This window comes from Lepisosteus oculatus, chromosome 13 (genome assembly GCF_040954835.1).
Source record: "Lepisosteus oculatus isolate fLepOcu1 chromosome 13, fLepOcu1.hap2, whole genome shotgun sequence".
In the NCBI taxonomy this organism is placed as follows: Eukaryota; Metazoa; Chordata; class Actinopteri; order Semionotiformes; family Lepisosteidae; genus Lepisosteus; species Lepisosteus oculatus.
Genome location: NC_090708.1, coordinates 5863109 through 6150611, shown reverse-complemented (window position 1 = coordinate 6150611; position 287503 = coordinate 5863109). Strand labels below are relative to the sequence as shown.

Below are 287503 nucleotides of genomic sequence, written 5' to 3'. Positions count from 1 at the left end.
AAAGTTATGTGCATTACCTTAGGGTCAAAAAGACTGGTTACACAGTTTTGAAATATCCCTGTAATAGGTCAATGAGGTGCAATTCGAAATGCGATCAATGCGATTTGAATGGTCAAAAAATGATCGCTTTTTAAATCTCTTCATGAAGAAAATAGGCTACTTATCAAGCGTGTTACCTTCAATCTAATAAAGTTTAAACTTTAATTTTATTTAAAACAATCTAGTTTTCTCTGATTGCTGTCTTATGTGTTTATTCGCATTCACATGGATTCTGTAACTACTGTACGCCGGGTTAACACAATCATTTACAGTATGGCTATTTCGTTCAACGCATGTAAAAGTTAAATTTATATTCATGATGACCCTGATCCTAATAGAACCTTTTATCCTTACCCTAACAGTATGCCTAAAACTAACAATTTTCGATCTCTTATGTAAGAAATGCTGTGCAATTTTATGAATACTTATGTACCTGTTATGTCTTATGTATTTGTTACGTCTTTTGAAGCAAAGATCACGAGCTAATATTGCGCGGCAGGTACAGGTAAGTTAAAAAAATGAGGGCACTCCTGTTAACTATGCAAAAAATGGATAGTGCGCTCTTAATTATTGACATGGTATCGGATTAGGAAATTACACGGGGATAAAATGGTTTTATAGTTTCAATTTGTGTTTAACTTACTGCAGGGAAATCCCTGAACACTCTTTAAAAGCGCAACGATCAGAAGGCAAACATGCATCGTCAAAGATTTTTGAAGGAGAGGCAAAGTCTCAGATATTTGAACACAACACAGGAAAAATGTCTCTGCAGAAGATCGATTTCTGTGAGTATTTTTTCAACATCTCTTTACACATCAGTTTCCGCACATCAGTGGTCTGACTTACTGACAGTCACCTATGCATATTATTTTGTGTTTTATATATATAGTACTATATTTATTCCGCAGTTACACTTGTTCAGAACTTATTCCGTTCATAGTTTTCTTTGATCTTTTACCACTTTACTGTTGAAAAAGAAAGAAGGCAAACGGTCAGCTTTCGTTTAAATGGCTAAGAATAATAAAAAAAACATTTGGTTTAGTAGTTATCTGTTTAAAAATAGTTCAGTCCGAGAATAAGTGAACAAGTATAACTGAGGTGTGGTAAAGTTTTTAACACCGGGGATATTCTCCTTTTCCTTAGAACTCCTGACAAGTCTTAAATGTCCTGTCCTTTTTTTTTTTTTGCAGTATGCCATATGTCTAGTAGTTTGAAAATCTAGATATACTACCACTGCATTCAGTCGTTAAGTTATTATACGCAAAACCAGGCTAATCACAAAAAGCTGTTGTGGTTTATCATGATGTAATGGCAGATCGGCTGTGCATCTTCAGTGACTCCAACGGGTTTCACCGATTCGCGTCAAAGAAATAGCCCGCGCTGTTAAGAGCCGACCTAACACTAACGCACATTTATTTGATTTTCGACGTTGATTCCCCCCCCAGGCTTCAGCGCATGGCTGGTTCTGGCGCTGCTCTCGACTCACTTCGCCGCTGTGTGCGAGGGGAGCGCCGGGGGACAGCAGCACAGAGCCAGCAGCCCTGACGTCCTGGGGAGCTGCCTGGAGCGCTCCAGAACCCTGCTGGCCAACGTCACAAACGCGCTGGGGCAGGTCTGTACCGCCCGGCAGTTCTTTTCGGAAGGGTTTTGTAGAATGTCTTAGTTGTTTTGGGTTGGTTTTTTTTTTTTTTACAATATTTTAATTCTCGACTCTTTTCAATTGCCCCACACGCAGAAAGACAACTACGAGGGGTTCAACTGCTCTCAAATACTTCTGTCGCTGGATATCACCAACGGCATGACGGTGAAAGCATGTGAACCCGACACCGAAGAGGTACGAACGCGTTCGTGACTTACAGCCGATCTGTTAAAGCGTTGTTTTTTTATATTTTTTAACTGAAATGCTCACATGCTTTTGTTTGTTTAGCTCGCAAACTAAAAACCCAAACCCTGTTGTGTAAAAAGACGAGGACTAGCGCTCGCTCGTCAATGGGTCAGTTATCGCAGAGATTCCCAACCTCGGTACTGGAGGAACAGTCTGCTGGTGCCTTAATTGATCTGCTTGTTTGCTTAGATATCCAACTACAGTAGTTCGTTCACTCAGCCCCGAGTGTGAAAATACCCTACTTCAAGATTACTGTGTAGAACTGCCGCTCGCAGAATTGTACACAGCCCCTCAACTCGCAGTTATTTTTGACTGAAAGGCTCTTGCTAGTTAATCAGTATACACTGAATAGATACAGGCCGGAATTACACTTTCACAGCGAGCATTTTTGTGCCTTCTGCAGAAGTTGAACTGGTTACTGTTCAATCAACATACTGTACTTGAATAAGGGCACTTCTGAAATCCATAAAATGGTACAATTATATTCAAATTCCATTTGACCTTTAAAGAGCTGAAAGCAAATTTACAGATAAGGCCCAAAGTGAAAACTGAAATTAATAAGCCTGTGATTAAGAGCTCAGCTGGAACAAAAAAACAGATAAATGGAGTGTTCTTTCAAGTCCAAGGATGCAAATACTGAACTACAGTATAGTGGTGAGGTAGTTCCAAAGTGCAACCTGCTACTAGCCACACAGAAGAATAGACCAACAGAATCCTTTACACTTTAGAACTTGTGTAAATCTTTATAGTTTTTTGCATCTTTATAGTTTGTACTGTTATTTCTGTTACAGAACACAGGATGCTCTGGGCATCGGAAAACACCATTTAATAAGGTAACCTTAATAGATATTGGTCTATTCATTAACTTGTCAGTTTTACAGCTCGTTAGATACTCACTGTATTTTTTTTCTTTCTTCAGTCTGCCTGCTTGGGGAATATCAGCATAGATTTATGGGATTACAAGAACGAGTTGCTGAGTTACAAACATGCAAACCTGGAAGGCACCCTAATAAAGAGAGTAGATGAACTACTTGAGGTAAGAAGATTTTTTTTCTGCATAAAACAAAAAACTGCATATATGTGTATACACACAGAGGACAATCCCACTGGTTTTGTAGTGTGGTCCTTCAGTAGATCCTACAGTACTGCAAAGCGCATATGCTATATACTCATACAGTACATATGCATAATCATACAATTTCTAGAATCTTTCACTGTTGCTACTTTTGTCTTCCTTGGGATCTATAGTAAAGAGATAAAGGTAATATAAAATACTCAAGCACACTAAACATCAGATATGGAAAGATTGGGAAGCAGCACGCACCCTAAAAACACACACAGAGGTGGACAGAAGCCAGACTGACACACTGCTAGGAATATCCCTTCCGAAGTGGGAGTTTTTGTTTACCAAATTGCAAAGGAAAACGAAAAGCAGCACATCGGCCAGCGCTGCACAAACAACAAAATGTCTGATCAGGACAGTTTCACTGAGCTGAAACTCAGCCCCCAACATGGTACTGTTGTAGTAGGAGGTACCTCAACAGTACAGAGCAGATGCTTGTTGACTGTGCATTGTACATGTAGGTTATTTTCTAAATCACCTTTAGCTCATCAATTTGTTAAGACCTGGAAGACCTGTGAGTTTTAATCCACTTAGAATTTTGATCCATTTGTGTCAAAGGTGACCAACTGTGTTCCTTGAGCGATACTGCATGTGGGGATTTTCATTTCTTGTTCCATCTAAACTGCTTAGCTGCCTAAAGGGTAAAAACAAAAATGTTTCAGGAGTTTAGACAAGGGTGATCTGAGAGTGATTGATAAATCCTGCTTGATTACTGCATTAGGAATGACTGTTCCTATTCAACGGCATGAAAGAGAGCTATCCTGAAGGTCTCAATTTAGACTTTTCTGCATGGTACCGGATTCGCATACAATTTCGATCATTTTCAACTATGAAGATGCTGCAGTAGCTTGTGTGGTCTTTCATAATTTTTTGTACAGAGTATGGATGAATAAAATAACAATATCAATTAGCAAGCTGATAAACATGACCAATATGTGTTACAGATATAATTTTATTGTATATTACTTCAATTTGCCCAAAAATCTACAAATAAAAACCTAAGATGCTCAACTGTCTCTTACTTTTTTACACAACAGTGCTTGTCCTCAGCAGCTTCCACACCAAACGTAAGTTAATTTTTAATGCCTACTTTGCAATGAAAGTGAATTTGCTGAGATGTCTGCTTCTATGACTATAAAATGTGTACAAATTATTTACTTCTGTTTAATTTATTATACTCCAATGAGTCTTATATGCATTTGTCAAGTGTTCAGTGTTTCATAGATTGAGATTACTTTAAAGTCCCCACAAACTAAATATTTAATAGCATTCAGCAAACAGATGTGCCGATTGGGTATTTGGCAAAATTAAATGTTTTTGTATAGATAGTAAAATACATCTGGAAATATTTTGATATTCCAAATTGTAAGTGCAGCACAGGGCAGAAGACAAAGAACATGTAATTCCATGAGAACTATAATCCAAACCCTGTAAAACAGCAGAACCATATCAAATTATTTTCACTTCTTTTTTTTCTAGGACTCTTTCACCCTTACCCCAGCCCCCCAGACTGCAACTCTGGAGAATAACTTTGAGAACAGAGAGAGGCTCTGTAAAGTTCTGAAGGCATTCCGAGTTCGCATTGTGACTATCAGCCGAGTTCTCAGTTATATTAAGTTGAGCAGAATGTCTTAGTCGCTCTGCTTACTACAAGCCAGGACTGCTCCAACGGTTTACATCTATTTTTCATATGCTGTCAAGGAAAATAAGCTACAGAAATCATTGCTGTTTATTTATAAGATGATACTTGTGTGTGTTTTTCCAAATGGAATCTGTTATTTATTGAATTATTTAATTAAAACCTATATTAAAAGGAATAGTAATAGCAAAGCACTTACTTGTGTATGAAACATGTTAAGATCATCAGATTTAAATTTCACCTGTGTCTCAACTTGAACTATTTATTTTTGTACTGTATTTATAACATCTATGATAATAAAAAGTTAATTGTGCAAGTGCCTTGTCTGTTCATTACAAGCAATATATGCTGATTTATTTGTTCAGATACTCATCTAGTAGAGTATGTGCGAAATACCAGCACTACTAGTGTTAATTTATGTAAAAATTAACTTATTTTACTTTTCTGCACACACACTCAAGTGTAATTATTCAAGTACTATTAATGAAAGGGTATTTTTTAAACAACTAGAATTATGTTCTTTTTCCATCTAGAGTTTTAATGTTATAGAATGTCCCTTTCTCAAATTAGGACACATTTCTTGTCTTTTTCATGACTCAGATGTAGATATTTTTAAATACTAAACTACAGCAAGCTTGTTTTAAAAGAAAAAGGTATGACTTTGCCAATATAGTTGGAATAAAATCCTTTAACTTGATTGGAAGTGTTCTGTATTCACTAGATACCAGAATATGCTTACTCTTGACTAAGAAAATAATGTCCTTGTGAAAGTTCTTTGAATGGCTGTCAAAACAGAAGGCACATTTTTCTAAAAGCCAAAGGTGAAACTGAAAGTAAAACCACAAGTGTGATGCAATGGTGTATTGCTACAGGCAAATCTGAAATTTCTAATTTTACCACTACTTAACTCTCGGAAGCTTGAACAATATTGTTTGACATTTATGTGGTTCGAGCAGATAGCTGTCATAGATCAATGTAAATTCCTGTGTATGACACATCAGTTTCAGTATCTATGCCTTGTACAGCTCCTTAACCTTTTCCCACACACCAGTGAAGACAGACTTTCCCTTCTGTCTTCAGACTTCTTATATTTACTTGCTTAATTTTGTTGTTCGTACTAGTTTTTAGCAAAGTAGGTGAGGTACATCAATTGAATACTGCTGCCTTTGAACCTAGACCTGGGACTGGCAACATCTCAGAAGTGGTTTACCAAGAGTTAACGTATTCACTCCCCTTTCCCAATCTGCATGCCATTCATACTTTTTTAAACATCAATAATAGTCCTATTTATGTTTTAGCAGCTTCATTAATAAAGTTGTTGATCTTACCGCTTAGTGTAATTCTTGCCCTTGCTGAGATCTCCAATCTTGGGTTTGCAAGTTAGATACTTTAAACAGCACACAGATCTTAGTATTCAGTCCTTAACCAGCTCTGGGACAGACAAAAAACAGATTTCAAACAGTATGTCCAAATATCACAGAGGCATGTAGATGTAAAGGCTAATAGCAGTGAAAATGCTACTTTCTTCAAAGACTCAAATTTCACAAGCAGGGACTCAAACAGGTTGTGTTTTTGAAGAGGAGTGCCCTTGCATGTATGGTCCATCTCCTGAAGCACAATCTTCACCTCTGTACTCATCACATAATGAAGCAAAAAGATTTTCTTGGTGAATAACACAATGAAACTTTAATATCACCTGACCAGTTTGATCCTCAATGATCTTTACTAATCGCTTCTGTTTTTCGATTATAGCAAGAGCACCATCCATTGTTACGGAAAATAATATTGCGATGTTAATTCCTCTTTCCAGAAAATGATGAACAAACTTTGACTCTACCTTTACTTATTGTTGTCCCATGCTTGGCTTTCAGACATCATACTCTTCCATGGCATGGCTCTGAGTCACAGGATCTTGCAAGAACTGCTAACCACAGTATGTCATTTATACCCACAATCTCAATTGCAACACTAAAATACCACTGTATATTTTGAATGCCACCACCTATCATCTGCTAAGGTCTTCTGCCATTTCAATTTGAGTCTCTCAACTGATCTCCAGGTACGTCTGTTATTCTGGAGATGTTTGTGTTTTCATCAGTCAAACCATTAAACAAAACCTGTGGAGCTTGTACTGAAACAGTAAATAGTAAAGAATGCCGTTTGGCTTTTTTTATACTTTGCCGTGGCCCATTTAGTTGAGTCATCTTTGTCCAGCTCATTCCAAGCTTGTTTTCCCAGCTTCGTCTGAAGATGTCATTGGGCACTTGATTCAACAACACTCTCACAACAGAAAGCCCAAACAGCCCAATCTTCATGTTGGACAAATCCGTCTCAACAATGAGTGAGCATCTAGGTTTGCTCACTTACTGTAGGAATCCCCATTTAGTCCAAAATGTTTGACCCTTCTTTTAAAAAGGATCAGTGGCATTACATGCTTTCCCTTGACTCAAGGTAGGCATATTACAGTTGCAAGAAAAAGTTTGTGAACCCTTTAGAATCACCTGGATTTCTGCATTAATTACTCATAAAAATGTGGTCTGATTTCAGCTGTCACAATAATAGACAAACACAATCTGCTTAAACTAATAACACACAAACAATTGTACTTCTTTTCAGTATTGAACACATCATTTAAACATTCACAGTCTAGGTTGGAATAAGTATGTGTACCTCTAGGCTAATGATCAAAAGCTTACTGGAGTCAGGTGTTCCAATCAACGAGATGAGATTGGAGATGCCCTGCCCTATAAAAAAGGCACACAAAGGTTAGTTACTGTCAGAGTCAGCTCTTCTCAAGAGAGCTGGTCATGTGAACCATTCCGTTATCAAAAGAAATATCATAGGACCTTAGAAGAATTGTAAATGTGCATAAAGCTGGAAATGGCTACAAATGCATTTCTAAAGGCCCGAGTGTTCATCATTCCACAGTAAGACAAATTGTCTATAAATGGAAGAAATTCTGTTGCTACTCTCCCTAGGAGTGGGCGTCCTGCAAAGATCACAGCAAGAGCACAGTGTGCAATGCTGAAGGTGAAAAAGAACCCGAGGGTAACAACAAAGGACCTGCAGAAATCTCCTGAACTTGCCAAAGTCTCTGTTCATGTGTCCACTATAAGAAAATCACTGAACAAGAATGGTGTTAATGGAAGGACACCACAGAGGAAACCACTGCTTTCCAGAAAAAACATTGCTGCATGTCTCAAGTTTGCAAAAGACCACCTGGATGTTTCACAACACTTCTAGGACCCTGTTCTGTGGACAGATGAGACAAAAGTTGAACTCTTTGGCAGAAACACGCAACGCTATGTTTGGAGGAAAAAAAGCACTGCACACCACCAAAACCTCATCCCAACTGTGAAGCATGGTGGTGGGAGCATCATGATTTGGGGCTGCTTTGCTGCCTCAGGGCCTGGACAGATTGCTATCATACATAGTATAATTGTTTGTGTGTTATTAGTTTAAGCGGATTGTGTTTGTCTATTATTGTGACTTAGTTGAAGATCAGACTACATTTTTATGAGTAATTAATGCAGAAATCCAGGTAATTCCAAAGGGTTCACAAACTTTTTCTTGCAACTGTACTTAAGTGATTGAGCTGTGTTTTTTTTACAACTTGGTCTCTTTGGCATTAATTTGACTTTTACTGCACTTACAACTTGTGGTCATTATGCTGTTTATTCAATACGTCTGGCCTAGGTCTAGACCTTATTACAAAAAAAGCAACCATTTTTTTCTGCAGATTCAAGATATTCCCAGAAAGAGGCCGATTTAACTTATTAGTGACTGTTCAGTATCAATACAGTCCATAGTTCAATACTTTATCACCATAACAAATAGTTGCATGGAATTTTGTTTCCACAGAATATGATACACCCTAAGTAGTGATGTCAATAAAAAGTGGGGTAAAAATGGTAAAAGAGGTATTATCTGGCTGTGCTTAAGTAAATGCAGTTTTTATTTTTCCTCTCAATTGGAGAACGGCGCTATCAACACAAAAACAACACTGCCACAAACCAGAAGTATAATGTCACACTGTCTCTCTAACAATGTCAGTGAAACTAGATTTTCTTTGGTGACAACAGAAAGGTTATTCTGCAGCAAACCGAAGAGTCCAAAACAAAACTGAAATTACAGCCATGGTACAGTACATCATATGTAGGACTGCCATTTAAAATATGATTCAGAAAACTTCCATGAGCCTAGTGGGAAACAAAGGAATATGACAATGCTGATTGCTAACATGATAAAAACAATAAAAAATTAACTTTAATGAAAAAGTTAAATTAAAATGAAAGAAAAAAATCTTTCAGGCTAACATGCTACTTTTTTATTCAAAGGTCTTTAACATAAACGTTCAATGATTTACAATTGTGGTTTTACTTTCTTATGAAGAACAAAAAAATAACCACCCCGCCAAAGAGAATAATGACAGTAACATGAACATTCTTTTGTAGAAAAGAATAAAGGAATCAGCGGCACCAAGTATGAAATAAGGAACTCTGTATATTGTTGTCTGTATTTTACATATCATTCCTTGATCCAAACCACTCAAGCTTCAGTTAAAAAACTTCTGAAAGGTCTTTAGGTAAGATGCATCCCTTTTATAAAAGCGTTCTGCTACTGTTTGATAAACATTATTCAGGCTACATTTGTGTCTCCCTGAAAGAGACACTTTTGGGACAAAGCATTTGAAATTATTTACAGTACATGGTATCCCAGTTCTCTTTTGAATCATTTATTTTTATAAACTGCCAAGATTAACATTTCTACTTGAAATGTTTTATTTTAATGTAGGTCAGTTCATTGAGTACTGTATATATTCTTGAGTATAACTGACTTTTAATGTTTTTTACTCTGATTTTTCAGTTTGCAGAGTGAAAAATGTGAGTTCAAGTAAAAACTCAATCTCATATCAAAATAAAAGTCAATACCGTAATCCACCTGCAGGCCCCAGATTATAAATCCAGACACCGACGTCATTTTCTGCTGAAAACAAACAAGATTATTCACATCAATTAAAGAGCTGCCATCAAGCAGAGAACCAGAACTTGTAGTGGTTGAGTTGGCAGGTTGACTGACTGATGCTTTTTAACCAAGATCTGTCTGATTAAGCACACTCAACTGGAATGTAACACACAGTACTCTGTAATAGTTGCCATTTGGACACTTTAGGAAAGGAACACAAAATGTAAATAAACACAAAATTAAAATTCAATTGCACCATTCCTTTCGGAAGTGTGTGTGGACATCTGACATCAGAAATCTTAAAATACATAAGTAAAACAGCATGTCTTCCCAAATTAAACACAGGTTTGTCTTCTTAATGGCAAAAGTAAAAAAATATTTATATTTACATTCTCTGAGCACTATACAAAGTTCGTATTTTTCCATATTCAATATCTACGAGATATTTTGTACAAATCATTAAAAAAGTGTTCAGCATGTCGTGGAAGAGCTCTTTGTCACAGTATCCACTCTTCTGTCAAAGGAGTTCTGATAACAGCACCAGCGACGTCCATTTTAAACCATTAGTAGACAACGTAATTCTTGCTGTGGAGGCATCAGCCACAGTACAGATAAGGGCTTCTGTTCATCAGTTTCCATCCTGCTTATCGGTGGCTACTTTAGTCCTCTAATGCCCTTCAAAAGTGGATCAGTTTCCATGAGATCAAGTCAACAACCATTCGACATGTCTACAAGAAAGGGCAAAATCCAATTAGCTTACATCCTATCTGTAACAGGCTATACAGCAAAAACACAACTTAGTCTTAAAAAATTTCTGAGACCAATTTAGATTGATATGGCTTTCCCCTATAAAGCATGCATTTCAAAAGAGTCTGGGGTTAAGAAAAGCATTATTTTAATCATTTGTCACCACGAGTGAATGTCAGATCTAAACTTGCTTTTCTAGTTCTGAGGAATAAAGTTTTGGAATTCATAAGTCATCAGATATCTTAAAATAACCATAACATGTACAGGATCCAAGACAGAGGGAATATGAATAAACATATCTTCATTTACTGTTAAAGCCACTGATATAAATATGATAAAAGTGCAGATATTAGCAATTGGCAGAACCAGCTATTCTATCTGATTTTCCATTCTAGCTTTCTCTGAACATGGCTAAACTTTATAAGTACACACTTCTGCAGTAATTTAAGGTTCTATTGTGTGTAGTTTGCAGAGTGCTTTAGGTTTAAGAGGAACTAATGGCTTTTATTGGCCAATTAGCATCAGCGAAACCTGTAAATCCTAACATCACAGTATCTAACATGATGCAAACTTATTGTGACAAGACAAGATTGGGAATAAGGGATTATGTGCATTTAATATTTTAAACCTAACTGAAAACATCACACGTCTTTAAAGTATACTTTGCTTCTATTTTCATCTCAATTAGGACAGATGAAAAGATAAAAAATATTTTTAACTGTAGGCACACTGGAGACTAGAGGCACAGCTGAGCCTAACTGTGTATATTGAGGCCAAGTTCAACAGAAATGGATTGGTTCAGAGAAGGTCTTACAAGGAAAAAAAACTACAAACTGCTGAACTTTGCAGATTCCTGCTGGCGATAGAAACATACTTTCCAAGACAGTCCTGACTTCGTTGGGAACATCTTCGCCATCGAGAATGTTGGACAGATGTGTCACAGTTGCGTTATTCTTCGCTCTCTTTCTCCATTCATCAAGCATGTTAAACTTCTGTATCGTCAGGTCTTCGTCTTTGGCCTGACTCTGATCAATATCCTTCTTCAACAGATTGAGATAGGAGATCCCCAGCTGCTTCCACTCTTTGCCCATACACTTGGCGATTACCATTAACTGCTGATCAGTTATAATTGAATTCTTAACATTCTTCGGGCCATCTACAACAAGAAAAACAAAAAATGAGTAGTCTAAAGACACAGAGTGCAAACGAGAACAGCCAGGCGAATTTCTGGTCTGAAGGCAAAGTCAGACAATGTGACTAAGGTCATCTTTTTCAACCTTGAACAGAGAAGACTACATGGGATTTAATTCAGGTGTTCTTAATGTGGAAAGATATGAACCAACCCAGCTCAGGGGGTGTCTTCAAGATCAATACAAGGAAGCAGAAATACAAGTGGGAAGTAACTTTAGGGGCATTCAGGATGATTGTGGAAGCCCAAGGCCAAATCCACTGGGAGCAGACACCATTGGATCCTGTAAGACAGCAGTGTGTCAACCTGGTCCTTCAGAGTTTATAGGCAGCTTTAAATATTAAATCTGAGCTTCAAAAACCTGTTAACTGATCCAAATTAATCAGCTGATTGATCCAATAACCTCTTTCAGACCTTGGTGGGAGAGAAAAACAGAAGGCATTGTGGTTCTCTGGGACCAGATTTGTAGGCCCCTGCCTTAAACACACGGGCACATAGTTTTACATACTCTCTAATTGTGCCCTTTGATAGACAGCTACCTTTAAAATGAGAATTCTCATCTAAAAAAAACAATAACACAAATGTAACACAGCCCTAACAACACATTTTGATGTTCCTTAAATCACAGTACCACACTACTTCTGCATTTTTGAACTCAGTTATACTGTCAGAGCATCTGCTTTTAGAAGAACAATATTATGAATAGGGTAGTGGCACCAACACTCAACACAACAAAGAGACCACAACAACAGACAGAAAAGGGAACAGAGCATGAAACAGGCTCCTTTCTACAATTTATGAGGTTGGGGGAATTTCAGCCAGGCCAGATATTATTAATCTGTATGAGATATTATAACTGGAAATAACATCCTTCTTATTACAATTTTCAAAATGAATGAATTACTATCAGGGAAATACTATTTATATATCACCTCTCAATCCTGGACATATTCTCCAAATGGTACAGGTACTGTATTGTATTGTATCATTTAAAGAACACACAATGGTGCTAACTGCCTAACAAAAAGATTTGAATTGGATAAATTGAGATAAGAAATATTACCTGAACTGTCTATCCACCTGCCTTTCTTGCTAGGGTTTTCTTCCTCAGACATACTGCTGCTTGATCTTCTTTTAGTACCTTTTAGGAATTGAAGCTGTTAGTTACACCTCACATGTTTCTGTGTTTCCTTTTTAAATGCTATCAATCAATTTTAATCATTTAAAGAAGAAAATCTGCCTGGTCCTTCCTTAACTCTGAAGATTACACCTTCCCTGCTAAGAGGCAATTTAAGACTCCCATTTGTGGTGTCTGATCTCTCCACCACAACGTTCTCTCCTGCCTCTCGCCTCTCTCTTCTCACTCTCCCTCGGCTGCAGGCCAGCTGGTCATGCTTCTTCTTCACTGTCCAATTTCCTGTACTCCACCCTCCCTCACCACCACCGACCAGTGCCTACTGCAGACTCACAAGTTGAACTCTACACATGTAAATCCTGCCATCTACTGTTCTGCCTACCCACAGAGCACTGCATCCTGTTTTCTACTGCATGCAAGCTCCTGGGGCTATTATCACCACATAATTCTTAACATTTCTGAAACTATTTCCACTAACAAGAAATGTTCACCAGAACTATTCATATAATACATGTTTTTAAAAGATGAAAATGAAAACCATACATCACTTTTTTAACATGCATTAAAATGCATTGAAAATCACCATTTGTCCTTCTCTTTGATGTTTCCTCGAGGTTGACTGCTTCAACATCACCTGAAAATACAAAAAATACTTATTAGTCTATTAGAAATATTGCATTACAGTTATTCTTAAGTCTTGGAAATGTAAATCAGAAATGTTTTCATGAGTTCTGTATATTACAAGTGACTTCAGAGCTTTTGTAATAATATGCAGCAATCTACACGACATTTAACACTTCGTTTTAGCGCCAACTTTGAAGACAAGCACCGCGGTCAATGCAAATATTGCTGTAGTTTTAAAAGTTAGGCAACTTAAGGGAAAAGCCAAAGTCGATGGTGCTCAAGATAAACATACATGCCATAAAACAAACTAAAGCGAAAGGAAAAAATAGACTAAAGCTAAAAAAATTCAAATTTTGGGACAGTTCAAGATCTAGTCATCTTACAGCCACAGTTCATGAATTCACAAGTAGGTAAGGGACAATAAAGACACTAATTCTAAACTGCTGAAGAATTCTCACATTCCTTTTTAAATTCCTCTATTCCATAGCTGGTCTCTGCCTTACACCTTACAGATTACTCTAAAAAGCAGTACAGTGTATGTGCAAGTTATAAGTGTTTTAAGTGCAAATGTGATTATTTTATTAAACCAAAGGGAAGTTCTTCCCAGTGAACCGACAGAACAGAAAATAACAATAAGTGCCAGAAGGAGTCAAGAGGGACAGGCGCTGCTCTTCACCCACTGAACCTCAGAACTGCAGCGGGTTTTAGTTCCACTTTTGCAGCAACATGCAACATAGGGGCTGAACGTACATTCTCGAAGCGTGGCAGTCCAAACAGTCTGGTCCGAATCGGCCTCCATCAGTGAAAGCTTGAATGGCGGAGACTGTTCGTAATAAACCTCAAAATAACCTTTAAATTTGACAGCCGCTAACGTGAACTGAATGCCCTGGGAGGAACCAAAAAAAAACAACAACATTTTTTTTTAAATTGCCATTGAAGCACACAAACCTGTACAATTCTTGTACTGTGCATAGGCAACACATTCTCAGAAGGAAACCACACCTTTGTGAACTCGATCAGACAGAACCACATTACTATGACTGTGAAATTTAGGACAAAAGAAATCCAAGGAACTATAATATAAAATAGTAAAAAAAACACATAATTATATAAATAATAAATAAATAATTACTATAACACACAATATCGCTATATATACTGAAAGAAAAACACAACAGGTAATCACAGGTTCACAGAGTAATAAACATTTTCTTATTTCAAGGCTACAAGCAGAAATCACACCTCTGGAGTAATGTCTGCCTCGGGTTCACTGATTAGCCTGTATTTCTTTTTTTCTTCCAGGAGCTTTAGACAAGTTGGTGGTTTTTCCATTTTGATGTACTTTTTCTTCGAATGCCTGACTTCTTTTTCTATATCCTGACAGAAATGTGAAAAACAGTGACATTAAATGAAATCAAAAGGGAAAGACTTTCAACAGAATTTTGTTAAAAACCACAGTTGCACCGACGTATTTAGTATGAAAGACTGTGGCAATTACCCGTCTCTTCATGTACACTTGACCACAGGGACTCCATATGAGGCACTGAACAGTTTAATTAATTGTAATCCTCTTTAATACTAAGAATATGTTTGCTTTTTCAAACAGAATGAATGTGACATTTAAGAATCATTCCTACTTCCTCCTAGGTTTTGTGCTGAAACAAGTTGAACTGTTTTCAGTTTCGTACAATTTATGTAGTATAAATAAGGAAAAGACCCCTGCCACAGAGGGAACATATTGAATTCCTCTACCCAGACATCAAACAAAATCTTTCAAACATGTTGTTCTGATAGGAAGCCAGTACAAGACACAAAGTCAAGCCAGCATACAGTATGTTTTATTATGATATCTGAGGCGGATACTTGATTTGGGCATAAATCCTAAATGTTAATTCAAATAAAGGTAATTTTTGGACAGGGCACGTGTGAACATGGAGTTCCAACCTTTTTATTTTCTTACCAAAATAAAAAAAAAACTAGAGCAGAAACTGTGAATCCAGCCTAGTGCGTCACCGCCCTACTCTCGGTCTGCCAAACCACAGGGAGGAAAGCTTACTACAGAAGTTACCTTCAGCTCTTATTTAACGCCGAAGGTTTCTTGTGGTACCTACACTTCTTTCACCATTATGGCAGGGACAACCAGAACTGACAAATGAAAATGAAAAAAAAACCCACTGACATCACATGAGTCACACGAGCTTCCTTCATTAACCTTCCACACCGGCTAGTGTGCTGAGCTCCGCTTGTCCCGGCAACTGAGAAAGGAGATCAGGTTGTGAACTGCAAGGTCATACAGCAGTTTACCTTGATGTCGGAGTGATTGTTGGTGGCTAAATACACCCGGAATGATGACGAGGCATGGTGATCCACCACTTTATATACGAGAACCACTCCATGATGTTCAACAGGCTGTGATGTCTGAACTATGGGCCCAACGGGAGATAATGATGTCACATTCCATTTAATGTGGGATCCGGAGTGATCAGCTGAAGGCTCGATGATGGGGGAGTTGTTCTTCAGGTGCAGAAGGCCAAAAGTCATGCCGTGTTCCTGGTCTGTCACAACACAAAACATTCGCATTCACCTTACGCACGTCCTCATTTACGCTCTGCAAGGGCAACCTTCACATACATAACATTTCTGTTACAAGGATCAGCTATGAACAGCACAAACCTACAAAAGAATCATTTCCAGTTACATTATTTTACGGGTTCTCTGAAATCCCACAGCTGTATTGCGGATTTGTGAGTTGTTTGTGGTAGAAGGCTGAGCAGCATGTGATATATACTATAACAGTTTAAGAGCGGTAGAATAAGGTACATCTTTTTTTAAGTGATCTGACAAACCTTTAGGATACAGGATTGGGAAACATGGATTCATTCAGGTGCTCAATAAGGAAAAGCTTTAAAATAAGCAAAACCAGCTTGTTGTGACTATAAAAGATTAAGGACAAAGAGACTATCAAAATATTATATAATGGTTTCGTTTTAAAACCATTTTGTCTTTCTTCATGGCTGATCAAGACCAAGAATTTACTGATCTGTGCCAGCTGTTATAGATAGTTTTGTAATAAATCTTTCAAATAAATCTTTGGTAATAAATGATACCAACAGTATCAATCCTCTGCAACTTACCAGCCAGACACAGGGAATGAGGAAACTGTATTGCTTTAAGGATGGCTGGGTCACACTCCACATCAAAAATAGGTCCAGCAAATTTCCAAGAGTCTTTTAAATATTCTCCAAACTTGCTCCACGATAGGGTTGAATATTTAATATTAACTTTCCCCGAGACTTCGAACACCAAACCAGTGACTGAACATTGGTAGGATCCTTCATCCTGCAGTATCATGCTGTAAAAAGCAACGAAAAAGTAAAGTTCAGTTCAAAGATAAGCCTTATTATGTGTAAAGAAAAACGGGAATATAAACTTCACTTACAGCAAACGACCCCTTGATAGTTTCCGTGGAGTTACACGCTCACTGCACTGGGTCTGTGAAAATAACAGGAAAATGATTCTAGCAACAACAGCTCTTCACACCTTCTTTTTTCTAACTCTTAAACAAGTGATATAATGTTAAGCAAATATGGGATGTGTTGTAATAAATCTATTAACAGCATCCATTTTGTATTGCTGTACAAAACAATTTAAACTATTTAAAGTTTTATTCCTGGGAAGTATTAACCATTTTTTCTCCTGGTTCCTATTTATGTCAGCCATGTTAAAATGATGCTTAACAAACAGCACTGCATTACCTGCATAGCGTTACACCTCTTACACGATGGGGTGATGTAAACATCTGAAAAAAAAGTTTCATTAGAAAAACATTTTTCATGAAAGCTTGGTTTAGCTTGGATTCCAATCCAATCTAATTTGATTTTATTAGGAGTATACTGTTGAGAAGAGGGATTTCCTTGAATTGTTCTTTCAGAATGCATTAATGTTTATAGTAAATGAGATGGATGTTTAGATGTAGAAAAACCTCATTATCAACATAAAGTACGTGACAAGTGAAGGTTTTAACCCTAATACAAATTTGATATTTTCATAGTTTAAACCAACAACTCTCACTAGGATGGTAATGAATGCAAATAAATTCTCATTTGCATTTTCTCAAAAAGACCAGGCTTGAAAGCGATAAAAACAAGCAACATTTGCAGTTTCACAGACTTTTCATAACAAGTAAAGCTGTGACAATGAAAGTCATTAATCTTGGCTTAGAAAAGCAGTGATAATGAAGATTATTAAATCAAGGTGAAAACTGGGAGAAATACACAAGGGGAATCAGGCAAGAGGTAATGTTAGGTGGAGAAATTGTATTATGTTTCACTCAGCTTCAGAAATGATCTAGCATATATAAATATCTAGCATATATATACTTATTATCTATTGATAACAACTGTAATTGTATTTTTATGACAATTATGACAATATTCATAGAATAACTTCCACCACACTGACAGCAGTCTTGTTATCCTAGTACATTAAGAAAATAGTACAAGTATGTAAAGTATTATCTATATCTTTAACAATGTTAAAATACATCTTTTAGATGTTTGGAATTTCACCAGGCTTTCTAACACTCTTGAATTTAGATTGGCAGTAAACACTTCAATCAAATGCTTTCACTTTAAACAGGAATGGAAAATAGAGAAGCAACATTTGAAAGCACTGACTTCCATTATCTTCTTTCTGGTGTTCTGAAATGAAATTTAGAGCCCATAAATCCAATGAAAGCACCCGAGGAAGATAAAAAATAAAGATACCTCCAAAACTATGTCCATCCTTTTGCGATTCTCTCTCAGCACTGTTTTCTGCAAATGAATATTAATAACATCAGTTTAAATCTCTTTCCTTTTCTGAGAACCATAAAACTGTAACTGTACTGTCACTGTAATTAGTCTTTTTTTTAAAAAAAATACTCTTCTGGACTTCAAATCATAAACATGGACGCAATCCAATAGAAATCTGGTAAATCTGGGCATCTTGAAAAACAAATCGAATTATCTTCCCTGTATCACTTAACAACCTAACAACTTAATAGTTCTTACCATGATCTGAACCTCCTTCGTCTGCATCTTCTTTTTCTTTTAAAAAGAAAGAAAAACAACTGAAAGCTTCTGCAACTCACAATTACAAAACATTAAGCGTATGAGCTTAATATGAACACTCCCAGTCAGATTTTGACCAGGAATTATAAAGCAGTTGGTAAATGGGTTGCAAGAAAAAAGGAAAGGTGCAGCATGATCTGTAAATACAAAGCCCCCAAATTTATTTTGATTCCTAGGTTTTAGTTTAAACACCAAAACACCATGATCATTCCAAAGACTGGAAATAGATCATTGTGTCCTAAATGTTATGGACTTAAATGTCGATGCAATGACTACTGCGTAGGTGTACTAACGAATTAAAATTGAAAGAAATAAAATGTCGCTGTACCTTCAGAGCTTATATTAAACGCTACATATATTACTTTGGAGCAGGAGTACGTTTCTTCAAAATTATTAAAATTATAACAACTGTCCTGCCATGATCCATCCATACATGCAATTAGCATTTCATGACTTGGCTTTTTCCAAATGCATTCTGCTGAGAGTGATGTTCAAACATCGAAAAAGAAAAGGGCCAGATTCTGTGGTTCGGCAATGCGTCTGCCAGAAGCACATTGTTCTGCTCAGAAAGGTGGCAGGTGCTTTCATTTTCACAAGACTCTGCTGCCCTTCACTGTTTCCATACTCCACTAAGTGATTAATTACATGCTGGACAGATGAGCAGGGGAGCAACTGAGACTCAAGGACTAATTAGACTTTCCAATCAAGGATTTCTTCAAAGGACAGATCAGTTTGTATATGCATAAACTATTTTTATTTAAACAACAAACACAATGTAATTTATTGAATACAAATTTCAGATGAACCTATGTACCGTACATTTAAAGTTTGCTCACCATTTTGTAGTTCTGAACTGGAGAGAACTAAGTGAAATGATTAACTACAAAATTTTTGTTTTTTTCTTAAATCCAAAGGGGTCCATTTTACCTGCTTCATTATCATTCTCTTTTGAGCTTTAATAAATGATAAAGAATTATCTGTATCATATGCTGCAAAACACAGCAGCTCTGGTCCCACTTTAAAATGCCAACAGATAAAAATATTTTATTATTTTAAGGTACAGTATGAAGAAAAAAATTATACAGGCTTAACACATTAAAATGTAGAAATAATTATTTGAAGCACTTACCAGATTCGTCGTCCTCTGAGCTGTCTTCTGTTGATGTTTCTGCCAAAAACATTAACTTAAAAATGAAAAATAAAATCGCTACAGACAGAAGCAATTGCTTTAAGCATAAAAGGAAAAACACAAAACAATTATCCATTCTAATGGTACTGAAAACACTCAGGAACCATTTGCATCTCAAAGATGCCAAAGGTTTGACTGGATCAGTGAGAATTCTATAAATTTGTAGAAAAATGAATATAGGGTTGGATCTCAGGACGCCCCACGGAAAGATCAAAATACTGTTTTCAAACACACAGTTACACAGATTACAATAACACAAAAATAGTAAGAGAAAAGTAAATAAAATGCAAAAGAGTACAAACCTGAGCTACTGGGTTCATTTTCAACTGCACTGCCTGTTTAAGAAAAATTGTGCAAATTTAATAATGAATAACATTAGAAGAAAAAAAGAGAAATATAGCATTACATATAAGTTTAGTACTTTTAAATAATGCAGGTGATGTGACCTGCTTTTAGCATGAAATTATTAAATATAAAGTTGATTATTGTAAAGATAACTGAGCAACTGAAATTACAGGGGTAAAAGTCCTGGTGTTTGATGATACTCAATGAATGTCTTTGAGATTTATTGAAAACATTCACAGTTTCGTGCCACTTTACAAGGGACAATTCAGACAAAAATGCTAGCTGAATTAGCATTATTTGCATAACTCTTAAGTAATATGAAATTAAGGACATCTACAGAATTTGATGTTATTCAGACAAACCCCAATAAGTACCGCACTAAAGTCAGACTGCAAGGACCTGATTTGGCTTTAACCTACTACGCTTGATGTATTGCAAGATGACCCGTGTATTCTGGGATAGAATGGCCAGCTACAAATCAAAGGCTTCTAGAGTGGCTGGGGATTGTCTATAAGTGTGACCCAGTGCAGACAGCTGCTGGGAGTTGGGGTTGAGCTGATCTCGGAATGTTTCATGATTAACCATTTCATTATTGTACCGTTAAGTATAGTATCCTTGCCTTTGAGGATAGTACAGGTTTTCAATAAACCCACGATTGCAGTTGCAGTTGTTATTATGTAAAAGAAAAAACACATGATAAATATGATTAACACAACGATTCATGAAGTTCTTGAATTGCTCCTTTTGTATTACATCTTTGTTAAAAAAAAAAGATCACAATCTGATCGGTCAGTATGTGGTTTTTTCTTGCAAAGGTTTGGAATGTTTGGTGGCCTTTCATTTTAAAAAACAACTGCTAACAGGTTGCATGAACCATTTCAATCCAATTTTAAAATTAAGCACTGTTCGGAAACAGTTTCTGATAGGGCTGCAAATGACTTATTGCTGACCGCTGACTGCAGCCCTGTATTTATCTCTGTTTTGTTGGACCTCAGTGCTGATGTTGAAACTGTTGTCAGTGCAGTCCTGTTAGGTGCACTGCAGAGTGTCAAAGGTGTTACAGCCATGGATCTTTCATCCTAGTTCAATGAACAGCAAATGTTTAATGTAGACCCTGCTCTTCCTCAACAAAGTTGGTTACTTCTGTTAGTGCCCAGAAAATTGTTATGGAATATTTTCCGTTTAATATTTACATAGTACCACTGGGTCAGATCCTTCTGAGGCATGATACTGGACTTCTTTTGTTTTGCTATTGTATTTAACAAAAAAGCATATAAGCACCTTAATCAAGCAGTTTCTGCTCTATAACGCTGTACAGATTATATCAGAAAATGGATCCTCCCAAGATTCTTTTACCTGAGCTCTGATGAGACTGGAATTTTGTTGATGAGTTTTTTTCTTACTTTTTTGATGATTCAGCTCCATATCTGTTGTACTTTAACAGGACTGTGGGCAGTACTGAAGTCAGTCCAACTACTAAAGGCACTGATTCTACCCTTATATTTGAGGTCCACTTTTCTCAGGGTTGTAAAGATGTCTTTTTTTTTACCTGCATAACATTGCTCGTATCTATCTGTGCCTTTCTCAGTCTAACGCAGAGAAGCTGGTACATGCATGTATTTTCTTATCTTGGCTTGAATATTGACATGCCTTTATTACTGGTGTAATTAAATAATCTATCGCAATATGTCCAAATCTCTGTACCCTAAATTTTATCTAAACCTTGTGACCATATTTCTCCTGTTTTAGCTTTCTTAAACAAGTTTTCTGCAAAATAAGCAACATATTTTTAAGGCCTTAAACAAATTAGCTCCTGATTACATAAGTCTCCAACTAGTTCCTTAAATACCACCATTCTTTCTCCATTCTGTACAGTCAGGTCTAGTTCCTGTGCCCAAGATAGTGAGCTCTGGGAGATGATAAATTCTGCTTCGCTGCTCCTAGGCTATGGAATGTTCTTTCAACTCATGTTAGATCATGCATGACTGTCAGTACTTTATATAAAAGACATGTAATAACATATTTTTCACTCTTGATTTTCCTTCTGTCCAATGTATTTTTTAATTACATGCTGAAAGCGTTTCCATTTTCAAATCTACATTTTACTGTGGAGCACTTTGCCTTGTTCCAACATGAAAGGACTGTAAAAAAAAAAGATTTTTATTACACATAATCTAAACGGTCTGTCCAAGAGCTCAGTGTTTTGTGTTGACCTTTCCATCCTTCCATCCACAAATCTTAGTACTCGATTCCACATCACGCATCTGATCAAAAGAAATGAAATTCAAGAGCAAAGCTGCAGGTATTCTGACTTATAATACAGCACCACTTCCTCCTTTCCTGCTGAATAAAAAATACAAGTAACCACAGACTCTAAAAATACTACACAGGCGAAACATTTGGTCATTAATTTTAAATTCTCATTGGAACTGGTGTTGTATTTTTGTTTTATACAATAGGGGAACGTACTACAAACAGAAACAACTTGCCTCCAACACTAAGAAACACTCAACGCTCAGATTCTAAATCGGCCACATATAGCACGTAAGGCCACACTTAAATTAAGTTTCTCTCACCGCCACTGTCAGCTCTGTTTCTACCATAAAGGATGATTCCCAATGTATGGGGATGAAAATGACATTATTGAGGCAACTTCTGAGTGGAAGGAAAAAGGAGAGCTGCCGGTAAAGAGGATTACAGAGCCGTGGGTACACTGTTCCCTGTGAGGAGATTATTTTTGAACTTCTCACTTATTGAAAACCCAAGTATCGTTCACAGAAAACCACTGGCCACAGCCCTGCCATGCTGATTTCATACTCTGCTTTCGAATGATTCCATAGTTACTCACTTTCTGTCAGTTCGCCCTGCTTTGCTTCTTTTATCTGGACGGGTTAACTGGAAATGTGTAAATCATTCATTCCAGGACTCTGGGTTTCTCAAAGGGGGAAAGGCAATGTTGCCGTTAACATCTCTAAAAAATTCACATACACAGTGAATTCTGAGAGACATTCATGTTTTGAGGGATTTTTTTTTAAACCTTTATATTCTCACCATGAAAACAACATCTTACAACTGAAATGCTAAATACCCTGGAAAACCTCAGTTCAGATTATATTAAATCTGATATTTTCTTATTTCATTCTACCAAACACTATAAATCTCTTGTGCTTATCATATTTCCTGTATGTGTTTGTAAATACCCAAGGTGGTATTACAAACCTTCTAATGCACAGGGGAATACATCAAATTAAAAATACTAGCTCCCCGCTACATAAGTATTAGACCATTCTATTCTCCTCAGCATTGTGAAACAGCGAGATCTAAGTTATATTTGTTCCCATGACTTATATGCTTGTTTTAACCGATACACAGTAGAAGTCTGCTGTTCATCAGGTTCAGAGTCTCCAGTAGCTCATCTACTGTGTATCTCTGAGGTTGAAGAAAACCGGATGATAGCTTAGGGCTTGTCCTCATGTATACTGTGTTTTAATCCAACAGAGTGAAAGGTTTAAGAGGATCAAAGGGGCTCTTGAGTCCTCACACGGCCAATGTGTTCTTTCAGTTTTTTTTATTCATTCTACAACCACAACCACTGTGAACGCACTATTTTTCTACTATTTCTCCCTAGTGGACCCTGGACTTTTTTGACTCTCATAAGGAACCTCTTTGCACATGTGGTTCTCTCTGTTATCGGTGTTTTTAGTTTTAAAGCCCCTTTCAAAAAAAAAAACCTGAAGAAGAGGCTGAATCTATTTTTCAAGTGAAAACACTATGACTCTGCCACATTTGAAACAAGGCTGGGGCGGCTTTTCACTTCCTGTCACCCAGCCAACGCTGATCACGAATCCCAGAGGTTCAACTCACCTTTCAGTTCCGCACTTTCACCACTTCCATTAACAAACAATGCAAGGTGCTCTTATTTTATCTAAATCAGTCCCAGTCAACATCCGGTTATCCAAATAAAAGTGCCTGATAACCAAAGCATACCACTTTTAACTCATAGAAATTCACCTGAGCTCAGAGTTCATTTATTGGGAGAGTTAAACTGAAATATGCTCTGTTGAGTCCTTATACCCATTTCAGATTACAGCTAGAAATAGATCACTAAATATTTTTTTTAATTAAAAATAATCACAGATATTCCTTGTCAAGGACCAGTAAACTATATATCTGAAGAATATTAGTGTTCATTGTTTCACAACAACTACAGTGCATACCTCCAAAATTCACTGGAAGAGCCGAAAGGACTTCTCATGTTTATAACCTTTCTTGTGCTCTTGCACAAGAGAATCTTCACGACTAGTTTCACCAGCAAAGCATCACATTGCTCACTCTCCAGCACACTCCACCAGGCATACACAAGCTCAAATTCCCATACTAATCCTCTTGGACTTTAATAATGTGTAATGACCCATTACACTATCGGAAATCTTGAGGTCTGTCTTACCATTCTGCTATAAGGTTTATCATAGCACTCGTCTTTGTGGTCTCTCTTCTCCAATTGCAATGGCCCTCTCTGCATATGAATGTTTTGCTGATTTACGTTAACTTACAGACGTGGAAATGTGGAAACACGTCTCTGCCGTCGTACTACTGCAGTTCTCCAGTCTGTCTGGGAATTTAAGATATAGTGCTTTTATCACACTGAGCAGCTACTGACTGGAACAATCTGCAGTGTGAGCTGAAACCCTCCAGCTTCATAACTCTGGGCATTTTCAGCTGCATGATTAAATCTTTGCTGTCCAAAACTAGCACTCATCAACACTGCCATGTTCCTGTTATTTATATTTTATTGATTGTGCTTTTCTTTGTTTCACTGCTTTGTTTCCTGTGCAGCAGTGGTGAGAGTCTCTTGGCCAGGTCATCACTGTACATGTGATTTTTTTTTTCCCTCGACTGACCCAGATGGTTCAATAATGCATTCATTCTCATTATAATCACAAGCTAGCTTAGAATGGATTTAGGTTTACAGCTGCAGGTTTATTTTTACCATCAGTTAAATGAGAAGAGCACTGTATGAATGCGGCGAGCAATAATTAGTAACATAATAATTCAAAACATTAAAGTAAATTAAAATAAACTTCTGATAAAGTTAATAACAGACAATTATGGCAAAGATATCTTTTTGCTATACAGGGATAAAGAGAATGACTGCAAATTATATTTTAACAGAGCTATGCAGCTAGAAAACAAATACGAGAAATGAAGAAGACTACACATCTAGGAGGTCTCTATCTCTTTGTCTAAAGAATCCCAGGCCAACTGTTACCAACAGGTCATTTCTGGCAAAAGGACATCATGGTTTTCCAAAAGTTGCTCTGTTGTACTTTGGTAAATTTTTAAAAAATTTTTCCAAGCTGTGTGAATAAAGTAATCAGAGTTAGAACATGTATGAGCAAAGCTAGTTCTTTAAAATCTCAATAACAATTCACGCCAAAACAAACTGTTTGCTACCCACTGACAACTTTCACATACAGTACACTTTATTTTCCATGTGACAGAATGCACGCTAAATTTCCTGATGTGGGCGACAGTCCTTTAATTCAACACTACACTGAGACAAGCTTTACATTATGATGCAATGTAATAAAATGTAGTGCATACGTACAGGTTTTGCAGACTGATGTAATGTTGCAGCAGGATCTGGAGTGTTACTGCTGGCTTACGTCACTAGTGGGCAGCACAAGGTACACTCCAGAGAAAAACAAAAACAGTTCCGCATTCCTCATGAGGACATGAGAGGATTCAGCTTCATTTGTCTGCAAGATGATTTTCCTATAAATGGGTCAAGCACTCAATGGAAGTGGTCTAACCTGCTTTTAGAGGTAGACCAGGAAGCCCTGTGGTGAGTCAGTGTTAATAACAAAAAGGGTTCAGTTTCTTGTTGAGACAAATAGAGGATGAGGGTAAGCATATGAATATAACGGGGGCACTAGAATCGCAGGTTCGAGTAGCATCCTTGGCCAAACAGGATCTGCCTGTAAACCAGGCTAGAGTATCAGAACAAATGGAGTCCATTATGGACCATGGCTCAGGTCAGGAAGGTGCAGCTTCCCTATATAAAACAGGGGTTTATGTGCATAGCTCCTCCCCAGCAGGCTGCCAGATTAGGAGCACCTGCCACAACTGAGTTACACTAGACACAGATTCTGTGCCTGATATGTAACAAATAGTCCTCAAACGGCCGGAAAAGGGTTTTAATCAAATCAACATGAATAATGTCCACCAGAACAAATCTTACTGCTAAAAGCAAATATTTTTTAGAGTGAAGATATGCATGCTGGTCATGGAAATATGCTCCATAAGCAGTATTTATATAATATTTAATTGCACATAAGGACAAGCCCACAAGCCTGTTTTTATAAGTTGACAGATTGAAGAAGAACTGCATAATAAAGGCACCAGCAGCTATGTGCACACTGCCATCTCCTGTACACACTGGGTAGTACACAAAAAGGTACACACTGCGGGTTAGAATGATGGAACTCTGTCATTTCTCACTCAGAAATACTGCAATAAATGGCAAACAGAAGGAGCTTGAACTATTAAAGAAAAATACAGACAGTTGCTTTAGTCCTGGAAAACCATTGTGTCACTTCATGTTTTTCCAAAGAACAAAATAGAAAAATGTAAAGTGTGGTAATCTAATAATCAAGCTCAATCCCAGACATGTCCACACTGAGGTTGATTTCTTCCAGCTCCACCGTAAAGTTCTCCAACACATGATGTTTCCACACACTCACGGAGACTTTCATTCTGCTATCTTAATGTTTCACGGGAGGCTGTATGTGCTGATGTGTAAAACCCATCTGATTTTGCTAGTATTCCAGAAAAGGAATAAAACAAAAATATTTTAACAAAAAACTCTACACTTCCATCTTTTTTCGAACAGTCAGATTTTGATTCCCTTCTACGATTTGTCCTCCTGCTTGTGTCGATAACTTTACAACCATTTTGACACATAAATTATAATACATGAAAGGTGAATTTTTTGCAAACTGCATTATTTTCTAATAGCTACTTTTAACCTGAATCTCTAAATGTGAAAACAGCCATTAACCTCCTACCAAGGTCTCTAAATGAAGTTTACTGTTACCTTTCAAATTCATTTTTAAATGTACATTAAAAAGTATTGGATTTTAGACAATGAAAAAAATTAAACAATTACTGTATACAGGAATGTACTACAATGTAGAAATCACTAGATGGTCTGGATTGCCAAAGTAATGCATTGGAAAAAACAGTGACATCTTATGGCCAACAGCAAACACTTACATCAGTAGAAGAAAAAAATCTAATCATAACAGATCACAAATTGTAAACTCTTACCTTTTAGGTCTACAGGGGAAATATCTCCATCACTGAAAGAAAGAGGAAAAAAATATGCAGAAGCTTACTTTGCTGTTCATACTTTAAGAATGTGAAATCCAGTATTGCACACAAGAAGGTTTAGTATTGCTTTAAATTGGGAAAAGTATAAAATATATTCTAAAAAGTCATCTTATTCCTAATATTTTTTCCACCCACAAATGACTTGAGACAAAATGAAGAATTTAGAGGAGTTTGAAATTGTTGGTTAGAAAAACAACATTTTGCTACATTTAGTTGCAGCCATGTTTGCACAAACGTCCTGGAAACTGCTGTACATTAGTTGGCTCACAAGTTGTTGTTTGGGATATTATGTTCTTAAGTCTTTTGTGCTTACAGCGCATATCAAACAACGCATTTCTGTGCAAGTCAAAACAATCTTTCTCTCAGTAGTTGCTTTTATTGCAGTGAAAACCAAGATGTTTCTAGAGTCACCATTAAAAGGTGCTAAATACAGCATTTACAAATTCTGAAGATCTATATTTTTTTCCAAAACCAATCGTTACAGCATATGACACTACAGTTTTACTTCCTGAAAATTACGTTTTTAGCACCATAATCCCTGATACTATTGTGTTGTGATGTGTTGGTACAGGTGTACAGACTGATTGGGCTACCCAGTTCACTGAATTAGTTGTGAACTATAGTTCAATCTATTGTTAAAGTGTACAACCCTACACAAGCTATGTGGTGTGGCTTCTCACAACTAATTTTAAGACATAAATCTCTCATTGTACCTACATGAAACTAAATGTACTCAGAATATGAATGAAAAAACTGCTTTGTATAGCATTTTACAATCTGATCAGTATAAGGCCATACTTGAGGACCACAATGCAGCACTATAATGGTTTAAATACAGGTATGCACCTAATTACCATCTTGTGAAATTGCGCATTGCCCTTGATTGGCAACACCCAAACAAAACTCCACTTGCTAGGGGTAAATGTAATAAACCTGGGTTTCCATCTACATTGTTCTGTTTTTTTTCAGCCCTTCTTTAACTGGGCCAAACACCAAAGCTTATGTCTGTTGATGTATCCAGACAACACCAGCTGTGTGCATTCACCCCCCCATTTGCCTGTAACTCACTTCCTAAGAGAGCAGACATCCTGTTAATTCAATGGGGCTCTCTCACTAAATGACAGGATAACCAAAACAGTCAGGGCTTTGAAGTCAGGAACGGAAAATGTGAAAACACATTAAAATCGCCCCCTCACAACATAAACATCCACTTGCAATGAGGCAAAATCATTTTTGTTTAATAAAAAAAAATAATTTTGCCCATCTCATCAGCTGCATCATTTCATTTTACCAGCTCTGCTCTTGAGAGCATGAAATGGAGGACCAGGTTAGATACGCTCTTCAAATAACACTAGGATATGGGCACAGTATGTGACTGATGCCGCTTACCTACCGTTAGCAGAATTACTAAACATGCTCACTCAGTCCATCAGGATATTCTACCAATGGAACGTGAGAATAAAGAAATCTACTGAAAAAACAAGCCTAAAGTGAATCTCCAAAGGCATGACTAGACACCTCCAGTAGTGGTGAAGAGCCTAAACACTTCTGTGCACAAAGTATATGATAACAAATTGAAATATTTTTAAAAAAACTAAGGTGCCAGACTTTGCAAAAAACAGGATGTATTTCCATATATACGCAGAATGACTGATTTAATACCAAAACAGTGGCCAAAGGTTACAACATCCATTCATTACGAGAAAGTTCCCAACCATTTAGAATGCGACGCCTGGCTAACAGACAACACAATGGTGTTTGCTCTGTGTTATACGTCTAAATACAGAAACTGACAACTTAAGTCATAGCAAGGATCTGAACTAGAGATACCACTAGTTGCTGTCTGCATGAACAGTCCAGATCAAATAAGTACATTTGCAAGGGGAAGAAGAAACCGACAGAAATGGTCTTTTACTTCTTTCATGGCCATACCAATAACTGCATGCCTCACTTCACTCTAAAGAAGAAAAGGCTCTTGTTTTCTTTTTCAGCTCTTCTTTAACTATGCCTCTTATTCCCAACTGGAATCAGGACACCAGGGTTAAAATTTCCAATTCTATGGCTCAAGTCAGTGCCCATTTCCTCGAGGTGAATTCTGTTTCAATAAAAAATAAGAAATATCAACTCCTTGAGGACACCTCTGGACAGCTCAAGAAGAGCAAGGCAGTGTCAGCACAATCAGGCTTGTCTGAAAACAAAGGCCTCTCACGTACTGACGCTTCCCTGTTCCAATATAAGCTACCTGAAGAAATATTGCAGTGATGCTGTTTTTAAGTGATCAGGCAGCATAGCACACACCCAGTAAAAAGACTAAATACATTGCAAGGACTAGAAAGCTTGCATTCATTTATAGCATTTGATCAGAATTTTATGAAGGTTTTCTGTGTTCTTATACACATTTATTTTGTCTAATCTAAATGTTTCTCTTTCATGAACAAACCTGTCAAACAGGTATTCAGCATACCATTATGTTTTCCAAAGATGGCACACCATCTGTTCCTCCAGTATAATAATACAGTGCAGTGACTCACATTGACAAATCATAGCTTACATGGTATCAGTACTCGGCACTTTCATCTGAAATTAATCCTCTGTATTACTGTTTGGTTATCGTCTATGAATCTGCTGTATTATGTTACAAAAGGCTCATATTGTATTTCTGAGTAATTATTTTAAAAAATATTCTACACATTTTCTATTTACAAAATGCCCTACAGTGTATGATCAACAGTCATGACACAAATCAAGTGTCGGGTTGTAACTTAAAAATAAATTCTTGAGTGAAGAATTTTAAATGATCTATGAAAGTTCAACCTTTTTTTTTTGCGGTCTGAATGCAAAGGCACTAAAAGGGATATTCTAAAGTTAATTTTGAATGTTAAATGGAAGGTAACATCAGAGTTCAATTGCTCAACAATTCTCAAGGTTACCCTATTTTACATTAATTTATGCCTTGTCTTTTATACGTAGATCTACTTACTGGATTAAGGGGATGGGCCTTTTAAATCACTTACTAACCTCTAAATAATATAGATAAAACAACATAATAACAAGCAACATTGTAACTTCTATAGTGTTCATATTTTCTTGCATTGCTTGGTTTGTAAACATCCCCATGTTCCATGTATTAGATATTTTTTATTGTGGTCTGTCAGAGAAAAATAAAAGGTTGTTGATAATAGCATATACTCATGTACAACTGCATGATGCTCTATGTATGAATGCAACAATAAATAATACCTTTTCTATTTTACACCTAAAAGTCATGAGATTTTCACTGCGCTTTTTTATTTAGAACTCACAAGTGGCATTTGAGTGCAGAAGCTCCTGGATTCTACCATGAACCGAATTCACTCTTAGAAGGAAGAAAGCAGGAAGTTAGAGTGTCTTAAAGAAAACAGAGACTGTAGGACACCTACTGTACATCATAAACAGTGTCCTTAATATATCTGAGTGGCTCAAAGTAGCTATGTAACACAAAGGAAAGGAGATTTAAGGCTGTTAATTATGTCTCAAGGTGCAAGCTTAATAAAAAGTTAATAATTTATCAGTTCATGGTTTAATTGAACTTGGATAAAGGGACCACTGTTTTGCTCTACTTGGTCCAATGCACAGGTTTTCGCAATATGGTCTAGGTCTGTTGCCAACTAAAAAGCCTGCTGACAGTTGACAATAAAGACACATCCTCCAGAGAGTCAAGACCTAATGCACACAGACATATTGATTTCTGGAACAGCACATGGGAACTCGGTACAGCTTCCCTCACTAATTCTGACAGTGTTTCTGTGCATGAACAAGCTGCAGAATCTCCCAGGAGGTCAGCAGGCTGTGACATTTACTTAACTGAGAGGAAGGGGCAGTCTACTGTAACAGCAAAAACACAATGTGTTAAAATGCATTCAGCCAACAGAGCCCAGTTGACCAATCAACGAATGAAACGTGTACTTATCACGTCTCTCTACAAATGCTTTTCAGTTTTTCACAATCTCAATTTTATCAGTCACTACCTCCATTTTTAAGACTACAAATCTAGAGATCTAATTATGTTTTGGTAAACACAGTATATAGTAAAATACATAAAGTAGCGAGACTCCTTTTGAACACACATAAAAAAAAGGAAACTCTCCAAATCACTGTGCCATTCTCTCTTTTTTGTGATCACACATGAAAAATTAAATTGTAAATCTTCACAAATGAAACATACACCATACTCATACTTCATAAAATACTTCTGATTACATTTTTGTTTCTCATCCAGTCTCAGTGTTATTTCCCCTTAAAGCAATTTATTTCAGAATCTACTAGAATTCAATTAAAACCGTGCAATCCATTAGGCGGACCTCATTTCCGAATATTAAAGAACATCATTCAGTTGTGTATATGCAATTAAAAACGTGTCTGGGTCTTTAGAAATGGTTCAAACTTAAGTGTGGAGTGAATCTGAAACAAACTACCTATCCACGAAATTAAAGTGGATACTGAAACAATCGGTAAATGACATCTCACTTACCTCAATTAGTTATACTGTATTCAGCTGCCAGATCAAATATACAGAATGCTGAGTGTACTGGGAGTGATATTAAGTTACACACATCTTACATCAGCGGTGCTGGTGGACCACTGATTCCCATGATATATTCTACAGCAGACCTGGATGCAGTCTGTGCTCTTTGCTGCCTGGAAATCCCATTAATAATTCATTCTGAGAATTGATCAGGCTGGTCAAATTGCTCGAATCAAAAACCTCTCTTTTCCTTTCTGTGAAATCTGTTAGTGTTCAGAAGACCTCCAGCTTTTTCTTTTGAATGCTTTGTCCTTTGCCACCCAAGATAAAAGTTTCACAGTCATCGGCTCTCAGAAAAGTACAGGTCACATGAAAGGGAAGGACTGCAAGTCATTGTCCACTCACAGGTGTACTTGGGTCAATAATTTAAAAAGGGCAAAATGCTTGCCCTGCAAGCTGTAATAGCGTACTACACATGAAACTAAAAATTAAACTGCTTTTCAGCTTTGGTTAATGAATCTGGACGCTCTCATTCCAACTCCTGGAGAACAGTACCACTAATACTGCACAAAATACTACATTAAGTGACAGTTGCAGGAGATGGAACAAGTAAAGGTTTATTCCAAGCTGAAAGAGGAAGAAAAGAAACAACATTTCAGCTGCAGAACCTTCTTCTTTACTTGTTCCTTTGCAGCCTACACATGCTGACGCAGCTCCCTACTTGAACTACAGCTGCAGGAGATGTAGAAGTTAACACAAAGTCCCCCCTTGGACTTTTTCATAATTAGCCGTGTTGCAATTTGGAATCACAATGTATTTATTTGGGAGTTTTTGTTATTGATCAACACAAAACACACAAAATAATGTCAAAGTGAAAAACAAAATCTACAGATCTTCCTAAATTAATAAATATAAAACAGAAAATAAGTGATTGTGTAAGTATTTACCCCCTTTAGTATGACTAACCCTATACAAGCATTGGCGTAACCAATTGTCTTTAGAAGTTACAGTTTGTTTAATGAAGTCCACCTGTGTGGAATTTAGGGTTTTTCACAAGTGTTCAGAATAAATACACCTACAGTACATGCATCTCCTGGAGGTCACACAGTTGATTAGTACAGCTCATGAAGACATGGAACTTTCAAAGTAAATCTCGGACAGGGTTATTGAAAAGCACCAATCAGGGGAAGGGTATAAGAACATTTCCAAGGCCTTACATTTCCCCCAAAGCACAATGAAATCTATTATAAAGAAATCTAGAAAATGTGGCACAAACGCCAAACTGTGAAGAACAGGGTGTCCAAACAGGAAGAGCACCAGGAGTCCAGTTACAAGTCTAAAGGAATGACACTCTTCCATGGCTGACATGAGAGAAACTGACAATTCCCTTGGCGCCTCACAAATTTGTGCTTCATGGGAGGGTGGCAAAAACTCACATCAAATTTCGACCTACACTTTGCAAGAGGGCAAATGGGAGACTCTGAGACCAAGTGGAATAGGACTGTAGGGTCTGGCTAGACCAGATTTGACAATTTGGGCCTCAACGGTTAGCGTGTGGCCAAGTGTAACAGAGAACCCCATCACTACTGAGAAGCATGGTGGTGGCAGTATCATGCCAAGGCCTGGAAGACTTGTGAAGACAGAAGGAAAAGTGGATGCAGTGAAGTGCAGAGAATTCCTGGAGGAAAACCTGCTACAGTCTGCAAGACACATGGGGCTTGGGAGAAGATTCAATTTCCAGCAGTGGTTTAAAAAGTATTAAAAAAAAGCCAATATTCTGGAATTCTCCCTTCAAATATATATTTATATTTTATATTTATAATTAAATTAGGGGGATCTGTAGAACTTTGCTTTCACTTAGACATTATAGATCGTTTTTTGTCAATCAATGGCATAAACTCCCAATTAAAAACACTATGATTCCCATACTATAACTCAATACAATATTTAAAATATCCAAGGGTGGTGAAGATTTTTATACTAATTGTACCTCTGTAATATAAGGTGTGACTCACGGGAGATCTGAAAAAAGCACGGCAGTAGAGTACAGTTTCCTCCTCTATTCTAGTGATTAGTGATTCATTTAATTCTTTTGATTGCTCAGGGGCATATTACCTGCATTTTCACACCAAAACAGAGTGGCACTGGGAAGGAATGTATTTACAAGAATAACTAAATAGCATAGTTCCCAGTATAACTTCTAAAAATGGAGCGAATTATCAGTTCTGAAGGAAACCTTCTAAAACACAAATGTTACAAAAAGTGCAAAAATAATTGTCATTTGATCTGGAAGCTTTCACTCATGTTTTTTTTTTCTTTATTTTTTTGTTATTTTTCTAGCTTTCACTTGCTTAACATTATTCGTTTTGATGAAGACACTTCTCAAAGCTGTGAACTGCTTCACTGCACTGGGAAATGCAAGATAAGAAGTTGAACTCACACAACATTACACAGCACTAACGTACCAAGCTATCGTGCTTTCAGAAGTACTTTCGATATTCTTCACAACAGTACCGAGATATTCAGTACTAAAACTACATTAGCAAAATACTAATATCGAGGAAGAGGAAAATGTAAGGGCAAACAAAAAACATCACCAGGAGGAGCTCAAGACATCCATTCCATTTACTCATTATCAATGTTTGTGGAATAAGCCATCTCAACTTTCCTAAAACTTGGCACATTTATCCTGTGAGGATGGATCACAGGCAAATGTTCACATTAATACTGCACGCTTTTCCAGCTGTTCTCATCGTTTTTGTACCTGCCCAGGCTTTCTCAAAGGACACAAAGATATTAAAGAGATATCAAGATTAAATTCTGCCTCCACTTTTTCCTCCACTGGCCAAACGCATCCAACAAAAATCACCTAAACTTGAGGGGGTCGTGCCCAAATCGGGTCATGTTCACAGGGAATGACCCTGCTTCATCACAAGGAGTGGGGAGTGGTAATCTGGGAAGCCCCAGTAATCAGGGGAGCAGGGCTGTGAAGCTGGGAAGAAACTGGAGCACACATAAGCAGGTGCACCAGCCCAAAGTCTAACCCAGGACCCGATGACAGTGAAGCACCAGCAATAACTACCATTTATCTCTCTCGTTTCTGACCCAGGGTTATCAATCAATCAAGGTTTATTTATCAAATGCACAACAACACAGCATACAGCGGTGCTTGCCGGCAATGAAACGCTTTTTCCGCAAGCTTTCAAGGAGAGATGGGACAGAAGTTGACAGAATTAAGGTTACAGAGTAGAATACGATCAATTATACAATTGACAAGATTTACGCAATGAATAACATAAGGAGATACGGTAGGGATAGGAGGTGTCAGGGAAAGGGAAAAAAACACAGGTGCACCTTATCAGTTTCAAGTGGACTATCAGTTGTCGTTTGGGTAAATGCTGGTGGCTGCCGTCGTTAGCTGTTTAGCAGGGTTACAACTCACATACAAAATTCATTATATATAATGTTGGCTGTTTTGAAAACTAATTCATCACACAAATATCAAGACAAATGTTTTTCCCCAAACATTATCGGCTATTACCTGAATAAGGCCCACAGATGTATTGCAGCATTATCAATTCCTAATTATAAGTTCAGAGAACGACTTCCTTAGTGACTGGAATAATACCTACAGAACAAGACTTTACCGGGCTTGCGCTGGGCGCTGTACTTTAGAAAACTTCCTGTCTGCTGTCATCAATCGTTAACACATAATAGGGACTATTACTGCAACAAAACCCAACCGATAAAAACAACTGCCTTTTGCTAGATCAGTAAAACATTTTTTTATTTCACTGTTAGGCAGACCAACGACTGAGTACAACATAAAGAAGAGCTACTGAGACAGCACTCTTGCAGCACTACAGATGCAATGAGAGCACCGTTCTGTCCACTACAAACCGTCTTCCTCAGCATCAGGAAAATGCAATACTGCGACTACAAGTACCAAATTTACACGTGATCATAGGCAAACTGCTTAATCATGCCTTCCTTGTATACCCTCAGAACGGGAAAAGTGCAAGTATTAGGTTCTTCCCCAGCTCATAAAGGAAATTATATTCTAATTGTCTTTTATTGTGTGATGTCACTCAGAGCGTGAAAACAAAAGATAATGGCGCCTGTTCTAGCTTTCAATTGAGTCTGTAGAGCACAATTAGCTGAGCCTATAGTAGAGCAAACCATGAGCGGACGTCACGATAAAACAAGATTAATATCCTACATGTGAAATTACTAGTTAGATCTATTAGTTAGATCACATCTGAAGTGGTACAAGCTTTTCTCCGACCACAAAGCATCCCTCCACCTCTCCCCGGGATAGCGTATTATCCGATAAGCATGGTCTTTTGACACAATATCGAGAACAGTTCAAGCTTTTAAAAAATTGTGCTGTGTGAGGACTTACCTTTCTTCAACGTGATTGTTATTCTCAAGGCTAGCCATATCGGCCACCATTTTCCGAGCAGTTTTCACTCACTAGTTTATATGTACATATATCGGTTTTTTTTCTGACGTCTGTTTTGCATGTGAAGTTTGCAACAACAACAGTTGAGACAGCCTCAGCCTCTCGCAAAGCAAAGCAGCACACCTGCTGCAGGCACTGCCGACGACGTCACTGAACAACTCGCAAAACCAGCTACAAAATAACCCCTCTGCACGGGGAGGTTACACCGCTTGTCAAAAAAAAAACGATTTGGGGGTACGTTACGTTCATATGAACAGATCCCCTTTGCAGTTACACGTACAATGCATGCTTTCAAACTCGAGACTTTCGATAGCGGTAAGAGATGCCTGAAGTTGCCCTTTTTTGTTTCGATTACCAGAAAAAAAGTGCAAGGCCTAAAACGATTTTTCCCGTTTGGGGAAAAAAAAAACAAGCTATTGGATACAAACGGGAAACATAAAAAAACATCAACAAACACCCTTATCATATTTCACGCTAACGCATTTAGAGCCATTCCCTTGTAGGAGGGAGATGAAGTCCCGCTTTCTGGGTTTGGCCAATCACAGCTCTGCCTCTTGCAAATGCTTTCATTGTACCAGGCAAGACTCAACTTCCCCCTTTATTTAAAGAGAGTAACATCATAGAATACAAAAAAACGAACTTTGCATCAGCTTCCGCTTGTTGCAGCTCACATTCTCACTGAGTTTAGCAATATAAAGTGACTGCACATTAAACCTTGTATTGAGATCTTTAATCTCGGTTTGGTCCTGGTACTGTCAATTTGACACAAGTTGTGTTTGTCAGACGGTTCTAAGGCACGGACGCACATGATGTATTTCGGTCGTCCGTTTGACTCCATGCTCTGGCTTGAAGTATCGTGCAATTTGCAGATATCGCATTACCCCTTTTGGGGTTTATTGTCATTATTTTCCAGGCACTCCGTATTATTTGTTAAGTTGTGTGTAAAATTTGCTTTTAGCATTTGGAACATCATGGGAGGCTCATTGCTTAGGGTCTGAGGGCTGACGTCTGAGCCATCGTTTCCTAAAAAAGCGGAAATGTCTGCCCGCCACAAGTTGTCATTTTGTGCAGGCTGGACGAGACAACGTTGCATGAACACGTACAGAAGTAGTTTTATATGCTAACTGAATGACAACAGTAATATGAAGGTTGTGTCTGCACAACGTACTGGTATTATCTTCCAAAACGGAAGACATGCCTTGATATTGTGTGCGTAGCTCACCCGTACGTACCCTACACACACGCACCCTCTGTAACAGAGATCTTTTAGTATTATAGTGTTCCGTGATTATTATGCTGATATTCCCATTACAGTAACACGATAATGCATTTTGAATCATTACACAAGTCCTGTATGGTCTCTTCCTCTTTTGGTACACTTAGGATAAACAGATTACCGTGTTTACAATAATATATCCCCACAGAGCTCTGAAGACCAACAAGCATCAGGAAATAAACACCCTTTTGCTATTGTTTGTTGTTATGTCGAGCCTTTCTGTTTTTGCCCACGTATACGATTATTTCAAAACATTTCCAAGCATGCTTTGTCAACTGCAGACCATGTTTTCCCAAACGTGTAGTCTTACAAGCACGTTACAGTTTTGCAGTGTTATTAATATTTCTCACCGGGCTGGATGTACTGTACCTTACATGTGACAATGACTTGTGTGCTGTTTGTACCCTCTGTCAGTTAATTGCACGTCTATCTATCGTGTAACATGCGCCGGGTTTCTAACCCACCATTTTATCATCACGTGGAATGATATAATGTAGTTACAGAACAACATAGTGGTTCATTTTTATTAGTAGAAATAACACGTATTTTTATAATTGGGCATTTTAAGAGTTTAACTGAGGCGTGCAACTGACAACTTTGAAACTGAAGTCATTCGATTACAATACAGTTTTCTTATATTATTCATCTACATTGGGCCCCTACGGTGACAATAACGCATGCTAAGTTATGTATAAGTTACGTCTTTGTAATTACAACTCCCGACAGTACTTCATGACTGCCATTGCACGGAATTCACACGCACCTTAACGTTAGCATTCCAAGAAGGTAGCTGCGTCAGCATGCGCAGGTCGCAAAGGAACGAGTAAAGGTTGATTCCCTCGCTGAAAAGAGAAGAAAAGAAACACAACGTTTCGGATGTGGAGCCTTCTTGGGGTGTAAAAGTTTTTCTTCTCTTTTCAGCATGGAATAAACCTTTACTTGTTCCTTAATAATAGCATGTTTGACTAGGTGGCGCTATCAGGTGGGATGAGGGCTATGCTCGGTTACCTGCGCACCTCTTTGTCACTCATTTCGTTTTTGTCGTCTTTTTTAATTCGCAGCTGCTCCTGTCCGCTGCTATTTTAACAGGCTGCGCGGCTAAGCATGGTTTTGTCCTGAGGAGGCTTCACGTGTTGAGCCTGTGCTGCTGCGTACGTGAAGATACTAAACTTGGCCGAATTAGCTGCAGGATCCTGTTCAGACGCAGCACAGGTTTCATTAGTCTCGAGACTGCAGCATTTGTGTGAAAATTACAAAAGGGCTTAGAGCGTCTCTACGAAGAAAATAATACATATGAATTGGCATTAAATTCTACACTTGCCGTCGCATTATTTCGGCATCTGTTTTATTGAATGTTGTGGAAAGCTGAGATCTGCGTTTATATAGCTTCAGTGCATGGTCATTCTAAGCCTATTTACTCCAATCTAAAAACGCATGGACAAGCAGAGGTTTAAATACAGAACCCAGGGACTGGCAGTTGTAGTAGAAGCAGCACATTACATTAGATAAAGCATCGAGACTGTGCGAACACCTGGCAGATAACGTGTAAATGTAGACAACACGGTATTGTATGCATGTGGCAATTCAGAACCTTTCGTTCCTCGTGGATTTTTTATATTACTATGAAGTCTTACAGTTTAATAAATTTTTCATCATGTAATTCAGATTTAGGATGGTTTAAGATGTGGAATTGTGATGACCTAAATTCTTTCTATATGTCATAACTCGATGTTTAGTTCAGAAAACACATGAGCTCAGTTGTCTATACCTGTGCCAGGGTGTATTTATTGAAGAGGTCCACAATTTTCTCCATTTAAAGCACTAATACCTCCTGGTGTTTGGGCAGCAGACAAGTGGGTGCTGGTAAATCGCTTTCTTTTTAGATCTGTGTTCAAAAGTAAGTAAGAACTAAGCAAGAAATTCCAGAAAAGGAAACGGTTCTAATCAGTACAGGGGGCTGATTTTCACATGATTTTTCCAAACCCCTCTTATCTGTGTTATTCAGAGTGATGGTGTGGGGCAGATAAATACCCTCCTGCTGTGTGAGCACAGTAAGCAGCTGGCCAGAGATTACAGAGGGCTGCTGCAGGGGCTTGGCATTGCACTGGGCAACTGCAGCAGCTCCAAAAGGTAGTTTTCTTCTCTCACTCAGAGACACTGTGCTCTTAAAGGGAAAACGTCTTTGATTCTCAAACATTTTGACATTTACCTTTATCTGTACTAATGACCGGTATTGGGACAGTGTATAAAAAATACCAGGTGCTTTTACATCATGGTTTTGGAACAGCCAATTGAAATTCAACCTGCCTAAGTGCTGTAGTTCTATATGTCCTTGGCTTTATCTTGCAGCTTTCATGTTATATGATCTGTCCTGCACTCCTAGTGGTGGTTTTTACTAGCTGGCTTTCTGGCGCTGAGGCTCTGCTCAAATAAAAAGATTACGAAAATAGATGCTTGGAGTGCTGCTAATTTCAAACAAGGAGAGAATTGCTGGATTTCATAAGACTCATTTTTTAAATTCTCCTGAAATATATTATTTAAAACTAACTCGTATCTACTTTTTGTAAAAAAAAAAAGATCATTCGTGACAGTGGGGTTAACCAAGCACTCATTCTTCATTCTGCAATAGCATCTGTCCAGAACTATGGAGATACGGAGGACCGCACAGCTGTAATTTCTCTCGGTTTTCACAGAGATAGACTGACTTGATTTATTGCCCATCCATCTCAACAGCACATACAAGATTTCCGCAATGTCGGTCACAGCTGTAATCCTAGGATTTGGTAGACATGAGATTTTGAGGGGGAGAGAGAAGAACTAACCTTTATAACAGAACCAACACTTGAGGAAACTTGGATTTCTTCTCCGAGGCCCATGTAAGCCCACTTGTGTCCCGTTCCTGAGTGACTCCAGTGGTGCTGTGTGGCACATGAGCGTCAGGGACCCACTGGTGGGCTGCTGTGTGGAGAAGAAAAGAAAAAAATAAGATCACTTTATTGGCCATATACAATTTCTTCCATTAAGAGTTTGTCTTTTCACATACCCCAGCTTGCTCTCCATGAGACACACAGACAGGTAGAGAGAAACCTGGGGTCAGAGCACAGGGCCCGCCATTTATACAGCCCCCTAGAGCAGCTGGGGTTAAGGGCCTTGCTCAGGGGCCCAACAGAGTAGGATTCCTCTGCCCGCCGCGGGATTTTAACTGGCAACTCTCCAGCCACAGAGCCACCAGGGGCTGGTCGACTGTGGAGACCTGTGGGAGGTGGGCCAATTTATTTGGACCGGATTCATCTGCAGTGCTCTTTGTCACTAGACAAGGCTGTGATGCTAAAACCCCTTTTTTTAATGTCAGGTTCTTTAAGGCCTAAAATTGATAGAACATGTCAGTTACTGCAAAACTATCAGCCTGTTTACAATTGACTGGTGTCTTCTCGACCAATCTTACCAATCTTCTCGATGGACATTGAACAGCATTTTTATAGGTCAACAAACTGTAACAAACAAATTCTGGAATATTTTCCTATTGCTTTTCTACTTCTCTTGCCAATGGCACCCCATGTTCCTGAAAAAAAAAAATATTATTTTGCTGTGATGGGTGTTAACAGTACCTTAATATTGGTATTCCAGATTAAACCAGGCCCTGAAGGTTTAAATGAACAGAAGATTTAACAAGAGTGATAGTTTTTAATGTACCAACGAGCAATCAGAAGATCCCACCCAGGAAGTTTGTAAACTCTTGCCAGTTAAGATGTGTGGTGTCAAGATTAGTACATTTGGCATGTCAGCAACAACAAGCACGTGACTGAAAATGGGAGATTAAGAAATTCAGCAATAAAATGAGACTTAGAAATGAATAAATATTGTTTCATGGAGCTGATTTCTTGTGGTTGTGGTTTCTTGTTGTATCATTGTAGTTTTTCAGCAAGGATGCTTGTAATAGTACTTCTCTGTTGTTTTAATGATGTGTAAAATGTACGTTCTGTTTCTTTCACAGGCATGTAAACTAAAATGTGCTGTGATTTCTTTTTCTTGCATGATTGTAAATATAATTAACATACATACTGTGTATAGGCTTATGTGATAAACATTTGAAGTAACAAACAGGAGAATCTTAATATCAGTTCTAAATTTGAGTGATTTACCCAGTGCAAATTATACAGGACAGGAGTTTGCTTTACAATTGCTCACAACATGTTAAAAATAATAATAAAACACAACACTGAGGCATGGAAACAGCTTCAAGTGACCAGCTCTTTTAATGCTTCCAAACCAGAACAGCTGTAAAGGTCTCGTAAAGGTTATTTTTCTTTGTTTGCGCCATCAAAAAGCAAAAGCAAAAATGCGCTTTTGAAGCCACAAACATTACCAGAACCATTGCAGCTATTGTCCTCAAACTTCACAAATATGTTGAGACACTGTGCAGTCACACATGCTGCTTAATTTAGGGTGGCTGGGCATGGGGCCATTTTGTCTTGAAATGCACCTCTTCTAGAACAGCTGATGTAGGAAATTGAAAATAAACTTGCAAAAAAAAAACTAAACACAGTTGTGATTTCCAAGATGAAACTGGGTGACGCAGATACGGCAAAGTACACCATGTAAAGTTCTTTAGATGCTTACGTCTATGTGTAAATGGGTTTTTTAATTTTAATTTGACACATTGTACAGGTCACCATGTCATATTGCTTACTGTAAATGCAGCCTCTGCATTATTTCACTTTGTACATGTCCATCTTCATTTAATAGATACATGTTCTTCATACTGTTTTATGTAAAATGTGTATAGAAGGTATTAAAGACAAATAAGAAATGTCTTTGGGAAATCTGTAGTCACCAGTAGTAACCATCATTGTCCACTAGATGACTCTTAACTACATTTGTTGATTAAGGAACAGAAGACTGATCTAAGTTTGTGTTAGGTGCCATTTGTGAAGGTCATATATATATATTCATTAGAAATATGTGTGCTTGTTTTTAGTGCAACACAACATTAACATCTTCAATCAGTACAGTATGCTTTTTGGGACTTCTTGGGATTCAGGAAGTTTAGTAAAAAGACGAAAACTAGTATTTTATCTGACATTCTGTGCCATGTCCTCATGATAAGTACACTGTGTTGGGAAAATACAAATGGAATTTAAACAAAAATTTAAAAAAGATGTATTACAAATCGTATCTTTGTAACATTCTCAATGGAATCGGCTTTCCAATAACTCGGTGCAACAATACACCCTATTGTTAAGTACCAATACTTAAAAGGCAGTATTCAAATTAGGGTAAGGTATAAACTGAAGTGGAAAACAAATAACAAAATGTGATAATTTGTAGAAATTCCAGTCATGATTCCTACCTTTACACGTACACATTTTTTCAAGGATTTTTGGACAGTGTCACATTCCTCAAAAAGGCAAAGTTTTATCACAATGTAGAAACCAAATAAGAAATACCAAACCAAAGTGCGACTGTTAAGAAAAGATAGACAATATCGGTCATTTACACACAGAAGATATTGCCAGTTGCAGCTTTCTGGAATGGGTCAGGTTCTCTTGACAATGTGCTTCCCAGACACCCTAATCTCTCCACCTGAGCAGGTGTGCCTCTCTGCCTCACACATGCGCAGATGAAATCTGTAGGATGCTTTTATAAATCCCTGTAGCTCTTCTCTTTTACCCAATTATCACATTCACTTGGGATTATGTCCAATTATCCTAAACAAGCCTCTCCCTTACACATCATCTCCAGTTTCATTTTCAGACACAATTCAATCACAGGGAGACGTCTGCAGCGATTTAAATAGACTAACGGCCTAGACAACGTAGCTACTGATTTGCTGATTTAAATCTTATCTTTATCATCAGCCTTTGGTTCTGGGTTTGGTTCATTTCAGAGTGCTCCACAATGCTGCAAGCTTGAAACATGTTTTTATCATGGTTGCCAACTACAAATAAACAAATCGCAGATGCGGTTCTTAAGTAAAAGCCTGGGCCCTTATAAAGTTTAGGTTCCAGTTTAAACGATTACACCAGGGGCCTCTACTTCCTTTTCAAGCACTTACCTGCTTATTGTGGTGTCTGTAATGTATTTTAATTTGATTTACCACAGTTTGTTCTGTACACTTGCAGGAACCTAACACAGTATATATTGACAGGATGCATCCATAGATAATGTATCATTGATAATTCTGCCATGTTTCAAAGAAAGTTCAATATTCTTTAAACACCAAGCTTAGAATATAAGTACACTACTCTTGTAAGAGATGTGGCTGAGATTAAGAAGAACAAAGAAAGGGAAAAAGGCCACCAAGGCAAATATATAGGGAAATAGTGAATAGATGTTTAACAACAGGAAACCAGATGAAATAAAATATACAGAAAGAAAAGACATAAACAGTCATATATACTTAGGATTTCCAGTTTCCTGAAGGGTTTGTTTCCTTCAATTTAAACATACAGAACTAAAACATGATCTCAGTAGTTGTGTACTGCTGCTGTATTCTAAACCTGCACGGGCAATGTGCTTTTGTGGCTCTTAAGCCAGGCCAACACACCACCTTCTCTGTCGTTCGAGTAAATAAATGCAAAAGTGTGATCATTTCTGAGCTTTCCAACACCAGCACTGGAAGTATTCAATGATTCAGAAACAAATTAAAGCGGTTGTTAAAAATATTCAGTTTGGAGTATTTTGCCACAGTTGGAGCCATTTGTTAGCTTTTCTGCAAGCTCACATTCATGGCGTATATAATTATTGCTGTAGTTGAGAAAGGCTCAGATGTGGAACATTGTGAGCAGTACAAACACTATTAATCAAAGTAAGTAGTAACACCTCCTACAAATACAATCTTTCTACAACCAGGCACAGCTGAAGGCTGAAGGATGAGTGCCTCCCTGCAAACCTGTTTCCTAAAATGTACACGCTGCTCTGAGCCTGACAAATAGCAGTATTTACTCTTGGCTAAGTCTAACACCCCATCTCGGGTTAGGTTTATAGCCTGAAGACGCAATGCCTTTTTCTGCTGATTTTCCTGCCAGATATCATGTTCCTCAGAGTGGTGGCCTGGCCTGGGCTTGAATAGGAAACCCCCAGTGAGTACCAGGTGCAGCAGAGAGAGTTGTATTGTAAGTTCAGCCAGTGCCGTGTGGTTTGTCATTGTTGTGTCTGTGTGTAATTCATACTCCTTTCCAGATTGCCTGCTGGAGGAGTGCCTGGGCTTGAGTAGTCAGGAGTTCCCCTGAGTCTGATCCTCTGAGTAACTGTCAGGAGTGGAGAGGTGCTGTACTGACACCTCTTCTGACCTGTTTATGTTCTAGGGTGGCCCGTCTTTTCTAAGTTTTATCTCTATAATCCATGTCTCCGAACATTATTATGGCTTTCCAGGTCTCTTTTACAGAAATCCTCTTTGACCATAATCTAACTTACAGAATCCAAAACTGAAAAAGAACACTGTGCCCTTTAGTGGCAAACGTTACATTATGGTACAAACACAAAACCTGCAAAAGCTTTTACTTGTATGACTCATGGCCTTTGGAATAGTACTGTTCTTTGTACGATGCACCTCTGACCCACCTTCCTTCTGAGCCATTAGAAGTTGTGGACCTATCTCTCTGAAACCCAGGCAGAAGCAGTCCCTTACTCCTTGTGTCAGAGACCTCCAGAGACAGTTTCTGCCTGGAATGATGACCCTTTAAACATTTTGTAACATCTTTGTAAGTATAGACATTAGTGGCCTAGTTCAAGGCTTAAAATGAAGATAAAGGCCCGGTTTGGTTCACTGATCCATTATTAGGCAGCATGGAGAAGAGAGGTGCTGATCACCCCCAGCTCTGTGTGTGGAAGTAGAAATGACTGTTTTACTTTGATTATTCCAGCAGCTATATTGCCTTGCAACTCACCCCTGGCAGCCCACTGAAGCTCAGCAGTGTGAGCCTTGTCAGACCTGGATGGGAGACCTGCTGCTGGAAGAGGTGGTAGTAGGACCAATAGGGGGCGCTCACCCTGCAGTCTATGTGGGTCCTAATGCCCCAGTATAGTGACGGGGATACTGTACAGTAAAAAAGGCTCCATCTTTCGGATGAGATGTAAAACCGAGGTCCTGACACCCTGAGGTCATTAAAAAACCCAGGGCATTTCTCAAAAAGTGTGTAAGGGGTGTTACCTTGACATCCTGGCCAAACTTACCAATCATAATCCCCATCTGTGAACTGGCTTCATCTCTCTGTTGTGTGTGGGGAGCGTACAGCGCACTCTGGCTGCCATCACATCACCCAGGTGAGGGCTACCTGTAAAGCTCTTTGAGTGGAGTGTTGCATAAGGCAATTGTTGTTGTTGTTATTATTGTAACGCAACGGGGGCTCAGGCAGGCGCCCTTGCCGCATCTGGTCGGCCCCATCCCGACTGGAGGCTCGAACCCGGGACTTCCGCGTCTCTCTGCAGCGACCTAGCCCCGTGAGCTAAAGAGAGATCTCTCCACAGCCCAGTAGCTGTGGTCCTGCTATCACAGGGAAGGGCGGTGACGTCACCCGCTCTGGTACGCCGGCTCTTACACACAGTGCTTGTCGGCCGTAAGCGTTACATTATTATTATTTCTATAATAATATTATTATATCTGTTTATTTTCATTATCAGCAGTTTTCAGAAAAGGGGATTTTTTTTCTTTTTGTCACCTTGACAAAGTCTAAGACTTATGGAAAGGGTTGACAGGGAAGAAGACGAAACCAGAAGTAAGGGCTTCATCTCAAGTGGTTTGCTGAGACATAGAAACACCATTCATCATGCTACAGTATATATCACAGATAATGAGGAATATGTATCAGTTTTTCCTGGTATCTTTCTTGAAAGCTCACAAAAAGGCATTACACATACATTTTTTATATTGAAGAAGCATTATACGAGCACAGAAGGACTTTGGGAATCTCATCAATAAAGTAGCTAAAATCGATAGCGTTTCGCTGAGGCACCTGCTTTTCTGTTCCATGGCCATCTTTTAAACCTAAAGAGTAAAACAAAGATGGCCCTGAGTCCACCTACTTTCAGGTATTGATCTCTTCTACTATGCTGCTGCAGGCCTAGGAGTCTCTCTCGCAATTGGCAGCCTAGGAGCTGGTGGTCATTCTTAAATGGCAGCTGTTGCAGGCTTCCCGGTCAGAACCCTCAGGTGTACCAGCTGCTAATCTCGCCTCTGGCAGACCGCTGCAGAGACAAGCACGAGCTGGCTGGAAAGCGGGGTTCTGTAAAACAGTTCTTGCCGGATGTTTTCCAAGCCTGTTCTCACTTCATTCGGCAGAAAACGGAATAAAAGCACTGTAAACTAATTCAATTTCATATGCATTTCTACAGTATAGGGAGTATCATCAAAACCTCGGAGGAAGGTGTGGGTCGATGACGCACTGGTATGCCAGAGGACTGTGCACAGGTGGAAGAACACTAGAATGTCAGTAACACAGTCAGGCTGAAGCACTTTTGGCTTTGCAGGGGGGCGAAGCATAAGCTGTCCAAGACCACATTATCATTGGGCCACTGTGGAGCTTAAGAGTCAATAATATTGTTCTGCATTGCTGATCAGTGCACATTTGTGTAAAAGTATCTGTGTAAAATCAGCCTCTGTTCAGTGCTTGCTCCAGGGGTAGTCTTTTGAAGTTTTTTTCAATGTGTCCAGTGTGAGCATATTCACTAATATACCCCAGAGTGATCTGGGAGATTTATACAAGTAATCTTAGTACACTGTATATTTCGAATATCATAACCCAATAACTAAGGACAAGGCAGTGTACACTAGTGCATATGTTTGCTGAGACCTAGAGGCAAATTCAATTGAAGTCCAAACCACTTACAGTATATACTTACAGGTATATCAAATCATAACGTGAAGCACAGATTTGCTGCAAATGTGGTTATGCACCCTTCGAACTCTACTTATATATCTTATTAGCAAATATCACGAAAGAGCAAACCAAAGGTTCTCTCAACACTTTCAACAGTGCAAATTCCTAAATAAATACAATTTTATTCCTAAAGAAATAATCCCTACAGATGCCTGATATCTTTATTTTGCTGCTCATTCACACAGGATGTGAAGTCTTTCCAAACAACAAATGATCCCCTGATTTTCACAGCCATGAGAGTTCAGAATCTATTTAATAGATGTTAATACAAAGTTTTCTCAATAGAATATTTCATTTTTATTTTTTATTAGTTGACAAAATCACAGGGTGAAAATATTGCACAACACAAAGTATTGTACCCGAGATGACAAGTTTGACCTATTTGTAGCATTTGCTACTACAACAACCATAGTTGTGACTTAACACATGCAGGATTGAGAGCAATTTTGCAAACTTTCGGTCAGAAGCAGTTAATTCCTCAAAAATATGAAGGAGCACCTCCAACAAATGTCCTTATGGTGCTTAGGTGCGTACTGTAAATAATCAATGGGCTGAAAACGGCGATTTGGAAAAGGGTTGCTTGACAATTACCAGGATTTAACAATGCTGAAACTTCAGGTCAAAGGTACGACAGTGCACTTGAGGTCTTGAAACAACTCCCTGGTTCACATTTCCCCATTTGATTAAAGAGAAGGGTGATTGTTTTATGATGGCAAGCACACAGGCTGGGATTAAAGAGGAGAAACAGTGCTTTAGACACTGGCACAGGTGTCCTTTTCACTTCATGTCATTGATATTTAAATGGGTCTGAAAAAGCTGCTGCCCCTTGTGTGAAGTGAGAAGATATTTGAGCAAAGGGGTGAAGCAAACAGTCCTGCAGATTCTCCCAGTGCGCTGGTCCAATATTTACAGCCTTCAAACACGACTCGCAGGGACTGCGCCACACAGCTGCCGTGAGCAGGCTAAGTGTGTCAAGATTAAAAGATATTTACAAAGGAGTTCAGTCTGGGACTTAAAATGCATCTTCAACGACCTGCGTTCCACACAGCAAGATAATAAAGAATGCTCTCAAACAGGAATCGTCTCAGTAGTTTATTTTATTTTTCCATCTTCTATTCTGTTGTGTATCTGTGTATACATATATGGTTTGAGAGCTTCATGATAATTCTGCCGTGTGATTATAACTATAGTATGCTTTGCTTGCCCCATTTCCCAAGATGGAATTTGCTCAAGCCAAATATCACTGACCAAGAATGTAGCTAAACTTACACAGCAGACTGGAGACCTAAGGTAAATAATGAATAACAGATAGTTTTCCTTCTCATTTAAATATGATACTACCAGTTTTTTTTACATAAAATGTATTACAGGCATAGTAAACTGGTTAACTCAGACTTAATTATTTCAGCATCTGAGGAAGTTTGATGAATTGCTCATCTTATTTCTTACTTCTCTTATACAAGATGGGAGTTTTTCCAAAAGACAATCATTCCTCAAGACTTACTGGTATTAGGGAAAAATGCATTTACCACGTTTGTAAAAATCTGCAGTCTCTGTAATTAGTAAAAGGTATGTCAGTTCCATATATAAAATATATCCCAAGGTATAAATAAAACTAAATATTTCAAGAAATGAAAGCTCTATAGCCAATGGAAATGCAAAAATTAAACACTTTGTATCATATTTTGGGTTTGGGTTTGTGCAGTAAGACAACTGTTACTTACAAGAGCACATTAATACAGATTAAAACAATGCCAAAAGTCAAATAAAAATGGTAGATCAATCAAATGTAATTAATGACAAATATTATTCAGCAGGTCAGCAGCTACATCACCCTGCAGCTCTCAACTGGCTACGCCCTGAAGCTCAGCAGGCTTGAGCCTGGTCAGTACCTGGATGAGAGACCTCCTGGGAAGCTATGGTTGCTGCTGGAAGTGGTGTTAGTGGGACCAGCAGGGGGCGCCCACCCTGCGGTCTGTGTGGGTCCTAATGCCCCGGTATAGTGGAAGGGACACTATACTGTAGTGGGCACCGTCTTTCAGATGAGACGTTAAACCGAGGTCCTGACTCTCAGTGGTCATTAAAGATCCCCGGGCATTTCTCGAGAAGAGTAGGGAGTTATCCCGGTGTCCAGGCCAAATTCCCCCACACGTCCTTGACTGTGGTCTCCAAACTGTCCCCATGTATGATGGGCTTGCACTTGCCCTGTGATGGACTGGTGTCCTGTCCAGGGTGTACCCTGCCTTGCGCTCGTTGCTGGCCGGGTAGCTCTGGCTTCCCGCAACACCGTACGGTTTGGCGAATGACATGACATTATTCAGCAGTTTCTTGTTCTTGTGAAACACAAAAAATGCAGTTCTTGAAGGAATGGTGATGGGATCATAGGTAACTAGGTCTTAGCTTTTGAGCTCTCACTCATATTTGACTCGGATGGCAGGGTACTTTATTTTTTGACTGCATATAAGGACAAATAAGCATATGTTATACTGTAAATAAAACAATCCCTAGGCCACTTCCATTTACAGTAAGTTGCACTTCAAAAAATAAACAGATACCACCACCTACTCCACCCCAGGGAGAGATCTGGACATTTGTAGGTTCTTTTTTTGGAGACAGAGAATTTTAATTGTTTGCATTTTCACTTATTGAAAGAGATCCGGTCACATCATCTGGAAAATAGGATGCAGCACTTCATTTAAGTAAAAGAGAAAAAAACAGCCAGATCTACTGCAGAGACACTTTGATGTCTGCATTTTTCTCCCTTCTCTGAGTCGCTGAGCCTGGAGGAATTTTTCCACTCACAGAAGACACCGCTTCCTAGCATGATGTTGAAAGTGACCAGCTCTAGACCACGTTATGGTAGTAGTGGGTGGTGGTGCACAGACACCACATACAAACTGACTGGAGACCCCTTCTCTCTCCACAGAATGATTCATCCACTTTCTGGGGGTGGATTTAAAAATATTACTGTGAAAGCCAGTGGGAAAGAATAGCCTGTTCTATATTTAACCAGTAGGTAATAAGAAAAGGTCAAAGTTGGCTTTGGCTGTAAATATTCAAGGAATGAAGTCATCTTTGAAGGAATCTGATGACTGTTTCTAGACAATTACTGCCTGATGAGAAAGTTCATGCTCCAGTGACATTGTGGTTTGGAGCACTTAGCCTATCGGAAAAAAACAGCCTATTTTCCAATTAGTAATATACTGTTTCTTTGGAAAAAAAGTAGATTAATTAATATTCCCACCAAAGTTCAAACTAAAATCATACGTACTCCACAATTTATACCAGTGGAATAGAGGATACTTTCATGTATTAACAAATTTTAAATTTGTTCTAAATAGCTGCTCAGAGAAATGTTCATAGATCTGACTTTCCTCTGACTTATATTGACATTTTTGTCCTTCCAGTAGACTTCTAATAAAAATAGGTAAGCGATTTAATTTTCAATTGATGTGACCCAACTACAGTACCTTCCAGGTCAACTACACATTCCTCTAGCATAGGCCTTATTCATTTCAAAATGCAGTTCTGGGGGTAAAAAATCCTATTTTGCTATAATTCAATCCCAGAAAATTCATCACTGCAACATAAGATACTTTAATTGGGTAAATCAAAACTATTTTTTTTCTTGTTTCTTGTTTAGAAAGTGCTTCAAAAAACAGAATAACTGACACGATATATCACACAAAGGACCCAAAAAGAACAATGAGTGTAAAAACTAAATTTGTTTAAAAAATATTTACCAATATCATTTTAAAAAGGATCGTACCCAGAGGCTGGATTTATTATATGTCTGGGAAGCTTTGCACTTTCTGGGAGACAATCTGGCTGTGATATTAAATGTTTTGGTGATCTCTGACCTGCTTTTTGACCTCCTAAACACAATTTTGTTGTATTTGCTGTAAGTGACAGTCTTGTTCAATTTTCCAGATGGGGAGTATTTTCTGGTGAAGTTGAGACAGACTGTACTTGTTTACTTGATCATTTATCTGTTATGTGGGAAAGACTCTCCCCTTTATTCAGTCCCCAAAATCGCTATTCTTTACCCTCTCTAAGAATTCATAAGCAAGATGCTGTGCTCATCAGAACTTAAAGCACAGCCCCAAGGGAAAATCCCAATTTAAACCAGAAAGGACTGGTTTCTGAGGTTCTTCCTGTGTTGGCCTTTTAAACACATTAGTCTCTGACTCTCACCATCCTGTTTTGTTTTGGAAAGGGCAAAATTCTTTTTTTTTATGTTTAAAGAAATATTCATAAATATTTCTTCAAATGAGATTTAAAGGCAAGCATTTTTCATTCCTTCTGTTTGAACTGCTTAACAATCTCCACAGTTAAAGTTTTCTTGAATCAGATTAATACTCTATTATTTTAATACAATTTTCCATGTTTGTTACATTGTTAAAGAAAGTCAACATTTATGTTGGTTTCAGGCTTTTTGCTCAAACACATGGCCCAACAGTGTTGGAGCCTCAGGTTCAATTCCTGAGGTGCTGTCTGCATGCAGTTTGTATGGTCTGCCCATGTTCGTTTGGGTTTCCTCTGGCTCCTCCAGTTTCCTCTCACAGTTCAGAGGTACTGTATGCTGGTGGGCTTACGGGTTTCTGCAAAAACTGTCCCTGGTGTGAGTGTGTGTGTTTGTGTCTGTGTGTGTGCCCTGTGACTGGCGTCCGATCCAGAGTGTATCCTGCTCGGCACTCATTACTGGCCAGGCTCTGGTGTCCCCTGTGACCCCATACTGAATAAAATAGTTTTGAAAACTTTTGCAGTACACTGCGAATCATAATTACAATTTTTTTGCATTACCCATATTTTTTAAAGATAATCAATCTTAAAATGTATGTAGCAATCTTAGGTCACACTACAGGTTAACTTTTCCTTTAAAAAAATATTATCAAATGTTTGTTCATATTTTTAATGTAGACTGAAAATATATACAGTAGATATACCACAAATAAAACAACTGAGATGATAAGCATATCAGGAATTTAAGGGAACTGTTTAAGGACTTAAATTTCCTTTCAGTGTCAGTCAGCTTCTAAACAACAGGGTATATAATATCTAAATTATAAATGAAATCTGTCTTGGGCTTCCATAGCACAGCTTGCAAACAGCGCTGAAATAAGAGGAAATATGAACTTGTCCTTAAAAAGTCTATTGAGAGTAGCTTCAAAGTACATCTTGTTGGCAGTAATGTGATTTCTGGCAAAGATTTAGACTTGTAATTAAATAATTAGATTGTGGAAAACAGTCAACAGGTGTTGGGATTCCACTAAAAAGGAGACTTAAGCTTGCTTAACACTACAATGGAACAATCAAAGAGCACTGATCATTCTCAGTACTTTAGGGATAAAAAAAACCTGGAATATATAAAATGTCTCCATAGGAGACCCTTATGATCTCCATTGACCGGAAAACAGCAGTAGACTTGAAAGAAGAATATGTTTTCCCAGAACGAATTGCAACCACAGCCCTGACACCAGATGTAGATGGTGACTTTAAAGAGGAAAAAACAGGTTGTAGCAGTTTAATAAGCAGTGTCATGCAAAAACAGCTGAGCCGCTAATTGTGGAAATTAAAGGGAAGTTTCTAAAGTGATAATACGAAGAAAGAGAGTAGGCCATACAAAAGCAGGCTGGGTAAAATGATGTAAGAAGATATCTGTTCGGTAATACTTCTATAACAGATCCAGCCGTTCTCAAACATTACTCTCACACAGCTTCGCCTGCCAAGTCCATTCTGGAACCCTTCAGCGAGGTGGCATCAGTCACAGTCATTGTGAAACACCACAAAGTGGTTATTATCAAAGTAATATGAGAGAAATGCCGTGGTCATCAGGGAACATCATAGAAATTCAATCCTGTCAAACAATTCCAGAAAAAATTAAGTTTTCCAGCATCTGAGATGTCTTCGATGTTTAAAAATATACAGTACTTGGAATAAGGAAAATGGGGATTTTCAAATTCTAGGAGCATAATTTTCTTACCTGTAATATTTAATATATTGTGCTCTATCTTGGGATCTTTTATTCAACTGCATACTACATTTAATATTGGTCTCTTCTGAAAAGTCTGATAATGAACTAATGTAACATTTAAAGTTACATGTATTTAATACGGGGTGAAGGCAGTGTAACAACCCTGTCTCTTTACTCTTGCACTGTTCACTATACCCCTGGGACCTGGTGTGATATTTCTCTGGTTGCCTGACCTGCTGCACTGAAGAACTGAAAAGACCACATGACATGTTCCAGACTTCAAACAGAAGCTCTGACTTTAATCCTTACAAAAAAAATTCAATCAAGGGCCTCAGATATTTAATGATGGAAAAAATGAGGTTTCTCCTTTGTGTAGGCCTGGATTCTCATAAGCCAGAAAAATATGTCTAAAAATGTTCACCTCTGGGAAATAAAGAAGGCTTTTAAAACATTTTACACCCACATTTTACACAGCCTGTCTTCATTCTCCATAAATTGACCTCTGTAATAATATCCAGAAAAATAAACAATAAAAACTTGAGCTGTATCTGAACACGGAGAATGAAATAAAAAATTACGGTTTCATTTTCAAAACTTTACCAAAACAAGGAATACATTTTGTGGAGTATTTCCAAGATAGCATATCACTAAAACAGAATCTCACCATCTTTTAAAGTTGCAAGAAGTGTTTTTCACCAGCTCTGTGCTATCAACGATTATGCTTTCTCAGGGATGTAATATTGAATAAACTGCCAAGCCAATTTCAATAAAAACACGTACCTACACACATATCAGTTTTTTTTTCCATTTAGAAGAGAGTTCAGATACATAGAGCTTTGAATGAAGATAACCAGAATGGATTGTTAAAAAAATATTTTTTTTAAGCAGGAGCACTGAAGTCATATCTTGCCAAGCAGCATATTGTGAAGGAATGCACTGAGACAGCATTAAGATAAGAGAAATGGAATCGTGTGGGTGTTAAATAGTTGTGGTATGGGAGTTTTTGTTTCTCATAACTCACTTTTTTGGAGGCATATTTTTTTCTAACAGGGTACTTGCCTGCAGGAAAATTATGTCATTCTTCAGTTAATATACCTCATTACTCATGTGTTAATATGACTGAATAACATGTTTTAATTTCCACTAACACAGATTATTTTAGCATTGTTGGTAGATTCATATACACACAAACTGGTTCTTTTCTACATGATAAAGACAGCATATAATAAAATAGTATAATTTGCAAATAGTAAAATTGGAAAGAATGCATTTCTTCATTAGCAATCCTTTGGAGCTGTAAAAGCAAAAGTGGCAACATTTAATATTTAGCGCTATGCTGAATATCTAGGGTGATGAAGGGAAAATTGTTAGTTGTACATCTTTCTATAAGAACAGTGGCTGCTGCTGAATACAATCTAGCGTGATCTAAGGGCATCTTGTCTCCACCCTGTCTCATAAAGTATTTTTTAGCAAGATAGACCTGCAAGCAGAAGTTGGCATGCCTGAAAATTGATTGCAATCTGGAGTTGATGTTGAGAAAGTGCAGTTGGGGGAGAGTTACACCAGTACTCCAGGAACATCCACATATTTCCAAAAGTACAGCAGTACAGGACACTCTCAAACATTGGGTAAGGCCCACCTCAGTGCACCTATGCCAGAGAAAACTGGGAGCAATCTTCACCTGAAACTAGAAACTGGTGTTGCAAATTATATGCGGATTAGCTGGTACACTATGATTTTAGAAGAGAATATTCCTCCATATTGCAACCTAATTTAGATGTGGTCTAGTTATATATTTCTATTTAATGGTAATTGAGAGGGAACTGAAAAAATAAGGATTTAAAAGCTGTTATTTATATTATTGTATGGTTCTGTGTGGCTTTTAATGTACTTATGGACAATTCTACCTCTCAATGAAGCTAAAGAAGTATAGAATGTAATTATTACGCATTACACTTGTGTGAGACTCCATTACCAAGCTGTAGCCCTGTTCATAACCTACTGAATGATAAATTCACTCTCCTCCCCGGTGAATCTGTACTGTTCAAGCTGTTCAAACATACAGTAAGTAGATTAACCTTAATAATTGGATTATGTGCCACACTTGTTTTAACATTAAAACAGATGTTAATCACCAGTTTTCCCAAATATCCACAATTAGATATATATCCTTTGTTTCTTTTCTAATTTCTCACAAGCTAAATTGCGACTGCTTTAAATTTAACCCCCTAAGCATACAGTAGTTCCTCAATGGGATCTGTGACCTGAGACAGCATCAGGCAGCACACATACAATAGACCGAATAAAAGCTTCTGCCTCCTGCCTCCACTGAGCACAGCTGATGTTTTCCAGTCCTGGCTCCTGAAATCCTTGTGCCAGATCTGTCTCTTCTGGCTTTTGCCTTGCAAAATCCCCGTCCACACCCTGTGAGGGAGAGTTGACACAGTTGATCTAGCAGGGTGGTTCCGCTCTCAGCAAAATTTATAAGAAGCACTTAATGGATGCTGGTTTTCACCATTAAGACTGAAAGAGCTCATTTTTTTTTCTCAGGAAGATTACAGTTCCCCAATTAGGTTTATATACTCCCAGACCTCCGGAGGAAAAAAAAGGCATGTTGTGATAATTCATCAGTGTCCTGCAGTTTGTGGTGTGTTTCTCAGAAAAAGAGGCCAGCCATGCCTGGAACTGTAATGAACTATAGAAGGAGAAGGATGCTTCTGTGAGAGATGCACTGTGAAACTAGCCAGTGTATCAGGATACCTCTCAAGGGCTGTAAGAAAATGAGGAAATAGAAATTATTTGCTAATTTTATAACACACTTTCTTCCTGTTATAGTCCATGAAAAAATAAAAACCTTATTTTTCTGATATGCAGTCTATATATTCAACCTTGGTCTTAAAGTATTAATTTGTCTGTCTGCAATCTAGTTTTGAAGCATAGCATCTTACTTTAGAAATAATATATTATAATGAAAACAGATTAATACACAACTCTAATTAATATTTTAGTTACTATATTTCAGACAAGTGTCTGTTGAAAAATGGTCAATTGAAAACCTCATTATTGTCCAGTTCACTTTAGTAGTGTTAATGGCATTGTGGTTGCATGTGAAGTATAAAGCTCCCATTTATTTACAAAAGCAGATGGCTGTCTGTGATGGTCTTTTACAAGAACTGATACACATTGATCGATAAAGAATGTTCACAATGGTTTCTCTTACTGCAGTAGTAATTTTGAAATCAAGACTTTTTTCCCCAAAAAACAGGAAGTCATCAAGTCTTATAATGACAATGTGGTATTTGACTCTTATTACACTGCCAAAACTAGTTGAGAAAAGAACTGTTTGGGACTGAGATTTTGTTTTTTCAAGAACTGAAAAAGAGTACTGTGGGTGTGGTTGGCCCCCATCTATTTAGGATTGTTTCTTAGTTAAATTCTGGTGATCTATGTGTGTTTTTCTTTTCGGACATGTTTAACTGCTTTGCCCATTCAGGCTCTGTGATGTGGTCCTGCCTGTAGCTCAGCATGATGACATGTAGCTGATGAACTACAGTACCAACCCTGCTGTTGCGTTTGATGGAATCAGAGTGGCGCAGAAGACGATGAGCAATGCTCACGGCGCAGAGACTGGTTCTCATACAAAGCGTTGTAGCAGTGAAGCTTTCACTAAACCAGAACAGTGTTACGAACGCACAGATGTCTTAGCTTTCAATGGGTTATACTTAAATCGAGGACATTGTTACCACGTGATTTACTATAGTAGTTTTCACGTGTATTTGTTATTCATACAAAAACAGCATGTTATATTTAAATTGCTCTTCGGAACAGCCGATTTTCAAAAGCCTACCGTAATCATTTCCTGCATTCTAAATTAATACCTGGATGACTAGCAACACATTTTGTATCGCGGTTGTTGTGGTTATTTTTAACACATTGTGGTAAACAAAAGGCTCCAACAAATCAAAACACATTGATTAAATATTGTTTTTACCTAGAAAATACTTGTAGTTCAAAAGTTGGACATGCTGTAGTTTCCAAGGACGAGAATGGATCTGATCTGAAGTGCAGTTTTGTCTCAAACTAAGCGTCTGCTTTTTACCGTAAGGTCAGCTGACAGATCAATGACTGTTATACCTTGCCATGGATGTCCTCCAGGGCATTTTGTAATGATGTGTTGATCTCCACTTTTAACAGCCCCTGCATTTCAGAACTGACCTTTAAATGACATTCGAAAACTCACCTTAATCTCTGTCTTTTTAATCAATACTAAACTACAGGAGACACACGTATTCAGAGACTAGTGAGTATTATTAAGGCTGGTTCAAGACTTTCAGAAATGAAAAAAAAGCGAAAAGGTCTCGTCGTTGGTCTGCTCAACTCAAATTCTAAAAAAATGAATGGCTAAACACTGACTGCTCTCTTTATAGTTGACAGACTTCAAAATAACTGTTAAGTAGCTTAATAGCCGTAAGGACTATTAAAAGGTTCCGTGTGGTAAAGCGGGTCCAAAGCGTTTCAGCACCAAGGATAGTACTTTTGGCTTTATTGTCAACAGCTTTCTTTGTCTTTAATTCATTGAACCTGTCATGCAGGTCACTCAAGCTGGGTTTTGCAGATCTTTCTAAAGGACTATATTATGCATTGGCGTTTTAGACGTCCCGATAACGCTTAGGCCCTTGAAAAAACATACTCAAGGTTCTTTCTTTAAAAGTAGTTAAGAATCAATGGGTTTAAGGAAGGTGTATCTGATTTAGGTAGAAGAGTCTTATTATCTTAGCCCCACCTGCGCCTGCTTTAATGCAGTAAATCGTTGTAGCAATTCCGCATTAATGGACAGCAGGGAAACTACATCAATAAGCATTTCGGTAGCAGTGAAGCCTAAAACAGCATAGTCTGACAAGAAGTAAAGTATCTGACTTCAAGATAGATGGAACTATAATTAACCTTTGCATAAATGGAAACCTAAAGGTTATGATTATTAATTAATGCATTCTAGCCCCGTTTTCGTTTTTAACACGTGGTTTAATACAAAATATACATATTCCAAATTTTAGTCCATTCTACTTTTGCTCCCCAGTGAAAAAGAAAAAATAATTTCCAAAATCGTACAATATGCAAACGTTGGCAACAAATGTTTTACATGGAAACGTGGCGTGTTTATTTAAAGAGTTTGTCATGTGTACAGCGATCATAATGAAGAGGGCACATTAAAAGCACATTAAAACCCACGATCCAGGCACCATACATATTTAATTAGGAGAAGGAAAACGTTTGTCGCCTCCCTTTTATCTGGACAGTCTTCGGAGAAAGTACCAGATAAATCGCGTTGATTTTAATGCCTTGAAGAAGCCAGTTTACAACGTAAACAAACTTTATGGAAAATAAGCTAGAAAAGCAGAGCGTTTCGCTCAAACACGTTGTAAGTGACATTAGGTGAAATGTTCTTTAAAACTTGGCCGAAGGGAAGCTGCTGTCTTATCGCACTCAGAACTGCGTCGTTCATCATTATGATGTAAGAATCCAGATTCAACAGGGAGCTCCAGTATCAACACTGCAAACTGACCTGCAATTGCAAACCAGCTTTCCTCGAACTAGTCTGATGCACTTCTTTTCGGCACAGAAGCAGTGCGGTCCTCGGATGCAAACGACTTTCAAACTACTTTAATTTACATTTCTTAAAACATACATATAATACAATTATTTTCATATTCAAAGAAAGGGGGGGGAAACCGGTAGGAGCAGAGCAACCAATTCAAAGCGAAAACCAAAGAATGCTTCATCTCTCAAATGATATAACACCGTGTTTCACTTTCCTGACTCTGTTTGTCATTTATGCTTGCGGAGCACGCCAGATCTGTGGTGGTTTTCTCTGCCGAGACGACCAGCGATGCTGCACTCAAGGTAACAGTACCTCGGAGGTAAGATGCTGCAAGATGCCCTCTCACACGTTCTTTGACAACATTGGCTGGGTAACGAGGAAGTTGTCTGGGATACTGATCCTCTTGCTCCTCTTTGCCATGGGCTACTTCATCCAGAGGATTATTTGCCCCAGACCGCGGAGGCATCACGAAAGACAAGAGGATGATCCCTCGTTGCTGAACGGGCACACTACGGCGTCGCAGGATTCCCTGATAGACCGCTTCCCCGAGTACAGTATCGGGGAATTCACGTCTCCCGTCCTACAACTTCCGGCATACGACGAGGTAAAATACCTACCAACTTACGAAGAAACAATGCAAGTCGACAGAGACCGATCCGATGACCATTTACTAAATTCGGCAGAGTCGGTATCTGCAGGGCGAAGAGACGAGAGACCGGATGATACCCGTGTTACCAGGACTTCCTGGAACTCCGTTTAGCTGGACGTTGTGTATTAGCTGGACGTTGTGTTGCGATACGTGGAACATTAATTTTAAGCTTTTAAAACGAAATGAGCAATGCCACAATATATGCTAGTCTGCTGGAATAAATTGCTCCGCCAGCTCGGGTCAATACTATGCATTTTAAAGAAAGGCTGACAATCGTTTTTTTTTTTATCGGTTTGCACATGCAAAGGGAAAAATAGTATTAAACTGTTAAACGAGCCCCAGCATAGGTTGGGGATTATCTTAATTTATAATTTAAATCAAGCCTTTACACGAAAGGGTGGTGTTATTAAGCCGCATACATGTCATGATTCATCAGAATTTCAGAAAGTTTCTCACGTGCTTCATATGTTGTGTTAACTGGCAGGTCTAACAAGCAACATGATTTCCTAACATGCATGTCAGAAATGAACTTCTTTTCTCCTAGCGTGTGCGAGCCCTTTTGACAATTGACTGAAGTCGACCGTCTTGCTGTTTTGTGGCGTAGAGAGTCGTATGGCTGTATTTGAAAAGTGAGGGGAGGTTTCCGAGCGAATTTTTCTTAATCACGACGACCTTACGGAACCCGAACGAAGAAATCGTTTGAAAGGTGTTTCTTGTATTGGGGGTAACGTTTTGTAACATCACTATATATTGGCAAATAATTTTCAGTCACTTAACATACTCAGCAAATCTATGAATACTGCAGCCCCCCCTGAGAGCTCCGTGAAATTATTAGCCGATTGTGAACATTGTTTCTAAGACACTTAAGAGTTAATCTCAGGCAACAGAAAGGGGGTAGTATCCGTGAACACAATACATTGTTACAGGTACAGTACTACAACACCCAGCAATCTGCCTTATTTTGGAGTACGTCTACTGCATGTATCACCAGAAATGTGGTGACCTTAGTATGCTAAGAACAAGAATTGTTTCAGAGGAAATGAAACACGCAGGTGCCTTTTACATTTAGTTAACAGTTCGAATTTGGCAAAGCAACCTTACTTTTTTACGGTTTTGTCCACTCTGGTTGGGAGTGGCTTGCAACACACACCTTATAACTGAACCAAAGCGTACTGTATGTATGGGACAGGCAGGAAAAAGCAATTACAAGCAGCAAAAACGTACTGTACAACAAGTACACCAAGTCAGATTTCATATTTATTTCTAGAACGTGACGTATATTAAATTATTTTATGCTGGATATACTAAACATGCTATTATAATAAAATAATTGTATTTACTGTAACAGCCAAGAACAATGACAATAATATTTTGTGTATTAAACATTAGAACATGACTTTGATCAATGAGGAAGGCCATACCTTTGTTACCTTGGAAAATACATTTAAGAAAACTATTTCAATGAGTGGTCAATAATACTCATATCAGAATGCACATTTGTGCACAAATGAAGAAAATTAAGGGCCAAGTGACCAGTGTGCTATTATCAGATAGCTGTAACAAACATCAGGATCTTCCTGAACAACTCTCACACTGTATTATCTTATGTCTTAACACATAAAATCTAATTATAAAGTAAAAGGTAAATGTAACACAGGAAAAACTGAAAGCTACTAATATGCTTTCCTGAGAAAAGTGGAGTGAAACAAAATAACACTGTAGCTATATTATATGATAGTTCCAAACTCAAAATAAGACAAAGACTTCTTGTTTTTTTTCTCAAATTCTGTGATGTAGCATATTCTTTTGTGATGTAATGAGCTTTCTCTGACTTTTATCATTAATATTTAATCTGATCTACTGAATGGGTGCAAGCTTTTCCAGTTTGATTAACTGTAAACATCTGTTAGCTGGGGCTGATTAGTGGGTTCATTGAGGCCTGCTCCTCTTGTGTGTCCATGTCAAACACGTGTTCTTTCAAGACCTCTTCTCTCCCCAACAAATATGCAGATGACAAGAACACTAGTATTTCAGTTTAATTTAAATGTACGTATCTCTCTGTTATCTATTTCTAATATGCATGGGCTAAGCTAGAGGCAAAAACTTACAAAAATATTTGAAGATGAAATGGATCTTATCCCGTTATATGAGCAATCCTTAACACATATGTTTAACACCGTTTTTTGAGTCATCCTAAAGAAACACTTTATCCTTGTAAAATGTATTGGCCATCTAAAACGGCACTTGCTGAAATAGTACTTTGACAAAAAAAAAAGTACTAAAATATGCGCTGTCCACTTCACTTTTCCATTAGAAGCAGCTGTTTATTATCAAGTGTAAAAAAATGTAATTTATGTGTTCTTCAGAATGGCTTTTACTCTCTTTCATAATGCAGCTGAAACCTGAGCTTAATTTTTTGTGGTGGTCTATTGCAAATGCTCCCATTTGGAGAAATACGACGGAAGCTGTCTTGATAGACACCGTTCTAATGTAACACCAGCTAACCACTCTTCCTCCCCCCAACACTACTTTAAAACGTGTTTTTAATGCTTTTTTTGCTTCTAAACAGACACCAGTGACAAAGAACAACCCCAAAAGCATTGGTTTCATGTCAACATCAATAAAGCATCACACTCTCCTCAAAACCTAAAGCCTTCTGGTTTCTCAGGGACCCTTTTATGTCGATTCCCTCAACATGAAACTCCTAAATAATAAGCAAGATGGTTGAAAAAAGACCCGCAATGGAATGCAGTAGAGGGCATTGATCACTGGATTCCTATGACCTTGAAGATCAGCAAATGAGTTAAACGATCCGAACATAAGTATGAAGAGACTACTGTACTGCATGTTGCAATATTTAGGAATTTCAGAGAGGCACAAATTCCCACTTTATTCTCGGTCAACAGATCCCAAAAGGAAAAAAGGGAAGACTTCAGTTTCTCTTTATTAATTATTGATTTATTAATGCAATCAAACAATTTTATGGTTTATATCAAGGGGTCAATTGCTTTACATACACATTTTTCTGTATTAAGATATCAATAAGATAAATATTAAAAGAAGATGTTTATCATTATTTACACACCAGAAATATTCATATTATATAACATATATTACACAACAAATCGTACAGTGTTTTTTAAACTAAGTACACATGTGAGCACAAAGCAGCCTCTAAATCCCCACTGACAAGGAATGTCCAAGCATATCAAGGGTGAAGGATGAAGGGATTCAGTAGTCTACCGATGGGAGGACATGCTGCTTCTCACTGCAGAAGAGCTAGCTGCTTTTTCTCGTTCTTTGGCTATTTCCATATCAATTTTGGCTTCTATTTTTTCCCAATCAACCTCCACCTGCAGAAAATAAACAGCCATTTTCCCTCTTTAAATACATTTTATCTACTTATATGCATATACAATAATGTGAAATTTTAGTGTCAGGATCATGTTGGTTCAAGATGTAAGCATTCTTGGTTATTCTGTCTTGCTGATCACAAATTAAAGGCTAGCATGAGTTAAGGTAACATCAAAAGCAGCAGGATGTAGCTTGATAACCACTGGAAAGGACTGCATTTCTCATGCAATAACTATTAGTCAAATAACACACTACATATTACAGGATATTCTTCTTCTTGATCAAAAGTCTTTATTGAGTGGTTTTTCAGACCTTGTATTATCTCTAATTGTGGACTACCTGCTGTTAATTTAGGTATGCATGTCTAGAATTATTGCTACTTCGGTGCTATGAAATGTTGCCTATATGTTTATATTTTACAAATTCATCCTTCTCAAAATGAAAATACTTACTCCTTCTGAATACTGCAAAAATCTTTTGTTGGTTTCTTTTTTGGCAAAATCTTCCAAATATTTCTGCCTGTAAGCTAGAACAGTGTCAACATGTGTCTTATATTTTACAGCCAGTTCCAGAGCCCTGGGAAAGGAAACGATTTTTGAGTCAGAAGTACAAACACTTCGAAACACACACACAACACTTGTATGCCTCATTTTGTCTAGATAAAGGGTTTGTTTCACTTCCAGTCCACCTGCGCCGTTGGACGGAAATACATTTTGACCAGATACTATATAATTTATAACCTATTTCCTCCTCTTACAAATTTCCACTTGTGGGAACTCATCAGTGCTAATAAAAATAATGAAGTGGATGATCATAGCAACTGAACATGATCAATTATTTTAACTGGATTATTTCCAGGGCAGAGTGGAAGCCACAAATAACCCTTTATGCAAGCATAATAAAGGCCATAAGAGGGAGAATCTGAGCCAGTGGAAGGTACATACAGTACACGTTTTTAATAAACTAAATCTATATAAGAAATTTGTCACAAGTTGCTATTACGTACCTGTCCCAGTTGTACAGGTTGATATGAACCTGAATTGCTTGGTATATCAATCCAGCTTGAAGAAGAATCCCCTCTGCTTCTTGTACATTTCCACTGAAGAGCATCATGTAAGCCAATGAAGATTCTTTAGATGGCAGCTCTTTTATGGAATTGATATACTGGACTTTATCAATCTGATTAATTAAAAAAAATAGATTATGTGTAGTATCTGATGATTCTTGATCTTTTTTGTCATAAAATGCAGAGAATTCTGTGAAACTGTAAGAAGCAATCAAGTTTAAAACCTGCTTATTGCATTAGGATGAAGATTTCAGGTAAATATTGCAATCAAAATTCCAAAGGGATTTAGTGTTCATTGAAGAGAAAGTGAGGAAACCAGTTGTGTGAGTTTTTTTTTATTTGCTTATTAACATAAATGTATTCCACGTGGGACCTGCCAAAGGCTTTCTAGAAGATTTCATTCATCCCTTCCCTTCAAATATGGAGATTAATGTGAAATGTACTACCACAAAAAAAAACACATCATCTGCATTTTTTAAATTATTTTTTTAAACTAATTTTCTCCTGAAATGCCGAAGAACACAATTACTCAAACTCACTTTTTGTCACATCCTTGATATCCTCGGTATCATGTTTTAAGGAATTTCTTTATTCACGGTCCCAGAAAATGTTACTGCACCTAATAAAGCTTTGGTGCCGAATTCAGGGCCTTGGAAGCCCTGCATTCTTTATTGGTTTCCCACCACATGTTAAAAATGTTGTGTAATTAAAGCTCATAACCTAGTCTATTATCTTATTAGATGCCTGACATAATGTACAAATCAGACAGCTTTCCACAACCAGACAGGCAATGCTAGTGTTTATCACGACTATTCTAAAAATGTACTTCTTAAAACATTACAAAATAGTTATACTAAGCAAAGGTAGAAAAGAGCATATTGCACCCTTACCTCACCAATAGCTGCATATGCAATCTCTGCTGTAGTCAGCTCTTTACTTGCAATTGCCATTGCAGCAAGACAGGCCCATAATGTTTGATCCTGTTCAAGAAAAAGCAGCAAAACATAAAAACTTAAGAACGGACTATGTGTAATGCATTTGATAGTTAGATCCTTACCGATCCAGGGATCTCATCCAGGTATTTTTGAAGAAAACCAGGATACTGGCTTCAATAACATGCCTGAATAACCTGTTCCACACTCCCACATCCCTGTATGTGAAGAACTGCCTCCTGTTCTCAGTTTTAACTGCACTAGAAGGATGTCATATGTCAAAAACTCAGACTACTGTACATTGGATTTTAAAAACTCGCAAACACTCATAATGGAGATCATTGTGGGTGTCTGCATTGAGTCTAGGGCGGGATTAAATTTAATATGTTGCTTCCTTCAACATCTTGTTTTCTCAATGTGAAATCCATAGGACTTTGTTTGTGACCCAGTGGAAAGTTGGCATAGTGCCTCTGTTTGGCTTACATTCTGCCAAACACAACAATAACAGAGTATTTCTAAACAAAAATTAGCAACACAGACTATGGAAAAATAAAATCTGCAACAGGCTATACTTTTAATTTAAGTGTTGAAATATGTTTACAAAATTATACAAACATTTGTAAAATGTATCTATCAGAACATACATATTAATTGTCTTAAAAGTGCTATAATGTTTTCAACAGCGAGGACAAATCATAAGCCTGTACAAATGTCCTTCAGTAACTACTACTACATAAAATCTACTTACACTGCACATCCAAGCCATTAAGCAATGCCCAAGAAATAGAGATAAAGTTGACATTTTGGTCAAATAAACACTCCTAAAAACATTATTAAAGGGACAAGACCGTCATTACTCTGGCGTCTCTGTCAGATGGGGGTCTATTATTCCGTCTGCTTGTTGTAGTTTGAAATTATTAGTGTCTCACTTAAGGGCAGACAGTGCCCCAAATTAGAAGCAATGGTGCTCTAACATGCAAAAAACAGCTGGAGCATCTTGGAAACTTAATTCCTTATTCACAAAACAAATTATGATTGAAGAAGTGAGGGATATTTATGTTTAACAGTGATTTAATTAAGCACTGACTTTCACAAAAGACCAAAAAAAAAAAGAAATCCTATGAATCCATAGTTTCCAAGCTATTAGCAAAACTACTGTATTTAAAAAGCAAACAAGTATCTATTTAGATGTTACCAGTACAGATAGTGTAAGCATGTAACCACCTCTGGCACACTGTAAAAAGTAACATTTTTCAGCATTTAGTCACAGTACAGTTGTTTACATTTTCCAGTAATCACTGACAGATTTTTGCAATAAAAATGTGACTCCTGAATGTTTGACAAAGCTGTAGCATGACACACTCTAGAACCAGCCTGGTCACTTTTGCATAGCCACTATTTTCACCCATCTGAAAAAGAATAAAAACACTTACCAGAAAAAGTGGGGTAGGGGGAGAGCATTTACAAAAACTGGTGACAGATGTAAATTTCATAACAACCTTTCACTGACTGGATACAAGGCGTCACCTTGAAAACTGAACTTTTCCAGCTCCATTTCAAATCCTAGTAAATGCTGTTAAGTGTTTAACCCCAATCTTAGCAACATCCAGAGTATGAAAGATGATTTGTCTTAGACTCATCTGTAGAACTGCTCTATTGAAATTACATTTTATCTAATTATATTCATATTATTGTGCACATTGGAAGAAACAAAGACTGAAGGCCTCTCTTCTTATCTCCAGAGGCAATGAGACGTCCAGTAAATTACATAAAGGAACTCATCTTAAGGGGACAATTCACAATACCCACACCAAAGACTTGTGTTTTGAAAGTAAATATGTAAAGAGGTACTAATTCTGGGAAATTCTGTAGTGTTAGAATATGAATAAAACCTGTCTAAATTTATACATTAAACACACAGCTCTGCAAACAAATTGAAATCAAGCTTACAGGTATACTGTAAAACTGTTGCTTTACTCCATAGCACAAACTGTAGGGAATTAATTGAATTTAAAGTCTCAGACCATTTAATTCTAAGAAGTAATGTTTACATTGAATAAGATATTTAACATCTATGTAAATAGTAGCTTTATTTAAAAAAAAAAACTGTGCACTGTACTGAATAACACTGAGATACTGAGTATATACCAACTGAGTATGTTGTGAACCATTATTTCCAGGCTAAAATAATTCCCTTTGCTATTAAATTGTCTGGACAGATATTTAGAAAAAGCTGGAATCATTGTTGTACATAATGACTCATGCATTTTTGCACTGAAGAATTTGGTATTGCTGGAGAAATAATGTAATAAATTGGAAGCTAGTAAAAATAAAACACAAACATACCGGAAATGTATTTAATGAGAGGAACCGAATGAGAGTTTCTACAGGGTAAGAATAACTCACCTCAGAAGGAAAAGCCTATGGCAGAGTGAAGTGGAAAAGAAAGGAGACTTAGTGATGTAAAGAATATTCAGGAAAAAGTATCATGAAATCACATTAAAATATTGTGAATTACATCTTACTCAAATATGGCAGGAAATTAACATAAGTTCTCAAATGTATATCCCCTGTGTGGATAAAACTGAGTATGTTTTTTTTAAACTGCTTTTTTATTAATTTTATTGTATTTGATATATTTATACGCCTTATGCCACTCTAGTATCCAACAAATTAATCTGCAAAGTTTTTGTGGTCAAGTTCAGCAACTATGTAATTCAGAGTTAAGTTACAGCTGTTTCTTTAGAAACTAAAAGACGTTTAGCTAGCAATGTGCAAGCAATTTACTTCCTAATTACACAATTAATTTAAAATCATTACCTACAAGTGGTCTGACTGATTTTTGTTAAATATATGGTGTGCTCTGCTAAATTCACTGAGCCTTAGTTTTGGTATTTGGAAAATGGTTCATAATTAATTTGCCTTGCATCTTTTCCCAGAAAGACTGCATTTATTTCTTTATTCACCTCATAGGTTCACCTTTAGATAATATATGTAAAAATTTCAAAAATAGTTTAATGTCCTTATTACAATTCCCTTTTTGATGATGAAGCAGGTCTTGAAAAAAATCTACAAGATGCAGGTATAAAAGTACTATATATATACTGTACTAAGGAAAGCAGATACAGTACCTGTAACAGTATAAAAACTATCTTTGCCACCACACTTACAAAGTTTCAGAACTTTACAGAATGACATACAGACTTGGGAAACTAAGAGGAATAAAAACATTAATGTTGTTGCAAACCTCATATATCAGCATTTATGTCACAATTACTAAAGGTATTTTAAGTGCATGAATGTTGTGTCACGGCACAGCAAAATGGGATGATGAAAGATAGACACATAACACTGTTCAACAGTGCATGTACTATACATGCAAAAACCTGTACATGGATACGACAGGCTTTATAACCGAGAAGCACAATAAAATCAAACAAAAAAGATATTTGTCTTTTAGACTCTACAGATCCACACAAATAACTTTAGGTAATGTACAGTATTGTGTTTATCTTCCCTGAATTCTTCATACCTCAATATTTTTTCACTTCACCCCATACCTTGTGTGCATTTTATAACATTGTAAACATTACATTTCCTCCTTTTCTCACCAGACTAGTATAACACTATTTCAGCTCTGTATAAAAAAAATAAATATCCAAGCAAAGGTGGACTTAATGGGAGTTAATTCTGAATTTGAATTACCTTTGCAAAGCGACAGAGCCTGAGAGCATCATCCCAGCGCGAAGCAGTGACGTACTCATGGAGGATTGCAGGGTAAGGAGATACACAGCTGTACACCAAGGAGCCATCGGCTCTTCTGATTGCAACTTGATTGCCCACATAGTTTAAAACTTGTGGATTTCTGCTGAATTCACTGTACAGATGGAAGAACAAGTTCAAGAAGGTAATGATTAAACAATTACATTTTTAAAGAATTATTTAAACTGGGATTTACATAACCAATGTTATATTAGTAAGTAATGTAATAAAATATAGTTTAAGTCTATATTAACTATGTTAACTCCATATTTTTGATTTTGAGCAGGATTAACCAAACTTCATTTGTTTTAATCAGTCAAAGATTAGCTCCTCTGATTACAAATTCACTGAAGATATAAACTCTTCAAATTTCCTTAAGTAGTAACACTATGACATAATTTCTACAGGAAGCTATAATTTTTCATCACCTCTCTTCCAAGAGTAACACATGTGCTATGTGATACAGCTTGTTACGGTACATGTGTGACAAAGTGTACATGATTTTCTTTGGTAAAAGAGAAGTCCTTATTTATTTATGGATCGTACTTTTTGCAAGTTAAACTGATTTTAATTTAACACTGCAAAACACTTCAAAAATCACATCTGGTAACTGTTCGTACATTTTGCAAAATGTCATATTCCATGTGGTCATGCAGTTTTAAAAATGATCATTCGGCTCTGACATATTATTTGAAACAAAGGAGTTTTACTATATGCAATAGCCACATTGTATGTCAGAGAACTGGAGAAAGAGGAGTTCTATAGACAGTATAGGCATTATTCATGTTTCCATAAAAAGCTGCTTAAAAAACAAAGTACAAATGGATATGTTTTGCTACCTCTGATAACAGATGGCTAGAAGGAGAACAGCAGAGAAAAAATGTTTTCAAAATAAAACTTTTCTCAAAGGTTCACTTTATTCAGAGCTAAGACATCTTTGAGGTACAGTACCTTGCATCTTTCATACACATTGTTTTTGGCAGAAGATCCTTGTCCACAAACTCAGTGTTAGGGTAACACCAAACAGTGAAATGATTATCTTGAATCCCACACAGAATATTTGCAGTGTCATTCCAAGCCATAGAATGTACCATGGTGCCTAGTTGATAATAAAAAGTAAATAGAAAACAGAACATATGCTAAACTTCCCAAGTTTTTCCAAGCATCACTTATTTTTGTATTTGTATATATAATTTTATATATATTTAAATTTAGGGAAGCTATGTTTAACACAATTCCTGTAAAGTCTAGAGTGTATTGGTTTTTGTTTCAATGTGAGCAGTCAATTTAACAACCTAATTATTTTCTTACATATATACACTATAGAGATCTTATTTAAGGTATTTTACAGTTAATAAAATAAAACATAAAAAATACTTCAGTAGTGGTATAGTATAGTTAATTTAAAGTTAAAATGATTAGAACACCTCAGGGAGAGTTTAGACATATTGCAATCATATCAATCAATCAAACAGATGAATTAACTGAGAGTTCAGAAGACACTAGGTCCACCAGAAACTGACCCCCCAGTTTAGACTGTTGTTATACAAGTTTATTCTGCAGCTATGTCTTGATTCCAGGTAGGTTCCAGTGCAGTGTAATTCAAATCTTCTAAACTCATTTATGTTCAACAACTGTCATCTGCTGTAGTTTTTACATTTTTCCATTAAAATGATGAATACACGTTAAATTACAAATGTACTAAGATTAAATTTCATCTTACCAATTTTATTAATCGGTGGCTCCCTTCCAAATCTTCTGACACAGGTCAGATACAAGTCTCGATTCTTATCAATTAGAGCAATCTTTCTCTCGTTTGGTATTCCACACTGGTCCAAAGCAACTTCCATTACCTCCATCTGCAGTCATAAAAGAAACTACTGCTACTTTCCTACTAAATAACCAAATTTGAAAATTGAAACCTTTAATAAAACAATTTATCTAAAAACCCTGCATATGGTACTTCTTTCTATTCCTTTTAAAAGCAGCTTATTTTTTGAGTTAATGATATCAAAGCAAGAATATGCTTCACATGTCATTTTATGTACAGTAATGACTGACACTATCTTGAAATATATTTAACCTCCAATTTATGTTTTTTAATTATTATGTTTTTGTCCCCCACTATCTTTAGTCAATTAAGAGAACAGTTACACAATTGCTTAACTGAAGAAAATATTCAGTAACAAAATGTTAGGATTTTTGATAACTGCACATTCTCCTGAAGATGCACATAAAGAGTTAAATGATATGTGTGTTTTTTGCTTGGCATATGATATATTCATCCCCATAATGACTCTCATTACTTACTTTTATACTATGATTTAAGCTACTCTCAGTCAGTAAACACTTCTGATTACGAAACAGCTACTGCCTATTTCCCTTGGTAATACAAGTTGACACTCAGCTGAAGAAATGTGTCTGCAGTAGGCAGGCAGTGGTGTTCAATATTTCTCTTTGTCTGATTTGCCAGCTTAAGAGCCTGTTAATGTCAGAGTTTCATTCCTTAACTACACAAGCCGAGACAGCAGGCAGGCTGCAAACAAAGTATGGAGTCAGGTTACAGAAAGGCATAAGTGCAGCAGAACAGCTTTGGGTTTATTTACACAAAACCCCATGAAACAAAAATAGTACACACATTTTAGGTTTAGACTATTAGCTATGCTGACTTAAAGTAATAGAAGGACTGATTCTAAAGTCACTATAAGGTTCATATTAAAGAAAGGCATCATTATCATATTATGTGTAGATTAACTGCTGACAGTTTTAAAACACGCATTAACATTAGTCTAAAAGTTTCAAGAAGACTTGACAGATGAGATTAACAGATAATTTCACAGCTATTACATGAGCCCCTTTTAAATTCCCCAGTGAGAAAGTCAAACTTTGCTACAATTTCATTCTTTCTTCTAAATTGTCAATAAGCTGGGAAAATGTGAGTGAAATGATGCCATGAATTATACAACTAACAACTAAAGGGATCCTGTAAAAAAATGCTGGAAATATATAAATTATACTTTCTATGTCACAAGTCAAGAGACAAGTCTATAACATTAAGGAATTATGTTTTTTGTAACAATTTCTTACATTTTGGTTTTAGAATGCCTACTGTATATACAATAACAAGAAAAATAGTCACACATACAGTAGATGCTATTATAGATACCTACGTAGTAATATATGGTAAAATACTTCTGTGAACAGGTGAACACTGTACCCTTTAGATTTAAAAGCAGGGCTGAAAACATACACATTAACATTTATATATACTGCAAAGGAACCAGTAATAGGTTCATTCCATGCTGAAAAGAGAAGAAAGAAAACACAACGTTTTGGCTGTGGAGCCTTCTTCTCCACAGCCGAAACGTTGTGTTTTCTCTCTTCTCTTTTCAGCATGGAATGAACCTATCAGTTATTCCTTTGCAGCTGTACGCATACTGACGCAGTTACCCACCTGAACTACTACATTCATATATACTGTATATGTTTCCTTTTAAAAGGACACGGTGACTTTAAAATCAGAAATATAAAGCTTGGATTAGTAGCCAAGGTTGGCCATGTAGTAACTTAAGTTCAGCAGTTCAGTTCAATTTAACACAACAGTAGAAATGACACTGCAAGAACATAATCTTAAATTTGTTTGAAAATCATTTTTAAGCTGTATCTAATTTTACATTCCTAAATAAATAAGAAACAGAAGTAAAGACTTAAGGTCTGTTTTTCATTAAATTCTGATTTAAAAAAGGGTTTTTGGTGGCATCTTTGACTGCATTCAATCTGTACTTCATTGTACAGCATTTTATTACCATTTTTTGCATCTCCTTTACCATCACATAACAATTCAACAATAAAAATCATATTACTTTGACTAAATAACAGGATAATGCTTTTGATTCATTAACCATTTCTTTTTTTTTTTCCAATAAACTGCAATGCAATGCAATACAACACTTACACAAAACAAGGAAACCAATGTTCAGTGTGATGACATAATCACCTTCTCAATTAAATATGTTAGCCTGAGAAGAAGTGGACTTGCACTAATATGAAATGCACAATGGAAAACGAGGAAAATGCTGTCTGCCTGTGTTACTGCACGGTTTTTAGAGAACATGCATAGAAAAATAAATTATAAATAAATTGTCCAAACGAAACTTTTTGAAAACATTTTTTTTTGTTAAATTCTAGCCAAAATTCTGTCATGACACCCCTAAGCCTATTTGAGGGCAAGGATAAATTAATATCACGTAGGTGGATGTGAGACGTGAACAGAGCCAGCTGGCTTTGCACAACGCTGGAGCTGTGGAGTGCTGACATAGGATAAGACGCTGACAAACAGTAACACAGATCCTGGCTCCGCTGGCTACTCCTTTCTTGAAATCCCATTCCGGGGCAAAATGATAAGTTAACTACGCCATTAAAAAGTAAAGCACTTTTCACAAACTCAGCAGTTATTAAACACTGCAGGCATGAACCACCTTATTGACCAAAAGAAGCTAAGCCACATCCCATTCCTGTGCTCCTGAAGCATCATACCTTGTGCACCAGGGGCTTGCCGTCTCCAAGAGGCTTTCCAGACAGAGCATCAATCAGAAAGATAACTAGTCACATAAAGAAAACGGTTATTATTTAAAAACAGACTTACTGTAATGTTTACTGTCTGGTAAAAAGGCATTGTTTAAAACATTATTTCCAAAAAACATAAAAAAATACATGAAATAATGAAAAACAGAGGGCCTAATAACGAAAAACAGTCACCTAAGTAATGTCCAGTAAAGAAAAAAGATAAAATGAGGTTTTCTTAGAGTAGGTATTAAAGTTATGATTTTTCATTTGGGCAAATTGCCAGGCCAATTTTTTAAGCAAGTAGTGGGCAGCTTTCCTTGAGAGAAAGTTTATATTTTACCTTTCTCATCAGCTTTATCTCTTATTGCGATGGTGTCATTACTAAGAGAGACAGTCTGCGCATTCAGGATGTCAGTCCTCATTCCAGGGAACTTCGGAGCAGAAATCAGACGTCCTTCATATGAAAACAAATAGATACCTGCTCCATCCACAAGTAGAAAGTGTCTGGAAATTAAAAGTAGATGATTTTAAAGTTCCAGAGTAATGCATTTTATTACTTAAAACCATTGTTCAGTTGAATAGACAAGATTTCTATACCAACCATGCCCCGTTTTTCACTGGTAATCACATTTTAACGGAAAAATTAGATGCAATGCAGGAAATGTACAGTAAATTGATAAAGAAGACTACTGTACATATACGTTTTGAAACAAAATTGAGACATTCTTTTAAAATAATCTTATTATGCCAAAGAGTGATATGATGCCATGGCTTGTAACTTTAAGTTGATTACCTACCTGTAACACAGTAAAATTGTTAAAGGTTGTTACACATTGTTAAAGATGACCAACAACTATCACTTTTCCACATGCAATCAGACTTCAATATAAATATCAGCTATATTACTGGCTGAGTCACAAACTTCTATGTTGTCAGTGCTCAAGGTTTCATTAAAAGTGTCACTCTGGATTCATGTATAAGTATATAGAAGCTAGCACAAAATGCTGTTTTACCTCTCTGCTTGCAGGATCAGGCTAACAGTTCCTTCTTTAAGATCAAAAATCAACGGTGTGTTCCAATTCTTTGCACTGCAGTAGAGAGTTTTGTAATGTTGCAAATTACATCACTGGATTCAAAAGAAGCGATCACAATAAAATGGAGAACTCTTGCAAAACAACAAATAAATCATTTTTACAAATCACAAAGCTTCACTAATGCTGGTCTCTGAAGTGGTATTTTAAAAACTTAAAAAGCAATACATGTAAGCTTTTAATATTAATGCACTTTATTGCTTTATTGGATGTCGGCCTATGAAGTGATACTGAACATGCTTCCCATATGATCTAAAAGTGATGATTGTTTTAATACTTGACCTGTACACGTAGCATTGTAGAGACGTTGTGACTACTAGATGCCCAAACGACAGGGAAGCCTTTATCACTCTGTCCCGGAACTCTAAAACATCCACTGCGTCATTCTGTACATTCCTCACCTGAACAGGAACAATTCTGTTACATGTGCATTTATAAAATTAGTTTACAGAACCTACTTTTTCAAATGTATTTTTTTAACATGGGTTAACTTGGGTTGTGATTCCCTTTTGGTCATGTAATTGGATTTTTAGATCCTAACTTTTTTTTGAAGAAAGACAATACCAGTAACACTAAACAGTACAGGGAGAGCTTGAGAACTATAGCAGTACCGCTCTGGCTGTAGAGCATCATGTATTATTAATTTGCCCAACAGTGCTGTTTAATGTTATTTTCACTCTTACCAAATTGAAATGAGCTTTTTAACTCATAACTACAGTAAAAGAAAAATTAACTCTTGAAAAGCTCTCTACTTTATCTACTCAAAATAAATTAACTGGTATGTAAAAGGATATACTGCATAGTGTTATATCTTAACAACAGAAATGAGAAAATGATGCACACTTTGTATTGTTTGCATGCTTTATAGATGCCAAATTTTATGGCTGTTTAAGCTCGTTGTAGCTTGGTTACTTAAGGTTTTAAAATCAGTTTCCAGGTGTTGTGCAATGTTTGGCTTATTTAAGAAGCAGAAAATTATGCATTTTGAGGGCAGTTTGGTGCCTCTTTCCTTTTCTTTAAGGTTCAATTTGTCAAGTCACTGAACTCTTTTACTGCCAAATGTATTTACATTATAATCAAATCCTGTCCTGAAGACTGGGTAATAAAGTGTTTAACTTTAATAATTAGCAGAAATCCATGCAGCTGACCATATATATATACTGTATATATATTCTATAAACCACATTAATGCTTTTATGTTAGTAGATTTTAGTTTATTTTTAATTAAACATGGAATGCAAATTCGTACTTATTTAATATATTTACACATTTAAATATATTATGACAACTATGAGTCAACTATAGGTGTAAATATATACTGATATAAAGTTTTATATTTAGTTATTTCTTATTATTTAATTAGCTACCATTTTGCAGGTAAAGGTGTATTTTAACGTTGTGAAGCCTCTGCAAGATTAAACTGTGTGTAAAACAAGAATAAAACCTGCAACCACAAAGCAATAAATTTAGCTGCCCAAATCACAAACCATTGACAGATGTGCAGAAGAAATCTAGCTCAGCTAAAAATAAATGAGTTAAGACACTGGTTTGTTTAGTTTGTGCAAACAGTATTCTGTAAAATGTCTCAGCTGACCTTGTACTCAAGCTTACACCATGTAAACTGTACCTTGTGGTTTTTCTAATTTAAACATGTAGTGTGGCTGAAGCCTGCAGACAAGTAGGCTATTGTCATGTAGGTACAGTAGGAGTCTTATAACATAATGTATAGCTAGAAGTGCTGATGTCTTGGGAATTTTCTACCTTTAAATAGACCATTACTAAACAGCTACTACATTTAACTCAAGGTAACTCGCTTCCATTGAGTGTTAAATATATATATTAAGACTTGCATTTTGCTTTTTAAGGTGCAGTTTTCAGATATTAATATGTAAATTCCATCACTCTTCACAATTATTTTAAAGAAACTAAATAAAAATAATCTACAGTTCTTGAATGACTGACAATGTATCAACAGTAACTCACAGACCAAGTAAACCAAAGACCGGTACAATATAAAGACCTCCTTTAAGAGTAAAACAGAATCTAAAATACAAAATACTGTATGGGCACTAGGCAATTTTCTAAAAATCTGAATGCTTTGGCCTTGTTATGTACAATTCTTTCAAAAATTACAAAAAATGTAAAGTGAGGAGTCCTATTAAAATGCCAAGCCTCATAAAAGACAAATCTCTCCTGAAATAAAGAGTAATGGTACAGAGTCCAGTTTGAGAATCTGAATAGCAAGGAATCTGGCAAAACAAGCCAGTGGGACAAGAACCTACTGAGAAAAGGACATGTACATAAAAAGTACTAAGCAAATAGCAAATTTGGTTTGAACTCTGTACTTTAATTTTTTTGTCTTTTTCTTCTGTAACTTGAGGGTGACCGAAACATACCAATCCTGTTGTGCATCATACTCTTATTAAATGTTTAGGGTTTAAAGAGCTACTTTAGTAACATATAATATCCTTTAATTATCAGAATACTATGTTATATTTATTAATGTTAATTAGTATTCATGTAGCAATTGCAAAGGCAGATCATAATTTTACAGCATATATTTCTATGCATTAATAACATTTGATATAGTACAGAAGCTGCACAGTATATGAAGTTATACATGTCTATATTTAATAAAACACATAAGAATTTCAACACTTTCCTAGTATTAGAATGGATGTCATATTGTTTACAATTACATTACTAAAGAATGTCATCTAAAATAATGAATGCAAAAATGAAGAGGCAATATCTTTGAAAAAAAAAACAAGAAAACAAACTTCTGACATAATGCTGACCTGCATTGAGCTTTTACACGTGACATAAATATTATAATACCGTAAAGCTCTTAAAGATTTGTACCTGCATAGTTCTTCTTTTTGTGAGTATTATCTCAAAGTTTTTCCATGACCATCTCTGCTCAATAACATGAGCAAAAATCACGTGCCCATTCCCACAGGCACCAGCAACCTGAGTCCCATCCACTGACCAGGCAATATTGAAAATGCTTCCAGTGTTTGGCTTTTCCAATGCGTATGACCACTAAAAAAAGGACAAGGAAAAAATATAGTTTGGTTCACTTTTCCAAATATTTACATTGTTAATAAAAAATAATAAGCTGTGATATTTCATGCAGAGTTCAGCAGACTGGGCATCAGATCTTTGCCAACTAACATTTGATGCAATTGATTTGCCAGAATGCTATCGTGACTGATTGTAGAGAGCTTGCCAAACCTGAATTTAGTAGCTTAAGATTTGTTCTGTTACACTATTGTATTCCAGTTTAAGAGAATCATATGGATTTTTCAAAATAGAAGACAGAGCCAGATGTTTATTACCAGGCTTTTAGAGATTTGTAGGCACCAGAAAAACAAGTAATGGCAACATGTCCTTTTAATATTAACTGAAGCAGTTGAATCAAAAAGCAAAGTTTCTGTTGTTATCCTTAAAGTTCCTAAACACTTTTTTATTATATAACACTTAAAGTCCTTCTCGACAAAACTACTGACAAAACCCCACCCCTTTTGAGCCACAACCACAATGGCTATTTGTTGTTTATAAAGTTTTACCTTTCTTAGTCTTGGAGTTAAAAATGTTTTTTCTTTGAGATATTTGTGTAATTATATGCTGCTGCTGAGAAGGACTGTACTTAAGATTGAGAATGAATCTTATTTAATGTACATATGACAAAAATACAATTCACAATTAAAAATAATCTTTTTAATCCCATAGGGTAAAGGGAGATTAAGGATTAGTCACAAAAGCGAATCTAAAGTGGGCCCTACCCCCTGCTGCAAAATCTCCTCAGCAGACTGATTCACTATATTCACCATGTCTAATTAAGCCAGCAACTTCAACCAGAAAAATTACCTAATTCACTGACAGTAATATTGCCTTGCACCCTTGCACAAAGGGCTATTGTATTTTTACAGCGTGTCCTAGCAATCAATAGTCATCTTTGACCCCTATAATGGGCAAACTCAATGCTTCCAAACTGAGAGGCGGGATAACTGGGGGAACAAATGGAGCTCCTTAAGGCTGGTATGCAATACGCTCTGAGGGAACGAAACAATCACTTTCTGTTGTCTGCATTACAGCATTCCACCACGTGTTCTCTCACCACAAATACAACTGACATCTATCTGATGACCCCTGACCCGTGGAATCAGCGCTTTTATAAGTGCAGGTGGCGAGCAGTTAGTAAGCTGTCTAAAAGATTGCCAGTTTAACTATATTGCTGCCGCAGAAGGAATTTTACAATATGCACAAAAGCAAATCAAAATAATACAAAGAATTTTAAAAAAAAATCCTCACAAAAATCCATCACTTTCCACAACATTTGTGGGTGTATCTAAATCAGAATTCATTTCACACACACAAAATCTGCTGAAATCAAAGTCGTTGTCTGAGTCTTGTTTTCCTTCCAGGTTGTCTGGCAAGCAAATGATTACATAATTACTGCCTAATTAAATAGCAAAGAGTTAAGACATTTCATAGTATTAACATTTCAAAATTTACATATATCATTTATATGCAAATTGAACTATTATTACTTCTTCATGGGCTCGTTTCCTTCAGATTCCACTTTCAAAAAAAGTTTATATTCTTCATGTACCCTAGTTTTCAAAATTAATACTTACCAGAATTTATTTCCTCATTACAGTACTATAACTAATAATGTGATGTCCACTTACTGAAAAAAAGTTTCTTGCAGATTTATAACCATTTTTCTTTTACTTTTTTCCACACTTCCAAAAAAATCAGCAATAGAAATAACTTTTTTGCACTCATTGAAAAGATAAACAGTCAAGCCTGTATAACCCCGACCTAAACCTTTGATGTGTACTTTAATACACCTTTTTCAAAACATTGCACAACTATACTTGGATGAGTTCCACTGTTTTAAAACGTACACATTTGAAATAATAATACTTTGTCTATTCTTCTGAAAACATTCAACCCAAGTCTATTTTAAACCTCTCAAGAGACTTGAATGTCTCAGAATAAGCTATCTGCCTAAACGTAAATGTATACACCAGATTCTAATGAACCTCGACACATGATCCTAGGCTAAGAAACAGTTTTGGAATAGTGCTTACCTAATGTTTTTAACATATTTAGCTATCTGATTCCTTTTGCAGTATATGCAGGAACCTGAAAATCCCAGGCCTTTCTACACACTTGTCAGAAATGTCAGAAAATAAAAACCATGGAATATTTTGAGGATATCTTATGGCTTGTAGCAGGCTACATTGTTTATCCCATGAGAAACAAAGACCACAAAACTGAATACTCTCAAGGCACGAGTTATGAAAAGTCTTCTTCATGAGTCAGATTAGTGTAGTATCTCCAAAGTGACCTCTAGGTTTGTCTTTTATTCATATCCCATAAATAAAATTTAAATGGCTTGTTCAGACTACTGTTGTATGTTAAATTATGAAAAAAGCTTAAAGGCAATCATCAGATGTAGGCCAACTTTTAAAGAAAAAAAATGACAAGTGGATAATTCTATCATTTTCACTATAAGGATTCTAAAATTATCATTATATGGATGTGCACAAATATCAATACACAGGCACTAAGAATATTTACCAAAAGAATATTTGCACGTTATTAAGTGGCCAATGAAAAACATTGCTTTTACACAGTAACTCCAAGAACTGACTAATGACGAGGCTGATAAAATAATATAAGAAGAGACAAAGAGATTACATATATTATAAAAACAGATGAACTTATCCACATAATCAATACAACTTTAAGAATTTCCCTCGTGTCACAGGAATGCAGAGCAAAAACTACACTGTTAGGAAGGTTTAATACAATAAAATGAGGGGTTATGATTAAGGAAACTGAGAAGGGCAGGGTGGTGAGGCCGTTAATACTGCTGCCTCACAGCTTTTGGTTTCTGAACTCAGTTCTAAAATGGGAAGTCTTCTGTGTGGAGTTAACATGCTCCCCCCATGCTTATGCAAGTATTTTTTATCTGCTCAGATTTCTTCCCATCTTCCAAAGACAGGCAGGCTCACTGGTGCCTCTGTGCGTGTGAGTACACTGTCCCTGTGTCTGCTGGACTAGGTGCTGGCTCACCACAACTCTCCATAGGATGAAGTGACTCTACATAATATGATGATGTAAACTCACACTGAACATTTTGCATTTCTTGGCTACTTTACAAAACACTGTATAATTTGCAGTACACCCCCACCTTTTTTAATTGAACAAATCAGAAGTGAATATATACACTACACTGTTACTGGCAGCAAAACAAAACCGTTTGCGCTATAAGGTAAAATAGTTATGACTTTTACATTTAACAATAACCTTGTCAGCAAAAAAAGTAAACACAAAGTATATTTGGGGGAATCTTTAAACAGATTTACTGATGACAGTTTTATAGGAAACAAAAGGAATGATCTTGGATTTTATCCAACTGCTTTGTATTTTCATTTAATAGCATATGGGAAGATTTAAATCAAAGTGGAGAATACCATTTTACCTGCCACCTTAAGTTAATATGGGCTAATTTCTAACTAACATTACGATAGCCTGAAGAAATAAACCATTTGCAATATTTATACATGTTGATTGTGGAATTTTACAATCACATTGTAGAGTCCTCTGCCAGGGTGACAGAGAGGAACTTAAAATTATAACCGTCAAGCTGTTCAAGAACTTTGGCCATTTACTTCTAAGTAATGCATAGATGTTTAAATAAAAAATGGTGCTATATAAGTTTCTGAATTCCATATTAAAATATTTGTGTGGACAAAAATCTAAATAAGTAAAATGGGATTCTGTCTATCCCAATATTAAATAATAGTAGTCCTAATAGCATATATAATAGTATTTGAACATTAACTTTAATATTTCTGTTATATTTAATAGTTTTTATTTAATTTAATATTTCATATTATCTTATACTAAAAAGATCTTCTCAGAAAATACATTTTTGGTTGTAGTTCAGGGAAAGGTCTTATGTACAGCAACAGAAAACTGGTGCAGTACCCAAACGTCCCACTAAGAAAGTAAAATCTATTACAAAGAAACCTTCTGTACATAATAGCGTTTAATGCATCAAGGAACTTGTACCTAAGTGTTAATATTGCACCCTAACATTTTAGTTTCCATTTTTTAGAAAATGGAAATTTAATTTAATTTACCTCTTTTGGATTAGAAACATACCATGTCATTTATCCTTTCATCTCAAATAAATACATTTAAACAGTAATAACGTAAATCAATTCATTTTTAAACTATTTAACAAAGTCATTAAATTTAACAAGTAATTGTTAATATTTCTCTTATTCTGGAATCTGCTACTGTCAGTATCAAATTTAAATAAAGTAAAAACAAAAAAAGAAAATGCTGTTTGATTTATACATGTATCACAAGAAAATAAGAAATACCTGTAATATCACCAATCTTATGTTTGTCAAAGAAAACAATAATGCAAATAATAGCTAGTATGGAATTTTAGTCACAGAAATATGTAGCTGAACAATGTGATTACAAAATGTACCTTTCTTTTGATATGGTTAATGCTCATTTTAAAAGCATGTGATTGACACTGCACTTATAGGCTTAGTACTGACAGTATTTTCATAGCTCTTATATCTCATATGTAGCACAGACTGTACACGCACATGACTTGTTCTGAAAATGAAGAGAACATGTTCTGGAAACGTAAACATTTAAACTATAGAGAACAACTTGATGTACACTAAAATTTAATTATAAATAATAAGGAATAAATAACATAGGACTCAATATTTTAAATGAGTATAGTTTGTGGTCATAGATTTTAAGGTTTTATGATCTGGAACAGTTATTGCCTTCAGCTCAAAGTATACTAGTGATGTAATATAAAGGTCTTATTTTGGTTACAACTCTTACATATAGCACTCGTTGATATAACCAGGCATAACACAAAACTGCAGGGCACAGTTAAAATATCCCTCATACCGTCAGCTTTAGCTAGCTTTCTATGAACTATCATACCTTCTCAATTTCTGCACAATGGTTTGCTACTTAGGGGGAATTGGCAGGTATTCCAGGTTTTGCATTATTCAGAAATCATAAAAATGGAAGAGCAACTAAAATGACTTCAAATCCCATCACCATGAATGAGTTAAAACCAAGAGAACGTTTAAAAGAATATTTAAAGTGAAACCATACCAAGCTGATCAGAGGTCAAACCTTAGGCTGAAGAAAACAAAACAAAATGGCTAATTTGTTGCATGTCAAGAGATCTCCTTACAGTCTGTTTTCCTGTTCACACTCTTTAAAAACGTTTTACATTTCAACACAAAGTCTTACAAGCACATAAAACGTAAGCTTCAGTTACCACTCAATAGTCCAAAAATATTATAGTAGCTTTTGTCTTTACACATGTTGTATATAAGACAGTGACACCACATGAGGTGGTATATTTCCTAGGACTTCTTTAAACAGGAAAGGTCTAGGGAAATAAACACACTAAGTCAGCAATTAAGTTTAAAACAGTAATTTACAATACAAGATAAAACATCCACACCCAGAAAGCAAGCAAGTTCTTCTTTATTTTTAAATGAACTTCCCCAGGTTGCTCTCTAATTCTGGCCAGCAAGTCACATCCAAAGCACAAAACCAAGTGAATTTAATCATCTGCTCTGCCACTCACTCTCTCGCTCTTTTTCAGCTCTGTCCAGTCTCTCTTGCTTTCGCTGGAGATCTAGTGAAGATCTGCTCCTTGTAAAGCATTAGGCATGTCCTTATTAAGTTCTGACCTGACTAACTTCTGTATAAACTACTGTAGGATGGTCTGGCCAGATGGTGGAGGCCAGCCAGTCACACTTTTCTCCAGTGTATGGCATATGTGAGGTGATCCCATCGATTGGTCTCGGGTTAGGATTAAAAAACTGGATATTGCAAAACCTCAACATTGTTTTCTTGAAGTCATACCTGTGTAATCCTAGCACTCGTCCTTCACTTTTATATTGTCTTGCAGGAACAGAAATACTTTTGGCTCAATGTCTTTATGTATCACTAAGGATTAAGGCTGCCCTTATACTTAACTAAAGATGATCTGGTCAGTGTTAAAGAAATTCCCTATGTCATCTTATGTCCACCACTCTAATGGTTTGAACAATGCAAGTGAGCATAACACTCGCATAAATGTTGTATCTGGTTAGGTTAGGTCTAACTTCCCTTGCCCACAGAAGATGGTGATTTTGTCTCTCAGCAGTCATATTTACCCCTGCATGGCCTCAGTAGTTGTAGATCATTTTTATGCAGACGGTAGGCTGAAGTAGCTCTTCTTGTGCATGATTTATTTCTCAATGGAGTTTATCGTGCTGCAGCCACTGCAATCTAAAGGTTTACAGAGATGAGATAGTCCTGGGCCTTCTACCTTCCAGGATGTGGCCTGTGAGCCAATTTCCTGATTCTCTGCATTAAAGCACAACATCTTATTCTCTAGGCATGTTTGCTCTCACATACCAATAGCAACAAAGTGATCTACGTTATTCAAGCAGGGCATGGTCACAGCTTTCACTTTTTATGTATTGATTGAAATCATATCTTTTAGAATGGCTGTTTATACACATTCTTTACCAAATTACTTAGGCAATCATAACTCAAATACAATACACTAAGCACCACTAGATAGTTTTATTAAATAACGTGACCTGAGCTCAGTGGTTTGTTATCCCAAACAATACTACTTGAACAATCAATCAACCTATCTAACTATTAAATAAAAATAAAATATTAAAATTATCTGTTACCAATGATGTAAAACTTAAAGACTGTTACATTTTCATTGTGCATCAGTATACATACAAATACACATTATTACATACATATACAAACATACAACCATACGTAAACTATCACTCTCAAGAAGGAAACTGATTGAAAACTAATGAACAATAAAAGACCCTGATTACATTAAGTCCCTTAACTCGCCACATGTGGTTGGCAAGGGTTAATGATACGTGTATCAGCTAATGGCTCCCAGTGGAACAATCTGCTGATTCAGCCCCATTACATCAGACACATTAAAAATGTCTGTGCTGACCGGTAAGCCAGGTCTGGTTCTCTTCAAACACTAATCGCTCTGGTGGCATGTGACTCACTAATGTTCACCCAGATCCTCCTCCCTTCCCGTCGTAGTGTGCCTATTCCTTCAGTCACTGTTTACATACAGTGTCAGGAAAGAAGGCTGGAGGGATGAAGCGCGGCTTGCGCAGGCTAACCTTATAAATCAGTGCTGCTGGCTGCAGCACAGAGGATACCAGCTGGCTCCAGTTAGCTCCTTTATTTCTTTGACTGAACTGCCTGGCAAACCAGGTACAGTGTAAATCCTCAGCATCACGAGACTGAAATGCGTTGCCGTGCTGACACAATACACAAACCCTCAGGTTAAAAAATGCAGAGAAGAAATGATTAATTTACTTTCTTTTTTAAAAACATCATGAATTGCCTCAAACTACATGAAAACAATTCAGGAAGGCTATTTTTTGGATTCATATTTCTAAACTTATTATAAATGAATCCATTAGAATAATGTTAGAAGGCTTAACTCAAATACAAAGTGAGAACAGACATTTATGGTGATTTTGAACAGTTTTTGTCTTCATATTGTTTTGGCTCATTCTGCCTTAGTACCATAATTGAACTTTGGTATAAAAACAAACCATATGCCTGCTAAAAACATAAAGGTCATCAATTTTTCTATTAAAAAAAAATCGGAATTATTTTTATGCTATTATCTCTACCATAAAAATAGAAAACCTCATTTTTGCATGGTCTGTAAACAGCAATAGCTCTGAAACAGCAATAGAAATAGTTATTTTAGAATCAACTCATCGTTCTGCTATTCAGTTTATACTGAGAAAAACACAGAAAAACAACAATAGTATCTAAAAGGACAATACAATAAGATCATTCATTTGTCATTTTCTGTTTAGGGTTTAAATATACCAAATATACAGTTGATCCTGTTTTATTTATACAATTCTGATTGACAATATAATCTTTAGATTCTCAAGATGGGTTGGTTATTAACTACACTCTGACACAGCTTGTTATTCACAAACAAAGGCTGTAGTCACATCTAATGTAGTCACACCAGTAACAGTTGGTTCTGACACAACAAAAATACTACTTTTGGACAGTCTTTAGACTATGCATGCATGAGCAAAAGGGACAAATGTGCACTTTGTAAATACTGCTTGTGTTTTGGAAGCCTTTTTATGTACAGTAAACTGCCAAAGTAAAACTGTCATCATAAGCCTCATAATTTCTCTTTTTAAATTTGACAATCAATCATAGATTGAATACAAACACTACTTAAAAAAAATCAAATGACACAGAACTGTCAATACTTCCCCTTCATATTATACTTTCAACACAGGCTCTTCAGCTTTTGCCACACTTGGAGCTGAATGCACACTACACATACTGTACCATGGTCCTTTTTTATCAGGCTTGACTCCTGTAAACTATTTTGTGCCACTGCGCACTGTATAAGTCTACATGGTGACCCTAATGTTTTATCCACATAGTGAACCAGTTCTAATCTTCCTTTTCTCTCTAAGGTACTTCAAGGTCATCACCACACAGATCATATGACACATTACTGAATGCAACCTGCATTAATCCCTTCTGTCTGGTTTCCAGCAGCAACATAGTACTGAAACTGCATGACTGATCATATACTGCTGCTCAGTGCTGCCAGTGATATCCTCTTAGTCTCCTGGATCTAATAACAGATTCTTATACTATAAATAAGGCCAAAATCCAAAATAATATTGAACATAAAGGTTCAGCACACACCTTAAAGAGGGCCTGCTTGTTTGTGGAGATATAATATATATATATAAGATATAAGATATAATCTGATATCACTGCAAAGCTGTTCTCTGAACCGAGCTGGCTATGGTGTCCCACAGGGCTCTGTTCTTGGGCATCTCAACTTTGTCCACTATATTCTTCTCCCAGACATCAGGACTCACTCTCATGGTTTCTCTTTCCACTTTCCTCCTTTCATACCCAAATGTACTTAAGAATCACTCTTAGATGTTCATTCATGGACTCTATACCCTCTTTATGCTCAAAGCGTACAGAAGCACGCTGCATAAGTATGTTTCTTTTGCTCTTCAGTTTAGAGACTGTTGGCTGATGCCATTAGCTATAGTTATAAATCTAACAGTCCACTTGAACAAAGGAGTTATCTTCAGTTAAAACATTTCATCAAAAGAGAAACTGTTTACTCACAAATCACTTAATGCAGGAATTTAACAATTACTACCTGTGAAACTTAAATGTTCAACCCCAACTCACTACTGCAGATGCTAAGAATCTTTGTTTTACTACTGTCAGCTCCTGCGATGACTGCTTCAGTGTTCTACTGAACTTTCTTTACTCTTCAAATTCTAACAAGAGACCAGAAGAGGTAAAAATACAGTGTGATGAATTTTAAGTAGTACAAAAATAGCTCACAAGTATGCTCATTGACAATGACTAACCTTCAGGTGTTGAATCAGATTCAGGATTCTGCTCTTGACTTCCTATACCCTCTATAACAAAAGCCTGGATATCTCTGAACTTCTGATATCATATGTAACCATACAACAAATAAAAATTTCTGTTTGTAATTCCTGCACCTCAAACAGCTTTTTGATTTTTGTTTATTTAAACCTATGACACTTACTGCTTTGTCTTTTATTAAGCAATGTATTTTCTTCTATGCATTCTTACTGTGTGTGTGAAGCAATTTTATACATTGTTATATGGTTTGCTTACTGCAATGAAAAAACTGTAATGAATTGTACTTTTTTTTTACCTCATTGAGGTTTAATTAGGCAAAACCCAGGTGATAAACAGGAAAGGTGTTTTGATTCAGGAAAATTTAATCATTACAAAAACACTGTAGTACCTTTAGATAAATTGCACTTGCAACTATGAATACTGGAAATGTATAGAATATGGTAATATACTAATGAATCAAGACATGCTGACTGATTAATGTTAAAATATTTGAACACTTTTTTTCCTCACTGCAAAGCTCTTTGAGAAGCTACTTTTAAAGGCATTATATAAAATAAAGTTTATTATTATAGACTGTAGAGATATAATAATCAATGGGACAACTTTAGAAGAAATAATTGTACTCAAGTTAAAACTGCAGTGCCCACTGTGAAAATACTTATTTACTACTTAATACATATTCCATATGCACAAACAAGGATCAAAATATCCAGCACACAAATGTGAAAAGTATGTTTTAAAAAGAACACTGAATAGTTTTAATTTATTAAAACATTATATGTCATTGAATGTACAAGAAAGAAAGGAAAAGAAGAATTCTCCAGTTACAATGAAGAGTGATAAAATGTGCTGATAATGTCTCCACACACACTATTACTGAACTTTTCAAAGCTATAAACACACAGTGAGAACTTGGCACAAAGCATACGAGACGTATCACTGGCAAGGGAACTGTGATGAATGATTTTGAAATGATTTGTTTTCCCCTGTGAGAACATCAACCTGTTTAGCACTGGATTTTCTTGGCATTCTTCCGCTCTTAGACAGGTCTTCTTCATCTTCCAGCTTTTAGAACAAAACTTAATAAACATACATGATTTACTATTTCAAAGATGATTAGGGGACAGTTCTTCATGTAAGCAGCAAGGCCAGCCAACATGGGATCATTTTCAAAGAACCTACTATTTTATATCAGTCGAAAAATCTCAAATGTTTAATGATTTGTTAAGGCATTTCAGATATGAACAGTGAAATAAATTACACCATCATTCATTCCCTAAATCTACAATGAAAGAAGTGTCATAAAGCCATCATGTTGATGTAACTTTAATGTTGTAGATTTTTTTTTCCCATATTGGATGGCACTAGTGGTTTAGTATATTTTTACAATGATGACTTGAGAACACAAAAATGTGGTCACACTAACAGCTAATCTTCTTAAAACTGCAATATTACTGGGGAACAAAATCCACCAGTTTTCCCCCACTGGGCAGAAAAAAAGCAAAAAATGTGATTAAGCTGTCAGAAATTCAGACAAAAATCTTTTGGTGTTGTTCAGATATTTTTTCTTTTTCAAGTAGAATCTAGGTCTTGATGGGTTAACCACTTTTCCTGTGGTGTAATGACAATGGTGTTTTTACTTATAAACTGAAAATAGTATGTTGCTTTCCATCTTAGCACAAACACATAATAAAATTAGTGAACAGCAATAAAAGCAGGCCAATCTAAAACTAATATAGTATCTTAACTGAAGTAATCTAAAACTGAAATAAAAAACATACTCTGTTGCTTCCTTGTTTTTATTTTTATTTGTTGAACCTAAGATGCATCCAACAAAAAAGGCAAATGAGCCCAACCAAACAGCTTGTTCTCACAGGCTATTAATTTCACTAGTAAATTAAGACTTGTTGTAAAAGTCAGTTGCAGTGACCCCAGTCAAGGCTGGACTCAGATGAGTGGAGCAAGGATTTCCACCCATTCAATAACAACAGCACTTTAATTGCTGCAGGCAGGTTTGGCAAGTTAGGCACTGTTAAGAGTACACATCTGTGGATATCAAGACCTGATTGGTCTGGAGCTCAGCTAAAATCAACAACAAATGAAGTGTTCAGGGACAATACTCAGCACTTTATTATAAATTTAAAGGGAAAAGGGGGTTAGCTGCCCTCTGGGGACAGTTTTGTTCTCAGTTTTCCTCTGACATTTTGTCCTGAACAAACGTTATCACGTTTCATTGTTATGGAAATATCACCTGGTGAAGAAAATTACAAATAAGCCTTAAGGCTTTTACTGCTTCAGTAACCATCCTCACTGTAGCCTTATAAAAATGTAATAAGCACTTATTGCCTATTTTTATACCTTTGAAAACTTTATAACATGTAACACTATACAGTACATAACACATATACACCCAATATTCTGAAGATATCCTGAATTTTTATTTTAAATCCCAGAAAACTAATATGATTTACTTTTTGTTCTTTATTTGCTTGTTTTTTTCTGTAACTTCTTTAACCTACCAACACACAATTCTCCACTTGTTCTTGAAAGAAACAAAAAAGTATAGACCCCAAAAAATAAATTGAGAAGTAAATGAGAAGAGAAAAAATACACATCAGCCAAATTCTGAGTGCTCTTTTGAACAAAATGATGTGTGTTTAATAAGCTGTGCTTTGTAATAATGACATAGATTTTCTGCCTTAAATTATATGCTATCAAACAAAACACTGAGTTTGAATGATAAAAACTGCTTTGAAACCTTTTACGGCACCATGTTGTCTGAGCTAGCTTAATCATACAGCAATTTAAACACACTCATACACAAGTACTTGTGCTTTATTGATGACCAAAACGTTTAACCATAAGGAGTTTAATTCACTATTTTCACTTTATTGAATGGTTGATAGCATTAATATACAAACTAACTCATGGAAAACTATTACAAAACAAAAGGTGCATAATCTGGTGGATATAAGGTTATTCATTAGGTTTGGAAAACAATAGACAAGCCACTAAACCTTGTGTGAATATTTTGTTATGTCCGGATTTCTTGCAGATCTTTGGATGAGAGGTTTGTCATTCATTAACACCAATGTCCTCTTTAACTTCTGGCTTGTTTAATCTGGTCCATCTAAATTTAAGCCTCGGTGAAGACATTATTCACCTGACCTACTGGGTGATGCACTTTGGTGAAGGACACAAAGGATCCCATTCTGATATTTGCCAAAGTGCTGTGGTATCTTTCTCAAGGAATGATTATTAATAATGGAAAACTGCTGATTTTGCAGGTATGATAAGAAACCGATTAAGATCTTAAAAACAGATGACATTGCTTTTTATCTCAATGATTGGTTCAATTAAGTAAATCATATAAAATGAAAACCAGGGGACTCTGAAACTTTTCAAGAAAATAAGTTGTTCGTTTTTTGTTCTAGAGGCACCAAAACAAAAGGCTCCAGAACAAAAACAAATACACATGCAACGAACTGGTTACACTGAGTAACTGGGAATTCTACATTTAGAATAATATGTCAGATAAGAACATAAGAAATGACAGGATTCTAATTATTAAAATTATTATTGATAAGCTCATGTATAACAGTTCCCAAACTTTAAGCCCAATGTTTCTGGCTGAAATATCATATGTTATAGTCCTGATGATGGATCATCCGATCCATTTGATGAAAATAACTGGTCAATGGCTTATGTCAAAGCTTATATCAATGTCAATTTGGGACACCTTTAACCTGCAACTTTTACCAAATTAGACTAGCAGGTGGCTTAGACTTTGCTGCAGCTGCTCAAGGAATTAGAATAAAGCTTGTTGCAGCAACTCCTATTAGGTACTAATAGGAGCTGTAAGAATATCTTTTTGACCTTCCTTTTTCTAATATGGAAATATAGCTACGTTTCCTGAGACTGTGTAGATGTGTAAAATGTTTCACTGTGTTCTAACAGGAGTGCATATTATAAAAAATATTCTAAACCCATAAACCAGCTGAATTTTGCTGTTGTAATTTTTTATTTATAGCTTTTTCTTTAACTCACATTAAACAAAAACTTTGGATCTCTCTGTTTACCATGAACACTATTCAGCTTCACTTTTAGAAATAAAACTAAAATGTAGGCAGTGCAGAGGTGTTGATTAATAGAAACAAACTGAAACATACAATAACCATGGGTTGTTATGCTTTCCAAATAACTTGGTAAACATTTATGGAGGTCTATATTCTGTTTTAAAAAATATAAAATTATATTGCTATACAAAGCTCAAAAGCATCACTAAAAATATTTCAAAATATTTATTTTCAAAAAAAATCTTTAATAAAGATTACATACAAGAGGTACCCATCTATTCATGTGGTAGTCGTCCAAACATCTTGCACATACAATAGGTGATTTTAAGAGTGTAAATACTGTATATAATATATATAAAGTGAAAGAATAATGAACAAATTAAGTACTGAAGATATAGACAGAATACACTAGAATCATAAAAAACCTATCCGTGTCTTGAATCTTTCTTTCTCTTTTTGGCAATTGCGTAACGAGTAAATAACAAAACATTTTCTTCATGGAAGTGAAACACAAAACTAAATGTTATACAATTGAGGAGTTTGACATTAAAATTGCTGGCAACTGAAAAACTGTTTTTTGAATATATGGACTATCTTATAAATAAAAGATTTACTTTAGGGTTATATCAAGTGGCACAAGACTGAAATTTGGCAGGAAGAAAGAGGGTAATGATATTCACATTGCCTTTATCGGGGATCCAATCCACACGCTCATGTGTTGCACTTTGGGCTTCAGTACTCTAGTCTAGCCTGCACAGAGTAACTATAGACACATGTTTTGCCCTCCTGGGGCTCATCAGTACGGTGCAGCTGTGATCAGGCCAGTGGAATTCAATTAGGGTTACATGGCATTGAACAGATCAGTATGTAAGCTTTAAGTACACAGTACCAGAATATACCAGTATACACAAATATTTAAATTAATCAATAAAATATTAGATTTCTCTTTTTCAGAAACTATAATATCCATAAAAGGACAACACTGTCTTGTTTTTAAAACTAACTTCTTAATAAAAAAGAAAGAATATCCGAAAAGTACAAAAAAAACAAAGTGCTTTGCCAATATGAATCATTACTAAATCGGTGTTGCAAATAGGGCTGATGACCTCTCAACAGATCTAGTTAAGTTTAAAACTGCAGAAGGGGGGAAGGGTATTGGCACTACTTCATGACACCCCTTGAGGAACAAAAGGTTATGGAAACATTGATCCATTCATTCATTTTCAGTTCTGTTGAGTGCAAAGTTACACAATGCACAGGAAAGCAAAAAGACAAGATAAAAAACAAAGCTTTATGCGCCATCTTCACATCAGAATATTTGCTTATTTATATTGATATTTTTTCTTTACTATGTGGTGATATAAAAAAGGTGCTGTTACAAAAAACTTAATGTAAATATTGCAGTGGTTATTTTAAAATTTCTTTTTAAGTTTCATTTCATTCACTATCTGTATTATTTTCCATTTAAATGGATAGATGGACAGATTTCCCTGGAATTCCACATAACAAATTCATTAGCAGTGAAATGACAGACATTTATGAAATAACTAACTTCTATAAAAGTATAGGATGACTTTTGGATACAATCTATAAACCCAAATACAAAAACCTTTTTTGTATTATTACAAAAAAATTAATTAAATTTTAAAATGTTTTTACTGTGCAAATCTCATTTAAATACAAATCTCTATAGGCTGCAAAAATTATGTGCATATATTTTTAATGCAACATCAGGGAACTAAGGATAAAGCTTTTTAACAGGAGAGCTAGAGATGCAATATCTGATATAATGTAACATTCATATATTCAATTTTCAGCATTTGTTATTAAGACTGGTAAATTATCAGTCCAGGAACAGCCTTTTAATGTCATTTTTTGAAATGGTTGATAAATTAGTCAAACTAAAGCTGGTGATGATCCAGTCAATATGGATAGAGTCACACATTCAGGCATAGTAAATATATTCATTACCTAGCAATTACAAAGTTCCAGTTGTTCTTCAAGATTTATTATGTTACTTCATAACAATTTACAAATTAACCATTGAATATCAATAGCATATTTACATAAAATAATTACATATATTTCTACACACACAATTACCAAATTAATACCAAATACCTGCAAATATTTTCAAATGATCAATTATCTTATAATTATTAATTATCACTAGTTTCACAAAGATTCTGTGAGTTTCCTTGATTTCCACTGGGTATTATACTGAAGGAGGGAGAGAACAAAGAACCAAAACACTCAGTACCACACATGGGGAAAGTAAGAGAACTACCAGAAGATTTAAGATAAAACATTGACCTCAAGAATTCTCGTGATGGCTATAAAAGATATAAAAGACATCAGAATTTCAACTTAGATGATGGCGTCCATCAAGAAGCAAATCAAGGAAAATACAATGGCTGCTACCCCACAAGGATTAGAACATAAGAGAGATTTACTTAAATGTGTGGTCTGAAAATCTGTTTGGGAAGACATCTTACACCCAAGTACAACAACTATGAATCTTCAAAAAAACACTGGCATTATCAGGATACAATGTCTCTAAGACTATCATTTGAGGCTGACCTCATGAATCTGAGGTCTGTGGCACAGTTCCATGGCAACATAAAAAGAAAAGACATGAATTTACCAAACAGCAACTAATTGACTCTCAAGCCGAATGAGAACACGTGACATGGTTGGATGAAGCACAAAGTCAGTTCTGTATGGTCTCACCAATGGTATGATTAGCACACAATGGTGAAACTCGTATTGAAAAATGGCATGCTTTCTGTGAAGAAAAGGACCTGATTTGTTCTGCTCTATGGCTGACTTGATGGCCTAGGTAGGTCTGAGTGACGGATGGATTAAAAAGGTGAGGATGCTTCCCAAACGTTTGTTTCTCCATGGACCATTTAAAATATTATGTAGTCCTCAGCAGACCACCAAAATATTTACAACTAAAACAAAAGCAAAAATAGCAAGTAAAATACAAAAAATTAAATATGTAATAAACTTACACTTAGGGACATCAATTTTGGTTGTACCGTCTTGTCTGAACAAAGCTTTTTGTTTTGGCTTTGCATAGCTTTGTAGCTATGTAGGGGGCAAATGAAATCAGCAACAGTTGTAGGTCAGCCTTGACATTCATCCTACTTCTGTACTTTGTCTTTATTGCAGGCAAAAGAACGAGAAAGCTTTCTCCCACTGACAAGTCACATATAGCATAGCAAGTTATTCAGCCAATATGAAAACTCCAAATACTTGTCTTGTCTTTGTGTCCAAAGGTCCACTAAAGAATGTCTTGTGATGAAACACTGAGATATGAATTCAAAAGGTAGTTCCAGTAATAATTCTTTCTCACGCATACTGAAGCTGTCATGCAGCTCACTGACATCAATCCCAATAGTTTCTTATACAACTCTTTGTTTCAGCCCGTGGTGGAATATAATCTCATTGCATTCTGCGTTCTGGGTGACATAACCTGTCACTTCTCCAAGAACCAGCTCGTTATCAGACAAAAAGATTTCCAAAGGGGGGAAAGCAGAACTGTTACCTGTTATAATTTTCATTTCAAACAAAAGCAACGTTTTCATTATGGTCTTAATCTCTTCACCCATATGTAACACAAACTGCCTGTTTAAATATATAACAAATTGGGACGTGAGAACATATCTGACAGATATGCCAGTTAAGAGTCAGACAGGGTCATCAAACCATTTTGGTCATGAGGACAGATGTTTTTGTTGGATGTGTAATTTGAATAATTGTGTGAGCACTGACAACCTGATCAATAGGGGGTCTATGCAATGGGCACATGGGCAGTCTAGCAAACACGGCTCCAGCAGCATAACAGTCAAAATCTTATCTCACAAGAAGGCCAGTGTTACATGAGACGGCATGCTGTCCTCCTCGATTGTTGTAATGTTAGGATGAAACTACAGGATAGGCACACAAGTGAGGTCCCAGGACATGAGCAATGTAGAGAAAATCTGGTTACCATCAATCACTACAAGTGGATATCTACTGCAACTAGACACTCATGTCCAGACCATCACACTTAAGATATCCGCATAGATTGCTTAGTCTATTATACACAACAATCATTCCGCACATCTGAAGGGTGGTCTACATTTTATCCTGATTCATCTCTTAAGAGGACACTCCATTGCTGGCTCATCCACCTGATGTGCTATTCACACCTCCTCAATCTTTTGCATTGAAGACTTTTGGAGAGTGCTGGCCGCTCAGTGGTAGTCATGGCTGCACAGAATGGTAATTTGGTCACCTCTTTACAGTTGAAGTGCTGACGTGTATGTGCTGCTGCAACCTCCATCCTCACAAAGATGGAGAATGATGATTTGTCAATCTTGGCAAAAGTGCCATGAGATGTGGTCTGAATTTTGTCTTTTATTGATGCACTGAGGTTGGTTGTAATGTCGTGCTAAATAGGAAATTAATGGCTATAAATACCCTAGGTGGTGAGTGACTTTCAACCTCCAACATACTGATGGCACAAAATTATCCATAATTTGTCTACCTCAGTTTTTCTAAAAACACAAATACAGAGAGAATTTTCTTTTGATGCACAATACATGCTTTTGACACATTTTGTTTATACATACAGTATTGAAAGTCTTCTTTTCTGATTTCTTTCAATTAAGTAATTAATTTGGAGGCTACAGTATATAAAAAGTATTTTAAAGCAAATCAAAAGCCCTGGCCTATTTACACTACTACAAAAAATAGATCTCAGATAACAAACTGTTTTTGATGGTAATAGTATGCGATTATAAAAAGTTAATTGTATTTAAAACTCCTTCTCATATACAAACTTTTGTAAGTGTTATGTGTGTGGTTAAGGGGATCAATTAACTTTGCACAGGGGCATTTTCAAGTGCTATTTTAACAGATTTTATTCCGCTAAAATTAAAACAAACACAAATAAAGAGCTATCCAGGGAGTACTGGAGCCTATAAGCAATAGGCAATAGTTAATGCTGTCCATAATTAATGACCTGGGTATTAAGTGCAAGCACTGACTTTAATGTGTTTTGGGGATGTTTTAGACAGTTTGGGGTGAGGGGGATACATACATGGGTCTAGCTGTAAGGGATAAGGGTAGGGGTCAGAAACATTAAAAAACAAAAGTTTTGCCACAGACAAGTCATCCCATGATCTTTCTTTTGACTTTTCTTGCTTTCAGGGGTATATGAACATATAAGGACATAAGAAAGATTACAGATGAGAGCAGGACATCTGCCTATCTAGTCTGTTTGATAGTAGTAGCGAGATGAGGGAGGGACACTCCCATCTTTTTCTTTTGTTCTTCAAGTGAAAAACACAATATCTGAAACACAACAGGCTTCTGCCAACATTTGTTTTGCAGGCAGCAGGCAATTGCATTAAAAAAATTATTTCACTTTTGCACGTGTTGCCTATTCCACACACATTGACATCTCATACCATGGATAAATGTTTTCTCAGTGGGTGCTCAGCATATCCTAACATTTCCCTGTTGGTGCTTGAGCTCCTGTGCACCCACGTACTCATTGTCTATGTCGGGGGATTGAACTTAATCACTTACTTTAATTCAAATTTGAATATTTATAGATCCCTCACAAATCTCTTTTCTGTGTACTTCAAAGAAATCGTAAAAGGGTGTCAACCCAAAAATTACATTACATCTTAATAAACACCAACTGCGAGAGCTGCATTAGAGAGAGCGTAAGACTTTTGATGTGGGTTAATTAAATTCTTACTGTATATGTATAAAACAAAAGCACACATGTACATGATAACCAAGGGTTAATGTCTGGCGGTGCTTTTCTGTGTCACATGTGGCTGGCATTATCAGGCAGAATATCTGCTGTCAGACAAGGAATCTGGCACAGAAGATGGGCTGTACTCTCAGAAGCATGTTTGCCTTGTCTGCGAAGGTAATGATTTAATGGCCTAGAAACTAATGACTCTGCCAGAGGGCCTGGCTGGGCCCCGTTGTGTCTGAGGCTGTCATTTATCTCTTCTCCATGTTCTTGGTGGCTAGGGAATAGGGGGAAGGGAAACCACAGGTTTTTATAGTAAGAGGAATCCACCCAGGCTTTTTCCAAAGCCAAGTTATGTGGAATATTGGACAGTTCCACACTTTTGCTTTAAACATGACACAACTGAAACCAAACTCAAGAGAGGTGTAAAAGTATCATCACACCAACAAGTGTTGTTCATTCTGACCTAAAAATATGGTCAATATGCTGAATAAACACTTTTTAAAAGCATACTTTCACACACAACAAACTTTTTCCAAAGACTGTGCCAAAACGTCTATGCACAGTAACCAAAGCATTCTAATTACTGTCCAGATTCTTACCTGAAGGCTTTCATGCCAAAAAATAAAACTCTTGGCAATTTCTTTCTTTTTTTTTACCAGTTTTAAGACATTTAACATTTATCCTCCTGGTATCCTGAGATTTTCACCACTAAAAAAAATGAATGATCCACTTGAAAATTCTAAAACGTGAAACACCAGTTTGTTTTAATTTATAAACTGGAAGACAGTTGATGAGTGTTTTAACTGGCCAGGAAACAGAATTACAAACATATTTCAACCACTTGTCTTAAATTCAAAAGAAGCAAACATTCCCACATGTAGAAGATACAAAATAGTAATTGTGAAAGCAGATAGTTTTTTTTAAGTTTCTCCAGTTAAGATAAAAGCCCTAAATGATGAGGCACATGTTTGCTGTACTTTCATGAGTAAACCAAGACGAAAAATTTACAAAAAATCCCCCATTCATTTAAATACCAAAAGCTTAACAAAAAAGGGGGTTCAGAGACATACTGAACCACAAAGCTTTTTATTGACCTAGGATTATTCATAATAAGCTTTAAGAATTAAAAAAACAGAACTTATTCACACACTTCTAAGTACTTTAAGAAATCTTACTTGCAACCCTAGATCTAATCTTAAAGCACCAGAGCAAAGAAAGCCCAGCCCTATTGCCTGGGGAGAAAACTTAACTGCTACTGCTGACTCAGGGCTCTCTTTGTTTCTCTGCAGTCCTGTCCAGCCCCCTCCACATCTGCTATTTTTCCACACATTTTATTTTTCTAGTCCAATCTTAACTTACACCAGTGACATTTCCCTCTACTAGTCTTTTAACTTGTTATCTTCCAGATGGTTTTAAATGGTTTTAATTTTTTTTTCCAGAAAATTGCAGTACTCCATTCTCAAAAGTTAAGAAAACTTTTAAAAACACCAGGAATGACTTAAAAGCACTGCAAATAATTTTCTTTTCAGCAGTCATTCAAACATGTTTTCTTTGAATAATATTGGCTGCAAAAGAACGTACTAGTGCTGATTTAACATATTTGATACATACTCTCTTCATACTATATGCACTTAAAAAGTGTATTTTTTGCTACCTGCATTTTTCTGTAAAGGGTAAGAATCAAATTAGTACAACTAAATTTAGTTTATACTAAGCTTACAACTTCTGCCCAACCAAGAATTTACAACAGCAACAACAACAACAACAACAATAATAATACCAATATGAAAAGAAGTCTTAGAATGAAATGGGGAAAAAGAATAAATAGGTAGGTTTATGGGTATCCCATTCAAAGGACAAATTAAAATGCACTATTTACTTACATGCTTTCAGAAAACACAATTAGAACAATTTTATTAAACATATAAATCTTAATTAGTTCAAAATGAAATTAAAATTTCAATACAATTTGAAGAGAATGTTTCTAAAAGAGATACATCATCACTGAAAGGATGATCAGTTACCAAGGCTTACTTCTGATTAAGAAATGGTCAAAGTTTGATCATCCTCTATTGAGAAAACGTTTTTTATATGAAGCCCAAGAACACTTTTAAAAATGTTTCAAAAACATTTTTTACTCACCCCTACTACTGCAATCTTATGGGCAACACTGAATATTTTACACCATTCACACAATATTGATATATTTCTTGTTTTCCTGACAACTGGCTTTTCATTTAAAAAACACACATTTTACACCTGAAGAAGGTGCCACGTCCGAAACATTGTGTTTTCTTTCTTCTCTTTTCAGCATGGAATAAACCTGTTACATATCACATTTACAAAAACTTACCGCACAATCAAACATAACGTTTTTCAGTTAAGGCAGTCTTACACTTAATTTATATTTCAATCAGTATTGTATCAGTCAGTAATACTGCCTACTGCCATTTTAAAACAAATCTATTTAAAAACATACAGTAAATATACACTCACCTTGCTTTATCAGAATTAAATCACAAAACACTTGTGTATGTTACCTGACAGAAATGCTTCCTTCCATTCCTCATTATTATTTATAAATGAAACTTGATAGCGATATACAGTAAAACATCTACAGGTAGAAAGAAGGTATTGTACTAAATAAGGAAATGGGCACCTATGAACATTTAGTCTATGCTTGTTGATATACCAGTAACAAAAATAAAAAACAGCTTTAGGGGATTACTTTTTCTAAATTTACAGACCTGTATTATTATGGCAAGATATTATGTTTTGAGTGTTACTATGGCATGATATGTGCTGTTTGCACTATGTCTGAAGAAAAAATATCCCAGATTTTGTGAAAACCTAAAATCGTCTGGTAAAATATCATATATACATAGATTTATAGACAAGTTAGATGTAAGAGATTAAAAGCATGTAATTCATCTTCTTTTGGTAAGCAAACATATATTTAGGATGGATTTCATTACTGACATTAAATTTGATGACATTTCTTGAGATGAAGCAATAAAATGGTACTGAAGTTATATTATCTTCCTGCAAGGATAAAGATACTCTTCTAACTTCAGGGCATTCAGTGGATTTGTTTTACTCATTTGATATGGCTACTTAGCAGACTAAAGAATTTTTCCAAAAACATACTGGCCATTGTATTGTCTCATTATAACTGAATATATATTAATACTTAATTATTGTTTTTAAGCTGTAAATTGAGTACACACATTGTGCTGAAACAAGATTCTGGTACCTAAAACAGGCTTTTTGGTTGAAATGTGAAGTTTTGTTAGGATTAGGATATCGATTAAAGTATGTTTTCAGTTAAAAACTGTCAGTATTCTAGATATCTCAAGATGTTAAAGCATCTACAAGTTTAAACCCTTCTCATATATCGAAGCACAACACTTCCTTTATTTTTTAAATAAGAATAAGAATTTTCTAATATGGTACAATAATACATTTAACTGTCTTTGTTTTTATTTTCATACACCAACAATAAGAAAATGTGTATGAATTTCTTACCTTTTGTGCTTAACTTTGACAAAAACGAATTATCTGTCTATTCTTCATGTTTAGATTTTACATAATGTACTAATATATTCCTTAATAATGGTTTAAGTTATTTTTATATATTTCAGCATAGTTACATTTTTTATGAATTACTCAATAGGTCTGCCCGATTTAAGTGTTATGGATTAAGTTACAGCACAAGGTATCATGTTATGTTCTATATTTACCAAATCCTCTCTAATTAAGGGTCACAATGAGACAATTATTTAAATTTAGAAAACTGAGATTCCACATCAATAGAGTGCTTGACTGGGGTATGAATCTTTTTCTTCTAAAATAACAAAAATAAATCAAAGTTTCCTGAATAGAGCAAGAAACACATCAGTACAAGTTACCTACCTATATATATATAAAACGTTTTCAGTGCTCTTTAATTTGAAAACAGCTTGTTTCAGGTAAAGAAAATTCTACCAAAAACTTGGAGGCACTTTGGACTTATAAATAAGAAAAGGAAATCAAAAACAAATCTTGGGCACTGATATTTGTCAATAAAATCTAGTAAACAAAAAAAAAATATTTCAAATGATAAACATTATTTTGTAAGCATCTCCAAATTGGCAGATTTCAACAGTCTTCAAATTATTTTTAACATAGAATAAATAATTCTGAATTAGTCTTACGCAAATTATTTTTCTTAAAGTTTCTTACATAACATGATATTCACAAATGTTTTCTGGTCAAATGACTAATGATAAAAATGTGCAATAGATTATGTGCGTCCAACTATGTTTTTTAGAGTCCTGATGGAGGTTAAGGGTTAAATTAGTTCTTGTTTTCCTGCTGAGCAAGCAGTCTGTAAAGTGCAAGGTTTCATTGTACAAGATACAGAATGAAACTCCTGGAGATTAGTCATGGTAGTAATACCCAGATGCCTCAAAGTCATTAACTCTTTATGCCCTTCACTGAATTGAATTTCTTAATATTTAGGAAAAAAATATTTGCTTAAAAGAAATGCAATCACCTAATAAGTTCTAAATAAGTGACAAAATTTGTACAGCTTCAGAATATGTAATAGACTGTGAAAATGCTAAACTAGTGGTAAAAGGATGAGGTGTTCATAAACAAATACTACCCAAGCTGCATAAAGAAACCACTTTGTAACCAACAGCTGAGAGAGGCACTTGTAATGCTGGAGAGTTTCTTTTTCTTTAAAGGTTAAATACAGAACAACATACATTTGTCTTTGGAATCAGGATGTTGAACCCAGAAGGAAATGTCCTGTATGTCAGTCATTTATTGACCAGGGATTATGTAAGAAAAGCTATTTTGTCTATAAGGGACAATATGTCATAGATAAATTGAAAGGAACCATTGGCATGGGGTGACTATTTGCTTATCACTGTTATTTATCAACTAAAAACCTGTTTGACCACTCAGGGCTTTAGATTATAAATAGTACAGTATGTAAATAATGGGGATTAAAAACCATAGTGAAACTGTGTTAAAGAAAACATCTAATTAGCATATGAAAAATAGCATTAGAATTTGAATGTTCTTGGAAGTTAAATATAAATATAGAATTTTAAGCAATAAAACTGTACTTGAATATAATTTTAATATGCTTGGTTACATGTAAAGCAAATATCTGCAGTGACAAATCAACAATAAGGAACCAATTTGAGTGTCATGCAATTTATTACTAGATAATATGCCTGTTTAGGTACTATCTAAGCTTAATTCTTTTCTAATGAAGGTTGTTAACATGAAACAACTTCTTAATAATAAAAAAAGCTTCCAAAACTTAACTGTATTAGACATCTGTGTTGGCCTCTGGCACAAACTATCCATTTGTTTTAGTACTTAAAAATGACATTCAGTCATGCACTATTAATGAAACACACTAATAAGATTTTCACAGTTTTGATTTTTTGTTCTTGTATTCAGTATTCAGTAATTTAGGTATAACATTCTAGTTCAAGGTATTTTAGTTAGAAATCTATCTGTTTTAAAAGAAATATCAGAAATTTAAAATGAAATTTCTGTTTTAAAAGAAATATATAATATATAATTATATAATCAATGTTTTACATAAGACACCAGTAAATTCCAAGACTTGATCAAGGTGGTTCTAAAGCCAAATTATTTGGTGGCTTCTAGCTAGTCTCACTCACAGTATTTTCATTATCAGTTTTAAAGTTTTAAGCACAGCCTGAAACAATGATTTATTAACTGAAGCTGTACACAGGGTTTGACTGAATCGCTCACTTAATGTTAACACAGATAAGAACCTTGTGGTGGTGGTTATGATGGTGGGGTGACTGGGAGAACATCCAAACTGGCTGTTGTGTCACAAAAAAGTAGATTAAGATTAGCACTAGTATGCTGTATCAAGCAAACAGGAACAGGTAGATTTACATTAGCGCAATTATTATGGCTCGAGTACACAAGAACATGTAGACTTAAACTAGCACATGAACTCTGGGTAAAAACACAAGAGCACATAGATTTACATCAACACAAGCACCTGTACTGCAAAGGCTATCAAATCCATTTTGAAAAGGATATGCTGTCCTCTTAGATGCTGAAGACTTATAGAAACTGCCTGGTGCAAGTGGGAGACATTTCCCACAGGAAACCGCATGCAAACTGAATTCATTACATTGAAAAGGTGTAATATGAAAATAGATTCAACTTTAGTCATAGCATGGAGATCTATTATTTTTATACCAATATTCTTTATTGTTATACCACTTCATGAAAATATTTGGGCTATGATGGCTTCTTCAACTTGTAAACAGAAATATCAGTGTCAGCACACCTTCATTTAAATGTAAACACGTCTTTAGATTAGACTTTGTACATGCTCAGGCTTTTCTCTGGGCAGAAATATATCACCTAGTCATGTAAATGCACAATTCTGGTGCAGATTTTATCAGAATCTTAATGGAATGATTCCAAAATGTAAGTGCAAGCTGACCTATAATCGAATAAAAAATCATTATAATGCCTTGTTGCACTGTGTCTTATTTTTCAGCACATCTTAGCTCGGAAAATGAAGTACATGAAAATGAAGAACATAAAATCAAAACCATGCTGACGTACAATGAGAACTGACCCTTTATACAATATAATGAAATATTTAACACCTCTAGCCTGTAAAATAAAAAAATGTTTAATCTTTTGAAAGTCTTAAGAATTAAACTATGAACAAACATTTTAACAAAGCTTTTAAAGAGTGTAGTGAAAATGAGACAACTTTTTAGAGTTACACTTTCATTCTATCTCAGATGTAGATGGCAACACAATTTCTCTGACCTCTGAATTGCCTTCTCGAAAATATTCCTATTTCAAAGTGAAAACCATAACTGATGTTAATACGGTGTTCTCTCATTATTTTTCCTCCACGTTTTCAAGAGCACACATTAGCAGGTGTAAAGTCCAACCCAACGCTGATTTGTACAAGAAACTCTAAAAGTTAATTTATGTTTTTATAGCTGATTGAATACAGCCCTTAAGAATATGCTTAACTTTCAGCTTCCTTTGCACTAGACCTAGATCCTTCCTTGCTGGCAAGAAAACAAAGTCAAAGAAGGTTTAAAACCTCACTGTTTACATTTATACTGCTGCTCAAGTTCAACTGTTTTAAGCGCAGTGAAATTCATGTAGATTCACTACACACAGAACAGCATTGTAACAACTAGGGCAGAACAACTGTATTGAGAGGTCACCATACATATACCATTAACTCATCTATCCATTTCAGAAAGCTGTTTATTCCTGGCAAGGGGTCACACACGAATGCACTGGGATAACTTAGATACAGTAGTTAATCTAGTCAGTAAAGTTTTTGGAAAAATAGCAGAGCGCTCTGAGAAATCCCACACAAACATAGGGAGAACATACAGCATAGAGAATGCTCCTCTGCCTGTAATCATACTCAGGATTCAGGAGGTATGTGGTTTCAATTTCCCATAGAAAACCATAAATGTTTGACTATTTACCGAATGCTTTGTTTGAATGGCAGAAATGACATAACTAAGACTTTTTAAGCATTTAAATATTAAGATACTACAGATATCCTAAAAGGAGTGAATGAAACATGCAGTCATTAACACTGTTGAGTTAAAATTACGGTCAAAATATACTCCAGAAAACATGCAGAGAATATAGGTTGATGCAATGGGCCCTTTATTGAGAACACATACTGTAGGTGCTTAAATCCACATTATTTTCCACTGCGACTGCAGCAGCAAGACATGAATATAGGGCCCAATGTCTTTTACTATGGAAATTCAAATCATATATAAACAAAAATTCTAAACATTAAAAAATGATAAAATCTACCTTTTAAGCAACTCCATAAAACTACATTCTTCTATCATTTGTATGGTAGCATTAAAACCTTAACTGAATTTTATAATACCTTGGAGCAACTGTGGCTTTGCAATTACAGTATGAGGTGCGTTCATCAAGCTGGGAAGCTTATTACTAAAAGAGATCAAGATGTGCCACACTTTTCTAATGTCAAAATGTGGCAAAAGGTTAAAGTGAACTAAGGTTTTGAAACACATCATTTAATGTCTGCACAAAAAAATAACTTTTGACAGTTTTTGGATTTTGTTATAGGAATGATCTTGAATGTTCTAAAATATTCAAACAGCACCCTTTTAAACTGACTTACCCCTGTTTTATCACATAGTCGCAAAGTGTTGAAAGAGCCCACAGCAAACAATTCACCATCAGGTGCCCAGGCCACAGAGGTAATTGGGTAGTCATGTGAGGCAGAACAGTAAAGAAGATGCCCATAGCTATCCCAAACCTATGTTTAAAGAATAGGAATGGCAGATAACAGGAAGAATGGCATTAGAAAAATAAAATAACTGACATATTACAGACATAGTCCTGTTACTTAAAAATAGTTTGGTTGGACAGAGACATACCTGTTCTCTACATACTGGTGATGTCAGTAACACATACTCCTATAAGAACTGTTAAAAGGTATTTAAACGGAGGGCATGAAGGTAATATCTGAGTAATAAAGGCCGCTGTTTTATTTAGGTTTTGTGAAAAGAATAGCATTTAAATGACATCTAGAAAAGGTAGGTGTGCAAAGTCCAATTTATCTTAAAGTCCAAAATTACTGAGGTAAAAAAACAATCTTTAACAATATTCATCTGTGTATTTAAAATCTATTATATTATTTGTATATTTAAAATAGCTTAGTATCCATTTTTTTCAAATTTCACCAACAAACATTTCAGCTATATAAAATATTCATGAATCCTTCATATATCTGATGGATTATACAGTACATATATATATATTCATATATATACATACTGAATGTTCATGAAGACAAATTTAGAACATAACTTGTGAAAAGAACTTTCCGGAATACACAAAAGCTGTATATCCTCGTCCATGTTTGTGAATTTAGGCTTAATAGCAGTAAACGGTTACCTTATATTTACAGTCTTCACCGCCTGAAAGAATCAAGTCGTTGACTGAATTCCAGTCTACCTTTAGAATGACACCATCATGAGCTTTCCACTGGTTACAAAAAGAAAAACAGAAATAAATTAGCACAGACATTTTTCATCAACAACCAATAAACTTTACACACGACAAATACAGCAAGTCATGCCTGGAACATTACCAGCAAATCCATCTTTTTGTATCCTTTCAATAAAAATTAATCCCAAACTCTTCAACATTTAAAGTTAAATGTTTTTTGGGGAAAAAAATGACTTAAACTAAAATAATAACAATTTACAACCTAAAATATGGGACCATTTCACAAAATGTCCTTGGCAAAATAATGTTCATTTTCACAAAACAGATCACAAGAAAAAAGATTGTGGCCTTGTAGTGCATTCACTGAAGCAGCTGACAGATTACAAAATCTGTTCTCTGTTACGGTAATTGTTTCGACTTGTTCTAATTGAAAACAGAAAGCACGTTTGCAGTTAGTTGTAGAATGGAGTTGCAGAATGTTTCTATGCATTAAGATAATGTAAATGATCTAATGAGATGAAAAGAATGAAAGTTGAGGGACAGCAATCGAAACCAAATACAAATAGACATGCCCATTGATGCACATTAACTATGTTCCCCTTCACTGCAAATAAAATATACACCTCTTAATCCTCCTAAATTCTTTGTGTTATGAGGCTATAGATGTCAGAAGCAATGGTAAAGGTCATGGGCACTGCCATTAGGAATCTCTCAGCACAATGACAGCTGGTGCACATAAAGTCACCAAAAAGATCCTTGGGGTATTTTGCTTAAACTTCAAAATGTATTTTCCAAAGGGAAAAAAAAACAAAACCCCACTGGGGAAATTGGTACAGTAGATTAATTTAGCAAATCATTACTAAAAGACTATAAATTATCAACCATGTAAATAATACTAAGACATTACATGACAGATATATTCTATATGCATTTAGAAAGTTCTACCTGCTTTTGTAATTTTATTACATTTGTAGCTTAAGCAATTTTGAATGAAGGGCTGTACGCAATAAATGTGGAATGTGGTAAAATCTGAACCCCTGTTTCCTTAGTATATTTGTCAGACATCATGCACATTTTTTTCAAATGACAATAAATAACATTACTTTTAAATATCTGAACTGCTCTGTTTAGAAGTAACATCACTTTTAAATATCTGAACTGCTCTGTTTAGAAGTACATGCATATACTTATTGTTGAAACTTGGAATGTTCCAATCACAGGTTACTCTCAAGATATCATAAAGGTGATAATATAACTACAGTTTTGAAAAAGAGACCTTCTGAATTGCTTTAGAAACAAAACCACATGAAGACAGATGAATTAAAACCTTTCCAAGGGGATTCTTTAATACCAGCATCTCTGTATATTGTATGAATCCTCTTCAATACTGAAAGCATTCCCCTAACCCATTTGATTTTTAAAGTGTAATGTCTACCTGTAAAACCTTAGCACTGGGCTGAAGGGGCTTGATAACCAGCTGTTTTCCTAAAGTGTAGAGAATTTTGTCAGAATCAGGTGCCCAGGCAACTGAATAAACTGATGACCCTTGAGGAAACAAAAATAAAAGCCTTTATTAATGCAAGTCACAGCATAAGACCAGCTCAATAATTACATTTCACAATGTTCATTTTGCAACTGTACCACATAATGTTTATATTTATCAACAGAAGAATTAAAAAGGATAAAGAGGTTACATACTGTAACTAAACTGTAGTTTAAACTAGTAATTATTGAAGTAATGCAAGTCTTGTTGCATTGTTGACTCTAATTGACAGCAATATTTAAGCCCAATATTCGTTTTACTGCAAACAGTGGGTTAAAACCACTTTGACTCCATTACCTGAAAACATTTCTCGAGTTTTTCATAAAGAAGCGGGTAACATTTATACGAGCTGTTTTGAAGCATGCTGCACACAATGCTGTTTATTATGGATAAACCTCAAGCAAACTTCTGCAAGACTGGAAGAACGAAACAGTCTACACACACAAGAACTCAGCTCTAAGCAATAAGCAGAGATCTATGCATGTGTGTGAGGAGGCACACAGATCATGAGATAGATTTTGTTTTTGAAATTCAAAAACAAGGAGGAAAAAAAAACATTTAACAGCTCTGCCTAAAACACAACACATAGGTTTTTGACATTTAACCCAACTCCAGGTGCTTGTGGTTTTCAGAAATGCCAAAGATCACATGATCCAGAGCTAACAAAAGCAGAACAATACAAGAAGACTTCCCCTACCCCATCTTTCCTTTACGACTCAGATAAATAGGTCACAGTTACATCATTGTTTAATCAACCTCAACAAAAAACACTTGTCTAAGCAACACCTTAGTTTCACAAAATTATTTTGATAATCTGATAGAAGAGAAGAAAAATCCGCAATAATATGAGTTTGAAAGGAGATACTTTAGAAGTATTTTTTATTTCACAAACATAGATATTTGCAGACTGAAAAGCAATTCGTTTTACAATCTGAAATTAAATAATACTCCTGTAGTATTACTCAAAAATCGGAAATTTGAAAGAATTACATTATGCCTCATTTTATGCTAAAAAAAGTGGCACTCTGTAATCACAATAATCACAAGGCTAATTAAGGTTTCTAAGAAATCTAGATTTTATTTTGGGGCTTATGCTTTAATAAAACAGAAAATGTATTTTGACACATTTGATAACTTAGAAGACAATTTATGTCACAATTATAATGTAATGTAATGGTTTCTGGAAAGAATTCACATATTTCACATGAACACTTTATAACCACTGTGACTATTAAAGGTTTTTGTGTAGTTTAAACTTAAAAAACATAAAACTTCTATGATAATTAAATAAAGTAATCAATCATTACAATTTTTATGATTTTTTTAATACAACAGTAAACCTAAAAACTAAAGAAACCCTGTAATATTTTCAATAAAATACACTTAGCACACTGATCTTCACAGTCATTCAGTTTTACATCCAGCTGAACCCTTAAAAGTGTAAATTATGTTCATGCCAAAAAACTAACACAAATGTTGTAATGCATTTTGTGTCTCACCTGCACTTTAATTTTATTTTTTTAGGTTTATTAGAAACAAAATCTAAAACACTTATATATTTAAAATGAAAGGTAGAAAACACTAGTTGTGAGGCATTTTCCATTTCAAAATGTACCATAGCTGAAAAAATAATCTCCATAACTTTCTGTTATGGTGCTGTTTGAAGGACATATACAGCTTGTTTCTGGCTCTGAAATACTTTCATATGCCAACAAATGAAGAAATACATATACTTTGCATTTTTGCAATGCATGGTGTCCTAGCGTTATCATTTAAATAAAGATTTTTTTATTGACAGACTCCAGATGACTAATGTAATCTGGTAAGGTTTAGAATTCTGTATTAAGTTGCAAAATAAATCCTTCTGAACAAACAATGGATACACAACCATCTGCCAGGGAAGTATTTCCGTCTTTCATCCTTGAAGTGTAAAGCTTTTTCTAGCCCACGATATAACAGTATATATGACTGGGACTATTAATGAGTATTATAATAATTTCATGAATTTAAAGAAAGGGGTCTAATGTCTTTTTAAATCTAAAATTTGGTATCCTAACTGTCTTACACTTCTAATTCAATAGGTTTTTTTTTTCAACAGGAAATTCAAAGAAAGATATACATCTTGGTTTTAGAAAGTAGATAATAAGAAAAAATAAACCAAAAGAGCAAAAATGACATTTAAAACCAAAGTACAAATCCCTTAATTAAAAATTGTAATCTACTGTAATTAATTAATCTCTTAATTAATTACAAAAGCTTGTGATATTGTATTGTATTAGTAAAAATGAAAATAAACAGTCAAATGGATTACACCTTATACAAAATAAGTGAAACTGCAGAACACATCTCAATGCTCAATATTTTTTTTTATTTTACTGTTAATTTAATGATTAACTCTGTTCCAATTTCAATAAAAAATATGTTATCTTTGTAATTCTCTTACTCAGAAAAGCTTCCACTGTTTATAAGCCCTCACAATATGTACTGGTTGATTATAGCATTTTATCCTTCCTTTTCAAAATCATGAGGAAAATGAAATCAGTTTAACTTACATGATTGTTATAAATAATTTGTATGCACACAAAATCTAGATATAAACAACTTCACCCACATTGTAATCCTTCATAGCATCCTACAAACTTGTGATTCACTCACTCGCTGCAGTCTGTTTTGCATAAGAAGGAATAATTTGCCCGAAGCCATAAATTAAATTTACCAAATGCATCTGTTGTATTTCATATTACAGCCACTGACAATTACTATAACATCCAAAATATTTTTTTCATAATGTATCTTTTTTTGTCTATTTGTATCGCGACTCTCACCAAGGAAAATGTATCAAAACGTTTAACAACTTTTCAGGTGAGCTTATATATTTTTATTAACACAGAAGTTTTCAGTAAAGTTTGTTCAGTCTGTTCCTCTTATAAAAAAAAGCTTATGGGGGAGACCATATTTTAATGATTCATGAACAACATACCTTGCTGGACCAAAGTGGAACGTAACATTCCACTTTTTGACCAGATCTTAATTTGTCCATCTTCACCAGCTGCAAAAGAAAATACATAAATGAAAAAAGTCAACTTTTCAAAATATGAAAATGTCTACAATAGATTTTAAATATTTGTTGAAGTAGCTACAGGCTAACAAACTTTAATTTAACAAAACTCCTAATCCTTGAAGTGTTTCAGAAGAACCAGGAATATTAATGGAGCATTACAGAACACTCCACTGGTTATGATCCAGTTTTTATAAATTAATGCATTTAAACCTTTAATGTACCCAATTACTGTTTTAAGAGCTCAGACAAAGTTTTAAGAAAACAGTCCAACTTAAACTTTTAATGCAAAAGCCTTAGCACGCCATATTTTGTTTATAAACGTAAGGTTTCAAACATGTTGTTTTGTCTTATGCTATGTTAGAATTTGAAACCTGGCCTGGCTGAATTTCCTAAAAAAAAACTCAGGTTTTCAATTTCTACTTGTTTTATATTTCTGTTCAAGTATATTTTATACATTTAGTACAAATAGCAATATGATTTTATGTATCTTCTTAAAAACATGACCAATAGAAAAACATTATCTGACATTCTTACATTCTAATGGTTTTTACTGTGTTCAATCTAGACACAATCAACACTGACAAACGAATATTTGTATAGCAAAAACAGCTGAAGTTTCACTAAAATTTACTTTCTATACATAGCATAACTTTAACCTCACCTGTAATTAAGGCAGTCCCGTCATAATTCCATCTCCCAGCCAGAACCGCTCCACGATGTGCCTCCACACTTTTTTCAATTCGACCAGTCTTTGAAACCAGATGAAACTTGCCTGAAAAATTTAAATAGTTACTTTCGACCACAGAGAGCGGAACGCTGAGTATCAGTAATCAGTACAATTTAAATGACACTCCAAAGAATAAATTAGAGACCTATAAATGTTTTTGACAAACTCTCATAAAGAACATTAAAATAACTTTAAGACATCTTAACCCCATACTATCATCATAACTATTGATGATATTTAAAGAATTTGTCAACTACATCATATTCTTCAAATTGTTAAAACATTTTTGTGAAAAGGTCAGTTTAATTGAGGACTTATATGTATAATTTTAGTAAGTAATCAGTTGCGATAGGACTAGGGATTTTCCAACACAGCTGACCACAAATTCTTCTGTTTATTGTGTTGTTGACTAAATTTGTATCTTCTTTTACATAAAACAGAACAGCTAATGTAAAATCTTTGCTGTTTGGTTTTAAAGAGTTTCCTATCTACTCAGCGAGACAGAAAGCAATCAGGCATGGAGACAGTTATCAAAGACACTAGCCTACCATATACTTTGTGGCTGTGTGTATTAAAAATTCTGAATGTTCTATGTAATTTTTGGTTGCCTAAAACTGCAAATCAGCATGCTTCTAAGCTCTCTTTCTATATTTGTACTTCCTAAGCAACTAAATGCCGACCCAGAAAAACAATGCAGGTATAATACACTACAGTATTATATTACTGGCGCATATTTTTTTAAACAGTGAAAATCGTTTTTGAAAATACTACTAATGTTTTCAAACACCTTCACACCACATAGAAGATATTTCTATTGCATGAAATCCAAGTTTCACATATAGGTTGAATCATAGACCTACGCAGCAGATGAGGTTTGACAAACCCACATAAGTTAAAATATAATTTTCCCCACCCACAACCTTTATCTATATGTGGTTATAACAATCTTCTAAGCATTTCATTTGCTTTTTTAAAATATCATAACGTAAATGTGGAATTTAATATCTTACTAACTACATGATGTATTATACAAGTATCTACAAGTCTCAACCTATATTAAGTTAATAATTAAGAATACTCTCAGTGGAGTTGGCGATAAAGATCAACTAATACACACATACAGTACATCGCTAATAGTATTTCTCTATATGTACACAAATGTTTTTTTCTTTATTCATAAGATTTATTGTTATTGTTACAAATACAACACTTTACACAAATAACTGCATAAAAATCATGAACCACAGTAGTGCTTCAGTCTGAACATAAGGTACTACACATCAGAAACCAGAAATCCCTGAAAAAAATGTTTCAGTTGAGAATTGAGTTTAGAACATAATATCTGGCATATTACCATACATTTCTAACTACAGTATATGCTTTCATTAGACACAAAGCCCTGATTATTAACAATCTCAATTTCTGTATTCTCTATTTTGTTTACATGTTCCCACTCATTAATAGAAGATTAAAAAGGTTTTGCCATGACAAATTCATAAGAATCGTTTTACTTTCTTGTTTTTATCAGTTAAATTATATCAAAAACAAAATCATTCATGGACACGAGAAGGGCACAGCTATTCTATTGTACTTTATTGGCCCTTAAAGCAGAATCATGACTGAAAAGAACATCTATGTAAACTGTTTTTCTCATTTAATTTCTTGGTATAGATGTTTTAGCTTTTGTTTTTAGCTATATTTCCTGCTCAGATCTTCCCATATAAATTATACTAACTGCATACTGTACTAAGCAGACAATAGAAGGAAATAAAACTGTGGGTAAATATCTTTTTAAGAAAGTGCAGACATTGTAATCCCATCTTCTAATTAACCAAATCCACTAATGGACTATTTCCTCTGCCATTTTACAGTTTACTTAAAACTTTCACATAAATTTCAACCACATACAGTATGTGAAGAACAGACATCATTAAAAAAATTAAACAAATTCATAACCTGCTTGCATCATTATGGACATTTCAAATACTACTTCTGTTTAAACTTTAATTTAAAACTGTAGACCCATTTTAAAACAACTGCAAAGTCATATTAGAGTAAAAGCACAAATTCTGGGAAACTACCATCTGTACATATATAAGAGCTACACACAAAGGCTTATTTATTTGAACATTCAGTTACCTATATAATCTATATTTCTATATATTAACCTATATCACCCTATATTGACCTATATATGTATAGAGTGAAGACAGTAAACAAAGGATACAAATCCATGATCTAATGTCATTCAACAAAATCTTACCATCTGTACCAGTAAGCACAAAGACCTCAGCCTGTGCTTGTTTCTTCCCTCCCACAGTTTTGGGAAACCAGTGAAGATCTATTGGGTAAATGTCCACTTGCAGTTTCACTGCTAGTGTCGTCTCATTTGTCAGAAGATTCCATCTGAGGATCTGATGATCTTCACTACAGGAGTAGAGCTCATCTGCTGTGGTCCACCCAACACAGCTAACTAATTCTTTATGTACAGGGTTATTAAGAAAAACAGTAAAGAAGAAAGTCATAGAAAGTGGCAATGGAAGAAAATGCACAATTTTTCATTGAAAAATAAGCATTCATGACATTTCAAAGACATTGATTCCTTGAGTGAAATAAAAAGGCTAATTTTCACACCTCAACAATAATGTTTAAAATCAGATCTAATTTATTCTTTCACCTGTTTAAGCTGCCAAATTCTAAATTATTTAAAATTCTGAGGTACTGCGATTTACACTAATGTCTATGGCAAATTTAGCTGAGGCCACAATACTCTTTCACATATCATTTCCTTGTTATTTCAACCACACTGGCAAAGCTTCACACCAAGGAAAATGTGATTTTTTCTGCCTCTTACCCCCGATGACTGTAAAAGAACTTGACTTCCTTTCTCTGCTTGTATTTTAGAAATGGAAACACTCAAAGCACAATAAGCTCAATTTGAGGTTATCTGTTTTTTGTTCAATTTTTGACAAGTAAATATTAAACATAAACCAATTCTATATTAAACTATATACAATTCTTGATTCATGAAAATGTTTTTCTCCTCTATTCTAAGTAGAATTAATATCAGAACACAAAAATACAGGTGAGCAACAAAATGACGTATAAGACTTTTTATCAGAGAACAAGATTGCATTTTCTGATCTTAAAACGTAAAGTTTAATGAGCTCACTTTTCATTTTATAGTATAGTATTAAAGTATTTTACTCAGCCATGTTAGTCAGCCTTTAACTACTGAAATTGTGCTTAAAGTTTGCCTTTAGAATGCAATTTAATTCCTTGTAGAAAAGAGCATAGTTTTATTTTTTCTGTACTTCCAAATTTATTTTACTTTCATAACTTTGATGTCTAAGCCCCCTTATTTTAAGACCACCTATGAACACAGCGAGGGTGGTCTTAGTACATGTTATACTGTACACTTCAAAGTGTGCATCAGACTTCTCATCTGCCACAGAATGAATTTCTGGTCAATGAAGCGTGTTTTTAACTTCTTTAAGTTGAAAAGAGTAAAGGACTTTTACAGCAGAATTAAAGACCTGAGTCCTCATTTGTATAGTCAATTGTTTTATGTGTGTATCTCTACAGTCTATCAATATGGCAGACTCACAGAAAAATAAATCCAGCCTACTGTTTATTCCCAGTACCATATATATGACTTAAAATACTTAAAATATTAAATTAACATTAAACTCCACCCAAGTTAAACTTGTATGACATATATCCACAGCAATCATTTACGATCTGATTTAACTGTAATGTTATTATCTAATTACACAAAAGTTCAAAAAAGAACATACGATAAAACATAATCGTACTTATATTAGGAGGACAAATTTAATCTTAATCTTGTTTCAAAATATTTTTTTAGGTGAGAATTTTTAAGATTCATCAGCATACGCACTTGGGATATTTATGTAAATGACAATAAAAGTTAAACTTAAAACAAAGTCAGTATTGAAATCTAATATCTCTCACTAGTTATTAAACTTCTAAGCAACAGTGGCCAATTATGGTTGTACAGATTTTTGTTTTCTTCATAAATTTCAAATTGGCTCTCTTTAAAAACCGGGAAATTAAGGCAATCTAAAATTTGTTAAACTCAGTGGGGCAGATAAGGCAATCGCTATAGAACCCAAACTTTGGTGGTGCATCAAGCGAGATGGCACCCTGACCTGTGTACTGTGTGCACTGAATGAACTGAAACTGTGCTTCAGATCTGTGCTTCATTAGTTACTGGGGAAATGTTTATGACCTTTTTATCAATAGAATGATACTTAATGTGGGACGAATATAGTAGGAAAGTATCATTATGGTGACAATAAAATGATTATTATAACACTGTAATCATCATAAATAACTCTGGCCGCCATTTTGTCAGCCTGCAGCACAGTCTGAATTGACACATGGCAGACTTCATTGACTTCCAGATCTTCTTCAGATCTGCATCTCACAAGTTGCTGAGACAACTATTACATCCCTACCTATTACAAGGTCAGCAACATTTTGTCAAAACACAGAACATATTTCAAACTTCTACTACTTAAAAAATATGGCTGCCCAATGAACTCTATACTTGCCAAGTATCACTCCAGTAATAGTACAATTTCAATATGGCAAAATGGGGTTCCTGTATAAACCAGGATGAGCTGATTTCCATTTTGTTAACAACAATGGCCCATATTGCCCACAGTGCAAACTTATTTTCGAAAACTGTTCGATCATTTACCTCCAAACGTAACAGTAAGGGTGGGCGATATGTTTAAAAAATCTATACCACAATATTTAAATGGTACAGAATATACACATCATGATATTGCGTAATGTTTATCAAGGTTCGGTAGTATTGCAACCTTATTGTAATTGGGTACTCGGAACAGAGAATGAATGGAAATCATGGTACATGGATTTTTTTTAAAAGTAATGGCAATATTTTCTCAGAATATTAATGATGAAATCTAAGTTAATAAGACATTATAAGCTTCAGTTCTCGTTCACTATTCCCCCACGTTTGGGACAGGCATTGACATTGGCAGTGTCCTGGGGTGATGCTATAAACAAGGTAGTAAACAGAAAGACAGCTACAGTATACCAGCGCAGGACCATTCCAAAGGAAAGGCAGTATTTGCCTGAGGACAGCATTGTAAAGGGCAGGAAATGTGTTTGCTTTAATCTATGTCAGCATTCCAGCTTCCAGTCAAACATTTTATGTTATAAAATACATCCTCATGGTTAAGGCACAGTACAAGTAGATTGGAGGAATGGTATATAAAGCAGATGGTAATGATTGATGAGCACAATTATTTATGTGAGTTAATAGATTATAGACGTGATATAATTCAAAACACTGTACTGTAAATTCCTGGAAATTACACAAAATAAGTCAAGAAGCTGGTATTAACACAAGCAGCAACTGAAATTTCCAAAGTAAACGACAATCTTGGGTTATCAGAAGGTGATTTAAGAATATATAAGAAAGAAGAGAAAGGGGTTCTATTTTAAAGGATGCTTCATTTGAATTCCGTTATGTGATATACATCACCATATTGCCCAAACTTACTTGGCAGACATCAATTCTAGTGACCATGCAGTTACAACATGATGAAATAAGGCTCCACTGTAAATTAATATGGTCTCCTGATCGCTTTTTTTATCAATATTCGAACCGCCCCAGTCTTGGGGAAAAAAACTTCACAGACTGAATTGAAACTTGGGAGATTTCATCAATACCCAAATCTGATACTTATCTAGGAAGAAACTAACATATCCCCCACTCATTACATGGGTAATTGATTTCTAATGTTTGTAAAAAACACTTTTCTTCCTCACACTATAAACAACTTTAACAATGTCACATCTCAAACTAAATCAGAAACTGGCTGTATGATTTTTTACGTTGAACAACAAAGTTAGTTTGAATTTTAGGACTCTATATTATTATTCTGTTAATTAACTGGTAACTTCTGGAGCGATACAGAAAGGAAGAATCCTATCAATAATCGGAAATCCTTAAATCCTACATTGGATTTTTAAATACATTTCAAGTACGTGCTTTGGAAGAAAATGTCAGGAACAAAATAGCATAGTTATGGTTAGTTTTATTCTTTACAGCGTTCGTTACATATGTTTAAAGGATATGTTTAGGCTCCTTCAAGATTGATGTCTTTAATCTCATGGTAGCGATTTATTAGAAGCCCGTGTCACTTGTATACTCAGGACCTATTGGGAGAGGATTAAGCAAAATAAAAAGAAAAGAAACAGCTATTATCTCATCATAGGTGTCTTTATTACAGGAAAACATAACCGTCCACAGCTCCAATAAATTGCAGAAAATTAAAGATTAAGCACCTGGTCTACATTTTATATTTTTATGTCTGTTTCCTGTTATTTTACGGTTGCACGTGTGGGATTTTTCTTCAGGTTCAATACATACAGTTAACGTTTACATGGTTTATAAACGTTTATACTTCACACTCTTTGTTAAAATGCCACGTTAAAACATCTTGAAGGTTTATTTAAAGTGAGAACAGGGTGTCGGTAAACTGCAGTAACGTCCGGTAAACACAAGCAATAAAATGAAGATAATAATAATGGCGTGCATGCATGTATTAAAGAACAGCTCAAAGTTGAAAAGTGAAATTTGGGCATATTTAGGAATGTGTGCTCCCAGATTTTCTAAGTATTTATTATGTAAATTACGTTGTGAAAAACAACGTGAATTGTAAACCACAAGTGGGTATATATAACTTTACGTATGTTATCGACCCGCTGTCATTGATGCATAAAAAATATCTGTTGATATATTCATTTGCAGAATAATAAAAACAAGCATCCCGTTGCTAGGGCAATGAAACTTCCTGGAATATTTGTAAAACAGTACCAAACACAACTTAATATTATAAAGTCATATCTAAAAACTCCATTTATTTTAGTATGCCAATCGACAATTTTCACGGGTTAAGGAAAAAATACATGTGTACTGCACAAATTTCATTAGACTACGGAAAAACTTACCAGTCTTCTCTGGTTGAGCCGTCTTGACTGTATCGCGAGACTAGACACCCCGTTTCTTTGGCAACGAACCAAGCAACAGAACGGAAGGAGGAAAAGTGTCTTTTAAAATAGAAATAACAAACCTAATGTTATATAAAAATGATTTTCTGCGATTGTGAATTAAAAAAGACCAACGTAAAAACAGACATTAATAATATGTATGTCAAAACTCCTCCCCCGCCGCTCTCCCGGTTTCTAGGCAACAGACCTAAGACGTAATGACAGATAAGTCGAAAATATATTGTAATTAAGTCCGTTGTTATTTTTATCTCGCCATTCAAGGGTGTTCGCACGGGGTTTGTAAGTTAAATGATGGGACTGACCTTGAAAAATCTTTAACAAGGGTGTTTATGAAAACGGTCAAGAGCTGGCTTCGGCCCCCTTTTTTTTTAAATTTCTTATTTTCTCGCCCGGCGCAGTTCCCAGGATGCCTCGCGCCGGTTTGTAACGAATTTCGGTTTGACTTCAGCTTTTCGGCGCCATTTTCGAGTGAGGAGCTGCGCTGGGAGTTGGGAGTGGGGATGAGAAGAGACTGATATTTTACACATTTGGGCTCTTTTTCTGTTGGCCTCCTTCCCTGGATTGCGTTAAAAACCTCTTGAAAAATACGGAAAAAAATTAGGACACCGATCTGAGGTACTTGGGTTTCTTTGTGACGTACAGTTAAGGGTAAACGCTGTTAGAGCAAGAATATTTTTAGCGGGACGGATTCTAGCAGACTTGACGGACCGGTGAGGAGGAGGAGGGGGGTTATTTGTAAACACATTTGAAGGACGACTCTTACAGTGCTTGCTAAAAGAAAGCGTTTATCTGGTGACTGAAAATTACTCTAAAGCTTTGCTCCGGCCGAATTCACATAGCTGTTAGCTTTTCAGTTTCTTCGCATCTCACACTTGTTCGTGCCTGTAGCTGTGAATGTTAGTTGTTTTTTTTTTTTACTTTCAGTTATCACTAAATGTTTATCTTGTCGGATTAAGCTAGTACTTTCTAATAACTCGTCAATCGGAGACCCTGGCAGTGAATTTATTTTATATCTGTGATTTCATGTATGTTAATGTTGCTTTCGTTGCATTGTTGTTGATGTTCCGAAGATTTTTTTTTAATTGAGTTTTTGGGGAACTTGATTTTTTTTGGGGGGGTTTCCAAGACTTTCTAAATCATTGACGTATTTGTATTAAAAAAAATACAAAAATAAATATTGACGATACACCCGTGTCGATAGATGAAGTCACAGTAGCGGTAACGGGGGTCGCTTTCGTTTGGACAGCCGTTTTGTGAGGTAGCACTTGCGTGTTTCGAGTATCGAAAATGAAGGAAAAAAAATCAACCGTTTCATTTGATTTTCCCCGTTGGTGGAGATGGTGGATCCATTGCGCGACAGAACTAAAACATTTTTACTACGATTCGAATCTGACCAATCAAAATTAACTTTTCTTCAACGCGTGCTAGAGAAAAGCCCACGATTGGCCGCCTGGAAACCTACGGGACTTGCATTTTGTTTGCAAAGATAAACTTGTAATTCTGGCTGTTGTGTGTTAGTAATGTGCGCTCCGGAGTCTCTGTTAAAGACGTCACGGGTTTTTTTTTCCTTCTTGTTATGTGGGGGTAACGTGACGCGGTGCCTGATGCGTGCAATCCAGTTATCAGTCCACTTCTTATTAAATGAAATCAGAAGAAAATATCTGCCGACGAATCAACTTCCTTTCCTGCAAATTTGTGGATGCGGCTAGATCATAGGATACACCATGCTGGGTTTTTTTTATGTTCAGGATGTTTTCCCCTTCAAAAAAAAGGATAATGTTGCTCTTTTAAGTGTGATGTGCACTGGTAGCCCTACCTAAGGTCTTCGGCCGAAAATGCGGGTTCCGTGGTCCTTTGAGACGGATTATCGTGAAATGCCCCCTTTGAGGGCTGACGAAGGAACTTGACAAGTGGAGAAGCGTTGCGATGGAGATCTGTCCTCCCTTCTCTTGGGGATTTGTTCTGATGTGAGATCTCCCCCTCCAGATTATAGCAATGCCCTCCAAAACGACAAAAAGCTCAACTGCTGCCCAGCCGAAAGGCAAAGGGGCGCAGCCCCAGGATGAGTCCGCGGACGAGATGGAAGTACCCCCTGGAGAACCCAACTCAGATGGCAGTGTAGCACCACAGAAGAAGGGTGAGTTACACTGCACTGCACTGCACTGGGGAGAAGGGAGTTGCTGGGCGGCTAAAAAGCACTTTTTAATGCACGGATCTGAGGAGTTGGGCATAGCAGTGTTGAATGATACAGTATTGTGATGTCCAAACTGTTTCCACGGACAGTCTCTTGATTTATTGGTGCTTCGTGTACTTTAGGTTCAAAGTTACCGGAGAGATGACAAGTTTAATTTTTTTTCCTGGAGTTCTTTCATGAACGACGTTTGTTGATTTTTTTACCCCCCACCTTTATCTGGTATTTGACAAGTAGAAATTTCGTGATGTCAGGAGTGGGTTACTGATGACCGAGTACTTTTCGATACTTTTCGATCCCTGTGTTTTAAGAGGAGGAAAGTTGGGAATTGGTCTTTCAGGGCAGAAACAATGATGTCCGTACCAGTGCATTGTCTTTCTTGTTAGTAATAACTTATGTAAGGTCTGAAGAGCTTGCAATCAGACGTTTGTTGAAATCGCAACGGTGTGTAATTTTTAAACAGCAAATCTTGCTATCCAAATTAGTTTGAAACTGTGCTTGACGTTTGTAAGAGTTTTATATTGAACATTTCTCGTGAAGACAATTAAAATGTTAATATTGTAAAAAAAAAATGCGCTTGAATGGTTGATTTCCAGCAATGTTATATCGACGAATGTTTAAAAGCGCACTGACTGAATTTGCACTTAGGATTTAACTTCCGATGTTTTTCGTTGTCTTTGTTCTGCCAGTGTGACCAGAACGGCGGTTGGCTTTCCCGCACCCCCACTCACGACACCAGTGTTGCTTGAAACTGAACTTTTAATGTCCACTTTTCAACTTAGATGCAGGTCCCGGAGCGACAGCAGACGCGGTTGATAATCGAAGTTTAGAGGAGATTTTGAGTAGCATCCCTCCTCCCCCACCCCCAGCAATGACCAATGAACCGGGGGCTCCTCGTCTGATGATAACTCACATTGTTAATCGCAACTTTAAATCATACGCTGGTGAACAGATCCTGGGGCCTTTTCATAAGGTAAAGACATGTAAAGAGAGTTGTAAATGCAGGGTATCAGATGGGAAATTAGAGAGCTCACTTTGCATTAAGTGTCCACTTTCTAGGTATAACAGTTTCCTAGCAGTTTTGGTCTCCAGAACCTTCTAAAAATGTATGTAACTAATATCTCTGGGTGGGAAATTTTGAGTGTTAAGTACAAATTCTGTCTTAATTTTATGTTGAGAAGGGGACTTATTTTATAAAATTGTTAAAATTCATAAACTATTTAAAGTTTCCTGTATATGCTTGCTTTGGAAAATAAAATGAACACAACTAGTGTGTTTTAGACAGTGGTGTATTTTCTTTTCTTTTGGATTTTCTTCCAGTTGTTCAGTAGAATGAAGTTTGCTTGTTAATCTCTTCATTGACATTCAACAGTTTCCTCACTACTGTGCATTTGTTTTAAAAAAAAACTTGTTTCTAAAACAATTCAATGGTTTTGTTTTCTTCCCTCAGCGCTTTTCCTGCATTATTGGTCCAAACGGCAGTGGAAAATCCAATGTGATAGATTCAATGCTTTTCGTATTTGGATACAGGGCCCAAAAGATCAGATCCAAAAAACTTTCAGTGCTCATTCACAATTCAGATAAACATAAAGATATACAATGTTGCACTGTGGAAGTTCACTTCCAAAAGATAATTGACAAGGTAAATATTTTATGTTTTTATCCCATTGCCAGAATGCATCAGAAACTTTGCTTTAGTATTAAGGTTAACTAACATCTCATTGAGATAAAAGAAATGCGGATGAAAAAGACTTCATTTCAAACATTGTTAAATTGTGATACAATATGGGAATTAAAAAAACTTGAATTTCTGCTTTAGTATTATCATTCGGTGACAATGTCCCACGAGTACAGTGCTAAGAATTGAATTGTCCAATCTTTTTTGGTTTGTTGACATTTTACAGATAATTTAGTGTGAAAAGACAATTATGCACATGAAAATGTTTGTATTTTGCATATGGTAAAAATGTCAAGAAGGAATAATCTTTAAATCATTACCAGATAGTTCCTTAAATTGGAATTTTGCTGTTAAAATAATTTATTCATATTTTAATTTTATTTAAATGATTTTTCATCATCATTAATTATTTGTTTTCTGTTTTTTACTGTCCTAGGATTTTATTCATAAAGTTGTACAGTCCATTTTCAGGGGTCAGAATTATTGCTTATAGTTTAGGACATGATTATTAATCTGCTTTTTGCTTTTGTTGTCATTTAGTGGTGAATTTTATGAATGTGCATTCCCCAGAGGAAGGTTTTGTTTTTCAAACATTGTCAAAGAAAAGTAGAGTTAAGCAAAATGACAAGGGCTGTCAAAATGAAGTAAACATTTGCTGTTTAGTTTGCATTTTTCCACCCGTCTGATATTAATCAGGGATCATTCTTTGTTACCTTGGAAATCAGCAAGTAATTTCTGCCACATCGAAAAATTGCTGGACCCCATTATAGTTTGCTTTAGCTTGAGTTTAATTTTTTAAGGCATTTCTTATATGTTTAGAGTGGTAGCTGTAGAATTAAGATCTTGTGTTATTTTACTGTTAATAAAAAATATATTTATTATTGGTTAAAAAGTTTGACTATTTCAGCAATAGTTATTGAATTTAAAAATCCTCCTGTTTCAGATTTTCTCCAGTCCTACTTTGCTGTGTTTATAAAACGTTCAACAGTGTCATTTGGTAAAATATTAAAAAATGATTTGTAATGTTTTCCTTGTTTTTTTGTTGTTGTTTGAATAATTAGCTGTTTAAATTGATTAGCTATAACTGTATGTATCCACCCTCCTCCCCTTTAGGAAGGAGATGATTATGAAGTCATCCCTGACAGCAAGTTCTGTGTTTCAAGAACTGCCTGCAAAGATAATTCTTCAGTATACCACATCAATGGAAAAAAAGCGACCTTCAAAGATGTTGGAATTTTACTTCGTAGCCATGGAATAGATTTGGACCACAACAGATTTTTGATTTTACAGGTAATTGTATTTGCACTCTTTCTTTTTCCACTAAATTCAGTTGTATTGATGTAGGGTACAATATTATGACAAGATATTTTCTCATGGCTGAATATTTGAAGGCCTTAAAGTGCTGTAGCAGCACATCATGGTTTGCAACACTGTAGTGAAGATGCGAACCATTATTTGCTGCTTTAGAATTTTAAGGAAAATGCAGAAGCTTAAAATCTTAATAAACCAGTGGCTACAATGCAAGGCAGTGCAGTAGTTAAAAATTAATATACCTTCTCCGCTTTAGCAGCACGTAATTATTGGTGTGTGAGAAATAAGACCCAAACCCCAATATTACTTGTGCTGCTTCAGTGTGGCAGGATTAAGCTTCTTTTGTGATAACATAATATATCATTTATTTTTTTCACAAGTACTGTATATAAATATGAGTGTTTATTAAGAATTATAAAATACTTTTTAAGACGTGCGTGTGGCTATAAAATGAGAAGATCTTATGTTTAGGGGAAAATGCTTTTCTATAAGAATTACAGTTGTATTTTTTAAAATAAAGCTGCTTAATATATAGAACAATTGTTTGGCATTTAATTAAAATAGTGTGATAGTTTTTAAACGTCCTCAAAAAAGATAGAAATTGACTAGTACGGTGTATTACTGTGTACTTGCATTTCTGTATTTTTTTTTAAATGCTTCGCCATAGATTTAGTTTTTTTCCAGGTGCAGATGAAAATGCAGTTCTAAATATTACAATTTTGAAATACTGTTTCTGGAATTAATATAATTTACTGCACAATTTGTATTGTTTCCATATTAACAAAGATTTAAGGAGTGTGAAAATCTGTCTTTTATATATTTAGGATGGGGCCTTGTGGCTCCTGCGTGTCAGCTAGTGATACTGTGGATAACATGCTTTCTGGCCAGTGAAGTATGGGTTTGATCCTTTGGTGTGGTGTAAAGGTGATGTTATTACATTGAGACATAGTATAACCAGAGGAAGGAAGATCATGATATTTCACATGAAGAAATACCATATTCAGTGGCTTTTTGATCTGTATATTTTTACTAATTTTCAATCAATTTATTAAGTTACTATAACGCTTTTGTGTTAGACGACTGCATTAGTATGAAGAAATTTAAAAGATTACACCTGGCGAGACTGAAATATATGGATTTTAAAGAACGCATAATGTATGTTAAACATAAAGTATGTTGCTAAGAGAGAACAGTATTAATTGCATCTTAAGGAAAGAAGGAAGTCATGCTTACACAAATGAATTTAAATAAAAAAAAAATATTTTTAATGGAATTAATTTGTCTGCCCAATAAACGATGCATGGAAGCCAGTACCCATTTGTATTAGTTTCAGCTTTAATTCTAAAATATGTGATTGCTGGACATGCACAAACTTTTGTGTGTACTTCACAGGCATATAAATAGAACACATTTAATTGAATTAATTCTGTATTTAGGAATATGGGTATCTGTATAAACTGATATGTTGTGAATTAATTGAAAAATAATTTGAAAATATTTGTTGGTAAAATGCAAGGATAAATGTTATGTTTGTGTACAAATTATGGGATTTTGTTTCATTTTAAATAATTAACATTTTAATGGACTACTTTTGCTTTGGGGGAATGTATAGGGTGAAGTTGAACAGATTGCCATGATGAAACCTAAAGGCCAAACTGAACAGGATGAAGGCATGTTGGAATATCTTGAGGATATCATTGGATCCTGGAGACTTAAAGAGCCCATTCAGATTCTTTGCCGCAGAGTTGAATTGTTAAATGAGCAGAGGGGAGAAAAGGTAAGCTTGTTCAAGTGCATTTAACATGCTACTTTTGTTTTCCCTGTTTTAAAACAGAATAAAATCTCTGAAAAGAACCTAGGCTTTTAATGTATTGAATAATGTGAAGGTGACTTCATTGCTATAATTGTGTTGTGTGCTTTGTTGTCAGTGATGTATTTTAAAACTAATTTGACTTGTTTTGATTTCTATAGAAGCGCTCATGTTTTTTTAATTTCCATTTATTCAAAACATGGTCTTTTTCAGAATTTAAGGGAGTTCATAATGTTATAACAATTTTAATTTTAGCCAAATCTGATTCTTCACTGACACAATATGACATCTTTCTGTTTTGCAAGGGCCTGCAGGGGCTTCTCTGTTTATTTTGATAACTTTAACGTATTCTTGCCAAACGAAACAGCCAGTTCTGACACCTGCTTTTCCTTACAAGGAAGTAAGGCACACACTCGTCCTACTGCAGGAATTGCTGTATCTAGGTAACCCCCCTAGGTTCTTGTGCTATTGTGCCAGAATAATTTGGTTGCAGTCAGTAGTAAAAAAAAAAAAGGACAGTTTTTATTTTAGGCATTGTATGTTCCACATCTCTCATAGTGTTATTACATACTGCACGTGATTTTTAAGTAAAACATTTTATTCTTGATCTTTTTATTTTTGGGTCACAAATTTAGAGAGTATTAGAGGTTTTACCTGTTTTGGTAGATAATTTATATTTTAATAAAAATAAAAACTAAGCAAACTTAATTTCATATGTTTAGTTATGCCATAAACCCAACATAAGAAGTTGCTGTATTAGGTTTAAATGTACATTTTGATAAGGTATTTTAAGTAGTTTTGTATTAACAAATGGGTTCACAGATGTGTGACAACAAGATTTGGACTATAAAATATCTGAATCTGCATTGTTATTCTTTAGCTTAATAGGGTGAAGATGGTTGAAAAAGAGAAAAATGCTTTGGAAGGAGAGAAGAACTGTGCTATTGAGTTCCTCAAACTAGAGAATGAAATTTTTAAAAAAAAGAATCATGTTTGTCAGTATTACATGTAAGTATTTTAAAGTTTTAGACCTTCCTCAATGGTTAAATATGAGAAGTATGTATGAAAATAAGTTTAAGGAACTGCATGTTTACTGTACTAGAAATAAAAAAAAGTTACTTTGGGATGTGCTCAGTTAAGATGTAAAATCTGAAATACTACATCATTCACTAGTTTCTATGGGTTATAGATATGACAATTTGTAATCTCATGTCATTCAGGTGAACTAGTTTCTATGAAAGATGTTCTGCTCATTTAAATGGAACAGATCTCCACCTAGCAGTGTTAGGAAAATGTTATGCCTTTTTTAGATATTTGATTGTGTGGAAAAATATGAAAATGGAGGTCTCCCAAGTCAGATTCCTATGTATTTTTAGTAATAACCAGAGTTATTAAAGAGGTTGCTGATCAGTTTATTTTCAGGTGGGGTTTTATATCAGTTTCTCATATGGTTTCCTTATGACTTGCATATTTTTTTCTGTATTTTCTGTATTTGTTTCTAGTAAAACTTGGTTTTGATATTAATTTGCAGAACTATGAATTAGATTGTGATTTATCCTCTGTTGATATTTTCAAATTTTACTTTACTTTATCTTCTAATGTCATGTTATATTTTTTTCTAGCCATGAGCTGCAGAAGAAAGTTGCTGATAAAGAAACTAAAAAGCAAAAGATCCTTGAGGAGACCAAAGAACTAAATGAAAGAAATACCAAACTTGCTGAGGAGATGAAGGTTAAGAACAAGGACTTGAAAGAAGTTGAAAAGTAAGGACTTCTGTTCTATATCTTGCAAATAAGTCTTGATAATTGAGGTTTCATTGAACAATGTTTATCGTAGTGATAAAGTAAGTTTACTGTGTTTTGGGTGGAGATAGGCTGCTTTAATATAAACATAGAATAATCCTGATCTGAGATACCAACTTTAATGTAGTATTCAATCATTAATAAAAATCTGGTGTTATTAGCTGACATCTTAGTCTGATTTCTGCTGTTAAAAATTTATAGTCTGAAAACCATTTGTTTTACCAATTGACATTTTATTTATGTGGAATAGAGGTACATTAAAATTCTGGACAGTTCTTTGCAACTTTTTTTCAATCATGTTTGCACATATTAGGAAAAAATCTTCAGACTGAGTTTCCCTTAAGCAGGAAAATTGGGTGAGAAAGCTTTGACTCATTCTACCAGCTCCAGGGAGCACAAAGGGAAGATCAGTGTCATCTTGCTGGATATGATTTGCTGATTAGGTTTATGCGGAAAGAGGCAGCTGGTTTATGGTGGGCTTGGAGGACACTTAAATAAAATGCTTTGTTTGCCAACATTTCCCACTTTTTTTTCCCTTTGAGATCAAATTACCTATAAATATAATCATACACTTCTTTATCAGTTGTATTTATTGTAAATGTGCTTCTGTTTTAAATCCTTTTTTCCTACAGAAAACTTGCAAAAATCACAAAGTATATCGAAGAAAGAAAGGAGAAATTTACCCAGTTGGACTTACAAGATGTTGAAGTGAGAGAAAAGTTGAAGCATTCGAAAAGCAAAGTGAAGAAACTCCAGAAGCAACTGCAAAAGGACAAAGAAAAGGTTGTAATAGGGATGACTTTCTTGCCTATTCGCATTTTTCTTTGAGAATTTGTGTATTAGCATGGATATATTGAATCAACAGGAATAATTTAAGTGAAGAATTCCCAGCTTCCCAGTCAGATTGAGTTTGCAGCATGCCTGATGAGTTTGAAGTAGAGCTTTGTGCATTGTGAATTTAGAATTTCATATACTCTTTTGCATTTGCCTGACAAAATTTCATATATAGTTGTTTGAACATTTTTATGCCCCAAACTTTTAACAATGGAGGTTGCTAAAGTGTAAAGAACCAAAGAAGCAATTTATTTTAAGAGTCTCAATTCAGTAAATTAGGTCCTGTTCAGTACAGAGGTAACCACTGAAATAGTTTTCCTTCAACAAGGTGCAATGTAAAAGTTATAAAAAAAATTGAAGTGCTGCTAGAGAGTGAAACTGGATTTACTTTTCACTACATAAATTCTAAGTTTTTATTCATCCAGTCTTAAAAAATAATCTTTTGAAAGAATAAATGTAAGTGAAAAGTTGTTCCATTATGCACTGAAAGGGAATGGCTAATAACCCAAAGAGGTAGATGAGCCTTCTCTAATATACAAACTTTCGAATATGATAAAGAATGCTAAGAAACCAGTAACTTTTCTAGAAGAAAAAACATAATTAAATAGGCCTTGTTCAACTAAATTGACTTTGGACCTGCTTATCCATGGCACCTCAAAATGAAAATCCATGTATTCAACCTTTTGAGCTGTAGCTTTTAATGTGGTATGGTTTTGTATAGCTTTTATTCTGCACAATATAGTTTTTAATTAAGATTTCAAAACAAACTAAATTGCTTTAATGCAAGGAGTCAATGTGCTGAGATGTTGCACAAAAGATTATCCATCAGAAATGTTTTTTTGGGCTGTCTCATTCTTTGATTACTGTTGAAATGTATAGTGTTCAACAATCAAGATAAAGTGTTCCTGATGAGATAGCAGTGTTTAGTGTTGCAAAGGTTTGATCTTTGTCCTTAAAAAAATATCAGTAGATCGTAACATTTTCAGAGATTTTAAGTGCAGGTTGACATTTAAATTCATGTTCATATTTATTTTTCTTAACATTAGGTTGAAGAATTCAAGAATGTACCTGCTAATAGTGAAAAAACTATTTTAGAAGCAACTGCAAGAAAAGAGGAGCATGAGAAACAAAAAGTAGTTGAGGAAGAAAAGCTAAAGAAAGTAATGGAAAGCCTAAAACAAGAAACTCAAGGACTACAGCAAGAGAAAGAGGTTAGTTATTGGTTTTCTACATTGTCCCTCAAGACATTTTTGAACTGGAACAATTAATTGTACTTTTCTTGGACTTAGGAAAAGGAGAAAGAGCTGATGGAGTTGAGTAAAGCTGTGAATGAAACTCGTTCCAAGATGGATGTTGCCCAGTCTGAAATTGATATTTACCTCAGTCGTCATAATACAGCCTTGACCCAGCTCAACAAGGCTAAGGAGGCCTTACAAACAACCACAGAAACCCTTAAGGAAAGAAAATCAGCTATTAAAGAGCTTGAAATTAAAATACCAAAGTGTGAGGAAGAACTGAAAAGGGTAGGAAAACCTTTTATTGAAATTGCATTTCTTTAAGAATCTAAATATATTCTGATACTGGTATTTTCTCCACTTTAAAAAGGATGAAGGTGATCTTGATAAAATCCTAAAAACTGAAGGAGAGACAATGAAGGTAGTTAAAGAACTACGTCAGAAAGTTGAAGAGGCTAAAAGTTGCCTGTCATCAAACCGCAGTCGAGGCAAGGTCTTGGATGCACTCATGCAACAAAAAAAGAGTGGAAAAATTCCGGGAATCTTGGGGAGATTGGTAAGGAGAACATGATGCTTGCATGAAAAGTAGGGTGACATTTATCAGTAATGCCTATGATACTTTGGAAAACTACAGGATATTGAGTCTTGTTTTAAATTGAAAGAGATAAGCACATACGTTATACATGTATTCAATAATGTGAAGATAAATACTGATGTTTAACTTAAGAGGTTGACATCAACTATTTTTCCCATGAAAAATGAATACTTTATGTATAGGTGCTTCATCCTTTGTTCCCAAGTTATTGTCCAGTGTTAGAGGAGTGGATAATTAAGGTACCCTGTGAGTTCTTTTGTTCCCTTTTCAGTTTGCTTTTGTTAACTTCATTTATTCTTTTTGTGAATGTTGCATTTGTTTACTTCAGGGTGACCTTGGAGCTATAGATGAAAAGTATGACGTTGCTATTTCTTCAAGTTGTGGGTCCTTGGACAATATACTTGTTGACACCATTGATACAGCTCAAGAATGCGTTAATTTTCTTAAGATGCAAAATATTGGTGTTGCTACCTTCATTGGGTTAGATAAGGTAGGTCTGGAATTTTGTAATGATTGTATTGTTACAAATAATAAAAAAGGTGTGAGGAGCATTACTGTGCAATTCAAAGTGGTGTTTATTCCATGAGAACTATGTCCAGAACAATCTTTGCTTTCAGCATCTCTCATTATAAAACAATAACTTAATAATAAATGGATTTTGTGGGACCCAGTTTTTTGTAGATAGGTTTAACAGCATACTTAGTAGCTTAGTAATCATGTTTCAAGTTTTTTATTAACTTGGTGTTACAAAAGTGAAAGTGTGGTTTAAAAGCAATCTAACCTACACCTAGAAATTAAACCTTGATTTAAACTTTTTTGTCCTATAGATGAAGGTTTGGGAGAGAAGTATGGGAAAGATTCAGACTCCTGAGAACATTCCAAGGCTTTTTGATATGGTGAAGGTTAAGGATGAGGCAGTACGTCCAGCTTTTTATTTTGCCTTGCGCGATACCCTCGTGGCTGACAACTTAGAGCAAGCTACCAGACTGGCCTTCCAGAAGGATAAACGTTGGAGAGTGGTCACGTTGCAAGGCCAAATTATTGAACAGTCTGGTAAGAACTTCATTGTATTTAATAAACTTTTAAGTTTTTGTTTATATTCCTGGTGGAATCAGATTATCTTCTGGGGGTTTTATACCACGATTTAATCATTGTTTAGACAGTCTCATGATAGTTTTGTTTTTATTATCCATTTTGTCATCAGTTTAAAGGTAATGTTTATAGTAACAACTGGAATGTTGCTACAGGTACAATGACTGGTGGTGGAGGAAGAGTAATGAAAGGAAGAATGGGATCATCTTTGGGGGCTGATATTTCTCAGGAGGAGGTGAGATGAATACATGGTTTGCCTGTAGAGCCCTGTAGTCCAGACAGTATGGGCTGTTCCATTAGCTAAGTCTGGCATTCTGCAGTTGGTCAGACATCACTGGGATTGAGGGCACTTGTGTGTGCAGGTCCTTATTCTTCATACATGGCGCAGAAACTGTCACAATAAGCCATGTTGATTAACAATTTAATTATTACAAATAGGGAGGAGTTTAAAATAATTGCAGAATTTTAATGAATAGGTAGAGCTAGGTATGGTAGGTTACACATTTTTAGTGTTTGTGTTGGCATTCTCCCAAGTATTAAACAATTTGGGGTGCAATATTAAGTGGGACCTGTGCAAATATATAACCCATCTCTTTTTCTTTTGTAATTTAATCTTTTGAAATATGAAGTTAAATTCACTCAATGCTACCTTAAGTGAAAAGAGAAATAAAGTGATAGAAGATCCTAGAAAGGGCTTTTAAATTCAGAAGGTTCAACCTTTTTTCCTGTTTAATCAAAATAAAGAAGCCTTTAGCTCTTTCACATGCATGTAAAGTGCTTTTCAACTAATCTTAATTATTTTTCAGTAGTTCTTTTTGTTCTGGTTGATCATAAATTATCTTTTGTTTGTAAACCTCCACTCGTAGATGGAAAAAATGGAACGCAAGTTGAAAGATAAAGTTCAATTAGCACAAAGCAGCCAAGAAAAAAAGGTGGAGCTTGAAGAGCGCGTTCACAGATTGAGAAACCACCTTCGGGAAATGAAAAACACTTTGGAGAAGTACACAGCGAGCATCAAGGTGACAGGTGTCTTTGTAATTTGTGTTGGTTTGCTGTAAAGAAGTAGAATAGGCAATATTGGAGTGTTAACTTTTAGATGCCCGTTTTCCTATAAGATATTGGCCTTAAAAAGTTGAATGCCTGTTGATACATATTTGCAGTCTGAAACCCTTTTTGTGTTTGTTTTGTACAGAGTTTGTCAGAGCAAGAAGTTCACCTCAAGTTACAGATGAAGGAGCTTGAAGCAAATGTTGCAGCAGCTGCTCCTGATAAAAATAAACAGAAACAGTTGGAGAAGAACCTGGAGGCTTTCAAAAGAGGTGAATATCCACCACTGCAATATTAATGTAAATTGTGTATTCAAGTGTGGAAGAACTTGGAGGAATCAACAATACATAAAATGAACAATCTTTTATATGAAACAAAGTTGTAATACATTGTAAAGAATCTTGATAGAAAGCTAGTAAGTTATACACATAAGTCTGGTAGTATTTTGGAAGTTCATGAATCATTTGGAAACAGATTTTGAAAGCCAACCTTACATGAAAATGACTAAGGGTAGTTAACATTTATATATAGCAGAAGCAGTGGTTTAGTTGTTGGTGAAGCAGTGGTTTAAAGCCTTAGCACAGACATCAAATGTAGTTTACTATTTTTTGAAATTTAGAATTAATTTCCTATTTCTCCTATACCCACTGATTAGGACTGGCTTTTTTCAATTGGTCAGACACTAAGATCGTAAAACACAGGAAAATGACTCCTCTGACCCTGCTCTTTTAAGACACTTCCATGAACAAGTCACAGGGAACCCAGCTGTAAGTGGAGCACTGATTGGCGCATCCCTTCCCATCAGCACCACATGTCTGCAATTGCCCTGGAGGCCGCAGGGGTCGCTGACTAACGCCTCTCTGCCCTCCAGCAACACTCGACAGCTGTATACCGCACCTTGAGCAATTGGTTTCACGGTTACAGTCAGTGACATGACTCAAGTTTAGGCCTTTGATTATTTGTGCCTTTACCCAAGCAAGTGAGTTACTTTAGACAGGTTTAGGTTTAACTTAGTAACTTTTCTATTCTAGATTATGAAACTGCTGCAGCCAAAGCTGGTAAAGTGGAAGCTGAAGTTAAAAGACTGCACAACCTGATTGTTGATAGTATTAGCCACAAACTTAAAGCACAGCAAGATAAGCTGGACAAAATTAACAAAGAAATAGATGAGTGTTCCTCTGCAATAACTAAGGCTCAAGTTTCAATCAAGACTGCTGGAAGGTACGTTATCTTTGATTTCATTCCAACTAATACCACTGGTATAACTTAAAGATCTGAGTTGGTTAAAGCACATAAACTAGAATCAGTGTAGTACATCTTGCTTTACAAGAATTATTTGACCAGGTCAAACGGATTGCAATTTTAGTTGTACTGCCTATTTTTATAAAATAATTTGTCATTTCTGTATCTCATTAGAGCTTTTGATCACAAATAACCTGCCAATGAATGTCTAAATATTTAAATTAGAACATTTTATTTTAAACTGAAATGTTAATTTGTATTTTTTCCCCTTTAGGAACCTTAAGAAATCTGAAGATGCACTTGCACGAACAGAGCAGGAAATAGTTGAAAATGATAAAGCAGTGGAACAACTTACAGAACAGCTGAAGAAATTGGAAGAGGAGGCTACTGTTGTCATGAAGGAGTCGAAAGAAGCTGAGGCATGACTTTTCTTTTGTCCAAATAGTCTTAAAACAACTTCACTAGGACATTATATTAAAGTGACTTCGAGATAAGTGGTTGTGATGGTAATGGAGGCAATATACTGTATATGATTATTTTGGATTTTAGCTTTAAGTCTTTTTGGTTGAGTGTAGTGATACTGGTTTTAACATACCATGATATGGTAACTTTAACCATGAAACCATTTTCCAATTTTTCTAATCTTTTTCTAATAGGTTTTTACTTTTCTTTTTAATCAAAGTGCCACTTTAATGCATTCATTTAGATAGGTCTGTTGGTCATTTGTATTTATTCTGCACAATGTGGTAATAACCTGTTTACAGAAAGAGGGTCTCTCTTTAATATTTTGACTGGTTATAAGCACTTGATTGATAAATGAAAGTTTTCCTTCAAACAAGAACTACTATAAAAAAACTACATAGTGGATATATGTCATATTTCTACATTCTTTCTTAGGAGGCACTGTCTGAAGTGCAAGAGCAACACAAGAATGTGCTTCAGGAGATTAAAGCTGTTCAGGAAGAAGAACATGCACTCCAGAAGGAGTCCCTGAACATAAAGCTCAACATTGAGCAAATCGACAGTCATATCGCAGAACACCAGTCAAAGATTAAACACTGGCAGAAAGAGGTATTGTATCTATTGCTATGACATTTCTTAAATGGACATTTACAAGGGGGTGTATAAAAAGTTATGGTATTCATTAAATACCTTAGGACCAGTTCTGTATTAACTATATATCCCTAATATTTCACGGGGACAAGAACATTAAGGTTGGAAATGACCAGGCCGTTCAGCCCATCTAGTTTGTTTCGTTGTTCTAATTGATCCAAACATTCATCCATTTTCTTGAAAACCCAGGGTTTTGGTTTCAGATAGCTTGTTGCAGAATCACACAGTTTTTTGTGGAGAAAAGCACCTCCTGATTTCTGTTTTAAATTCTCGTAGTTTCGATTTCTAATCTCCGGTGCATTTCACCATTTAGAATTAAGCCCATTTGGGTTTACTATGAGGTACCCTCATGGTCATCTGCGTTCAGATCTATAAAATAGTAACAGAATTATACACATTCTTCTAAATAAGGTCATACTCTAGTACATTGTACAATTTTAACATTCATTTTTTAAATTATGTACTTTTAGGATGTATAGTTGTTTGTTTTTTTTATTGCTTTTCCATTTTGTCTAGAACAGAGGGTCTTAGCCATTTCTGGTGGCCAACGCTTGCTTCTTGATACATTCACAAATATGTTCTTAGGCAAGAACGACACAGTAAATGGTCACATTTTAATATCTTTTAATGTAGCTGTAAAATTCACTTGGAAAGTTCTTCTCAAATTCAGAAATAGAGCACGTATATAATGAGAAGCAGTGGCGCAGTGGTGAGCATTGCTGCCTCGCAGCACTGGGGCCCTGGGTTCAGTTCCAGACCTGGGGTGCTGTGTGTGTAGAGTTTGTATATTCTCTCTGAGCTTGTGTAGGTTTCCTCTGGGTGCTCCGATTTCCTCCCACTTACCAGTAGGTTAATTGGCTTGTTGAAGCAGTTAGAAAATGGATGGATATATAGCATGTATAACCACACTAATAGGTCAGTAGATGTGTATCCTAAAAGCTTATGCTTTTGAAAATCATTTGGGTAAATACAGTGGAAAGAGTGTATTACATAATGTACATTCTCATTGATGGATATTTTTGAAAGCTGCACATTGCGATTTGCTGCAAGTCAGACTTGCTACTTGAAAACTTTAGTTTCCTTCCATGGTTGACATTAAGGAGCAAGTGAATGCTACTAAATTTGGAGTAATTCTGTAAAGGCAGATTCAGAAAAATGTCCAGTTTATATACCCTTTGTCCCTTTGTTTTTTGACAAAAATCACTGTCTACACATCAGTGATTAACGAGATTTAAATTGTCCATAGATGATAAATACATTAGGATGAGTATCGGTATGTCCTTGGATTAGAAGGCAAATGCATCTTATTTGTTCAGTGCTACACCCAAATTACCCTAATAAGCATAACAGAGCATATTTTTATCCTACTCTTTAAACGGTACCACTTGAACATTGGTGGCTACATTTGAGAAATGGTGGTCTAGACTCTAGAAGATGTCAGTTTTAAATCCAGATGCTGTATTTTTAAGCTCAGTGTTGATGGAAAGCACAACGTAAATATAATAACAGGTCATCTGTCAGGTGTTTGCTTGGCAGTCATTAAGGGTTATATCAAGTTATTCCTGTATAGGTTGAATTAATTACACATTGGTTTTTTGCATTATGTGGGGAATATTTAACTGTAATATTTGATTTTCAGATATCTAAAATTACCCTACATGACATTGATGGTCAGCCTGCTGAAGAGCTTCACACACTGACACAGGAGGAGCTGGAATCTACCCCAAACCCCGATGTCATCCATAATCAGATTGCACTTATCGAAGCAAAATGCATGGAAATGAAGCCAAACCTTGGCGCTATTGCGGAGTACAAAAAAAAGGTAGCTGCTCTTTATTTTAAATTTATCCAGCTTTTGCTTTTTTTTTTTTAGAAACACTAAAATCTGCAATTCTTTTAGGAAGAGCTATATCTTCAACGTGTTGCGGAACTGGATGAAATAACCAACCAACGGGATAACTTCAGAAGAGGCTATGAAGATCTTAGAAAGCAGAGGCTGAATGAATTCATGGCTGGATTCAATATCATTACAAATAAACTGAAAGAAAATTACCAAATGCTGACACTGGGTGGAGATGCTGAGCTGGAATTGGTGGACAGCCTGGATCCTTTCTCGGAGGGAATTATGTTTAGGTAATGAAAATGTACATTTATATGCTGTTAAGGCAAATAATTTGTATCTGCATCCTTATGTGAGGACAAAAAATAAATGGTATCTGGAGGAGAAATTGCCATACCTATATTTTTAGGTCCTTTTAATAATACTGATCTTTCCCTTGGTCTTGGTTTCATGGCTAGTCAGATGAACAAACTGCAAAAAGCCAATTCCCAGGGATCATACCCTCGGATTAATAATTTACTGGCACCCAAATAACAAAGACTGGATAAAGGGCTTCCTCTTGTTTCTAACTCTATTCCTGTATTTAAGTACTATATTCTTAGTGTCGTGAAGTGAAAAATACCAATGTGGTCTTGTATAACAGAAAATTATATTTAAAAAAATGTAATTTTCCACCAAATGTTGTAGTATATTTTTTTTAAACATTATCTTTTGTAATTCTTCCTTGTAGTGTTAGACCTCCTAAGAAAAGCTGGAAGAAAATCTTCAATCTTTCTGGTGGGGAGAAAACACTGAGCTCTTTAGCCTTAGTGTTTGCACTGCATCATTTTAAACCAACGCCTCTGTACTTCATGGATGAGATTGACGCAGCTCTGGATTTTAAGAATGTTTCGATTGTTGCTTTTTACATTTATGTGAGTACATTATGAAAGAACTACTAAGCAATATATAAACTTTATAAATGTTGCAAAATGTTCTTTATACAAGGCAGCGGGTGATTTGATGGAGTTTAAAATTATCAGTAGAAAAATATTTGGTACTACATGTTCATTAATGTGGAAAGAAAATGCTTTACGGCAATGTTGTTGGACTTAAACTGCTATGCCGGAGCTTCTGTAAATTTCTTGTACATTTTTACAGATTTATTAAAAACTTAGCAAATTGGTTATTTTAAGTTATATTATAATGCAAATGTGTTCTTTCTTCTGAAATTAGTTTGCTTTCTGAAGTCCATGCTATTAGACAAGTATTGGGTTTATGGGTTAGGGGACTTCTATGATTAGATCTAATGTAAAACAATGCTAAGCCCTAACAATTGTACATTGACAAAAATCTGGAATATTTCATTCAAACTGAATGAAATTCTTTACTAAATTTCTACAATGTATTTTTTTCATTGCAGGAACAAACAAAAAATGCCCAGTTCATCATCATTTCTTTACGAAATAACATGTTCGAGATTGCAGACAGACTCATTGGAATTTACAAAACACACAACACCACCAAAAGCGTTGGGATCAATCCGAAGGTTATTGCTTCGAAGGAACTTGCGGAAGTGGAAGTGCCATCTGCATGATCGACACATTCAATTTGTTTTAATCACAATGCGTATTGAGAAGTTCTTTGAATACTGAAAAGTAATTTTGAATTTTTTTTATAAATCTTGATTCTTTTAAGAATACTATGCCTTTGAATTTCTTAATTCTGTGCTGGCTACATATTTTAGTAAAAAGCTGCTACTTTTTCTGTGTACAGAGACTTAACAATTTAAGATGTAAGCATATTTTTCTAAGCTAATAAACTGAATAAGTATGTGTTTGTGTGATGTATTTAACTTAATGCTCTTTATTCTAAAATAACATTTTAAAAACCAGTTAAGTTAAAGTTTTCAGTACTTGTATGAAGAAAAATCACATTTGATAGGTTAAACTACATAGATGAGTAGAATTTTATTTAGTAGAATAGACCTTTCCTAGGAATATCTGTAATTGGTACTTTTTTATACTATTTCATACTCCTGGACACAACAAGATAATAATAGTTAATAGTCTGGTACCACATGCTTGGCATTCCCTGACTGAATCTGCTGCCAGGTAGTTTGAATCTAAAGGGGTATTTTCCTTAGCAACTGATTGAGTAAATTCCAATAGTTTATGAGCGAGCAGTTAAAGTAATTTAATTCCTAGGCTATAAGAAAGATGAGCAATATAGTTGATATAAATTAATGTACATAATCATTTTTAGATTTTGAAAGCCTTGATATTTGTGATTAACAGATCTGTGCTAAGACTAAGATCATCAGGGGTGAGTTTCCCGGAAAGGATGAATCTAAGATTAATTAGCAACTTTATGATGTACTTAACAACATATGTGCTATTTATTCAAGTGTTTCCCTAAAACCCTCTTAATCGGCTATTTTAAAAGCAAGTATAATTTATTTCTTTGTTAACCCTGTCCCTGAAGTTGCTTAGCAAAAAGCATCAAAAGTTGATTGAAAAGCAATTGATTGACAATACTTTTAATTATATGGTGTTGTTTTTGGTCCTTCGGTGGAATGAAATACAGTTGTGAAGTAATATGAAGTAAACATGACATCATAATTGAATTACCAATAAAGCAAAAGCATATTAACTGGCACAAAATTGGGCACCTAATGCTTCTAAGATAAACGCAAAAGAAAACAGACATGCTGTAAAAGAAAACCACACTTTTCTAAAGCAGAGCTTGCTCTTTTAGAAGAGATTGACGACAACAGTGTTGTTGACTAAGGCACGTGGCAGCCTTTCCAACAGCGAGAAGAAACAGAAGTGGGATGAGATAGCGAAGAGAATAAGTGCCTGCACATCACAACCTAGGTCAGGATGTAAAAAAATGGCAAGAAATGTAAAAATCTTGCTGAAAGAAGAGCAGCAGAATTAAGGAGAGAGGGTCGAGACTGGGGTGGGCAGATAACATTGCCTCCTTCCCCAGAGCAGGAAAGAGTCCTGCCAATCCTTGGGTCAGTGGTTATAGAGGGGATATCTGGAAGGATAGATGTCTGTGGGAGTTTCTTATACCACCACCCCACGCTTCCTCACCCCAGCATCTATCCCCCTGTTCCAGCAAAGATTCTCAGACCGGCCCCAGGCGAAGGCCACCCCCTGAACCACACGCACGGGTGAAGAGAGGCTGGAGAGAAGCTCCAACTGAAGTGCGAGCTTCTGGTGTGGTGAGAAAGGCACCACACACAGCTCATGGAATTAAAGAGCTTAAAGAAGCTCAAACTTGATGTTATGGTAAGAAAGTTAGCTGTGGCCGAGGCCCAGTATGACCAGCCCTCTGTATTGGTGCCAGTAATGCTGCCTTCTGAACACAGTGAGTTACGGTGAACATGTCTGGACCAAACTCTTCTATTGTAGTTTTCTATTTGTGACCTAATGTATATATTCATTACTTTACTTTCTTTTCAGACACACCGCTGCCTGCAGGCAATTTGTAAATTGTGTATACATTTAATTTATATTATCTGTTATTTTTCCACAGTTCATAAAGATAAGAAAATAAATTCAATTATGTATTAATTTCCACACTCCTTCGGACTGTGCACAGTGTGTTTATTTCTCAAATATACAGGGAATAACTCACGTACAATGAAATATAAAGTCTTGCAACCGATTAAATAATTATGTAAAAACGGTAGTGATGACGGCCTGCCTAGCCTCCACACCAGCCTGGTATACACCCTCTGCTGTAAGATCAGGAAACTCCGTCCCTTCTTCCTCGCCCTCATCCTCCTCGTCTTCACTGGGCAGGGGTACGGCTGCTCCGACAGCCATGTTGTGCAGCATTGCGCACACACAACTATCACAGCGCCGCACCGCTGAGTTGAAAATCTGATGCCACCCGCTGACTTACGAAGACTTTTCCAGAGACCTACATTGCGTTCCACCAGGCTCCGGGTTCGCCGATGTGCCGCGTCATATTGTTCTTCGGCCGCCCTCTGGGGGTTAGTTACAGGTGTCAACGGGTATGCACGAAGGGGATACCTGCCATCACCCAGTAGCCATCCACCACCAAACTCGCCGTGTTTTGCAGTTTGACACACTGCCGAATTGGCCCATATCAAGGCTTCGTGGGTACCCCCAGGCCACATTGCCACAAGGTCCGTAAAAAGTCCTTGGTGATTGCAAAACACCTGTACGTTCAATGCAGAGAACCCTCTGCTATTGCAGCCCTTTTAGGCTAGAGATACAAGCCACCGCTCCAACCCACTGATTTAAACTTAAATAATGCATTACTACACTTCATCAGGAAAATCCTGATATCATCCAGTCAAGTATATATCTTAGTATTCTAAATTTCCGGAGAACTGTCATGACGCGAATTTAATGTGCTCTGTCTGGTGATCTCCGTCTGTCGCAAAGGTTGGCGCAAGTGGTAGCCAGTTTAAGAAGCACTTAGCAATTAATGAGTGGGTTGGGGAGCACATAGATTACGAAGGATTTAACATGCTACTTTAGTTATGATGGTTTTGGGGAAACACTCATAAATTAACAATCGATCATAAGATGGAGTTTACGATGTTCTTAGTGCTACAACGCTTTTGGGAAACTCACCCCAGATCAGATTAATATAGCAATAGAAAATTTATATTACCAGCTCATTAAATAGGTCCCTGATAAATACTTGGTTATCTATAAAATGACAAGTTTTACTCACCTACTTCAATTGTTTTCTGTAGCACTATAATATTCTAGTATTCTAGGGTGCGAAATACTAGTGCACCTATACTTTCATACTAAGGTGATGTTTAATTCTTGTTTGTTGTTTCAGGGTCAATTTATGGAAGAATGCAGATAGGTGCTTAATACACTGTTCCTAACCATCTCTAGCTCATCTTGCACCAATGACTCCTGTACTAGACAGGAGAATAGCAATGGTCAGATAAACTCTTCCAACCTGCCCAGTGGTTAAGCTCATCCTCTTTTGATCCACTGCAAACTCCACAGGCCTTTCTCACTGACATAAGGTCTAGCCTGTTGTAATAGGGGAAGTTGCTGTTTTGCCAATGTCCAGCTCAGCTAATCTTGACTGTATCCCTGGCAGCCCTATGTCAATTTTGTGATGTTAGCCTTCATATCGCAGTACTCTTGCCAAATAGTTCATTTTCATTTAACAAGCAGCTTTCAGGACCTTCAGTTACAAATTATTCTTAAAAACTCGCTTTAGGTCTTAAAACTGGTATAAATCAATGTATAAGTCAACTTCCCCTACAGCTGAAAAAATGATCTTGACACTGTGATAAAATCTACCAAAACTGACTGGAAATAAACAGCCACATCCTTCCCTGAATAGAAAGGGGCAGTTATTTCACACGCATAATTTTGAATCATTTCATTAATTTGATACATATCAGAGTACCGGCTGAGCTGAACGCCAATCAGTGCGCTGCCCAATAAAACCAAGAGCAAAAGCAACACCAACACAGACCTACTGACATACAAAGCTTGTAGTCTGTTGAAATTTCTGGAAATAACTTGGCCCTGACAGTGGTTAATTTGTGGTATTTCCTCTCTTTCAAGGTTCCCAAGAGTAATCCCAGACCACTTGTGTTTCAGATATTCCCCAGCCCTTGGATAGATGTACAAGGGTTTAACAACTGGAAGGGGTGCTTTACTCAGAGCTGCAACTCTTTCTCGGAAGATATGAACCTTCTCCAGAAAAAGAAGGGGAGAGTCTTCCTCCTCCACTGCTGCACTGTACGACATGAGCTCCAGCTGCTCCTCCTTCATGTCCTTAAGCGTCTCAAGCAGTGGGTCATACTCACTTGAGAGCTTAGCGCCTGCATCATCAAGAGCAGCCAGGAACTCCCGTTCCTTCTGCGCCAGGGTCCGTTTAATCTTCTCAAAGTACAGCACCACGGATTCTTTGTCTTGTCTGATGAGGTTTTCACATCCAGCTTTCTGCTGCTCCAGCTTTTCTGCTAACAAGGAAACCTCGGCCCACCGCTTATCAGTCAGCTGCTCCACGAGCGTCCCTGGAGCCTCCTGCTCTTTCATGAAGGCTGCCTGCAGGTCGTCAATGGCATGACCCCGATGCCGCCCAATGGTAAGACAAACTCCGCAAATCAGCTGACGATCTTGGAGACAGTACACGTTCAGTGGTTGCTTTGGGTGCTCCTGGCAGGAGGGAGGTTTGGACTGGTCGTCCCTTTGAAACTTCTCTATGATAGCTCTGAGAGACACATTGGTTGGCAAGGCTTCAACCCCTGTTGGGGGCAGTTCCACCATATTTCTGCAGTGGGGGCACTTAAGGGGGGTTCTCAACGGCCTCCAGATAGAGAAATTGACAGAAACCTGGAGAACATTTTCCAAACAGCCTTTACAAAAGGTATGGGAGCACGGCAGAACACGAGGGTCACTGAACAACGAGTAGCACACTGAACACGTGAGATCCTCCTCCAGACTTTCCATGCTTTTTTATTCTGTAAAAAAAAATGCACTACGTTAAGGCGTACCCAGTATGCCTGCATGTCTGAAGAAAGGTCTTTAGCGATCTGTACTGTGCCTGCCAAGACACTGCAAGTCTTGGTGACACAAAACAAATATCTGATCATCAAACTACTGAAACAAAGACCAAAAATATAAAGTGATTACCCACTGAAACCGGTCTGGGTGTATTTTTTTTAAACACCGCAATTCAATACAATTCTTTGTATAAGTAAGTTGATATTTCTATTTATAAATAATGATCAAATACATTAATATAGATCAATTTTCCAAAACCCAAGTACAAGCCATAAGTTAAGTGCAATTAAAAGTGAAAAAAACAACTAAAGAGAAACACACAGGATAGGATGTAGGGCAATGAGACACAGTACCCAGTAAAAAAAAAAAGTGAGTTTTGAGTTAGATAACAGTTCTTTAAAACGTTTTCGTTCCTGGAAAATTGAACGACCAGTTAACCAAAGAGCCTAATGAATTACTGTGCAGCTGTTTCTATAGGAATGCATATGTACATGAAATAAAGATCTAAGAGACAAAGTCGTGTATCCTCCGAGGACAATAAAAGATAATGGTGATCAACATTTCTTAAGAAGCTGGTGCAACAGGTTTAAATTGTTCAAGCACTACTGATATTTCTTCCCAGCGACTCTCCTACGGGAGTTTATTGACATTTCGCAGCAGGCTGGCTAGACAGTGTCATCCCTGATTCTTTAACGAGACTTGACTCGGTGTTCAGCATCAAGATGCCACTTAATCGCGTCATGTAAATTGAATCTTTATCATTCACAAGCCATTGTAAGAACTATTTTTGCCCCGAGGTCATATTGGCAATATCATTCAGACATCAATTTATCATGAAAGACCACCGAGAGTTGTCATTAACAGGTCTGTTGTTAAGAGTACGACAGTGCCGATTCTTACAATCTGATCATCCACAAGGAAACGACATTTTCACAAATTCACACGACTTCGGATAAATCCGCACAAAGATACTCGATTCAGAGGCATTAAAACCCTTGGTCTCAAGATGAATAATATCCCAGACATTACCCGCTGTCGGTAAGACTGATACAAGCGAGAATAAATGTGAGATTTAGTTGACAAGACAAGGTTCAGGAGCAACGTCTGACGAGAATTAAAGAGTTTTTTAAAGTTTTAATTACGCACTTCTTGAGTTGAAAGCGATTAAACTCGAACGTCAACGGTAATTGTAGCTTGTTCTGACTTTTACAGACAACAGGCTATTGTGAAATATACAACAATTGACTTTTCGTTATTTTCTAATACATGTTAAACACAAATTAGCGGGCACCTTGATTTATTAAATTAATCTAGTTTTAGGCTTGCTCATCGCTCTACTTCAGCATTTTTTTAAAAAAGTACGCAAATCCAAAACGTTATTTCTTCTCCGCCCATATATAGATATAAAACTAACAATGACCGGTTCCGCTGCTCGGAATACAAAGTCTTTGTGCGGTTTCTTGGAGGATAAAATAATATATATATTTTTTTAAAAAATTGCAAGTGATTATCCAGAAATATCCGATTCACTCCAACCTGTGTTTCAAAGTTGCAACACCGAAGGATCACCGGGCTTTTCCACAGCGCCTGCAACCCTGGTCATTCTTCGAGGTGGACAACTTCATTTTAAAGTTTCATTGCGACGCTGTCGGCGGAGAAGCTATCTCTCACAACCCCTTCGCAGACATAAATCCGAAGTCTTCACCTTCACCTCACCTGTTTTCAGTCGTGCGGTCACACACACACAGAGAGTCCCGGGATCTTCCGCACGGCCTCGGCCCGCACCGTCTGCGCAGGCGCGCTCGTTTCGAACCGCAGCCCGCCAATGGCGGCGACCCTCCACAGGCGTTTAAATGTAAATCAACGTGACGCGGAAAGAAAATCACCCTCCAGCGCACCTGCCAAGAAACGTACTGCACCCGAAGGCAAATCCGGCGCTGGGAAAGGTTACACCGGCATCGGCTTGTTGAAAATGGGGATTGATTTGGCAGGGAGGTTGCTTGCGCTGGGGCCAGTAGTCTCCTCCAGCTTCGTCGAGCCCCATGCTGAACTTGAACTGCTGCAACTGGAACAAAACTTATCTGGGAATCTGTGTAGTAGGTGCAGTTTTTTTTCTTCTGACGTACATTAAACAGGGAAATCGGAATAATACAATCTTCCATAGGGTAGGAGTGTAGGTCAAGCTTTGGGACAAAAAGATTGCACAGCTTTGTGCTTACATTTTTGTGGAACTTGGATGCGAACTCATTTTTCAACAGATAATGTAAATTAATACTCCTGCGACCAGTTTCGAGATGTATAATAGATGTAAGGTGATAACTAGCACGGTAGATCTTCATTTTAAGTTATTTCAATACGGGTTTAAATGTTCTTAAGTATTGAAAACGGGCAGTAGCTTGACTAATCTGTTTAGGTGAGGTATGACCACAAAACCGTAGTTCTAAATTCAAGAGAGTGAGAAAGCTTCTAACTTGCATTTTATTCAACTCCCAACTCGCAGGCCACGGTGTGTAAGGAAGACAAAAAAGACTACACAAATGGGTTTCAATATTTATTTTGTTAAAGACAAGCTAGCCTGTAGTCTAACGTAACAGGTTAAGCAGACTATCCCTTTTCCTTTCATTTTGAAACCACATCTTTGCTGACAAGGAATGCTGCGAAAGAAATAGCCTAGTTCAACAAAAGGTTATGACCACAAATGAAATACATTCTACAGTGTTCAAAATTACTTAAATTGACAGGCTAATTGTGGTCAACCTTGGATGTACTTAAATACAGCAAACTTGTTCATGCATCACTTGTGCTCTAGAGAGAAAGGCACAGCTTTTCCTACAATGAGCCACCTTAAAGAGAACTTGTATAACTCAAATGAGAAGCATATTTCCATTTTTTAAACAAGCATTTAAGTCATTGATTAAATAACTCCTGAAGTGGCTCATAATGGATTGTTCGTGGCTAAAGTAAAAAAAAAGTAAAAGTATGCATATTGTTAAAGGTGCAGGAACAATTGATTTATACATCTGTGCACACCCTTTTCCAAATCAGTCCTTCCTCAGCAGTTCATGTGCAAATTAAGGATGTTCCATATATGAAAATCAGAAATTAGTCAAAAAAGACTATTTAAACACCACAGTACCCTAAAAAAGTAATTCCACTGTGTACAATCTAAAAAAATACCTAAAATTTGCTATGCTGTAGTTTAGTACATGCAAAGGTTATAGTGATTCACAATGTAACATAAAATGGACATTTTATATTCTTGTGATGTAAAGTTGAAGCACTTCATTATGGCAACAGTACTGCAAAGCAGTGATTTGCTCCATAGAAAAACTTCACTCTTATTCATGCAGGAAGCTAACTTACACAAGTAAGTTTATTTGGTTTGTAAAAGGTGATGATATGGAAAGATTCACAGCATCAAACCAACCTCTGGTGCAGAAGTACAGGGGGAGCCTTCCTGTAATTTCTAGTTTTACACAAGCATCTAAAATAAAAGCTGTAAAAATTTTAGAAATAAAAATTAAAAAAGGAAAAGGGAAAAAAAAGGTAAACACTGGATGCAAGAGTCAACCAGAAACTACTGAATATATCTTACAATGCACTGCTGCTCAACCTGCCGAATTTATGTCCAGTGTAATTTAATACTAATGCAAAATTTTGGTGTTTTTCCTTCTGGGATTTATTAATTCAGCCTTTTACAGGCACATTAAGTTTTGCATGCGTTCACATACACCACACCCATACTCCGCCCATACTCTCGTACACACGCCGCGCTCCTGGACTTTGGAGTCTGCTTCACAAACGAAGAGCCCTGCATTAGAGATGAACCTGGCTCCACACCACTGAGTCCAGACATTCATACATGGGTTCATTCACACAGTGCTTCATAGCAAGGCCTTGGTTGTGGCGCTCTGGACTTTGACAAATGTTGACTATTTTCCAGCTTTGTCAGCAACAAGTCCACAAGCTATGATATGATGCTTTCATCAAATCTTTCAAATTACCTTGGTTCTCTGATCCCCCTTTGTTGAAGACCTCTAATAACTTGCAGTTACTCGAAACATCTTCAAAGCATTCAGTGTAGATTTTGCAACATTTAGCCACTCATTCTCACTCGCACCCACTCGCCATCACAACTTCATTTGGGCTTTCCCTGGATGCCAAACGAAATCCACACATTTCTCTCGGATTAAATGCAGCAGTGGATCCCATGAGCCGAGCACAATGGATCAAATTTCGTTTTACAGTGCTGCATCATGACGTTAACTCCAGATTGGGAAGCTTTTTAGAACTGGAACCCTTCTGTTGGCACGTTAGCTGATGAATTGAAACCATAAGTTCCACCCTGGATTGCTTCTGGAACCAGGCTAGAATCTTCATCAATCTGAAAACAATTAAAAGCATTAAGATGAGCAGTTACTACTTGGGGAAATAAAATGATAAAGACACTGCTGCTTAAGTTATCATTTATTTCTTCATTTTAACATATTTTTAATCTTGTTAATATGCAAAAGCATTTGTGGATTTTAATGCCTTTAGATAAAATTAAGACTATATGCTAAGGAAGACAGAGTTAGTACTTACATCATCCGATGAGAAGAACTGATCAATAATTTCATAGGCCAATTTATAGATATCCTCATTTTCATGATTCTGTAACTGTTCAATCTTTTCCAAACCTATAAAATAATTTAGAATTAGTCAGTGTGGAATAGCAAACATTCCACAGGGAAACCTTTAGCAATTCTTAAGTTACCTAGCTACTTTTTGTTTTGTTGGATTGAAATGCAAAATGTACACAGGATTTTACAGCATTCAGTGATTTCAAGAGTGGAGACTTAAAACTGACAAATATCCAAGAATGTCTTAGAAATGCATTCATCCCCTTCAAAGTCTGGCTGCCCTCTGAGCTTGCAATCATGTTAACCAATAGATTAAAAATGCTAATAGTATGGAAATACAAGTCAATTATTCAACCCCTTTGGTAGAGAAGTCCTACAGATTAGTTGGAAAAATCATTTAGTGTAGCAGCTTGTAAATAACTGGTTGACTTAAGAGTAAAAGCATCTGTCTCTAAGCTTCTTCTGTTAAGATACTGAATTTCAAGCCCCAACCTATATAGCGATATGACCAACCACAAAGACAAAGCAGCTTTGGAAACAAGTTGAGAAGCACAGATCAGGAGAGGGTCACAAGAATATTTCAAAGTCACTCATCTTTAGGAAGTCTTACATGTCACCCAGACTACCACTCAAATAAGAAAGCAGAAAATGAATTAGGGTTGCCACTGTGAAGTCAATCATAATTTCAAAAGATTTCTGTGTTTGAGATGGCAGTCAGCGTTCATACATGAAACATTCTTAGTTGGCCTACATGGACACATGAAAATGTGTGTGTCTTAAATTAAAAATGTACAAAGCATAGGACGAAGCACGGAAATATCACAAAAACTTCAGCCATTTCTGATGCAAGAAATGGCATAAGTCAACGCTGGTAAAAAAAAGCATTACTAATCACCACGTGAAAAAACCCTGCACCAGTTTTGCTCCCATCGTACAAAAAGTGAACATCCTTGATTGGCACAAAGCTGACATGAATCAAATAGAAAATTGATGGCTGTTCATTAAATTATTTCATTTAAAAAAAACATTTAATTCTCACTGCCATTTAGAAATGTCAGAGACCTACCCCAAATGACAGCACTTACTGCTGTCTAAAGGTGCCTCAACCAGGTAGTGATTTAGGGGGCTGAATAATGCAAATGTTCTGTGCAGATCTCATGGATATTTCAACCTCCTTCATTAATGTCAGTGTCAGTTTGAGCACTTCCGTTTCAAATTAATTGAGAAAATCTGTGTAATTACTTCATCAAATATATCACAGCCAGGAGGGGAAAACTTCTGCAATGCACTGTATCACATATTCCAAGGAGTGCACTGATAAAGTACTATACTCGCCCCACAACCGAAAGTTGTACAGGAGCCATAAAAGAAAGCTTACCTCCACATTCTTCAATCAAATTAGCAATAGTGTCTGCCTCATCGTCTGCCATTTTCAAGATATTACTCAGTCCATCCAACACTACTTGAACAACTTGTGCATCTTTAACGATGAGTAGGCTGCAGAAAGGTGGAATGACTTGCTGCTGGATAAGGTATGCCACCTAGTGGAAACAAAATGAAAAAAGAACACCTTGCCTTACTATGCTTTGTGGTCTTCCACTTCCCCACATTATTGAAGATGACCAAATGTAATCATTACAACTTGAAATCCAAACTGACTATTCAGTTGGTTTACTTAAACATTTTATGATGTTACATATTTGAAGTAATTGACAACTCCAATATCTAATGTCTGACAAACAAACAAGATCCCATCCATACTAGTATTTTGACACAGGATGCAATCTAAGTTCCTGCTAGTGTGAAAACACCTACACAGGTCATGTGCAGACTGATCTCAGCTAGCAGTGACCCACTTCATGATGGGTTTGGGCTAAATGCTAGTCTTCTCGGTATTTGGGAAAATGATGCAAAGAAGTTAAAATAGATGGAAGACTAAACTTGATTAAAGTAACAAATGAACGGGTCTTAACAGTATTCATTTCAAGTTCATGAAAACACTGGTACTCCTTCAGAAATAATTCCACAATAACCCATTAAATACCTTGAAAGTCTCCGTTACATAAAGATGCTGAGGCACACAGATTAGAACTCAAACTTGTGCAATATCTACATTTTTTTCCTTCACACAGTACAGTGGTACCAAATGTGCATATGCAAGGAGAGTTCTGACTTCAGGAAAAATGTGGCTACATATTTGAAGATATTTAATATTCACGAAGATATATTGTATATATTTGACAGTCTCAGACCAGATCAAAGTGGCAATGCAACAACAGACTAAGATTTGAATTCTTAAGAATTTAAGGGTAAGATCTTACCTGATCTTTTCTTCCACTTATGGTGAGATTACTAATTGCCCAGGCAGCCTCCTTCTGAGTACCAAAATCCCCCTTAAAAACAAATTCCCAGTTCAATACAAATGTTCTCCATTTACTAAACAGAAAAAATATATAGTAAACATCCAATACTTCCTTACCTTGTCCAACAGATGTATGATCATTGGCACAAGATTGGCATCGATAACAGCTTGAACTTGCTGCTGATTCCCTGCAGTTATGTTTGATAAGAACCACACTGCCTCCTGCAAGATCAGAGAGCATATTCATTTGCCGATTTATTTATTTTTTTACACACAATAGGATCCTGCAATAACAGTGAAAATAAAAGGCTAGGGGAGAGATGTGTTGGATCAGATTACAGGAACACCATCACAATGTACCTGTTAGAGACTAAAGGGTGCCAAGGCTGGCAAGGTGAGCATTTTCAAGGCTCTAATCATCAGCCAGATCACAACAAGCCTTTAAAATTCAATGTGACTGGCTTCAGATGCACTCCAATGTCAGCAGAGATACTGAAATCTTCAGAGCCCCCTTTTCACCAGCCTAGATGCAACAGTCATCCACACGCACACCTGTTCCCTCCCTCCACCCACCCAATAACTATTAAGGAAACATTACCAAGTGTTTTTAACTTAAAAAGTACAATGATCGTTATATTTACCAGTATTACACCACTCAGAACATTCACACAGGCACCAATCTCTATTTCATCACCTCCAACATTCAGGTTTACGCATGTTCAACTTACAAAATATCAAAGGATCAAATTAAATGTTTACTACGTAGCAAGCAAGTAAAGCTCAAAAACACATAATAAAACTCTGCTGGCAATCCAGAGAGAGTTTAATTACACAAGGACATTTCATATGCACGACTGCATTAAGGTAAACAAAATCAACAAGTTTAAGCATGCAGGTTACCTTATTGATCTTTTCTTTTGGGTGAGTAAGGAGAGCTTGGAAGTGGGACAGAGCATCACAGTTGAGAACCACTTGCGTCTGCTCGTCTGTACCAGTCACGATATTGCCAACGGCTCTCAGTGCTGCAGTCTAAAATAAACGTTTCTCAAGTTCAAAATTCAAAAACATTTTTAATCATACAAGAGGTATTAACCAAAAATATACAGATTTTTTTTATCTGAACAGATAAAATTCGACACATGAAAAAGCAGACTGAGAATATAAGTGTTAAAACGAAATTGAGTTCTCAATGTACTATCAGTTTTGTCTGTCATCTGATTGCAGACAATATTAAGAACTAAATGCAAGCTGTAATACTCTGTGAGAATGACGGTTCACCATATGCACCAAAAATGCCTAAAAGTATAACATTTAAGAGATAAAAGAGGGTTACTCTGAAAAAGGCAAATCAATTGTTTCCTTTTCTAATAAAGGAGTTTTCACAGTTGTCAGATCTGATTTTAGATGTCAAAATGAAATTCAGCTAAGGATAACTTCAGGATGATTAAAAGGTAGTTGTGAGGAATGTAAATTAGTCAGTGAAGACTGGTCCTAAACTTCACAACAAAAAAGTATTTAATTAAAGTTTGCAATTTTTAAATTGAAGACTCATACCTGTACTTTGACTTCCTGATGGCTAAGGAGAGGCACCAAATGAGGAACTATTCCTGAATCAATAACCATCTGAATCTGCTCATTTCCAGCATCTGTTAGGTAGGACAGAGCCCAGACTGTGTCAACCAAAATCTACAAGAGAAAAAAAATTAGCTCTTTCTGGGAAAGCATATGAAAATATTGTCAGTTTCTGACCAAAGATATCTTAAGTTTAGACTAAGTGCATAAGCTTTCTTACTTACATTCACATCCGTGTGATGTATCAGGACACACAAAGCAGGAAGAATCTGCAGGCAGCAAAACAAATGAGACTGACCACCAGTAGGATTGTTAAGTTGTGTAAAACAAAGACCACCTATAACTGAATATTTTTATGACAGCAGCTATTACTTAACTAGCGTATAGTCCAATGCTGAAATCCTATATTCCAATTATTCCAGCTATATTAAGATCTCAACAGGACAAATGATAGATTCAGATAAAGTTAAATAACAGTTTATACCAGTAACTTGTAGAGCAGGGTTTTATTAAAGCAGGTTTTTTATACCTCCTGAATGGTTTCCATTGGTGGAGGTGGATCCTTGTGACGACAGAGATTAACCATCACCCAGGTGACATTGCGAAGAAAGGTAATAGGGATAGATGGGCTGATGAAGGACAGCAGGGGTTTCACTACACCTAGGCTGATGACGTAATCTCTGCACTGAGGTCCGTCCCCTTGAGAAAAGCCACACAAGATACATTATCCAAGGTTTAAGGCATTAAAAATAGAGAATGTTAAAAAGGTTTAATATTTCTGCATACTTTGGTCAATCGGATATTTAAATTCTGCTAGTTTGTTGAATTAAAATGTTTAAATAAAAAGTACAGAGGTACACACCAATGATATTGCCCAGGGCCCAGACCGCCTGTTCACAAACATTTTGATGTGGAGAGTGCAATAATCTTAAGAAAAGAGGAACAGCATCTATGAGAAAAACAAAGCACAAAAGATAATCTTTTTAACTTGGAACACTTATCACAAATATGTACATAATTCTCTAAAAAGCTGTCAAGACATTTCAACATCTATCAATTCTTCAGGCAAAGCAAAGGTGGCTACATTTTCCAAGGCAAGGCATTTAACAAACACAAGAAAGAATGTGAAGGATTTAGTTAGTGCAGTTCTATAAAAATAGATCATCTCTCTCCTAAAAGGTGCTTGTAGATATTTATGTACATACTTGACTGAACAACTGCTTGTGTCTGTTCTGACGTTCCAGAGGCAATGTTTGTCAAAGCCCAGGCAGCTTCAAATTGTAAGGAAGGGCTGTAAAAATAATATTGTAATACTTGTTAATAAAAGATTACAATTGAAATCACACTTAACTCTGTAGTCTAGTAAGTCCATAGCACAGTAAAATGTTTTTGCTTTTATAATTAGTGTATTGTTTCTCTTTCAAGCATGGACCTAATTGGCTGTGCAACTATACATGTATAAAAACGTATTCACTTTTAACATTTTTTTAAAATCTTACTTCAAACTGAATGATGACCACCACTAACAAATTAGTGGTGGTCCACTGAATATTACTTGAGGACCAATTAGACATTGCATCAAAGCTATTTCCTTGCATGTAATTATAAATTACATTTAGAGCCACTGAATTCTAAGCCAACCATAGAAGAACCAACCCTTTGATACAGCTAATAGTAATCCTTTTAGTTTTGGAGAAAATATTACTACTTGAAAATTCAGTTATGGTACATCATATTTAAGACTTTAAAATGCAGGTTTCTTTTTAAACATTTGGACAGAGAAAAATTTGAATCTGAAGCTTTAAGGTAGAAGACCTGTTTTATGCATGGTTTATGAAATCTAGTTAAATCCATTACCTTGACTTAAATAAATCACAGATTGAACCTTGGGAGTTTTAAATGAAAAACACAGCATGTTGCAAAAAAAAGATTGTCACTTACTTGTCATCTCTTTCCAGACAATGAACTAGTATAGGTAAAATGCCAGATTTTATTAAGTCATCAATTGGTGGGTTCCGATCACTTGACAACAGCTTCCTGCAGAAGAAACATGCAATCCTCAGTTTCATATTCTAACAGGTACAGTGATTAAAATAACCAAAGGAAACCCAGAAGCCTCCCAAAAGGCATGAATGGAAAATTAACTTTGTTTAAAGTCTTCTTCATTTATGGTATGCAAATTTATAAGATGTCCCTTAAGCGTCAGAATCAAGGAAGCAGTGGTTACAGCCATCTGGTGACAGAGCACAATACCTGCAATCGAAGTATAGTTCACAGGCAGAATGCCGCAAAACAAATTTCACAAACAAATGATTCATTCCACTGTAATTTTGTAATTAAAGACAAAAATTAGTTTTAGTCAACATTTTAGTTATAAAGCAGGGGGAGGGGTGAAAACCAAAGTTATGGGTATTGAAAATATAGAAGTCTGTCAACTCAGTACTCCACAAACTGCTTACCTTGCCGCCTGCACAGCGTTTAACTGTATGCCTTGGTTGTCACTGGAAGCATTCTGAAATAAATTCAGAAATTAAACTTGCAGTACCAATAGAGAGCCATTCACAAGCCTTGCAATGAAATGAATGATTGTAATCCACTTGTACCTTTGCAATATTTGGATGAATGTATCTAAGCAATATATGTGGAGTTTTAACTCCACTCTACCTTGAAGTATCAATACCAGTGTCTTTAATAGAGGTTTCTTCCCCCCATAATTTCCAACAGAATTAATCTTATAAACAGCAGACTTTAGAAAAATATCTTGCTTGCTAATTGCAAATGTAACAGTACTGGCTAAGCCTTCAAAGTCTTCAAAACTAGCATGAAAACACTGTCCCAGACATCAAAAGATTGTACAAAATATAAAATTAGGAAGGTATAAAAACACTTACTTGTACTATTGCTTCTAAAGACGTATTTTGCTGCAAACAAATTAGGGAAATACAAAATTTAGTCTTGGAACAAATGACCCAATGCAGAATTGAATAAAAATGAAAATATTAAATTACATGCTTAAAATAAATTAAAACTGGTACACCACAATGAGTTGGGTAGCAATTGTTTGTAATGAATGCAACCAGTTTAGCATTTTCAGTTTTTGAAAAACTATTTACTTTTACATGGAAGACACCAACAGCAATCCTTACCACTCTGTAATCGCCATCTACATCAGAGTCATCACAAATATCTTCATGAGGGACATTTCTCCTTTTCAGTAAGTGTTCATCTCTCTTATTCTATGAATCAGATGTGTCAGTAACAACAAATGACAAAAAAAGCTTGTGAGTTTTGATTGAATGAATTTCAAATGCATACAGATTTTGTGCATTTTTAGAATATAGCCTGAGCTCTTACTGAGTTCAACAGACAGTAATACCTTTCAACTTTTAAAGTTACTAAACATTACATTCACATTTTAATAAACAAATCTCCAATTCAAAAGTTACACGTCATTGCATATCCAAAACAATTAGATTACAAATGAACATTGTAAAAGTTAAGGGCTACTACGAAACTTCTGATGAATCAGAAAATCAATACCTTGCGAAGTTCCACAACCACCTCATTCCTCTGTCTTCTCATTGTCTGGATAAGGGGGAAAATACAAAAACATTTAATATTCTACTCATCTGAAAGATCTGACATTCTCAGAGGGACTACTAAGACAAATGTAGTCACTCCAACAGTTACATACAACTTTTTGGAAATGATGAAAGGAGCTTCTAGTATGCAATGAAGTATTAAAATGACCTCCCACCCTTGTACATTTTGAATACTTGTGATACCTCAGTGACACACCCAGAGAACAGTACAGGACAACATGGTTATCAAGTGTGACAACATTAAAAAACAGGTGGGTAGCTGCGTCAGCATGCGTAGGCTGCAAAGGAACAAGTAATAGGTTTATTCCATGCTGAAAAAAAGAAGAAAGAGAACACAACGTTTCGGCCGTGGAGCCTTCTTCAGGTTAAAAAACCTTCTTCATTAAAAAAAAACAGCCCACTGGAGAGAGTCCAGGATTTAACAATGGTTTACTGTGCAATGTGACAGCATTTCAGCGTAACACAGTTAGCCAATTTCATACCATATGCAGTGAGTAATGTAGCAGGAAGGGGCAGTTCACTCAGGGCTTAAGCTTAGAAATCCCTCACACGCCTCTGGAATTTAATCCACAAGGCACAGGACAGCACTGAGCACACAAAAGCACAGTAACATTCAAGACATTTCTAAAACCTTCAGTATGACTTCACAACTGGCCAGCACTGATACTGATTTTATTACTTTGAGTTCGGCTCCATGACTGTGGATCCCTATGATGTTAACAGTAACGCACTGGATTCAGGTTTATGTTTTACAGAAAAGGGGTGGGGCACTTTATTTCACTATCCCAAGACTAGAATTAATAGGAAAGAAGAAAAATGATGTGCTTGAAAGCATGAAATATCTTCAGAAATCCTAATGGTGATTAATGTAGGGTGGGACACTCAGACATTTTAAATCAAGTATAAAGACCTGCAACAGCATGTCAAATTTTAAATAAATGGTAGAACAACCTAAATGAATACAAATACAGATGCTTAGATGGCTCATGTTTTAGAGTATGGTCCTCAATCATTTTAATTGCTTTATAAAATAAAAAAACAAAAGGTGCAGCACAGCTATATTCATTTCTTTTTTATGAAAAGGGTGGCTGAGTGGCAATTAAGGAAAGTGAAATGATGAACTTCACAGAATCTTAAATGGTCCTATATATGTAGAAATACAGTCCGCTCAGACTATTGGACGTTTTGGCCAAAACTGACAAAGGTCTGAACATTATATTCATGCCTCCGTACAGATCTGTGTATGTTCCTTTGCATTATTAAGTACAGAAGACCAAAATTTAAAAGTCCAAATGTTGGAGTCTGATCCAGAAGTAAAGCCTGATGCGTCAACAAGGAAACTGCTTTACCAGATGAAAAAAAAGAAAGACTTCGTCTCTTTTCTCACGTTAGGACGTGTTGGGCCGCTTAGTATTATGTAACATCTACCAGATAGTTCACGTTCTCAAGAGATTTCCTTTAAGTTTTGGAAAAAGAAGCACATGACTTCCAATTTTCAATGCTATATAATATCGACTTTAGAAAAGGAAACAAAAATAAGAACGTTACCCAGAACGTAATATTTCTTAACTTGGGTGGTAACGAAGGACTGCAGACTAGAACGCCGTGGAATTATTTTTTTAAGAGATCTAGAAACAGACGTTTGGGAAGTTTTGTGGGTTAGATCAATCGTTGTTCGTGTTTCGCCACATCCAAACAACTCCAACCACGCGGAGAGAAGGAAGGGAAAAAAAAATCAACTCCACAAAAGACGCACCAAGTAACACTTTCGCTTTAGCAGAGAAGCTCCCAACAGCCCCGGAATAAGCTTCGGGGGTAGAGCAGCACACCACCATACCCAGCTTCTTCCAGTCATAAAAAAAAAACAAAGGCGTTTGCGGAGCCCAGTAAGCGAGCCCCGGCCTGGCCTGCCTCCCAGCCCCTGAATCCCTGCCCCGAAGTTTTGCGTGCTGGGCAGGGAGCGATCTGCCCAGCGCTGGGGCTGAATTAGGCCTCGGTCGAAGCCGCAGGGAGCTGGGGCCTGGCTTGGGCTGGGTGCAAACTTCGAGATCCTGGAAATTACTAAAGACGTCACAGCGGAACCTGAAACAAAATAACACACACAGACTCGCCAAAAAGAGAGAGAGAGAGGCACACCGAAAAAGTCAAGAAGAAAACAAATACCTCCAAATCCCGGCCCTTGTTTTTGAAATTCTTCAGCCGCTGATTATCCAGTTTCTCGTTGTCGGCCATGTTGGGGGAAAAAAAAATATGTATTTGTAATTACTATGATTTGGGCGACGTATCTCTTTCGTGTGTTTCTTTTCTCTCAGCCCCTCCAGTTACCGGACTCTTTTCTCTGGCTTCCTCGCAGGGGGTTGTGGGAATGCCGGTACAGGCCCAGCCTCGCTCTGGCCGCGGCGGAGGAGGGGCGGGCCTTTGTCGTCACGGATTGGTCGGCGAGCGAGGGAAATTTAATTTCAATACGCGTGCTCGGAGACGCGCTCGTCAGCGGTAATTACAATAAAGCGCAATAAATTCCAGCTTGCACTTTGGTTTTCATGGATATAAAAAAAAGGCATACGAGCTACATATAGCTACGTGTTTTATAGGGTACATAAAAATACGAATTAAAATTAGTATTCGAATCGGCCTTTTCCTCAAAGAAACTATGCTGCAATGCACCAGACTGTAACAGGAATAATGTAGTAAAATAGGCTGTTAGTGTTGATGTCATGATATGATACCTTGCATGGTACCTTGTAGCATTTTTAAATGTCATTAAATGCATAAATATTAAGTTTATAATGAAGTGGTATTATAGCTTATTAGCAGTTCTATGATTAGAAACATTTGATTATTATTGATCTTCCTATTGAATATCCTATTGAATATATTGTAACGCAACGGGGGCTCCGGCGGGCGCCCTTGCCGCATCTGGTCGGCCCCATCCCGACTGGAGGCTCGAACCCGGGACTTCCGTGTCTCTCTGCAGCGACCTAGCCCTGTGAGCTAAAGAGAGATCTCTCCACAGCCCAGTAGCTGTGGTCCTGCTATCACAGGGAAGGGCGGTGATCTTACACACAGTGCTTGTCGGCCGTAAGCGTTACAATAGAAATTCTGTTCAATTTGGTGTTTTGCTGGAACATATCCTGACAGCTCTGTTATTCCCCTTCTGAATTATTAAATTAATTAACCAACAATTAGCAGCATTTGCTTTTGTATCTGTAAATATTTTTATTTAATAAAGCATTCAGCTTTTTGCAATATATATATGAAGCATTTTCCTTCCTGTTAGAGACTTTGAAACGATAATTGTAGTTCACACTTTTGTGTAAAATACTTTTCATGTCCACATCCATTAGTCTATTGCACAGATTCCAAAATACATGTGCGACTGTTTTGATCTGAATGTAGAAGTTGTTATTATATATGCAGTTTCTTATAATTAAAAAAAAAACAGAATTCTTGTAACAATTTAGAGATGAAAGTGTCCTCTTGTGGCATAAATAGGTCACTGAGGAGGTGCGTCTTAGGTAAAGAGTTGATGTATTTTTATGAATGTGAGGGTACTGTTAAAGTAAAACCTGAGAATTAGGCAAAATATGACCCGGACATCAGTAATATTCATGTCTACTGGAATCAATCTTATTTCAATTTGTTCATCAGTTTCACATTACCTGGAATTAAATCGTGTAGAATCGCACCTCAAATATGCTTCAGACTGTTGGAGCTCAGAAACACTGCCAGCTTTCTGTGACTGGGGTCCACCGAGGCCCATCGCCGACCCCGCTTGGAAACCCGACTACGTGCGCTCGCAGTGACGATGCGCTTTACTTTCTGGCCACTCGGAGCGGGCGCCCGTAATAACGCGTCCAATGAGCATCCCATTCGACACGAATTCGCTGTCAGGGTCTATTACAAGCCTAATCCAGGGATGGAGAGGTGCGTGCCAAGGACCTGTCGACAGGAGGTGTGCATCCTCGCTTGTCCTGCAGTTTGGGAATCAATTCAAAGCTGTCAAAATACAGCTTGTATCCAAAACCTTATTATTCGAGGATGTCCCAGTTTTGAAGGGACAATTAACAATAATAATAGCTCACACTTACATAGCGCTTTTCTGGACACTCCACTCAAAGCGCTTTACAGGTAATGGGGACTCCCCTCCACCACCTCCAATGTGCAGCATCCACCTGGATGATGCGACAGCAGCCATAGTGCGCCAGAGGGGGCTTATTAGGAGGGCATGATTGGTAAGGGCCAATGGGAAATTTGGCCAGGACGCCGGGGTTACACCCCTATTCTTTTCCCGGGAGGTCTCCCATCCAGGACCAGGCTCACACCTGCTTAGCTTCAGTGGGTTGCCAGTTGTGGGTTGCAGGGTGATGTGGCTGCTGACGATGATTTTACAATTCAAGATACGACCAAAAAGTCCAAATTGCTCCGAATTGAGACCACCTATAGTCACACGTCGCCACAGTATACGAGACTGATATGGTTTACGAAGCATACAGCCTAGTTGTAAATTGTACTGTACGTTAAGGCTGCCCTAACCTGTTTCACAAATCCACACCCCGCTGCGGGAACCTCCTTTCACAAGCGCAGACTCACCTGTTATTGCGTTACCAAGAATAGGAGGTACATGTACGCCGTCAAGTGTAGGCGAAACCTTACACGAAGAATCAATACGATTATATGACTACATCAGATGCTAATCTAAAAAAACACTTGCATCTCTTTTACTTGACTTGAATTGTTTTAAATTCTTTAACTCTTTCTTTTACGTAAGCTAGAAAGTCAAATACTTCTAAATGAATTTCGCTGAAAACCCCTTTGATACCTTAGAAAATGCAAATTTTTGTAACTGGTGTCAGCGTTTTAGGCTTTTAAATATATTAATTTCTTCATTTAAAAAAATCTACGCGATATTCAAATCGTCTCTTTGGATACCATTGCGGGAGACGAATCGAGAAGATTCCTTCAGCTTTCCAAGATCTTTTTCAGGTTTGCAGATGGTAAGTTAAAAACTGTACTGTAGCTAAGACGTCATTTTCGTTCTGGTCGTTTTGTTTACTTTCTAAATTTATTGGCATTCCCCCTAATCTTCATTACGTTTACTGTACGTGCATACTTTGACCAGGGTAGATGCAATCTTTTTGGGTGGCTGATCCTCTTGGAAAAATCTCATTATTTCTATTTAAAAGCGTCCCGAGCGTTCTGCTTTCTCCCTGCTTTCTTAAAAGGTAAATTTCAAAGATACAGATGTAAAAATATAGAATATAGGCATGGAGAAAACATTTTTTTCACCCACATACGTATCTTTTTTTTAATTGTATAAAAGTTCTGAAAGCCTTTGTATTGTTCAACTATCAAACGAGGGTATTTCCTGTCAAAATTGAATTATCTTGCTTTTACACAAAAGTATAGCCTTCGAGATATGATAACTTATAGTAAAGGCCGAAATCAGAAAGTAATGGTTTAAGTCGGCGTGCCATATCTCTGCATCTTCATTACTGAGATGCATTTATTGCAAAATGTGGAATAACATTTAGCTTGGATTTCCACGTGTAATGTCCCATTGTGTAAAACGATCGGGAGATACACAAGATTACCTTTCTCACTCTATTTAAAACTATGTATTAAAGCAGATTAATAGTTCAGTTTTATTTTGATCGTTTCCAGATTATATATGCACTGAAGATGCGAGCAAACATAAGGTAGAAACTTCATATATTACCATTTATTTTCCATTCATCCAATCGTTTTCTAACCGCCTTATCCAACACAGGGTCGCAGGGGAGCTGGAGCCTATCCCGGCAAGCAGCGGGAGCAAGGCAGAATACACCTCTGGACCTGGACTGGTTCAGCAGTCCGCCGCAGGGCAACATGGATTTTCGCTTAAAAAAAACTAACCGAGTCTGAATCAATGCAATGAAACACATGTTTCTTAAAACGTTGTTTCTTGGACTCATTTTTACTATGCTTACGTTGATGTTGTTAATTATAAACCGAAGTCTGGCCTCAAACACCACCTATTCCAGCAACAAGGCTTTAAACCAGGGAATCAACTGGCTGTATTTTTACGAAAGCGAACCAGTCAGAAGGCCCTGTTTACCCTTTCTGCTGCCTAAGATTTCTATGTGTAAACACAAAGTTCCCTTTCTGGTCATTTTCGTTGCGTCCACACCAGGCAGAGTAGAGCACAGAATGGCCATCAGAGCTTCCTGGGGCAGTAAGAGATATTTGCAGGGGAAATATATTCTAACGTTATTTTTACTGGGTAGAGAAAAGGAGACAGCGGTTAAGCCACGGTTATCACTGGAAGAGGAGCATTTTCTTTTCAGGGATTTGATCATGCAAGACTTTCTAGACACATACGAAAACCTTACATTGAAAACAAGGATGGCCTTCCACTGGATGTATGAATTCTGTCCCCGCGCTCAGTATATTATGAAAACAGACACAGATGTTTTTATTAACGTCATCAACCTGGTTCAGTTTCTTCTGAAGACCAGGTATAGTTCAGGGGGATTGTATACAGGCTTTCCTTTTGTTCACAGCTACCCCTACAGAAGCAGAAGCAGTAAAAACTTTATTTCCCACGAGGAATACCCCTTCGACCAGTACCCTCCGTACTGCAGCGGATTTGGATACGTGATTTCAGGTAAACTGGCTCTAAGAATTTACGAGATGATGTGGCACGTGAAACCTTTCAGAATTGAAGATGTTTACGTGGGTGTTTGCGTACAGTTAGTGGGAGGTGTGCTCTACATTCCACAAGATGATCTTTTCTTACTTTATAAAAAGAGACGTGACAGCAGGATTCTAGGTGTCATAGCAGTGCATGGCGTGGTGCCTGAAGACATGGTCTCCTACTGGAAAATGCTTCAAGAAGCCTCTCAGTGACATACTGTATATGAAATTCATGTGAAAGCTCATGAGGGATGACTGCAGCCAAGGCAACTGGCCTCATTCACAATCATTCCTGACATCATGTCCTCACATTAGAGAAACTCTGAATACTACCTGTAAGCCTCTTGTCTCCTTCGCATTTGTCCTTTGCATCCCTCCTCCACCCCACTTCCTCCTTTGCAGCCTGTCCCTTGGTCACTCTTCACTCTGCAGGAGAGTCCCAGCCTCCTCGTCCTTCGGTCAGGAGGTTGGCCATCAGCCACGTGGGGTTACACATTACATATGAATACACTTCATTCTTGGGTATTCTTTTCCTAGTGAAATGGTCAAATGGCTTTTTTTTTCTTTGGAACAAGTGATAGGTTTATTCCATGCTGAAAAAAAGAAGAAAGAAAACGCAATGTTTCTGCCGTGGAGCCTTCTTCAGGTGTGAACTGGAAGAACCATTTTCATACATCCTTTCGCCATTGTCCTACAGGAAAATCAGTTGTGTTCTTTCACAATTCCTCCTATGGAGATTGAGGGAAACAGCTGTGAGCTTCGGGCTACTTCAATATCAGCACTGCTGAATTAGGGGATAAGAGCCATTGTGCATCAGCAGGTCTGCAGGTGGAAGTCCGATGAGAATACCTCACCAGGCTTTTGTGGAACTACCCTTTCCACAAAAGCAGTGGATGAATAAAGGCTGATGATCACAAAGTATGTGTGATATGACAGTCTAGTACTATTTTAAAATTGTATCAAATTGCGAAGGTGATACCGTGGGAGTGATGTATTGGAAGCAGCTGGGGCTCCATCCCTATTCCCTCCTCTCAAACTGAGTTCCGGTCACTTGAAGCTGAAACCTGAAGATCACACTGTGTTCCCATTGACTCTGGAGGGGAAAGGTGCCAGGGGCTGGGAAACGTGAAAGGAGGCTGAACGAGGCCAGAGAGGGGCTGACTAGACCAAGACCTGTTCCTGGTCGGTCCCGAAAGCCGCACGGCTTCTGCAGAAGATGTCACCGAGCGACAACAGGCATCTTCCTCACTGTGGATTCAGGAGGCAGGCCAGCATTCTGCGGCTCTCTCCCTTGCCTGTATCCGAGCCCCAGGAAGGTTGTCTTCTCAGCCCGGCTGTCCTGAGAAGGAATGCTGTCATCTGTGATGGGCAAGGGCCATGCCACTGGCTGGGCTGGGATGCCAGATACATCCAGCAGGACCCTGCCATGTCACTACAGCCTGCACATCTTTGACTGGGAGCCAGGGTGGTGTGTTTAACCTGTTCCATTTTTAGTTTCTCAGCTGACCTGCCACACTGGCCTTGGCCAAGTTATTGGATGGGTGCTTTGGATCTGGGCTGGCAGTTCACTTGAGCTTTATTATCGAGATTCAGCTTTCCGCAATGTGGGCAGTTAACAAGACAGAGAGAAATGGGGGAGATTTAACCCTTTTATCGTAATCTGATTTATTTGCCGAGTTTGGTGATGTTGTCAATGGAACCGGGGAAAAATGTTCAATTATAATACTTGTCCTTCTACAGATGAAATCAGTACAACGTCATATTGATGGATACTTTCCACCTGGAGGAGCATTATTTGAATCAACATCACAGTCTCCATGGAAATCACGACACAACAGATCCTAATGTGATGAAAGGCTTAACGTGACATTTCAATTGTTCTGAGGTTTAGCACTTATCCCGGAGAGAGATGGGCCCTGGAGACGATCCCAGAGAAAAGATCTTAAGAGAAAAAGCACCTGTTGCTAGGACGGGTGGAGTCATTACCTTATTCCCTAAACTAATGAAGGTTTAGTAGCCAGTTTAGCCGTTTTAAATGAAGACAGTCATGCAGAGGTTGAATCTAGTAATCGGCATGAATATTTTAAAAATATCATAGAATGCATTTTCAGGATAATTTGTCTTTGTGATAGACATTTTAGAGGACATGTTTTAATAACATTAACAAGTTCCGATTGGTTTGATATACACAAAAGGAGTCCACCATTCATCGTAACCAGTTTTAAATAAATTATTTTTTGACCCAAACTTTAAAGGATGTTCCACATCAGATTTACAGAATGTTCATTGAAGTGATTTTCAATTTTTGTTGCAACATTATGTTGTTACATATTAACACCACCTAAATGACTTAAGTTATACTCACCTATTATATATAAACATGTAAGAAATCAATGAAATCATTGTTAAATGGCTTAAATGACTTGCTCATATTTTTGCCAACCAACCACTTCTGTGATTTTTTTTTCTTTTTTTTCTTTGAAACTTAATTAGAAAATAATTCAGTGTTTACTATGTAAATTCCAAGATAACTAGAAGCGCCACCCAAACCTGAGGTTCCAATCTGAGCTCCTCTAAATGTGATTTTTAACCTTTTACTTGAAAAAAGGAGAAAGACCTACAAATTTCATTAATCAAAAATGAGAAGCACAGAAACATACGTAATACTGAAAGTTTTACAGGAAATACAATAATCTGCAACCTGAGGAAAAAAATAGCTTTTCTCTGTGTTTGCAGTGTCTGTCAAAAAGTGTGGAGTGTCATGAAAAAAGCTTTCTATTTCTTTTCCAAGACATAAAGTGGTCTGGTTTCTATCCTCTTTCACCAAGACGTCAGAAACTCATATTTACAACTTTTTTAAGACGCAAAAGCAGTAAGTACCATATCCAATATACAACGGGTAAAGGTTAATTCTATTGCTAAAAAAACAGAAATGGCCATGTTCGATTGTATAGACATCTTCAGGGGTCAGATACAGATGAATAACATCATGTAGCTGCATGTACTCATCTACAGATCATTTCCTTGTGTCAACATAAAAAAGTAGATGCGTATTTTGAAATCAGATTCCACCTTCTGGATGACCTTATCCTGGCTGTCTGGGTCAGATGGTGGCATGCCAACCCTTTTAAAGCTACAGACTATATTGCTCTGTAACGCCTAGGAAACTTTTGAGACAGCATGGGGTTTTCAAGCAGTCCTTTAAATGGAAACAAATAATCTAATGACAACTGATGTGTTTTTTGCAATATAATGGTTTAAGTTTTTCTGTGACCTGATCAGACTGAATCAACACTGGCTCAGTGTTTCCAACAGTTTGTGATCAAAGAGAACATGGCAAATTTTGAGTTTTTATTATTTACTACCAGAAGAGACAGGGCAACTTTGAAATAGTAATTGAGAGCAAAATATATAGTACAAAATTGTTTTCCTGTCACTAATATTAGACTGTTTTGTTACCTTTCATATCTGGTTTATTTCTATCGCTAGTTTAAATTAAGTTAGAAACATTTTAAGAAAAAAAGTTCAAACTGGGAAAGACTTTAAAACCTACAGCAAAGAAAGTGAAAAAGACAGATTAAAATTCAAGAAATCCAAGATACTTGAGTGATGTTTTATTTTTTTTTCTTTTACCTTAAAATCCACAGGTCAAGACTCTTTTTACACTTTCAGAAATTCAACAAACAAAATACAAACTCCACATAAACATTAGGTAACACATACTTATTCTTGGAAGAATATATAACCAAAAATACTAACTAGTAAATCATTACATTTTTTTTTCATCCAGGGTGATTTTTACAGCTGATCTGTGTTAAAGAACTATTTAATTTTAATATGTACATTCACTTTCCATTCCCATATGCTTGTCTCTCAGAGACAAATGTAGAAATGATGGTATTCTACATGAAAAACTATCTACATTAAATGTGCATGTCATTCAAACATAATATGCTACACTACAATCTCAAAACATTTTAATTTTGGCAAAGCAGTTAATAACCGACAAAAGAATAAGGCAGCAGTTAAGAGTGTCACTCAAAGGTAATTTTTTCCTTTTTTCTCTTAATGTCATGAGTTTGTGATTTTTCAATGTGTCAGCAAAATGCAAAATGTTGTAATTTTAACTTTGTTAAAGAGTTAAACCAATTAACCAAAAACGTTACAGTGAAATCCAAGTAATACAGATGCAGATTTCTCATCTGATTTGCAGATTTTGTTTTCTGCTAACCTCCCTAATGCTGCAGACGATTTATTCTGGAATAACGCTATTCAGTTTTCAGTTAAAAAAATGAACTGAGCTCAATTAAATTCAGTATTGCAGTAAAGCATCATGTGAAGTACGGTGCTTTAAAAAATCCAACAGCTTAGTTCAAAATTCGTCACATAACATTTCAGTGCATTCTCAGGAAAACAATCATCAGAAACTCTGCCCTTTTGTCACTTTGATTAAATCAACAGAATTCAAGGATCAAATTAAGTCCCGCCACAGCGTGATAAATACTGAATTTAAATAACAGGTTACAGTACGATTTCTTTTTTAAAGGAACTGTAGAATTAGACAAACTAGTAAGTGATCTGATGAGTAACAGGGCAAAACATTAGTAGACAGCCGTATTCTGTTCCATTTCTGTTTCACCCACAGCACAAATACATTAACAGACAGACCCATCGTCAATAAAAACAGTTAGAGAAGAACATACTGAAAGGTAATGGATACGGGCAACTCTGAACATGCTGTGGATGAAATACATATAATAAATACAGGATTTGGCAACAACTGATGGCAAGAGAGTAAAATTGTTGCCCTCTGTAGATTGTAACCACTCCCCAGTGTTTTTTAAAAACAGACACACGTGAAGAAACACCCTTTTCAAACTAGGGACATATTTTTTAAATTGAGCATTTGTTTGCTGCTGCAAAGGTACACAGACGCTTTTATTCTGTCTGGTAGCAGCCATTGTTGCTTCAGATTTTGTCTAACCTGTTATTGCTACAGCAAGCGATTCTGTTCCAACTCGGAGTAGGGTATTTCATGTGTGGAATGTGCAGAAATGGGCTTTTTGTAGTCAGAAAATAAAGTTAAAGGAAACATTATTGACTTCTTGAATTTATAAAACCCAGTGGAAATTTGACCCCTAAATCTGTTGTAGGTATTATTGCTAAGCTTACTCCAATGAAAAAAAAAAAGAGATTTTGGTACTGTGCCTAACACATATGAAATAATCATTTCAGAGGTTCTCAGAATATTGGAAATCCTGACTGTGATTTTCCAAAAGCACGGTAACAGTATTACTGCAACCAATATTAATTCCACAACCTAGGTTTATGTGTGAATTAACTGCAATGATAATTAACCGAAGCTGAATGTGTATTATAATAAAGTTGCTGCAATAAGTCATCGGGCCCCACAGTTCAGGGACAACAGGGATTGTAATCATTTGGTTGATGAATACAGGACAACGAGTACTGATAGATAAAGAGACAGAACTGTCCTGGAAAAAATGGCCTTCAATTTACCTCTAGCTGCTGCACTCTGGAGGACCTGCTCCTATATACAGTAGTACATGAGTACCTGCCTGCACTGGTGTAACAGCAGGGTGTAAACTGGAAACCCAGCCCCGGGTGCAGACCGTCATTTATATGACCCGTCACAGTTAAACTCATGATTGATTGAAGAGGGGGGCAAAGGTGAAAGAAGTTATTGCCTAGTCTTCCAAACTCATGCATAGCGAAGGAACAGCTTTAGGGCACCTGAGCCAAAATGCCCCAGAAACAATGGAAAAAACAAGTTTTTTTTTCTTTTTTCAACTGTTACTGGAGATTTTATAGGGGGTGGGGTATGGGGGGTGTTTTCATCAGTTAATCAATAAGTACCGTGCTGAGCTTCGACACCGTTTCAGTTACTATATGTACTGTAATACCATGACAATGCTTAATGCAAAAAAGCCTTAAGGGTGTTTTTGTTTTTTTAAAAAAAAAAAGGCCATGGCCATAAAAACTGGGTCCCTGGACGTACTTGTAACAGGCTCACGCAACTGGGGGTTAATGCCAGAAACAGAGTTCGTGCCCCGAGAGCTCGGCAAAAGGGCCTACTCACTGCTCCCCCGCTTTGCCACTGTTTTTGAACTTCACCACCATGACAGTTATGTTGTCAGGGCAGCCCCGGTAGAAGGACTGCAGCACGATGCTCTTTGCGCCGAAGTGGGGCTCGTCCAGCCGCTCCTTGATGAAGCGCACGGCCTCCTCGTTGCTGAACGCGTCCCACAGCCCGTCGGAGGCCAGGATCATGAACTCGGGCTGCAGCTTGTCCAGGTCGAAGGCCAAAATATCCGGGTCAGGAATGATGACGTTCAGGTTCTTGAGAGGGTAGTCGCCCAGGGAGCGGGACATAGCCAGAATGCCCTGGACTCGCCAGGAGCCGTTGAAGCTGATGAATCCACCTGGGAAGGGAGACAGAATCACCCATGAGGTTACAGAGGCCACTGCAAGCCCAAGAAGAGCACATTAGATGAGCGGCGGGGTCAAGATCAAATGCTATTCTGTGCTTCAACAAAGCGGAGAGTTCAACCGCGACAAAGAGAAAATCCCCTGCCATTCTTAAGACGGCTATCCCGGCTTGAAACATTAAGTGAACACAAGCGCAAACAGGCTGGAAACAGAAAGCGTGTTCCTATCTCTTCACAATGCAAACAAGCAGTGAGGACCTGTGAAAACACGAACTGCTGCGTTTTTACAGCTTAATATGGGCAGGTGCGCAAGAATGGCGAGGAAGAGAGGTGTCCTGACACAAGTAAGTGCGTTGAGAGGGGGGGCCAGCAGATGGCGCTCTTTGGTAATGTTTTTAACTTGAACACCTGACTGGTGAATACAGTTATTATTTCAGTGTACAGCTCATTACGCTACAGCTAAGCACACAATCGGCTGCTTGAAATAAAATGAGAGAAACCTGCGTCGGTAACTCTCACCGCCTCTAATCAGGCTGTGGGCTTTGCCAAACTGCCATTTTTCAACATCTGCCTGTAGCAGTGCCGAGTCGAGAAGTCATCAAGTTCCATGTCCCAGGTGTTTAGTGGGCAAAGCGCTGATGAAGTAAGACAATATTTCATCCTGGTGATGCCCTTGGAAAGGGAACAGCTTCATCGCCACTCTTACGAGTTCTGCACTGTTCTGGCAAAAATCAATTCTAGGAGGGTGAAGGCCAAGCGACAGAGGCAGCAGGATCCCATCTTTTCTGAGCTGAGCTCCAGGACAGCTATACATCAAATAATTCTCCTTGCTATCGCTTTTGCGCTTGCGCTCCACACCGGCAGCGGCGCCCTATACCTGCTCGTTTGATTCTCTTCCGCTCCTTCAGCTGGTAGGGCTTGTGGTCGTGCGAGAGGGCGACGGCGTTCCCGTCTTTGTCGCAGAGCACCCCGCGGGAATCCCCCACATTCGCCACGGTCAGCTCCTTGTCCGACAGCAGCGCGATCAAGCACGTCGTGCCTGAAACGGCGAAGAGGGAGCCGGGTGCCGTTAACAACTCCAGGTCTGGCCTGTGCGATACACCTCGTTATGATCTCCACCACAGGCTACGGTGTGTGAGGGTGTGTATTCTTAAAGAACATGCCAGCTCTAGCTAAGTACTGGATTCCAAAAAAAGATTTAGGTATTCAATACAAGATCTTGTTACTGGCTTTAAATATTCTGGCTCCATCACACATCTCTGAAATCTACAGTCCCTCCTGCAGGAGGCTGGTCCTCTAATCACTATTCCTAGGACTAAACCTCATACCTCTGGTGATCGTGCCTTATCTCTCACTGCTCCTCTGTTATGGAAAGCCCTTTCTCCAGCTCTTACGAGACACAAGTACTTTGGACTCTCTTCATATCCAAGTGTAAAAATTACCTCTTTACTGGGGCCTATGTCTGACTGCCCTACATACTATCCTGTATATATTTTTTAAAATTTTATTGTACTTTTTGGGTATTACTATGAACTGTGTTCTTGGGTTTGGATAGGCACTTTATAAATAAAAGTTTATTATATCATCAATTTTATTACTGAGGCCTGTTTCTGTTTAAGACCATGACTGAGAAACTGAAAAAACTGGTTTTATTATTCGCCATACACGACCCCCCTCAAAAACCAAATCCCAAATCCCCAAAACCTCTCCCTCAGACAGCACAGAGCAGACCTCGCCCCACCTTAATTTGTCTTAAAAACAGCCTTTTGAGCAATGCTGCTACTGAAACAATAACTCAACTGTGGCATGAAATCTTTTAAAGGTCACCTTTTCTTTACTTATCAACACTGAAAACCGATAGAGTGACCTGATCCTAATACACTGCAGGGAGCACAGGGACCTGGCACACCGCCCCTCCACCGCCAGCCACACCCCCCCACCGCTCTCCCAGATCTGGCCATGCTTCAGAATGAAACACACCCTGTTTTATGAGTGTGAGAAGAAAGGGAGTAACAAAAGAACAGAAAGAATTACACAAAAGAAACAGGGAAGCTTAATTAATGTCGTGGACGTGGCCTTCTGGCAGAGTGATAATTTTGTATTTAACAGCTTTACAAATGTCAGAAAGAAACCTTCCGTTTCTTAAATGGATTCAAGAAGGGGGACCAGGCACGTGATTGCTGTGGCTCTGGGCAGTATACTCCAGCAAAGTAGTATTTAATTGATTATGAGAATAATCCTGGTGCCAAGATGCATCTGGACAGCATAACCCAACAGCACAAAATACCTTTGTTTTTTATGGTAAGAGTTCAGGAGGTACTGTGTCACAGTGTTCTGGCAAACTGGCAAGACCTCACTAATCTACTTATGTAAATACTATGAATGCTGTTGAATGGTTAAACTAGGACAGGCCTTGAGGTTTTTATGTTCTTTTAATATAAAACCAAGGAGATATACAGTACACATCATTGAGATGAGCTGTTTCATAATCCTGTTACCGTTCAGTTTGCACTGTGCAGTATATATACAGAGGAGAAATCCTGCTCCCAAATATATTAGTTCTGAAAATTATATGGCTGGTTAACTAGTTCATCATGAGTTATTGTTTGTCAAGTTGAATTTTTTGCAGCAATAACACCAGAAAAATGTCACTGGCTTCTAACTTTAACAAGAAATAAATGTTGTGGTAAAGTGTTTTTTGTTTCCTAAAAAGGACAGTCGTAACTACCAGAGTTGCCTAAAGTATATTTGCAAATTATTTAAAATGAGAGAAAACAATCAGTGTGCACAGAAGAGGATTATTTTTCAGGGTTAGGGAAAACATAATTAAAATGATGGAAAAAGAAAAGACATACAATCTGAAAAAGCAGAAAATGACATTTTTAGATCTACACTTAACCCACAAAATAACAGCTTAAGGAAAAACCTCTCTCTTATTTTAGGCTGCCTACTGCACTTAATTCACCCCGAGTTTTTATTTTTTATTTTTCTCCCTGCCTGTCACCTTCTTCCACTGTGGGCCAGTTAATTATCTTTATTTTCTCCACTGACCATGATAACAGGCAAAAATGCATTCTAACAAGAAAAAAAGAGGTTTTGACAGACATGCAGTACAGAGAAAAAAAATGATCTCCACATAATATTTGAGTTAACAGCTAGTGTTATCAGGAAATACAGACTGAATTTGTGTTGACCGCTTGGGAGTCCTCTGAAAGATTTCAGCACTCAATTTCGAATTGGGCTGCTCTTTCAGTGTTTTCAGCACCAGATAACTTGCATAATTGCATGTTGCATTCTGGAATTTTTATATGCTTTCAGTATGGAGTTGGACTTTAAAATTGACTTTAAAAAAATCACCCATAAGAATATGAGTTATTTAAGTCATATCAGAAAATTAAAACTGCCACAAAAAAATCAATGGCAACAGCAGGAAGCTTTGCTATCAAAACTTGAAAACAGGAGGCGAGACTCTTCCAAAAAGTTCAAGAAGTTTTCACTCACCATTTTCCAAAACATGGTTTGCATTAACCTGAATTAATTTTAACATGATTAAATACGGGACCTAAATCCATCCTGGCCAGTTTAAGACACCAGATTTTGGGAAAAGAAAAATGTATTTGAGGTATTAAGCAAGCATGATTCATTCTTAAAAATCAAATGTTCCTCACTTTGAGAATAAAAAGAACCAATCTGAAATATAAAAACAACTTATTTTGAGAGGCAAACAAAACAGCGTACCGTACTGTTGACCTTTGTGTTGTTATTCACCAGACCTTGCCTGGAGTACTGCTATGATGTTGTTTATCAGAAGGTCTTGCTTCAAACTGATTTTACCAACATGAAGTCATGTTAAGTGCTTTAGTGACCTGCATGACTTACATTCTGAGTCTTACTTTCCTGCAATAAATCGAGCATTCATTTAAGAAATGAAAAATACAGAATTTAGTTTTTAAATAAACATAACAAAACATTAACACATTAACACATTACAAAAGGAAATGTCTTCCATATAAAAAATACGGTTTTTTATACATACTCTAAGTATTACTGTTCACTGTCATAAAAACAGTAGCTGGAGGGACTTGAATCCTCTATTTCAGGTTTATTGCGACTTCCAGCTAATGTGCATACTAAACATTTGTCAATAGTTAAAAGATGTTAGCTTCAAAACTCTATGTTCACCCGTCAAAGTGGGATTATGGTCAATCATAACAGGCTTTCGTTTTTGATTGAAACAATCAAACAATACTGACAAATATAAATATAATTCTGTGTGTCACCCTTCTAATATAAGTCAGTACAAATGGAATAGACAGTATATTAATTGTCAGACGGTCCATGAAAAGAGAGATCTCTCCTCAAGTGCAAGGCCACAGAGAAGGCTCCAGTGCTGCCTTGTCATTTTGTGATGCCCTCCCAGAGGGCATTTTCATGGACTGTCAAAGATCTACTCTGACAAAATGTCTCGGAATGAAAACAAGGCCAAAACAGGAAATGGAAGCGGCATCTCCTCACGAAAAGCTTTCCTGGTGGCTGGTAATTCTGCAGTCCTGGAAGGCTTAATTAAGGAACTCATCTCAAAAACGAAAAATTAAAAGGCGGCAGTAAAAGGCTCTCTCCTCCGGCTTTTCCACAGTGAAATCTAGAGCCTAGAGCATACATCTGGCCCATGGCCCTGGGGGAGACCGTATCTCTCCTGACAAATTGTTTTTAGTTTAACTGTGAACTGTGTAGTCTCTCGACTGTTCCAGACAAGGTAAGGCAGGTATGTGCTTAAGACTTACATCAAATGCACAATAATTGATTCCTGGAGGTGGCCGTCTATGCCTATTACAGCTTATAACGTTTAATGCCATTTCAATTTGAAATGTGTAAAAACAAAGCAGGCAAGTAAGTTGTCAGATATCCATTATCCACAATGACAAAAGAGACGCCAGGGGCACATCGAAACCCAAAGTACAGAGCACTGCTTGAGCTGAGGGACAGTGTGTACTGTATACAGCATATGGCAACATTAGCTTCAATGTGATTTGGGACATCTAATGAATATAAATGGATGGTGAATGGCCATTTATTCAACTATGAAAGCTTGCATCTGAAAGGTTTTTAAAAATCTTCTTAAATAAAATTGGAAGGGAGATTACGATATTCTAATAAAAAACCTAACTAAACATCCTCTTAGTACGATATGATGTTTTCTTTTTTTCTGAAGAAGATCGGCAAAAACGAATAAAAATCCCCAACAAACCTACAACACAACCTTAAAACTAAACAATCTTTTTAAAAACTGTATAGGAAGGAGACAAAAGCTTCCCAACACTAATGGTGACACAAGCTCCACTTCTTGGAGAAATGATAATATTCTGAAGACATATGACATAGGGGGCGCTGCGGTGGCTCTGTGGCTCAGGATCTGCGCCTGTGGCTGGAAGGTTGCCGGTTCAAATTCCGTGGCTGGCAGAGGAATCCTACTCTGTTGGGCCCCTGAGCAAGGCCCTTAACCCCAACTGCTCCAGGGGCACCGTATAAATGGCTGAGCCTGCTCTGAGCCCAAGATTCTCTCCCTGTCCGTGTCTGTGTGTCTCATGGAGAGCAAGTTGGGGTTTGCGAAAAGACACATTTCTAATACAAGAAATTGTATATGGCCAATAAAGTGTTCTTAACATGCAGGAAAAGAAGAAAAGCATTCAGAAGAATCTCTCCAGTTGCTCCCTTCAAGCCTGTGCTGTTGTGTACTTCCACTTACTGAGTAATGTTATAGCTGTGCTCTGCAATAACCTAGTTTGCAAGGAGTCCCGTTTTGTTTTAACATGGTGTTGCTCTCTGGATGTATACCTAGATCTCCTGACTACATTCATGCAGAATTCGCCCTTGAACATGTAATGTATTTTTTACTTTCATGGTCCGTTGAGCACAGAAACACAAACTGAAGTCCGCCCAGCAACCAATCTACAAACCTGACCTGTGGTCGTAATTTGCAGTGACTGCAGAGATGTTATCCTACTTGCAAAGTAAGAGCTTCAGCAAAGGATGCAGGAGGGAAAGAAGTGAAATACTGTGGATTGTTGCTTCCTAAAGTCCTTTTACTACAAGAAGCTCACAGCTCCAAATAAAATATTAATCCGTCTGAGGAACAGGCCCAAAATCAAACCGCTATGACTAATTGGATAAAATGTGACTCAAGCTTAGTTAATGCTCATTATTTTCCAGTCATCTGTGCTGCCATTGATGTACATACTACTAGTAATTAGTAGAGCATCATAGGGATCAGAATTAGGACAACTGTTCTTGCTAATTTACATTAATAATCTAGATTCCGGTTATGGTTCGTAAACAAGTCAAACTTTAGTATCAAGATGATACTAAAATAGGAGAACTAGCCAGCCTTGCAGAATCTATAGAAAATTCAAGCAGGCAGCTGAGTCAGCACGCGTAGGCTGCAAAGGAACAAGTAAAGATTGATTCCACGCTGAAAAGAGACACAATGAAGAAGGCTCCACATCCGAAATGTTGTGTTTCTTTCCTTCTCTTTTCAGCGTGGAAGAAACAGAAAATTAAACACACATGGATAAAACTCAAGACTGGAGAAAAACCTGGCAGCTGGCGAGTGCAGTACGTTCCACATTCCTACAAACAGCAGAAATGGAAACTAACTATAAAATGGGAAACACTGAGCCTGAAGAAATTACCATTGGAAAAGGCTTAGGTGTTTACTTGACCATTCACAAAGGTTTGTGGGGGCCTGGAACAAGTGACCCAGTCACACTGGTGAAGACAATACCTTGGCTAGGTTCAAGAAATGGTAGGAATGAGATCATCAGATCATTTATTATCAGCCAAATTAACTTCCTCTTATTTGTTTATTCTCTTATGCTCTCAATGCTTTAAAAGCCGCGGGACTTCAAATTTACACTGCAGTTCAGATTTAATTTTGGAAAGCAATATGTTAAAGAAAAAAACATCAGTGCACAACGTGATGATTAGACTTTTAGACAAAGAAATGATGTGGGATGTAATTCAAAACACAAAAACTGCCCCTAGTGTACATAAGATTTTGTAGAAATATACTGAAGTGAGCAACTAAATGAAGCATTTAATTTTTGGGAAGACTTGTTTTTTAATAATCCATATGCTCCAGTCAGAAAGAGTTATTTTTTTCTCTTTGCATGATTGATATGCATACTAATACTCACAAAAGCTGATCAGTTACTAATTCAATTGAAATTAATTTGAAAAAATCTAAGCATGGAAATAAATAAATTACATTAAGCTGCTCATAACCAGCTTTTATGCGATTTACATGATTAGAATAAGAAGCAGTAAGTAGGTTTTAAAATGCATTCCATACCCGAATGAATGTTGTCTTTATTATCTTATGAATATTTCACACCCGTTTTTGGTTTTTCTGATGGGGATTCAATTAATAAAACGTAGCCATGTCACTATTTCTCCATTGACATAGAGAAATAGTGACATTTCGCCTTCAAAAATAGAAGTGATGTGCAAATAAAGATGTCACTTTGATTTTCCTGTCGCCTGAGTTAATTGTTTTAAGTATCTTTGATTAAACAAAAATGCGTCGGGTAAAAAGAACGTATAACACTCTATTGACAATCGCAATCGGTCTCAATTGCTCCAAATGTATTGGTGCTCCAAAACGAAAATTGCACTGAGGGACCATACGAACCACAATGATGAATCCTCACATCTATAGAGCACTTTTTATCCCGAAGCATCTCAAAGCGTTCCACATGTAGGAGAAGAACCCCTTCACCTAGCCTTGGAGATCAGCTCCCACATGCCTGATACCCACAGCCACTCTGCACCAGCAGCTCTGCTACACAGCGGATCAGGATGGCAAGTGAGAAATTGCTTCGCCAGTTGAACTAAGGACTGATTTTGCCAGCCCAGAGTGGACTTTACAAAGGGATTACCGCCTTTCTTTTGAAGTGTCTCATCTTCTTTCATGACCAAGAAGTCAGGACCTCGGTTTAACGTCTCATCTGAAGGATGACTCCTCCTGCAGACCAGTGTGACTGGTGAGCATGCTAGTGAGTTGTTTTGGACTTTGGATTCTGGGCAAGAGGGAAGAGTGCCACCTACTGGTGCCTCAATGTCTTTTCAAGGTCACCCATCACAGTACTGACCAGGCCCAGTCTCGTTAAGCTTCGATAATCTGAGATCAGGCCACAAAGTGGTATTACTGATAACAAAATCTGGCAATCTTTGTAGCATATACCTCGAGAGGATCATGCACTAATAGACACAGCATATACTAGTTAAAACTGAAAACTCTCTGATGCTACTGTGCACTCATTTAATAGGCAAACGGTTTTCATTCAAAATCTTGTGATTTTAGTTGTCATCACTGCTATGCGGTGCGATATTTTACAGCAATCTGATTTTTGGAATACAGAAAAAATAAAAGGTGAGCATTTCTTGACAAATACTATTTAATATGCACAGTTTAATTAATGCATAATTCATTACCGAGATGCTAAAATATGATTAAATAACACCATTATCTTTGAACAAGATGAGTTTTAAACGAACACCTAACTCTTCGTGTCAGCAGTCCTGGGTAATCAGTGCCTAAAAGATCAGTCTGTTGCTTAGGCACAGATGAGAAGCTGAGACTGTACAGTACCAGCCAACATTTTATTTGAAACAAATATCTGTTGCTTATTATTTAAAACTAAAAAAACAAAAAGTATTTAAAAAAAGATCACAGTAATGCCTCTCCGGCATTGAAGGATACCTTCAAGAATGTTTGATGACATTTCCAAGGATTAATACAGTATCTTTGAAGTCACAGAACCATCTGCCTTTAAAAGATGCTTTTGACACTGCAGGTAGAAAGCGTTTGACTGTCTGACAAAAGCTCTTTGATGCTGCATCTGTGAGCAGCAGTTATTTGTACGAAAACCCCTTATATTGTCACAGCAGGGTCCCAGCCTAACGTAGCCTTGTTTTTTTCTGAAATGCAATAAATCACATGGCAAAGAACACTTATTTGCACTGACTTCCTGGTTTTAAAATATCATGGTTCAATGACATTAATATTAAAAACAGAACCGTGCTTTTGTTTACTGGGTGAAGTTTCTACACCATTGCAATGCACAGCACAGATTCATATTAGTAGTAGTTTTATTAGTTTTATTATTAGTAGTTTTTAGGTTGTGCTGTAGTGGTAGTAAGGAAAGAAATAAAAGTTTTGCCAATGTTATCAATTTCCTTATGTTATTGTTTTTGACCCCCTTCAAAATAGAACGTTCTGAGGGAACAAAATTTACAGTGGAACATTTTAAACCTCCAAAACACACAGAAAATGTTTTGGGATTGGGTTGCCAACAAACAAAAAGCAGACAGAAGAATGGAAAGATTATGAAGAAAAATAACTTTCAATCAGTAACAGCTGCAGGTTGAGAACATCTGTGGAAGAAATCAAGTGTCGAAATACCATGCTAATCTTTACTCACTCGGCCTTCAGAATTTTACCCTTAACTTCACAAACTACACATTTAAAGCACAGAGAATAATGCCGTCTTACCTGCTTCATCATATGAGGCAGACAGTTTCTCCAGCATTTCCTTGTCAATAGAGAGGATATGTTGTTCCAGAATACTGGGGTAAGAAAGCACACTGTTCTCTTTCTCTTTTTCATAGTTCAGCAGGTGTTGTTTCAGAAGTTCAGGGAGGTGTGTCTTTGCATATTCAGCAGCAGACTACGAAAAGAAAAACAATTGATGATGCATTAGTACAATCCATCAACAACAAATAAGTGAACTAAACCGTGCCCACAAAGTCACCTTGGAAAACTGCAATCCTAACATTTCAATCGTAAGCAGTATTCTATTTTCAAAGTAGCCAGAATTAATGATTAGTTTGTTGTAGTACAACATATTCCTCTCAACATTCCAATGATGACAGAATTGCCGTTCCAAAATAATTAAAAAGGAAAATGCACAGATCTGATCTAAAGCTATTTGCATCCAGTTTAAAAATAACTAGTCTATATTAGAGAACCATGACTGTAAAATAACGCAGTCAATTAAAGCTGCACAAGTATCTATAAACCATATGCATTAGATCCAGCATGAGGAGCTAGCCAAATTATTTACATTTGTTTTGTTAGAGAAACAACACTGCTATGGAATGTTATTCCTAATGTTACTTTTTATTAAAAAAAAATGGACACCAAACACCTAAACAAAGAAAAAGGAAAGCATATTTATAGAACTCATATGAAGGGTGATTATAATGTGCATGAAAGAAAAAAAAACTAAATTCAGCTACTCACTACAACCTCCTGTAAACTGTAGGACAACAGATATTATTGTTCTGATAAGTCTTAAGGCAAATTATTTGGAAGGATTTTAACAAGACAAACTTACTACTAGAAGCTTATTCTACATCTCAATTCTTGCCAAGTATTACCATGATAATTAGAATCCGAGACTTGGACATGATTATTTTGTGTCAAAGTGTCCTGTTGCAAAAATCCTATTTGAAGGTGCAGTATACTCCTTTACAGAGGACGTTAAAATTCATTCGGTCAGCATTGCAATATAATAATAGCTCCACAGGTGTTAAAGTAAGAGTTTATTGAATAAAACAAATAATCAAGGTCTAATTTCTTAAGGTTTTTAAGAAGCATTTTTGTCGTTCATTTTTTAATTTCATGTAAGTAGGAATTACAATATTTTCCTTCTACTATATTTGGGGATTGGAGTGGCTTTGATTTCAGAGGAGGCACAGAAAACTGAATTGCCTGCAAGTCTGTAAACAGGAAATCTGAAAGACCTCCACACTTTATTGTATGCTAGAACAGCTGCCATCCGGAGTTAAGCTACAGCCAAACCATTCCGATAATGCCAGCTCTAAAACACAGTCTTCACCCGGAGCCAAAGCATGCCAGGTGGCAAAACAGAGATTACTGCTGCAGATGCATGGTCATACGCTCAGGAAGACTTGACCTCAGGTGCTTATTAGTCTTTATATCTATGGCACAAGCAGTGAATGTGCAAAACCCTGCATCAGAGAAGACAGACAAACCACAAAATATGATTGGAATCCACAAACCACACATTTGCACAGCCAAGCCATCTGCACTGTCCTGCTTTTGTTGGAAGGAATAAATAAATGAAAAGAAGAACAAATCTGCATAATTTTCTTGTACCAATCAATCAGGCTCCGTAGTGTTAATATTATATATGGATGGTGCTTTTTGGACAAAAGATTGCACAGATAAACACAAGCATCTGGTACTGGAAGAGCTTTGTTACTTGCTGAGAAGAACACGATTTCACATTAATTACGTTTGCACTGGACAATCCACAGAGGGCTGTCAAGTCTGTGAGGGAAAGGAGAAAAATCACTCCTAAACAAAAACATGCAAGCTGGATGGAACATCTCAGATCTCAAGTGTTCTGGTCTTCATCGAGACAAAGCAGTTGTCAGCCATGGGCAGCAAATCTAAAAAATGTTCACTACTTTTTCAAGGTGAATATATAGATATAAAAATGATGCAACTGAAGTGTTGGGAGAAAAAAAAATGCAGCTGTCTCACTGTTTTCCTTGGCCTGCACCTGCAGGTACTTAAGAGCAATGCCTTCTGTAATAATACAAAGATAAGGGAAAACTGTTTGTAGTCCAATCTAATGCTACCAAGGACTCCCAGATGGCAACCAGTTTTGTTTTAATTATCTTTTTTTAGTTTTTAATCTCTTCAACAAAGAAACTCTAACTGTGTGATGGAGACCCAGAGTGCTTCTTATCTTTCTTGGCTTTGTCTCTTAAAACGGGTGTTTAACTTCAAGGTCTTGCTCCTCCGATATAAGGCTTCTGGTAATGACCTTGGTCTGCCACATGTAGCTCATGTTTTCTTTCTCTCGTGTTCCCATACCAAAGACTTTTTTTTACGATCAAGGGTTGTTACTGGAATGTGCAGCCAAGCTACACAACCCTGAGAACTGCTGGACTTCGGCTTTAAAATTCTTTTTCGGAATGTGCCAGGTTTCTGGAAAAGGTGTCCCTTGCATACAAAAGATCATCCTTTAACTCGAAAGAAACTCTCTTCCAACAGCTTTCATTCCAGTAAAGTAATTTTTCCCCAAAAAAACTCTTCCAGTTTGCTGATGCTTCAATCTTTCAGTATTATGAGTGCACAAACAGCTAAATATACATGTACAAATGCACAGTATACATCAGTTTCCTTCACATGTGCTTTATTACAAAGCTGCTATAAAAACTGAAAGTAACCTTTTCTATTATTTCATCCTTTCCTTTAGGCAGCTGAGCAACGTTAAAAACTGTGACGATGGCCCTCGGATTTAATGTGCATTTTGCTCAGAATGAAGAACCATATCATATACATTTTCTCTTTTAACCAGATTACTCAGACAACACCAAAAGTTGCCTTTTCTAACTGCATGGTGATTTCGGCTGACTTTTCCAAAAGGGGAAGCAGATCCCTAAATCAAATAATCCCGGCTGAAAAGGAAGATAACGAGAGCTATAGGATGATCAGTATGGACATCTGGGTTTAACACCACCAGTGCCCGCTGAATTCCACCTTTAATGAGATTGCACTAATCAGATCAGAAAGGAGTAGCAAAAGAAAAAAGCAGCTAAGCTGCGTCTCTTATGGGGCTATGGCTCACAATGTGAAATGTCATACCACCTGCCAGGGCTGAAAAAGTGCATTTTTTCTGCAAGGCTTGTCACATCAAAAATAAAATCCTAACCAAGAAACAGAGATTTGTATAATTGTGACTAAGAAGCGCATCATACAAAGGAACAAAGGCAATGCTTTTGCCTACAACAAAGCAAGAGCTGTTCATGTCCTTGTTGCAGTTCTGTCAGCATGGACAAGCAGCAGAAGAGACACTTCATGCATTTTGCAGAGAATATAAAGTGTTCTATGTTATGCAAATTAAAAACCTGCACATACTGTGACCTTCTAGTAGTTCTGAGATGTGACACGTGTTCAATGTAAAAGCGGAGCTGTATACAGTATTGTTTGGCTCTGAACTGGTAGGCTTACATCCTTGATTCATCAATGGATAATTTTCACTGAGTGTCAAGACAGGCAGCCCTGGGTAGCAGGCAGACAGGCAGCCCTGGGTAGCAGTACTGGCACTGGAGCAAAATTCAATTAGGGTGATCACTTTAATTAAGCAAATCATTCGTGAATAAAAGAGGCAAGTTAATTATCTCCCCATGTCACTTTGCCTGTTAACTAAACCCTTATGTACCAAAACCTGTGGTGGTTTTTACAAGCAGGGCTGGAAAACAAACAACTGCAGAGAAACACTGATTCACATCTGTTGTGCCTTGGAAGTCTTTCCTCACAAGAAAATCGATCTGGACTGAAAGAACATTCTTTAAAAAAAATGCTAGCTAACTCAAGTCAACTGACTTTGGCTCCTTAGGTTTAATCTCCTAATCTTTGCGTTTTTATTTTGTTATTTGTTATAATGAATGAAGTGGCATTTTGTTTTTAAATCCAAGTTAATTTAAATGGAAAAGATGCCTATGTTGAGCAACCAGTACAAAAGGATGGATTTTCTAGACTCTGTTTTGAAACACATCTTTAATATGTCCTCAATCAAAGCAGAGGAACCTTCTTCTTGGTCAAGATTAGATTCACTATCTCTGATTAGATTACCTAGATCCCCTACATCTCTGAATATGGCCATTCCACATTCTATAAACGCTGGGTCACTGCCTTCTCACACACAAACTTCCAGACTGCAATATTCAACATAACTTACTCTTTCCATTGGGAAATTTTCATCTCTGAAATAGGAAGCTGCTAGTCTATGGTTTGTATGGTAAATGAACAAAATGACCTTCTGAGACAAGCAATTTACATTCATGCTGGCATGCCTTTGAACGTAATTATAGCTGTCAAAAAAAAGATGGAGCTGCAATGAATCCCCAAAAGTCAAATTAAAAAAAAACAAACATGTTGGATTTAAATTTCTCACTTTGTTGTTGCCAGTCTTCTCTGCTGGGTCTGACCGGAACAGTTCTGTCTCAAAGCCTGAGCAAAGCCTCAGTTTCACTCTGAATCACTTAAAACCGTTGCTTTCAGCTTGGAAAGACATGGGCACAGTTGCCCCTCCCAATTAAAATTTCTATTCTAATTAAAAATGCGACCACATGTGACTGGCATAATATAATGATGTAAACATTCATCTTACAGACCTAAGATGTATTGTGCTTTACCACTGAAAGCCACTTCTGGCTTGTTATTTTCCTCCTTAGCTAGATATAAGTGTCTTCTTCCTTAGTTACGCTGCAAAGTGCTGCTGTTGTAGGGGTTGTTGAACTTTATAACTAACCTTTACTAAAGAGTACAGAACAGTGCATCTTGTACACGTGTAGCTTTTCTGTTTTTACCCCGTACAGAGCTCAAGGGAACACAAAAACAATGGATCACAGAGCTTTTATGCTGTACAGCCTCAGAAATACGCAAATTACTTTAGAAATAAGCAAATTACCTCTATAGACCTTTCTCCAAGTTAATAAAAAAGAACCCTTTTCCACATAGTAATGCTTGTTGTTCTGCAGAGGGAAACTGCATTCAGTCTTTCATCTTACACACAGCAGTCTCTAATGGCCCAGAAACCAAGATTAATGATTACTTTTTGCACAATGCAATCGTGCTGGTTTTGTTTGGTTAAGTACCACAGTGCCAGTCTACTCCAGTCTGTGGCTATAATTAAACTTTCACAGGGTTCTGTGGGACTCAACCTGGAATGGAGCTTGTTCACAAACTTTCTGACAGTTTGAGAAACAAATTGTGCTTTTGATGTGAAATGGTTTAATGGCCGTATTTGGAATAAAGTCTCACTTGAATTTACATGTGCAGTAAGGTTTACACATTTGACATTTGGTTTCAATAAACCAAGATTTATATTCAAAACTTAAGATTGGACTTAGCAGGAAAAAAACAAAACATCTATTAGTAGTAGTTTCACACTTCACATCCTTTAGGTATAACTGCCCTGATACAAATGAAGGCCCAGACAATCAAAAATGTCTGGGTTCATTTCTGAAAATATCAGCTGCATTCTTCTCATTCATGGCAACAACAAAACTCATCTTGTTAGCTCCAAGTAGCAGAAGCTACAGACTCTATTTAATGCCTTTTCCAAGGATATCCTTCCCATCTGTTATTAAATCCAACAAGCTTTCTGAAAGACACGCTTGAAGTCATTCCTTAAACCTAGAATTACCCAGAAGTTTACTTGGCATCAGATAATAGCTGCTGCTACATCTTACTATACCTGTCCAGATAAAACTGCACAGATGGCTTCATACCCTATGCGGGATGTTATCTTCTTACTGTACATCACTGGAGAGCATTATTATTGTTGCTGCTAGATGAGATTTATTGGTGCAGACTTCATGTAAAACTGTAATCAATTCTTAGGCTTAAGCATAATTAACGATAATTATTCCAGAGAGTTAAGGGAATTTAAAGCACCGGATATCACTAAAGTTGGACTATTAAAATATATAGTCATTTTAAAACAATTCTTTGCTACTGTAAATCCTACCATTTTAAAATTAATGAGAATAAAACCCTCTAACATTTACTATGTACCAAATATAATTCCAAATTTTACTAAATGCGCGCAACTAACAGGTTATATGATAGTCGAGCTAATAAAATGCTTGTAGGAGAGTGTACGGTATGTTCTACTTTACATGATTTCCCCAGTAACACTACTGTTTTTCTTACGTGATGAAAGCAATCTTTCATGAGACATTTATTGACAATAATGGTACACAGATGGGAGTGAAACAATTTTATAACTCGCCCCCCCAAACTGCATAAAACAACATTTAAACAAGTCTTCTACCAAGGTTACAGAGTTGCAAAATAAGATATGACCATAGCAGTGTCATCAGATTGACATATATTCCAAACGTTCAACCTTGAAGGGAAACAAAGCTTCATTCCAGCTGAGCTCTTAACAGTTCCACTTAACTGGACCCGTTTAACAGACTAGTCCCAATTCCAGTTCAGTCTAGTTCTTCAGGTGCTAGCGATTATCGAGAGATCTATAAAACTCACTGGGCTGAAGTAGGGTTAAGGCCACACCTGGAACTGCAAATACGAAATGACTTTTTCTCACTCTTTACAGCCAATTGATTAAACAAAACAGGTGCTTCCCTTAATTATTAGACAATTTAGTATACTGATATCTAATGTATTCGGCTGGTGCTTTAATCCAAAATGATCCAAATTGTATGACCTTTTTTTACATACAGATTTGGGTACCTGTTGATACAGCTGCAGCAATCCTGATACAGTGCTTAAGGGTCACAGCAGCATTGACAACATGTGGGATTTGAACCCGTGACCCTTTGGCCGGTTATCCAGAGCCCTCCTGAATACCCCACACAGCTGCCCCATTGGTCTACTGCCAGGCCCATTTAAAAAAAATAAACTGAGCATCGAAACTCTAATCAATTTTTTCAGTTAGGACTGATTTCACAACGAACAAAAAAACTTTGTAAAACTGCTGCAATGGTGACAAACCGAAATAATCTCTTGCAAGAGTTATGCGTCCGGATTCCAGCAGGTTAAGTCTGTGTTTGAACTTGAAATGTCACAGTTCTGCAGCTGTCCCGATGGCCCGGCCAGTCCCCAAGTGGAATACAGGTTTAAACTGGAGAATGTGAAAAGGCCTTTCATGTCTTTGACAATATTCTGTTTATGGCAGTTAGTGGGGAGAGCTGCTGGGAACTAAAAGTAAACAACAGGGTTAATCCAGACTCAGGACAATGGACAGAAATTACAGCTTCCAACAAAGCTGAACTGTCTCAGCATTTGTATTTGTGCTTTTCTTGCTATGTGTTTTTTATCTATGTTTTTATACTGAAGTGAAGCTGGGGAGTGAAAATTGTTTTATTTTTATTTCTGAAGCATCAAATTACTGTCAAATCGTTCCGCTCCTTCCAGAAACCAGTAAAGCTAAACAAACGTTCTCATTCACTCAGCACCTCCTCACATGAAACATATCACGAAATAAATAAATAAGGTAAATAAGATGAGACAGAGTTTAGAAATAATTAAATAAAGCACAAACCACTTGTTAGTGCTGAATTTCCATTTCCATTAGTGAATAAGTATATTTCTAGAGATTCCAGCCTCTGGGTCACATAAGACTGAAAATTATGCATAGCTGTTTGTTAACAGTGTCAATTAATGGTATAAATACAAATATCCTCATATCCTACTATCGAGCTTGCTGACAGCATGCTTGTAGGTGTGTATGGCCTACACGCTCCTGTCTGGTGGCGATAACACCATATCCTTGATTCTCCTTTAATACACAGATTAAAGTCTTTGCATTTTAAGTGCAATGTCAAAAGATTCTGAATTAACTGTGAGGAGGCATGAAGACGCAAATACTTCTTTGGGGGAAGAAAAAAGAAGAAAAAATAATACTGTGATAGGCAACATCATTCCAGTTAAGCACTGTCGATTTTCTTCCTTTTTTTCCGGGCTCCACTAACCCTGCTGTGGACGAACATCAAACCGACGTTTTTCTTATAAGCAAACCCAGGCAGAGAAGTTCAGAGGAGCAGAGAATCAGGCATCACCATGCTCTACACGTGAAAAATGGGACACATAACCTCCCCAAAGCACAAGAACAATGCTTTGGCATTTGGATTATTCATCACCTTCTAAGATTACTGTTGGTTTAACTTCAGTCAATAGCAAAGTCTTTCGATTGCCTGAACTTTCAAAAAAGGACAATACTGTGCCTGTGGCATTTACAAATTGCGTTTTCCCCCCAAACAAAAAAAAAGGAAAAACAAAGAGGGAGAGTTAGGGAAATTTTAAAAGGCAGCAAAATGAATTCTGTGTTGATCTACCAAAATATCTCGGAGCTACATTATGATAAACAAATGAATTTGATAAGAAAAGGTTATCAAAACCTCTTAAAAACAATATGAACTAAACAGAGGAATTTATATTTCATACTATTTCCAAATGTAGATTAAATTTTTCTGTATGCAGTCTCAGATGTTTTATGTCTGCACATAAAAGGTGCATCAGCATTCACCAGTCACCCCACATTTTTTAATACGACGGAACAAAATAAAATAAAATAAAAATAACCTTCCAGTGCAGTTTCTCTTGCCCACTGCAGTCCAGTTGTCAAAAAGCTCCAGGAGACTGAAGAATCCGAAAAGCATTTACATTATAATAAAAGCCGACCATTGGCATCAGAGAAACTGCTCAGAGGGAGACAAGAAGACAACAGCACCACCAAATTAATATGAAAAAGTCACAAAAAGAGCCCGTCTTGGACAGACATCTGTCAATTTTCCAGCTGTCCTTGTTATGGGGATGAAGGTGAATTGCATTAACTAGTTCACATTGACAGATGTAGCTGTGAGGTTTTTTTTCCTCAAGCACTGCTAACAGCCATAAGCAACAAAGGTAACCATATCATATGGGTCCTCAAAAGGATTCCTAACACAGTGTGAAATTATTGCCATTCCAGCTGTAATAAAGCATTTGGTCATGCCATTTATCTAGAAAAATTGTTTCGACTGGCTCTTGTTCAAATGTGTTTAAACTTCACGTGGCTTTTTTTCTCTAATTCTCCAGGGGTGGTAGAGCTCAAAAGAGGTATAACTCGATGGAAATTAAAGTATCTTTTTTCATTTTTACTTCTTCTGAATGATAATTGACTTTGTTTTAGCGCCGTTAGTGCAGAATCTTAAAGAAAGTGCCAAAGGAGATATTTCTGTAATTCCTTCTTATTACATGCCCAACGTGCAGCAGTTTTACACCAGAAATTCACTGAAGAGGTCGAGTGAAAGGAGATCCTGAGGTTCAGCAGCCACAGAGGGTCACAGCTGAGACACAGGTAAAAGGAAGTTTCTAAACAGTGAAGACACAATTGTGAACATGAACCTAACTGAGGAATCACAAAGAGACAGTAACGGTGTGCCTTGTGGAGTCACTGAGCGTTTGTGATTGTTCCAAATGAATACCATCCCTGATTGAGCAGTGGAATAACCTTGACAAACTCTGTATGTGGAAGGGGGCTTAAAAGTATACTGCACCAAAAACTTTGGTGGAAAACAAAGAAATGTTGCAGAAATCAGAAAATTTCTCCAGGGCACTTTCATAAGACTCAATTGGGAACTTAAGATATCCACAAACTTTTAGCAAAATATATCTGGCAGAACAGTCACTGAATAATGAGGACTTATGGCAAAAGAAGTGGTCTTTCACCAGTGTTCCAAGACAATGCTGTATTGTCTTCAGCAGTGAAAAGATGGCACCACTTTTTTTCCCCTTTAAAGTATCAGTTAATAATAGAATTAATAATCAACTTTCAATGATAAAAGGGAATCAGTATTTTAATTTACACTTCCAGAAGAGACCCGAGATATTCCTTTGCAGACAAGCAAGCCTTTTATACTGCATCTTAAAGCTATGTGTACAACAATGAGAAAAAAGATCTAATGATAATGTTGCTGGACAGATGTTGTTATCTGGGTGGCACCTAAACAAAGTAAACTTTTTCCTGTATTCCAGGATTATTCCATAATACCTGCATGCATTATTAAACTTGGTTTCCAAGATTATAATACTGTTAGGGCTAGACTATGCTGCAAATCGTACACAAAATTAAACACATTAAGAAACGGTAGATACATCTGATTAATTGATTAAAATATGGTTAAAGTTATTCATAAAGCACGGATGTAACTATCGACATTCAGACTGAAAGCTACCAAATATAGTCCCTTCTACGTTTTACCTTAAAAAAATGACTGACTGAGATTTTGTTGGGATACTGCAAAACTGGGCCCCTGTAAGAACACATTACTACCAGCAACTCCCCACATTTAGACATTTAGAAGGAGGAACATTCACACTGTAAGTCTCAAGATCTCAAAACCCAGCCTGGTAGGTGCTATTTTCAGCTCAGCTAAAACAGTTAAAGGGGTGTTTTGAATTACCAGATACGTGTTCAGCATAAGTCAATAGTGTTCCATTCAAACGCCAACTTTCAAGTGCCCTCCAATGTCCCAATGAATGATCTTTACTTATTGCTTTTCATGTGAAACCCCCTCAAAAAAAAGCAGAACTGTGACATTCAGACAGAGGCAGATCCGTCACTGAGGGATACAGGAGTCTCTGCAAAGTGCAGCTTTGACTAGCTGGCTTCGGCCTTGGCATGTTAATGTATTCAATAAAACCATTTACACTTCTACTCCCACTGATGTGGCTGAAAGATCTGCCGGCGGTGTGGTCTCACTGCAGTGACGTGATGGCATATTCGGCTTCATCTCGCAACCAGGATGGCAATATACAGTACGAAAAGCTTTTACATTGCCGGCATAGTTTGCATTTCCTTCAGAAAGCTCTGAAGAAAAAAAGAAAAGAAAAGTGTGCTTTCAAATTTTTAATAAAGCATTAATATTAATACAAGCATCGCAGAGGAGTTGCAATTAAGACCACACCGTCATTTTCTAAAAATGATGCTAATGTGCTACGCTTGCCCCCCGGGAGATTGCCGATATCCTTGAAATATTGTTAAGCACAATTTTAATTCATTACAGCTGAGAGAATTCATTACTATTTCACAGTCTTCTGTCTGAAAAGGGACGAATCCGTGGCTGGATAAATTACAGTATCCCACTGTCCTTTTAGTGGTTGTCTTTAAAAACCAAGAATTCAATAATAACCATTAAATAAAAAAAACCCAAACTGGTAAACCAAAAGGAAACTGAAATCCGATTGAAACATCGCACAGAAGCAGAATGTTTTGAATTACCATTTATGAGAATGTGGGAAGAGTTTTTCGAGGAGTTATGAGAGTTATTTCGGTGCAAGTAGCAGATTGATCCCAGAGTCCCGGAAAGTAACCGGGGTATGAGCTTGAAAAAGGAGACTGAGTTGGCTGTGGCAGACACTCGCAATGCTCTGCTTAAGACAGCATCTCGTGGGGTCAGATTAAAATGCGCTTCCCACTAGTTTACACTTGTGCCCTGTAGTCTGTGTTACACTGCCGATTTTGAAGAAGTCCATTGGATTGACTTAGTCAATGTCTTTAAGTGAGTGCAAGACATTCCATTAAGCCCAGGAATACTTCTGATTGCAATTGTTTGGATTAATTCCAGAGTGCGAATATCATTTTAGTCATTTTTGTAACACACAAGATTCAAAATGAGCTCTTACTATTGCATTGTACAGTTTTAACCCTTATTCTACCAACCCTTATTTTAAATTCGACAAACTCTCCACCATATATGCTAAGTTTCTGCTTGCCTTTAGTATTACATTGACAGGTCCCAAACAAATGTTTTTGAATACACAAAACTTCCAATGCCCGGGGTTAATGGAAGCCCACAAGTGTAGTTAGTAGTTTTAATAGTAAAAAAATACCAGTTTATAATGTTGTTGGCTTTTAACTGTATGGGTAAAGATGCTTTTAATCACTCTCATGATATCGCTCTTGTTTTAGGAGATATCATATCAGGTTAATTACATACTACTGTGTAGTTTTATGCTTTTTTTTCTTGTTTTGGAAAGTCTGATTCTGAAAGTACCTTCTATGTCCTGTAAATGTTTAATGGGAGGAAATAGGAAAGGAGACTGTAACACAAATAACATGTTTCAACAAAGCACATTCTGCAAATATGAGAGGACTCCCTTACATATAAATATAAAGGTGTTAGTAAAAAATATAAATTTCCTGTTACTAAAAGCATACCTATTAGAAAGAGCTCATAAATTAAGATTGTGTTTAGAATGTAAAAATGAAAAAAGACTTTCTAGTTCTGAAAGAAGGAGCCATAAATTCTTTTGATTACACTAAGAAGATTTATGTTTGCCTCCACCCTATTTTAAAATAAACTGTAAATAAATAAGCGGTCCTGTTTGCATAGGCACGGGCATTAAAAACAAAGATTTTTTCCAATGTCTACTATTTTACCAAAGCAAATTTTATCTAGATTCATCTAAACTGAATTATCACAAAGTACACAAACTATAAATGCCTCATCTCTTCTAAGGCTTGATGAATGACACAGTAAAAACAGACCACTTTTACACACTGTATTAAGAGCCATCATTCGGGGTAAAGCTTGTATTGCTCACAAATGAAAAAATGTTGTGCAACAACCAAAACAGAAAGAGAAATTTAAATGTGATTGTGAAAAGCAAGTGAACACCTGAAAGCACTTCAAGATGAAAGAAAGAAGATGGAAAATAACAAAATATGAAATGTGATAAATGGAAACAAAAGATATCTATAAACCTTTGCTGAATAACGTCCTTTTTGAAACACTTCTAGCTATGCTTTCACTAAACACGGAAGCATATTGAAGACAAAAGGATGAATCTGTCTCAAATAAATCAGAACACAAATTACTTGAACACTGTATTGACGTGCTTTAAAAAATCTGAGAGCGTTGTCAAGTGAATAGAGAACAGGCTGTACTTAGAATAGTCTCCCAACGTCTGTGGGGTTGGTTACATAGCTTTTCCTGGATGCTGTCCCAGTAATGTCTGGTTCTAAAAGAGGTGCTTGCTTACTGATATTTTCCCAGTAGTGGGAAAGAGGAAGTCACTGGAGTTCATTCGGGGAAAAACGGCAGGGGGTTTGAGGTCATTTTAGCAAAACATACTAAATCGGCTTGTACTTCATGGTTTAAAGAAGAGGAGCCATAGAATCTGGTCCATCACTTGTTTAGAAAGAACCAGTGGCAAAAAAAGAAGGCTGCACCTACAGCACAGCAAGCTAAATATTTACTCCTGTTCTCGGAACAAGAGAAAGCGAGACATTCGCAAACAGTGAATTCTTTTCCAAGGATCTTGTACAGTTATGTTCCTTTTTTTATATTGTTTCTGCTGCATTTTTTTAAGTGTAATTTACATTGACAGACTTACGTTTGATGTAATGGTTATTAAACTTATTCGTGGTGGCTGCACAGAAATGTTTTTCAAGATAATAGTGAAGGGAAATCTAAAATATCTCATTTAAAAATAAAAAAATAAAAATAAATCCATGCAGTCTGTATCCTGACTTTTCTGTTTTCAAAGTTAATCATTTTACATTGAAGAGGTACTTTCTACTTCCTGTGGAAAAACAAAAACAAAGAAAGCTTTGTCCAGTATCTAGACTACTTAATCATTTTTGAATGGAGCAAAAATGATCTAGATCTTTGATGTATAGCAAGATTAAACAAACAAACAGCCCTGCATTAATATTAGGTTATTAAGCGAATTTTGAATTGGATTGATTTGCATCAGATTTTAGAAAATGTATTGTTTCCCAGAGGACAAGCTCTCCCTGAACACACTATAAAACACTTTGAAAACTGCTGATTTGTTATTTTCTCAACTACCCAACTGATGGCAGCTGATCTCGTATCAGAGGGGAAAGATAACATAGCCAACAACTTCAGCATCAAAACAATAGAACCTGTTAGTGTGAAACTTATTTGTGGTTTTCTGCAAACTTGAAAGATTCCTTCTGAAAAAGCTCCTTTCGCCTAACCACATTCGTCACTACAGCAACATGATTCAGGACTTTTTAGTCCTACAATAATCAAATGTACCTTCAACTACAATTTAACTTCCTTCTTTGGTGAGAAAGTGAGAAAATAAGAGAATTTAAATTCCAAAAAAGCAGAACTGGAAGTGCTCCAAAACTATTCACCATGTAAAGTTGCACAGCATGAACTTAAAAAAGAAAAAAATGGAAGTAAATGTTTAAACTGAAACACTGTTGGAAATGTAAAAGCTGCTCTTCTCCCTACTGACACAAGGATTTGCTTTTTAACTTATAAGACATCTTCAGCTTTCTTCATGAAAGGAGCCTCCTGAAGCACTCTAGATTTTTGTGATCTCGGTACCGAGTAGTGTCCATAAAGTTGTTCAAGCTTTTTTGGGAGGGTGTCCAAATTTGTGTTTTTGGAGGATGTTTCTATTTTCATCTTCCTTTTCCCAGAATCCCTTCTTTGGAAGCTTTCCTCTAGGGTTCGACTGCCCTTTACTATGTGTGATATCATCTGACCACCTGCCCTCCTGTTATGCTCATAGTTGGCTAGCAGCAAACAGTGGTGTGGAGAATGAGGGGAGCTGACTAACAAAGTGGGTTTTGACTCTCCTGGGTGTTGTGGCCCCTGCTACCCCTCTCCCACCCCTGCAAGACACGAAAAAAATAGTGAAAGGGGGATGTCCCCCCAAATCATTCTAAACTCATGCCATCCCCCAAAAATAAAAGTCATACAAAAGAATATACGTACAATAGGCTGTCTCAAATAAAATCAGGACTCTGAAAAAGGAGGGAATCGTTCAAAATCATCATTTTTTTTTCAGCTGTTTATTGGTTGATGGTCTGCTGCCATACCAACAGTTACGCACTTGTCTGTCTGCTTCAATCAGAAGACCAATCATCTGAAACCTGAACAATTATGTGCTAAAAATAAACCATGTTCCAGCTCCTCATTAACCAATTATTTTTACCCATCATAGATACTGAGTCTCTTTACCATTGCTCAGCATTTAGATCACTTTCAGAATTCAGAATGCTCAGACCAGGTATTTATCTTCAGAGACAATTTCCTGTGATGGGAAATGGATATTGTGAACAAGATTAATTTGGCCAAAATAAATGGCTTTTGCCTAAGCTGCTGTATGTATAAGAAAAAAAATTCTAATAATCTCAAATGACAAAAAAGATTCATGATGCTCCATTCTAAATGATGATAAATAACTGAGTTTAAAGAAACTGATTTTCCTACATCACATAAGTTGTACTGCACTTGTAGAAGAGAAAGTGGTCATTTCCCTGAGTACATGCCCTTTAGATCACCAATTTGCAGCACAGTTAACTCCAGCACAAAACACATCTATGCCACCTGCATTCACAGAGGGCTTTTTGCTTCATTATGCAACAAATGGTACATTATACTGAGGAAAAGGTCGGCTTTTCAAAATATCAAAGGCATGCATTTGCCAATCGTTGGTAAATTGCCCATGTCACCCATTTAAAATAGTGCAGGGCAGTGCTTTTTTTTTTTTTTAGAAATCAAAGTGTGCAATTTGTCTCCAGTTCAAACTTGATTTCATGCACTATGCACATGTGGTTTAATTCTCCTGTGTTGAGTGTAAATCATCCCCTGCCAGGACTAGATCACCAGCTCTCAGGCACCTTCCTGGCCCCTGAGCGGTGAATTCCACTATGCCAAAAGGCCAGCCTCCTGCCCAGTGTCCTAGACAACAGGGGATTATGTCACCTTGTAAAACGATCAGATTAAACCCGGACACGTGCTATGCAGGTTACGGTTTCCACTGGCGTTACAACTGAGAATGTTTTTCACCTGTCATACAGGTCCAAGTTCAATTCCAGGTAAATGTTCTGGAATATAATAATATATAAAATATAACTGAAAATATCAAACAGAACTGATACGATAACATATCGAAGATTGTCAAGCTCTATCTGGGGATCAAAATTTTAATTTGATCCATGAGGAGCCATAGATTCTGATCTACTTTTAAAGAACCGATTACTTTTGTTTCCCCTTGTGCACACGTACTGCCTCAAGCTGCACATGAAATGGCCATTTGGTATCTCTTTGAGGTTTGAGATGCATACTAAAATAACGAGGACATTTGTAAAACAGCAAGTGCATCTCAATCAGCCAGGTCTCCAGGGTCTGCGTCTTGACCCTCACATCATCAGGCTGGGGGGTGTAAATGCAGGTCGGACCGTGTCTTGTACAGCACGTCTGCCATCAGCGCCTGGGCACAAGGCACCCGCGCCTCTAGATTCACGTCGGGGGGTTCAGGCTGTCACAGCTGCTACATGAGTGGGTGGGTGAGTGACCCCAATCCATCTGCACGTCCTGAGCATGTCCCATCACTGACATTCCCATCGGCATCATAACACCTCAGGAGCGTCAGGGACATCTGAAGTGGTTTGTAACAGCTTGCTGGGGCACTCCAGCTTGAAGCACTGCCAGCGCTTGATTATGGATAATTATGGCATCAATGTGCACGACAGACTTTTTTTTGTTCTTAATTATGGTTTGCTTGATGCGACTTTGTAACTGCCGCACATCGCAGCCCATAAATGAGGTCTGTTTCAGACACTCAATTTAAGGAATTTCATACCTGAATGTCCTTCTTTGTCACCAGCTCCGAAGTGAAAATTGTCTTTGGTGGAAGTACACCAATGTATAATTCACCGAATGTAACTGGAAGATATATTTATACATTAAACAGATCTGTCATGCAGTTAATTTTTTTAGGAAAGGGGGGCAGTACATTATTCTTTCGCATACACGCACTCGTATGGCAAGGAGCAAAACAGGACAGCAAAATTGAAATCTACGCAGGTATGATTTCCTCCGATTGCGTTTCTCTATAATGTGTCAAAATGCACAGACGGAACTGAATATTTCAGAAGACCTCCAGGAGACCTGTCTTTTTGCTCATACAGAATAAAACATTTTTTTTTCTTTGAAGTCGTGCTGTGCTGTAATCAAAGAAAATTCATCTTCAAGCTTTCTTAAATCCACATAGAAGGACACGCTCCCATCTGCCTGTCGGAACACTGTGATTCTAAAATGATGAAGCTTTGTTTGCCTCTGCCAAGCACAGACTAAATTCCAGTGATCTAAAAAAGGACTATTAGTCCTGTATAACGCTGTAGGTAGGAAGAAAACCTTATTCAAGTCATTTTAAGACAAGGAACAAACCATGATGAAATTAAAACAAGCAAGACATTTCTGGATGGCAGCATGTTAAAATAGCTACAAAGAGGCGTGTCTTCTCAGTTTTGCTGAAGATCTGACAGTATGCAACAATATTTTTTAAAGGAGTTTTCACTTTAAATGCAATCGACTGCTGAGGCTCTCCTTTCCTCACAAACAGCATTCTGATGCTGCATAAATGAACCTGGTTGTCAGATTACAGTAAAGGAATCAAGCAAAATGTCAAACTGAAGATGCTGAATGCTCCAGAAAACATCCAGCTGCCATCAGCAATCTGCACATGGGGTAAATGATACCATCAGTGTGGGTGACCACAGTCTAAGAGAAGATCAGCCTGTCCTTCAAGTGGTGATGGAAACAACTGCAGGACACATTTTAATAAAACATATGAAAAAGTCTAAACATTTCAGGACAAAAATCTGAAGTGTCAGAGATCATGCTAGGGAATGTTCTATTGCAGCTGACGAGTGGGTTGCTATTTACATCTATCCATGGGATTATATGGTCTCTTAAAAGAAAACACTGACATGTATGCTTATCTCCTTTGTCCACTCGTAACAGAACACAATAATTTCCTATGCTCTTGTCAGGAGAATTAAAAAGGAACAAGCTATTTGTTATTTCTTGCTTTTAAGTTACTGCAGCAGCAGAGGGGGAGTGAAAAGATGAATCAGCATAATTGTATTTAGATTAATTCATGCATTGTCAGTATCATGTTTCTAGAAAATACACAGAAGTACGTGAAATTTAAGACTCCTGTTTTAGGTCATTTGGCAAATGACAGAACATTGTTGTTGTTTGTGTTCTAAATAAAGGTGAAAGTCTTTGGGTAAGAAGAAAAGAGCTTTTCTGATCTTAGAACCTCAAAAGAGAGGGGTTAGGCAGGTGTCCTGGAGTGAGGATGGGAGGGGGCATCAAGAGAGGCAGGGAGGAGACACATGGAGGACTCCATCACCACAAGGTTTCCCTATATAGACACACTTCTACTGAGGGCTTAGCAGTGGCAGACACATCATGCGTGAAAGTGACTCTGAGGGCATACTGCAACAGAAAGTACCATCAGCGTGACAGATGCGCCTTCACATGACAAGGCCAACGTTCACTTAAACAGGATCTTGAACAAAGACGTACTATGCACTTGAGGAAAGCACAGAGCAGCTACAGGACAGAACAGTCAAGGTGTGGTTTCACTTCTATGGAAACAATTTTTTGGCCATATAGCGGAAACAGATTTTTACTGCAGGGTACTAGAACGCAGATGCTTAAATACATCCCTTTGTGTCTACTTATCTAAACTACACTACAGCATCATGTTGATGCTCCAACACATTCATTATTGTACTGCCCGTTGCTGGACAGATAAAGGTTGGATATTCTATATAAAGAGACCCATTCCATGTTTATGTAGTCGCTTCTGGCCACATGTGAGATTAAAATTGGCCAAAGAAACAATTTATCTTAAGCAACTGAGTTCCAATGAAACACAGTGATGGCACAACGCTGCAGAGGTCCAGACACACCACCACGAATGAAGCAGTCAATGCTGAAAACTGAGGAGGTGTAACTGATGATGTATCAAGTTGAATAAAAATGAAAAAAAAAATGCAATTTAAATATCTCAACATCACTCAAATGCAGGCACTGCTGTATATGCCTCTAGCGGTTTAGTTATATATCATAGAAAGTGGTGGCCTTTAACATTTAACTGTCATTTTAAAGATACTGTGCAATTTATAAATTACCCTAAAGTAGTTATGGTGCTTTTTCTTCTCTGAGTTGTTAACATGCTAAAACTCACTTGCTTTATTTTTAGTTGTTTTTCTTTACGTATAGATAAAAAATAATCATCCTAAAAGATATTGCACAACTAATCTGTATTACAATTAAAACACATTGAACAGATGCTGCTATTAATGTGCCATAAATCAAGTGACACTTATAAACTGTTTGCCTTTAATCTACTGTACAGTGCAGTATGTATCATCTGGAGGGAGCCTCATTTTCATCTCAATTTGTCTTCCAAGGTTGAATACATGAATAAATTGATTACACTTCATTTCAATAATACATTATTTTGTCAGAACTCGCAGGGCTGCACAGGCTATATCAAGATGCCAGCATCTTCCAGAAAATAGCTTCTGCATTTATCATATTAATTAAAAACATCCTGCTATTACTTGACTGAAAAGAAAAAGTGTACTACAGGATATCTCTGTGTTTTTTTTAAATACCAATACAGCAGTTTTGAATTTCCAAAAATAAGATACTTTGTCTGAAAATAACAAATACTGCTCTGTACTTCCTTAAACTAAAACAGTATTAAATTAAAATCAGTTGCTTTAGCATATTTAAGAACAGACTTTAACAATAGCAAACATTGTTTAGTAGTTGTCCCTGTGCATTAACTGTGAACAGCACGGATCGGCTCTTCTGCCCCTTACCTCCTAATGGTATTGTTGCAACATCATACATGACCCTTCAAGACAAATGTAAGAAACCATCACGTTTTCTTTCCCAATTCCCAAGAGCAGCTATGGCACAGACTGCCAGCTGGCCTTGTCCAAACACAATGGCCGGCCTTTCAAAGATTTATGCCGAATACAGTCAGGCTCCTGTGAGGATGGGTTTTCTATTGATACTGACAAAGGCAATTGTACTGACAGATGCTGGAGGTTTGGAGTGAAGAGGGAGCACGGACTAACATGCTACGCAAAAAAAGAAGAAAAACAGGAATGAGACACTATTCTCATTGAAGGCAGACATGTGGATCACAACGCAATGCAGCACAGTCAGTTACCCTTGTCACTGCCCTTGTGTTACAAGCCATTGCTGTTAAAAATGAAAAAGAGCACAGGCAAGCTTGACTTTCCCCAGTGTTGGTGTGCTTACGTTGAGAATTCTACATATTGCTAGTTGGAGTAGGCTTGTATTTGTATTAATTAACACTTTGAATTTAACATCATGTTTTTTAAATGGAAAAAAAAAGGCTAAAAATATGAAGCACAGGGACGAATGCCTAAAAAGTGAGCCTAAAAACTCCTCTTTTTACAGAAGTATGCTTCACTGCACGCACTTACGAGTCATGTGTGACAATTTCTACGAATGTCAACTCTGGCAAATCAGAGATCTGTAGAATGTGAAATACCACTGCACTGAGAATTAACTTAAGTGAAAAATAAAAAGGGTACAAAAGGGGGTTATGCATTTACTATTACCATCTTGAAAAGATCGATTTCTCTACTTAAAACGCATTACGACTTGTGATATGTGCTCCCTGCTCTAAGTTTGCCATCTGCTAGTGCAGACAATGAAATACCACTCAGAACTGCACCTCAAACATTCTTTACTTTCTCAGCGTCTCTACGTTGCCCAGAGAAACAAATGGCAAGGCATCAGGACTGCACTGATGTTGCCACGACCCCGACCCATCCTTAGCCTTTGCAGCACCAGGACTTACTTTTCACTCTACAACTCCAGCCCCACACACAGCTTAATGGTGGGCTTTGAACTCAAAGAAACAAACACAGAGCAAACCGCCCATGACCGAACTGCCACACAAAGTACAACGTGTTTCAAAGGGATTTCGTTATTACAAAGAGCACATCCCCACAAACCCTAAGAATCCTGAACCACCAGGCTAGGGCTTCAGGCTCAATTCCTTCCGAGCCCTCATTAGCCTGCACTGCAGTGAAAAGTGTAGTTCTGGCCATGACACTTAAAGGTTATCGAGCAGCCAATGGGAATTGCTCTCAATCAGTCTTCAGAAAAAGTAACACCACTGTATGCGGTTTATCAAAGCAACAGCAACACAAGCACCTTTTCAAAGCGGAGTTTCAAAAGTTAAAGTTTACAGCCATTACGCATTGCTCCGAGGGATATTATGATAACCACCTTACAGTACCGCAGTAATTTGCAAACTTTCGGTTTCAGGATATGCCAACATATAGACAAACGTGTCCCTCCTTCACCTGTGCATCCGCCCCTTGGTTGATTCCTCTTTCTGTACAGGGAGTCCTAACTTGCTCTTTCTTATGATCAGGTGGTTGGCCTCCTCTAAGCAGCTTAAACTCAAGTATCTCATAAATTTTACCATCACACATATTCGTACTGGGAGCGGTGACTCCTCCTAAATTAAACGTTTCATTCTCACGCAAAATTAATTTCAGCATCAGCTCCTCAAAGGAGGGCGAAAAGGCTCTCAGGGCAGCTGTCCATCGCACTCCCGGCGATGAAAGAAGAACCTGTGGAGACGCGAGGGGGGCAGGCAGTCATTTTTGCAGATGCAGAAGTGAGAGCAGTCAGTGATCGCAATAAGCACACTTAGAGAGGCTTGTCCAGTCTCCAGCCTCTCGAGAGTTTGGGGGGCATCTGCAGAAGTGGAAGAGAGTTGTGATTCATCTCCACTGGCAGGACTCCACATCTTACTGAAAACAGAACGTGACTGATCTAAGGTAAATGGACTGTGAACAACAAGCCCGCAAGGAGCCTGAACTTAAAAATCTGCTCAATCTAAATATCATTTATCTGGAAAGATGTACACCTCAACAACAGATAAAGGACAATAATTACCCTGATCGAATTAATTAATCCAGCGTTTCTCTGAAGAAGTAACGTGTTTTCAACAGTCCATTGAATGCAAAAGGTGCAGTTTGCGAATATGTATAAAATTAGCCTCATCAGCTGTGAATCCAGGTGTTTTGACTGATATTGCTCCAGAAATATTTAATGAAAATACAGAAAAGAAAGATCTCGCTTCAAAAGAATTTGAATAATCTAAGTGATCAGTTAAGAATTAAATTAACTTGTTTAAAAGCATATTCTAAAAGATAGATGTTGCAATGGTTGAAGATGTAATCAGTTTTAACATAACTAAAAACTATCCCACGAAAACACAGAGCATTACTTTCCTCCTACACACATTCCAGGTTTAAATTTAGATTGCCTATTTCTTTAAAGGGAAACAGTTACATAATCCTTTAAATAAAAATTAAAACAATCCTTTATATCAAATAAATATCCTCTAATTGCTCATTCTAATCTCTTTTCATTTGCATGTGAATAACTAAAGTGCTAACCATACTGCTAGCAATTAATTAAATTCTGCTCAATTGTAGATTTATTCCAGAATAATCTTATTCTGTACTTTCAAACTCAAATATTTCTGACTTTATGCAATGTGTTCCATTTGAACTAACAACCTTTATGTTGCTCCTATGTGCATTCTTTCAGGTTTAGCATAGACTAATTATAAACCTTAGGGTCCTAAATGATCATAAAGTATTTTAAAACCTTTGTTTTGGACCGTTTGCCTCTGTACAGCAGTTAGATCCGTTGGATGAACAGCAGCCATCACATACTTATTGGCACTGGAGACCCCTCTGCATTTCATTTAGTTAGACAGCCCAGAAGCGTGAAGAGATCAGTGCAAGATTACATCACAATTATAATTATCCCTATTGGCAATAACAACCTGTTGCGATCCACATTTAAAAATAACACTTAGGAATTACCAGAATATCACTACACTTAGAATGTAACATATAATACTGCACATGAGGCTTTACGGTTGCATTAACTATATCCATTACTGTCTGATAGCTTATTAAGTGCAAAAAGTTGGATTATCCATTAGCATGGATAATTGAGAACATCCCCATGAAAAAAACGTTAAGCTGTAGGCTAGTGCTATAAGTACATACTTTTCTCACATGCTAAAGCATTCCCTGTATGCACTTTTTTCGTAAGAAATATTATAAATCTAAAGAGGCCTTTCATGTGGTTCATTTGGCGGCAACTATTTAATTGATCCAAGGATACTGTCCAGCTGTTTCTTGAAAGATGCACGGCAGAGAGATCTAGACTTCCACAGCACTCGAAAAACTGCGAAAAAAAGAGGACCTGCAGAATGCAAAGGCAACCATTGATGCCAATAGTTTGGGAAGAAATATGAAGTTTGACTAAGTAATCAAAAATTGATTAACGGATTAACAGTCTATAAAGGGTTTAACCTACATGAGCCCAGATTTGAGGTACAATTATCTTTAGCAAGAAAACGTAAAAAAAACATGTATAACATACATATCTAGCTGCTTCATACTGTTCAATGCTGTTCAGTGTGCAGTGGATATTATTTGTCCTTCTTTGTACAGATGTATAGCACTTGCACTGAAATTCTAAGGAGGAATGCTTCCGACATTTACAATAAAACAGTGCTAAATTCGAACTCATGTACTTCATCATATACAGCACATGCAATGCATTCCATGTGATAAATATTTTGCGCAAACGCAGCACATTTTTTATGTGGTACGGGGAAAAATAGCCTGATGCCTGACTGAAGTACAAACCAGAAACACTAAAACACAATCCAACGCTTCACCACTGTCACGGCACATTGAAACACAACAATTCAGAATTAAAGGGAGCTGACAGACCAGCCTCCATCCATGCAATTGGCATTAATGTGAGATGACATTTTAAAAAGCCAAGACATCGTGCTCAGAGGTGTTGAGATGTGTCTGTGACTGTGGCCCGCTTGAATCTATGTCTTGTACTTCTAGAAGTGTTACTGGAGGGAAATAAAAAACAAACCACTGGGCAGCCAGAACCGCCTGGAACGGGAAACAAACGGTTCTCCTCAGGGACAGTCTTCTCCACTGCTGTCAGAGCAGGTGGTAATTGAGTCATTTCAATCCTGGTTTCCAATACCAGCAAGGGAGAGGAAACAAGTTCGGATGTGAAGAAACTACAGGATCTCCAATGCAGGAAGAAAAATAAAAAATAACAGCAATTCAAGTGTCTAACCCTTGTACCGGTTACCTTTTTATTTTAATGTAAGAACTCCAGGCTTGGGCTAAAAAGAAAACAATATGAGTAATAAGACACAATAATACACAAAAGCCAAGTAAGCAATATCTATAAAGTCTTATTTTTTTGACTGGAGAATACTTTATCCTAGTTTTAAGTTGAGACTTACTTGGGACTTATTTCTTTACCCTTTCAAAATATAGTAAAGGAGATAAATCCTTTATGTGATCTCCCCAAAACATTTAGATCTGTATCTTTGGTAGCTAATCCTTCCTGCAGAAGTCCTGAAAATTGCTCCAAAGCTTTTCCTAAGAGCAATTTTTGCTCACATAACCAGAAGCATTGCAAAATGACTGTACATACATTTGTAGTCTCCCTACTGTAAGATGTCAGTACCATAAAACTGCAAACAAGGCCTAGCTGACTCACACATTGGACAGTAGGGTTCTATATAATGTACCAAAGAGCCAAAACAACTCTCATATAACTCTCAGTGTCAAGAGGGGTGTTTAAACTTGATCTTTTAAAGAATGTAATGATTAAACTCAAATCATATTAGTCCATATTGCTGTACATCAGATCACTGTGTATTCATTAATACTACACCCTACATTAAATATCTGTCAATTCCCTGGGTGCTAACAGGAAACATAATTACATTAAGTATGACTCTCAGTTAGCTAGAAAAAGCGGTACAAGTCTTTGCCCTTGCAATAAAATGGCCAGCAGACTACAAACCATTCACACCTCGTGAGCAACAAAGCTGTGGAAGGCCTCTGCACAGCACAGCTCTGTTCAGGTTGGTGCATGCTTCAAGGAAGGAATGTGTAGAAGCAAAACAGTCTCTGCAGAGTTTTAATTATGCCTCACTTATTGGCACCAGAATGAAGGGAGATGTTATTCTGTAGAAGAGCCAGCAAATTGATGGAAATAATTTGCTCAACAGCTGCTATGAAAGCTCTACCTGATTACAGTGAAACATGCGAGCACTTTGAAATTGAAAACATCCTGCTGGCATCTCATTCCTACCGCTACCATAACTCCGTACTCACAACTTTTCACAAACACGCTTAATTTCCGGCAAAAAATAAACCCCTACAACTAAACTGCATCACACTGACCTAGCAGCTTTTAAACTTTGATGGTAATTTTGAGACATTTGTGTTTAAAGGAGCATAATGCTGTGAAAATCTCCCCAAAGTTCAACTAAGTATGTAAGCAAAAATCTATAAAAGAAGTACAACACCCAATTAAAAACAGAAACAGAGATACTATATAATACCTTTGTTGAAGAAATATCAATATTTTAATTTTTAAAGATTGGATTTCCCATATACTGTAGTCCTCTTTTTCAAACATGCATTTCCATCCTATTTTGTTTAGGCTTTGCATTTTGATGAAGCTCAAGGATGTCACTTTAGAATTAAACGCTGTGTTTAACCAGGAATCATGTAACAAAGACCCCTTTTAAAATGCTGAAGAAAGAAGCTCTTTCCTTTTTATAAAACACTCTGCTGAGTAGGCTGGACCAGAATTTCTTTTTCCCCTTCTGAACACTTATCATTGTTCATTAGAATTTGCCCCCTTTTTTGCATGTATTACAAACATTTGCCCGATTTAGAACATGGATTCATTTATTCAACTGAAACGACCTTTCAGTAAACAAGATCATTTTTGTGCGCAGTGATTTTTTCAACCTTCACAACCTGAAACTACAAGGGAAAAGACAGACATTTGGCTAATTGTATAACCTTTAAAAGCAGTTCCTTCCACAAGCAGAAGAGCACTGCTGGTACTGTAAAACAACGTGGTGGGAGCATTTATAGGAACCTTAGATTATAAGACATCTAAGATACTGTATATCTGTTACCAGCAAGCCTAGGGAGTGATGCACTTTGCTCACCTGCCAGAATTATAAAATGAAATTTACATTCAAACTGATACCCAGGTTAATATAAGAGACTTCTGGTGGAACATCTACAAATATATTAATGTATAGGACCATCTAAAGAGCACTTAACAAGCTTCAAAAACATTTTTTGGCATCACTGAGATTCTTGTAGAAAAAGAAGTGGTACTTAATTACTAGAAACTAAACAAGAATCACAGGAAAAAAACAGGATCCTTGAGAGAACCTAATATTTAGAGAAAACATTCCCATCCCCAAGTGTTAAAAGATGAGAAGGGCAAACTGGAGTATTACTGGCAGACGGGAAGCCTAAGAAAGGTATTCAGATTTGAAAAACAGAATTACGTGGTGACTGTTTTTTCGGTTTATTGCACTAGTGCTTGAGGATCTCTCTAAAAAAATATTTGTTTCTAAATGGAATTTTTTTCTTTAGTATAGTCCTACCTGATTTGGAATCGCCATATTGTGCCTTCACATCTCGGCTCTCAGTGACATCCCCTGTAACCACATGGTACAGACTCCTCTGACCTAAAGAGGTTCAAAAACGCCTGGAACAGAAGTGTGCCCCTCACCGACGCCGGCAGGACACATGAACCAGGGTTCTCAGGGGTCACTGTTTTGCTAAGAGAGCCCTGACTTACTCATCCCAACTCTGCCTGCAATGGAGCTGAGCCATTTGGGTGCTGTTGTTGTGGAAGTTGACAGTCGACTTGGGACATGATTCCAATTCGTGCTCCACAAAGAAAACTGTCGTGATCTATGAGACACGATCTACTTACACCGATCCCTTTTTTGTGTGCATCCATCCTCATTGATGCTTCTCCACGGGCAGGACATGGATGGTGTCATGGAACTACAGAAGCAGACTTATTATGTGCAGAGGCACAGTCGCAGAGCTGTGTCATTTTAAGAAGCAAACTTACATCAAGCTGCAATCCTAATGTGTTTCTGAACTAAGATGGCATCCTACCTCTTGAACCTGCAAAGTCTGTATCTAAGAGCCTGTGCCCGTTATTTGCTTTGGACGCATTTAACAAAAATCATCTGCTGAAAATCACTGCTGACGTTTTCTTGAAAAGGTTACTTTTTAATAAGAACAACAAATACAACTGGAGCCGGTCTATTTGTTTGGAATAACAATTCAAGACAAATAACATTACAAGAGAAGCACTATGTACTGTAAGGAAGGCCGCCCGCACAGGCATCTTTCTGTGGATTCTGCCAGGTTTACTGTGTCTCATCATTGCAAGGTCGAAGATGTAGGTTGAAAGATGTTAGTGCTGATGCAGCTACAGCTGGCAAAAATTCACGGTCTGCTGAGCAGGAACAGGGGAGAATGTAAAAGGAGAGAATTGGAAAAAGAATAACAGAAATGGGCTTTATATTTATTTAAGAACTCTGAAGGAATGAAGCCACCGGACATTATGATACGCTCTGCTGAGGGGAACAGAGGCCAGACAATTAGGCATTCGTGAGTAAATATAACACAGCTACACTCATTTAGTCACTGCATTCACCACGAACGTGCTGCAAGGCCCCTCTGACACTGGGTGAAAATGGGAAGGTAAAGAACAAAATGCGTCAGTTAGACATCAGTGCTGCCCCACCTACCCATGACAATCAGCCCCTGACCCAACTGGTGTCAGGCCTCATTTACACTGGTCTGACAGCCACCAAATTAAACTAGACTGCTTCAGGATGGAATCCCGGGCAGCAATATGCTTAAATAGTCCTGTTCCAATACTTTAATTAAATCCTGCTTATGTAGCTTGCCTTCTCCCCTTCACAGAGATATCCCTAAATCTAGAGTTTAATTAAAAAACATGGATGTTCTCTAAATCAGACCACCAGTAACAGATGCTGGTAATTTAAGACTCTGATTAGAAAGAATTTGAATCGTCTGCACACGGTGTTTTAATAAAATACCTCTGGTTCATAAATTTAGGAGTTCAGATAGTCGAGACTGTTTGCAAGGCTATGGCAAGGATCCAAGGAACTGTTTAGGGTGAGCAAGATGCTTCATACTTAATGGCTGACAGCCTGGAACAGGCTGTTTTGGAGTTAATTAATTCATGTTTAAGGGTGGGGCTATTGAACTCATAAGACCACAGAGACAGAACTGTCCATATACATAACCATTTACATTGACGTCACAGACGTTAACAAAAGTGCAACTCAGGGCTTGTGTTGCAACTCTGGGCTTGTGTTGCATGCTGTATTCTAAGTTTCTGATTTTAAGAACATACTTCAAAATGACTTGATAACTGAGATCACCCAGCACGCAAACAAGCTGGAAGCTTTGTAACGTTCTCTCTTGTACTTTTATGTACTTTGTGCTTTAGAAACTTCAGAAGCTTCAGAAACATGCAAAGAAAAGAAGCCTTTGAGGATAATGTAGAGCTTTGCTTAATATAGCACGACCCTAGTCCCTAAAGGGGTCATTAAACAGGTTGTGGGGAAAACTATAAACTTGCCTGGAGCCTTCCTTTGCAGAACACAGTCTACAACAAGCTGATGACCAGAGGACTTGGTGCAACAGCAGAGAAAGAAATAAAACCCTGCCCAGGAAGAAAGATATTAAAAAACACTGAAAAGAATATCTGAGTGCAAGAGAAGAACAGGGAAAACACATTAGCCTCTTCTTCATTTAATTTTTAGGTCGTCACTCATAAAACGTTCAAGTACAGGTCTACATCTTTACTTAAACAAAATGGTTCCTGTTTTGCACGTGGATATGAGCAATTTGCAAAATCAGGGATTAATTTATAAGAAATTCCAGACTTTGAGGATCCAACATATGCTTCACAGACTTTCATGATAACAGTTAAGTTTCCAAAGACTTAATACCATACTGGATTCTCAGAGACAGTATAAGCACACCTGTCTGACAGATTGCCTAGCAAAAAGACATAAAAACAATGGCCAAAAACCATGATGTGCAGCAAAATAAGCTTCACTTTTCTATGCAGCCTCTGATATCAGCAATTCCACAGAAAACAAACAACATTTTGATTTGATTTCTATCACATATCTAAAATGTACATGAAAAAATCAGTTTTATTGTGTCCATGAGAGACACTGCTCTTATCAAACATTAAAAGCAATGACAAATCTTTTGCATATTATTTCTATTTCACCTAAGCAAATGATGACAAAGTGTAGTTTTTCAATTAAATGAAGAAAAAAGGCACTTAAAGACAGCTACTGCCAATACTGCTACAGCACATACACATTCCATTTCTTCATCCTTTATTTTGTATCCATTTGTGTATGTACGAGGGTCACATATTCAATTCTTGTGTCTTTTTTCTCCTTTTGAGGAGATACAATGCTAATGCATTGTCTCATTCAATTAGAATTGCTATGAAAAGGTCACAGAGTCTGTTCAGAAACAAAGTCGGAGCATTGAAAGTCCACGCTTCTTTACTGTAGCTGCCAACACAGGTAAGCCACATGCCTGGAATAGCTGAAATCTTCCAAACAGAAGGAGCTGGAACTAATTTATTTCATACCCCATCTACCCTCACCAGCAAATGTATAGCACAGGGTGTTCCAGAACTGAACAGAACTGTCACGGATTTATGCGAGTACCTAAATACACTGAGAGAGCCCTGAACACAGCAGTTATATAAACAGATCATACCAGCCTGATCTCATCTTGATGTGGTTTCTTCCCCCCCTTCACCTTCACAGGCTACAGAAGAGCATCAATCTTTGAAGATGACTGCAGAATGATTAGCAGCACATTTTATAAGCTGTCTCCTCCCTTAGAAGCTGGAAACATTCTGAGCTTATGTGCTTCAGACTTTGACAATGCACATAAATGTCTGGAATTTCATTTCTTCGTATTCTACATCACGGGTTCAATTTCTGTACAGCACAGTAGTGATCCATGTGCACTAGTATGATTATAATTTGATAACTGATTTACTAAAACTTCAGTGCTAAATTACATAACATTAATTACTCTGAAATCATAACTTTAGGAATTCAAATATGGTTAATATAAATGAAGAATATAAATATAGAATAGATAGACAGAAAGCAGTGATTTAATTTTTACTGCTATTGACAGTATTATCAAAACAGTGAGCTTAATGCAGTTTTGTTTATTTTATTTTTATTTGACATAACATATTTTGTGTTTCCATGTAAACTTCTAGAACATCTCTTCTTTTTCTTCATTGCAACCTGAATAAATTTGCCCTCTGCTTTACTTTAATAATTGAAAGAAAACACTGCTGTAAACTAACCAAAATGGCTATTATCCAAGCCTGCACTCAATTAGAGTCTCCTTATGATCTTTCGAATTGCATACTGGAGTTTATTTTTAGACACATGCATTTTTGCAGCAGTTAAATGTTATTGTGCTAAATTATTGAAAGTCCATTTTGCCTCACCCCTGCAGTGCTTCACTTCCATAGCAAAGACCTTTACTGTACTGCCTGAGCATTGCACATCAGTCCACAGAAAGAAAGACACCTTTATGATATAATAACGGTTGTGGCTGCACAGAGGTACACTGGCAATCTGTCTGCACTCTGAAACCTTTACACAAAAGCCTTCATAGTTTTCTCCCATTTGCTTTGCTTGAGAAATTCAGTGTCGCAGCCTGTTCACACAGCAGCTGCAATTACAACTCTGCGAGTACCAACTCTGTGAGTACCAACAACAATACCCAGAAAAGACAGAGCCCTGCGCAAGCACACCCCTCACCTCTCTCTGAAGACGGCATGAGTGGCGCCAGGGAGTAGCTAATTATTATTATGAAAATCACTCATTTGAATAAGCAACCTGTTAGTTCTAACAGGACTTGGCCTCTTAAAATTGACATCTATGCAATTCATATTGTTTCTCTGTCTCTCTTTTGAACAGATAAGCTTCCTCAAATTGCAGGTTACCTGGTATAAACACAGCGAGGTCTTAAATTCAACCTTTCAGTACTCAAAATACAGTGGGATAATGGCAGCAAGCTAGACACCACTGCTCTGAATCCAGGTAAACCCAGCTGCACTCTCTTACATTTTATGAGAAAAGGAACCTAAAGAGGAGTGTTATTACAGAGTTATTTGTTCCCACCAATTCCCTTTTGTTTTGTCACGAAGAGAAGGCTATTTATTAAATGCCAGAAAAATCTATGCAAAACACTGCTCTAAAACAGCAAAGTGCTCGAAATTCACAGAGGAACATCAGAGCAAAGTGACAGCGTCACAGCAAAACACACCAATGAGGATTCACAATTTCGGCCTTCCGGGCTAGAAAATATTTGACCAATTTAGTGCTCACGATTTCCTTCCCCTTGTGACTCAATCTGTACCATAGAGAATGCCTATTGCCTGACACATAGGAGTGTTTCAAAATTAAATGTCAGGAACAAAACCACTGCTTTTTATACAGACTTGAATATTTGCTTCAAAAATACAATCTCTCTGCAAAGGGACCAGATCAATGCTAGCAATGCAGTCACAGGGGCCACGTTCTATATTAATTACTGCAGTGGAAAGTGTGAAGGAATTCATGTGCTGCATGTACAGTACATTCTTTTGTAGGTCCTGTAGTTTTTCATCCTTGCTACCCAGAAAAACTGCTAAGCAAAATGATTTTTTGTTTAGAAAGTAGTTGGAAGAGAAAATCCTGCAAATGGCTGACTGTCACCACAGCATCTGAGTAGCAAAGAATCTGTAGCAGGATGCTCCATGCTCATGTTCAACCACCATCTTCGAGATTGGGTAATCCTTTCCTAACCCACATTCCCAAAAACCTCTGCATTACAAATGACAAATGAAGCAGGAATTAAAAAATAAACTTCTATTAACTTGAAAGGCTACTTTAAATCTTTCTGAAAACGGGGAAACGTAAGAGCAGATTTGCAAAAATAATTTATTGTTCCTAGAAGCATCTAAAATATAACCACTAAAAAGCTCCTTTCCATCATCATTCAATTAAAAAAAGTATAAGAAAATATTGAGTAGCAAAACAATTAGTGATAGCAATAAACTGAGGAAACAACCAACATATAAAAAATAACTTGATATGCACCTTTATTTAAAAAATAATGAATGACTAATAGAATCTATACATCATTGAGATGTATTATAAAGAACAATGGTCCCGATACAGACCCCTGTGGTACTCCACTAATTACATCACCCTAACATTCATGCCTTATCTATACAATATTTTGATCCATTAATCTATGGGGTATACGCTGTCCATTTCCATACTGGGGAAAGATCTATATATGCTGGTTGAGATGGTATTTTGTGTAAAGACAACAGGACCTGCAAGGACAGGGACTGACCGGACTCGGGGTTCGACTAGAATAGTTCTAGAATGTTCTGGAATGTTTCATTGTGTTTACTCGTTCCTCACTCTGTTGGTGACCCCATCTCGAGTGCCTGTAACATCGATCCTGCTGGCAGCGAATGAACGAGAGCTTCGTGTGCGTCTGCGGGGACTGACACCGCTGATCTTTGTTTGCTGCCACAGGAATCGCTTGTGACCAACAGGGTGGTACTCCTCCTTGCGGAGACGGTGACTGCGATAGCTGAGTGAATAGGAATCAGCCTGACAGCACTGAACCGGGTTTAAGTGCTTACCTCAAGTCACCACAGGAAAAAAAAAAAGTATAATTTCAGTTTTTTTAATGACAAAATCAGCATAAATCCATCTTTCAAAACAGGGTACGTGGAATACTTGAATTTCCCTAGGTCACCTAATTAAAAAAATGTGACAGCATTTCATTAAAAAAAACAATTAAACGTAGACAATAATATTAACAAATCTGGATACATTTCTGATGCATCCGATACCCTAGTAAAAGAGATTTTTTGTCTTAGCAGCACCACAAATACTTTTCCTCTCAAAACCCAACAAAATAACCACTATAGATACTGTTATTGTCTCATATTCTAATGTTTCACATTATCACACTATACAGGTACAAACATCATATCAGACAAGTCAAATACAAATCTGGAAACAGAAATCAATGTTTAAGTACAACACACCAAGTATGATCTCAGCTCAACTTAAACCATTACAGTAGACACAGCAATGATTTAAATAGTAGGCAAACATGCCTAAAATGGAAAAAAAACATATCTTTGTAAAAACTAGGATAATCAAACGATCATGTAGATTCATGGGGTCTGGTTGTTACTCCTCGTATTCATGTTCATGAATCAGGATATGTTTTTCACAATTCCCTTTGATGGAAGTGTCTGTGGGTGTATGAATACATTACCAAGAAAAGGGCTAAACTGCCTGCATCTTTAATAGAGAGGCTGCCGAATTCCTGAGTGGCCATTAGTGTTCCTGGTCTTCTCAAGAATCAAAGTCCAGAATGGAACCACGCAGTCCTGGGATTCAGACGTGAATTCCTTTTCAACTGAAAATGCATTTGAGCATATTTATTACCGCCTGTTAGAGACTATTAATAAAATCCTCATATTACAAATATAGTGCACCCTCTAGGAACACCACCAAAGTATAATACTTTTCTCTCATGACTCGGAGTATAACCTTGAACATGTTACAGTAACATATACTGTATATTCAAACATTTTCCTCATGTTATTATGTGTACTTTAGTCGGCCCAAAACTATTTTTAGAAGTGCTTTATGTCTTTTCATAATAAAAACTGTGCCATGCATGACACAAACCAAATCACATTACAGCAATAGAAGGAACTTTCCACAAACTACCAGAATTCATGATCTGTATACTATACTGAAATTATATACATACACATTATATTCTATATTTAGAAAAAGAAAGAGAGGTCTAATACACAGGTCAAGTACTTTAACCCAAAACCTGATATCAATTTATTTCTTGAAGATTCTGTCTTATCACAGAAGCATCAGAATTTTATTCAAGGACATTATTCTAAACAGCAGGTAAATGTTAAGCAAAATAATTGTGGATTCCCAGAACCAACCAAGCAAAGAATGCACCATGGCTCTTGAAGGTGTGGGCACCTGCATCGCTGATGCACGGCTCATTGCATTCTATCTGGAAAAGTATCTGTGAAGACGTCTAGTAGGCTGGACCACTGTACAATGCACCTGTTAAAAAACAGGTTAGTTGAACCCATGCCTTTACAGAAATATGCTATGTGCCAACCTAGTTAAAATTAAATGGTTAGTACTGAATGAAAATAAGATAAAAACCCATATCTGAAACGCAATTATTCCTAGAAGCCACAGATAATGATTATAATTTGTTTTTAATATTTTTATGACGGTTGATACTTGCCCTGTTTTTCGTCCTGCTCATACATTTAGACCTTATTCGAACAGGAAACGGCAATAATCAAGCACACTGACATTGACAGACACGTCAAGCTTTCAGGATATTGGCCTGATTGCAAGGAGAACAAAGTCATGTGCACAAAGGGTTAATGAGGGTGCCGCACTCACTACATAGAAAAAGACTTCACTAATTCCATATTGATTCACTGCCAAACCAATTTTGTCATGGTCAGCATAACTATGGCTCTAACCAAACGATGTTATTTATATGCAAATGAAACAGTGCAGTCTAACTTGTACTTGCCTTGTAGCAGTTATGTAAAAAATTATAATATGGCAACCTGGTTGCTGCCTCACAGAGTCTGCAATATTTCTTGTTAGTCTGCTTTCCAGCTGCTAAAGACATATGTGAAGATAGAGGATTACTGAGTTCTAACACTAATTCACCTAACAATAGACTACCAAAGCCTACCCAGGCCATGACAGGGGTTAGATTTAGAGTTGAATGTGAAGGCTGGCTTCTGATTGTAACCAACACGAAGGACTACACTTTCATCCTGTCACCTCCTTATATACCTTCTTATGCAAATGCATGTTAGTCTTGGAGTGATACATATAAATATTATATCTTAAGTGGCTTAAAATCATAACTGCTTTTCATGGCCGCTGAAAATTGAAAATGCATCTTTATTTCTGTAATTACTCTTAGCGGATCTGTGTGTGGAGACAAGGGCTTGCTTTAAGAAGAAAACCTTTTTTTGGATTTAAGATCTGCCCATCGTAGACTTTTTGGAAAGAAAGCACTTGTAGGCTGAGTATACAATCGCTGATTAACTGAAACCAGCGGACTTCACCTTGCAGGGGATGGAACTATTACTGCTGACATTCGACATCCTCTAGCAATTCTGAAAAGAAACAAAAGAGTACTAAATGCCAGCTGTATAAACAAAAGAGCGAGATATCTGGTAGCAATGTAAATTAAATTAAAAATATTTCAAGTGCTTGAAAAAAGCAGAATACACTTTGGGGCATTCATGTTGAATTGAGTGTTGCAACCACCATCAGATGGAAAATCATAGGAGTCAATCTCAGATTTGCATATCATTGAATACCTGCAGTATCTACAGTACTTCTGTTGTTACATTAAAATCAAATATCTGCCAATTAAAAAAACAATTATGTGGTGGAATAATTTAGTAACAGTTAAAAACAACCAACAGAGACTTTTATGTAAATTACAGTCTTAAACTGTTCTGTGATCGTACTGCTGCTGTATGTCAGTGATCTTATTTAATCAAATATATTATATGCTCTTCTTAATCAGTTATCTTTTTACCTCAAAGAGAAAAATAAACAATGAATAAATACTGATCATTGAGGTTACTTTATCAATAAATGTTATTGATTTTCTTTTGCTTTCTTGTCAGAAACCCCTCAAATTGCAAAATACACATGTGCAATCCTTAGAATTTAGATCCTGTGACATTTAGGTGTTATATTAAATGTAGAACAATATGAATGTCATTTTATTGCAGAACAAGTTCTGTTCTGGTATACGGCACCTTCAAAACCTACACAACATGACATGATCCTTCTACCTGCACAACAAAACTTTAAGAACTTGCGTCTTTAGAAAGGCTTTCCAAGATTGAAGACAAGGAACGATGGGAGCGTTCAGGATTCTCGCCACGTACTCTGGTATCAGTATGGGGACGTCAGCTGATCACACAGCTGTGAAGCCACCCAACATGGGCAGAGCTGAGGAGATTTGGCAGGGCTTCGGCATCATGCTCAATTTGCATTATCATCCACATCGCTGCCTAAGACCAATCAAGAGGAAGCTGGCCACCAGCTGAGAGACTCATCCAAGCTAGTACATCCACAATGGTGCCTTCTTCCTGAAGAAGGCTCCACAGGCAAAAGGTTGAGTTTCTTTTCTTCCCGTTTCAGCAGGGAATAAACCTTTACTTGTTCCTTTGCAGCCTACGCATGCTGACGCAGCTCCCTACTTGAACTACTTCATCCATAAGGGTGTGTGATTATCAAGCAAGAAGATTTCTAAGGATGGTCAAGGGAAATGTTGAAATAGGAGTGACTTCAAAAAACAAAATAGGAAATGTTCTAGAGACTGCACAAAAAGTGCATGGACATCTTACTTTTCAGAATGTAATCAAATTCTGCTCATAATCCACCTGAATCTGACCCCTGATCTCACCAACATTACAGAAATCCAATCTATATTGAAGTATGAACTCCCTATAGGGAACCTGTTACATGCATAACATTATAATTGAAGGCATGCATTATAGTGTATGCTGCCATGGAAAATTACACAATGGGGATACTGTGCTATAAAAAGAACTGTATAAATTATAGTTTTTCATTTATTCAGTTTTACCTTCTTCCCCATTTAGCTTTGGTTAATTTAAAAAAGTTGAATACTATTCTAAGGATTTATCTGCACGGTTTATTACTCTGACTAAACGCTAGAACTTTGATATGTCAGCATTTAAAATAACACTGGCAAATGTCAAGTATTGTTTAAAGAGCATCATTCACATGGCACACTGATGTAGTTATCCTTTAAGGATCTCTCTTTGCACTGAAGCAGACTGTCACCTTTTCTTCTTCAAGGCACTGAAAAAGGGCACAGTGCTTTTCTTGCATATTTACAGACTCTTTAATACTTCATTAACATTTCAGCTGCATTCTTTGTGTTGCAACATAGGCGAAACAATACATTACTAATCTGTTTTTACACAGTACCAAAGGCATATCCTGAGACACAGTTTACAAGAACCTAAGCACAAAGCCTAGAACTATTGGAATGGTGAATGGGAAACTGAAGTTGTTTAGGCTGCTTTCTAGAACAGGAATTGCAACTCAATTATGCAATTATAAGTATTTTTTGGCTTGCTTGTTAGATGACATTGTCATTTCAAAATAAAATATTAGTTTGAAACAGCAAAACAAATGCATAAGAGAGAATCGAAAACGCCCAATGCAAACGATTTCAGTGAACATCGAAAAAAAAGAAACACTAAATAGTCCTTTTACATACTGGTCTTAACTGGACATCAGGATATAATTTTAAAATTCACATTTTTGGCCGGATATACTGTACTAAGTTTTTTTTTTTTTGCAGTCGTTGGTGTACTCTACATTTAGTAACAGTTTTACGTGAACAAGAAAATACGTTTTTTGTGACTCCCAAAAAGCTAACCTGTGAGTATTCAAGCTTATAATAATAATTATTCTACAATAATAAATGCAATTGTTTCAAAGATAACCGAATTTTTCTTCTTACACTAGCTTTAACATTGACTCAGGACCCATCTCTTCCAGCATAACTACTTTATTTACTGAAAAGGAAAAACATAAATTACCTTAACATAAGATTAACATAATTTGAGCACACTATGGGTGAGAAGCACTGCCTTACCTTTTCACACGTGTGTATCACTGTACATCTGCTTATGTTAACCCACCGTCTTACCCTTTCAATACTATCTATCCTTAAGTGACACCAGAAGACAAAGTAGGAACTTTTGATTTAAATTGATGCACCATGGACACTATTATGGTGGACGTATTATGGATTTTAGGTACCTCTATGAACGGTACTACATTGCAAAAGGGTGATGAGTGTCTTAAAGGCTCAGACTGTAATCTCAGATTGTTCAAATGTATTTGTATTAATTCATAGCTCATTTTTATGGAATAAACCATAGATTAATGTAAAAATAGAACAATCCCCTACACGTAGATCTTTTCAAATCGTCTATGAGAGCTTCCAGGGGAGCTACAGTGTAATCACTCACTGAATTACTGTTTAGAGCTTTTAAATACCGTATTCTTTAATTAAATTAGTACCGCATATTCCAAGTGAGGCGCTGTTAACCTGTTTTCCACCATTTTTGCGACATGCCCGGTCTGACTTAATTTGAGGCGTGCTACACTACAGATGGCTCTCTGTCTGATTGGTCTGGTGAAAGTGAAAATTTTTAAAATGCACAGGCATTTGGGAGCTGGCTCGACTCTGCGAATTTACTGCCCGTCGGTAAGAAAAATAAAATGTAGTACGACTGGAGTACTTTCCGTAGCCCTAACCCCGGCGCGGTCAATAAGGTGCGATTGCAATATCAAATCCTGCCGAGTATTTACACATCAAGACTAAACAAATATCTATTTCCCGAATAAATCACAATTCAGTCAGGTGTGTGGGTGGGAAGCTTATATAACAGATTGTAAAGCAGAAATTTATCAACGAGCGTGTCTCGCCGTGCTCTATCACTTCGACGTCCGACACACAGTACAGACGGATGTGAACTGCGGCACAAGCGGGCTAAGAATACGTCCTGCGCGGCTTTAAAAAACTTGAATCACGCCTGGCGATAAACACGGCATGAAAACACTGAGCACGTTACATTTTCGCGGGTGGGTAAGGGGGAACCGACCGTCTGTCGGCCCGGCAGCAGTTTTCATTCAGAGCTTAAGAAGGACAGTTTTACCTCTCCACCGTGGCCATCGAAAATGCCAAATATGGATGGGTGGCTCCTGTTGACATAATCGGTAATGACTTCAAACCTATCTTCCATGTGATCTCTCCTTCCCTGGATGGAGTAGACCGCTACGTTGTGGTTTTTGAACTCCCAGGTCTTGGAGAATTCCGCCTCCAGGACATCCAGACCCCCGAGCCTGTCGTTCTGCATGATCTCCGCCACCTTCCCCTTGACCATCTTCACCGCATCCCTGCTGGACTTGACGATGGTCTTCACCTCGTCCGTGTGGAAGAAGTAACTCCACAGAGCCAGGCTGATGCACAGCAGGAACAGGGTCTCTGGTCTCAGTAAGAAATAACGCATGATCCTTCCCAAAAGAGACAACAAAGTCATTGTATCTTCTATCATTTATACACGCAGAAACGCGACTGACGACAGCTCCTCCACTCAAAATTTCAGTCCATACTTTGGAGGGCAAACAGTGATGATGGTGATAATAATAATAATAATAATAATAATAATAATAATAATAATAATAATAAAAATCAGGGTCGATTCACCAGAAAGCTGCGCATCCGTTATGTACAAGTGATTATGCAGCAGTAGCGGTGCTCAACACGGGATCCGAAGACGCTGCAGAATCGGTGTCGGTACCGCTGATGTTCCCTAAAACTGTAGCCAAATGCCCCACATTGAAGGCTGCCATTGAACAGTCTTGCCTTTCACGCAACCGAGACCCCTAGGAGACGCCGCTCCAACCATGTGCGCGATGCGGGGCAGTTAAAGGACACGGGGACCGCCTTCCGAGAGAGGCTGCTTCCGAGCCCCGCCACTGACAAGCGAATTGACGACCGCCTGCACGCCGCCGCCGCCGCTCTCCGATCAGCACCTCCTCACACAAAGCGAGCGGCCAGGCGCCGCTGCAGCATTCCCCTCGGTGGACCCTACCATTCGGGTCCGGGCGGGGTGGGGCGCTCCGGAACCGCGGCGCTCAGGACGGGGCAGGCGACACGGGGCACAGCCGGGCTCCTGCACGCTCCAGCCCGTGACCACAGAGAGAAGGGGTCAGAGACCCCCCCCCCCCGTTCACGGATCACGGGGTCCCCGCCGCCGCCGCCTGAGAGGTCGCCCCCCTTTAAGTTTTTTTTTTGTTTTGTTCTCCCTCGACGGGCATTTTCTACGGGGAACCCGTCCTACGGCTAGCGAAAAGGCACAGACAGAATAAAACGGGAGCGGACTCCGTATCGGCAAAGAGTTTACGGGGGGGAAGCGGAGAGATTTGCAAACCATCTTTTCATCTCAAGTGCATATCCCCTCCCACACACACACACATTATAACTCATTAATTGTTACAAAAAATAAACCTGACGGGACATTTAATTGATTGTATCATTGGCGGGTATTTAAATACTAATAGTGTGGAGAATTGGAAATGGTGTTCGCCGGGGAAAGTCCAATCACACTGACATTAGAAGATTTTTGCCACCTGTCAGAGTCAGTCTCGCAGTATCTGCACCATTACACTAGTCTCCAGGAATTCAAAGACTTCAAAAATATGATGATACATTGGAAGAACCGGTCTGTATAGTAATTACTCTTTATATAAAACAACGGTATATGCTTTGGAATGCATTTAACCATAATGTTAAACTAACTTCACTTTTAATCGAAAGGCTGTTTTAGAACAGGTTCGAATTATATGCTTTCATTGAAAACAATGTAACTTATTGTATTGCTATGATTCTCTCACCAAAGATGATCATTTAATATTCTCCATTCTCCATTCTTTAAAACCTCTGTCAAATAAGAAGGGTCGTTAATGGGTTTATTAACGACCCTATTCACGTACAGGTTTATAACGTACAGTATTCACGAAGGTAACATAAAATAAGTACACTTCTTCCAAGAAACTTTCTATTATCACTACTCTTAAATCAGACAAGTGATTATTACAGTACCTTGTAGATTGTATACCATTCTACAAATAGGATTTGGATGATTTGCAAATAGGCAAGTGGAGATGACTTCAGATTATGTTTGCTGCACTATACAGTGTATTTTACATTACTACTCTCCGAATAAAACAGTGACTGGACACTCAGCTCCCTCTACAATAAATAATGTAGAATGTCTTACTTATCCATGGGCTGTATCTAGAGGGAACTCCAATAGAAAAGCTTTAACTGGTACAGAATATACCAGTTACATGTTTAATTTAAATCATTAAATCACCAAGAAGTCAAATGGTGAACAGTTTAAATCAGTTCATGCCAATACTAATTCCTACTGCAAGGAACTGGAATTTCCCTTAAGGATATTATTCATATTATGCAGCAAATTTGCTTTTCAGAAAATATAATCTACCAAAGTTAAGGCAGAAAAACACAACAATGACATAAACTCCAATAATAATCTCGAGTGAGATACCTGAAACTTTAAACTGTATTTTCTATTTCAAGAGATGTTCAAAAAGCATCAAAACTGAAAAAAGCATCGTACCCTGTACTTTCAGAAATTTATTTTTATTTAATATACACCAAGTTTAGATAAAGTATCTACAATTTGGAGTAAAGAATATTAAATGTTATATAACCACTAGTAAGCATGTGAATGTGCCTTTTTACATTATTAAATAAATAGAAGCATTTTTAAATAAATCATTTTTATTCTTTTTCCTCATACCTGACAAACCTGGAGACAGGCGCACTTCTAGACTGCTATAATGAGCACGTAGGGGTCTTTTCACTCCGGCTAGTTGTGTACTACGTCATCAGGCTGTCTTGTGGCTTATGGACAACGTGCAGGGCTGAACGCGTGGTGAGTGAAGACAATTCAACGAGATGAGCATGCATCTTGTTTTTAAGATTGTTAAGTGACACTTAAGTTAATGTAACTCAGCTTGAACAAAATTACTGCTAGGAAGATAACGGCTGTTATTTTGAGGTAAAAGAAGTTCAAGTCGATGTTCAAGTGAATGCGTATAGTTCTGGTTGAGAGAACTACTTAAATTGTGGTGTGGCACATAACTACTTTGAATCGTGGACTATTCTGTCTGCTTGTCAAGCACTTTAAACATTTTTAACTTAATTGCAAATTGTTTAAAAATATTTAGGGAGTGTCACCTCTTAAATGTATAGCGTATTCATTTTGCGATTATGCGATTGGAGGAATTTAAAGAGATATGCAGAATGTGACTTTAAAATGGGAGATGGAAATGACTGAAAATGCAAATAAGCAACCAGAATTCTTTAAAATTGCATACCATGTTTTACTCAGAAATAACAGATATACATTTTGCTTCTCATACTTTAGGTGTATGGGCTGGTTGACGTATTTTTGAAATATTGTATATTATTTGTCCGTTTAAGAGAGAGAAGTGAAGAAGATGGAGTATATGAAAACCCCAGCAAGCAACATTCAGGGCAACATGTGAGTATCGAAGACATGCGTGTGTATTAAAACATCAAAAAGAAATTTGATAGTACAGGGAGATCAGTCCAAGGAAATGCTTTCTGGCAACAGCTGCATGAGAGCAAATCAGTGCATCAGCAACGAGAGTACTTTTGAATAAATCCAGGTTTAATCAGTTTTATCTTTCATTGGGGATAGTTGTTTTAAAGCTAAGTCTGTTAGAAACAAGTTTGTTTTTTGTTTTGATGTAGAATGACAGTTGTTTTACATGAAAATATTTCCCTCTGTTCTCATTTAGTTTGTGCTGTGAGTGTGGTACCCCAATACCCCCGAATCCAGCCAATATGTGTGTTGCTTGTTTGCGAACTCAAGTTGACATCACTGAAGGGATTCCGAAGCAAGTCTCTGTTCATTTTTGCAAGCAGTGCGAAAGGTGCAATTTTTTGTTTTTTCTGTTTTTTTAAATTGTCCAGTTATAGTTCAGACATTTGTAATGTGAGAGTTAATGGCAAGAAACTCAGGCTGTATTGTCACTTAACTGTTTAATGTGTTCACCAGTAACTAGTTTAAACATAAGCGTGATCAGAATTCTATATGTAGTACTTTACCTTAACTACATTTCCAAGTGAATATGGTACTGCATTTTTTTCTCAGGTACCTTCAGCCTCCTGGAACATGGATACAATGTGCTTTAGAATCCAGAGAACTGCTTGCCTTGTGTCTCAAGAAACTGAAAGCATCAATGAGTAAGGTATATAGATATGGTAACTTACTTTGGGTCCTGGTTACATCCATAGTGTATAGTTTTAACTCCATCTGTCTCTTAATTAACACTGTTGTTGTGATAATTCTCATTGATGTTACTGGTTTTGAAAGACATGACTGCAGCTGATAAGATGAAATGTTACAGCTCATTATATATATATAAGATTACCTGTGGTTATTGATTTGGTATACTAGAAATGCCTGAAGAAATATGTCATAACTGTTTTTTTGTCTTGTGAAAGTTGATTTAGTATGAATATAAAATATGCTGGAATATACCCTTCAGTATAATTTATAATAGAGGGGGGTTTTCTCAGTTAGGGCAGTACCAAATAGAAACAACGTACAGGAAAGTCACATTAAAGGTGAAGTGGTCATTGCTGCCAAACTCCCAAACATATGCTTTGTTTTTTTTTTAAACTAGGTTCGCCTGATAGATGCAGGATTCCTGTGGACTGAGCCACATTCTAAAAGAATTAAACTGAAGCTCTCAGTACAGAAAGAGGTGAGTGCAAGTGTGATCTGACTGAAGGGATCCACTCTTCGGTTTCGACTTTGTAGCTGTTAAGCCTTACGCCTTCCTTTGGGTGTTTTAAGGTGTACTGCATGGTATCAGGAGGGGCTGAACTGATGTTCTTCGTTTCTTGTGTAATCGCTGTTCAGGTCATGAACGGAGCGATCCTGCAGCAGGTATTTGTCATCGAGTTTGTCATCCAGCCACAGATGTGTGATGACTGTCACCGTGTTGAAGCCAAGGATTACTGGAAGGCAGTAGTACAAGTCAGGCAGAAGGTCAGTATTTTAAAAATCCTTTCTGGGGAGTGGAGGTGTGGAGATGAGTGGCCATGTCATAATTCACCACAGTGTACTGTAGAATGAGCAGCAGTCATGGACTGTGATGTACAACATGCTACACTGCAGCCATTGAGACTTTGTGGAAAAGGAGTCTCATAAGAATATGTCATCAGTAATGTTTTCTTACCTGATTTTTGTTTTGTGCTGTTCTGATTGGTTCCCAGTATGACTCCTACTGGCGATATGATTAAAAAACATCTGAATGGGTATGGTCGCTCTGCTCTGTGGGCATTCTGATGTTAAACACGCTGCTCCTTGAGGGCATTGTGTCCTCTAGTCTCAGGCTGTTTTAATAGACTTGTCTGCTATGGAGTCAGCAGACGGATTGACCTGCTAGTGTGGGACCACTTAACTCAGATTCTTGGCAGGTCCGTCAGTCAGACAGACTCCTAGCAGATGGTTATTTGCTTCAAACAGAGGAGGTTTCAGTTACACACCGACTGGGACGACCAAGCCTTTCATGTGCAGAAAAAAGAAGCCAGAGTATTCAAAATGCCAGACTGTATGGTTTTGATGGCTCCAGAAATGAGAATGGAAACGCTTTAGATGAGTGGCATTAAGTGTCTTTTAAAGTAAACATAGGGCAGATTCAAGCAACAGAAACAAAAAGTAGTTTAGCAGTTACAGCCTGCCAAAAGCACATGGGCATTTTTATTCTGTCACTTTTTGACAGTATTTGGTGAGAAATTTGACTGCAAACCGCAGATTGATCTGCTGCAGTAACTACAAGGGAGAGTACTCATTATTAATTCAACTTAAGTTGGTCTCCAAAACAATAAAGAATTTTAATAGGCCAACCATGTCCACTTTTACAGAGATCTGTAACATTGTGTTTTAAAGTTTTTAAACAAGCTTATAAAGTCTGCTCTTGCCTGTTTGGCACCTTATAAAATTTGAGGTGCATTCTTAGAAGTGTTTTATATATCTTTAAAAGTAGACTTTGTAACATTACTGAAGTACTGTAGCAGTTTTAGACATGTTCTGACCTGTTTATACTTTACTTTTGCGTGTCTTTACTTTTATTAAAGACTGTTCATAAGAAGACATTCTACTACCTTGAGCAGCTGATTCTGAAGCATAAATTACATCAGAATACGCTTCGTATTAAGGAAATCCATGGTATGTCATTGCTTAAACATGTCCTTCAATACGTTAAAACTTCAGCATTTTTTACTAATCAGCAACTTAATGAAATGTTTAATAATGTTAATAAAGTGGTAATAAAATGTATGGTACTTCATAACTTTGGAGTTTTGCATAGTTAAAACTTATTGTCCTTATTGTAAATTGTATGGCTTAAAAGAACGTTTCCATATTTTCAAAATGACTCTCATTAATTTTTCTAGCAAGTGTGGCAGTGAGGTCTGCTGCTTCACAACTCCTTGGCCCTGAATTCAGTTCTGGACTCTTGGTTGATCTTGGTCTCCTTTTTCCTCCCACTCTCTGAAAGCGTTCTGGCTAATTAGTGTCGAGACACTTTCAGTGTTCTTTCAATTTTCAGTGCTCCTTCCCCGGGTGCAGTCTCGCCTACTGTATGTCTTATGCTTCTCGGATAGGCTCCAAGTTGCTATCGTTCTTACCAGGGATAAACAAGTTACTGATGAAGAAAGGAGTTTCTTATTGCATACTGTAATGATAATGATTGACTCGTAATCCATATTAAATACTTTATTAGTCATTAGAAATCAATTTGTACTTTATCTATACATAATAATACATAATAAGTGTGTATTACTTTCTTCACAGAGGGCATTGATTTTTACTACGGTTCAAAGCAAAATGCACAAAAAATGGTGGATTTCTTGCAGTGCACAGTCCCTTGCAGGTAAAACCTCTGTAATATTGCTTAGGAATGATGTGTCTTTGTTGCCTTTCACTACATAAAGTTTATACATTTAAGTGATAAAATCAGAACCAAATGTAATTGTTGGCATTCAGTAAGGGCTTGTACACTTTGGAGTCTAAAGAAGAAAAATGGAAAAAGACAATAGCAGCTCTTTGTAGGAAAATATTGATTAGTGCTCTAATGGGCTGAATTTCCTTCTCTTGTTTTTAACTTTTTGTTATGCAAACAAATACCGAACAGTTTCATTTTTTCTCTCTTATTTTTGAAGGTCTAAAGCATCACAGAGACTGATTTCTCATGACATCCATTCTAACACGTACAACTACAAAAGTACTTTCTCCGTAGAAATCGTACCTGTGTGCAAGGTGAACTTATTTCTTTATTTGAATGAACTGCGCCAATGTGAAGAAACGCCAAAATACCAAAAGATGAACTTGTTCTGATGAGATTTTAAGAATGCTTAGAAAATCAGCAGAGGAAGATATTGAAATAAATGCTTATTGACTCAACTTATTTTTTTGTAAATTGCAAGCTTATAAATATTTAAACACTGTGGTTTCCACTTGTGCTTTCTCTCTGCTTTGATATCAAATTAGAATCTGGGTGTCGCTCATTGTTAAGGCTGGGAGGGAGTGTTTTACATGTGGGAAGTGGGAAGGTGTGTGGAGGCGTATTGTCTGCACAGGTTAAACAGAGCTGGTTTCTCTTGTCTTGTCCAGGACAATGTAGTGTGCCTGGCGCCCCGTCTGGCCCAAAGCCTGGGAAACATGGGTCAGATCTGCGTGTGCATCAGGGTCACGAGCACCATTCACCTCATTGACCCCAATACTCTGCAGAGTAAGTCCTCCAGAGAGATGTCTGCTTCAGCCACCACCTGCTGCCTTCTGGCCTCTTTAACTCATCAGGAGGGATTGTGGGCCATACACAACAAAACAGTAACTGAAACTTTACACGTAGATGTTCCCAAAAGGCAAAATAATGTGATTTAGCTCTTGGCAAATCTGGTTTGGTTCATAGCCTGTAACCTAGACTACACAGTGAAGTTTGCTCTGGGAGCCAAAATATAATAAGTGTCAAATTTGCTAACAATAATGTAAACTGTTCACCTTTTAAACAGCACACGTATGCTCTTCTTTTAGGTTCTTTTAGAACCTGGTGTTTAGGGCAATGCAGTGGCCCTTAAGACAGATTGAGAGCCACTCTTGGCGAGTCTCGAATTATTGTGGTTTTTCCAGTACTGTTGGCATCAGCAAAATTGTTCAGGATGCTAAAATAGGAGTCCCAGGAGGTTGTTAACATCTGTTTAAAAAATGATCTTTGTGTTCTAAAATAATGCTTCAGTTTTTCCGTTCTTGTTATATCTGCATTTCTACTTTAATATAAGTAACACAAATTGCAGCTACAGTATATTTAACAGAGGACGTGACACTTGGAGGAGAGTATGACTAATCCAGCCCTCTGTGGTACTAGTCATACAAAGCATGCTCTTTTTTTAAATTTAACAAGTAAAGCATTTTTAAAATGAGCATATTTTGAGTGGCACATTGCACATAGCACATTTTGAGTGTGATTTAGATGACAAAATGTGTTCGCAGAGATATTTTTTGCTCCAAACGTTTATTCACCCGTGGGAATGTCAGTGTTCAACAGCGTTTCTGAATTTTGTTTGAAAATGTAATTGTCACTTTACTGTACCCGTAGTTGCTGAGGTTGATGGAAACACCTACTGGCGCTACCCGTTCCATAGCCTCTGCAGCCCACGGCAGCTGGAGGAGTTTATTGTGATGGACGTAGAAATTATCCGCGATCACAAGCAAGGAGCTGGTGCTGGAATGAGGTCGAATAAAGTAAGGGCAATCTTTTGGGCAGCTGGGAAACATTTCTGGCCTGTTTAAAAATATAATTGACACTCCAGCGACACTGATCAGGCACTGTGCATTGTGTCTTGTGCCGCACAGTAGATCGTCTGGCTGAAACGTTGAATTGCCCCAACGAGTCCATTATGGGAAAGAAAAGTGAAGAAACAGAAAATTGTTTGCCCCTGCACTATATGTTTTGTATTCCTTTTAGGAGAGAAGGATGGCTCGTTTGTATGTGCACTGCAGATAAATACGTAGCAACTTGAATTCATTAGCAAATATAATGTTGGCATAGGTTTGTTAGTTTTGGTATATTGTAAATCTTTTGATGCCACCCTCCTCCCCACTGTCAAAAGGCAGTGCAGCAGTATTGTTTTTCAATTTCTCTCTAATGCGGTGACAAAAGTTGAGAACAAAAGCTCATCGTTTTGGCAATTTCAGCACACCCTTGCCGAAGTGTGGGTGCAGAAGACCTCGGAGATGAACACGAGCCAGCAGTATCACTGCCGCACTTTCCTGGGGCACCTGCTCAACCACGGGGACCTTGTTTTGGGGTAGGCTTAAGGAAACGTTGTGCAGTAGGGTTGCGTGTCCCAGCTGTTGACCAAGTTGTTTGGAAACAAATTGTCTACACAGTCCCTTAAGCATTTTAATAACTTTTCCTAGGCTTCCACCTTAAAAACCTGAGTTGTTCCTTGAATTCAAAAGGCATGAAATTCCCTTTCTTTGTGCAGTTTTGACCTGGCAAATGCCAACATCAATGACGAGTTTGTGAACAAGATGAACCCTCATCATGTTCCTGATGTGGTAGGTTTTAGAGTTTTTCCTGATTTTCCTCTTTCATCATTCCTGATGATAAAAATGAGTTTTTATTGTATTCAGTGTTGCTGGCAGCCTCTGCAGTTGCTCCCCTGGCATGACATGGTCACATCTTAATATTGGCTCATTTCTACCAGCTCTCACTTCATCTTGGGTGTACTTCGCTAGGAGACTAGGGCTGGGGGTGTGGGGTGTGGGAAATGCTGTTTTGTTTTGGTTTTGATCTGTTTAAACACAAATAGACTGATACTTAATGCAGAATACTGTAGATTGGGAAGTAGTTCCAGCCACATTTTTTTGTTTTATGTGCTGTTTGTTTTACAATGCTAAATTTTTGTATGTAGGTAGCACTAGGTTCTTTCTTAAGCTCAAAATTAATTTTACATAAAGCCATGTAGCCACACATGGCCAGCAGCCATATCACCCTGCAACTTGCCACTAGCAGCCCACTGAAGCTCAGCAGGTGTGAGCCTGGTCGGTACCTGGATGGGAGACCTGCTGGGGAAAAAAATAAGGTTGTGTTGTGGAAGTTGTGTTAGTGGGGCCAGTAGAGGGCGCTCACCTGCAATCTGTGTGGGTCCTAATGCCCCAGTATAGTGACAGGAACACTATACTGTAAAAAGGCGCCGTCCTTCGGATGAGACGTAAAACGAGGACCTGACACTCTGTGGTCATTAAAAATCCCAGGGTGTCTCTCGAAAAGAGTAGGGGGTGTTACTCGAGTCCTGGCCAAATTTCCCCCTGGTCTTAACCACTCATGGCTTTATAAAAATCTCCATCTATGAACTGGCTTTATCACTGTTCTCCTCCTCACTGATAGCTGATGTGTGGTGAGCGTTCTGGCGCACTATGGCTGCTGTCACATCATCCAGGTGGGGCTGCACATTGGTGGTGGAGGGGAGTCCCCATTACCTGTACACCACTTTGAGTGGAGTGTCCAGAAACATACATAAACCAGTTGTAGTTGATTAACTTTTTTCCCTGAAAGGTTTTGTGGCTAATACTGACCTCTTGTGGCCTGTTGTTGTCACTGAGACATTTGGTGATTGGATTTGGCAACATAAATTATAGAACACTTTTTAACTAAAACTAGGATAAACACATAGATGCCATTGTCCCTCTTTTCTTTGTGTTTAATAACCATGTGTGAAATTCTTGACTTTTTCCTTAGCTGTGATGCTTAGTGTGAAGGAATGTGATATTCACATGATATTTACATTTTCTTGCAAGGTGTTGTGTGAGGCTGACACATGGGTTTTGAGACCCTTTTCTCTTGGCTCTTAATTTATTTGTGACCCTTGTGACTAGATTTGTTGCAAAACCGATTAACCGTGGCTGTTGCTATAGCAGTTCACAATAGCACTTCCCAAAGACGTGGAAAGGAGAATGTGAAAATTTTAATTTCATTTTGTGCTAGGTGCTAATTAAGAAGAGCTATGACAGAAACAAGCGCCAGAGACGCAGGAACTGGAAGCTGAAGGAAATGGAGAAAGACCGCGAGGGGATGGAAACGGATGATGAAAGGTACAGCAGAATTCTTCCGGCCTGCTTTCCTTTGTCTCCTTTATTAAAGGTTTTGCGCTGATGTGGTTGAGCTGACGTGTAATAAATCTGACATTGAAATAGGCGTAAACACCCTTAGAGCTTTATGTAATGTTAGTTAGATATTAGATTGAAAAAGTTCCTTGGCTACTGATTTTGTACAGGAGTTTGTACAAACTTCTTCAAAGCTACATTTGGCTCACTGCTCTTATTAGAATTAATGGAATGCTGATCGCAGTACTACAGTGCACCAGATTTTTAACATTGTGTTAATGCTTGTTTCCCTGGTGAGCATCACCTTTAAGTATACAACTTTTCCTGGTGCAGTGGTTAGAGCTCTGAGCTTACTGGAAGGTTGTGTCACACTGAGGTTGCACCCTTGAGCAAAGCACTTAACTCGGATGCTTCAGTATAATGCACGGCTGTGTAAATGGATACAGATGTAAGATAGGAGAGGCATTCTGACAGGTATGGAGCACTTTATATTTTTGGCTCCCCGCACACTCAGTTTTCACTGCATGCAACATTTAAAGTGTTTTTTTTTCTTTAGGCAATATCAAGATTTCCTGGAAGACCTGGAAGAAGATGAAGCTCTTAGGAAGAATATTAACATTTTTAGAGGTAAGCAGAGGTGGCACAAGTATTTCCTAACAAGTATTAGTAGTAATGATAATAATTCCTTACACTTATATATCACTTTTCTGGACACTCCACTCAAAGTGCTTTATATATGATAATGGAGACTCTCCTCCACCACCATCAATGTGCAGCCCTACCTGGATGATGTACACCAGTAGACTCGCCAAACATCAGCTATCAGTGGGGAAGAGAACAGAATGATGAAGCCAATTCATAGATTGAGATTATTAGGAGGCCATGATTGGTAAAGGCCAATGGGAAACTTGGCCAGGATGCCGGGGTAACACCCCTACTCCTTTCGAGAAACACCCTGGGATTTTTAATGACCACAGAGAGTCAGGACCTCAGTTTTATGTCTCATCTGAAGGATATTGCCTTTTTACAGTATAGTGTCCCCATCACTATACTGGGGCATTAGGACCTACATGGACTGCAGGGTGAGCGCCCCCTGCTGGCCCCAGTAACACCTCTTCCAGTTGCAACCTTAGTTTTTCCCAGGAGGTCCCCCATCCAGGTGCTGACCAGACCTGCTGAGTGGGTTTCCAGTTGTGAGTTGTGAGGATGATATGGCTACTGGCCTAAGTACTAAATCTTTACACAAACAATAGAGAAGCATTAAAAGCAACCACAATTAAGTTATACATTTTTTTATGCAAGGTGGAACATTTACAGTTGACCCCATAAACTTTTGTGCAAAAAATCACGAAATGTGCTTTTCCAGATGCTTCAAGAATCCCAGTGGAAAGCGACACTGATGATGATGGTGCACCTAGGATATCTTTGATGGAAATGCTGGAGGATCTGAAGATCTCTGAAGATGCCACTGGTGGAGAGGGAGCATCGATGATGACTGAATAAACGGAATATACTAGTTTATCTTATTTTTGCAGATTAGATCATGATTGGATAATACACATTGTCAAGTGCTTTGACGCTTGGCCATTTTCTTCTCTGAATAGTGCTTTTAATGCATTACTGATAAAAATCCATCGAAGTGTTTGGCATGGTTCTTTCTAAAATAAATGCCTACATGCACCTTGAAATGGGATTTCTTTAGCACAGTTCTAATCCTTTTCTCAATATAGGAAGTGGGGGAAACGTTTTAACTGGGGTCTAAATGAAGAATGCAGGTAGTTGAAAGTTGAATAACTGAACTAATTTTAGATCATTCGAGTAGGGAGCTGCGTCAGCATGCGTAGGCTGCAAAGGAACAAGTAAAGGTTTATTCCATGCTGGAAAGAGAAGAAAAGAAACAACGTTTCAACTGTGGAGCCTTCTTTGGAACCTTGTATTTAGGTTCGTTTTTTTTATTATCCACTAGGTGGCACCAGTGCAGCAGTCACTTGGATGATCTGCTAGACTAGTGAGACCTATTCTGTTTTTTTCTCTAGTCATTTGGATTTCATTATACTAATAGCACTTTATTTGTTGGCTTATTGAAGTTGTTTCTAAGGGGGAAAGGGAAGCTAAAGAAACATATCTACAGTACTTTCCACTCCTGTGACAACTAGCATTACTTACAGCTTTCTTCTGATTTCACGGTACAAAGTGAAAATGTTATAAGCCTCTTTAAGCTTTTGTATTATGACTGATCCATGGTCTATTGTTTTTGTGAAGTACAGAATCTGTAACATAGCATCATAGGAATCCTTATACCCGCGAAATGTTGTGGTTACTCTGACTACATGCAGAATCCACCAGTAAATGATAACTTTTTTCTAAGGCCAGTGTAAACACCATTAGCTCAAAGGTTTATAACTGAGGTTATAAAGTTGTTTGTAGGGCCAGGTGGATCATTTGCACAACATTCTCAAAGACTACCTTGATTAACTCAGAAGGAATCTCAGAACTTATTCTTCTGCTCACTTCTAAAATATAGGTAACAAGAACAAGAGACCTGCTAACATCACTTGTGGTGGCTGAAGTCACTTGCTGTTGAACCCATGGGATCATATTACAGTTTCTAAACCTTATTTTTACAAATGGAAAACCTAAGATTCTATAGCAGAAATGTAATCTGTTCAGTTAAAGAAATAGGATCTACTTGGGAAAGTTGCTTTGGAGTTTGTTGGACGCTACACTAGAGAATGAAGCGCAGTGGTTCTTGTGTTACCTGAGCAGTCAATGGATTTTTTTGGAGGAAATGAGTTTTGCAAAAAACATTATGACTGTAATACGTTTGATAATAGCTGAAATACAGTAGCTTATTTTTAGTAAGGCTGAGAATTAAACAGTTTTAATTATTTCTTATTGAAATGACAATAAAAAGAAACCTCTGTAAGTACTGGATAAATTTGCTGTACGTGTTCTCCCATCTTCCTCCACAGAGGTGATGTAAACTACTGTTTGTCAAGACTGATGCTCTTTGTTTACCATGTAATTAGACAAAAAGAAAGAAAGCATCAGGTTTTTCTAATCTGCATTTCAAAGAGCTTACTGTATGGTGCCAGGATAGTTTGAATGCTGAGGAAAAATGCAACTGCAAAAAAGCTTTGGTATCAAAATCATTCTGTTTATTGTTGTGCAAAGTACTGTGAGCTGGCAATACAGACGTAAGCACAGTTGAATAATGTAAGTAAAGTGACAATCGATAAAAATACAGAAGTCGTCATCTGCCCTTGCAAGAAATTTGAGAATAAGGGATCATGATTCATCTTGAAAAATGCAATGCCAATCAGAAAAAGCAGGAAGGTGGTGTAAAAGTTGTGTGGAACAAAACTATTGGCTTACATAGCATCGAAACCTGATCCAATATTGGATCTTGTTTATAAAAATGTACAACACAAAATCAATAAATATCAGGGAATTATAGACCACTACACTGCCTGGAGATAACCTGAGCCTACCTGAAATGTGATCTCACTGTTCCTTGGTTACTATTTGTGTTCCTTGAACTTCTTTTATGCCAAATAGCCTGTTTCTGTCTCCCTTGGTAACCATGCCACATGCCACTTCTCTAATTATGAGCTACGTATCTGCACTGCACCCTATATAATAAAAGTGTAAATGATTGTTAAGTAGTATGAAAAGAAAAGTGGGCTATATTAAAAATTATAGCATAGCCAGATGCCTTTTCCACCTCTCAATTACTCCCCTCTTCTCCATTTTCTTGTGTGAGAGCCCATTTGGTTTGTGTTGGCTTTTCAGAATGTAATATGTTTAGTTTATCTTCACAATTTATATTTTTTCAAAGGTAAATCAATTTCTGCCGTGATTACAAATGACCCAGTTCTACAGAATCAAAGGGGAGCATGTTAAGCATCTCATTAGCTACACTTAGTTTTAGTTTAGTGGCAAAGGTGGCTGAATGCTGCCCCTTAAAGTCTGTTGTTCTTTTTGAATAAGCTCTCACGGTACTTATATAATACTACAGCACCCAGTGTTATCATTTGTACCTTCAAGCATGTTTTGGACATCAGGAGTACATTCACTTGCTGACAACTTGTCATTTTCATTAGAGAGTGTAATTAAGGGAAACTTTATAGTATACACATCAGATGAAACGTCATGTAAGTGCTTTAGGAGGGTGTCTTAATCCAACGGTATCCAGAATCTGTCCTTAACAGCCAAAGTGTCTGGGTTGTGGTCTTGGTGCACCACTCTGATGATTTACACAGCCATGCAGCTATTGAATATTAATTCATAGGTCTAAGCAGTCAACAGACAAGAATGTGCAGCATAAAATAGGCCTTGTATTTTCCCAATGAGGATCTGGCTTCTGACCATTTTACCATAGTTTTCTAATTTCAAATGTAGCACAGCCCTTAAACAAAAAGCAAAATTGAACTCTACCAAGTCTCCTCAGTTATCAAATGTTACACTCGCGCTCCACAAAGCTTTCTAAAAACAGGAGCTGTCATTTTTTTAAGCTTATCCTTGGAACTATCTGAATCTTTGGATGTTGGTTGTTCACCTGAATCGTTTTTTTTATCCCATGGTAGTTACTTTGAAATAAAATTAATGCTTTGTAAAACCTATCTGTAGTATCAGCATCACCTACAAGTACAGTACGTTATGGGCAGTACAATGCGCAGCAAGACTAGGGATGTGGGAAAGCTCACTGAACTGTTGGATTTGAAGTGTGCACTATTTGGGCGGAGCAGTGGCTCTGTGGCTAAGGATCTGTGCCTGTGGCTGGAAGGCTGCTGGTTTAAATCCCACAGCCGGTAGAGAAATCCTACTCTATTGGGCCCATGAGCAAGGCCCTTAACTCCAACTGCTCCAGGTACAATGGTAGACCCTGTGCTCTGACCCCAAGCTTCTCTCCCTGTCTGTGTGTCTCATGGAGAGCAAGCTGGGGTATGCAAAAAGACAAATTCCTAATGCAAGAATGTAAAGGGTTATTAAAGTGTTGTTGGTATTATTATTATTATTATTATTATTATTATTATAATAAAGACAGAGGAAGGATGTAGTGAAGAAAGTAATTCTGACTGTGTAATAAGGACTGCAGATGTAGTTTTATGCTGAAGATGTGCTTTTTTGATCTGCAGGCCTTATCTGATCTTTCACTGAAGTGCATCACGATGGCGATTGCCCTGTGTTTCTTTCCACACATAATCAGGACATCTTACATGGGTCATATCAACTGATTTGAAAAATACCTCCGTATTCCTTAGGCCAAACAAAACTTTCCACAGACAGGATGTCTAAAAAGCTTTAAGATGTTGTGAGAAAATGTCCAGTGATTCAACATGTGCTGTTACCTTCAGATCTTAGGTTTCAACAGTGTTGAGGATCATTACCACTGAAGGGAAGACTTTGAAACAAGTTAATTCTATATTCAAAATCAAAAATAAGCATCTGCTATTTTAATTCTGAATCTTCTTTCAAATTCTTGTGCTCTCTTCTTCCGCTGGGTCTTTTACTGACCCCTGCTCTAACTCATGTTCTCCTTCACAGACTCTTCACTGAACTGCAGCATCTACAGTAGCTTTGTAGAAAGGCTCCTTTTCACAGGGAACTTGCTGGCCATAGAGCTTCTAGGGTTAGTAGTTAGGGGTGGAGTGGTGGCTCTGTGGCTCAGGATCTGCACCTGTGGCTGGGAAGTTGCTCGTTCAAATCCCACGGCTGGCAGAGGAATCCCACTCTGTCGTTCCCCTGAGCAAGGCCCTTAACCCCACTGCTCCAGGGGTGTTGTACAATGGCTGACCCTGTGCTCTGACCCCAAGCTTCTCTCCCTGTCTGTGTATCAGCAAGCTGGGATATGTGAAAAGATTAATTCCTAATGCAAGAAATTGTATATGGCTAATAATAATTGCATATGGCTAAATAAAGTGATCTTATCTAAATAAACTTCTAAACACAACTGAGAAACCAGCCTGAAGTCTCAGCTTTTCAGCTTCACTGAGATCTGAACTGAAGTCTTTCAGAGCCATTTCTTTCTACAGCCTTAGACATGTTTGCTGGGGAGATTGCATCATCAGGCTACATATGTTACAATGTGCCACATACAGCATTGATACAAATGAGAGGAGACTGGTTAAACTGCATTCTGTTTCTAAAACCTGTGTTCAAATATGTTCCTTCTGTCTGTAATCAAATACTTAAATAATTTATGCAGTAGATGGCAGCAGCAATAAAGTGCAAACATCTTCATTTCTTTACATCTTCATTCCTGACAAACTTAAAATACCTGATTCGTTATTTACAGTACTGTAGTTGTAGTTGTATTGTAGTTGTTCAATATTACCCAATTTCCCTTATCTAATGCTTATCTAATACTAATGGGTATCAGAGATAAGAACTTGGGGATGGACTGAATGATGGATTGAATGATTGCTTCCTCTCCACCAGGCACAATCAGGTCTTTTGCAAACCTACCCTTTCACTTAAATATAACTTAACAAGGTAATACCTTTTCATACAGTCTTTTGTTAGAGCATAAGAACAATTACAAATTAGAGGATGCCTAATATAGTTAATAAAGTATGAATATTGACACAGGAAACTTTTTCTTAAGGCCCGGATTTAAATCAAAAGAAAGAGGGTCTCTTAGTTAAATTGTGAAAAGTCACTCAAGATACTGGGTTCTTCCATCTCCCCTAGAACTACCCATTGTCTGATGCAATTTGACTAAAAGCAAACTATCAAAACAGGGATGGCTTTTGATGTGCTTTGATGTAGTCAGCTGAGCTGTTTTTGGAAACGTCATGGCTGGCTGCCATCAGGGATGTTGTGCATGAAGTGTGGTGCATTGGGGGAATGCAAAGTTACATGTGTCATGCTTGAGGTGACGACCGGGATCTACCCTGTGCTAATAGCTGCCTGTCCTGTATCTGACCTTGAGTGAATGTTTGTATCACTGATACTCAGCAGAGTAATGAATACCAGGGGCATCATAGGCCCACGATGACTACATAAATAGTTCACTGTACGTAAATCAATAATTTACATGAATCATGTATTTTCTTCACATCTGATAGTGATTATAATTGATACCAGATACCATTTGTATCTTTTTAGATTTGATCAACTTTAACGTCTGAAAATATTCACTGACTCTTTGCCAAATATGAGATCTAAAGGTACCGTGTCCTAATAACAGACATATCATACAGTAACACAAGGCAATATACAGAATACGTCTGAGTTTTTTTTTGCTCAGAAATTTCCTTTTTGTGCATAATTATTAAATGGTATTTTCTCTGGGACTACATCTCATACAATCAGTGTCAATAAGTGGACCACACTTAATTTGAAAGGAGTTTGAGATACTCTGTAGTATTCTGGTAAAATTGTCATTATCACCCCTCAGATGTGCAATTAATTGCCTAAGAACTTAACATATTAATAAGAGATCTCTGAAATACAGACAAGTTTAACCAATTTAAACTATGTTTTAAACCTTTTGTATAATCTTTACATAATCTGTTTACTAGTGGCCTTTCATTTTTCTCTTACGTCTATATTATCGTCTTACGTCTGTTTTCTTCCATGTCTATGTCTATCTTTATGTCTATTCTGCAAACACAGGTCAAATAAACGAGAATATAAAAACAAGCTTAGAGTACTGTATATGACAGGGTGCCTCAACAACAGCAAACAAAACAGTCACACCACTTGGTTTGTCCCTTTAAAAACTCATTTCAACTCTAAAATGCACGTTTCCCTTAAAGGCTTTTATTCATTTCCTCTTGCAGTGTTTCATTGCAAAGTTCTTGGCTCACCTAATTTTTCCCTTTATTCTCTCTTAGATTTTACTTTTCAATTGTAAAATTATTGTTTTCTGATTTCAAATATAAATTCTGCATATATGAATGGCATACGAATTCAAGGTGGGAGATCTTTTTTTTTTTAAATAGCCAATATTACAGCCTTTAGGTACAGCAGCTCTTCTTATGTTCCAGTATTTTCTGTAAAGAAGATTGGATTTGATGGAGCAATGAATCAAAGAGGCAGTAAACTGTCCTTCATTACTAAACTTAGCACCTGCGTCTTTCAAGCACAAAGACAAAACAGTGGCAGCAGTAAAGCAAGGTCAGAGAAACTTCCTAGAAATATTGCTAGATGGCATCAACTCTTGTGCAAACCAATCAGACAGAGCTGGCATCCCAAACCCAGAAATTTAAACCACTGTAAACTATTCATCAGCTGCAGAATTAATTGTTCTGAAGACTACATTTACAGCTTTTACTGTTTCCAGAAAATAATTTTTGTGTAGCTTTGTAACTTTTCTTCTTTTCCATCTTATTTTCAAAAGATTTTTGAAAATTTATAGAAACTTAAATTTGCTCTACCATACTTCCATCATAACTGCTCTGTAGAACTATAGACTGTTTTCCCTGCTTTTCATCCAAGGTGATTACGCCTTTTTATCTTGCATTCAGTTACTAAATCTATCCTTTTTCATACATTTGTAAGTGAATAAGCAATTATAGTATTTTAAAATATGGCGATAAAAGTCATTTCAATAATTACTCATAGAAAAGTCTTAATGTAAAATCTAAACATTAACTACCCGACAGGCTGGTCACAAGGGCAAAGTTAAATATGAAGCATGATACACAGCTATTCTTGTTTGTTTTTTGATTAATGTATGAGAAAGCATTTATCACATTGCAGGTCTACAGTTGTAGCCTTCTGATATTAGCTGTGTGAAGCACTTCCTGGATTTTTTAATCAGCTTTATGCTGCTCTTGTAATATTATTTGGACTTACATTATTCTTTAAGATGCTTCAAATGCTTGAAACAGAAAGGTAATTTCTCCTACTGTGTTACCACTGTGCATACCAATGTCTTATTGGCTTCTTAATGTTGAATTTCCCCAGCATCATGGCATGCTGGTGTGGTGGGCAGTGCTGAAGACTTACAGCTCCAGGGTTCTGGCTTTATGGTTTGTCTGTCTGTGTGGTATTTGCACGTTGTCTGTGTTCGTATACATTTTCACCAGCTGCTGTGGTTTCTCCCCACTTTCACTGACTTTCCTAACTTGCCCTTTTTTCATTGAGCCTGCAATGGAATAGCCTCCTATCAGAAGAGAAGACGTGTTCTGGGCCCAGCCTTGTACCCTGTGCTTACTGTGACGCTCACCATTATAGTGGTCTTAGAGCTCGTCTATTAACTGACATCATAATTTGTACCATACAGACAGTGAGGGATGCAGTGAAGTCACTGGGTCACCAAAGAACACACACACACACACACACACACACACACACACACACACACACGTGGGATGGCTATTACATTTGGGAGTAAATGATTTATAGTCTGTTTGGTTTAGATGCTGAGACAAAGGAATTTGATTTTTAATGTTTGCAGATTTTCAGGGATAACATCTCTCCTATTGGCCCCGCCTGCTTAGCTATTATACAGCACACATTGTTTTGTTCCTGAGGCTGTTACCTCCTGGATTGCTGATCATTATCTACACAGAGCCAATGAAAATCAGTTTCGCCCAAACGGCACAGATTAAAACCATGTTTTAAACAGTCAGCAAGCTTCAATAGACCCAAAGGGCTCTTCAGTCATATTTATTGCAAGTCACTCTGCTTTTCTGTTGTTTTTTATTTTGGTTTACTAAATACTAACCTAGACAAAATGTAAAATACAGGGTTTGTCTGTTTGAGGGTTTGGAAGGATTGAAGGCAGACTAGCGCATATTGTACAGAGCCTTGTAAAATTAAACAGATCAGCTTCAAAACAAAGGCAGTGCAAACACTGCAAGCAGACTGGGGTCTACACTGGCTGATCCCAGTCTGATAGCACTGCCCCCTGTGCCATGCAGAGTCAGGTGAAATGGCTGGTATTCAGAGTGTCAACAGGAGAGCAGCATGGGAAAAAATGGACAATTAGGTGATTTTCAGAGATGTTCATTTTTTGGCGTTGCATGGAACAGAAGAGCAAGATTAAGGTGCCTGAAAGAGGAAGAATGCAAAAGCAGATGAGGCAGACACTTGCTCGTCCCATGATGCAGCCACGACTCTTCACCCTGTATACAATCATGGGATGCATGCAGTCCTTGATATTTTTCAAACATGGTTCCCACTTTTCTGTTTTACTTCTGTGGCACCCTCTAGGATGCTCTTGGAATTAATTATTAATAATTAAATAATAGTAAGTGATTTATTCAATCATGTATTTTATTTTCCCCTATATTATAAAATAAATTATTTTAAATCAAGCATAAGGTTCCAAACCGATTTTTTTTACCTGCTTGAATTAAAGAGGAACTTTTAAGCTACATTTGGAGGCATTTAGATTCCATAGAGAAGAATTTAGCCAGGACGTTGTAGTTACCACCACTACTATTTCAAAAAGTGCCGTGGCTAAGTAGTCATCACTTCAGTTTAACATCCTACAATCCTACAGGTCTTTCCTCCCGGCGGCTGTCAGGGTGTATAACGCTGCCCTAGGCTAGGACTTTTAGCCCTTCATTTGCTCCTCTATGGACAGCATGTTTACTCCATTGTACTTTTTGGACAATCAGTCTGTATAAACCTATGCACATTTTGCACATATTTTATTGTTTTTACAGTGACTATGATCAGCACATTTTGCACACACCTATGTATTTATTTTTATTTATCTTGTTTGTCTTTTGTTTTTTATAACTACTCTGATGTCTGTTTTGCTTGTCTTGGGCTGGACTGCTGCAACACATCAATTTCCCTACGGGATTAATAAAGTATTATCTATCTATCTAATCCTCCTACAGCACAGTATCCCAGGTCAGTATGCTGTTTCATTAGTATAGCCATTCTGTTCCAGAGAGAACAGCGCCATCTCCTGGAGTGCTAACACCATCAACACCAGTAACCTGGTTTTCCAGGTGAGTAGTACTGGGAGGAGAAACGTCCTGGCTGGAGGTCTCCCCTGCCTGTACAGATAAGGTCAAACACACATGAGATCATTTCTCCTGATTTGTGAGCTATGTGTATATGTATTCAAAATTGATCTGGAATTCATCTGGCTGAATTTAAATTGCAACACCGTGTTTTAGCCAGCACAAACTTTAGAGCAGTGAGTGAATGTGAATATAAAAATGGTGCCTGAGCAGCTCAATGCTGAAAAGGCGATACAATTCATCCAATGATGAATGAAATTTCCCTAGTGCACAGCATTATAGGAGAGCAATGCAACTTTCTAATAGCTATTCATTAGTTCCTCAAACAATTTTAAAGTTAAAACGAGCTTTTTAATTTAAATGTCTCAGTTCCAAATACTCATCAAAACGCTCACACACTATTTACATGTCGTTTAGAATGTAGTTTAATTGTCCTTCAAAAATAACCACAATTGCACGTTCCTGTGCTTCGATTTACTGAGCTCAGAATTTACCCTCTGTTTCCACAGCACCTGCTGTTCACAAATCACTCATTAAAGCTCTCTAAAACAGAGAGCTCCTTAAGAGCACAAGGGAGAAAACAAGCCCCTTGAAATATGTCCCTGAGATTAAACCTGCTTTCTTCTTTGCAGGTGTAAGCCATATCAAATGAAAGAAGGAATTATTATTCGACAAGACCTGTTTATCAGGAACACAAGGAAAAAACATTTCCAGTAAACGCCAGGGAAACATATTTCGATTTTGTTTTCATAAAAAAAAACTCCCGAATGCGCTCTAGCTAAACATATTTAAGCTTTTTATTGTTGTTTGAGGATCAGGACTTTCTCTAGAAATCCATCAATTATATTGTTATACCACATACCAACTGAATTTAAAAGCAAAGGTGTAAGAGGTCTTCCAAAAACTCAGAAAGTACCGGATCAATGGTAAATATTAGGAAGAGAGTTAAAAGAAGAAAAATATAACAAAAAGAGGGACTATCAAATGCTCTTTTATAGTTAAAGTGTTTTAAACATTCAAAACTTTATTTCTGATTTTCTGATTTCAACGGTAAAAAATAGTCTTTTTAACACACGTTCACACAAAGCGGAAAATGCATGTTTCTTATTTCTCTTTTGTTATACCATCCTTTATACTTTATGAAATGATCCGGTATATTAAAAATGTCATGGAGCCTAAACTTGATGTCTTTTGAAACCATCCATTGTAGGTGTGGTCTATTTGTCAATCCTTGAACATAAAGTACATTAACATATGACATGATAAAGCACTAGAAAGCAACTTTGTATTAGCGAGTCTAAATACAGGTTGAGCTCATGGTAACCAAAAAACAGGACTCAAAATATCCACTGTTAATGTGTATGCATGCAACTACAAGTAAAACAATATAAACTGGAGTTATGTTAGTTGTCAATGTGGACATTGCTAGTTATTGCCATAGACACTTAGTGTAGGATTTCACGTTTATTGTCAACTGTCTGCTACTGGAACCACATGTGTTTGCTGACAGTACAGGAATCAATGTGCTTTGCTAGTATAATTGTGGACATTGTCTGCCAGCTGAAAGTAGGATGACCTCTAACAGCAAACAGACTGGCAATTATGAGAGTTTTAGCATTTAGAAAGCTCAAACAATGGCAAACAGAAAGATACAAACATCAAGTTAAGATGTTTCTTAGTTACCAGAGAGCACTAACAGCATTTGTGAGAGCCTCACGAAGCATCTTTGTTAAGTCATTGTTAGTGTGTGCTGGAGGCACCATTCAGTTATTCCTCTAACCACATACAGTTGAAAAAGAGACCAGATTCAGGGCCTAATATTTACATTGCATGCCGCACTAATGTTTTATCTATTTTAATTTAAAAAGAAACTAGGTGTTATCACCAGCGAATTATGATAAAACAGTGAAGGAAGATGAAGAACATAGGAATCATGAAAATTAAATATCAATTCATTTCACGAGTTTATCGTTATTCCTATATATTTTTTGTATTAATTGGCATTAACCTACACCCTAAAACCAAATCACTTTCTTCCTTATACTGTAAGGCGTGGAGATATAAATGCTTAAGATTCACATGGAAAACAACAAATAAAAATTGAAGATTTCTGAACATACTTAAGTTAAAGTTTTATCTAAAACGAATAAGCCTATTATTAACTCTAGATGTCAAATACAGATACTCTTTAGAAACAATATTTACAGTAAGGGTAAAGTATCAGAGACTGCACAATGCTGTGTTTACAGTACATTTCTTAAAGATGACGCCTTCTTTCCAAGTACAATTAATTACAGTGAGAATTTTTTACATTTGTATTTCTTAAAACAGAAAATTCACAGTGGTTTGAAATTTCATACTCATTCTTTAACTTTGGTTGGCTTTTTTGTATTGTGTTTTACAAGTTTCAAGTGAAAGGGTTTAGTATCTATACAGATACTAGACCAAAGTAAATCATATGTTGTGAAGTTTTATGACATGCTGAGCACTGATCTGACTGCTACTGTATGTCTCCTTTCTTAAAAATAGATGCATTATATGCATATACTGGTGTAATTGGAAAACACATACTCCATATGTTTATATTTACATTTGTCAAAAATTTCACTCTATATATTTCTATATATTTTGATACAATGATCTTCATCTTAAAATAAAAATGAAGGTTTTATCCTACAATCTTAGTAAAATACAGATTATTAAAGCAGTAATGCTAAAAACTGTAAAGGTCTTTTGGTAATAAATAAATAATAATTTAGGTAAATGAGTGTAATGTCTCCTGTGGCTTCTTAAGTCTTCACTGAGAAACTACATTTTAATATTAACATTAAATATTTCAGCAAACACAACCAACATGTGTAAATGTTTGTTTGTTTTTTAATTGTAAATGAAAAAGGTCAGCTCATTCTGTTTTCTGTTTGGGAACACCTTGTAATGAAGATTTTTCAGACTTGTTCACTCACACTGTCATTGAAGATGAGATTTCAAATTGATCTCACCACACATAAGTGGTTTTACTTACATTTATTTGCTTGGTCACTGCTGAAGAAGCAGATAATAATATAACTATTTGACAATAATTTAGTTGTTCAGATAGAGGAGTATCAGATGTATAACCACATTTTGAGACATAGGATAATAATATTGGACAAAGTTTAAGGTTTGTATATGATAGTAAAACAAAATAGTTTTTTACTTACTTGAAGAGTACAGAAAAGTCATATTTGGTAGGAGCTAGCATGTAAATGAGGAAAGAAGTTCTGTGACAAAAATAAAGGAAGCGGTTCATTTTACTGTGCTGTACTGGGTTCATGCAGAATGGCATCTCAATGGAGACATCTTTCCCTTTTTTGTGTTTACTCAATGGTTTGAGACAACGGTAGTCTATTGATTCTTTCAAATTGGCCAGACAATGATCAATTGTTAACAGGTTTAATCTGACCACAGCTTGAACCAGATCTGTAGTGCATTAATTTATTCAGTATGCTTAGTCACTACATTTGATAAACTCCCCTTTCTTCTTGGAAGTAATAAAACCTTTCCATTCCCATGGATCTGTACTTCTCAAACACTGGAAGTCAAGAGCAGAGGGGAATTTCTTTAGCATTTTTATCAGTTACCTCTAGCAGTTAGGAATCCGTCTGACATTACCTGCTTAAGAAGTAAGGAAAATGTTAGAACAAAAAACACGATACTGTTGCTGTAAATAAACTGTTCTCTTTCAAGACTTGATGGTTAGGTTAAAGTCAGATCAGGAACTGGATCAGGGAATTTGATTTTTATCTGCACTGTAAAGGACAGAGATATTGTATTACAGTTAGCTGCAAATGATGTCAATTCAAATTAAAAATGGTTATTGTTTATATAAAAATAACCCCCCAAAATCATAAGAATTTAAGAGCTTACCCCAAAAAATCAAAACAATTTAAAAACTTTTCACTATTATTGGAAGAAAATGCATGCAAGGCCTGGCCTTCTTTACCGATTGTTTTTCCAAAAGAATTTGAGATTCTTTGTTCACCATCTTTGTTCGTATCATTCACCAGAGAGAGGTTACACACAGCTTGGCTCAGAAACCAAGAGAAACATTTCACTCAATACAGATATAAAAATGCACTGTCATGCTGAATTCTTATTTACTTGATGAAACATTGACCTAATGTTTTGGCACACTGATTTTTTTTTAATGTCTTTTACATCAGTAAGAATTAAACCAGTAAGAATCCTCCACATTAGTTTTTTTGTCATATACTGTATACAGTATGATACAGTATATGGATATGTAAAGGAAAATATAGTGTATATGTATAAACATACATCTCCATTTCAGGTGAAAAAATTTGTGGAACATGGGTATAGATTGTGATAGAACCCTGTCCAATCTGGACCTAGTGTAGATTTTCTTCTTATTTTCTGAGGAAATTCAAGTACTGATGTTAATCCTTATCTGGTCAGCAGACATAGCTTCATTAAGTCGTCAGCAAAATGTTTTGTTCAGGGCAATGAATGGTCATAAAAGAAGTTAGTTTAATAATTAACACTACACATGAAAAAAAGTGTAACTATAGTCTGTCTGCTGATTGGGGTAAAGAAGCAACCCAAACTATTTTTAGTTCATTAAGAAGTTGCTAAGTTGACTAAGGACTTGATGGCATGATCTTGTGAAATGAAGACCAGTTCCAGAAATATTTATATGTCAGCCAAATGGCTGGACATCTTAAATTTTTTATTGAGCTTGAGTTAAAAAATCATTAATGTTATAAAGCGATAAATCAAATTTTGTTTCAGCTACCCACATTAAATAACAATGATAATGATTATTATTTTTAAAAAGCTGAGACTTCACAGAAGAGTTTCCTTATTGAATGCTGTTAAACTGTGTCTTGGACAACAAACATACGGCAAGGCTTGCAATAGAAAGTATATAACAAAGGAAAGAGTTCACTCCAGTGCATTAGGCACAGCACAGCCTTTTAATAGTTCAGTTGTTTTTGGACAGCAGAAGCTCTCTTACTGCCACACTATATGAATAATTGATTCTCTGCAGAATATTCTTAAGAATTCGTACACCTGCATTTTGTAATACAATTTTGTAATACAGTAGTGTGCAATCGCCATACACCTGTGCTGGCAGTACTGTGGACAGATGACGCACGATGAAGCACAATTTGCATTTCTCAAATAAGAATCACTTATCTTGAATACCAGCTGCTTATCAGTGCTAACATGCTTTTATGTGTCACATAATGCTGCATAAAACTACATTCACCAAACGTTCCTATTAATTGTATGAAGTGATTATGTTAAATTGCTTCTTTTTTAAATGTTTTGTTGAAAATCTACCTTGTATATTTAATGTTTGCTAACTTCACATTTTAAGCCTGCCTCCTGGGAACTGATTTTGTAGATGAGAAAACTGGTTTGTTTAAGAAACCTTTACTTTTGCTTTATGAAAGAAGTCAGGTTCTGCAACATTTCACTGCAGGCATACACCAAGAATGCATATTTATCTTCATTTTGTGAAACACTTTACACATTAGAGATGTCTAGAAAGTTTTTTTTCCATCAAGATAGAAAACAGTGCTATGTGGTACTGACAAAACCAGGTTAGACAGGTTCTACAATATGCTTTTTGTCCATAACTTACAAAGCAAAATGCCTGGTTGGTAACTGATTTGCATTGCAAAACCTCTTCTGGAAATCATTTAATGTGGTGATTATTAATAGAGTTCCATGCCTTTTACTGTACATAAAATATATGATGACAACTGGTTACTTAGCCTGCTAAAGATGTCTGTCACTATCAATAAAATTTTCACATAACATTGAGTTACAGTCCCACGATTATGAAGAAAAAAATGTCTTCATAATAAGACCACACGTAAAAGTATTTATTTCTATTTTATTTAAAGTTCAAGAAACATTCATACTTGTAGCAAAACTACACATTTTTCTTAGAAACTGTAATGATTCTAAGAAAAAAAAAGCATAATTTAAACAAGACAAACATCATTCTCACAAGATTATTACAGAAGTGTCTTAACTTGATAGCAACCTGTTCATTGAATTCTCTAGTTTTTACCATTTAACATTCATGGTTTTAAATGATATAAAAGATTAGTATTATACTACCCTTCACATTGCTTAACACTATGACAGCTATCAAGTGAACAACACATACTGCTCTAACCTAAAGATACAATAGGTTTGTAACATTAACCAAAGTGAACATACTGTACTTAGTGATTCATAATAAAGATAAGCATACTCTGCTAATTAACACAGTAACAGATCAGACATTAATAGTTATCTATACAGATGCATATTGTTCAACCACCCTTCACCATAAGGGAAAGTAAAAAACAGAAATAGAAATAACTTTACACTTATGGAAACTTTATACTTTGATCTTTTGTGTTCGTCCATTTTTCAGTTTATTTACAGAGAAGTTAAAAGAGACAAGCATAAGAAGATCTCTCAGTTTGGCTGCTTTGAAAATATTGCAGAATTACTTCAGTCCATCAAGTTCAGCAACCAAGGCTAGCAATCAATAATTTACAGTAAATTCTTATTCACAGTGTTTAATGCAGTTTCAGACATGTTGAGACTTACACAGTCAATATTGCTCTGGGCATTGCAAGATTATGTAAAGTTGTAGTGACTATAAAGCGTTATATAAAGACAGAATGTATTTTGATCAGCGTTTGGGCTCATGTGCAACCCTGTACTACATTAAAGACAAAACATACTCCAAGTGTTTGTGTTTACACATACTGTATCTACATGAGAAGTGCTGAATTTCACGATGCACAATATCAAACCTTCCCGTTACTTTGAAATTCTTATTCTTACAGAAAGCAGAAAATTGGATTTAGTCATTCCTCTTTATATAGTTACAGTCAATTTATAGATAGATTCCAATTATATTGGATACAGTCAGAACAAACAGGTGTGATTAATATTTATTCAGTTTCTTTTTTCCGAATTGATAGTTGAGTCAACATGAGAGCTGCCTATGTGCAAACTTCAGTGCATCTTTCAGAAACAAATGCCTTAATATGGTTTCAACACAGGATAGTGATGGGAAGAAACAGCCGAGAATGGTTGGACTACTGGGAAACCTCTACTGCTGCCAAGTGCCAATTCTGCCGAGACAACTCGAATAAAACATGTTCAGTCCTTCCTTGACAGCGAAAAGATAGAAATGAAAGTTGTGATCTGCTGGCAATCTTCCGCGGAAGAAATTATTTATTTAAAAAAAAACAACAACTCATGCTCTAGAAGTCCGCTGCTGTCGAAAGTCAGTTCATCAAGGCAACAGTACTTTTGTGTTGGCCTCCAAAGAAGCCAGAGAAAAACTCCAGGGCCAGACGGACGTGGATTGGAATGAAGACGTAAGAAGTGTAAACCACCATTGCGATCATCGTGAATAAAACAGTATTGAAGATCGACTGTTCCCAAGGTTCCAACACATAGATTCCAGTGATCAGCAGGTACTGGTAATAAAGCCAGCAGATATATTCCTTCAGGCTCTTCACATCCATCGGGCCACTTTGAAACGGACAGGGTAGCCACACTAGAGGCACAAGAGACACACAAACACACAAATACACAAATATATCAATTGCATGAGCTGTTAGATCTGGTCCTTGGGGGCTATGACATTTTTTTTTCATTACATCTAAGATCTTCATTACTACATCGATCTCATGGCTTGATTTATGTAAATCTATAAAAAAAATACCAGTGTGTGTAACTCTACCCCTTGAGCTGGAAATGATAAATCCACTGACTGGAGGTCCTCGGCTACACAAGTGAATGCTGTACTGACTTAATAATAGGTTTAATTTGAACTATTTGATTTTTCACCATGGTGGAGGTTGCTTGTGAGTAGACTAACCAAACTTGTAAATGTGCCAGTCAAGCAGCTCGTCGGTCCAATTAGGGGCTCAATGAAACGAAGAGCTCAGATGGAATGAAACCCTGTACAGTATGTGTCCAGACTGTTGAGGGCCATCAGGTCTTCTAGCTCTTCTTCCATATGAGCTTTAATTTGCTTAATTAAGCCAATTACTTGATTCTACTATTTCCCCAGGTCAGGGGCTGTTAGTTATTTTTGACACACAGGCCCCAGATTAAAAGAAAACAAGTTAAACACACAGCACCTTATGCTTTTGTGTTTGCCAGAGGCTCCTCTGTCTTGTATTCTTTCTTGCTGGTTGTACATTAATTTGCAGTGTTTTTTCATGTACTGGCCACAGAACCTCTGCTGGTTTGCAGCTCATATAGACTGGGATTGACCCACCCTGTTTTAGAGGGGATCATTTTGAGGATTTAGATGGATTATTTTAAACTGTTAGAAGAATTATACTGTTAGAGGAATTATTTTAAACTCTTAGGAGAATTATACTGAGGTTTGGTTCTGTACTGTGTCACCAATGGGTACAGGTTCATCTAATAAGATTCATAATGGCCTAGCTGATGACTGATAACTAAGTTTTCTAGAATAATGAGGTCACCCATTAGGGAGAACAGTTGTTTCTTTAGTTTGTTTTTTTACTCACACCTGGGACGAAAATAATTAAAAGCTTTCTGAATGAGGAACCAGGTGTTTCAAAAATTGATTTTACAATGTCCCATGACTCACTGACAGATTTACGCTTCATTTATTAATGCATAAAAAAAGTAAAAATGAAAGAGTTTGTGGTATAGATGATATAAAAGATAATAGTTGTCAAACTGCCACTAAAACACTTGAAAAACTGGAAACGAGCACATTTGACATTTCGTTGTAACGGAACATCACATACAGTATATCGTGCCTGCTTGTAGGCAGTGTTGCAAGAAGGCCGGTGCGTGCACTTGTATCCTGATGTCACCCTGTGCCCTGCTACCCCTGTTTGTTACAGTTGCAGGCTCTTCAGAAACCACCTTCACAGAACCAGCCCACAGAAGCAGCAGGAAAGTAGCCACAAGTGAATATGGAAAAGTGGCCATTCTGCACCTCCAGCCTGGGATGCTAATATCGATGGGTAAAGAGGATGTGAGTTCTTCTTTAGAAACCGTCTTTAATCTTGAGTACAATAATATGAAACACGTTCCCCCTTGAGCTTTTAACACACTTTTGTCCAGCGTCAGAGCCTGTGCAGATTTCTGCTTCAAATGTAGCGGAGGACTGCGCTTTCGAAAATACGGCAGCGTGACACATGAGATTGCACGCAAACTGCCTCCGCCACCTGGCAGCGATTCGCTGTTGTTGTTTCTTAGCAATTATTTCATCGGCTCGAATTAAAAGGGGGAGCTGCACGGCAAAGGAAAGAGACCGGCAAGGGATTCTTGTAATGCGAAACTCGCACACTTTCCAATCTTGTAACAGTAGATTGGACAAATCCATTAACTTGGCAGACATGAACGAAACTTTGTGCTCTTCGTGATCCTTTGAGGGTGAAAAAAAGTGCTATATCAATCATTATTTTTGACTGTATGTTTAATTTGCCTGTATATATTTTGTATGCATTATTATTTTTAAATGCATATGCAGGCCATTTGTGCTGTAATGTTTATTCCGTAGCCTTTGGAATACGAAGCCTTTTCCAGCACTAGGCAGTGCCCCAGGGCTAAGTGTGCAGCACCTTTTGTTAACTAGGAATCCCAGGGTAACCAGAGAAGTGCCACGCAGAAATCTCCCGAGTCTGCCCTGGTGTTCTACAATACTCTAATAAGACACGAGGGGGGCTAGGTGTTACATCCCAGCAGGCAGACTTGATCAAATAAGCCACTCGATGACAGTTTCCCTTTCATTTTAAACAGGCCAGACATAAATAAAAGTTCAGGTTTAGGGAATCTTTCACTGAATTCCCACCCTCTGGGGGCTAGCTGTACTTTTGACATACAGTACAGTTGCTTCAGTAAAATCCCCCCCGTTTGCTTACAAATTGAGCCTAACAACCTTTCCAGCTGTAATTTAGGAAAACGCACGAACAGCATTAACAAATCATACTGTAACTATCTGGCGCACATTGGTAAGCCGCCTTTATTATTATTATTTATAGAGTATAATTAAATACTTTACTGTATATGTGGGAGAATCAACAGTATGTTTCTGACATGACACTGCTTGCTTAGTAGTGTACAGTTGTGCAAAGTGGCACCAAACCACTCATGAAAGTCGACAGGACAAAGCAAATTGGGCAACCCGTAGATAACCCCGGTAAACTCGTCTTTTTATTAGAATAAAAAATATAAATATGCATAATAAAATGGTTACTTGTCTGCCTAATTTGGATGAGGAAAGGTAATGTATTAATTGGAGAAATAATTATGATACATTGTCGAGAAGTACAGTATGACACGTTTTCTAACTTATACGTGTGGGTCCAGACGGGACAGCAGTCGTCAGAGCCCAGCTGAATTGTTAAGACTTCAATGGAACACAACACAATGACTAAATAAGTGATATAAATACGGATATTAAAGGACAGATATTAATCCAGACACGTTCAAAATTTGTCTGAACGTGTTAAGGCGAGCCTTCTCTGAAACTCGTTGTAAATGTAAATTGATGTCTCATTTACACATTGTTCACTGAGCAAGTGAACAATGTGTAATGCCAAACCCTGTGACATTAATTCTGGTTGATCTGTAACAGAAGAGAACAGCACAGATGTAATACGTTTAAATGGAAATATTTTCTTAGCGATAGGGGTAAAATTTAAAACCCAGATTCAAGACCGGGTGGCTGTATTTGAACTGTATTCAAAGACATTCTTGGTCAAAGTCACCCCCTCCTCATTCAATTCTGTCAGTGTGTTAAAATGGGGAAAAGTATTCACATTTTCCAAGTGTATCATTAAAAAAACACACATATTTATATATATTTGGGACAAATACTTTCACTTAAGCGTTACCCCGAGACCAAAGCCAATAAACAAAGTGATTAATTACAGTTTTTTAAAAAACGATAGCAAGAAATATCACACTCACCTATATCACCTTCCTTTTAACTCTACTGTTAGTGGGTAAGGTTTATTGCAAGACGCCGAAGCGAACTGACAGAATTCCACCAGTGTGCCACTGCTTTATGGAATCTAAAAGCTGCCCTACCTGTTCACCATCCACCAGGTACCTTTCTTTTACCACACCCACTATTCATGTTTACACTCACCTGTGCGTTAGATGGGTGTACAGTACTGTATGTTTAAAGCACACGGAAAAGATTACAGATGAAGCCCTGCGCGCCTCGTCCCAACACAGGCTGAGTATAAAACAAAGTAAAAAAAAAAAGCTTGTTTGAAGCAGTGTTTGCTTTTCCGAAAACCGTCACTTCCACACTGATACAATTGGTACGTGCAACGAAATTACTGAACTTTCTGTCTTTCCCTCTGTAATATCCTCATAACAGCCTGCCATCACACTGATGATGCACCGCAGTCATGCGGACCCTGGAGTCCGTCTGCAGTATTTCAGCAGAGGAAACGCTGTAACAGCATAAGTATCACTTTTCTTCTAATTTAAAGATGCTGCAAAATTTGGCACAAGCGTCAAATATAAATATGCAAGCGATGCTAGAAAAATGCATGTGTATACAACGACAACCGAGACAACCCCCCCATCCCCAGTCATCTGGCGACACACGCAATGGCGTAGGCTGCAAGGACCGCAAAGAGACACTACAAAGTCAGCCGGACATTTGACATTTACGTTTTGAAAAACGTTCCTGATCCGTTATGTCATAGACCATGCAGTTCCGCGGCAGACCGAAAATAGGTATCGCAGAAACAGCATGAGATAAAGGTGGTTGTTTTCCCCCTCACTGCAGCAGAATTATAGTACAGTACCGAGTTCAGTTCCCCTTAGAAATCAGCATCTCACTCCAGTCATTTCACGGGCTCCGCTGGCTGTCGAGGCGCGTTCACGGTGTTGCTTGAAACGCAGCAATTTCGGAGGTGAACGCGCAGACGATGTCGATAGTCTGGACAAGGACAGTAGACTTAAGTATCTAGAGGGTGCATACAGCTCCAAACTCATCTATTGGCGGCAGTATCTTTTTAAAAAATACTTTTACACATTAAAACGTAAAGGGTTTAATTAAAATTTACAACAGAGCTAATGCAAACATACAGTAGCTTGTAGTGACAGTATTTTTGAAGACGGTCGAGTACGGAGCTGAGTCAGCATGCGTAGGCTGCAAAGAAACAGCTAAAGGTTTATTCTTCGCTGAAAGGAACAGAAAGGAAACACTAAGTTTCGGCTTTGGAGCCTTCTTCAGGTGGTAATATTTTAGTCGTTAAGAGTTAACAGCCATCAAAGCACACATGCTTGCTGGTGGGATCCAAGATGCTGTCTTGTCAGACGGTGATTAATTACTTCAGTAAACCTGTCTGCCTGGTGATACTAAGGTTTGAATTGTAGTGCAAGCAGCGTTTTATTACTATTTGTTATTATCACATGCGTTTTCTCCTAAGCTAAAACTGGCTGAGATGTCAAGGTAATATGAGATGGCTGATATACGGTAAAACTGTGTTCTTCTGCGCTCTTTAGGTATAATGTTACTATGCCGTGCCCACATATTATAGTGTAAAGTGGGCACGAATTATAATGAATTGGGGTTCTTGAACACTCGCCCCTACCGCCACAATTCGTCCTTCACCGCACGGGCTCCAACCCGAAGTCAGAAAAACAGCATTCTTAGCTTTCAGCTCAGTTTTGGCCAAGGACAAGCTGCAGACCTCTACTGAAATAATTGTGGACAGTCAGTGCAGTGTGAAATGGCAATAGAGCAGAATAAGTGTTTTCATAAAAGCACACTGCTGGACACTGTACTCCTCTGAATATTATGCCTTCATTATTACTGGGGTATCAACAAGGGTATTAAATTCAACAAGATGACGGGTGGGTAACCTGTTCCAGACACCAAGAACCCTTTGTGTTAAGAAGTGCCTCAGTTTTCGATCTTAAAAACACCCCCCTGCAGTTATCGCTTGTCTCTATTCTATTCTGGAGAAGTCCATTAGGCTGACTTTGTCAAAGCTATTAAGGTTTTTGCCTGTTTGAATCAGTTGTCCTTGTCCTCCTCTCTTTTCAAGCCTTCAAGAAGAGAATATAAAAGTCAACAGTGGAGTGTATGGCATACTGTAATGTCACCTACTGTACACACACTGTCTTGAAATTGTATTGTTATTTCTGTATTCCATAATTGTTGTGATGAAGTTAACACGTTTTTTTTTTGAGAGAGATATAGACTATGCCTTTAAGAGACCTACTGTAGGTAGTGTAAATCCAATAAGACCATACAGTATAATGATATATAATATATTTGCACGTAGCTCAGATACAGAGAGGGAAGTGTATGGCAGGGTGAAGTTTGGCCCTTAATGTGAAATGCTAATCTAGTCTGACAGTGTGTCCCTGGGATGTGGCTATAAAGGAGCTTTGCCCAGACTGCTGGTGAGATTTTAACCTGTTTGCCATTCTTTGCAAGGTAACATTTCCAGACACATAAAATGGTATGCCTGCCCCCCAGAAGATGTAATTCCTGAAGTCTTTCTGCCCTTGTGGTGGATTTACTGTTGGACTGATGAATTTGTACAGAGAAAGAAAAACTTTTTTTAGGGGTGCCTTCCTGTTTCTTAGAATACAATCTGTGCTGCAGCTCGGTTAGGCCAGTCAATCCAGTCCACACTTCAGGTATATGTGTTATATGGATAGATAGATAAGACTTTATTGATCCCAAAGGGAAATTGAGGTGTTACAGCAGCCCAGCCCAAGACAAGCAAAAACAGACATCAGAATAGACTACAAATTAAAATAAGTACAGCAATACAAACTAAAATAAAGTTAGGTGTGCAAAATATGCTAATAGTCACTGTAAAACAATACAGTATATACAGATTGAAAGTAGCACAGTATAAACAGTATATTAATGCAGTGTCCAAAAAGTTCATGCATGCAACATGCTGTCCATAGATGAGCAGATGAAGGGCTAGCAGTCCTAGCCTAGGGCAGTGTTATACACCCTGACAGCCACCAGGAGGAAGGATCTGCGGAAACGTTGCCTTGAACACCGTAGCTGGAGCAGTCTGTTACTAAAAGTGCTCCGCTGCCTAATAACAGTCCCATGTGGCAGATGAGAGGCGGTGTTCATGATGTATTGTATTGCTTATGGTACACAGTACGTACAACATGTTATGTATTGCTTACGCCAGGAACAGTAAAAACCTTCCCTGGCTGGAGGTTCAAAATGGTATCTGTGTTTGCAAGCACTGCAGGAAGAGAATCAAATAGCTCCGGGCTCCTTCATATTGTCGGTCTGCAGCCTGCCTTGCTCAGAGTGCCCAGTGAAACTGGACAGAGACCACCAATGGTTTTTGTATTCACCAGTTACTTAATCTAATTAGCTAGAAAATGAAAACTTCATGTTTGTGGTTTTCAGCTAATTTCCTGCTACTCTGAAACATAATACGGATAAGGCTGTATATACAGTATATATAAATTCAGCACATCTGCAAATCTTTCACTTTACTAATTAATATTTCAGTTAGACTACAGCTGAACAGGCATTTGCTTAAAAATAGCAGCACCGGCAATGCTCAGCAGGCGATCTGTTGAGGGGAAGTCCCACATCAGTATTTTTCTTATTCAGTTTTTATGGCAGATCTAGAATCCTTAAAGACCTGAATACATCTTAAAATGTATAGGTATTCATACACCACCACCCATAAAATCAGATGGGTAATAATGGTGTTTGTAACGGAAGTCTGCTGGGGGGGGTGGTGACAACAGCCAAGTTCAATCACACTCAGTTGCCATCATTTCCTCACCTAAAACATTATACAGACTGTACGTGATCCCCTTCTCTCCCTCACATACTGTATATTTTTCTCCCATCTCAACTTCTGCACTTACCTCTTGGTCACTCCTCAGTCTGCATATGGGACTCCCAGGCTCCTCTCCTTATGGCCAGGAGGTTAGCCCTCAGCCTAGCAGTGTAAGACATTTTTTTTAAATTAAGCACTCCATAATCCTTTTATTAGCATTAATTATTGGGTATCGTTATTTCTAGTGAAATGTATATAAATCAGTTACCTACAGCAGACTGTGAGAGTTGTTAGAATACGCTTTTGCACGTTGTGTACAGTATATGCTTTTGTATTGTCGTGGAATGTGTGTTTTTTCTCATTAGCTTGAATATTTGTGATCCATTCCTGCAGAAAAGTGAGACGATGTTGGCTGACGATCCTGGTCACTTGGAACTGGAACAGAGTTTCAGAGGTGGTGAATGTGACTTAGGGGTTACAAGACGTGTCTGTGAATTCTACTGTGCAATTGGAAATGAAACTTTGTCTTTATTCTTTACTCTTTGTGTCATTTTCTCTTATTGGTGAAAGTTCAACATTGCTTTTATGTTGAACACAGAACTGGAAACAACAGAACTGGAATTGACATAAGAACATAAGGAAGATTAGAAGGAGAGGAGGCCACTTGTTACTCATGTATCCACTGACTAACCATAAAATGTATTGCATTTAGCTTTGTGTTTCTGATTGTTGTGCACAAATTGTCCATAGTGTCTTTGAAAGCATCAGTGCTTTCAGACTTGCAAAACATTGTCATGGATGCCTTAGAAACTAAAATGACTTTCAGAGGGCAGTTCTTCATGTACAGTATACTGTACCTGCCATCTTCATTGTGAACGACAACATATAAACAATGTAAAGAAGTACTGCATATTGGAACTTGTAGAAGCTCTGTGTTTGAGATGATTAATTCAGTGGAAATACATTTTTATACTCACAAAATATTAGTGGGGGGTCCTGAGATGGAGCCATCCATCCATTTTCTAAACGCTTTATCTATTAAAAGGGTGGAGCAGCCAGATGCCTATCCCAGCAAGCAACGGGTGTGAGGCGGGATACACCCTGGATGGGAGGCCAGTGCATCACAGGGCACACACACAGACCCAAACACACACACTCACACCAGGGCAAATTTTCCCAATTAACCTGAGACAGGTCCTAATTTTGGGAATCTCTGACATTGTAAATGTTCTATTGGACAAAGTCATGTTTCAACCTTAACCTAAAAAAATATTTTCTTTTAGGTGATAAACATTACTTATAATGACAAAGGGCTGGCAATTTACCCAGTTAACTTGTATATAAAATTCAGTGCAGAAACATAAATGATTTACCAGTCTGATTTGTTTTATATGATAGAATGAAATATCTGCTCTGGTTACGAACAATGTTGTACAGATACTAGTGAATCTCTTTTTTGTACAAGCCTGCCACCTGGCGATTACTGACAAAAAGTCAGTTTGTGCTGATCTTTTTCACAGAGAGTAAATACTGTAGTTCTTGTTTGAACCATTAGTGTTTCTAACACCTCTAAACAGATACTTCCATGTCTTCTTGACATTGTTACAGTTAAATATAACAATGGTCATATCCAAGCATGCCCAACCAACTTTATAAAAATCCCTAGAAGTTTACATATATAAGAACCTGTTTGGTTCTGTCAGCCCGTATCAGAGACAGACACTGCTCATTTAAACAAATGGGATCATTCATTAAAGCCAGGGTGGGAAGTTAAGAAGCTACAAGTACATAACTTAAAAGTACTCATGTGAACCGTGTAAGGTTTCAGGGTCAAACCTTAGAATTGTAAATCATTTTAAGGTCCATTATGAAAGTTCGTGGAGCATTAAAGCATAAAGGATGGACCCACCCTTTGAAAAACATAAATGTTACAATTACACAGCAAGCAGGGCTACCAGATCTCTATACTGATTAATGAAGACGCATCTCTAAACAGGACATTTGGTCTTCAACTGGAAAGTGGATGATCATCTGAATATCCTTCAGGTAACATTAATTTTTTTTTTTACCTGAGTGGAGGGGTTACTGGATGTGTATCAAGTGTTGCAGTAACTATTATGAGGGTGAATTTAAATTAAAGCTTCATTTCCAAGTTTCCTCCATCTGGTTTGTCAGCCACACTGTTTGAAAAGAAGGCATAGAATATAATTGTTCTGTGTCATAAGATGATTAAATTATTTGTGTTTGAATGAGCTCTAGAAGACCAATTGAAATGTACAGCTATACATTTCTATGTGGGGGCATTTGGATGTGTTGTTTTTGGCTGCCCTGTGCAAGGCATGTTTCTTCCTCGTTTCTGTATTTTGTATTTTAACCTGAACCACAAATGAAGCAGAGTAACAAGTTAAGAAAATAAAATAATGATTTTATTTGTCCTACCATTGTAAAATGCATTTAAATGAGGTTAATATATTTTTTTTTACTTTGTGAAGGCTTTTAAAGGAGATATGAATTACCTTTGCTAATAAAGCGCTTGGAATGATTTCAACAATGGATTTGGTAACAATAGATAAAACAACGTCAAGCTCCAGTGGAAAAGGCTTCAGTGTCTCTTTTTAGAGTTGGTTTTTAATATTCGAAAAGCTACAAACTTGGGGAATAGTCTCCCTCCTGTGGCAAAAAGAAGAATATAAAATCATTTCATGATTTTGTGTCATGTATTCACACTCCAGCATCCTGCTGCACAGTTCTATAGTAATCGTATAAGAGACTTCTTTCATACACGATTCCAAATACTGTTGTTCCCAAAGTCTAACAAAATATTTACTAACTGAATAAATTTGTTACAATAGGATGCAATGTCTCTGGTGTGTTTAAAATGGCTTAACAGAAGTTTCCAATTGAAATGACATGTTTCCTGCTTAATACACGATATGATCCGCTGTGCATTAATTCTGATACTCCTACACATTTACAGTTCAATTTAATATGATTTAAGAGGATTCTCACCACATAAAAAGACTGCAACAAACATAAAATTCCACACATTCACAAAAAATAAAGCTTTGTACAGTAGATACTGATTTTACTCTTTGTCGCATCACCATATTTATATTACGATATGTTCCTTGCAAATTACTAGAATGTTTGGATGTTTACATATCCTCTGTTCTTAACCTTTGCTGTTGTGCATTTAGGCATGCAGGTGTGTCATCTAGCTGAGATGCAACACATTTAGATGCATCACTGTAGTAGAAAAAAAAGAGCCTCCAATTACAATTCCGTGGGGTAGGGAGGTTGAGAAAAGAACAAAGCATATGAAAGAGCAGACCACTGCAGGCTGGGAGCAAGAAGTAACGATTCAAGGTTTTAAGCAAACCTCTCAATAGCACTGCCTCAGCTTACTCCTTCTCTATTATTCACTTCAGCAGAGAAAAGCCCATTAAAAGCCTAACGCATAGGCAGTGCTTCCACTTATGACAAACAGGAGTAAAGGGTGATAATGGAGATCCAGGTAAGAAACCCCATTCTGAGTCTGTTCACTAAGATGAAAAATGATATGAATAACATTTTATCATCAGTATACCAATATCAGCAAAGAAGTTTGCTTCCTATGTCACAATGATCCCATGGATACATATGGGTCCAAACTACGCATAACATCTGACACAGATTTAAATTTTGTTAACAAAGTGCAACTGTAATTTTCTGAACCACTGCACCAATTCACGGCAACTGAAATATTTTGCATGCTTGACCATACTTGTGGATAAAGAAGGTCCTGAGGATCTGAGTAACTGGAGACTGGGGGCACAAAACCTAGCAGGAAGGAAATAAAAATCCCAAGAGTTGAACGGACACATATTGTCCCAGTTCAATTACAGTACATTTTCCTTCTGAGAGGGTACGTAACTTGCACACATTTTCTTTGAACGGAACCAAACTCGTTCTGATACCTAATTAGCTGAGCCTCACCAAATATAGGTAAAAGTAAGCTGATATTTATTTTCCTGCTGCATAAGCTCCACAAAGCAAAATTTAAAACAATCATTTACATTTAAAGCATGTGCCCTTAACCTGAATCAATGATATATGTGTGGAGGTCAAGGCTATGAAACACCTTTGGTGACAGACATAAGCCAGAGCATCTTCTGGGTTTTCGTCTGGTGAGCACTTATGTGATATGTGAATTCGTTTAATATAAATTCAGCAGTTCAACATTTTGTTACCTACTGTATGTATGTTTAATTGAAAGCATACTTTCCATGAAGAATTACTCTTAAAGGGGAACTGCAATGCTATTTTTATATTTGGGTTTAGAAATAGCAATGATGAGTGCTTTTCAAACCACGGTAAAAGTCAAATGTACCGTGTACAGTAACCTGTAACTCTCATTCTCGCCGTGGTGAGACCAGTGATTTGCCGCAACAACGGCGACCATACAATACTTTCAACAAAGTTCACGATTTTGTGCTTAATTAGAAATTTGTAATCTACACCAATCTCATCTACGTTTTCTATACCATTCATGAGAATTTATTTTGTTACTGAGATTTCATAACCGTTCTGAGAAATTGGGACTGCAGCTCCCCTTTAATTAATCAGCATCAGAACAGCTGAAAAGGAAAGCAAGATGCACCGAGCTGAGCAAATAATGGGACCAGTAAAAGGAAAGACCTTTGCACACTGGGTTTGATCTGTCATCCCATTATTGATGTGTAAATTCTACTGGATGGACATCGTTCCTGGATTAGAGGTGAATTTACAGATCAGGTTCAGTATACATTCTGAAATGTACTTCTGATGGGAAGTGCTCCAGAAGACAGTGAGAGTCTTCATGACTGGAAGTGATATGGATTATGTAGGCTGTGGGACTTCCAAAGGAGGCTGTTTTGTTGTTTGTGATGACCTTTACTGTATTTTATCTAAGGTGTGAGACCTTTGGCTTGGGGGTAGTTTTCAAACCATTACTGATGCAGTGGTCCCTTCCAGATGCATGTCTTGTTTGGAGTATGGAGTATTGTATGGAGTGGGTCTTGTGAGCATGAAAATAAACACTATGGACGAGGAAAGGGGCTGAAGGCGGCTCTGGACCACAGTGAGGCTTGGGGACCGACACTGTGTGAGAATCTTGGATTTTGAAGCCTCCGGCCTTTAAAAGAGAAGCAGATTGCAACAGTTGTTTTTTTCAACTTTGACATTCTCCTTTTGTCAACAGAATGAATTAAGCCCTCATTGCCCTTGAACTTTGGAAGTGGCATTTAAGTTTTAATCAACTAAAGCGCGTGGATACAATTTCTGTTTTTCTTTCTCCGTGTAATTTAAATGAAAATAATGGAATGGGCTTGAGGTATCGAATGGAGATCATGATTGCCTCAGAACAGACAAAGACTTCTCTCTCTGCTCTTCCTGGATTCCTCATACACTGTAGTTGCCTGTTTGACATTTACAACATGTCCTGTGGTTTTTGATAACATTGTTCTGTTTACGTGTGATTGTGCAGCACACTTTTCAAAGGTGAATGCAACTGACAAGACCAGGTTGTACCCCATCAAAGAATCTATTGCGCAGTTCCAGCCAACCCATTCAGAATTTCAGAATGACACATAGTTTATGTTATGAAACAAGTAATATGTTTATTCCATGCTGAAAAAAAGAAGAAATAAAACACAATTTTTCGCCCGTGGAGCCTTCTTCAGGTGTATGTATTGTGTCTTTTTATTATGTATTTTATTATACTTTTAAAGGTAGAATTGTCAATTATTTTTTATTTTTTACACACCCAACATGAAATTACCATAAGTGTCTTTACATTTCAGCTCACAGCCTCTCCCTGTACTCCCATGGAGAGAATGAGAGCATACATACAGGTTCCCCTGACCAACTGCTCTTCAGAGCCATTCATCTTTCATCAAGCCCCACAGAGAAACATAGGAGACTCACTGTGGATTGGAGGAGTTTCGCATCTCTCAATGACATCACAAATGGGCAGTTGCCGTGGTCACCAGAAGCCAAGAGAGCCCAGTAATCCCCACCTCTCGTCCTGGTGGAGTCGAGCCAATCGTGTGCCATCTCTCAGGAAATCTGCATCGTGATTGGCTGGTAGTGACTGAGGATCACATATGAGGATTACAGATGTGTTGTTTGAGCCACCTGATGAAATATGTTTTGATTTGTGAATAAATATTAATATCCTAGAGATTTTTCTTTTAAACTTATTGCAAATAGATGTACATGATGGAAGAATGATTTTAAAGATCTGAAAGCAAATTTTTTAAAGGATTTTTATTGTTTTATGGTTTATGGTTTTAATTAATTACTTAATTGTTGAAAAAATTAGCAAAATATTATTGCACCTGAATGGTAAATTCCATATATATAAATCCAGTACAGTAACTGGAAAGATACATTGGTATAGTACAGTCCGCATAAATAAAAGTAATTTTTACAAGCATTTTGTATACCTGTGCCAACTACATTGGAGGCAGCTAAACCACTGAAAATAATAATAATAATAATAATAATAATAATAATAATAATAATAATAATAATAATAATAATAATAATAATAATAATAATAATTATATATAGTACATACTCTTAAAAGCACAGGAACTTCAAATTGTCACTTCAAACAAGATTATGCAATGTAACTTAAGAAATTAATTTGATTTATTTGTGTTTTATCATGATATTCATTAAATAGCAGGCAAGTACAATACTTGTAGTTTTAGAGAAAAATAAGTGTCCTACTGTAAACTGACAGATATTTTGAATAATACGTGGTCATGAAATCTGAGCTTGTGTTTTAGGTTTACATTCATTAAGATGCACTTAAGTGGTACAGGAACAGTACATTTACTTTATTAAAATAATTGTTGCAAACTTTAGTTCACTTTTGCCTTAACAGGAATTTAAACTGATATAAGTTACTATTGTCATATCACTACTTTGTTTATTATACTAGCTTTTATTCAATATCCACTCCTTGGGCTAGCTCTCTACTACTGTAAGTGACGAGTATAAAGTTCTACCTACAAATTACAGCTTTTTCCAAAAGAATCCATTAAAGTACACTGGCTTATTACTGGAAATTTCCTTTAATTTAGCCCAATCCCCTTGATATATGGTAGAGGGATTCTTAATATATCAAGTGACCAGTGCTTCTGCTCCTGTGACCAACTGTTTTATTGAACTGAGTACATGAGAGTGGCATATCTCATGTCACAGAGGCGAGGAAACAAGAAAAGTACAGAAATGAGCAGTTCAATTAAGTCCTACCTGTCTGCAAACATTTGCATGTTCTCAAGTTTCAGGTCTTTCGTAGAATCTTGAATAATTCACCAATCCCGTCCGTCCAAAACTTTGGTACCCTCCAATTGGTCAGGATGTAAAGAATTCCTGAGAAAAAAATTAAATCAGAGTGTGAATGTGGATGATTCTAGTTCGTACAAAGAGCCATTAGGGGATGAGGTAAATTATAAACAGTTCATTAAGAAGGTAAGTGAGAATAATGTTAATTCCTTAGCATTAGAAAGGAAAACTGCCGCTTGGTCTTTTCTAACATGGTCAGATAATTCGGCAAAACTGAAATATTCAGTGTGATTTGTTTTGCTATTGGTGTTTTAGGAGTTGCAATTGTATTACAAATACTTAAGATTATTAAGTAGATGTAGAGGGAATGTGCTTTTGTATTTGTATAGGTTCATATCGGCTAAAAGAAACTAGTGCCTGTTCATTTTTTTCTAACCTGCATGGATGATAAAGCTTGGGTATTCAATCACACACGAAAATCTCAGAGTGGACTGGTATTGAAAAAGAAAACAGAGCTAAGAGAGAAATTATTCCAGTTTTATATTGTTGTGCTGAATTGTTCAACTTCTGAAAAAGCACTATCTAAACCTAAGAAAAATAAATGAGAAAAAAAATGTATGTGGCTGTTTCGATGTAAAGAGCTGTCAGACTCCAAAATTCCTGCATCTTAAATATTCCTACACAAAGCTGAGATCTGAGGTGAAGTTAAATAAATCAAACAGTTATACAACATTCCCAGCTACAGGAAACATTCTTTTATACAGAATTTGTATTCACTTGGATTTCTCTTCTATAAGAAACTTTTTTGTTCTTTGTTTAACCTTCTCTGTCTGGTAGTCCGTGATTGTAAGTTTACCGAACATAGAAAAATCTGTGTTATGACATTTTCAAATATCAGAATGATACAAATAGATAAAATATTTTTTTCAGTCTGATGTTTTACTACATAGATAAATGTACATATTTCACAGATCCTTTAGGTTTTGAATATAGGGGCTGCAAAGATATGTATTAATAATATTCAACAAAACATCTTTCTTCTAGAAAAAAGGCTGCATTCGCACGCACCTTGTCAGTTTTATTTGTTTTATCAAGTGTTATCTTCCCTCCACCTGTTGTCAACGAATTACCTACAATTGAGCTTTTCTCCTCATTTCATCCCACTGCTGTATCCTTTCCAATTTCAGATCAATACTCTCCATTCATTTCTCAGCGCAGCCAGGCTTGTCTTCCTACCTAATAAACCTAATAAGCTCTTTTCACCAACCTAACAACCCCAAGAGAACCTCGGGAGTTCATCTCAGGCGTGCGGCTCTCTCCAGACACATACTCACGGGGGTTACTGTAGTGCTGCAAAGCAAATCTATACTCTGGTCAGCTTGCTCTCCCAGTCCATTTTTGTCATCCCCCAGTCAAGACAGTGGGTTAGAATAAGTGATCTCATGATGTGCTTTGCTTTCCATACCATGCTTTTTTGCAGTGCTTTACTGAAATTCAATAAACAGCTCTGTACTGAAATTCAGTGCACTGATTGACACTTTCAAGGCTCCTTTGCCTCCTAATGATGTGTTCCAATAGACCCAATGGATCCTTATTATGGATCTCTTCATCACACTTCTCAAAAACGAGCTAATTACATTATATTAGCACATTCTCCCTTAAAATGTTGAGGAATCAAAATTAATAATATTTTTTACGCTTTTGTATTGTTAATTGCAGGTATTGAAATGGCGACCTTTTCCTTCCCATCAGTGTGTCTAGTGGCAATTGTAATTATTGCGCACATATCAGCTAAGACGACTCAGTTTCCTAAGTACCTGTACACAAAGAAGCCCTTCCCGGAAGTCCATCAGACTACCACCACGTTTTCCAGCGGCGTCACGGATGAGACGACCGACGGCACAGAGACCTCGTCCTCGGCATCCACGGACAGCACCACCTTCGCCAACAACCCCTTCCAGGGCTTCAAAACTATCTCCACACCGCCTCCCAGCCTCGATCACGAGAACTTCACTCTCGACTACAACGAATGCTTCTTCAATTTCTGTGAGTGCTGTCCTCCGGAGCAAGGACCAAAAGGACAGAAGGGAGACAGGGGGCTGCCAGGTACTATTTCAGCGGTAACTGCCTTGTCACAGGTTAACCCATGCATTGCAGGGAAGTCAGACGTACCAAATTAGCAAACAAAAAAGACCGCATTCAGATCGTAATGAGTTACAAAAAAAAAAAGAAATGAACAACTGCATTCGTATAATGCTGTACCTCCCTGCAATTTCCCTCACGGGATCAATAAAGTATCTATCTATATTATACAAAATGCAGAGCTGTTGTGGAAAATATTGACACCTTAAATGATGAATTTCTATTTTAGAAAATAAAAATGCACATTTTCATTCTGAGTACAGAATGTGCACTGTGCTCTTGTAACCCTATTAAATGTAATCCTTTTATAATTTTTTAAAATAACTTTTTATTTCAGTAGTAAAACATATACTGCATTCTAGGATTGATATCTTACTATCAACACAGACATTTAGCACATTATGAAAATTACTTTGTGCAATAATATAACTATGAGTAGCAGTTAAATGGAGACAAGTATCAGGAAGATTAGCACTGTTGCCTTGGGGCCTGGGTTGCTTGCCTGGAGAGCCTTCTATATGCTCTCCCATGTCTGAATGGGCTGGTATTCCATCTAGTGTACAGGCTTGTGTCAATGCTTTCGGATTAGGCTGTAGCAGACTAATCCTTACAAAGAATAAGGGGCTTTATGGTAATGGAAGGAAAAAGTTTTGGAATACACTCCGTTCACATCTGTGCAAGTATTCTGGAATCCACTCCTTTCAGAACATTATATCCTTGAAAAAAAAAATCTGTACTATTTTATCACCTAAAGTGTATATTTGTTAAACGACTATTTTACTGCTCTGTAATCTATTTGTTCTCTGATTATTAACGAGAAGAAGCAGCACTTTCTTCTTTATTAACCCAAAACTGTATTTGAATGAAATATTAAATCATGAAGTGAAATCTGCAACTCCCATTTTGTTCAGCATATCTGACACATTTGATTGAATGCGGATTTGAACGTGTATATTAAAACTATTACAGGGCATCGTTTAGACACGGCAACACAGATATTTGCTTGTTATCTGAGGCGATTGTCTGGAGAGGCTCTAGTGCTTGCCAAGTGCTGAGTGGGGATGTTGTGCTGTTGCAGGACCTCGTGGAGACAAAGGAGAGCCGGGATTAAGGGGACTACCTGGACCAGCAGGCATTTCTGGGATCAAAGGGGCCAGAGGAGAAAAAGGTGACTTTATATCCTATCTTGTTTTTCAGGAATTTTTATTGTAACCCCTTTTTTTTTTCAAAAAAGGAGGCACTTAGACTTTTTAAGCACATTCCAGAAAAGGGATTTACACTGCTAGATTAGAGGATTTGAAAGCACTGTAGCCCTTCACAGTCCCGTTCCTCATCCAGAGTCAGATGTCATTCCTGATTCAAACAGTGGGATTTTTCTGATATTTGATATCACGTTAATTAAAGATTAGCACCTTTTGGTTTCCTTTTAACAAGGCTGTAGGACTGCAGACTATAATCTCCCTTCCCAGGCCTGTGATCAGTTAGCTCTAAACAAGGACTTCTTTGAAAACTGGGAACTTATTTCAACATTATGATATCAAATATGAGAGGTATTTCGATCAGTTATCGCATCTACCTATGATCCTGTTGAATAGTGTGGTGTCACTTTCAGGGCCACATGGATTTCCAAGGAAGTGGCTTGACTCTAGGATGTGTTAGGAGATACAACAAACAGGAAAACCAGTAATAGTATCCTGGCATGGCATGGTGCTGTTGTTAGAAATGGAAAAGATTCATACCGATGTGACATTTGACAAAGTCAACATGCACTTAATGTGATCATCAAAGAGGATGGACGGGACTGAAAATACTAATACAATGAGTGTACTGTAGGTAGTACAAAACCGCTACTGAAGTGTTTGTTAAAACTTCTTGTGCTGATACCAAAGGTCATAGTCTTTGTTCTTTTAAATATGTGGCATGAATAGGAGCAGTCATGTTCTTTTGTGCACATTGACGTTCACTGCTGGGCTAGACTGTATCTAATATAAGAACAAGTAATATGTTTATTCCGTGCTGAAAAGAGAAAAAAGAAACAACACCGTTTCGGCCGTGGAGCCTTCTTCAGGTGAAGCTCCACGGCCGAAATGTTGTGTTTTCTTTTTTCTCTTTTCAGCATGGAATAAACCTATTACTTGTTCCTTTTGCAGCCTATTCATGCTGACGTAGCTGCCCACCTGTATCTAATATATGTACATACCAGAAGCAAGCAGGTGCCAAAGGAATGCAAGGCATGCATGTGATTGCCGCTTTTATGTAAAAACACAGCTCCCAACACGAACCAGACTGCACAAGTGGAAACTGTAGGGAAAAAGAGAACAGGATTGTTGTGACCTTGTGAAACTTTTGGTTTAGGTTTAGCTGAGCCCTTGTGTATTTCAAGAAATGGCTGGATGAGATCATTGGATCATTGGAACTAACTACCTGAAGGGCTACATGGGATGAGTGGCCAACTCTCACTACAACTTTTCTTATGTTCTCATTGTACATTTTGCTCTTGACATCAGTTTCAGGATTCATCTTTTAAGAGTGGCTGTATGGACTGCCAATTCTGAAATATAGATGTGTGGTTATTCATTAACTTATAATCAGAACTTAATGAGGGCCTCGCCTTTGGATGGTATTCTTTAATTCCTGTGCAATTAAGGTACACTATATACAACTACACCCAGAGACTCGACATTGGTAAAAGCAGAGATTCCATGAGCCTTAAGGGATGCTCTTTTTATAAATACAAGTTGCTACCACAGAGGAAAATCAGTTACAAGGTGGAAAACACACAAAAAAATCTTTAACATTTATGTGCAAGCGTGCAATAAATATGTAGGCTATCGGAAATCTTGAATTAAGTGCCTGCATCGGGGCTGGTAACTTTTATGTTAAACAACTGTGCAGTATAGCTTTACAAGTTCTTTCAGTTAAAATTGTGTAAAGCGCAAAAAAATAATTGAAACCCCTTACCAGCTTTAATCGTAATGTGTTACAGGATTTTGTGTCCTGATTTTTCTACTCATTGTAGAAAAAAACAAACATGTCCTGAGTGACAGTAAGATTAAAGAGCGATCAATACAGTCAATCACATGTGTCTCGCACTTGTCAAAATTATCAGCAGTGCACAGAACAGAAGGAACAGAATACAGGACACATTTCTATTTGTTAATATGAGTTGAAAGAAAGGCATTTTTAAGACATTCAAAGTGTTTCCCATGTTCAATGTTTTAGAACTTGAGAAAGGATTTGGTCTGCATGGTACCCCTACCCTTACCTTTGTACGTGCAAATAAGTGTGAGTGCCGTATTTCCTTTCTGGATTTGGTTTTCTTGACATTCCTCTGAACAGTTTGGGCTCTCTCACATCCTAGCACTGTGGTTTAGAACAGTCACCACCGAGCTAAAGGTAGCTAAATGTGGCACGAGTGTGCACGAGCATGAGTGCAGAGGAGTAGCACACACACGTACAGTGTGTTCCCACTATTCCACTTGTGCAGTGTGAGCTCTTGAGAAGAAGTGCTATACTAGGATATTTATCATTCATTTAGTATTTCATGCTGGTTTAGGGTTGAGCTTTGAAGTTCCTAGTCTGCCCAGGCTTGACTGTCTTCATGACAATCTTCTCCAGGCCTAGAAGACACAGCATTTAGAATTCTGGGAGCAGTCCTTCCGGAAATGATACATATTTAGGAAGCGTTGATTCTTAATTATTATTTTTTAATAGGGGACAAAGGTGATCTGGGAGAAAATGGAATTAACGGACTTCCTGGGATTCCAGGGAAACCAGGCGAGAAAGGTGAGTCATGAAAAGTATTTCAGGCTTTCAGAAGCCGAGTTCTGGCCCCTGTGAGATATTTTTAATCTGTATTTGACATTGGGGGTATTTACCGTCGCAATCCCTGTATTGTATCAGCTATCGGCTTGAAAAATATTTAGCATAATTGGTTCTCATTAATCCTCTTTAAAAGTGTGAGATGGAAGAATGGCCATTTTAGTTGCTGCAATCCATCCATGCTTAGCAATTGCAACAAATAAGATGAAATCCAGTATATATAGGTGAAATATGAAGTATATGTAATAATGTGGCATATCTATTGCACAGTCATCTTTTCCTTCTGCAAATGATTGCCCCTTTTGATTACTACAGCACATTATTAACAGATTCCCATTCTTTAATTCTTGCAGGTGATATGGGGTCCAAAGGAGACAAGGGAAACGCTGGTTTTCCGGGGTTCAGAGGTGAAAGAGGGGAGAAAGGGGATCAGTGTGAGAATGGCACCAAAGGAGAGAAGGGGGAACCTGGAACTATGGGCCCAATGGGGTTTCCGGGGCCGACAGGGGAAAAGGGGCAGAAGGGGGTTTCGGGGGACAAAGGGGATTGTGGGTCAGGGGGAGAAAAAGGAGAAAGAGGCGAGAAAGGGGACACTGGTCCGAAGGGCCTGAAGGGAGACAAGGGAGAGGCTGGCATGGACGGTCCCGCTGGTGTCAATGGGCTGGACGGACAAGAAGGGAAACCTGGTGTCCCAGGAGAGAAAGGCGAACCGGGAGTCAGAGGTTTTCCCGGCCCTCCTGGACCGAAAGGGAACAGTGGACCGAAGGGCGACCGGGGTCCCCCGGGAATGAAGGGGGACCGTGGCCCGAGGGGTTTTAAGGGGGCCAGAGGTGACAGCGTGGTAGTGAAACGGTCGGCCTTCAGCGTAGGCTTGTCGCCCAGCAAGTCCTTCCCGCCACCCGGCTTTCCAGTCAAATTCGATAAGGTCTTCTACAACGAGGAAAACCACTACGACATCGCCATTAGTAAATTCAACTGCAGCATTGCTGGAGTGTACATCTTTACCTACCACGTGACTGTGAGGAACAGGCCCCTTAGGATCGCCCTGGTGGTGAATGGAACTAGGAAGCTGAGAACCAGGGATTCTCTGTACGGCCAGGACATCGACCAGGCGTCTAACTTGATCCTGTTGAAGTTATCCCAAGGTGACCAGGTGTGGTTAGAGACACTGCGAGACTGGAATGGAGCGTATGCTAGCAGTGAGGATGACAGCACGTTTTCAGGATTCCTGCTGTATGCAGATAAGGCCTGATTTTTTAATCTTGGGATGTTATCTGAGAGTGGAAAACGGAAGAAGTAGCCGATAATAAAATAAGATATGTCAAATTAATTATTAATGCAATATTCTTATACTTTAAACATTTTTTCCTTTAATTTAAATTATAAGAATCTGAGGTTTTATGAAAGAAGAATAACTTTGAAATGATAGTAGTGGACAAAGTCTTGGCACCATTTGTATGGAGTCTTGGTTGATTTAATACGGTACTTACAGTATGTGTCAACAGTAAACTGCGTTGTCTTGTTAACTGCTTTGTTTATACGAATATTAGAACACTCCAAAATAAAATCAAGCAGTAAAGTGATGTATTTTTTATTGCTGAAAGAAAAAAGAACAGACACTTTACTAACAGGCATTTCCATTTAAATTTGGCATCACAGGACTCACTGGGGACAACAGCATCCAAGACTTGAATGCTCGGTGAGATAGCTTGGTTTAACCCACTTGGGTAATGGGCAGCCTCTGGCCATGGGACAAGGAGGCTCGAACCCAATTCAGAAGTGAACCAAGGGGCAGCACCAAGGTGGAGATGGGGAGGAGGAGGGATGATTGAGAAGGGAAGCGTTTGTGTTTGATATACGGCGCTAATTTCCAGCACTGGTGAATACGGTAGATACAGCTGTGTGTGATTACCTACAGCTGTGTAGTTATCCCTCCCCGTCTTCCGTTAAGAACGTCTTTAATTCATTAATTTCTTACATAAATGTCTTTAACCAAATATAGCGATGGCGGTTTGTGCTGCCATCCCACAACCCCATGGTTAAGATCCAGATTTAGTCAACTGTCTGCGTCAGGTCTGCATGTTGCCCCTGTGTTTGTCTGGAGTTTTTGCAGCTGGAGGTTTCCTACTACACACCTAAGACATGCTGGCTAGGCTTGATTACCTCTTTCATATTGCCCCTTTCCCGGCACTGATGGCCTGGCACCATGTCTAGGAGGAGAGCAGTCATTCGACAGGCATTGTGCTCAATGCTCCCAAGACTGGCCAACGGAGGCTCCAGCCGGTTGCTGCCCTTGCCAGGGAAAGTGACTTCCTGATAATGGGTGGACATTATATGACATTAATAAGTGACCCATTGCTCAGACATTCTTGAAACGCTTGAATTAGTTCCATTTATTATCTTACTTGTACTCATCATACCACTCTCTATAAAACACTCCTCAAACTACTGTAACAGTCCTACAGTGAGAACCAATGGTCTAAGATGCAATGTGGAAATCTTCAATGAGATTGATCAAGTGGGCTGGCTTATAATCCATTTGATTTTGAGCTTTTAAAATATCAGCTTGAGGTCATTATAAGGTATGGTATGGTAAACAATAGATACAAACATAAGACTTAAACTTCACAGAGTATCAATGTGCAGCATCTCATAGCAAAAATGAGACATTTTTATAGAAAGTGTGAGAAAATGTGACCACTGCTTTCTACACTCACACAAAAACACCACCCTCAGCTAGAAAGAGTGCTTTTCAGATTGCTGTCCTTGAATTCTTGAATGTGAGAAAACTTACAAAACAAGCTCTCAGCCTCAATGCCTTTTTAAACAAAATAGATGGAAACTAATGCTGTTGACAAATATATGAAAATGCATCAAAATGCCACTGGGAATGATGACCAAATTGCTGCCCGTTCACAGGAATGAAAATGCAAATACACACCACATATTATGATTTACGTTATGATTTGTTTATAATGAAAAACTTTCTTAAGGTTTGTGTGTGAAAAATGCCAGCCCTGCAGCGATGCACTCAACAGAACAGAAGCATTATTGAAACAAAGCCACAAAATCATTATGTATCAAGCCATTTTTGTTGTTGATGCTGTGTTTTGCAAGTTGATTTAGAATCAAGGATAGAGATGTCAGATTTAATTTCAATTCCAGCATCTCAGCGTCTCTCCACCTTAAATTTAATTAGAGCTGAGACAGCCTGGCTTAGAACTTGTTTAAAATATGACCCTGCCAAGCCTGTTGATCTTCCCTGGATTTTTTAATTCATCATTGAGGTATCAAGGAAAATTCGAAATGACATTTCAAAGCTGTAACAATGAACAATATTTCAAAATTTGATGCTGTCACAGGGTCTCATTAGGATTCATGCAGATGTTTCAGGGGTTATCTGAAGGTCAGGTTGTTAACTGGCAGTCGTGATACAGGGATGCATTTTCAAAGCAACATATTCAACCTTTGCAGAACCCTAACTGTACAATAGCCATTACATTTAAACTCCATTCCCATTTGTCTTTGTGACCTTTTCAGATTTGACACTGAAAAACAAAGAGCTAACAAGCTGCTAGAAGTTGTGCCATGAAGAAACACCACACTGCAAAGAAAACCCCCACAAGACACTGATTTATTTACAGGGATTTTTCTTCTTCCGAAAATATGCAGCAAATATATTCTGTATATCCACACACGTGTTAGGGTGCTACAGTTATTAGGAGAACATTTTGCCTAGCCAGTTATGGCAGTTTCTTGACAGAAATAACAAAAATTGAGCGGACGTAGAAGCTGTCGGAGATGTTGCAACAGCCATAATGAGTAATGCAATACATTCTGATCTGCATCATCTTTGTGGAAAAGAGCATATCCACACCAGCATGCATATTGTTTCAGATGTCATGTAAGTGTAATAAATCTGTTTCAAAACAGGAGATACTGGAGATTTCTGTCTGAGTTGCAGTATATAATGCTTATCATTGTCAAACATACAAACAACCAAATCTCCTATCCTCTGTGATGAGATTCCTGTTGAGACACTTATTGGGGTACACTCGGAGAGCCAGTTTAGCCACTGTCCATCCCTGTTATGAACAAATTGCATGGTCATCGTTTAACAGATAAGTGGAAATGAAAGCAGCATTTGAGCAAAAGTTGAAGGAACAGATTCATGTTCCGTTTGCCTGCAAAGCAAAGAAACCAACATGGTCATGTCATTATATGGGAAGGAATGATATTTTAGATAGTGCCTTTTGAAACAATATTCTCAAAGTACTTTACATACGTCAAAAGCACGTTTAACAATAAAATAAATTTAAGGAAAATTACAACGTAAAACCTAAAATAGATACAGAAGGTAAAATAATCATAAAACTGCCTTTCTGAGAAGGCTAGATTTCAGGCTAGATGTAAAAGCACCCAATGGGGCCCAGTCCCTGGATCTCTTTGGGATGGTTTTTAACAGCTTTAGGGCACAGCAACACAAGGCCCTGTCTGTCATGATCATCATCCCTCCTCTAGAGGGCGCTCCGACCCTTTTGTGTTTTAGTTTCATCATCACGTACACCTGTCCCTGGATTCACCGATATTATTTAAACCTCGTGCCTCGTGCCTCTGAAGCTCAGGGCTCTGCATTGGGAGACGGACACCCGGAGGCCCGCCTGGCGTCAAGTCGCTGTACGTCTGTAGCTTGGAGGCATAATGTAGGCTTCTGATCGGCGTCCTGACCCAGCTCGGAGCTCCTGGCCTAGTTCTCCTTTTAACCTGTTCCTGATCAACATCCCCCTTCCCGGGGATTTTAATCGTCTTGTTTTGGATGGATCACCTGGTTTTGGATTTCGGACTGATTTTCCCCCTTTTGAACTGTTTTGGACTAGTTTGCCCGCGTTCCCCCCTTGGTCCTGGATCACTGTGGGCACAGCTCTCCTGTTCGCCATCCCTTCCATTCCTCACCGTGTTTTCCCTGTAGGTACTGTATAGGTTTAGATATAGGTTATCTAATACAGTTTTAGAGACTCCAGCAAGTAGCCCATTACAATATTCAATCCTTGAAAAACAAACCGCGTGTCAGTTTCTCAACTATAGACACAAACGGCACAAGGCAGCCTGGCACTGTTACTAAGATAGAGAAACTACACCCTTGACAATGAGAATCCCATAGAATACATGAGGCTCAAACGTCAATCTAATTTGTATCAAAACTCTGTGCCATTACCAGTCAATGTTACAACATTGGCTTTATGTAAATAATGGGAGGAACTCAATAACATGACCTCAGTCTGATCACAAGTTAAGTTAAGAATTTTGAATCATCCAAGCTAGTATATCAGCGGTGCAACAAGTGACTACTGAAACATGCAGCTTAGTATCAGGTTTTAATGCAGACATGGATCTGAAAATCGTCAGCGATGATTCAAACATATTCATTTTAGTATCGAGCAAGAGGAAACATAAATACCAAATAAAAGAAGGTGCACTCATAAGCCCATACAATATATGATCTAATGGCCCATACATCAGAACAAAAAGCACCAACTGAAATAAAATGTTGACACTCAATAAGGTAAGATTTAATCATTTAAGGGCATTAGAAAATATACAAAAGTCTGTAGTCAAATATCATTGTTTAGATACTGGACCAGTTATAAAGAGATATTTAGCAACACTAAGGACATTTTCAGTGTTGTGGAATTGTCTAAGCCTTTACAGAAAGGTTTGAAAAGGTTTGTAAAGGCTTATTAACAGATTATTTAGTTGCAACACAACAGAATGTTTTGGTATTTTTGCAAGAAATGGTATGCTAGATACTGTATAAAACAGAATGTACTCAGATTATGTCAAGCTACTGTACATTTGGTGTTTTGCGGTAGTGTAAGAGTTCCCATTAAGTAAAATAACTGTACTTTGGTATTCTGTATTCTGTTTTTCAATTTAATCTTCATTAATATCCTTAATTAAAGCTAATGTGCAGTATTTGCCTGAAAATGAAGTGCCCCTCCCTGTCAGAACAGTTCACAAGTACAGTACATGCTTCAGCAATCATAATTAAAGGATATTGATATCCATATCTGCTTTAATGTAGAACATTCTTCTCTAACATTCTAAACATGAATTGATATTGCTGTGAAACAACAATATTTAGGATCTAAATAAATAATAGAACCTGGGGAAAAAGCACTAAAATATTCTCTTCCTTTGCTCTTTCAGAAAATCTAAGTACAGTAGCTAACATTCTATCAATCTCCTTCCTTTTTTTTTAAAAAAATGTGTAATGATAACACATGGCTGAGCAGCCTAATGGAGCATAATGAGATTTAATCTCAACTAAAATAAAATGACTGAATCGCTAAAATAAAAAAAAATATATTTTGCAAGAAAATGGGCAGTTTTAATTTTAGGTGTGAGATTACTAATACACCTGCTTGTACGGCAACAAATCTGCCTTTAATGTTTATATTATTTTTCATGTTATTTCAACCACTACACACTTTGCTCTGTGTTTTTTTGAGCAAATGTAGTGAGCTGAGGTACCATTAAAAGCACCCTGAAAGCCTTATCTCCAAAGTGTCACATTTGATGGGATCATTGAACTGAAGCATGACAAGGGCTTGGCTGAAGGAAAGAAATCCAAACCTCAAAGACTTACCATACCTCTTCAGACAAATAAAGCCCTGAAGCTACGAGACTCTTGAAAGGAATTAGCAATGGATTTTCCATATTTTCGCTCTGTCTAGTCTTAAAGATATGGGAAATAAGGTTCATACAGGCTGTGCATTCAGTGTGAGCAAACATCATTACCATCTTGTACTGTATATCTCATGATGGAGATGGTTCCTAAACAAGCCTCACGGGAAAATTTAAGACACAGATAAAATCTTTTATCCGTGGAAATAAATATTTTATCTCAGCACTCCTGACTTTTGAAACTTGAGTGGTCAGTAGGTACTTTGACAGAAAGTTTCCAAACGGTAAAACTTGATTTTTGAAAACACAGAATTAGCACCAATCTGTAGAGAAGCCTAGAACATCCCAGCACTTGATTTTTACAAACTTGTGATGTGCTAGGCTTCTACAGACTGCTTATAGTCATAAAAGAAAGGGTTCTCCCCTCTTAAACCTAAAAACTATGAGCTGTTGTAGAGTAGTGGTCCACGTTCAAAACACCGGGATGAATCTCTCAGTACTAAGCTTTTTAATTCATCACTGTAGTAATTCCCTTTCTCTTTCTATTGTTGCAATTTTGATCATTTTATTAATGTTGTAACTATATGCTTTACAACAGGTCACATATACTTCACAGTGGGTAACATTTAATACATGAATTCATTCAACTTTTAGGTTCTTAAATATCATCAGTTTCTTTTATGGGGAAATGTTTTTTTCTGTGCTGCATGGCCTTGAAACCTTACTTCCATTGTGCAGAAGCAAAACAGAAAAGCGAGGAGATCTAAGAACGCAATGACGGCAAACAGGATTCAGGCCACCAACATAGGCAGGAAAAACTCTACCCTGAACAAAAAAAAAAATCATTCTTCCATAGCAAAGTAGAGCGTCTTGTAATCCACAACCATATAACAATTCAGCTTTGTGTTTTGTTAACTGGCTATGCATGAGAGGAACATGTTCATTTGATACAAAATAAAAGCAGCAGCAGCAAAAAAAAAAAAGAAAAAAAAACAGTCTCCAAAGATTTGAGGAGCTTTTAATATATGTAATCACCTACAAGAGGGAGCTTATTCAGTATTAACTGGACAAAAACTGCTTCCCCAAATCCATCAGGCGCACTGGTTCCCTCCTCTCTCTTAAGAACGAGCATTGTTTGTCTGGGTATCTCAGCCCAGCAACATCAATACATTATAATTTGATCTTATTTCCTTCTGCAAAACAAAAAAGGGCTTTCAGATTAAATGGGTCTATGGAGAGAAAAAAAAAATAGAAATCACTGAGGCAGATACCTTCGAAGTCCCAGAATAATGAAAAGGAAATAAAAGATCTCATGTTATTATGTACACCTTCAGCTATGTAAATAATTAAACCCTGCACAGCCTTCAGAGGTAAGCCTGGGATATTACGCAAGGGATATTAAAAACAGAGCATGTTGACTGCATTTAAAAATATGTTTAATTGAAATGAGATTGTCAGGAAAAACTAGGAAAAATAGGCTTTGTTCTATACGCTTGAATGCAAACCATGATGCTGAACAGTACAGATAGAAAACAGACCACCCAGAAATTAAGAGGTCAGCGTGGAATACATTTCAGCCATGAACTGCAACTCTGAAGCTTCGAGTAAGTATTTTGATACATTGAAGTGAGAGAAGCCTTTTATGTTAGCACAAAAAAATCGAACCTGCAGATGACAGTGACTTCATTTTGATTGTAAATAGCATGAGCTTCCTTCATGTAAACTGGTGCCCCACAATACTGGCTTCAATGTGTGTGTGCATTGGATTTTATCAGCAGCTCATAGTACCATCATAGACAGAGATTCACAGTAGAAACCCCAGCAAGATACTGCAAGGAAGAAAGTCAGTGTATTATTTACTGTATGCAATCTCTGCTGCTTGTTTTCTGGATCTAATAGAAATTTGCTCTTGTAACAAATATGTTTGCAAGAAAGAAACTGCAGCCTGCTTCAAGGACATCTTGTAGGGAGTGGAGTTTTGTTTTTTTTCCATTTTCCTATGGAATATTACATTTTGTGAATTGTCAGAGTCATCGTGTTAAATTCATAGGGAAATTGACCTGGGGTAGCGTAGCAGAGATTACTATGATTAATGGGCTCTTCTACAACTTTGCTTCTTACCCTGTCTCACCTCAGGCGAAGGAGTTAATATGTTGGGCCTTATGATTGAAGCCCATGCTCACACGTCATGTGCTATTTATCATTACCTCCCTAGTAGGGGCACTTTTCATTCATTTACAGTAGCATGCTACAGTACGTGAGGCCTTAAGATCTAACAGAGAGCGGAATCAAATTCTGCCTTAACGATAAACGCAGAACATCAACAAAGCAAATCGATTTCAGTAATCATCTATTGTCGCATTACTTATTTAAAATATATACATGTGCACATGAACAGGCAGAAGAAAATGCTAGATTTTTAAAAACAAGAATATAAAAAAGAATAAACGTATCATGTATATTGTTATATTTAGGTGCTTTTCTCTAGAGAAAAAAAATGCTGTATGCATTTAATTTCATACGCAGAAAAACATTAGTATCTTTGATGAAAATGTGGCTCTGGTGTTCAAAAAGATATATATTTTTTTAACTTTCTGGAGCAACTGAATCCTAGCACCCAGACGAAGCAAATGACATATTTGTTTTATGGCTGATCAGCCACCAGGGGGCACTAAAGATCCACTGACGAAGGGAACCGCGGGCGCGCCGAATCTTTGAGCTTTTTCAGTGGGGAAAAGAGCTTTCAACTCAACCAACCGAACAAAAAAAAAACCTCAACAATTCAAAATAATTTTTCAAAGAATGAAAAAGATCGACAGATTGCTTAAATATTAACACATAATTTGAAATCTACAGAAAGATTTTGGAATTTACATATTTACCAATGGGATGACAAACTAAAAGGGAAAGAATGATTTGTAATTAAATTAAATTGTCCAATCAAATATTTTTTTATTTTGCCTCTTCTTACGAGCATTTTATTTTGGTTGGTTTGGTTTATTTTGGTTCAAAAGCCTCTAACCACAAACAACAAGAGGAAAAAGCTGATCTGGAATGCACAATAATATGTTGAAATTTCCTGTCTGAAACAATTTTAAGGAAACTTAATTTATTCTGGAAGATTTGTGTAGTTTAGCCTTAGATTTCTGGAAATAGCCAGCACCAATCATGTACACAAAGTTGGAGAGCTGCAGGAACCTGACTGGCTGATATTCAGAGATATCAGCAAGGCAAAATTTCATTCCTCAGAAAACAGGGGACTATAGCAACTGATAGATGCTATTATCCCTGAAAAACACGGGGGATGGAGTTTTTAAGAGGAGAGCAAAAACTGTTTAGCAACTCTTTTTGCCTGTTCAATGTACACATCTCTATCAGCAGTGTCATCAACTCCCCCTCTCCACCCCCACTAATGCAAGACATTGCACAGAATGCCTGTGCAGAAAATTGCAATTTAAAGACTAAAAAACCAAATCACAGGGTGAAAAGATAAATTCCTTGATAGGGCTACATCATTCTAGTTTAAGTTTTATGCCTGGCACTGCAGAATAATCTTTTAATTCAGCACTGAACAGAAGCTTAGCATACTCCTTAAAATATGCTATCCTACAGATGAGCTACAGTTAGTCCTCTTGATTCTAATTTTTGGGATTCACAGGGTGTTTGTGTGTTGTGCTCTCACACTAGACTTCAAGAAATAGTTTTCTTTCTTCACAAGGACCAGCAGAGCCTGAAACTCTCACCACTTACTGCTTTCGGGTCATGTAGAAGCTATTTAAACAGAAAAAAACGAAACGATCAAAGACACATTTATTCAGAGTCTGGAAGTCTAAATCTTATGTCTCGACTTGTCTTTTTTTTTAAAAAAAGAGGCAAAAACAAGACAAGGACTACCATATTATCTGCAGCTTGAGCACAAAATGCTCCTGTCTGTGTGCTAGTTCACAATCCCATAGCTGTGTCAGCTATAATTAGATTTTATTTTATTTAGTAAAACAAGAAGCATTGATAAATCATTAGTAATTGTGTCTCAGTAACTGATGGTATTCATAGATGAACATTTTTTTTTCATTACACTAAAAATGAATATTATAAAGATGATTACATTCTGTGGTAGAATGTGGTATAACAATGCTGATATTGAAAAACTGACCTTGATCTCCTCAAATGTTACCAGAATTCTATATGATAGATGTTCCACAATATTATGTAACTATTTCCCTCCTGATGAACATGTAACATATTATTGTTTGTTGTTCATTATATTTTTTTAGATTTGTCCGAGTCCAGTAACACAAGCCTATAAAACATTATTGATTTAAAAAAACATATTCACTGTATATTTTCAGATCACCATCATAAATATTGTTTGAAATCTTACATACAGACAAGGGGGTTAAGCTCGTTAGGATTTTGAAACCATCTGGTGCATGCCAGATTTCATTATACACGATTAACATTCAGAATAAGATTGCATTTCAGACCTGTACTCATCCTTGTAAAAGTCAATTTTAAGAATGGAGCTTGGCCTCTATAAACTTTTCCAAGCACGTCCCAGCTATCCCTAAGTTTTGACTTGGAAGATACTTTGATCATTTCTTGTTTGTGCTTTTCCATATTATGATAGAGACTAAAATAGAGACTCCGTGTTCTTCTGTCAGAATGGAGTCAGGGGGCGTATACTGTACATGATGGGTGTTCTGGTGACATGAAAAAAAATCTTATGGATTCTGCAGTGCTACATTGAGTTGATGACTTTATAGGTAAAATGGAGAGAAGGAAATGGGGCACCATTGAACACAGTGACCACATTATCTACCACTGACAGATCAGTAACAAGTGAAGTAACAGAGTCAAGGTTAAAAGAATGAGACTTTTCCAAATCCCCCAAAAGGTGATGAAGATTTTATTTATAATTAGTTAATAAGAGTGATTGCATTAGAACGCTGTTACTGTAGCATTAATGAAGCACTGTCATTGTTAACAGCTACAAATGTGGTATCAATATACATGTTACGGTCAGTAATTAAATCATTACGCATTAATAGCTGGCCATTTGCAAAGTCTGAGCTCATCTTGCCAATAATTCTACAATATTATACAGCATAGCTCCGGGCTGTGGTGGCATCCATGAATTGCTCTATACCTACTGTAGCTGCACAAAAATCTATTCTGTGCTTTAAACAGAGTGCTCTGTCTAGGTCTAATTAGCTTTTAGCTTTTAAGCTGGGGTAGGTTTCATCAGCTGTAGTCCAGAGGGACTCTGTGTGAGATTGGATTCTTCAGTGCTTCATTATTTATTTTAAAGCCTTCTTTACATTATCTGCAAAATACTGATGTGTTCTACATTTTGAAATGGTTGAATACGCCTGTATCCTAAACAATTGGTCAAACCATGTGTATTTTTAGTTTAAGAAGATGGACTGATGGTTGGAACAAAACCCTAATGGTCAATGCTTCCGTGAGAATGTTGCTGCAAACATGGTGGATCTTTCCAGCTTCCTTTAATGCATCTTTAATGCATCTGAGATACAGCTCTCATCTAAACTCCAAAGTCCAGCCCATAGTTATTTTCTGGTAATTAGTTATGTTCTCTACAGAATGCAGCCAATTTATACAGCGGTTTATATGTTCTCTGGTAAATTTGGAATTGGACACTCCAGGGACAACAAAAACTACATTTTAACAGCTACAAATATAATACCCCTATAATCATTCACAACAGCCCTGACTTTCTGTAACTCTAGGAAGCCAACGTTTTGTCACAGCTCCTGTGAAAAGTAACTCCAGGATCCCAACTCTATCTCTTCATTTTGTGCAAGAGGATTCTGTTTTGTTTTCTGCACCAGTCATGTGTCTTTGTGCATGTCAACATAAAAAGTATAGAGGAAACAGGCTGGTACCAAACAATCCAAACAATCTTTCATTGTCAACAAAATGTGATAATATATCACTAGGTTTTGAAGGCTCCTCTGTTAGTCATCAGATACTGAAAGATGATGGTAGAACTATAATGTTAGGGACATACAGTGCGTAGAAAGCTAAATTGCGGATTAATATTCTTTGGTACACACCGTGCCAAATGTGTTTTAATCTGCTGATTTTTTGTTTGTCAGATTTTAAAGTCCGAACCTTACCAACACCACTGCAATTTTGGAATGTGGAAGATGACACATTCTGGAGAAGAGGATCCCATCCATGAGGCGATAGTGATAGACCATATGTTCACTCCCTTTTCCACATGGTGGGCTGTGGTAGGGTGGCATTGCCAATTAATGGGAAAGGATTTTGACATATGTATCAAACACACAAATTTGGGGACTCAAACCAGCTCCCTCAGTTCCTTGAAAATGACACTAATTCTGTCAGTGTCAAATTCACTAATTGCAGCTTCTGATTCATGAGACTGGACTGTTCCCTGTGTTTTTTCATTTTAATTGGAAATGCTTATAGATCAAAAGCCAGAATGACTTATCAGGGTCAAAAAAGTGGAGTACCAGTAAAAGTCTTCTAAGTCTTTTAACAACATCAATTGGTATAATGCACTGTAATTAGCTGCAGACCATGTAAATGTTATAACCTTACCTTGGACGACAACCATAGAACATATATTGGCTTCATTTAATCAAACAGAGGTTTTTATATCGATGTATAATGAGTACTAAATATTGTAGTCATTATAACTACTTATTAGGAGAAATCAGATTAAGAAAATGTGTTTTTAATGTTAAATTTTAAAACAATTGGCAATTCAAAAAATAATTTCAGGTTAAAATATATATTTGCATATCTATTTCTCATACACAATGATGACTTCACATTAAACTCATAAACATAACTTCAGAACAATGTACTGTATTATCACTCAAAATATGGCTTGCTTCAAAGAACTAATAAGAATGAGGCATCAAAATAACTTTTTTAGCCAACAGGAAGATCCTTGTCTCCTTCTTTATGATTTGATGAGATTATTTTTGACACTAAAATAAATTATTTAGAATCTCAGGCTCTCTGGGGAAGCACATAAGGCAGGTGCTTTTTAATGGCAGGGAAGTCGATTATGCTGAGAGTTGCTGAGACTTTCATCAGATTTATGAAGAATGTAGATGAGATCGAACCAAAGTTCACATTCCAAAGCTGAAATTTGAAGAAGCTGTCGTCACAGTCATGAAATAAACAGCAGAGAACCCAAATGGTCTTTCTGATGTTGTCTGGAAATGACTTCTCTCTCAAGAAAGTTATCTTTCTTACTCTGGGGTGAAAGTGACCTGACTTTCTGCCTCCCTGCAGTTCAAAGAGATGTCATATTGCCTTCACAATCATTATTAATTCACACCACATAAAACTGCAAGAATCACTACACACACCAGCAGTTCCAAATCGATAACTGTTGAATAAGTGATTTGCTTACCTGTTTTTAAACAGTTTACTAAATGGAAGTTTTGCTGAAGTTTGGGGGGGGATAACAACGATAAGACACAGTTGCAACTAAGCACCATCATTATGGAAATTAGCTCTATATATCAAACACAAACACCTCCCTTCACAATCATCTGAGACATTCCTCCACCCCACATCTCCACTTTGCAGCCGCCCATTGGTACACTCCTTCTGAATGGGGATCGAGCCTCCTTGTTAACCAAGTGGGTTATGAAGTATTCTAAACATTCAATTCTCAGACGTTGTTATTCCTAGTGAAGTGTTTTCTCAAAAAAAAGATCGCAAGTGTTAGAAACTGTATAGTATTTCAGTAGTTTTAGTCAAAGATACTGTATGGAGCTTGCTTAATTTTTAATTCGTTGTGAATTTTTACTTACTATATATGTAAAGCATTACAGTAGTCAGTTCGGGAGAAGATGAACCAGGTTTTCAGCAACAGTTAGTGGTAACATAGGATGTAGTCTGGCGATATTTCCGAGGTTAAAGAATGATGTTTGGATGCACATGTGGGCCGAATGTCAAGCCTGAATCAAATATCACCCCAAGGTTTTTCAATTTAGACTGAAACTCAAGTACAGTACCATCCACACACAGGGTTACAGAATTGGCTTTACAAAGTTAAAGCAGGACTTCAGTCTTGTCACAGTTTAGATGAAGGATATTTTGAGTCATTCATGTTTTTATGTCAGCGATGCAATTAGAGAGAACAGAGACAGCCACATCAGTGTCTGGTTTGGTATGGATGTAGGTTTGAGTACCATCAGCATAGAACTGATAGTTGAGGCCGTGTGATCATAAAAGCGACCAAGTGGAAACATGTAAATGTGAAAAGTAGGGGGCCCAGAATTGAGCCCTGAGGAACACCAGACTTAATGAGTCCAATTTCAGGGCTAAATCCTCCAAGAGCATTTTCAGAAACTCTAAACACAGTCTCAAGACTAGACAGTAAGATAACATGGTTCACGGTGTTGAAAGCAGCACTGAGATCAGCAGCACATGGCACATGTACGTTTACACAGTGTCTATGTTTTTACATGTGTGTAAAAAAGGCTCTTAATCAGACACTTCTTTCTGTGCATCTTGAATATGACATTTCATTACCCTTTTTCTTGGCTCACATACTTCTAATCTCATTATAACCTTTTGTGAGTGAGGGGCTATATTGCTAAGCTGTAAAGTTGTAATAAATAATCAAGCCATTCCCACTGGCAACTAATTTGTTTATTGATTTTATGTACTGTTGAATCTTTTTCTTCCTAACGAAAGAATAATAAAAGAACTGAGACATTGTTTGAACTGTGCAACTGGCAACACAGAATCTTGTTCCATATGGTTTGAAATGTGCAACTACATTAAGTTTGTTTTATTTTCAAAGAATTGCCAACAAAAGCACAACAATACAATTGCAGGCTGCAAAGTCTAATAAGGAGTTTCTTTTAGATCTTCTTTATATAATTCATGTGCTAATGGCAGGAAACTTTCTGAAATTTAACCCTTTCAACTTGAAATGTCTGCATCATCATTTACATTAGTTTTATGAAAATGTTTAATTAACAAAATGACAACAGAATCTTATTGGAGAATTCTAACAATCCTGACTTCATTGTAGGGCCTTTATAAATGCAAGCTAGGATTAGCAAATGCATTGAGTGGATATATTATCAAGTTAACAATGTTAGGATTCAGAACTGCTTACATGCATGATGGAATAACCTACAGGAACTCCTTTAACATAACCAGTTCTTAGGTAAGAAACATCCAGACAGACGAGAGAGTGTTAAAAGGCTAAAACATAATTTTATTTTGAGATGAGAAAAAAATACAGTCAAAGCTATAAAAAGAAATTAATTTGTTTCCTGAAGAGCTAACTTCTGAGCGATTTAGTTGAAACAGTTTTACAGCAACATGTCACAAGCAACTTAAATCACTGGACTGTATGACTCTCCTTGCTGCTTATTAAGGAGAATCTTAGGCTAAAACTCCTCTTTAACCTACGTGATACAACAGACAATGAAGAAAACTAGTGACACACAGAGACTAAAATGCTTTGGGAAAACTTTGGAACATGTTGAGGAAATAGTATCTTAAGACATAGCTCCTAAAACGCTGCTGCTGTCTGAAATAAAACGTCTCATTTACAAGCCTTTGGACACTAGAATTTGCAATTTACATCTGCATAAGAGTACACAGCAATTATACACAATCTTTAATGCAGTGCCTATTAAATCTTCATGGTGAGCAGGGCACAAATGAGTTAACCATTAGTGCTGACCGTGATTGTCTCATCCAGGCTGGTTCATCTCCAGAATGAGTGCAATGTGGAAGAAGCTGAGTGCTCCTTTGTTGTTTCAGAACAGTCGCCTTTTAGTTCTTGCTTTTTTGTCGTCTGAAACAGAAGACTCTCTTTGCAAATACAGCATCTGCAGGCAACGTAGCTTCTTGTTTTCTTGTTAGCGTTTGTGCAGAATGTGAATCCTGCAAAGATAAAGTTACTCATTTGTATTCAGTATATATTTAGGCAACTTGTAAGGATATATATATATATCAGCTTTCCTTCTACATTTTTGAAGTTTTTCTCTTACACTTTTAATATATTTTTTTGACAAAGATATTTACAAATATTCTAGAATCTAGGACTGTATTCGATATGGGCTTTTCTATAATATTCCCCTGCAACAATTTTCAATTAAAAGAGGCTTATGCTTTTAATAGCACATTTATATGGTGATGAGTGCTTTTAATTTAAATGTTAAATTGCCAGGGAACAACTAGGTGTGTTTCACCTCTTATCCTAATACTAACAGATGAGACACTAGCACCATCAATGTGAGTGTAGGGAACTGTTTCCAAAATAATCTTTTCAGTAACGTCTTTGAGTAGCTATAGCACTTCATTTGAATAGCAGAAATGAACCCTGTTCATTTCTGGTGAGGTGAAGTGATTGAATAAAACAGGAATCACATGGTTTACTTCAGCTTACAACACAGAACACATTTCCTTACCACTTTTTTCACACCAATGAATGAGCAAGTATTATAGCTAATTAATAAACACATTTAATGAATGGCAAGATGGCTCCACCATATAGGCTAGATGGGCTAAATTTATACCTCCGATGATGCACACTGAAGCACTCTGATGGAAAACATACTGTAAGCTGGCTATTCTTTACTCATAGTAAAACTGGGTCATAATAACTTGACTTACACTAAACTTTACTGCCTAATGAAAACCACTCATTGCTGTTATTTGTTCATATTTAAGTTATCATCACATTTAAAATTGTTATCATGTGGAGGAACATGTAGGAATTCAGCCTTCTATGATTTTTGGTCCTCCTTACATTTTTAACAATGATAACTTCTTTTGTTTTTCTCGCATTGATCTCCAAGTCGCTATCTCAAAAATAAAGATTCCAAGCATGCCATCCTGCACACCAGACTCTGGCTCGTTTGCATTTTTAATCAGTCACACAACAGTGCTGTCATCAGTAAGTTTTAAACTTCTTCAGAGAAACCCAAGAAGGAACAATCATTTGTAAACAGATTACAGCAGTAGGGAAAGTTTGCACCCTCGAGAGACACCAATGCTCAGAGCAATTGGTTTCAATAAGCTGTTGCTAACTTTCAGCCTTATTAGATGTCAAAGCATCAGAACAACTAATAAGAAGACAGAAAAGAGTGATTTAGGATTTGGTGGTCAGTTTGTATGAGGAAGCCTTTTCCTTAATCCAAAGATAAAAGAATCTTGCGGCCTTTCAGCAAATCATTGTCATATTTGCGCTATACCCAATCTTATTAGGCACCAAAACCTTTGCCTAGTTCCCTTTTAGACGGAATGCAGTTGTCACCACTTGGGAAACTGCCTTGTCACTATCTCTGTGCTTAGTAACCTTCCCATTTGGACACTCTCAGGTCCCTGGACTCCACCTTTCTTCTCCTAATGAGGTGATGTTGACAGGGTTGCATTTAGCTTGTCCTTCCTCATGGTCTTTACATTACATTCAAGCTCTGAAGGCTGCTTCCAAGTCAGGACACTGGCTCAGGCCACTGGCGGGGGATTTTTCTGAACTCTCATGGCTCAGGACATCCTTCATTTGGGCCTCCTGGATCCTCTTTCTAGTGGTGCTTACTGTACATGAAGCTCAGAATATATAACTGCTATCTACGAACCCTAATTTAAAGTGTTACCTCTCAAATGTTATGATTTTAAAAGATGACCACGACTGGAGAAAGCTCATCTAGGCAACAACTATTTTTGACATTTACTTTTCCTTTAAGAAATACCACTATCCCTTAGGCTTCACAGACATAATTCCAGACATTTTACTGTATTCATCAAATAACAGGAATTAATCTCCCATGATAAAATACACAGTGTGATTAATGGACTATATAAGGCAGGCAGATTCCAATTCTAGCAAACACTAAAAGTTTCACTCTAAGTATATTTTTCTATTTCTGTTTACTCACGTCTTTACATTTGACACCTGAACACCTAGCTAAAGAACATGCTGATAAAACAGTGAAATTACTGGTGCATGAATATATATTTAAACTATAATTTAATTTATGTCTGAACTGAACTTGTCAGAGCATGTACTGCATGTGCGAGGATTCTCTTGTATTTCCTGTATTATATTTTCAAGTCTGGATGGCTATTACCATGCCATTTGCCTCTTGGTTAAACAAGCATGGCAACAACTTAAAGACAAAGGTAAAGCAATTGAATTGCATGTTTTCCTGCAATGACAAAGACAAGGTTTTCAAATGGATGGGTTGAAACAGTTGTGTAAAGACAATACAGGGTGTTGATTGCTGAGTGGCAGTTAGTCAGACAGAAACAGTTAAAAGAACACGCTCCTCCCCTTGTCACATAGATAGTCCTTTTCCTGATGACTTTGTCAAAACATGACCCGTGGTGGTTGTGGCATCTTTGTATTTCTTGTACAGTTGTCACTTATTTTTTATTATCAACCTGATTTAAACCCTCCATTTGATTCTGCTTTTTCTTATCCGTCCAGTAAGACTCTCAGGCAGATCTGGCGTGCTTTTTCTGGATTTGAAATATTTTTTTTTATCTCAGTTCCTTGTCATTTTTCAACAGGTTTCCCATAGATAATCCAGGTACTGTTGCTATGGTATTGGTTATCATATCCAGTCCATTGGTAGGGGGAGTTTGTGGGAATAAGTAGGTCTCTGAATGACTTATGCCATATGTTGCATTCACACGAGTTCCTTCTCTAAGAGCTCTTTCGAAGGCAGATCTGTCTTGAAGACATGATTGATTTAACAGAATTCTGTTTTCCTACTGGTTTGAGAATCAGTAGAGAGCCTGATTTGCAACTGTGATGATTTTTAATTCTTTCTCCTGGAGGATTCCTTTTCTTTTAACGTTAAGTCAGTGACACTCTGAGCCAGTCTCATACAACAGGTTATTTCTTGCACAAAGATGTTAAAACCTGCTTCCTAATAGAATTTGCTGATTTGCTGATCTGCTTTCAGTTGATACAATAAATGTATTGTTCTGTATTACATAAAATTCCCCTTTTGTGCCAATTTTCCTTGAAATCTCCTTCCCATTTAAAATAGAGGGGGGAACTGGGCTTAGCAGAAATATTGCATACTATAAAAATGATCTGCAGAGTAATTTGTTGTGAAATAAAAGACTAGACAAGGGAAATATATCATGGCATCTTGGGACATTAATTTTGGTGTGCTGTTTTTTGGATACATTTTGTTTCCAATAGCTTCTGGGAGTAACAAGGACAACATAAAAGAATTAGAATGGGCAACTTTGTCAGAGCACAGTAGATAAATGGAAATGTGAAACTTCTGCCAACACTTCAAAACATCAGATACTGTTATATTATACAAAAAGACATTTATACGGTACTTTTGACCAATTCTCTTAACTGTTTGCAGTGGCAGGAAGAAATTGGATGAAGCTAACGCAACAAAGTATTTTTTCAGTGTATTCTATGAGATCCCAACTTTTAAATCTTAAATCTAAATAAATAAAAAGTCTGGTCTTAATAGTGTTTAATTTTTCAGTTTTTACAGTACAGAAGACATTTTTTATGACCTCTCTAACTCACAGTCAAAGTCCAATGTATGTTTTAATGCTGACTTAATCTAAAGTCCGAGCTGTATCAGAACAGTGACCTATCAGAATGTTTTCTTGCTGGTTCTTTCACAGGTTTCATGAAATGGTGAGGTAACTGTATGCTTCTTCATGTGTCAGTATAATTCATCCTTATGTTTTTTTTATGTGGGATAGAGAAGAAAATCTCAAACATTGTCACGGTGTAAGAAACAAATTTAAATATTCCTTTGGCATTTGTATTCGACAGCCTCTGTGATTTTGGCAAAATGAAAAAAAAACATCTTAGGGTTAATACATTTTGAATATGAAATTTGACTTTATATGTGATTTTCAATTTAAATTTAGCTAAGAAGAAGAATAGAATTGTCAAATCTACAAAGTATGGAATTCCACAAAGGGACAGATTGGATTTTTCGGGCTACAGAAAAAGGTTGCAATGTTTTAGGCACAATCTGTTTGGAGAAATAACCAATGGACTTTAGAACATGATTTCAGGAGAAGGTCCAACCTTAACTTTGCCCTAACCCTAACATTCCCACCTAGATATCAGGCTTGTTGCTAACCCAAAACGACTTCCTCCCTCTGCCCCATCTTCACCCTTGCGGTAGCTCCCTGGCTCATTCCTCATTCAAGGGGGAGGGGGGGATTCTGACAGCTCCAACCTGGCCATCTGTCTCACAGCCAGTGGAGATACCCCACTGGCAAAGCTCTCTGTTCAGATCATAACCTATTCTCTGTCTTAATTAGCGTTTGACCAAACTATTTTATTTATTTTAAAATTTTATTTAGGACAGTAAAAATGTTTAATGCTCTCAAACTGAGTTTCTTCTTGGCAACTATTCTATTTTACACTACACAAATTAAAATGTCCCGTTTAAATGGTACAGTATACAGTATGTAATTTATGCGTGTTTCATTATTATTATTAAAATATAATAGTAGTAATAATGCGCTATCTAAGAATCTTGCCCAAATACATGAGAGCAGTTCACTAACTGGTATTTGAAACCATAATCTTCAAGTTCTAAG

General features: G+C 37.2%; 12 protein-coding genes and 1 non-coding gene across 21 annotated transcripts; 6 read left to right on the top strand and 7 right to left on the bottom strand.

Moving 5' to 3' along the window:
* Positions 1-1471: 1471 nt before the first annotated feature.
* Positions 1472-4984, top strand: il12a (interleukin 12a; the record flags this gene model as incomplete). Its single annotated transcript, XM_015360959.2, has 6 exons — positions 1472-1651; positions 1775-1873; positions 2716-2757; positions 2844-2960; positions 4085-4114; positions 4527-4984. Coding segments are annotated over 6 exons (624 nt in total), but the record flags the coding sequence as incomplete, so codon positions are not given.
* Positions 4985-8623: 3639 nt separating this feature from the next.
* LOC107079100 (NACHT, LRR and PYD domains-containing protein 1a allele 5) lies at positions 8624-36858 on the bottom strand. Of its 2 annotated transcripts, none has more exons than XM_069197540.1 (16): positions 36290-36858; positions 27321-27352; positions 19949-19981; positions 19587-19625; positions 18398-18427; positions 18113-18160; positions 17102-17145; positions 16786-16838; positions 16481-16698; positions 15651-15901; positions 14589-14723; positions 14097-14232; positions 13306-13356; positions 12651-12728; positions 11273-11554; positions 8624-10379 (listed from the first exon to the last, which is right to left on the bottom strand). In XM_069197540.1, exons 1-16 carry the CDS (start codon positions 36337-36339, stop codon positions 10360-10362), a joined length of 1500 nt encoding a protein of 499 aa, XP_069053641.1. In that variant the 5' UTR covers positions 36340-36858; the 3' UTR covers positions 8624-10359. The 2 variants fall into 2 exon arrangements, with proteins under 2 accessions (XP_069053641.1, XP_015216415.1); XM_015360929.2 differs by having other exon boundaries at positions 18398-18433; positions 36290-36857.
* Positions 36859-58838: 21980 nt separating this feature from the next.
* On the top strand, positions 58839-59989 carry LOC102690897 (uncharacterized membrane protein C3orf80 homolog). Its single transcript, XM_015360969.2, has one exon. The coding sequence runs from the start codon at positions 59249-59251 to the stop codon at positions 59834-59836; it is 588 nt and encodes a 195-aa protein (XP_015216455.2). The 5' UTR covers positions 58839-59248; the 3' UTR covers positions 59837-59989.
* A 2686-nt stretch (positions 59990-62675) lies between these two features.
* Positions 62676-118688, bottom strand: ift80 (intraflagellar transport 80 homolog (Chlamydomonas)). Its single transcript, XM_069197442.1, has 21 exons — positions 118599-118688; positions 118237-118291; positions 117363-117441; positions 113489-113712; positions 111160-111270; positions 110418-110486; positions 107330-107439; positions 105841-105930; positions 105062-105199; positions 77359-77538; positions 74779-74897; positions 74419-74493; positions 73746-73909; positions 73376-73440; positions 70563-70698; positions 69791-69938; positions 68783-68954; positions 65036-65125; positions 64086-64258; positions 63532-63655; positions 62676-63078 (listed from the first exon to the last, which is right to left on the bottom strand). The coding sequence occupies exons 3-21, from the start codon at positions 117395-117397 to the stop codon at positions 62965-62967; spliced, it is 2337 nt and encodes a 778-aa protein (XP_069053543.1). The 5' UTR covers positions 117398-117441; positions 118237-118291; positions 118599-118688; the 3' UTR covers positions 62676-62964.
* Positions 118689-118761: 73 nt separating this feature from the next.
* smc4 (structural maintenance of chromosomes 4) lies at positions 118762-137900 on the top strand. The gene is made up of 24 exons (XM_006637606.3): positions 118762-118911; positions 120283-120433; positions 121270-121460; positions 121938-122129; positions 123279-123455; positions 125089-125253; positions 126167-126294; positions 126909-127049; positions 127721-127871; positions 128969-129133; positions 129212-129445; positions 129528-129713; positions 130081-130242; positions 130580-130805; positions 131000-131079; positions 131711-131863; positions 132037-132163; positions 132923-133112; positions 133408-133552; positions 134031-134204; positions 135886-136068; positions 136147-136379; positions 136817-137000; positions 137489-137900. Exons 2-24 carry the CDS (start codon positions 120292-120294, stop codon positions 137660-137662), a joined length of 3903 nt encoding a protein of 1300 aa, XP_006637669.2. The 5' UTR covers positions 118762-118911; positions 120283-120291; the 3' UTR covers positions 137663-137900.
* A 1762-nt stretch (positions 137901-139662) lies between these two features.
* trim59 (tripartite motif containing 59) lies at positions 139663-144385 on the bottom strand. Of its 2 annotated transcripts, none has more exons than XM_015360965.2 (2): positions 144309-144385; positions 139663-142549 (listed from the first exon to the last, which is right to left on the bottom strand). In XM_015360965.2, the coding sequence occupies exon 2, from the start codon at positions 142536-142538 to the stop codon at positions 141336-141338; it is 1203 nt and encodes a 400-aa protein (XP_015216451.1). In that variant the 5' UTR covers positions 142539-142549; positions 144309-144385; the 3' UTR covers positions 139663-141335. The 2 variants fall into 2 exon arrangements, with proteins under 2 accessions (XP_015216451.1, XP_015216452.1); XM_015360966.2 differs by having other exon boundaries at positions 144129-144368.
* A 745-nt stretch (positions 144386-145130) lies between these two features.
* kpna4 (karyopherin alpha 4 (importin alpha 3)) lies at positions 145131-157122 on the bottom strand. Its single transcript, XM_006637572.3, has 17 exons — positions 156914-157122; positions 154689-154733; positions 154295-154384; positions 154040-154069; positions 153608-153660; positions 153090-153185; positions 152354-152439; positions 152011-152097; positions 151678-151847; positions 151373-151417; positions 151131-151262; positions 150477-150605; positions 149694-149798; positions 149536-149607; positions 148593-148755; positions 147177-147271; positions 145131-146976 (listed from the first exon to the last, which is right to left on the bottom strand). Exons 1-17 carry the CDS (start codon positions 156980-156982, stop codon positions 146878-146880), a joined length of 1566 nt encoding a protein of 521 aa, XP_006637635.1. The 5' UTR covers positions 156983-157122; the 3' UTR covers positions 145131-146877.
* On the bottom strand, positions 149902-150275 carry LOC138242301 (small Cajal body-specific RNA 7). Its single transcript, XR_011191509.1, has one exon. It is a non-coding gene; the product is annotated as a small Cajal body-specific RNA 7 (non-coding RNA).
* A 2260-nt stretch (positions 157123-159382) lies between the features above and the next one.
* On the top strand, positions 159383-165008 carry LOC102690089 (UDP-GalNAc:beta-1,3-N-acetylgalactosaminyltransferase 1). 2 transcript variants are annotated; one of them, XM_015360978.2, is made up of 2 exons: positions 159383-159744; positions 160518-165008. In XM_015360978.2, the coding sequence occupies exon 2, from the start codon at positions 160661-160663 to the stop codon at positions 161633-161635; it is 975 nt and encodes a 324-aa protein (XP_015216464.2). In that variant the 5' UTR covers positions 159383-159744; positions 160518-160660; the 3' UTR covers positions 161636-165008. The 2 variants fall into 2 exon arrangements, with proteins under 2 accessions (XP_015216464.2, XP_015216463.2); XM_015360977.2 differs by lacking the exon at positions 159383-159744 and adding an exon at positions 159802-159972.
* Positions 165009-167289: 2281 nt separating this feature from the next.
* Positions 167290-217177, bottom strand: ppm1lb (protein phosphatase, Mg2+/Mn2+ dependent, 1Lb). Its single transcript, XM_006637571.3, has 4 exons — positions 216136-217177; positions 177422-177596; positions 168749-168910; positions 167290-167865 (listed from the first exon to the last, which is right to left on the bottom strand). Exons 1-4 carry the CDS (start codon positions 216532-216534, stop codon positions 167519-167521), a joined length of 1083 nt encoding a protein of 360 aa, XP_006637634.1. The 5' UTR covers positions 216535-217177; the 3' UTR covers positions 167290-167518.
* Positions 217178-217624: 447 nt separating this feature from the next.
* nmd3 (NMD3 ribosome export adaptor) lies at positions 217625-228910 on the top strand. 2 transcript variants are annotated; one of them, XM_006637570.3, is made up of 17 exons: positions 217625-217704; positions 218828-218943; positions 219495-219555; positions 219836-219970; positions 220192-220288; positions 220727-220807; positions 220966-221094; positions 222186-222276; positions 222904-222982; positions 223272-223368; positions 223723-223840; positions 224705-224850; positions 225304-225416; positions 225597-225669; positions 227099-227205; positions 227774-227844; positions 228584-228910. In XM_006637570.3, exons 3-17 carry the CDS (start codon positions 219512-219514, stop codon positions 228718-228720), a joined length of 1518 nt encoding a protein of 505 aa, XP_006637633.1. In that variant the 5' UTR covers positions 217625-217704; positions 218828-218943; positions 219495-219511; the 3' UTR covers positions 228721-228910. The 2 variants fall into 2 exon arrangements, with proteins under 2 accessions (XP_006637633.1, XP_015216461.1); XM_015360975.2 differs by lacking the exons at positions 217625-217704; positions 218828-218943 and adding an exon at positions 218950-219069.
* Positions 228911-244038: 15128 nt separating this feature from the next.
* Positions 244039-250133, bottom strand: sptssb (serine palmitoyltransferase, small subunit B). Of its 5 annotated transcripts, XM_015360946.2 has the most exons (3): positions 249989-250133; positions 249316-249405; positions 244039-245727 (listed from the first exon to the last, which is right to left on the bottom strand). In XM_015360946.2, exon 3 carries the CDS (start codon positions 245693-245695, stop codon positions 245453-245455), a length of 243 nt encoding a protein of 80 aa, XP_015216432.1. In that variant the 5' UTR covers positions 245696-245727; positions 249316-249405; positions 249989-250133; the 3' UTR covers positions 244039-245452. The 5 variants fall into 5 exon arrangements, with proteins under 5 accessions (XP_015216432.1, XP_015216434.1, XP_015216430.1 ...); XM_015360948.2 differs by lacking the exon at positions 249316-249405; XM_015360944.2 differs by lacking the exons at positions 249316-249405; positions 249989-250133 and adding an exon at positions 249852-249979.
* Positions 250134-260391: 10258 nt separating this feature from the next.
* On the top strand, positions 260392-267781 carry otol1b (otolin 1b). Its single transcript, XM_006637603.3, has 5 exons — positions 260392-260467; positions 262001-262387; positions 263502-263591; positions 266138-266209; positions 266599-267781. The coding sequence occupies exons 2-5, from the start codon at positions 262009-262011 to the stop codon at positions 267495-267497; spliced, it is 1440 nt and encodes a 479-aa protein (XP_006637666.2). The 5' UTR covers positions 260392-260467; positions 262001-262008; the 3' UTR covers positions 267498-267781.
* The last annotated feature ends 19722 nt before the right edge of the window (positions 267782-287503 follow it).

Excerpts from the sequence above, each read along its gene's own strand:
- LOC107079100 (XM_015360929.2), bottom strand. The coding sequence starts at position 36,339 with ATGGTGGCCGATATGGCTAGCCTTGAGAATAACAATCACGTTGAAGAA. Across the intron at positions 18,434-19,586 it reads CTCAGAGGACGACGAATCTG|AAAAAGAAGATGCAGACGAA; the intron begins GTAAGTGCTTCA and ends TCTTTTTAAAAG. Across the intron at positions 15,902-16,480 it reads TCATTCCCTGTGTCTGGCTG|ACCAGGAACACGGCATGACT; the intron begins GTAAGTTGCAGA and ends GTGTTGTGACAG.
- LOC102690897 (XM_015360969.2), top strand. The coding sequence starts at position 59,249 with ATGCTTCATCTCTCAAATGATATAACACCGTGTTTCACTTTCCTGACT.
- ift80 (XM_069197442.1), bottom strand. The coding sequence starts at position 117,397 with ATGAGATTAAAGACATCAATCTTGAAGGAGCCTAA. Across the intron at positions 113,713-117,362 it reads TCAATCTTGAAGGAGCCTAA|ACATAAAGAATTAGTTAGCT; the intron begins ACATATCCTTTA and ends TAATAACCCTGT. Across the intron at positions 73,441-73,745 it reads AGATAAAGCTGATGAGAAAG|TTATCTTTCTGATTGATGCT; the intron begins GTAAAATATAAA and ends TTATGTGACTAG.
- smc4 (XM_006637606.3), top strand. The coding sequence starts at position 120,292 with ATGCCCTCCAAAACGACAAAAAGCTCAACTGCTGCCCAGCCGAAAGGC. Across the intron at positions 129,714-130,080 it reads CGGGAATCTTGGGGAGATTG|GGTGACCTTGGAGCTATAGA; the intron begins GTAAGGAGAACA and ends TGTTTACTTCAG. Across the intron at positions 136,380-136,816 it reads TCGGAGGGAATTATGTTTAG|TGTTAGACCTCCTAAGAAAA; the intron begins GTAATGAAAATG and ends TCTTCCTTGTAG.
- trim59 (XM_015360965.2), bottom strand. The coding sequence starts at position 142,538 with ATGGAAAGTCTGGAGGAGGATCTCACGTGTTCAGTGTGCTACTCGTTG.
- kpna4 (XM_006637572.3), bottom strand. The coding sequence starts at position 156,982 with ATGGCCGACAACGAGAAACTGGATAATCAGCGGCTGAAGAATTTCAAA. Across the intron at positions 153,661-154,039 it reads CTTTAGAAGCAATAGTACAA|AATGCTTCCAGTGACAACCA; the intron begins GTAAGTGTTTTT and ends AATTTATTTCAG. Across the intron at positions 149,608-149,693 it reads TCATACATCTGTTGGACAAG|GGGGATTTTGGTACTCAGAA; the intron begins GTAAGGAAGTAT and ends TTTGTTTTTAAG.
- LOC102690089 (XM_015360978.2), top strand. The coding sequence starts at position 160,661 with ATGAAACACATGTTTCTTAAAACGTTGTTTCTTGGACTCATTTTTACT.
- ppm1lb (XM_006637571.3), bottom strand. The coding sequence starts at position 216,534 with ATGATAGAAGATACAATGACTTTGTTGTCTCTTTTGGGAAGGATCATG. Across the intron at positions 168,911-177,421 it reads TGCCTCATATGATGAAGCAG|GCACGACGTGCTTGATCGCG; the intron begins GTAAGACGGCAT and ends TCGCCGTTTCAG. Across the intron at positions 167,866-168,748 it reads GAAGAGAATCAAACGAGCAG|GTGGATTCATCAGCTTCAAC; the intron begins GTATAGGGCGCC and ends CTCCCTTCCCAG.
- nmd3 (XM_006637570.3), top strand. The coding sequence starts at position 219,512 with ATGGAGTATATGAAAACCCCAGCAAGCAACATTCAGGGCAACAT. Across the intron at positions 222,277-222,903 it reads TCGTATTAAGGAAATCCATG|AGGGCATTGATTTTTACTAC; the intron begins GTATGTCATTGC and ends CTTTCTTCACAG. Across the intron at positions 222,983-223,271 it reads CAGTGCACAGTCCCTTGCAG|GTCTAAAGCATCACAGAGAC; the intron begins GTAAAACCTCTG and ends TTATTTTTGAAG.
- sptssb (XM_015360944.2), bottom strand. The coding sequence starts at position 249,891 with ATGGTCTATGACATAACGGATCAGGAACGTTTTTCAAAAC. Across the intron at positions 245,728-249,851 it reads TCAGGAACGTTTTTCAAAAC|TGTGGCTACCCTGTCCGTTT; the intron begins GTAAATGTCAAA and ends TTGTGCCTCTAG.
- otol1b (XM_006637603.3), top strand. The coding sequence starts at position 262,009 with ATGGCGACCTTTTCCTTCCCATCAGTGTGTCTAGTGGCAATTGTAATT. Across the intron at positions 263,592-266,137 it reads AGGGGCCAGAGGAGAAAAAG|GGGACAAAGGTGATCTGGGA; the intron begins GTGACTTTATAT and ends ATTTTTTAATAG. Across the intron at positions 266,210-266,598 it reads AGGGAAACCAGGCGAGAAAG|GTGATATGGGGTCCAAAGGA; the intron begins GTGAGTCATGAA and ends TAATTCTTGCAG.